Source organism: Mobula birostris, chromosome 14, assembly GCF_030028105.1.
Source record: "Mobula birostris isolate sMobBir1 chromosome 14, sMobBir1.hap1, whole genome shotgun sequence".
Taxonomy (NCBI): domain Eukaryota; kingdom Metazoa; phylum Chordata; class Chondrichthyes; order Myliobatiformes; family Myliobatidae; genus Mobula; species Mobula birostris.
In genome coordinates, this window is record NC_092383.1 from 13,362,347 (window position 1) to 13,650,704 (window position 288,358).

Genomic DNA, 288,358 nt, shown 5'->3' on the forward strand with positions numbered 1-288,358 from the left:
TTTGCATCAGTCTTCACTGTGGAAGACACGAGCAGTGTGGTGGAAGTTCCAGGTGTCAGGGCTCATGAACAGTGTGAAGTTACCATTACTAGAGAGAAGGTTCTTGGAAAATTAAAAGGTCTGAAAGTAGATAAGTCACCTGGATCAGATGGTGTACACCCCAGAGTTCTGAAAGAGGTGGCTGAAGAGATTGTAGAGGCACTAGTAATTACCTTCAAAGAATCACAAGATTCTGGAATGGTTCTGGTAGAATGGAAAATTGCAAATGTCACTCCACACTTCAAGAAGGGAGAGGGGCAAAAAAAGGGAAATTATAGGCCAGACCTCTGTGGTTGGGAAGATATTAGAGTCGATTGTTAAGGATATGGTTTTGGGGTGCTTGGAGGCACATGATAAAATGTGCCGTAGTCAGCATGCTTTCCTCAAGGGAAAATCTTGCCTGACAAATCATTTGGAATTCTTTGAAGAAATAATGAGCAGGATAGACAAAGGAGAAATGGTTGATGTTGGTAACTTAGATTTTCAGAAGACCTTTGACAAGGTGCCTCAAATGAGGCTGCTTAACAAGCTACAAGCACATGGTATTACAGGAACGATTCTAGCATGGATAAAGCAGTAGCTGATGGGCATGGGGCAAAGTGTGGAAGGAACAGGAGCCTTTTCTGGTTTGCTTCCAGTGACTAGTGGTGTTCCACAGGGGTCTGTGTTGGGACCAATTGTTTTTACATTATATGTGAATGATTTGGATTAGGAGAATAGGCAAAGAAGTGGCAGATGGAATACAGTGTCAGGAAGTGTACGGCCATGCACTTTGGTAGAAGTAGTAAAAGGGTAGACTATTTTCTAGATGGAGAAAAAATACAAAATCTGAGGTGCAAAGGGATTTGGGAGTCCTTGTGCAGGATTCCATAAAGGTTAATTTGCAGGTTGAGTCTGTGGTGAGAAAGGCAAATACAATGTTAGCATTCATTTAAATAGGACTGGAATATAAAAGCAAAGATGTAATGTTGAGACTTTATAAAGCACTGGTGAGTCCTCACTTGGAGTATTGTGAGCAGTTTTGGGCCCCTTATCTTAGAAAGTATGTGCTGAAACTGGAGAGGTTCAATGGAGGTTCACAGAAATGATTCCAGGATTGAATGGCTTATCATATGAGGAGTGTTTGATGGTTCTGGGCTTGTATTCACTGGAATTTAGAAGAATGAGGGGTGACCAAATTAAAACCTATCAGATGGTGAAAGGCCTTGATAGAGTGGATGTGGAGAGGATGTGTCCTGTGGTGGGAGTGCCTAAGACCAGAGGACACAGTCTTGAAATAGAGGGGTATCCTTTTAGAGTGGAGATGAGGAGGAATTTCTTTAGCTGGAGAGTGGTTAATCTGTGGAATTCTTTGCCATAGGCAGCTGTGCAGACCAAGTCTTTATGTATATTTAAGCAGATGTTGATAGATTCTTGATTGGTCAGGGCATGAAGGGATATGGGGAAGGTAAGTGGAAGGCGGGAAATTGGGGCTGAGAGGAAAAATGGATCAGCCATGATGAAATGGCGGAGCAGACTTGATGGGCCAAAATGGCCTAATTCTGCTCCTAAAGCTAGGGTCTCATTGAATCAAACCCTGATTGGTGATTGCTGGGGCTGTAAAGCGATTGTTCTAACTGCTACACCACTGTGCCATCCTATGACTTTTATCCTAAAGGAAATAAAACCTGCAAATCTAAGATAAAAGCAGAGATTGCTGGAAATACCCAGCAGGTCAGGCAGTCTCAGCACTAATATTTCTGGATGATAATCTTATATTCTCCTCCACCATCAGATTTCTGAATGGATAATGAATCCCTGAGCACTTCCTCAGTAATTTTCCCTCTATTTGTTCACTATTTATTTAATTTATTGTTTACATCTTAACGTAGTATATTGTTTTTATTGCTATGTATTACGATATACTGCTGCCACAGAACAACAACTTTCAAAACATAAATAAATAAAGGCATTCATTAGCCTTGCGAGACCATGGATCTGCGCCTGGAAAGTCTTCACTCTCCAGGGCACAGGCCTGGGCAAGGTTGTGTGGAAGACCGACAGTTGCCCATGCTGCAAGTCTCCCTTCTCCACGACACCAATGTTGTCCAAGGGAAAGGCATTAGGACCCATACAGCTTGGCACCAGTATCGTCACAGAGCAATGTGTGATTAAGTGCCTTGCTCAAGGACACGACATGTTGCTTCGGCTGGGGCTCGAACTCACGACCTTCAGGTCACTAGTCCAATGCCTTAGCCACTTGGCCACGTGCCCACTTTCAAAACATATGTCAGTGATATTAAACAAGATTCTGATGCTCCTTTAAGGTGTTAGAACCGTCCTAGAAAATGACTGTATGGAAACCCTTAGGCCTTAGCTTACTGGAGAGCTTGTCCTGCCTCAGCATGACCAATAATGGTGCACACAGGGGTAGAGGACCAACTTGCCATGTGCCTTGTTGTAGTTCTGTTGTATGGCTCTGCCAATTGGGTTTTGCATTTGACACCACTTGCTTGAAGCCAATAGACTACAGCAGCAGGTTCTTGACAGGGCTGCGTATCACTAAAGTGTCAAATGCCTCGTTTTATTTTTAATGAAAATTGTAACCCATGCACTTTGAATTCTTTTTCCCCCAGGTGCCTTCTGAGGAATGTTTGGCACAGTTTTAAATGAACAGTACTATATAAATAGGAGTTGTTTGAAACCCAGTAATTTAAAGCTCATATTTTAACCATCACCCACATAGCACTATCTCAACATGGTCCAGCAATTCAGTGCTCACAGTCAGAACTCAATATATCCTACAACCCCGTGTAATTAAAATAAGCTCTATAGAAACAGGCAGAATATATCTCAACATGTTTAGTACTGTTAATTAAAACAATTACAACTTCATACAAGCAGACACTTCTATGACAGGGTCCGTGAGATACATTAAAAAAAGAACTGAAAAAATACTTCCCACAGAGTAATGGCCACACAGTGATGGAAAATCTGAATAGGTTCTTTCCCAAATTATCAAAGTTTGATAATGTTTCAATCAGATTGGAAGTCTGTCTGGGTATAAAATTAAATCCAGACCAGGGCCAATCTGAGCTCACACTGAGCCAAAGAACTATTTTCCATACCCAAGCCAACTATCACTCTAAGGAAAACAATGTCAAATGTGCAAAAACAAAAGACATCTGTGGTGAAACTAAGCAATTCACCCTGAACCGGATAAAGCACCAAGCTGGATGGCATGGTTTGGGCCAAACCCAGATGTTTTATCAGTAATGTACACAAGCCAACCAAAATCTGATAGTTCCCACTGGGACTGATAGAGGAGCCTGGTTTCTAAATCACATATTGTTCCTTGTACGGTCTGCTCATGTAATTCAGCTCTGTTTTTTTAATTTCAGGATTTCTGCATCTGCAATATTTTGATATTGGATGCCCAGCAAATGCTCTCCAAAATGAGTTTCGCAAAGTACTCAATCGTATCAAAAAAACTTCTCGTAAAATCCCAGTGCTTCACGAAGAGAAATCAGTAATACATTCCCAAGGCCAGTTAAGGATGGGAATTAAATGTTGACTTTGTAAATACATCACATTCCATGGATGCTCTTTTAAAAATTGTTTTCACTGCTATTTTATTTCTTATGTACAGGTTAAAGGCAGGAGGTGGGGTGGAGATTCATCTCTAGCAAAGGAGGTGTAAGGCACTCTTTCACTCCACTAGCCTGCAGTTCACAATCGGGCAAGGTGTAGCACCTGCTTAGTCCCATGATCAGGGTCACGCGAAGCCACGGGAGCAGGTGGTGGATGGTCGTATAAGCAGCTGGTGCATATCGCAAGTCCTAGCTATGTGACCACTTACGCCAGGCGGACAATCTCTAAAGAGGATTGAGAACATCTGGGGTCACCCATCTTGTAAAGACATTGCCCAGAAGGTAATGGCAAGACACTTCTGTAGAAAAACTTGTCAAGAACAATCACGGTCATGGAAAGACCATGATCGCCCACATCATACAACATGACACATAACGAATGATCGAACAAGTTAAAGATTTTTCTGAAGTTCAAGGTAAACTGTCCAGAATATGTGTCTTGTTCTTTTAAATATTATTTTATTTTTAAATTCCAATTTTGATACTTGCTTGATCCCAGTAAATGGTCTACTTGTGAGCTAAAAAACAAGGAGTGCTTTCTTTCTAATTTCAGGATTAGAATCCATTTCAGACCAGTTTCATAAAGGTTCCTCTTTTTCTGCTGTTTTGAAAGCAGTAAACAAAATTTATTAGGGGCGATCCAGCTCTTACTGAATTGGCATTTTACAATATAAATCAGCTGTCATCTTTTCATCAGTTAATTTCATGATTATCTTGGCTCTCTAATGTTCTCTCTCTTTAAAAGCATGAACTGTTACACAATAAGACTTGGAAAAAGATTATGCTTTATTTAAATGCTTACCCAAAATGGTTCAGCAGCAGAAGCAATATTGACGTAGCAGATTTTCAAATTTAAGAAACTTGATCTTACTAGGGCACCCTGATCCCTGTCTGGGCAACAATAGTATAATTGACTTCTTATGTCTTTGGATGAAGGATTCAAAGCTAGCCAGATTGCAACACATAGGTAGGGAGTTGACTAACACTGAATTAAATTAGACTTAATTGTAAGTGATCAATTCACTCAATTATTCAATGCTCTTGTAATACTGTGGCTTTATAAGGTACTGGTTCAATGGTTCTATTTACTACCAGAGAAGGTATACAGTATACAACCTGAAATTCTTACTCTTTGCAGACATCCATGAAACAGAAGAAATCCCCAAAGAATGAATGATAGAAAAACGTTAGAACCGCAAATCACTCCCTCCGCCCTCTCCCGCACAAGCAGCAGCAAAGCACCAGTCCTCCATACACTGCTTTCACTTGTTCCAGCAGAAACTATCAGCCTGCCACACTCCCTTCCCAACCCACCAAGCAAGCAATAACAAAGCCCACAAAGAGAGCATGATCTAGGTCCATCAACCCAGCTCTTCAACATGCCACATGTACTCTCTCTCTCTCTCTCACTCACTAACAAGGGAGAGGGAGGTGTCACCCCTTCCACAGCAAGAGGGGAGCCCATCAAACAGCTCGCTGTTTCAATGTTACATTCTGCAGTGTCGCTTCTATTCCAAGTTTCTCTGACCTTGAGAATTGGCATCAAACCCCCTTTCACTATCGAGATTGACCTCATTTGGAGTACTGTGAGCAGTTTTGATTCAAACACCCAAAGTATGTATGCAGTATACATCCTTGAGGTTTGTCTTCCTACAGACAGCCACGAAACAATGAAAGCTATGGAACCTGTTCAAAGAAAAACATCAAACCTCAACGTGCAATAACAGCAGAAAATGAATGAAAAACACAGGATATATTATGATTATGAGGACATGCAGTCCCCTTTTATTGTCATTTAGTAATGCATGCATTAAGAAATCATACAGTTTTTCCAGAATGATATCACGAAAACACATGACAAACCGACTTAAAAACTAACAAAAACCACATAATTATAACATATAGTTACAACAGTGCAAAGCAATACTGTAATTTGATAAGAACAGACCATGGCACAGTAAAAGTCTCAAAGTCTCTCGAAAGTCCCATCATCTCATGCAGACGGTAAACCTCCAGTGCCGCCAACTTGCCGATGCAGCATCCTGGAAACATCCAACCACAGTCCAACTCCAAGTCCATCCGAAAACTCTGAGCCTCCGACCACCCCTTCGACACCAAGCATCACCTCTGCCGAGCGCTTCGACCACAGCCCCAGCAACAGGCAATACGCAAAGCCAAGGATTTGGGGCCTTCGATCGCACAGTAGCAGCGGCAGTGAAGCAGGCATTTCAGAAGTTACTCCAGATGTTCCTGTGCTTCTCACGGCTGTCTCCATCAAATCCGGATTGTGAACGGCCCCCTAGTTACACATAATCAATATTCATTCGGAACAGCTGCACACACTGTGTCGTGCCGCCACCTTCTCCTCCCTCCTCTAAAACATCAAATCACAAAGTCATTGAAACAGTCCAGGGTTGTTCAGTTCAGTTCAATGTAGTGCTGTGTAGTACTGTACAATGTAGTACTGACTACTGGCCGCAGAGCCAGTTCATCCCGATCAAAACCTCACAAAAAAGCAACAAAAAAGGAACAACCTGAAACCAGAAACATTTTGTAATGTGAACTACAGAACATGTTTGATTAAACCAAGACCCCCTATCTAAAAAAGGTTGTGCAGACATGAGAGAGGATCCAGAAGAGCTTTACAAGAATGTTCCTGAGAATGAAGGGGTTAACATATGAGGTGCGTTTGATGGCTTGGCTTGGCGCGTGGCCAAGTGGTTAAGGCATTTGTCTAGTGATCTGAAGGTCGCTAGTTCGAGCCTTGGCTGAGGCAGTGTGTTGTGTCCTTGAGCAAGGCACTTAACCACACATTGCTCTGCGACGACACCAGTGCCAAGCTGTATGGGTCCTAATGCCCTTCCCTTGGAGAACATAGATGATGTGGAGAGGGGAGACTTGCAGCATGGGCAATTGCCGGTCTTCCATACAACCTTGCCCAGGCCTGTGCCCTGGAAACCTTCCAAGGCGCAAATCCCTGGTCTCACGAGACTAACGAATGCCTATAAAAGATGGCTTGAGTCTGTACTCACTGGAGTTTAGAAGAATGAAGGGGATCTCATTGTAACCTACCCAATATTGAAAGGCCTAGAGGGAGTGGATGTGGAGAGGATGTTTCCAATAGCGGGAGAGTCTCGGACCTTAGGGTGCAGCCTCAGAATAGAACAATGTCCCTTTAAGAGAAATTTCATTAGCCAGAGATTGGTGAATCCACGACATTCATTTCCACAGACGGCTCTGGAGGCCAAATCATTGGGTATATTTAAAGCTGAGTTTGATAGGTAATTGATAAGGGTGCCAGAAGACAGGGAGGAGGCAGGATAATGAGGTCGAAAGGAAAAATAAATCAACTATGATCAAATGGTTGAGCAGATGTAATGGGCCAAATGGACTTTGTGCTCCTACATTGTATAGTCTTATGGTCATTAGTAAAGGGGATCCTCTTAGCCAAAGTACTGGCTATGAAATCCATTTTCCAGCAAGGGTTATTACCCTCCAGAAGGAATTTTAGATTCACATCCTTCTGAAAATTGATATACTTATCTTCCTGTGTCTCTGATTCATTTTTTACAGCATTTCCTTAGGGTGGTGCAACATGCTCAGCTGTTACATATAAAATAAACCCTACTTGATCGTGTAAAAATCTGGCACCTTCCCGAATGGAACAGGACACAGAGAGCTTTCTGTCAACAGAATTACTGGAAAATCAGAGTTCTTCGCTGAAAAAGGGAATGATGTGGTGTTGCAGTGAAATATAGGCCGTTCTACCAATGGCAACAGGGTCCGGTTTCAGTACAGTGGGCTAACATGAAGTACTCTTCTCTATGTTGAAGCCCTAACCTAAAAGCAGCATTACATTAAACCAATATTTTATAGGCATCCGTTAGTCTCATGAGACGATGGATTTGCGCCTTGGAAGGTTTCCAGGGCGCAGGCCTGGGCAAGGTTGTATGGAAGACCAGCAGCTGCCCATACAACAAGTCTCCCCTCTCCACGCCACCGATGTTGTCCAAGGGAAGGGCATTAGGGCCGATACAGCTTGGCACCGGTGTCGTCGCAGAGCAATGTGTTGTTAAGTGCCTTGCTCAAGGAAACATACACTGCCTGAGGCAAGGCTCGAACTAGCGACCTTCAAATCACTAGACGAACACCTTAACCACTTGGCCACGCGCCACACAAACCAATATTATCTTCAACAGAAACACGCTTTTCAGCCCCTCATGTCCACATCAATCACCTATTAACACTAATCCTGCAATGATTCTATTTAGCTTTTCCCGCATTCCCATCAACTACAACCTGCAGCACTGCCGCTCACCTACAAACTAGGAGTAAGTTACAGTGGCCATTTAGTCTACCAACCCACAGACCTTCCGGACGTGAGAGGAAATCTGAGCGTCCTGGGGAAGCCCCATGCCATCACAAGGAGAAAGTGCAAACTCCACACCGACAGCACTATGAAGGACCCCACATACCCCTCATACAAACTCTTCTCCCTCCTGCCATCTGGAAAAAGGCACCGAAGCATTCAGGCTCTCATGACCAGACTATGTAACAGTTTCTTCCCCCAAGCCATCAGACTCTTCAATACCCAGAGCCTGGACTGACTCCAACCTACTATACCCTCTACTGTGCCTACTGTCTTGTTTATTATTTATTATTATTTATTGTAGTGCCTGCACTGTTTTGTGCACTTTATGCAGTCCTGGATAGGTCTGTAGTCTAGTGTAGTTTTTGTGCTTTTTCTTACGTAGTTCAGTGTAGTTTTTGTATTGTTTCATGTAGCACCATGGTCCTGGAAAACATTGTCTCATTTTTACTATGTTCTGTACCAGCAGTTATGGTTGAAATGACAATAAAAAGTGACTTGACATGACTTGACTTGACAGAACCAGAAGATAGGATTGAACCTGGGTCACTGGAGCTCTGAGGTAGCAGTTGTCCAACCTGCATCATTCTGCTGTAGCAATATTAAAGTATCATTGATTCCAACACACACAAAATGCTGGAGGAGCTCTCCAGGTCCGGCAACATTTATAGAGGGGAATAAACAGTTGATGTTTCAGTCCAAGACCCTTTATTGGATCATGATGCAAATTTAATTGAAAAACTTTTATCATTTGTTATATGACTTGGGTCATACAAACTTCATTTGGGTCAACGAGATTTTGGTCCCAAAAAAAGAACAAAAAGGAGGGTGGTCTGAATTATAAAGAACCTTGTCACATCTTGGAGACATTTGGAGATGTTGAGGGGTGGGGGCATGGTAGTGTAGTGGTTAGCACAATGTTTTACAGTACCAGTGATACGAGTTCAATTCCCGCCACTGCCTGTAAAGAATTTCTATGTTCTCCATATGACCGCATGGGTTTTCTCCAGGTGCTCTGGTTTCCTCCTACAATCCAAAGACATACCGGTTGGTAGGTTAATTGGTCAATGCGTATTGTCCTGTGGCTAGGCTAGGAATAAATAGGGGGATCACTGGGCAGCGCAGTTCAAAGGGCTGGAAGGGCCTATTCCTTGCTGTATCTCAATAAATAAAAAACATTTGGAAGGATTTCATGTTCAATTAACTGCTTTGATGTGCTGTCACTTTTGTCATGTGGAGAAATGTCTGTGGTGAGTTTTATTGACTGACGGATGCTGTCACAAAGGAACACTGCTCTTTTTTAATTGCATTACAGGCAATTTAACATTGTCGCGAGTTTTAAAATAGGATCTCAGCTCAGCATCTCATCTGAAAGACATCACCCTCAAAAAAAACAGCATTCTATCAGTACCATCACTACAGTGTAGCTGAAAAGAGAGCTAAACCAACAATTTTCAAATTCAGAGGGTAAAATCCCACTGACAGAGCCAAGTTTCCAGAAACATGTGAATGAATGTATGGATCACTGTAATCAGGCTTCTGTTACAAATGCAAATGTAAGTACAGTCATTCCACCTGTGCCCAAACACACAGCATGTTAAAGCTTCAAGTAACTCAAGGCAGCCTATCACATGCTTTATTCAGGAACTTGGTAGAGGGTGTTATTGAATAAAATGGGGGGGGGGGAGAGAGGGGGGGGGAGAGAGGGGGGGGGAGAGAGGGGGGGGGAGAGAGGGGGGGGGAGAGAGGGGGGGGGAGAGAGGGGGGGGGAGAGAGGGGGGGGGAGAGAGGGGGGGGGGAGAGAGGGGGGGGGAGAGAGGGGGGGGGAGAGAGGGGGGGGGAGAGAGGGGGGGGGAGAGAGGGGGGGGGAGAGAGGGGGCCGAGACCCTTCGTCAGGACTAACGAAGTCTGAAACGTCAACAGTACCTCTTCCTAGACATGCTGCCTGGCCTGCTGCATTCACCAGCAACTTTGATGTGTGTTGAAGGAATTAGACTAATAGGATTGCTTCATTAGGAGTCAACATGGACCCAATGGGCTAAATAGCTGCCTCTTATGTCATTATGATCATCATGCATCAACAAGGGGTTTGATATAGCAGTAGATGGGAAATGACTGATTTATTTATTTGTCTGTTGTTCATTCATTCCTTTAGTTATTAATTGATTGATTGAGATCAGCACAGAGTACTTCAAGCCAAGCCACCAGCAATCCCACAATATAATCCTAGCCTAATCACGGGACAATTTACGATGACCAATTAACCTACCAACCGCTACATCTCTAGACTATGGGAGGACACCGGAGCACCTGAAGGAAACAGATGCAGTCACAAGGAGAACATACAAGCTCCACATAGTGAAGTAATTTCAACCAGGCACCCCCTGACAAAGAGTACAATGAACTCGAAAATACAGTCGCAAAATACTAAAGGTTTTAGGCCAAAGGGCTAATGCATCACCCCATTATCAAATTGAACTATCAATGGTCTTTGCTGAATTATATTATTTGACGGACATTGGAGACCAAAGTTTGGCTCAGAGACATGAACCTAGTCTCAAGACAGACGTGCAGTTTGGATGCCTCATAAGCATGCATAGACATACTGTTGAGATAGCATATAGGAGGTTTGCCCAAACGGGGGTCCATGGACCTCTTGCTTAATGGTATTTGTCCATGGCCTAAAATTGGTTGGGAACCCCTGGTTTACAGGATGCAAGGATGCTTATGATGGCATTCATCATTATCATCATCATGTGCCATGTTATATGACATGGGCAATCATGGTCTTCTGACCATCATTGTTGCCGACAAATTTTTCTACAGAAGTAGGTTTACCATTGCCTACTTCTGGGCAGTGTCTTTCCAAGACAGGTTTTAAAATGGAAACGCCATTTCACTGGGACAGTTCTACTCCCTTGACCTCAGAAGTCCCAGTTGTACAAACAGGCATCACAAACTGGGGGTCTTCCTTGGTTGCAGTGGATGACCACATGCCCTTCGTTCTCTACAGTGTGTTGCAGTACCACTTTCCTGGCCTTTGGATTTCACTGTAAATCTCATCCACTCAGCTGACTTCACATGCTTGGGCAGGCATGTCCCTATCTCACTGAGGTATGACCCCCCCCCCAGCTACTCTTACCTGGTTCAGCCCACCTGTTAAAGCAGAGTACTGGGGTGTGGCCACTCTTGCATGCAAGCAGCTACTTTGGAGCCTCAGGTGAAAGCTGAGTGTCGAGTGAGGACCAAAGGCGAGCGAGCTGCTCCAGATAGGACATGACAAGCCCTTTCACCAGATGTGTCCCTGGACACCCCCAGTACATATCATATACATTGTACATGGAAACAAACAGTGAAATGCACCGCTTATGATATCAACCAACACACCTAGGATGTGTTGGGGGAATGTCACTGCACATTCCAGCATTAACGTAGCGTGCCCACAGTGTTCGGCAGAACCCACAGGCGACAAAACAAACACAGCAAAACAATCCCTCATTCTTCCCTTCCACCCACCCACCCACACAACCACGCAAATGCACTGTCGTCCAACCCCAGGACAGGCTGTCTTTGGCCTCTAGCCTCCAGTGGGATTACAAGGCGACATTGAACAAAACTACCGACAGTGACTAGCGTGCTTCACCTCCTTAACAAGATTTACGTGTAGATTGGAAAGTGGATAATAAGAATCCAAAGCATTTAACAACTAACATTTATAAGGATCTTTACACCAAAAGAAACTACTTTTGGCATGAGGTCATTGCCAAAGATTTCACAAGGTGCTGTAGACGAGGCAGTACAAGATATAGATCATTCTCTGAAATGAAAATGATGTCCAAATGGTTCCAAGTACCAAAGAAAAGAATCTCTGAAAGCCAGAAGTGCTCAGAGAATTATACTAATACAGTATAAAGCTCAAATGGAGCAAGTGTGCATCATATGCTTATGTGCACAAAGAGGGGTTATTTATTTTGGACTGGAAATTGATGCAAATGATTGCAACCATGAAAGCAATTGTTAAAGAAAAGACATCTCTACAGAGTTGGAAATGGCCAGTGAGGCTTTCCAAAGAGCATGCATTGATTAAGATGAGAAAAGGGTCAATGACTCCTTGGTACTCATAGTTAGTCTCTCAAATTGGATTGAAGTGAAGCCTCTTGGATGCTGCACTACAGGATGTATGATTGAAGAGATGAGATCCATTTGCTTCTATTGTGGCTTACCAAAGAGCCAGTGTCAGAAAATGAATTTCAGTTTTGTTCATTCTTACTTGAGTTTTTTTATGAAATAAACACTTATTTCACCATGTCATCCTGTGCCGATTGGTACAGCTGAGCGGTCATTAAGAATTGTTGAAAATGCACTATATGCAGAAAGAAGTTGAAGATTAGCTATGAAATGTTGAGGAACAAACTTCTTACTCGATTACAGGATGATACCACTTTCCATAACAGGTTATGCTTCTGCTGAGATCCCACTGTATAAAAGACTCTGAACGTGACGGGAGTTAGCTTAGCCAAATCTTAGACCATAGGACATAGGAGCAGAATTAGGCTATTCAGCCTATCAATCTGCTCCACCATTCCATCGTGGCTGAATAATTATCCCTCTCAACTCCATTCTCCTAATATCTCCCCATAACCTTTGAGGCGCTTACTAACCAAGAACCTATCAAACTCTGTATTAATAGTACCCAGTGACTTGGACTTCACAGCTGCCTGGGCAATGAATTCCATAGATTCACCACCCTCTAGCTAAATTAACTCCTTCTCATTTCTTCTCTAAAGAGACCTCTGGTTCTAGGCTCCCCCAGTGTAGGAAGCGTCCTCTCCATATCCATTCTATCTAGACCTTTGAATATACTCTATCTAGGTCTTTCAATATTCAATAGGTTTCAATGAGATCCCCTCCACTCATTCATCTAAACCCCAGAGCCATCAAACACTCCTCAGATGCTAACCCTTTCATTCCTAGGATCTCATGAACCTCCTCTAGACCTTCTCCAAAGGCAGCACAGCCTTTCTTAGATAGAAGGTCACAATTCTCCAGCTGTGGTAGGATCAGTGCTGTATAAAGCCACAGCTTTACATCTTTGCTTTTATATTGAGAGGAGAGAGGATGAGAAGCAATTGCAATAGAAATAAAATTATTCTTCAAGTCATGGAGAGAGGCAATATAATGGTCTGTATCTTAATTACTCCAAACAAATACAGCATTCAGAAATTGGATAATGTATTGATTGCCGAAGACCGTGGTGAAAAACCATATGTCATGAAAATGTGAAGTAAAAGCAGAAGTGTACATGTAAATCATTTAATTCCAGCAAAAAGAATACAAGTGAGTTTCAGTGGGGTGGGAACGGTTAGATTGGATTACCTTTGTTTGCAACATGTACGTCGAAACATACAGTGAAATGTGTGGCTCGAATCAGGGAAGTGCTGGGTGCAGCCGGCAAGTATTGCCATGCTTCTGACACCAGCATAACACATCCAGGACTTATTAACCCTAACCAGTATGTCTTTAGATTGTGGGAGGAAACTGGAGCATCTGGAGGAAAATCACTTGGATACAATCTCCTTACAGACAGCAGCGGGAATTGAAACCCAATCAATTTTACAGCCAGTGCTGCGAAGCACTGCCGTGTCTCCAAGATAATCCTAGTAAGTTATGGTTCTACTGAACCAAATAAGTGGTAAATCTTCCTCATAAGGAAACAGATAGAATAACAGTGCATGTTCCTTTGAAAATATCAAATAGACTCAGAAAATCTGCGGCTGGTTAAACTTGTAAATACACGATTCTACATTATAGTATATCTTTGCAGTCTCTGCAAATCTAGGATGTGTGTGGTAATGTTTATGCATGAATGCATTGAGACTGAATGAAATTAATGAATTGCACATGCATAGCAAATATCTATTTTCCATATATTCCATGTACAACCTACAGTTTGAATAGTAGAATGCCACAAACTGTAGCACAACATTGAAGTTGGAAGTAACATTGACAATAGCAAGAGCATTGCATGAATGCTAGTTTGTTGGTGCTGTTCCTTTCTGCATCTTGTGGCACAGCAGGCAGAAACCCTGGCATTTCTTTGACAATTTTGTCTGCTTTTTACCAGGCTGAGTTGCTATCTCAACACTCAACCCAGCATGGATAGAAAATATGCAAGGAGCCAACTGGGTTCAAACCCTGGTGATCGCCACTACACCTGCCAGCTATGAATGCTAAGTGAGTGACTTCCTTGTCCATTGCCAACTGTGTCTCGGTAGCAACAACTCTACCTAGCAAAAGGGCCCATGTTACTCTGGCCTTTGAATGAGGATCCTAACAGCATAGGTTATTCCACATATACAGTACTCTGCAAAAGTCTTAGGCATATATAGCTAGGGTACTTAAGACTTTTACACAGTACTGCATTTGTCAGCGTAGAGTGGAGAGCGACATTGTAAACCTGGCAGGAGCAAAGGATGTTGGGAATGGCAGAGTGGAGCACCACAGGATGAGTGTGGAACAGGTGGAAGAGAAGGAGTGCCAGGGTCGGGGAGGGGGGCGTGGTGCGGGTGCAGACACACCCAGCACTGAGACACCAGGCAAGGTCATTTGATTCCATACAATTGGTCTATTGATCATTACAGAACGTCTTTCTGGTGCTTCCCGCTCCCTCCCCTCTCCCTTCCCTTTTTCCTCAACCATGACACCCCTTTCACCCTCTCAATCCACAACAGAGACCCATATCAGAATCAGATTTATCATCATTCATATATGTCGGGAACTTATTGTTTGCAACAGCATTACAGTGCAATACATAAAATTATCACAGAAGTGTGCAGGAGTTTTAGGCAACCTAGTTAGATATGTGTGCCTCAAACTTCTGCGCGGTGCTGTACGCCTGGCAAAGGGCAGTATGCTTGCATGGAAGAGGAATCATTCCTCGCTCATCTCCCTCCATACAAACATAGTCCAGAACAATGCAAGAGATGGTACTTTACAATGTAGGAGTTACACTAATCCACCTTACTGCCTCACTGCATTATTCCAGATCCCATCTTCTGCTGTATAAAGGATGAAACCTTTAAATATCCAAATTAAAAACACAAAAGCAAAAATGCTGTGGATGCTGCAAATCCAAATTAGGAACAGGAATTTCTTGGAATACTCAAAAAAGGCTTCTGACAAAATGTCATGGGCCTGGAAATTTAACTCTTACTCGCTTTGCAGGTGTTGCTGGACATGTGCATGTCCAACGTGCTTAATTTCGGTTTTCAATTCTTCTGGAATTATGTAATGCGACAACTATTTTATTGATTCACAATGGTGACTCCTTTGTTTGCATCCTCGGAAACAGCTCTATTTCCATCTTTAATACCTTTATTTTTCCCTTTCAGGGTTCTTTTGGAGACCCTGACCTGGAGTTACACGCTGACTTCGTTCTTTGCGGGAATGGGACCCCATTCTCAGGGCTTCAGGACTGGCCGTTGTTCGATACGCCAAGGATTCGGCCTAAGAGCCGGGCTCAGATTTGGAAGCCAAAGATCTCAGGGCTCTGGAGAGAGGCGGATCGAGGGTCGGTGTCACGGCAGGAGACTCATCTGTCGTCAGGGGAGTTGGAAAATCTACAGCTGTGTGCCCAAAGACCCCGGACCTTTGAGATCTTTGGGAACAGAGCTCAAAAAAAGTGATGTAACTGACCTTTACCATCATAAACAAGCGAGTTATTATGTCTCCCCGCTTACTGGGGAAAAGACAGAGACACCTATTAGGGACAGAGGGAACCTGTGGTATGTCGAACCATGGGTGAAACGCGAAGTCTTTGGGGTAACTGCAAGTCTGTGTCTTTGCTGTTGCCTTGCTCACGCTTGAGTGCTTGGTGGTGGGTGCTGATTCTTTTTTTTGCTAGTGGGGGGGGTATTGATGCTCACTGCCACTTACGCGCGGGAGGGAGGGGAGCTGGGGGAACTTTGGGGTTCTTACGTTTAACTGTCATTCATTCTTTGGGGCACTCCTCTGTTTTCATGGATGCTTGCGAAGGAAAAGCATTTCAGGATGTATATTGCATACATTTCTCTGACATTAAATGTACCTTTGAAACTTTGATTCAATTGAATTATATTGTACTATATTGAAACGTTTGAACAGCAGGCGGTGTGCTTGCTAATTGTCAGCTGCTGTCAGAAGGCGGTCCCTGTACTCGAGAGATCCCTCTCTCTGATGGTGAGTGGGAGCCTGTCTGTCCTTGAGTCAGGGTGCTTGCAGAAATGACATGGAAGATTGTAACATCAGAACAGCAAGTCAGGAGTGATCTCTCTCTCCCTCGCTGGTGAGAGACAGTCTGTCTGAGATACCAAAGCGCTGGGTTATGGACAGTAGCTTGTGATGGACTTTACATCAAGGTTTCTTTGGGTGGGGGGGGCTACTGCTATTGCTTGCATGGTGCGGGGGGTGTGGGTGAAGGGCAGTCAGTGCTTCTGTTCGTGCAAGTGGGGGGAGGGGGGCTTTGGGTTCTGATGTTTCTATCATTCATTCTTTGGGGTTCCTTTTATTGCAAATGTCTGAAGAGTAAGAACTTCAGGTTTTATACTGTATTCTCTGATATTAAATCGAACTATTTGATAATTGTTAGCTAGTTAAACTTTAAGTCATTCAAATATATCAAATAATGAGATTTAAAGATTAGCTTTATTTGAATAAACTCTTCTCAGGCTTCCGGCCGGGTACAGGTTATCAATTTTAACCAATGTTACGACAACAAACTCTGTCACCTTCATGATGTATGTCCAGCTCGCCATCCATATGTCAGTATATATGACAACAACTATACTATAAGCACAAGAGATTTTGCAGATGTTAGATATCTAGAGCAATGCATGCCATTCCAGGTAATGTCCCAAATCTCAGCTCAACCCAGTTAATGTTCCTCTGACATTGCAATATGATACAATGTTGGTTAGACAACCCCAGAAGTCTGCATTTCATTGACGTTTACTGAATAGTGAGCCCGTAGTTGGTTTAACCTTCTTCCTACTGAAGTAATGAAGCTGCTGTAGTGAAGTAGAATCGTCTCAATGCTTCCCTAGAATGAGATCAGTTGGTTCATCTCTGACTGATTTGCTCTGAGAATTCCTTACGAGGTTTAACTCCAACCGTCGTTGTCAATACTAAGTCCCTGCTCTCTTCAGGATGTGGGAGACGAGAATGCAAAGAACTTCAGAAAAGCAGACATTAATAAAAAACTGTTTTAAAGAGCAAACATTTCAAAGAATTGAAACACTGTCATAAAGCTTGACTTCTTTTGATATCAGCCCACACAGGACTACAAAAGGGAGATTGTGGATTTAAAAACTGTCTGGCTACAATCGGTTGTTTTATACTTTTGAGCTTGTCTGGATTGTGTTTTAACTCCAAAATCTGTGATTAATTGTGACATAACAATTAATATCAAATGCGGATGCACAAGAATCAGGGCAACAAAGAAGAAAGGCAAAACAGTCAAAGTGTTATAGCATCTCAGCATGTTAGGCAGCATTTGATAAACAGTTGACGTTTTGGGTTCAGACCCTTCATCAGGACTGGAAAGAAAGGGGGGGTAGAAGCCAGAATAAGAAGGTTAGAGAAACCTATGTTCATTCCCACAAGCTGGAGGCTGCCCAGACAGAATACAAGGTGTTGCTTCTTCAATTTGAGTTGCAACTGGTTCAATTTAATATCAACAAATGTATACAGTATGCAACCTGAAATTCTTACTCTTCACAGGCTCCACTAAACAAGAAACATTAAAGAATGAGTGGTTGAAACATCTGAACCCCTCCCACACACAAGCAGCAGCAGAAACACTGACCCTCATTCTACCCCTCTCGGCCTTTGCACCAGTAGAACCACTGACCCCCCCCTTCCCCGCCCACCATGCAAGCAATAACAAAAGATCCACGAAGAGAACTTGATCTACAGTTCATCAAAAATTAGTCCATAACCCAGCACTTCAGTATCTCAGACCGGCTCTCTCCCAACAGCAAGAGAGAGAGATCGCTCCTGCCACTACAAGAGTGGAGACCAGCAGCTCGCTGTTCCGATATTACAATCTTCTGCATCACTTCTCCAAGCTCTCACTCACCAAAAGCGAGAGAAAGAAAGAGGAGTTGTTTGAATACAGGGGTCTCCTAACAGCAGCAAACACTGCCTGCTATCCTGATGTTTCGACATTCTACAAGGCTTCAGTCAGTGAGCTTGGCCTCATTGTGACCATAGAGGAGGCCATGGACATGTATGTAAGACTGGGAATGAGAAGCTGAATTGAAATGGTAATTCTCAAGCTGACTGACAGCTCATAGAAACAATAGTCTGTCATAAAGAGGGGCGCTGGTGTTGGACCCAAATGCAAGATGCAGACACTAAAGTACTAGAAACAGGACCTAACTAGAGAGCTGGGGCAAGAACACAGACTTGGGCTAGGACATTAGCTAAGCAAGCGGGACCAGAACAAGGAACTGGGAACTAGGAGCCTGGGCTTGGACTCCAAGCCGGAGACTGGATAAGGACCCCGAACCTGAATCTTGACTCGGGCTTGAACTCTGGAACCAGGTGAGGACATGACGTGGATACAGGCTTGGGTACCGGGCCCATGACTTGGGTACTTTGACAGGGTTCGGGTTCTTTGAGGCGAGGACATGACGAGGCTCGGGTTCTTCAAGGTGAAGACATGACGAGACTTGGGTTCGGACTCCGAGCCAGAGACTGGACAAGGACCCGGAACCTGGGTCTTGACTCGGGCTCAGACTCCAAAACTAGGTGAAGACATGACGTGGCCTTGGGTCAGGATTAGACAAGCCTACAGGACAGAACGAGAGACTCCTGGGCTAGACGAGGGTACTCCAGTACAGAACGAGGTTCCTGGACGTGGCTTGGACAGGATGAGGTTCATGGACAGGACAAGAACATGAAGCCTATTTAGGAACAGCCGAGCCTTGGACTTGGGATGGCAGGAACATCAGAACCTTGGACTTGGGACGACAGGAACGCAGAACACAGAGCCTTGGTCTTGGGGAGGACAGGAACACAGAGCCTTAATCTAGAGCACAGGAACACGAAGCCTTGGACTTGAGAGACAGGAACACAGGGACATGGAACACAGAGCCAGGACCCCTCCTTGGGAACAGGACTTGGGGCCATGGCTCTACACAGAATGCTGAACACAATGAGACAGTTCCCAACACTAGGTAGCAGCAAACAGCCAGACCTACCTAGCATAGGCATGGACACAGAGACAGTTCTCAACACTAGGTAGCAGCAAATAGCTGGACTTACCTAATGAAGGCTCCAGAAGGAAGGGGAAGGGAACAGTCCAGCCTCAGGGTAATGGCAAAGGCAGCCTGACTTACCCAACAGAGGCAAGGACAGGATACTGACAAGACAAACCAGCAACCACACTCGAACCCAAGGCCAGTTATATTCCCAGCCCCAAGACGAGCATCAGGTGCCTATGATTATGCCCAAATGAAACAAGGGACAGCCGGAAGACCTGGAGTGCGGAGTCCACGGACCAGACTGTGAACCAGAACGTGGACTTCACAGACCAGACCATGACGTAGTCAGTGGCTGGTCATATTGTCACTTGAAGCTGTTCAATAAAGTCACAGCAGATATAATCTCTTATTAGCTCTTCTTTCAGTTAGTCCTGATGAAGGGTCTCAGCCCGAAACATCAACTGTACCTCTTCCTATAGATACTGCCTGGTCTGCTTTGTTCACCAGCAACTTTTATGTGTGTTGCAGATATAATCACTGGCTCGATATTTTCCTACATAACTCTTTTGTTTTTCTAAAGTCCAGTTGAGTAACCAGTCCTGCCTGATGGGTGAACAACTGGACGATGCAAAGGGACCACACTCTATAAGGTCTAGTGCAATCAATGGAGAGACAGGAGACAGCACTTGCTGGAATCTGGAACAACAAATCTGCTGGAGGAACTCAGCGGGTCGAGCTGCACCATCTCAGTGGGATGGCCCACTAGCTTAGCAGTTAGCACAACACTTTACAGTGGCAGTGATTAGGACTTGATTCCTGCCACTGTCCCTAAGGATTCTGTACGTTCCCCTTTGACCGTGTGGGTTTCCTCTGGGTGCACTTGGTTCCTCTCAACTTCCAGAAATGTACAAGTTAGAGTTAATGAGTTGGGAGCACTCTATGTTAGTACCAGAAGCATGGTGACACTTGCAGGCCCAGACTGTATTGGCCATTGACGCAAACAACACATTTCACTGTATGTTTCGAATTGCATGTGACAGATAAAGCTAATCTCTATCGGTGGGAGGGGAAAACAGGTTGACAGCTGGGGTCAAAACCACGCATCAGGACTAAGAGTGGAGAGACAAGATGGCCAGCATTGAAAGAAGAAGAAGAATGTCAAAAAAGGATTCTGAGGTGATTGGTGGAATGAGGAGGGGTGTAAGATGGAAGTAGACAAAGAGAAAGAGGGAAAAGCAACAGATGTAGCAAAGTAGGATGAAGAGAGAGTAAAGATGGGAGGCAGCTGCCTGAGGGAGATAAACAGGAATGCAAAGCGATGCTGAAGATGGATCAGAGGAGAAAGAAGAGGTGAATAACAGTTGGAACTATATGGGTGGTAAGGGTGGTGGGGATACCTGTGTGTGAAGTGGTGGATGGAGCCAGAAGGAGGAAGGAAACTGAGATGGATGACAGGGAGCAACAATGGGAGAAGTGGAAGATCAGAAGGAGAGGGGGCATTTTAGAGAAAATGAAAGAGATAGTGGGGGTTTGGCACAGGGATTGTTCCACATACAGTACTGTGAAAAGGTCCCAGGCACGTATATATAGCTAGGGTACATAAGACTTTTGCACAGTACTGTAGTAATTTTATGTATTGCGCTGTATTGCTACTTTGAAATAAAACCAATTTCATGAGATATGTAAGCTTTGAATTGACTTTATTTCTTACATCCTTCACATACATTATCATTCAGCTGCCTTACCATTCGGCATGGGCGATCATGTCTCTCCATCCATCACGGTCCCTGACCCTCCGAATTGTGGTTGTTGCCTCCCCTGTTTCTAACCATGATGTTATTCCATCTGTCATTTTCATTATCTGTCTGCCTCTGCTTCTTTTTCCCTCCAGCTTTCCAGTTGTAACTAAATGTTCTAATGTCTCTCTTAGCATGATGTGTCCAAAGAATTTTGATTGCTGTTTTCTGATTTTTTTAAGTAATGTACTTTTTGTTTTCGTTCTCTAAAACTTTTTCATTGGTTATCCTGTCCATATATGATATGCATAGCATTCTTCTGAGGAGCCACATCCCTGCTGCATTGATTCTTTTTTCCATTGCATTTGTGATGGTCCATGACTCGCAGTCATACATCAATATAGAAGAATGTAGCAGCTGAAAGTTCTAAGGTGGATGTCAATTGCTGTTTTCTTGTTCGTTAGGACGTTTCTCATTTCTATAAATGCTGTACTTACCATTGCTATTCTTGCTTTTATGTCTGTTTCGCATTTGCCATCAGATGTTACCCATGATCCAAGGTACTTGACTTGTTTCAGGATTTCATTTCCCAATACGATCCGACAGCTTGGGATATCAGGTTTCTTTGATATTACCATTACTTCAGTTTTCTTTTTGTTTAAGGTTAGGCCAAGTCTTTCACTCTCTGTGTTGATGGTAGATACTAGTTTCTGTAAATTTACTTCACTGTTTGCTATCAGTACTGTATCATCCACATAATGGAGGTTGTTGATATTGTATCCTCCTATACTTATTCCAGGTAGGTCTTGTATGGTTTTCATGATGGTTTCACTGTGCAGGGAGAACAGGTCTGGTGGTAGAAGACAACCCTGTCTGACTCCTCGCTTTATTGACTGATATTCACCAATCTCATTGTCTATCCTTATGGCTGCACTTTGTTGCCAGTAGAGCTTTCTGATTATTCTTAGATCTTTTCCATCAATATTAGTATCTTTAAGCATTTTCATGATGACTAGCTGTTTCACGGTGTCAAAGGCTTTTGTGTAGTCAAAGAAAGAGAAGTATAGGTCTTGTTGTACTTCTGTTGACCTTTCGATAATATTCCTGAGAATATAAGTGGCGTCTGATGTTCCCTTGCCTTCGACAAAGCCACACTGTTCCTCACTGATCTCTGGTTTAATTTTGTTTCTTATTCTGAGCATGATGATTCTAAGTAGAATTTTTGTGAGGTGACTCATTAAACTAATTGTTCTGCGTTGTCCACACTCTTTTGCACCTGGTTTCTTTGGCAGTGCAATGAATACAGTCTTTAAAAGATCTTCTGGTATTTTGCCACTGTTGTATATTCTATTCAATAAGATTGTTAATTTCTCTACACCAAAATCTTCTAGCACTTCATACAGTTCAACCGGAATGTTATCTGGCCCTGATGATTTCCCCTTTCACATTTTCTTCATAGCAAGTTCCACTTCTTCTTTCAGTATTGCTGGGCCCTCATTGTTTTTGCCAGTATCAAAGTTGTCCTCTCAGACTTCGTCGTCGTATAGGTCTTTGATGTATCCTGACCATCTTTGCATTAATTTTCCTTTTTCCATAATTGTAGAGCCGTCTTTTGCTCTTATACATCCTGTTGTTGCCCTGCTTTTCTTCCAATTTGTGACCTCTTTGATCTCGTTGTCCATGCATTTGCTGTTGTTGGTCTTCTGCAATTGTTCTATTAACTCACATTTGTCCTTAAGCCATTTTTCTTTTGCTTCCTTGCACTTGGTTGTTATCTGTGCATGCAAGGATACGTAGGCTTTTTTCGTTTTCCTTGCATTTTCTTCTTTGTTCCATAAGATTCAGAATTTCTTCTGTCATCCATTTCTTTTTAGCTTTTTTCTGTTGTTTGGGAATTACCTTATGTGCTGCTTCTGTTACGCTGTCTCTGAGGTCGGTGTCAGTGCTGTGCAATTGCTCAGCAAAAGGAGGTGTAAGGCGCTCCTTCCGTCCGATAGCCTACACTTGGGCAAGGTGTAGTACCTGTTTAGCCTCCCAGCCAGGATCACGTGAAACCATAGTTTGCAGGTGGTGGATGGTTTTACAAGCAGATTCTACAATTGGAATTTATGGTTGGCAAAAACGCCAGGCAGATGAATCTGCTGATCAATGGCCAGGGTTACCCATCCAGTATGGACACTGCAACTGAAGAAGGCAACGGGAAACCACTTCATATTCCTCCCTTGTACAATCATGAACTCAAATCCTTCACATACATAATGAGTAAAAATCTTTATGTTACATCTCCATCTAAATGGAGAAGGCAGGAGGAGAAGATGGCAGCGCGATGCAGCGCGCGCAGCCTCTCCAGTGAAATGATATCGTATTTGTTAAATAGGGTACCATGCACAATTCTGATTTGATGGAGACAGCCGTGAGAAGCACGGAGGAACATCTGGAGAAACTTCTGAAATGCCCAGTTCGCTGCCGCTGCTACTGTACGATCGAGAATCTCCAGGGGAAAGGCCCCAAAATCCTCGGCTTTGCCTGCTGCTGGCGGCCGGGGTTGGGGTCGAAGCGCTCGGCAAAGATGGTGCTCCCTGTCGGAGGGCTAGTCGGAGGCTCGAAGTTTTCGGACGACTCAGAGTCGGACTGTGGTCGGTTATGGCAGGGAGAGTTTTCTTCCTTCTCCCGCCTGCGTGAGATGTGGGACTTTCGAGAGACTTTGAACTTTTTTTACCGTGCCCATGGCCTGTTCTTCATCAAGTTACGATATTACTTGCACTGTTGTAACTATATGTTATAATTATGTGGTTTTTGTCAATTTTTCAGTCTTGGTCTGTTCTGTGTTTCTGTGATATCACACTAGAGGAATATTGTATCATTTCTTAATGCATGCATTACTAAATAATAAAAGCGAACTACGTGTCCTCATAATCTAATCTAATCTAATCTAAATGTGCCATGTGCTATCATAGTAATTTATAATAATTTATAACAAATAGAATAGTCAATGTAAAATAAAGTACACTCAGATCAGCGTGAGTTCATCAGTCTGATGTCCTGGTGGAAGAAGCTGTCCCGGAGCCTGTTGGTCCTGGTTTTTATGCTGTGGTACCGCTTCCCAGATGGTAGCAGCTGGAGTAGATTGTGGTTGGGATGGCTTGGGTCCCCATTGATCCTACGGGCCCTTTTTACACACCTGTCCTTGTAAATGTCCTGAATCATGGGAAGTTCACAACTACAGATGCGCTGGGCTGTCCGCACCACTCTCTGCAAAGTTCTGCGATTAACAGAGGTACAGTTCCCATGCAGCAGTCAGATTTGTCCCTGTTGAAAGTTCTTAAGATTAGGGGGCCCCTACCAAACCGTCTGAGATGAAAGAGGTGCTGTTGTGCCTTTTTCACCACACAGCTGGTGTGTACAGACCACATGAGGTCCTCATTGATGTGGATGCCAAGGAACTTGAAGCTGTTTATCCTCTGAGCCCCAGATCCTTTCACAGGGTTAGCCCGTTTCCATTCCTCCTATAATCCACAAACAGCTCCTTTGTTTTTGTGACATCGAGGGAGAGGTTGTTTTCTTGACACCACTGTGTCAGAGAGATGATTTCTTCCCTGTTATTGTTATTGATCATTATTGTTTGAGATAAAGCCAATCAATGTAGTGTCGTCAGCAAATTTGATTAGCAGATTGGAGCTGTGGGTGGCGATGCAGTCATGGGTATACAGGGAGTAAAGGAGGGGACTGACTACGCAGCCCTGAGGGGTTCCTGTATTGAGAGATTATAAATCTGATCCTGATATGGGACTCTGTTGTGGACTATAAGCGGGAAGGGGGCAGGGAGAGGGGAATCGTGGTTGGGAAATTGGGAAGGGAGCAAGAAGAATCGGAGAGACATTCTGTAATGATCAATAAGCCAATGGATTGGAATCAAATTACCTTGCCTGTTGCGTCAGGGCTGGGTGTGTCTGCAATCGCGCCACAACCCCAGCACCACTTCTCTGCCTCCTGTCCCACATCCCTTCCACGGCGCTTCACTCTCACCATTCCCAACATCCTTTGCTCCCGCCAGATTTACAAACTCGCTTTCCGCTCTACGATGACAAGTACAGTACTGTGCAAAGGTCTTAGACACCCTTGCTATCTATATGCGCCTAAGAATTTTGCACGGAGCTGTAGCCAACAAAAAGGCAGGCTTTGCTGGTGCCCATTGCAACACCTGTGATTTGTAGAAAATGTGATGAGTCAAGCATGAATTTGTTTAATGTAAGCACAGCCTGGTGAATGAGAATGTTGCTGAAGGGGATTTGGTTTGATCTTTGTGGCTGAAAGAAGCGGTGATCTTTTAGACCTCCCTGATGGGAGAAGAAAGTGCATTAAATCTGGACATCCATAGTGAAGATGAGTCACTTGGGACCATGGACTCGGAAGTTGGCCATATGGTGGAGATCATGCAAGGTATCCCAATGTAAGTGGAAAGGAGCTACCAACTCGTACACTGTCCGACCATCTTGCCCTTCATTTAAAAAGGGAGCCATTTTGTCCCATTGGCACCTACTTTCTATAATGATCACACAGCTTGTATTTCCCCATCCTCTGATATCAAGATTCATTTTATTCTGCACTTTAAGGTATTTTTTTAATCCCATACTCTGGAAACCATTCCATTTCCCAGAAGCAAAACACCATTCCTACAATTTCGTTATTGTTCGAAGCATCCTTGATATCTCCTTCTTGATCGTCTCTTAGAAGTATTCCTTACCTTAGAAATAATTCCTTCATTTTTTGAAGTAAAATTGGATAGCTATATGGACAGGAAAGGAATGGAGGGTTATGGGCTGAGCGCAGGTCGGTGGGGCTAGGTGAGAGTAAGCGTTCGGCATGGACTAGAAGGGCCAAGACGCCCTGTTTCTGTGTTGTAATTGTTATATGGTTATATCGTCATACTGACCAATTAGCTCAACTATAACAGAAGCTTCAGTAATAAAATGAAGTCATGGATGGGATTCCCAAAGGCCATCATAAATTGCAGGAAAATACACCCTGTTAAATTGAAAAAGGTTCTGGAATGGAGAAACATGGGAAAATGGTCTCTGCTCAGATAAGGCAAAAGGTGAAAATTATATTGGGTGGCCATTGGGAAATGTGGCCAAGATAAAGTTCCCCTCCTTTATGTGTGATCTCTGATGGATAAGCAAGTTAAGACACAGAGGGGGTTACTTAGGAGGTGGGTAAACGTCTGTGGTTTAATGGAACTGTGGAGTTTCGGGCTCTACAAAGTGAACAGTGTCCAAAACGTATATATAAGAGATTCTGCAGATGCTGGAAATCCAGAGTAACAAACAGAAAATGTTGGAGGAACTCAGAATTAGAATGAGAATCAGATTTGATATCACAGGTATATGTCATGGAATTTGTTGTCTTTCTGCAGTGGTACAAGGTAATGCATAATAATAGAGTAAAACATGAATTATAATAAGTATCCATATATTAAATATTTAAATTAAATAAGCAAAAAAAGTAGCGAGGTAGTGTTCATGGGTTCAATGTCCATTCAGACATCTGATGACCGAGGGGAAGAAGCTGTTCCTGAACCGTTGAGTTTGTGCCTTCAGGCCCCTGTAACTCCTTCCTGATGGTAGCAATGAGAAGAGGTAATGTCCTATATGACAGGGGTCCTTAATGATGGATACCACCTTTTTAAGGCTTCACTCCTTGAATGTGTCCGTGATACTACAGAGGCTAGTGCCCATGACGGAGCTGACTGAGCTCACAACTTTCTGCAGCTACTTTCAATCCTGTGCCCCCCCTGCTTACCAAACAATGATACAGCCAGTCAGAATGCTCCCCACGGTGCATTTGTAGAAATTTGCCAGTGTCTTTGGTGACATAAGTAACCTCCTCAAACTCCTAGTGAAATATAGCCACTGTTGTGCTTTCTCAGCAGGTTAGACCCTGATGAAGGGTCTCGACCGGAAACATCGATTGCTTACTCCCCTCCATAAGTGCTGCCTGACTTGCCGAGTCCCTCTGGTATTTTGTAAGTGTCCAAAACATGCAGCCCAGGTTCACCTTCACAAAGAGTTCACATTAGTATTATTTATTCACAAATTCCACTGAATAATGAATGAAGTTAATGTGACAGGGTGACTTATTGATAAATCCCTAGCACAATGAGCAAATTAATAACCCACCAGGTCATCAGACTCCTCAATTACATGGGGCTGTCTTCTTCACAGCCAACCACTGAGGCCGTTACTCCCTTTGGTTAATGGCCCAATGGGATTACAAATTAAGCAGGGTCACTTCGATCTCAAAAGTGCGGAGGAATTTATTCCAAAGCTACATGTCTAATTAAACAGATGCTGGTAAAAGCAACAGAGGTGCAGATTGATTACGTGCTGGATCTCTGCTTTCATGAATTGTGCCAGTATGTTTCCTGAGCTTCATGCTCTATACCTGTGCGGCACGATGATTGGTGGCTTCCAGCAAAGAGGTTTAGTAAAGAGCAAGCTCACCTTCAAACTCAGATGGTACAGATAAAGCAATAATATCCTTGAAGATTCTTATATACACACAGACTCCACCCCACCCTCAATCAACCCCCACAGTCCTATTCTACTCTCTGACTTTTTCCTTTCCTTTCGCACCCGCGCTTTCTGCAAACCTTTTTATTTTACTTGCTCTTCTTAACACGACAGAGTTCACAATCCAGAGTGTTTGTTCCACTCCCCCACCCCCTTGTTCTCAGAAGCAAGTGATTCCTCGCAATGATTTGCAGTTGCTCAATGCCCTGTTTCAAAGATTAAAGTGCTAAGTAATTGCTCACTAATTGGGAATAAGCCCGCTGCTGAAATCCTTCCTTGTTTGTAATTATCATGAATTATTACAGTTTCCCCTCATAAAAAGTGAATTCTGACACGAATATTGCCAAGGAATTTGATTAAGTTCCTTTAATTTGGTGGGAAAAGGCAACAATATATTTAAATAAAATCTTAGTGAAGATTCAAGACAGTCTTATTCAGCATTAATCATAGTGGTTAATTGGGCCAGTGTCTCCTTCTAGGTCTGCCCTGCCCTAGTGAGTACTTCCACCATCCCTCTCCCCCTACTCTGAGACTCCACATTCTCCACCTTCAGCCTCTGATCTGCAGCTGAGTGACAGCTGTCATCCTCTGGACCAGAGCCGGCGATCTACAGAGGCGGATCCACAAATTTGGTCATTCCCCAGCACAGGGGAGATACCCACGAACTGGCGGGAGGAGCCCAGCATCAGTTCTCAAGCTCTGCCCATTCTGTGGCTGCTGATCTAGGCTTGGAGAAGTCTGCTCTAGCTCCCTCTCTGCCTCGCTCAAGGATCCTGTCTATCAGGGCAAGGATAATCTGTCAGAAGGACAAGCAAAAGAAAAAAAAACACACACACAAACAAAAGGAAGGAACGAACGAAGCAAGGAGCGTGACCAGGAGAACCAGGATCCAAGATTTAAAGCGAAGTTAGCTTCTCTGCAAGGTGTATGGTACTTTTCACATTTCTGAGCAACGGCACTGAATTCTACAAGGTAATTAGCATTTTGAAGAGAGAGAGAGAGATTTAAGAAAAGCAAAGTGCTTAGGAAAATGTACTGGACTTTAGAAGCAACTTGTTTTAGCTTCTTCACTGACTGTGCCGCTATTTCAGTCTTAAAGGAAATGAACAGAGTAAAAATTTCATGCCGGTTAAAAGCCAGTTAATCTGTTCTACATAATATTGAAATATCTAACTGCAGGTTGTAAATCAAACCGGTTTTCACTTGCCAGATTGTTTAAAGAAATTTAAGATGCGATTTGGCAGTTGGTGACTAACTTCAGCATAATTCAACAGCAAAAAATAAAGGAATTACTGCTGGCAAGGTTATTGTTTCCACAAACTAATACTTTTGTATTCTACGTGATGCAAAAAGGAAGGAATAGGTTGATAATGTTGTCTGTTCACCGGCGTCTGGCATTCCTGTGTAAATGTTGAGGATACAGTCCGGATAGTGTTTGCTGTGATGTGCACCAGGGAGCAACTTGAAGGTCTTTTCTCTGACAGATGTTCAAATATTGCAGGCTAAGATCAGTATAGTGTGTGGCTGTTTGATATACCAGCGTATGATTTTAGCCTGAGATGTTGAATTTGCCTGTGTGAGCTTTAGACACAGATAGAAAAGAATGTTTAAAAGCAGTTTATAGAAGTAACCAGCACTACATGAAGGAATAACAAAGTACGTGTACTTTTAATTGATTTATTATTAATTTATTATGCTTCTAAGGTAAAGTTATATGGCAGTATGTGTTTTGGTTACCTCCTCATTTTAAATGCACCATAGAGAGGGGAGAAAATGTGGTTTGCTTGGTGCTAATGCTGAATCACATTCTCCTGGCTCTTCCCCCAAGCATATTATCCATTTCCCCCTCCTCAACAGCCGTTAGTGTACAGCAGTTCAGCCACCAGATGACGCCAGGCTTCTCTCCATAAATACACTGGTCTCTATGTCACTCCAACAAGTCTCAAAGCAAGTAACAAAAGTAGTTTTCATGTGAGCTTTGGACCACATACAGAGTAAGGACTGATTGCAGAAGCCAGGAAAACGAAGGTCTAGAAAAGAGCATTTTTTTTTACAGAAAAATACCTCTACCCTGAATCCAACATAGAAACGGAAACCTGAAGTCTGCTTTTAAGAAAAAATTAGTCATTCCTTTTTTTACACACCCTCTTGCTACACAGCCTGTGTCTCCTTGGAAATCAATATTACTTACCTGAAGGGACCTTTTGTTAGGTGGCTAAGGAGTCAGAAAATTCAAGCTAAAGCAATCAGATTACTGCAAGTGACACACTGTGGCATCAGCTGGTGAGGGTAGAATCAAATGGAGCATGGAAAGAATATTGGGATTAATCAACTGTTTTAAGAAACACGTTTTGGTGATATGGAAAACATGTTAAAATTTTTTCTTTTACCATTGGGATCAGTAAAGTTGGCCCTGAGCCAACCAGGTTTAAAACCTAATGGAGTTCACTATTCTCCGTTAAGGAAAGGAAATGTAACATCTTTCACCCATTCGGTCTCTACCAGAGTGAGTGAGTGAGTGTGTGTGTGTTCTGAAGCAAACGTGTACGCATGCCATTGTGCATTTCTGTATGATAAATTCGGACCTCTACCCCTGGTTTTTCACCTCCCCCCATAAACAACAGCAGTAAGGTTAACTCCAAAGTACCTTGGATAATGGCTCAGCAAGCTATTCTGTCAAACACACAAAAACCTGGAGGAACTCAGCAGATCAGGCAGCACCTGTGGGGAGGAATAAAGAGTCAGCCCTTCAGGCCGAGACCCTTCATCAGGGCAGGGCATCGACGCTTATTCTTCTCCATAGATGTTGCCCAACCTGCTGAGTTCCTCCAGCATTTTGCATGTGTTTCACTGAATTTCCAGCACCTGTAGGATCTCTTGTGTGTACTCAGTATAAGGCCACTTAGGGGTGGGTGATGAATGTTTGTCTTATCAAAATTGGGCTGTTCGTAAACAAATGAACAAAGAGTTTTGTTTATTTCCCCTTTCTCCTCTCCCTTCTCGGTGCCTCTTACTGTGGTTTGGGATCCAGAGCTGTCCATTTCTCTCCTGTAACCTGCTCAAGGATATATTCCTCATCCTGTGAGCCAAGCTGAACAAGTGCGAACTTTTTCAACGTACTTGAGCCGGGCTGAACCACATCCTTGACTAATATATGCCGCTCGCCACTGGACAACGAGCAAGTACACACTTGGCCAGATTTGCCCTCAATCTTTCAGTAATGCTCAGGCCAGATATACCCCTCCATGCGATCAATAAACTCACCATGGATTACAGCTCATATATGTGAATTCCCTAGATCTTATAGAAAGATATCAACTGAACAAGTAAATAAACTGTTAGATTAAAAAAAAATCATTTAATTAAGGTCAGAATGCTTGAAGGGAATTTGCTGGCATATAGTTTTAATTTTCACTTGTTGATTTAATGATTTATTTACTTTCCTTCCTAACATGATTTTGCACCCTGCCCAGGTCACATCACTAGTGGCATCAAATTCTTCCATGCAAGACAGAATCTTACAGTGCAAATTATGCATCTATTAAAGTGTGTTCAAATATGTCATACAATCAGTAGTTGTACAGCAGCTTCAATCAAACCTTATGTCAAGGAGTACTTCCCAGGAGCATCGCAGAACTAAAATTTGACATTAAGCTACTTCAGCTACTAACAAGGTCTTAGGGCAGGGTGTGCAAACCATTGAGCAAATAGATTTGTTTGATTAGTTTCGTAGAGGGAAAATAAGAGGTAGAAAGGCAGACAGGTTTGTGGTGGAAGTTTCAGAGCTTAAGATCAGCAGGTTTGAAGACGTAGCCATTAGGTGTGGTGTAAAATTTAAAGGTGGACAAAAGATTAAACTCTGGATGAGTACGGATACCCTGGAGGTCTGAAGCAGATTACAGAGATAGAAAGGGGTGAAAGAATTTGACGATGAGGATGAGAACTTTGAAAGTGAAGCAGTGCGTAACGAGGAGACAATGTAATTCAGCAGCACTCAGGTAATGGGTGAACAGCTCAATGGGACTTTAGATGCAGGCAGAACTTTGATGGACTTTTGGTTTTCAGGGAGTAGAATAGATAGGGCTGGAATGGTCAAGTTTGAATGTACAGGTCATCCCCGTTATGAATGTCCAACTTAAAGACACAAATAAGTCCGGTGCTCATGACCAAGCGAAATACAAATGAGCTCTCAATATTATTAAATTCAAAACTCTGAAATATTTCTGTACACTTGTTCCTAGTTTCCTTTTCATCTCCACTTTTAGTATTTGTTCTTATCAGGCTTAAGTGCTTTTGGTGCCATTCATTACAATACTGTGGCGGTATAATCACCACACTGAGCGATTGTTGTGCATTTACCGACTTACAGATAAAATTGCACATCTGTAAAAACAGAATATCTTCATTCCCTGGGGCAGCATGTGGTGAAGGCGTAGACGAAAGCTTCAGTAGCAGTTAAGCTAAAGCAAGGGTCGAGAGTGAATCAGATGGTCTCAAGAAGATAGAAATAGGCAGTCTTAATAATATCATCATAAATGGGTTGAAGCTTCTCCCAAGCTTCAGGAGCATGGATGATTAGGGAGCAGAAGCTTTGGCAGAGACCAAGGCAAAGGTTTAATTGTTTCTAGTAACTAGTTAAGGGGAGTTAGTCCTTCTGTGATCACCAGCCTGTAACTTTAAGATTGCTTAAGATTGTTTTATGTTATTTCCAGTAACAAATGTAAAAGAGAAAGACATAATTGTTACCCTGGATCTGATGCAGCACAGACAGAAACACAATAAGATAAAGAACATAATAATAAAATGACACAATAAATATAAATACAGAAGATAGCTTATATACATAGATTGATGTATGTACATAAATTGACGCTAGGTACAGGAATGTCTGTACATAAGGTGACTCTAATAGGAAATGATAATGTTATGGTGGTAGAGTGGGTTAGAGGTTGGAGATGTTGATCAGCCTTACTGCTTGGGGAAAGTTTCTGAGTCTGGTAGCCCTGACGTTGATGCTACGTAGCATCCTCCCTGATGGGAGTGGGACAAGCAGTCCCTGGGGTAAGGCGATCAGGGTGGTGAAGTAGAGCTATCCATTGTTAAGCAGCAGTTTAAAGTGCGTTCAAGTGTTGTTGCTGAGGACCGGCATGCGGCTGGTAGAGGTGCATAGAAAAGGCACAAGAGCAACAGTGCTGGCACAAGAAGCGAAGCCATTGCAAGTGATTCTCCAGCTACAGTCAGATAGATGAAAATTACATACGTGTGTGCTCTCACATGGCTGGACAATGAAGCGGTGTGTCGGAGATTGGTGTTGCTCACCACAGACACAGCATATAGTACAAGATGAGATACTCGCCTGCGTCAAATCTATCAGAGGACCTGACAAGAACCCAGTCTGATGCTATGGGAGGTAATATTAGCAATATATTTATAGCTCCACAGTTTAATTCTCTCTACTAAATCTAAAACCTGATTTATTTGCATGAACAGGGAAAATTAAACATTAAAACACGCCATAAATGTTACTTGAATATGTTACTTTAAGTGCTACAAGCGGATATTTATGTATTGGTTATATATGATTAACATCACTGCCAGAATTCTCTGCTTAATTCAATGCAACTTTGGTGCTTATCCTATTTGCTTACACATGTTTGCCTTTTCAAATGGCATTATGAACTACATCCGTCCACAACTTCCCACGATATTAGCACAGTAGGTCTATAATTGGTCAGAAAATTAAAAATATATTTCAATAAACAAAGAAAATTCTTTATATATCCACCAGTTTAGTCAGTATCTGTGGAAAGAGAAACAGATTTAACATTTCAGTCAATGGCCATGTATCAGGAACATAGAACACAGTACAGGCCCTTTGGCCCACTATGTTGTGCTGACCTTAAAAACTACTCTAAGATTAATCTAACCCTACATAGCCCTCCAGGACTCAAAGATAGCTTTAAAGGCAGATAATGTAGACCAGCACACAGGCAATCCACATAAACTACCAACTCAGAGTCAGAATTAGGTTTATCATCATTGATTACAGGGTGTCATGAAATTGATGTTTGGTAGCAGTAGTACAATACGATACCAAAAATAAACTAAGATTTACAATAAGAAATATATACAGCAGATATAACTACATACAGTATACTTCAAACAGTATACTATATGTTATTGAAGAAAAGGGAGAAAACTATTAACAGATTGATTTGATTTTTGATAAATTATCAATAACATTTACAAAATCTTCTGAATGATGTAATCTGGAAATAGTTCAGCAACTGAGATTTCAGTTATAAATACTATGATGACCACCCTTACGCTCCCTGATAAATCACCTTTTATGTCACCTGTGTTCATCTCTGTCCTTGACATTGATGGGAGGAGCAGAAATGGATGGAATTTGGGATTGTGTTAGCAAGTTATCAGTTCTTCAGGATCACACCAGGGTCTTTGAATATTGGAGATGAGTCTCCGAACGGGCCCCAACATTGCAAATGAAAACTATCATTTTTATCTTCATTGTTTTGGCAAGCAGATTGGAGGCTGACTTAAAGGGCCATGTGACATATTGGAGGTGGGAGGTCATGTGGTGAAATATGGCAAACCAGAGTTGTGTACCCTGCTGAGGTGGGTCCTGAACTCACAGTGTAAGAGTCTCGTGTGGCCGTCAGTCTAATGAACACTTCCACCCATTAATCCACCCCACCACCACCACTACATCCACATCAGCCACTCTCCTCCACAGCCCCTCAGCACCTTCATCCACCCCGTGGTCTACCACTTTTCACCCACACTCCACACCCCTTACCTACACTGACAGTCACTGTATTATTATATTTTCATATGTTCTGCCTCGAAGTAGAAGAGTTCCTCTTGCTAAAAGTCACTTTGTCACTTCCTGTCAGAGTCAGACACTACAGCGCAGATACTCCTGCACCTAGCGTCACTTTATGTACAATCAGTCAACATATATTAGCTAATCATATGTATAAATGACAACACTCAAAGAGTTACTTGTACATTGTGTTTTACAGGATTGCTTATATTTGTTGTGCTCTTTCATGCTGCATTGGATCCAGAGTATCAATCATTTTATTCACTTTTGCACTTGTATCCTGAAGATAGACAGTAAACAATCCTGAATCTTATGTGGAGAAAAGTACCACACAAGAAAGGTGTGTTACTGACAGCTTGACGAGGCTGAGCAGCAAGCACAACTTGTATTTCTGTTGTACCTTTAACATATTAGTTTGATATTAATTAAGTTTTACACCGAATCTCACAAGGCAATATATCCACAAGACATGAAAGAGCTTTATACTTTAGATCTCCTAAGGGAGTTGGATATGTGGAGAAATTTAAAGTTCAAAGTAAATTTATTATCAAAGTATGTACAGTAGGTCACCATATACAATGCTGAGATTCGTTTTCTTGCAGGCATTCACAGTAGAACAAAGAAATACAGTAACATTAAATGTTACACACAAAGATTGGCAAATGAACAAGACTGACAAGATGTCAAGTTTATTGCCATTAAACAATGTACATATGTATAACATATTTAACCATATAATGTATACAGAAATGGGACAACATTTCTCTGAACCAGAGTGTAAAGCACAGTAGTGCACATAACACACATTACACATGATAACTTATGTAGGTAAGAATAAAATTTGCAGATGAATAATACATAAATAACAATTGTAGGTACAGAGCAGATTAACCAGTGACTCTTCCAATACGTTGTGCAGGGAGTTCAGAAGCCTAATGGCCTGGGGGAAAAAAACTATTTCCCATCCTGACCATTCTTGTTTTTATGCATCGGAGTCTCCTGCCTGATGGTAGAAAGTCAAAGAGGATGCTGGATGGATGGGTAGGATCGTTAATAATATTAAGGGCCCTGCAGCATTCCTGATAAATGTCCCTGATAGATGGTAAGGAGATCTCTATGATCTTCTCAGCTGTTCTCACAGTCATTTGTAGGGTCTTCCAGTCTAATGCTCAGCTGCTCCCATAACAGATGGAGATGCGAGGTGTCAGGATGGTCTCAATGGCGCTCCTCTAAAACACAGTTAAGAATGGGAGTGGGAATCCTTGCTTGCCTCAATCTCTTTAGGAAATGGAGGTGTTGCTGTGCCTTCTTGTTCAGGGAGGTAACATTAAGGAAGCAGGTGAGATCATCTGTGATGTGGATTCCCAGGAACTTGGTGCACTTAACTCTCTCTACAAACCGTGCAAATACAGAAAACAGATAAGATTAATAACAAATAACTACAGTAAATAGATAGATAAACAAATAATACAGAGAACATAAGTTGTAGAGTCCTTGAAAGTGAGTCCATAGGTTATGTTCAATGATCAGTTCAATGGTGAGGTGAGTAATATCATCCTCAACACAATTTAGGCAGGATATACACAGCCTAGAATCTTGATCACCAATGTAAATCTCTTGCTCATATCTTGCTGGGTTATTTCACTGTGAGAATGTGTTCATACTATTCTGCACCCAACCAGTACTTTGATATTTGTATGTTTCGCTGTCTTTTTACTCTCTTGTTTTTTGAAATATTCTGGGGGTGGATCATTCCACATGCTGTACATAAATCACAAATAATCTGGGTAATTACTTCCTGTGTACATAGAAGGAGTTGACAGACAAATGAACAATCCCTACCTCTACTTCCAGCAGGGTTGTCCCTCTCTACTGATCAGGCACAACATTATTGTGATTTATTTGTGATCTCCCCACCCCATCAACCCCAGCTAATATGATGATAGCAATATGCAATTAAATGCCACTTCTACAATGGCTAACATTACTGAGCTGCTCAACACCACTTTGCCAACAGAAATTCTGAATTTAATCTGGGAAGTGTGATTTTTTGGAATGCAGCATTGATTTTATATCATCAGCGTCCCAGGTTCAATTCCCACCACTGTCTGTAAGGAGTTTGTACGTTCTTCCCATGATCGCATGAGTTTCCTCCAGGTGCTCCCATTTTCTCCCATAGTCCAAAAATGTACGGGTTAGTAGGTTCATTGGACTTTCAGTGTGGTGGCCCTCTCTGAAAACTACAAATAAGATAGCAAAAACCATAAGCCCTGACATCAGAAATCTAGATCTGATTCTTTCAGTCACCTAGAAACAATGGCCCAATTATTAGAACTAAATATATGACTTAAAGTGTAGATCACTTTGACACAATCCAGTAAATGACACCCAGAATTTCTTGACGGCATTCCTTCACCCAGTCACATCACTGGCTTGTGTAGTAAATCAGAACTTTCAACTCATGGATTGGCCAAAGTCATCTTCCTGGTGGCAGCTACAAGAGTTGTCTTCAACAAAGCCCCATCCTTTCATGTAAATACCAGCATATAGTGCAGGACTGTTTAAGGGAAAGAGCCAAGTAATACTCACTCATGAAACTGATAAAAATCACATTGACAACTGGATAAATCATTTCTATATCTTGGCCAGTTGTGAAACCTGTCAAGAGCTTCGATGTTTGAAAACATTCAAAGAGACCTAGCAGTATATCAATCAATATTAATGAAATCTGCAGAGTGTATGTTTGTGGTTTTCTGCTGCTATAGCCCATCTGCTTCAAGGTTCACCTTGTTGTACGTTCAGAAATTTTATGCTCCCTATCACTGTTGTAATGGGTGGTTATTTGAATTACTGCCACCTTCCTGTCAGCTTGAACCAGTCTGGCAATTCTCTTCTGACCTTTCTCATTAACAAGGTGTTTTCACCCTCAGAACTGCAGCTCACTGAATGATAGTTTTTTATTGTTTTTCACACTATTCTCTGCAAACTGTAGAGACGGTTTTGTGTGAAAATCTCAGGAGATCAACAGTTTCTGAGATACACAAACCATCCTGCGTGGCACCAACAATCATTCTACAGTCAAAGTCACTTAGATCACATTTCCTCCCCATTCTGATACTTAGGCTGAACGACAACCGGATCTCTTGACCATGTCTGCATGCTTTTGTGCATTGAGCTGCTGCCACATGATAGTTGCATATAGAGCAGGACTGTTTAAGAGAAAGAGCCAAAGAGTACTCACCCATGAAACAGAAAAAAATCACATTGACGACTGGATGAACCATGTCTAAATCCTGGCCATCTGTTAAACCTGTCAAGAACTTCGTTGTCCGATGCTTGCCACATGATTGGCTGATTAGATACTAGGAAAAGTACCTTAAAGATGCCAGGTCTGATTGGTTTGTGAAGATTTCTGGTACAATTATTACTTTTAGAGAAGTCAACAAGTTACAATTCCCAAAGTCAAATACACACTGGAGTTGTTCTTCAGACTTTTTAAAGGGTTACAAGAAAACAATCCCAAATATATTTTGGAAAGAAATTTGACCTGTCCCCTAAAACTCTCACTAATTTTTATAGATGCACCATAGAAAGCATTCTTCTAGGGTGCATCACAACCTGGTATGGAAGTTGTCTTGTCCAAGACCGGAAGAAGCTGCAGAAGATCGTGAACACGGCGCAGCTCATCACACAAACCAATCTTCCATCCTTGGACTCATTTTACACCACACGCTGTCGGAGCAGTGCTGCCAGGATAATCAAGGACACAGCCCACCCAGCCAACACACTTTTCATCCCTCTTCCCTCCGGGAGAAGGCTCAGGAGCTTGAAGACTCGTACGGCCAGATTTGGGAACAGCTTCTTTCCAACTGTGATAAGACTGCTGAACGGATCCTGACCCGGATCTGGGCCATACCCTCCAAATATCCGGACCTGCCTCTGGGTTTTTTTGCATTTCCTTACTTTCCATTTTCTATTTTCTATTTGTGATTTATAATTTAAATTTTTAATATTTACTATCGATTTGTAATCCAGGGAGCGGGAAGCGCAGAATCAAATATCACTATGATGATTGTAGGTTCTAGTATCAATTGTTTGTCGACAATAAAGTATAAAGTATAAAGCTGCCTTAACATTGATTGAACTGTAGTGATCCCTGTGCAAAAGGTGATTGGTTGCCCATCATATCCGATTATGACAGTTGGATTTGTGCAGATCTAGATTATGTTGAACTGCATAAAGAAACCTGTGTGGGAGTATTTTTAAAGTGGAAAAGCCATTACACTGGGGCAGTTCCACTTACTCAACCTCGGAAATCTGACCCTGTAGAACAAGTAGTCATCACATCCGGGGTCTTCATTGGTCACAGCGGATGACCATGACTTCTTATCTGCATTGTCATGACCTTTGCTCTCCATGAAGCTTTGCACAGCCACCTTCCTGGAACTCACAGTTGACCTCATCCGCCCAGTCTGCCAAAGCTGACTTTGCACGCCAAGACGAGCATCTCCCAATCTCACTGGGGTATGAGGCCAACCGGCTACCCCTCCTGTCGAAAAGGTAATAGGTCATGTATTGACCAATTCCTGAACTCAAACCACTATTAATATTCGATAATGAGTCTTAACTGGGGTAGTATTAAGGAAAGTGCCATTGATCTAAGTAAATCAGGGCTGGGAAATTGGAAGGATTAGCCAGAGTTCTGACTCCTGATCTGTAGAAATCTCTTGTGTGTCAGTACCGGTTCAGTCTTGTTCAAATGGTGAGTCTCCCTGTTCAAGCATGATGTAGGCAAGATGTCCTTGCTGCTGCCCCAACACCAGAGACCCGGATTCAGTCCTGATCTCAAGCACTGTGTATGTGGGATTTGCATGTTCTCTGCATTTGTGGTGTCCTCCTAAATCCCAAAGAAATGCAGGTTTAGAGATTCTTTGTTCACTGTAGATTGTCCTAATTACCCCTAGTCTGCAGATGACTGGAGAAATCTGGGGGATGATAAGATTAATGTAAGATTAGTATAGAATGGGAGGTTGATGGCCAGTATGGACAGGTGGGCCGAAGGGCTTATTTCCATGCTGTATATTGCTCTGATGTCAGAAATTGGATGGTACAGAAATATAAGCACTAGTAAATCTGCAGATGCTGCAAGTCCAAAGCAATGGACATAAAATGCTAGAGGAACTCAGCAAGTCAGGCAGCATCAATGGCAGCATGGCGGTGTAGTGGTTAGCACAATGCTTAACAGTACCTGCGGCCCGGGTTCAAATCCCATCATTGCCCAGAAGGAGTTTGTATGTTCTCCCCATGTCCAAGTGGGATTCCTCCCACCTTCCGAAGATGTAACCGTTAGTAGGTTAATTGGTCATTGCAAACGTCCCATGATTAGGGTAGGATTAATTTAGAGGATTGCTGGGCTGAGGAGATCGAAAGGCTGCAAGGGCCAATTCAGTGCTATATCTCAATAAATAAAAAATAAATTAAATAAAAATGAATAGGCTCTTGATGTTTCAAGGCGAGAACCTTCTTCAGAACTGGTAAGAAGACGCCAGGTGGGGAGAAGGGAAGGAGGATAACTAGAAGGTGACGGGTGAAGCCAGATGGGCAGGAAAGATAAAGGGCTGGAGAAGAAGGAATCTGATGGGAGAGGAAAATGGACCATAGGAGAAAAGGAAGGAGCAAGGAACCCAATGGGAAGTGATAGGTAGTTGAGAAAAGGGAAGAGGCCAGAGTAGAGAATAGTAGGAGAAATTATTTTTTACAGGAAGGAGAAATAGGTATTCATGCCATCAGGTTGGAGGCCATGCAGATGGAATATAAGGTATTGCTTTTCCACCCAGAGGGTGGGCTAATTGTGGCTCAAGAGGAGTCCATGGATACAAGTACCTGGTACAGAAATAAGTACTTTTTAATTCTTTAATTCTATCATTTGTTTTATTCTTCCCATATTCTCATCAACTTCTCCATAATTCTCTCTCTCATGTGCAGAATATGCAATGGGCAATTTGCAATGAGCAATTAACCTACTAATAGGCACATCTCTGAGATATCTGAAGAAACTGGAGCTTACTGACTGTGGTCAAATGGAGAACATATAATCAGGGTTATATCTGGCTCCTCTAAAGCCACCACACCATCTTTAGTCTTCAATCTTAACCTGGGTCTGGTAATTCTTTAACACAGTAAAAGTGTCAGGAGAAAGTTCATTTTGTTGGAAGAACTTTGGCAATTCCCCTGCAAGATTGGACAGTGTGGGTAGGAAACTCAGGAGCACTGGCCAAAAACATCTCAGCATCAACCATCCAGTCTGATGATTTTACTTAACCATTACTTAGATTTTGCTATGAATAGTTTATCAGTTTACCTCAGCCTCTATTCAATGAATTGATTCAGTGAGGGGAATTATCATTCAGCGTTCCTGTTCCTGATTAATATCCAGTTCATGCTCTTCATATGGAAAGGATATGTGGAGAGCTGTTGGGCTTCCCTCTCATGAATGAATAACTCGTTATCTTTTTTTGGATCTGGTATATAGAATGGGTGGTGGAGTGGAGATAGGTCCCTACCAAAGCTCTGCCAAAGGAGCTGTAAGGCACTCTTTCCCACCACTAGCCCACAGGTCACCCTTGGACAAGGTGTAATACCTGTTTAGCCCCCCCCCCCCAGGAGATTCACATGAGGCCACTGACATTAGGTAGACAATCTGTGAAGAGTATTGACAATGGCTGGGATCATCCGTCTAATAAAGACACTGCCCAGAAAAGGGCAATGGCAGACCACTTCTGTAGAAAGTTTGCCAAGGACAATCATGGTCATGAGACCATGATCACCCACGTCATACGACTCGGCACAGAATGATGATGATATTAAATGGGAGAGGAATGCTGAGATCACCTGTAGGAGTGTAACTCAATGAAAATTGGCATCACTAATGACTAGAGAGTGAGTTAGTTAACATTTTCTTCATGAAGTTGAGTAACATTTTGGATTTTGAATTAATTTTTTATTGTCAATTTACCAAGATACAGAGGAAAGCTTTAATGCCATCTATACAGATTACTCCATACATAATTATATTGAAGCTCGTAAAAACTGAAACGAATTGAAGAATATACAGGACCAGAGGAAATGAAGATTTAAAGATTTGCTTTGTTTGTCACACGTACATCGAAATATCAAAAAATACAGTGAAATACGTCACTTGCGTTAACCATCACAGTACAAAGAAGTGCTGGGGCACCACAGTTGTCGCCATGCTTCCAGTGCCAACATAGCATGCCCACAATATTTTAACCCTAAACCATACGTCTTTGGAATGTGGAAGGAAACTGGAGCACCTGGAGGAAACCCACACAGTCATGGTGAGAAGATCCTAACCCCTTTCAGATACTGGCAGAGATTGAACCCAGTTACAGGTGCTGTAAAGCTTTACACTAACCGTTACTCTAGCTACTGCCCTGCAGGGTAGAGCAGCTAGATAAATAAACTGCATGGGTGATGACGAGGTAAACTGGCCAATCAAAGGTCAACCTTTTAGTGCATTAGAAATCCATTCAAGTGTTTTTTTTAACAATGCGATAGACACTGTCCTTGAGCCTGGTGGTATGTATTCTCAAGCTATTAAGTCTTCTGCTTGATATGAAGAGAGAACAGGGAATATGACCCAGGGTCCTTGATTATATTGGCTGCTTTTCTGGGGTGGCAGGAAGTGTAGGTGGATTTAAGAACGACCTTGTTTTCATTAAAAAGGTTCTTCAGATCTTAGAAATCCAGTGAAGAGTATCTGAGCAATCCTGAGCAGAATTCTAGCTGAATCTGAATCCACTGCTGCTTGGAATAATCTCAGTGGGGCATACAAAGTAACTAAAATGTAAAGTAGGAATTTTCCGGGAATTTAATACCCAATCTTTGTACTATCATCTTGACATTTGGTGCCATTGCTGAGTGAGAGGAAACTTTCGACAGTATTTCTATCACCAAAGCTAGCCATAAACCCCCCAAGTCTATGCCAACATGAGGAGTGGAAAAACATAGATGGGAGGCCTAAGTTTGGTTATATGTCCTGAAAAGGAACTTGGCAGGAACATGCACACTCAGTGGCCACTTTATTAGCTAGCTTCTGTACCTAATAAAGAGGCCATCGAGTATATGTTCATAGTCTCCTGCTGTAACTCATCCATTTCAAGGTTTGTCATGTTGTGTATTCAGAGATGCTCTTCTGTACATCACCATTGTAACACAATGCGTGACCTGTACGAAAAGGACGGGTTACACTTGAATCCTAGGGGGACCAATATCCTGGCAGGGAGATTAGCGAGGGCTACTGAGGTGACTGGTTGGGGGGTGGGAATCAAATTAAAGAGGCTAGGCGTGAGGAGGTTAGTTCACAACAGGGGGATGGGAACCAGTGCAGAGAGACAGAGGGGTGTAAAGTGAGGGTAGAAGCAAAAAGTACTAAGGAGAAAAGTAAAAGTGGCAGGCCGACAAATCCAGGGCAAGCATTAAAAAGGGCCACTTTTCAACATAATTGTATAAGGGCTAAGAGAGTTGTAAAAGAGCGCCTGAAGGCTTTGTGTGTCAATGCAAGGAGCATTCGTAATAAGGTGGATAAATTGAAAGTGCAGATTGTTATTAATGATTATGATATAGTTGGGATCACAGAGACATGGCTCCAGGGTGACCAAGGATGGGAGCTCAACGTTCAGGGATATTCAATATTCAGGAGGGATAGACATGAAGGAAGGGGAGGTGGGGTGGCGTTGCTGGTTAAAGAAGAGATTAACGCAATAGAAAGAAAGGACATAAGCCGGGAAGATGTGGAATCGATATGGGTAGAGCTGCGTAACACTAAAGGGCAGAAGACGCTGGTGGGAGTTGTGTACAGGCCACCTAACAGTAGTAGTGAGGTCGGAGATGGTATTAAACAGGAAATTAGAAATGTGTGCAATAAAGGAACAGCAGTTATAATGGGTGACTTCAATCTACATGTAGATTGGGTGAACCAAATTGGTAAAGGTGCTGAGGAAGAGGATTTCTTGGAATGTATGCGGGATGGTTTTTTGAACCAACATGTCGAGGAACCAACTAGAGAGCAGGCTATTCTGGACTGGGTTTTGAGCAATGAGGAAGGGTTAATTAGCAATCTTGTCGTGAGAGGCCCCTTGGGTAAGAGTGACCATAATATGGTGGAATTCTTCATTAAGATGGAGAGTGACATAGTTAATTCAGAAACAAAGGTTCTGAACTTAAAGAGGGGTAACTTTGAAGGAATGAGACGTGAATTAGCTAAGATAGACTGGCAAATGACACTTAAAGGATTGACGGTGGATATGCAATGGCAAGCATTTAAAGGTTGCATGGATGAACTACAACAATTGTTCATCACAGTTTGGCAAAAGAATAAATCAAGGAAGGTAGTTCACCCGTGACTGACAAGAGAAATTAGGGATAGTATCAATTCCAAAGAAGAAGCATACAAATTAGCCAGAGGAAGTGGCTCATCTGAGGACTGGGAGAAATTCAGAGTTCAGCAGAGGAGAACAAAGGGCTTAATTAGGAAGGGGAAAAAAGATTATGAGAGAAAACTGGCAGGGAACATAAAAACTGACTGTAAAAGCTTTTATAGATATGTAAAAAGGAAAAGACTGGTAAAGACAAATGTAGGTCCCCTACAGGCAGAAACAGGTGAATTGATTATGGGGAGCAAGGACATGGCAGACCAATTGAATAATTACTTTGGTTCTGTCTTCACTAAGGAGGACATAAATAATCTTCCAGAAATAGTAGGGGACAGAGGGTCCAGTGAGATGGAGGAACTGAGCGAAATACATGTTAGTAGGGAAGTGGTGTTAGGTAATTTGAAGAGATTGAAGGCAGATAAATCCCCAGGGCCAGATGGTCTGCATCCTAGAGTGCTTAAGGAAGTAGCCCAAGAAATAGTGGATGCATTAGTGATAATTTTTCAAAACTCGTTCGATTCTGGACTAGTTCCTGAGGATTGGAGGGTGGCTAATGTAACCCCACTTTTTAAAAAAGGAGGGAGAGAGAAACTGGGGAATTATAGACCGGTTAGCCTAACGTCGGTGGTGGGGAAACTGCTGGAGTCAGTTATCAAAGATGTGATAACAGCACATTTGGAAAGCGGTGAAATCATCGGACAAAGTCAGCATGGATTTGTGAAAGGAAAATCATATCTGACGAATCTCATAGAATTTTTTGAGAATGTAACTAGTAGAGTGGATAGGGGAGAACCAGTGGATATGTTATATTTGGATTTTCAAAAGGCTTTTGACAAGGTCCCACACAGGAGATTAGTGTGCAAACTTAAAGCACACGGTATTGGGGGTAAGGTATTGATGTGGATGGAGAATTGGTTAGCAGACAGGAAGCAAAGTGTGGGAATAAACGGGACCTTTTCAGAATGGCAGGCGGTGACTAGTGGGGTACCGCAAGGCTCAGTGCTGGGAACCCAGTTGTTTACAATATATATTAATGACTTGGATGAGGGAATTAAATGCAGCATCTCCAAGTTTGCGGATGACACGAAGCTGGGTGGCAGTGTTAGCTGTGAGGAGGATGCTAAGAGGATGCAGGGTGACTTGGATAGGTTGGGTGAGTGGGCAAATTCATGGCAGATGCAATTTAATGTGGATAAATGTGAAGTTATCCACTTTGGTGGCAAAAACAGATTATTATCTGAATGGTGGCCGATTAGGAAAAAGGGAGGTGCAACGAGACCTGGGTGTCATTATACACCAGTCATTGAAAGTGGGCATGCAGGTACAGCAGGCGGTGAAAAAGGCGAATGGTATGCTGGCATTTATAGCGAGAGGATTCGAGTACAGGAGCAGGGAGGTACTACTGCAGTTGTACAAGGCCTTGGTGAGACCACACCTGGAGTATTGTGTGCAGTTTTGGTCCCCTAATCTGAGGAAAGACATCCTTGCCATAGAGGGAGTACAAAGAAGGTTCACCAGATTGATTCCTGGGATGGCAGGACTTTCATATGAAGAAAGACTGGATGAACTGGGCTTGTACTCGTTGGAATTTAGAAGTTTGAGGGGGGATCTGATTGAAACGTATAAAATCCTAAAGGGATTGGACAGGCTAGATGCAGGAAGATTGTTCCCGATGTTGGGGAAGTCCAGAACAAGGGGTCACAGTTTGAGGATAAAGGGGAAGCCTTTTAGGACCGAGATTAGGAAAAACTTCTTCACACAGAGAGTGGTGAATCTGTGGAATTCCCTGCCACAGGAAACAGTTGAGGCCAGTTCATTGGCTATATTTAAGAGGGAGTTAGATATGGCCCTTGTGGCTACAGGGATCAGGGGGTATGGAGGGAAGGCTGGTACAGGGTTCTGAGTTGGATGATCAGCCATGATCATAATAAATGGCGGTGCAGGCTCGAAGGGCTGAATGGCCTACTCCTGCACCTATTTTCTATGTTTCTATGTTTCTATGTTTATTTGAGTTACTGTCACCTTCGCGTCAGCTTGACCAAGTCTGACCATCCTCCTTCGAACTCTCTCATTAAGAAGGCATTTTCACCCACAGAACAGCTGCTCACTGGATGTTTTTTTTTGTTTTATGCACCATTCTCTGTAAACTCTAGAGAGTGTTGAGTGTGAAAATCCCAGGAGATCAGCAGTTTCTGGAATATTCAAACTACCCCATCCGGCACCAACAATCATTCCACGCTCAAAGTCACTTTGACCACATTTCTTCCCCATTCTGATGTCTGGTCTGAGTAACAACTGAACTTCTTGATCACCTGCATGTTTTTATGTGTTGAATTATTTCTGCATGATTGGCTGATTGAATATTTACATTTGTCGTCGTAACTATCCCTCGAGGCCAAGGATGATGGTCTTCGTTCTGTTGATCTACTTATAGGCTCTCAAGTGGCTTATGGGTCCAATCTTGGCTTTGAAAGTTCTTCCACATTCAGGACAGGTAGTTCCAGGTGGCAGATCGGGCTTTGGTTGTTGCTGCCTCTCTTTCCATTTTCTTCTCTTTTCTTCTAATTCTGCACATCTGTTGGCTTTGAAAGTTGCTGCTCCTTCTCAGATGATGGCTTGCCAGAGTTTCCTGTCCTTGGCATTGGTTTCCCAATTGTTGATTTACATTTACATTAATGAGCTGGTGAACAGGTGTACCTAATAAAATGGCCACCGAATATAGTTCCAATGCAAGCAGAATGGTTGAAATTACACCATTGGGGGGGGGGGGGGGTCTCTGTAATTACAGGATAAATTGAACTCTGTAAGCAGGTTGATTAGTGGTTAGGTAGCAAGCTGGTAAGACTGGTCTCATGTTATCTGGTGAGCTTAAAGAAGAATCGCATAGCAATTAGCATGACACTATTACAGCCCAGGGCAACGGAGATCAGAGTTCAATTCTGGTGGCCTCTGTAAGGAGTCTCTGTACATCCTACCCAAGGAATGTGTGGATTTTCCCCGTGTGCTCAGTTTTCCTCCCACAGCCTAAAGATATATTGGGTAGGTTAATCGGTCACTCTAAACTGTCTCATGATTGGTCAGGGCAACTCGAAGGACCAGAAGGATCTACTCTATGCTGTAACTCTAAATATATAAATATAATATATTTTTTAAAAATAAATGAACAGCTACAATAGAGTCAAGGAGTAAAAAGATACTGATACCTAAAGGGTTAATACAAGAAGTCATTAGGCTGAGTTTATACCTGATGACAAACAACAAAATTTGGTTTTGCTCATAAAATGTAAGAGTGCCAATGGGAAGTTGGTACGGAAATCCCTAGCATCTGATACTACACAACACTTGGAGTTAGAACACGTACAGCAATGGTGTTGCACTTGTTCCATCTTATTGCGCAGTTCTGGAGGAAGTAAATGAAGTTTCCAATACAAGGTGAGGAAAGTTATGGTCATAATTTCCTTGGAGTTTTTTTTCTTTTGGATAAGGTATAATAGGTGTCAATCAAGTGGTGATAATTGGGATTAGTTTAGATAGCACTTGATGCTCAACATGGACAGGTAGACCAAAGGGCTTGTTTCTGAAGCGTATAACTCTATAACAGGGGTTTCCAACTTTTTTTATGGACCAATACCATTAAGCAAGGGGTCTGTAGACCCGAGGTTGGAAACCTCTGCACCTCCGTTGACAGCTCAAAATTTCACCAAGGGTTGGAACGTCTGACAAGACAGCATTCCTTTGGAAGTAGTCTGGGTTTTCAACTGTACTCTCCTGTTAGACCATGAAAATTTGGTTCCAATCTTGACTTTGAATTCAAGTTTTTTTTGGAAAATGCTCACCTTCTCTCCATGTTATTGTTTTCCTTTTAGTAGGATACTATACAGTACATTTGTTGCATATGATATTAAGCTAGTGAGTCTGCCATGCCAGGTGGAATTCAGAACATAAGAAATAGGAAAAGAAGTAGGCCAACTGGCCTGTCGAGCCTGCTCTGCCATTCAATAAGATCATGGCTGATCTGGTCATGGACTCATCTCCACCTATCTGCCTTTTTCCCATAATGCTTAATTCTCCAACTGTGCAAAAATCTATCCAATCTTGTCTTAAGTATATTTACTAAAGGTGGGGGGTTACATGGGTTATATGTAAGAGAGAGTAAATGCCTGATTTAAGGCATTTCAAAGAGCTGCACATAGTGGAGAGCTGAGATATTGAAAAAAAAAAGAATCTTCTGGAAATATCCTGCAAGTCAGTCAGTATTTGTGCAGAGAGAGATGGAGTTAATGTGTCAGGACCATGACCTTCCATCAGAATTGATTTTGACAGTTCCGATGAAGGGTTATTGACCAGATATGCCAACTTTGTTTCTCCCTCCACAAATGCTGCCTGACTTGCAGATTATTTCTAGCATTCTCCTATCTTCTTAGTGTTGTAGTAATGCCTGAGTTCATTTCTCTCTGCTGCTTGTAAGGAGTTTGTACATTCTCCCCATAACGGCATGGATTTCCTCTGGGTGCTCTGGTTTCCTCCCACAGTTCAAAGACATACCGGTTGGTAGGTTAATTGGTCATTGTAAATTGTCCTGTGGGCAGACCTGGATTAGGTTGGGGATTGCTGAGAGGTGTGGCTTAAACAGCCAGAAGGTCCATTCCATGCTGTAACTCAATAAATAAATATTAAATAAGTACTCTTCAAAAATCTGTTAAAATCTTTGACAGATTTGCTTAAAAAAAAGCATAGATTCACAATGTACCATGTTTCTCTGATACAATTTTAATAAAGAAACAGACAGTTGAAAGTTGGGAACATCAGGTAAATTTACAAAGTGTTCTGAGCTCCATCCTATGTATCTTATCTAACATGAAAAAATAAAAAGAATCTTACATGTACATTATGGTATCCAACATACAACATATTCACACTGTTTCTATAACTTCATTTCAGCAGGTACATAGATAAGAAAGACGTAGAAGGATATGAGCCAAATGCAGGCAAATGGGACAAACTTAGGCAGGCAGGGATTAGTTGGGCCAAAGAGCCTGTTTCCATGCTGTATGATCTACACTTGTTCATGCAGGATGCAGATTATGAAGTAATTTATGTGAAGATTGACTTTCATAAACCCTGTCAGAGCTAAAGTAAGTCAGGCTTAGATCCAATGCCCTCAATGTGAAAACCAACTGCTCCTATTCAGTCAGGCTCACGTCAGCAAAATGAAAGTCTAATGGGTGAGTGTACTTGGTAACCTGATGGTGTTCATAGACTAATGGAGTATGAATCTGTGCTATTGAGACGGACAGCCAAAAAATGATATCTACGACTGGGAAGAATTCATTTAGTCTGAGAACCATAGAGTTATATGCAGGGTAGATCATTCCTGCTAACTGATATTTAAACCAATTATTCAATCACTTGCATTAAGCAAGTAACATGGCAAAGTGTGAAAATAAAATGTAATGAAATTCAAAGGACCATATTATTTGAATTAAATGCCTTTGAGTTAAGAGCAGTGGCCTCAGTGTAAAATTCATATTAAAGAATCAGCCATGCTTTTGATATGGAGTGGCAGCATGATACAAATTGCCTGTAGAATGATTATATATTAGAATTGGAGGGCTTTAGTCACTGTTACCCCAAGATGCTCCCTCTAGTGGAAATTGTGTACACTTGTAGAGCTGCTAGATCACGGAAGAGGTGCATAATGTACTAAGCAATTTTTTTAGGTTTGAAGAGAATTTTTTAGGGTGAATAACATACAATTATGTGAGTGCAAAGCATTATCGATGAGAGATGTAGGATTGTTTGCCTATAAATGCTAAAGAGAATTACAATAGATTGGTTAACATTATCTCTAAAATATTAGAGATACAGTAAATACAGAAAATATCAGCAATACTCAAACAGTTAAGTAGCATCTTTGGAGAATTAAAGTCAGTGTTTCAGGTGAGAGCCCCTCAGATAAATGTTAAGTATTTCCTCCCTCTATAGATGCTGTCTAATCAGCTGATGAATTTCACCTCTTCCTGTTTATACTTTAAGCTTGAATTTACAGCAGCTGCACAATTTTGCTTATTATTAAGCTAGTCACTGAGTTGACAAGTGGCAAGCCTGTTTACTGGGGTGATCTTACATTGCCCCATAATAAGGCGGCAAATGATCTGACTATTTTTTAATGTACACTCCAGGAACAATGATATCACTATTTATTTTACTTAGAGATACTGCATGGAATAGGTTTATCCAGTCCTTCGAGCCACGCCACCCAGACAACCCTCAAAAGCCCCGATTTAACCCTAACCTAATCACGGAACAATTTACAATGACTAATTAACCCATCCAGTATGTATTTGGACTGTGAGAAGAAACTGGACCACCCAGAGGAAACCCTACACATTCCACAGAATGTACACATTGCAGAAGACGTTGGAATTGAACTCTGAACTCAGACACCCAAGTTGTAAATGTGTTGCACTAACTGCTATGCTACCATTGTTTTAGGTGAAACAAAATGGAGCATTATGCTTTTCACTGACTGTTGCTTCACATCACAGTTACACTCATTAATACATAAGCGAACTTAACACATAGCCTTAAGTACAACTGGATTGTCAAAGAGCAGTAGCTACAAGTCTGGTAACTAAGAGTATTTTTCAATAGGAGATCCATTGCATTATGTGCAATCTTTATATATATAGCTAGGAAGCCTAAGACTTTTGCATAGTACTGTACATAGAACATAGAAATCTACACCACATTAGAGGCCCTTCGGCTCACAATGTTGTGCTGACCGCAACTGCCTAGAATTTCCCTTGCTCAGTAATGTCATTTGGCTCAATGTTGACACAGAATTTATTGTAGGAACGGAAGACGAGGAAGAAGGATTAAAAAAGTAAAATTTTAGAGTGTGATATTAGTTTTTCAAGGTTACCTGCAGTGAAAGGATCAATGGGAAGTGAATCCAAACCAGAAACTGAAAAGGTAGGATTAAGCTGGATGTCAAGGGCATCTTTTAATTCTACAGGATAATATGCCAAGGTACGTTTCAGGGGAAGGACATTTGAAGAAGACAACATGAGGCATGAGTCCAAAGCAAAGAAGGACTGACAGCCAAAGTCTTTTTCACAGGGTAGAAATGGCTAATTCCAGGGAGTTTTAAAAACACAAACAACAGGAATTCTGCAGATGCTGGAAATTCAAGCAACACACATCAAAGTTGCTGGTGAACGCAGCAGGCCAGGCAGCATCTCTAGGAAGAGGTACAGTCGACGTTTCAGGCTGAGACCTTTCGTTAGGACGCATCATTTTAAAAAGGAAAGTATAGCAGGGATGTTAGAGGTAGTTTTTTCTTACACAGAGCGTAGTGGATGCGTGGAATACCCTGTTTGCTGTGGTAGAAGAAGATGCATTAAGAACATTTAAGAAACTTTTAAATAGGCACATACATGAAAAATAAATGAAGGGCTATATAGTAGGGACTATGTAGGAGACAGGAGCTAAATTGATCTTAGAGTAGATTAAAAGGTTGGCACAATATTGTGGGCTGAAGGGCCTGTACTGTACCATGTTCTATAGCTGAAACTGAACATGTGTAAAGGTGAATAGGCAGAGTTGATCTTGTAAAACGGAGCAGGCTTGTATTAGCTGGAATTGTATTTCTTTCATGCCTAAACATAGGCTTTATTAATAATATTATTGAGATAATAATATTATCACCAGATGCAGAATTGTTTTTCCAATATGACCAGCAGAAATCAATAATATTATCAGATAATAATATTATCTCAATAGGCCACTAGTTACAGACACTTAAAAACAGTGCTGGTGATGTTATACCTTTGGTCTTGCCCTATCACAAATATTCTTTTTGTTCTACCTGCCAACCACCAACCCCACTCCCTTCTCTGCTAACTAAAACTTACTTTTATCGCCTCTTCCGCAGTTCTTTTGAAAGGTCCCAGACCTGCAATGTTAGCTATTTCCCACATAATCTGCCTGGTGTGCTGAATGTTGGCAGTATTCTCTGGTTTTATTTCTGATTTTCAGCATCTGCAGTTTTTTATTTGATTTTCACAGGCATTGACTACATGGAGCTATTGTGACTATTTCAATTTGGGGAAAGGTTGAGAGAGAGGAATTTTACCACATTTTCCTAGTACCCATTCAGCAGAAGGTTAATGGAGACTGCAGGATTTCTACTGGTCACATTGGAAGATCAATTTTGCATCTGCAAAATTTCTTGTGTTTGGGAAATCAAAAAAAGCTTTTCAATATTTCAGGAGAATGTACTTCTTTCATGGTACTGCACAAAGCAATCTTTCTTAAGTTTTAACACCACAAATGAATCAGGTATGTTTTAGAATTTAATTTCAAATGCAGGTACTTCAGGTTGTTTAAACAAATACATTTTTGAAAAAGGATCTAGTGCTTTCCCAATGTTTATAATGAATAAACTTTTCTTGGGCTTTCAGCCGGGTACGGGTATCAATTATAACTGATGTTTAACTCTGCCATCTTCATCAGGGATGATGCCCAGACATATCTAGACCAGTGGTATTTCTCTGAGTAACCCAAACAGATATACTTCCTGTGCTCTTTGATACAGATTTCCACCATGCATCCCATCTGGCTGATATACACCGCTCCGCATTCACAGGGAATCATTGTATTCGCAATCGCCATAGGATTGACATTGACAGCTGTGCTGTGCCAATGGCTTTTGGAACCGTCTGGTAAAGGAAGCTATTGAAATAGTTTTAACGAAGAGTTTTAATAAAGACAAATTTCTCGCTCTAAGTAAGAACTGGAATTTGATTGTAAACAAGGTGGGAGAGTGGAAACCTGATTTCATGAGGACTCACCAAACAGAAGGGACAGACTACGGGGGTATAAATACCACCAGAGTATACACGCCCGGGCTTCATCCATGATGAAGTTAGCAGAGCTTGTCATCGAAAAATCTGTTATCTGTACCCAGCTGGAAGCCCGAGAAGAGTTGATTCGAAACACATTTTTATTAATGACACAAAGCAAACTCCAAGTACATGTGACCATCCCCTGAATTTGTGTAGCTGAGAACGGACTCGGTGTTCATTCCTAACCATATCACACCACTGCAGTTGTATGGAAGTGTTTTACAAAGATGGTGAATTATCTCAGATAAGTTATTGTCATTTAGCACATAGAACAGCAGAGCACAGTGCAGTCCCTTCGGCCTTGATGTTGTGTCACCATTTAATCTATTTCAAGTTCACTCTAACCCTTCGCTCCCACATAGCCCTCCATTTTTCTCTCATCCATGTGCCTACGTCTCTTAAACGTCCCTTATCTATCTGCCCCTACGACCATCCCTGGCAACACTTCCCACCCTCCCACCACTCCCTGTGTAAAATATACCTGTCTCTGACATTCTCCCTATAATCTTCTCCTAGCACCTTAAGGTTACAGTATGCCTCTTTGTATTGCTGTGAAAACTAAAAAAAAACACAACTATTTGTTGTTTTAATTGCAAATTGTGGTGTTGTGGGTTAACAGTCTATTACAGCGAACGTTCAGTTTTGTTCACTAAAATAGACTTAAAAAATAAAAAAATGTTGAATGGAAATTTTAAATAAGACAAATATTGGGAAAAACTAATTTGTGTGGACAATCTACTTCTCTATGGCAATCATCCAAGTATATCATCGGAGCACTGCAGTGCGGGTTGTTTGTTCAAAGATTAAAAATAGGTTCAGCGGCTCCTTCTTCCCTTCAAAAAATATCCATAGAGTTCACACTTGAATTTTCAAACACCATTCACTTACACAATTGCCACAGCAGCCTTTCAGATACTTTTCACCATCCTTGCCTGTTCTTCTCCCCATATTTAGACCCTTGCCTGTATTTCCTGGTAAGTTAATTGTCTGTGAAGTATTCTGGAACGTCCTGAAGCCATCAAAGGAAAACTTATAGAGAGAAGTCTGTCATTTATTTTTATGCAGTTCCGGTGGGCAATATTTTATCATTAGAATTGCATAAAACAATGTTTCACTTCTCTAATTCCTCTATATCCTATTTTCACTATACCTCGGGGTTCATATTTAAGGGGAACATGAGGGGAAGCTTCTTCACGCAGAGAGTAGTGAGAGTGTGGAACGAGCAGCCAGTACTAGCGGTGGATGCCATTTCAATTTCAACATTCAGAAGTTTGGTTAGGTATGTGGATGGAAGGGATATGGAGGTCTATAATCCAGGTTCAGGTCAATGGGACTAGGCACCTTAAATGGTTTGGCACAGAATTGATGGGCCGATGGGCCTGTTTCTGTGCTATAGTTTTCTATGACTCTATAACTCTCTGACTCTTTGAATCGTGTTTCCTCCACTTTCTGAACACATACACCATCAGTTTCCATTCCCAAATTGCCATGGAAAGTAATGTTGTTGATGAATCATAACTTGGTGATAAATTCTAACAGTTCTTATTATTTTATGGACAATCCCTGGGGAAATAAGCCAGGATTTTGCATGTGTAATGGTTGATAAAGTGGGAGAGAATGTTCCAAGTGGCCAGTTTTTGTAAGATCAAACTTTATATAAGGCTGGCAAGACCTGAAACATCTATGAGACAGTTTAGCTTTCAGAGAATTGATTACCTCCTACAGATTACGCAATAGTGAAAATGGTAAAAAAGAATGGCTGCTGATAAAGAAAGCATGCGGCATGCTTGCCTTCATTAGTTGAGGAACTGAGTTCAGGAATTGGGAAGTTACATTATAAGCTCTAGTTCAGCTGGAGTTTTGCATTCAGTTCTGGTTGGCACATTACAGGATGCAAGTCGAGGCATCTGAGAAGGTGCAAAGGAGGCTTGCCAGGATGCTTTCTGGATTAGAAAGCATGTGTTACAGGAAGAGGCTGGACAAACTTGCGTTGTTTTCTCTGCAGTGGCAGAAGCTGAGGGAAGGTCTGATAGAAATTTATAAGATTATATGGGGCATAGACAGAGTAGATAGCTAGTATCTTTTTCCCAGGACTCAAATATCTGATATCAGAAGGTATGCAGCAGTTAAATGCAAAGGACATCAAACAAGATGTTTTGAACACATAGAGAGTGGTGGGTGCCTGGAATGCACTGCTGGAGTGGTAGTGGAGGCATTCAAGAGGCTCTTGGACAGGCACGTGAATGTGCAGAAAATGAAGCGATATGGACATTGTGCAGTCAGAAGCAACTAGTTTAGTTAGGCTTTTGATTACTAATGTAATTTGATTTGCACAATATTGTGGGCTGAAGGACCTGCTCCTGTGTTGTTGTACTGTTCTATGTCCTATGTCCTGTGTTCTATGTTCTGTTTTCTATGTTCTATGTTCTATATCCTGTGTTCTATGTCCCATGTTCTATGTTCTATATTCTATGTCCTGTGTTCTATGTTCTATATTCTATGTTCTATGTCTATGTCCTCTGCTCTATGTTTTATGTTCTATATTCTATGTTCTGTGTTCTATGTTCTGTGTCCTGTGTTCTATGTTCTATGTTCTCTGTTCTATATTCTATGTTCTTTGTTCTATGTCCTGTGTTCTATGTTTATGTTCTATATTCTATGTTCTGTGTTCTATGTTCTATGTTCTGTGTTCTATGTTTATGTTCTATATTCTATGTTCTGTGTTCTATGTTCTATGTTCTATGTTCTCTGTTCTATATTCTATGTTCTTTGTTCTATGTCCTGTTCTATGTTCCATGTCCTGTGTTCTATGTTCTATGTCCTGTGTTCTATGTTCTATGTCCTGTGTTCTATGTTTATGTTCTATATTCCAGTTCTATGTTCCACTCTGTCATCCCAAAGGTGGCTGGTTCCAATCTTCCCAAGTTCCCACTCATGAAGGCAAAGATAAAGCATCTAGTCCAGAGGTTCCCAACCTTTTTAACGCCATGGACCAATACCATTAAGCAATGGTCTGTGGACCCCAGGTTGGAAACCCCTGCTCTAGACTGAATTCAAGCAACTTGACTGAATAGGTGATATGCAGAGAGATGCAGCTGACTGAGAACTTTAGCCTGTGCCCATCTACTCCACAGCACAACCATGCTACAGTGCCTTCCTGATAGCTTGACCTGAACTCTGATCTCCAAAAATACCCCGAAGGCCCCATTCCCTCTCCAATTCCATTTGGAAAATATCCATGGGAGATAATAAATTTCAAACAGGTCTTGGCAGTCAAAGATATCCTTTGATTCACAGGAGGCTTTGAATAAATTGGAAAAGAAAGTAAACAGATTTATATTTTTAGCAAATGCCATTCAAGATATCTGCAGCTCTGGTTGAGTACCAGACTGCCTGGTGGAAAAGCATCCTGAGGGCCAAATTCAATAACCTCTGGAAATAGGCGGCATGTTTGCGATACATGATTAGCCCACACTCGTTGAGTGAAATAGGTCAGCAGGCAAACTTTAGCTGCATACTTAAACATCAGGCCAACAACATATATGGCCACTGGGAGTATAACACCTTATATTCCATCTGGGTAGCCTCCAACCTGATGAACACCTGATATTCCGTCTGGGTAGCCTCCAACCTGATGGCATGAACATTGACTTCTCTAACTTCCGCTAATGCCCCACCTCTCCCTCGTACCCCATCCGTTATTTATTTATATACACACATTCTTTCTCTCTCTCTCTCTCTCCTTTTTCTCCCTCTGTCCCTCTGACTATACCCCTTGCCCATCCTCTGGGTTTACCTCCCCCCCCCTTTTCCTTCTCCCTGGGCCTCCTGTCCCAAGATCCTCTCATCTCCCTTTTGCCAATCACCTGTCCAGCTCTTGGCTCCAACCCTCCCCCTCCTGTCTTCTCCTATCATTTTGGATCTCCCCCTTCCCCTCCCACTTTCAAATCTCTTATTAGCTCTTCCTTCAGTTAGTCCTGACGAAGGGTCTCAGTCCGAAACATCAACTGTACCTCCTCCTAGAGATGCTGCCTGGCCTGCTGTGTTCACCAGCAACTTTGATGTGTGTTGTTGTTCCTCCACCTTGGGAGTGGCTCACTGTGGTAAAAGAGGAGACCATGGACTGACACAAAAGGGGAAAGGAATTAAAAATGGTTGGCCACCGGGAAATTCTGCTTTTGGTATATGTAGCAGAGACGCTCAACAAAATGGTCCACCAATTTCCGTCAGATCTCACCAATGTAGAGGAGGCTGCTTTGGGAGCACTGGATACAACAGACAATCCGAACAGATTCACAGGTGAGGTGGTGCCTCACATGGAAGGGCTGTTTGGAGCCCTGAGTGGAGGTGAATTGGAAGGTGTAGCATTTCTGTCACTTGCAAAGATATGTGTCAGAAGGAAAGTTAGTGGGGAAGGACAAATGAACAAGGGAATCATGGACGGAGCCATCCCTGCAGAAAGCAGAGAGTTGGGAGGGAGCTAAAAATGACTTTGGTGGTAGGATCGCAATGAATATGATGGGAGTTGCGGAGAATGATGTGTTGGATGCAGAGGTCCATGGGGTGGTAAGTAAGGACAAGAAGATCTCTATCCTTGTTAAGGTGGTAGAAGGATGGAGTGAGAATGAGTCTCCGGCATACTGAGAAGATGATGGTGAAGGCATCATCAATGGTAGTGGACTGAGAGCGGCAAAGGGGCAGGAAGAGAGGAATCATGATTGGGAAAAGGGGAAGGGAGAAGCCACCACCAGAGAGACATTCTGTAATGATCAATAAAGCAGTTGTTTGGAATCAAATGATTTTGCCTGGTCTCTCAGGGCTGGGTGTGTCTGCACCCACGCTATTCCTAACATCCTTTGCTCCTGCCAGACTTGCAAACTTGCTCTCCACTCCACATTGAGAAATACAGTACTGTGGAAAAGTCTCAGCCACCTGAGCTACATATATGCACCTCAGACTTTTGTATAGTCCTGTGTATTCCAATGAGGGAAATAAAGGATTTGTAGGAAAGCTACAACACCTGTGGCCCACTAAGGAAGTTGCACATGGAACAAAATGAGATAAGAGGACTGTAATGTTGTGAAGTAGGGAATCCTTTACCCAGAGATGTTGAACATATTCCAGGTGAAAGACTAGCCAACATTAAATTTACAAAGGATTCAGAGCAGGAAGAGAGGCAGGAACACAGGTTTGGGACTAAAAATGGATCAAACATGAACCAACATGGGTTTGGGACTAAAAATGGATCAACCATGAACCAACATGGGTTTGGGACTAAAAATGGATCAACCATGAACCAACACGGGTTTGGGTCCAAAAATGGATCAACCATGAAACAACCAAATGGCTCAAGGAGCTGATTAGCTGAAGCTTGTTCTGATTTTTGTTTTAGTATGCCTTCATTCCTATGTTCTCTTTCTAGGCTTCAGCAGGAGAGAAGTCACATTGTGGTTGGACATCCCAACTCAGAAAGGAGATCACTGTGACTCTCTATTAAAAAGAGCTGCCTTTATTTCTTTCTCTATGTCAGAGGCTACAGGCTCCACAGAAAGGGGTTTGCAAGATTCACAGTTTTCCTCAGTGTGCGGTTCCAGAGACTACGCCACACTGGTTTGTGGGCACTGCATGTATAACTGCACCCAATCCAACACGTGACCAATGTTTGGCAACTAATCCCACAGTCAACACTCAATGTTGCTGCTAAGACCATCAGACCATAAGTCAGAGGAGCAGAATTAGGGCTTTAGGCCCATCAAGTCTACACCGCCATTCGATCATGGCTAATTTATTATCCCTCTGAACCCCATTCTCATGTCTTCACCCAGTAACCTTTGACACACTGACTAATCAAGAACCTATCAACATCTGCTTTAAATGTAACCAATTGTGAAATAGCTTCTTGTTCTTCCCCTTTGCCATCAGATTTCTCAATGGTCCACGAACCCAGAGCACTACCTTGTCATTTTGTCCTCTTTTATGTACTACTTATTGGTCTTTTTTTATATTTTTTATTGTAACTTATATTTTTTGATGTACTGCTGTTGCAAACACTAAACTTCACAAAATATATTCAGTAACCACCTTACTAGGTACAAAAGTGGAACCAGGTGTGATCTTCTGTGGCTGTAACTCATCTACTTCAAGGATTGAGATGTTGTGGATTTAGAGATGCTCTTCATGCACACCACTGTTGTAATGCATCATTGTCTGAGCTACACTCCTGTTAGCTTGAACCAATCCGGCCATTCTCCTCTGACTCTCATTAACAAGGCATTTTTGCCCGCAGAACTGCTGCTCATTGGATGTTTTTTTTTCTGTTTTCTGCACCATTCTGTGAACGCTAGAGACTGCTGTGCATGAAAACCCCTGGAGATCAACAGTTCCTGACTACATTTCTTCACTATTCCAATGTTTGATCTGTACGACAGCTAAACCATATCTGCATACTTTTCTGCGCTGAGTTACTGCCACATGATTGGCTGATTGGATATTTACATTAAAGAGCAGATGTACAGGTGTACTTAATAAAGTAGCCACTGAGTGTATGTCAGTGATGATAAACCTGTTTCTGATTTGGTGTGAACTTACAATATGCTTTTGGTTCTGGTGGTGATACCCAGAACAATGATCCAATAGGTGACTATCGGGCAACAAAGACTATCTGCCAACAACATCCCTGAGGACATTTCTGCACAACTGAATATGCCTGTGTTAGGTACAAATCAGGAGACTTGTGCACAATGCTGACCATTCTTTGGCTCACAAATATTGGTCTCTAAGGACCGAAATGAGAAGAAGCACCTTGAACTAGATGGTTGGGAATCTCTGCAGATCTTTGCCCATGGGGCATTGTGGAGGGTTGAATATATTAAATCCATCACTTACATGGAGTGTTGCCACTAGAACTCAGTACCCATCAGCAAGCTCTCTTCTCATTACTACTATCTGGCTGGAGAAAAAGGAGCTTCAAATCCCACACCCACATCAGAATCAAGTTTATCATCACTCACATACATCACGGAATTTGTTTTATTTTTGTGGCAGTAGTACAGTGCAATACATAAAATTACTACAGGACTGTGCAAAAGACATACTCCCTGGCTATATATGTGTGCCCAAGACTTTTGCACAGTACCTGTATTGAGATTTACAAAATACCTTCTTCAGCATCAGAATCTTGGTCTCTTCTCGCTGCTGTCATCGGGCAGGTGGTACAAGATCCTCAGCTCCTACACCAGCAGGTTCAGGAGCAGTTACTTCCTTTCAACTATCAGGCTCCTGAACCAGCAAGGATAACTTAGTCACCTCAACACCAAACTGATTCCACAACGTCTAGATTCACTTTCCAGGACTCTGCAATTCATGGTCTCATTTATTTACTTATATACTTATCATGGGCTCCTATTTTGTATTTGGACAATTTGCCTTCTTTTGCACATTGGTTGCTTGTCTGTAATTTTTTTTCATTGATTCTATTGTACTTCTTAGCTTTACTGTGAATGTCTGCGAAAAAATGAATCTCAGAGTGGCATGTGGTGATATATATGTACTGTACTTTGATAATAAATTTTACTTTGAATTTTGAAAACTGGAGCACCTGAGGAAACCCATATGGTCACAGGGAGAACGTGCAAAATCCATCAGTCAGCAACAGAGTTCAAGATTACCCTGTGAGGCAGCAATTCTATTAACCTTCAATGTAACAATAAAGTCGATGATAATTTGCAGGGAGAAAAAAATCAGGGAAATTCCTCTCCAGACTTTAGCTGATCTGTTTGAGGGGCTCATTCGGATCCCAAATACTCCCCAGCGCCTCACATTTGCATTTGGCCCTCCTAAATACTGATCCAATTTAGTGAATTCCTATCCACTGCAGATAAATCGAGAAAAGATAATTCCACACCATAAACATTTCAACTGGTAGACTTCTATGGGCAAGCCAGCACAGCGTTATTTCTTGGTTTGTGCTGAGTTAGTTAATCTCAGCATTAATGACATCTTGGAAGCCCTAATTTGCCTCAGAGCCCTTAGGGCTCATGAGAGAGGGTGGGGCTCCACCAAATGATGGATAAGACTCTTCCAGCCATTTTATCCAAAGACCACCTGCTAGGAATTGTCAAATAAGCTGATAGGGAACTTGGGAGAGAAAAGAGTTCTTCCCAGTTGAATAAGCTCAAAGTGCAGTGCTGAGGTATGATATCAGCAGAACCATACCTCAACAAGTCTAGGAGAGGTACAGAAAACAGAGGCAAAGGGAAATATATGGAGGCAACTTCACATCTAGTGGATTAGCACTAGGTGTCAGTGAGTCACTGTTAGGTTTTACAGGATTGAATGAACAGCTCTGTTCCTTATTCCCAGTTAAATGCAATCCATTTACCATTAAATTCTTATTTTATACTTCTGGCCAGAAATTTGAACAATAAACAAATTGCATAAAGGGCCAGTATTTAAAAGGAGACCAAAACTGAGTGAGGATTTAATGGAATTTTTCTCCTAAAACAGCTGGAAAAACACAAAGTACATAGAAGTATTTATTTAGATTCCTGTGATGCCAGCCCTCCTCTCCGCCAGCCTGAGTCCTCTCTTCCCTCGCAGCCCTGAGTCTACTTCAGGGCACCAAGGTGCGGAAACGACGCTGACAGTAGCTTCGTCAAATATTTACCTTACAACCCATCCTGCCATGCTCATTCTGGGCTAAGCCTAGTGCATAAAGCCTTCTTATGTAGCTGTAAGATTCTTAAGAGAGGTGCAAGTTCACTTTAGGCACATTTCAGCCCTTCAGTGGTCAGAGGGCATCTTTGTGTTGTTTTCTAATCCTCCAGCTACCTGTTAAGACTGTGATAAGCCTTGTGCTCCCTATTGATACAGTAGGTTACTGATTTCCTCTACCTCAGAATGTGCAGAGACTTGAGTGTGCTAACCCAGGCTGATATTCCAGTGTGTAATCCTTCAAATGAGAAATAATAATGAGATATTTCTTTGTCTCCTAGGTATAGCTCAAGTATAAATAAAAAAAATACTAGAGACTCTCAGCAGGTCAGGCTGTATCTATGGAAACCATACATTCTGTGATCTAAGATGTTTTTCTTTCCATGGATGCTGTCTGACCTGCTGAGTGTTTCCAACATTTTCAGTTTTTATTTCAGACTTCTATCATCTACAGTCCTTTTTTAAATTAATTTTCAGATATTAAATCTCTTAGATCAGGGATTCTCAACCTTTTTTATGCCGTTGTCTCCTGCTATTAACCATGGACCCCAGGTTGGGAGCCCCTGTTTTGGATGCTCTTTGTGTGAGGAGCAACGAAGTTGTCCACAATATCCTGACCAATATTTAACTGGAAACCAATAGTTCATAAAGCAGAAGCACAAGAGATTCTGCAGATGCTGGAAATCCTGAGTAACGCACACAAAACGGTGGAGTAACTCAGCAAGTCAGGCTACATCTCTGGGGTGGGGGGGGTGGGGTGATGGAATAAATAGTCGATGCTTCGGCCCTGATGAAGGGTTTCAGACGAAAACATCAGCTGTTTATTCTCCACAATAGATACTGTCTGACGTGCTGAATTCCTTCAGTATTGTGTGTATAGTTTGGAAAGCAGGCTGTCCAATCATTAGATTTTAGCTATTTCTATGGAATCTGTACAAGTCGTCCAACTTTAACATTACAAGAGTGACGGTCGATATATTGGACGTATTTAACTGGCTTTGAAATATTCTAAAAGTGTAAGAGTTCTTTCCATGTTGGTTCTTTGTTTGCTCTGTGGAACTGAATGGCATGAATTTTGTCTTATCAGGATAGGTTGAGTGAGTAGGGTTTTCTCTTTGGAGCAAAGGAGGGTGAGAGGTGATTTAACCATAAGACATAGGAGCAGAATTAGGCCATTTGGCCCATCGAGTCTTCTCCACTATTCAATCATGGCTGATCCTTTTTTGTTCTCCTCAGCCCCACTCCCTGTCCTTCTCCCCATTACCTTTGATGCCATGCTCAATCAAGAACCTATCAAGCTCTGCCTTAAATACACCCAACAATCTGGCCTCCAAGCTGCCTGTGGTAACAAATTCCACAAATTCACCACCCTCCGGCTAAAGAAATTCCTCCACATCTCTGTCTTAAATGGATGCCCCCTATCCTGAGTCTGTGCCCTTTTGTCCCAGACTCATTTGATAATGGTGTACAAGATGATAAGAGGCATAGATCGAGTGGATAACCAGAGACTTCTTCCTAGGGCAGAACTGGTTTATAGCAGGGGGTTTAATATTAAGGTGATTGCAGGAAAGTGTAGGTGGCAGGGAGGGGATGTCAGAGGTGAGTTTTTACAGAGTGGTAGGTGCCTGAATGTCCTTCCAGGGGTGGTAGGCACACAGATGATAGAAAAATGGAGGCTTATGTTGAAGGGAAAGGTTAGATTGATTTTCGAGTAGGTTAAAAGGTAGGCATAACATCATGGGCTGAAGGGGCTGTACTGTGCTGTAAAGTTCTATGTTCAATGTAGAACAGTATGATTCCCTAGGCCAATTCCCACTCACTTCTGAATTGACTGACTTCAAAGTTAGTGGCAATTGCAAAGCTACAGCTGGATGCTAAACTCTTGGGTTAGGAGATGGAAAATGAGCATCAGCACCTGCCCCTCATCACAACCACATGAGTCCCAGCTGCAATGAAAAGGGAGGTGTGTTGTGTATTTAATATTCCAATAATTTTGTAAATATGTTGTTTGATTCAGCATTCTTGTTGCTTACATAATACTTTGCAGATTATCTGTAAAAGACCATAAGATATTGGAGCAGAAGTAAGCCATTTGGCCCATCGAGTCTGCTCCACCATTCAATCATGGGCTGATCCAATTCTTCCAGTCATCTCCACTCCCCTGCCTTCTCCCTGTATCCTTTGATGCCCTGGCTAATCAAGAACCTATCTATCTCTGCCTTAAATATACCCCATGACTTTGTCTCAACAGCTGCTTGGGGCAACAAATTCCACAGATTTACCAGCCTCTGACTAAAGTAATTTCTCCACATCTCTGTTCTAAATTGACGTCCTTCAATCTTGAAGTTGAGCCCTCTTGTCCTAGACTCCCCTACCATGGGAAATAACTTTACCACATCTAATCTGTTCAGGCCTTTTAACATTTGGAATGTTTATATGCGATCCCCCTTCATTCTCCTGAACTCCAGGGAATACAGCCCAAGAGTTGCCAGACGTTCCTCATACAGTAACCCTTTCATTCCTGGAATCATTCTTGTGAATCTTCTCTGAACCCTCGCCAATATCAGTCTATCATTTCTAAAATAAGGAGCACAAAACTGCACACATGTGGTCTCATGAGTGCCTTATAGAGGCTCAACATCACATCCCTGCTCTTATGTTCTGTACCTCGAGGAATGAATGCCAACATTGCATTCACCTTCTTCACCACTGAACTCACCTTCTTCACCAAAAGTATGTAAATGGCATACGTCACCATGCCACCACATGATACATGCCTCATTTAAAGTAAAAAATGTTTTTGTTTTAATTATCTTTATAGTTCAGAGCTACAAAACAGGAGGAAGGTAGGTTTTCTGATGAACTGTCATCTTTCTAGCAGTCTTGCTGAGCTTGGTATGAGTTTTTTGAAGTCACCAGGGGCTTAGCTCACTGATAGCTTCAGAGCACACACAGTTGGCAAGACTACCAAAGGGGGTGCGACAGAAACAAGCCAGGACAGATGCGAAGTGGAGACACAAGACACTGCAGATGCCGGAATCTGGAGTAATAAATAATCATCTGGTAACGCCGCGCCCGTGGCAGGAAACGGACAGTCAGCATTTTGAGTTGAGACCTTTTATCCAGACTGAAAGAGTTAGCTATTGTAAGGAAGTGAGGGGACGAGCTGGCATGCGATAGGAGGATGCAGATGAGATCTGGTTCCACGGGTCCAATCCCAGCCTCTTGAAACACTTCATTATGGTGAATATTAGACCACCGGACAGTAGTGATTAAGGCAAGTTACCTTGTTTTTCTTAGGTACTGGAATGATAGTAGTCTTCTACTGGAATGATAGTAGTCTTCTTAAACCAGTTGGCAACCTCAGATGAAACAGGAAGAGATTAACATAGAACGTAGAACTTGGGCACCATGATGGCTTAGTAGTTAGCGTGGTGCAATTACAGCTCAGCGCAGTCTGGAGCTCGGAAATCTGAAGCTCGGAGTTCAATTCCGCCGTCGTCAGTAAGGAGTTTCCCTGTGACCGCATGGGTTTCTTCCTGGTACTCGGGGTTTCCTCACGTAATCCAAAGACTGACTAGTTAATAAGCTAATGGATCATGGTTAATTGCCCTGTAAATAGGTTAGTGATTAAGAGGTGGTTTGCTGGGCAGTGTGGCTCATTGGGGTGTAATAGCCTGGACCATACCATATATTTAAATAAGTTCCCAACCTAGTGTCCATGGACCCCTCAGTTAATGATAGTAGTCCATGGCATAAAGAAGGTTGGGAACCCTGCTCTAGATAAATAAACCATAGAACAGTTGGGTCCCTCAGCTCATGAATGTTGTACGACCTATATAAACTGAGCCCATAACCCTCCACTTTTCTTTCATCCATGTGCCTAAGAGTCTCGTAACTGTCTCAAATGTATCAGCCTCAGCCACCACTCTCAGTGTCTCCACGGATGCTGTCTGACCTGCTGAGTGTTCTCAGCACTTTTGGTTTTAATTTAAGAATTCCAGTGTGTGGATCCAGCCAGCTGGCAGTAATGGCGTCTTTGGTAGAGCATTTGAAGTAGGAGGGGAACAGGAGGCAGAAGTGGCGAGTTGCAGGTATCTCGGAGGGTTGCTGGGTTGAAGGAGTGCGTAAGATTGATCAAAGCCATTGAAGGACTGAGGATTTTAAAATTAAAGCTTTGGTGGACTGAACCAGGTGTAGATCAGAAAGCAAATGGCGACAGGTGAACTAGTTGTTCAGAGTTAGAAAACGATTAACAGGAAATTGTGCTCATTGCAACATTTCAAATTGCTACCAACTTAGTGATGAACTGCAAAGTGATATAAATAAAATCCCATGATTTTCTTCCCCCAATTGTTAACTTTAAAATAAATATGGATGAGATTAGCTGAGACCTCTTTTCAAGTTTCTGCTATTTTAAATCTCCTCCTCCAAAGGTTCTGAATTTGGAGTATTGGTTATTCAGACATGGGAACTCTCTACTGGGAAAAGGCTTCAGATGTGTTAAGTCATTATTTGCTTTTGTTGGGTATCATTACCCTGTCCTTGACCTCCTCTTCATCTGATGCCTAACACAACGGCAATCATTTCATATCCCATCAATTACACTAAACATTCAATATAAGATTACTTTACTTACTTACCGCCTGTTATGCTGCTGGTGTTTAGGGCGGCAATGAAGATCCTCCATCTCTGTCAGTCCTTGGCCATTCAGTTGTAGACGAATTCTTCATTGCTGTTTCCATAACAGGTCTGTGTTACAAGTCAAGGTTGTTAGCCCTGAGCTGAACCCCCAAACCTGGAGGATCAGTGGACCACTCTTAGTCTGGCCTTTACACATTGACTTGTTTGACATAGGTGACCCTACCAAGAGCCAAAGCATAAAGCTCTGACTCCAGCCAACATAGCTCTCTGGGTCATTGAGGCAAGCAAGCTTCCAAACCCTACAACACGGCTGTAGTCCTTCTGTTCTATGCAATCAGCTAATTTTGTGTTATTGTTACTGAGAATTGTTTTAATTACAGATATGGAGCCACAGAAAAACACAACACAGAAACAGGCCCTTCAGCCCACCAAGTTTATGATGGTGGCACGGTGGTGTAACGGTTAGCATAACATTTTACAGCGCCAGCAACCGGAAGAACAGGGTTCAATTCCTACCACTGTCTGTAAGGAGTTTGTACGTCCTCCTCGTGACCCCATGGGTTTCCTCTGGGTGTTCCAGGTTCCTCCTGAAACACAGTTTAGGCCTAGTAAGTTGTGAGTATTCTACTTTGGTGCCAGAAGCTTGGCGACACTTGTGGGCGGCCCACAACTCAGTTTGATTTATTTACTTACTGAGATACAGCATGGAATAGGCCCTTCTGTCCCTTCGAGCCACACCACCCAGCAATGCCCTAATTTAATCCTAGCCTAATCACGGGACAATTTACAATGACCAATTAACCTACCAGCCAGTATGACTTTGGACGGTGGGAGGAAACCAGAGCACCCAGAGGAAATCCATGCAGTCACGGGAAGAACGTACAAACTCCTTGTAGGCAGCGGCGGAAATTGGCCCTGGGTCCCTGTACTATAAAGCATTGCACTAAGCAATATGCTACATGCCACTTTGGTTGTTGACACAAAGGACGCTGTTTCAGTGTTTTGATGTACAGTATATGTGACAAAAAAAGTTAATCTTTATTATCTTTATATTTATGCTAGCTGTGAAAAACACAAATCCTACCTGAACTCATTTTTCTCTTCCCATATTTCCATCAACACCTCCCCTGGTTCTACCACTCACCTACACACCAGATTGTATTGACCAATTAATCTATTGCCAAGCACAACTTTGGGATGTGAGAGGAAACCAGAGCACCCAGAGGAAACCCACTCAGTCGCAGGGAGAAGGTGCAGACTTCAACCACAAGTCACTGGAGCTACAGGGCAACAATTCAACCAGCTATGCCACCTTATTTCATTATAACCAGATAACCATATAACAATTACAGCACGGAAACAGGCCACCTCAGCCCTTCTAGTCCTTGCCGAACTCTTACTCTCACCTAATCCCACTGACCTGCACTCAGCCCATAACCCTCCATTCCTTTCCTGTCCATATAGCTGTCCAATTTAACTTTAAATGACAACATCAAACCTGCCTCAACCACTTTTGCTGGATGCTCGTTCCACACAGCTACCACTCTCTGAGTAAAGAAATTCCCCTTCATGTTACCCCTAAACTTCTGCCCTTTAACTCTCAATTCATGTCCCCTTGTTTGAATCTCCCCCACTCTCATTGGAAAAAGGCTATCCATGTTAACTCTATCTCTCCCCCTCATATTAAATACCTCTATCAAGTCCCCCCTCAACCTTCTACGTTCCAAAGAATAAAGACCCAACTTGTTCAACCTTTCTCTGTAACGTGGGTGATGAAACCAAGGTAACATTCATGAATTTAAATCTGGTTACTGTGGTAAAAATCAAATTCATATAGATGGATCAATGCTCCCATACTCAGCCTGTGAATCTAGCGATGCTTTATCACTTGTTTTCAACTTACCTCCTCAGTCACCCCAGTTTTACGCTCTCAGACACATACCACTCCCCCACCCTCCTTGCAGCTTAACAAGCTACTTTGGTTTCCTTCCCAGTTCTGAGAAAACATGAGCTCTATTTCTCTTCCCACAGATGCAGCCTGACCTGTTGAGTATTTCCAGCATTTTTGTTGTTTTTTTTATTGTACTGCCTCACTCCCCATTGAATCTGCATTTAGTCCATTTAGTGCAGGGGCTGAAAGTGAAGGTAATCCCCATGAGGGGGGGTCACAACACATAATCAGGAACAAGAACTATGGCAGATCGTGTTTCTCCCTCCCCTTTAACCCAGGGACGCAAGGCAGACTTTAATCTTCCGGCCTGCAAACTCAGCCAAGAATGACTTATTGTGCAGAAGCTGTGTCCGCCTGGCCTGCTGTATAGGCACCAAGCCACTAGAGGGAGCATTTGCATGATATTCTTCCCTTGGTCAATCTTCAGACAGTAAGTCAAACTAGTTTATGAAAACCAGAACAGGTTTGAATAAAATCTACCTGGCCACATCAGTAGAAATTCTAAGTAACTGATATGAGATTAAGACAGAAAATGTTGGAGATACAGACCAGGTCAGGCAGAATCTGTGGAGGGAGCTCCAGAGTTAACAGTTCAGGTCTGTAAACCGAGCGTAACTTTTACCTGCACTGGAGCAGAGTAGGAAACCAAAATAGTCAGTGTATGAGTGTGTTGGAGAATTGAGTGACAGAAGCTCATCTTTACTGACTGAATAGAATCCACTTGACCCAGCTTTCTACAATGATTCTATTCCTTTCTTCAGATTCAGTCAGGTTCATTTATTTGCCACAAGCAGCAACAACAACAGAACAACAGCAAAATAAGTCCCGTCCCTCCCTCCGCAAGTAATCAGTATAACTGATTCACAGTTTAGCTGATTGCTGAGACCATGCTCTATACTCACTGTCATTTTAATTAGATAGAAACATAGAAAACCTACAGCACAATACAGGCCCGTCAGCCCACAATGCTGTGCCGAACATGTACTTACTTCAGAAATTACTAGGGTTACCTATGGCCCTCTATTTTTCTAAGCTCCATGTAGCCATCCAGGAGTCTCTTAAATGACCCTATCATATCCGCCTCCACCACCAACGCCAACAGCCCATTCCATGCACTCACCACTCTGCGTAAAAAAAAACTTACCCCTGACATCTCCTCTGTACCTACTTCCAAGCACCTTAAAACTGTGCCCTCTCGTGTTGGCCACTTCAGCCCTGGGAAAAAATCCTCTGACTACCCAGACAATCAATGCCTGTCATCATCTTACACACCTCTATCAAGTCACCTCTCATTCTCCACCACTCCAAGGAGAAGAGGCCGAGTTCACTCAACCTATTCTCATAAGGCATGCTCCCCAATCCAGGCAACGTACTTGTAAGATGAGGAGGGGGTGGGGGTGGAAATGCAATTATTGATTTAACTTCCCACAGTAAGGAGTCACTCTGTATATTCTTCCCAGTAAATCACTTAGAATGTTTGTATCTGCTTTTATCCTTCATATCAATTTTTATCTATCATTTAGTATTACATAGATTAAGTCAAGTTTATTGTTATTTAGCTATATACATGTATACCGACAAACAAGACAACATTTCTCCAAACCAGGGTGTAAAGCACAGTAGTACACATAACACACATATAACACACAATAATTTAAGAAAGTAAGAATTAAATCTACAAATGAATTACACATAGATTTTTAAAAGTGCATAAATTAAATATTGTAAGGTACAGTACAAATTATCCAGTGACATTTCGAATGCGATGTGGTGGGGAGTTCAGAAGCCTAATGGCCTGAGGGAAGAAGTTGTTTCCGTTCCTGTCTTTATACATTGCAGTCTCCTGCCAGATGGTAGAATTTGTTTCACTAACAATGAATGAAAGCGAGTAATACCTTCAAAGTATTAACAAGGGTATTTCCTAGTAATTTTATCATACTGCATCCTTTTTTTCATTCTTGAGTGGTTTGTGGACATCCATTGTGTGGCCAACAAAGGCTGACCATCACTGACTGCCCTGGAGAAGTTGCTGGTGCACCTCCTTTGACAGTCTGTGTGGTGAACATATCCACAATAACCAAATAAGCTTTTCTAGCTGATAAACATGCATAGATGCACATCAGGAATGAGGGCATCATTATTAAGTCGAGTGTAATGACCATCTCTGAGCCCTGCCCACAGGGGATATGGTCCTGCAATACACCCCAGGGTCTCCATGTTAAGTTCAGCAGACCATTCCTACTATGGCTGAAATCAGCTAACCCACTGTGGATGCTGTTACTTAATCTCAGGACTTTCCAAATCTGCAGCGCTCATTATTTCTAACAAATGAGACAAGCATGGGTTCCTCACGACTGATGGGCAAGGAAAGTTCTGAATTCCCATCTTAAACCATTTGTCTTCTTTGAGAAATACAGTACTGTGCAAGAGTCTTAGACACATGTATATGCCTAGGGTGCCGAAGATTTTTGCACAGTACTGTAGTAATTTTATGTATCGCACTGTACTACCAACACAAATTTCATGACCTATGTGAGTGATGATAAATCTGACTCTGATATGGGTCTCTATTGTGGACTGAGAGTGGGAAGGGAGCAGGGAGAGGAGAATCATGGTTGGGAAAACAGGAAAGGAGAGGGAAGGGTACAAGAAGTACCAGAGATACATTCTGTAATGATCAATAAACCAATTCTTTGGAATCAAATAACTATGGCTGGTGTCTCAGAGCTGGGTGTGTCTGCACCTGTGCCACCCCCTTCTCCTCTGCTACCTGTCCCAAACCCCTCTCATGCCGCTCCATTCTCGCCATTCCCAACATCTTTTGCTCCCGCCAGATTTACAAACTCACCCTCTGCTTATTATTGACAAACAGAGTACTGTGCAAGTCTAAAGCACCCTAGCTATATATGTGCCTAAGACTTTTGCATAGTACTGTATAGTTAAAACCTATTTCTTTAATCATGTCTTTTACTGCGGATATAATAGGGTCTTTTAAGAGACTCCTTGACAGGTACATGGAGCTCAGAAATATAGAGGGCCATGGGGAACCCTAGGTAATTTCTAAGGTAAGGACATGTTTAGCACAGCTTTGTGGGCCGAAGGGCCTGTATTGTGCTGTAGGTTTTCTATGTTTCAATGTTTCTACTTCTTCCAATCTTATTCCAAGCTCAGAACTCCCTTGATGTATAAATTGACGATACACCAAGTAGGCATTACCTTCCAAAATTAGAAAGACTGCAGATACTGGAACTCCAAAACAATACACAAAAAATGCGGGAGGAACTCAGCAGGCCGGGCAGCATCTGTGGAAAAGAGTGAATAGTTGATATTTCGTACCGAGACCCTACATCGGGACCCTTTGTTTATTGCTCCATCGCACAACATCCTTCTACATTCGTCAACATTTGTTCAGTACTAACGACGTTAACTCACTCTTTAACTTTCTTTTTTCTAGGTAAATTATGACCACTCTGCTTTTAGTATTTGTATGTTTGCGAGTCATCGCAGCAACTGTTTCTGTTGAAGTTTCTGGTAAGTCACGCATTAATGATCATTTGTTTATATCTAAATTGTGAGATTATGTTTTATCTCGATCTGTAATAATTCTAACACTTTCAACAGATATTCAAGTTGTCACTTCCGTGAGCTGCAGTGATACTATCAGTGCAAATAAACTCATGGGGATTTTTCAAATTTCATCGACATTGTTTTTAAGATTAGTCTGTGGATTAACATCAAGTCAATTCTGAAGCACAATGTATACTTAACTGGGACCCAGCTGCCAATGAACTATGCTGAGCCTTGACTGGGAAGCCATTAGTATAATTTGAGCTTGCAAATTTCTAGGAAAAATTTCAAACCAGTGTCAAGATACCCTGAGGAATTTACACATTATAAAATTTCTGAATATTAATTGAGATTGGAATTTTTTTTTATCAAACTGCATCTTTTTTTAATTCTGGAGTTCATCACTGTTAACGCCAGCAATTATAAACCGTCACTGATTGCACTTCAGAAGTTGGTGGTGAACTTCCTTCATAAGACTTGGCAGTTTGGTGAGAGTATTCCCAATGTTGTTGACAGGGGGTTTTCAGGATATTGACCAAGCAATAATGAAGGGGTAGCAATATATTTCCAAGTCAGGATGATGCATGACTTGCTTCTGTGATCTTGTATCTCTAAGTGGGTGAGGATATCAGTTTGGGGGTGGAAGCCTTGGAAAGGTGCTGCAGAGTATCTTGCAGATAGTGCACTAAAAGTGTACCAGAAATGTAAGGTGTGAATGTTTCATGTGGAGGATGCAGTGCGTGGTTCATTTTTAGAGTAAGACAGCGCAGTAGCAGAGTGGTTAGTGCAACGCCCTACAATGCTGGGAATTGGGGTTCGATTCCCGCTGCTGACTGTAAGGAGTTTGTACTTTCTCCCCATGACCAGGTGGAGTTCTGCCATGTCCTCCCGCATTCCAAAGACATTTGGGTTAGGGTTAATAAATGTGAGTATGCTATGCAGGAAGCATGACAACACTCCAGCTTAATCCTCAGACTGTGTTGGTTGCTGATGAAAAACGCCACATTTTACTATATGTTTCAATGTACATCTAACAAATAAAGTTAAGCTAATCTAAAGTTTGATTCTACAGATGGTGCACTAGCAGTGTAGCAGAGGTTGAACAAGTAACTGTTTTGTGCGGTGGATGTATCACGTGGCCCATTCCTGGAGTAAGATGGTGTCTTCTTTTATCCATGTTTGCTAGATAATGCTAAGGCACTGAGTGTGAAGATTGCGGCACAGTCACCAGTGAAGGCTGCGCTTGCAAGCTCCGTGACCATTCCCTGCTACTTCATCTCTGCCACGAACTCTTCCCCGGACACTCCCCTGGCATCTCAGCTAGCCCCAAGAATCAAATGGACCAAAATCACCAAAGGTGGAAAAGAGACAGTCATCGTGGTTGCTATTTCTGGAAAAGTCAAGATCAACCAGGAGTACAAAGGTCGAGCCCAGCTTCCAAGTTACCATGAAATTCCAGGAGATGGCACCCTACAGCTGGATAAACTACTGTCAAGTGATTCCGGAATGTACCGCTGTGAGGTGATGCATGGGATCGAGGACAGTCAGGATGTTGTAGAGTTGGTTGTCAAAGGTAAATGGAAAGCTTTATTTGTTACTGTTTCCTGTTACTCTAATTGTTCTCATGAGTTAAATCGAGTTCAAGTTTAAATGTCACTCAACCATACATGAATACCCATAGCTACAGCCAAATTAAATAGCGTTACTCCAAGGTGAAGGTGCAAAACACAGTACCAACAGTCTCACACGGTACAAGGCACATATAGTAGGTATGAGATAGCAATTACATAAAGGGTTATCAGTAAAATGCCGTCACACAACAAAATATATAATCCAAGACCTTGAGTTCATGAATGTTGTAGCAGTCTGCAATTGAACACAATGAGGCTTGTCTTCTGCCGGGCGAACACTGGTGAGCAGCACCGACTCCAGTTTGTACACTGTGCCACACCACCCCAGCACTCCGGTGGAACACACCAGCTCCAGCGCCTCTCTCCTGGGCGGCTGTAAACAGGCATGGTTGCGGCTTGGGGCCCAGTCCTCACTATACTGAGACCACACGGCTCTCCCACCACCCACCAATAAATTAATGAATCGGACTTGCAGCATTCCACATTAACAATATCCACCAGGGTCTTGTGATCACAAGAAAAGTGACCGAGAAGATCACTCGCTGTTAGACTGCACACTGCCTTCGCACACCGATTCCTCCGATGCCTCTCTGACGCAGGCAGCAGCACAATCCTCAACAAGACCAGCTCCTTGGCAACAAGCAACTCACTGATAGGGCAGACCTACAGTACTTCAAGTTCTTAATGTCCAGCAGGGTCTTGTGATTGTAAAACCTATGTTTAAAAAAGACACGTTTGGTTGGGCCCGTAGGAACCACAGCGTACAACTGCACCACCATCTTACCATAATGGTACTTTTGCCATACTAATTGGTTTAATAAAACAGATTGTTTGGAATCAGATGACCTTGCCTGCTGTGTCAGGGCTTGGAGCATCAGCACCCACGCTACCCCACCCTTCCCCACCCCCTGCACCCCAGCACTCCTTCTCTGCCATCTGTCCCACACCCCTCCTGTGGCACTCCACTCTCCCCATTCCCATTATCCTCTGCTCCTGCCGGATTTACCAACTCACTCTCCGCTCCGCGTTGACAAATACAGTACTGTACTGTACTGTACCCTAGCTATATATATATATATATATATATATATGCCTTAAGACTTTTGCACAATACTGTGTGTACTGTGTCCATTTCCCTCCATTGAGCTCTTCCAGCAGTTTGGTTGTTTTTGCTCTTAAAAATGCAGTAGTTCAAACCAGGAAGGTGTTTGTTATGTATCTTTTCTTTTCTGATTCCAGGTGTCGTATTCCATTACCGCGCCATCTCTAGCAGGTACACCCTCGACTTCTACAAAGCCCAGCAGGCGTGTATTGAAAACTCTGCCATCATTGCAACCCCAGGACAACTACAAGCAGCTTATGATGATGGATTTGATCAGTGTGATGCTGGCTGGATGTCTGATCAGACTGTAAGGTCTGGACCAATTCCATGTTTTGCCGCACTAACCTTTGTGGAATGGGGGTGCTCTATGTGATAGAAGGGCCTACATTGGGAAGCAAACTTCTGTGGAAGCAATCAGTCCACAAACCTCCAATGCATAGTGAGGCTCCATTAATTCCAAAGGAACTTGTCACAATTTATCCTTATGTGTATATCTATATATATATCTTGGTTTGCACAGTACTGTATTTTATATATTGCACTGTACTGCTGCAAAAAGAATGAATTTCATGACAGCTGTGAGCGATGATAAACCTGATTCTGATATGGGTCTGTATTGTGGACTGAGAGTGGGAAGGGGGCAGGTAGAGGGAAGCACCAGGAAGACATTCTGTAATGATCAATAAATCAATTGTTTAGAGTCAAATGATCTTGTCTGATGTCTCAGGATTGGGTGTGTCTACACCTGTGTCAACCACCCAGCCCCATCCCGGCACTCCTTCTCTACCATATGTCCCACACCCCTCCCGTGGCACTCCACCCTCAGCATTCCCAACATCCTTTGCTCTTGCCAGATTTACAAACTTGTTCTATGCTCCACGTTGACAAATACAGTACTGTGCAAAAGTCTTAGGCACCCTAACTATACATACGTGCCTAAGGCATTTGCAAAGTACTGTGTTCTGGTGGGCTTTATAGAGTGAGTGTACAGATTATCTTTTGGAACAAATACTGTGAGTGGTTCACTTCATGCTTTAGCATGTGAGAGATGATCTCACATCTGTAAGGAGTTTGGATGTTCTGCCTGTGACCGCGTGGATTTCCCCTTGGTGCTCAGGTTTTCTCCCACATACCAAAAAGATGCACAGGTTAGGGTTAGTAAGTTGTGGATGTGCCATGTTGGTGACGGAAGCATGGCGACTCTTGGTCTGGGCATGGCAGCCCACACCACACCCTCAGACTATGTTGGCCATTGTTGCGAACAATGCATTTCACTGTATGTTTTGATGTTTCAATGTGCATGTGACAGTACAGCTAATCTTTATTTAATCTAACCCTTCAAATATCCATTGGTCAGCATTTTGCTGACCGTTGCTGGCATTGGAGAGTGTCCAGAGAAGGTTCATGAGAATGATTCTGGGAATGAATGGGTTAACATACTCTATGAGGGGCGTTTGATGGCTCCAGGCCTGAACTTGCTAGGGTTTAGAAGAAACCTATCAGATACTGAAACCTATCAAATATTGAAAGGCCTAGATAGAGTGGATGTGGAGAGGATGTTTTCTATAGTGGGAGAGTCCAGTACAGTACCAGAGGACATAGCCTCCAGAATAGAGAGCTGTCTATCTAGAACAGAGGTGGGGAGGAATTTCTTTAGAGAGAAGGTGAAGCATTGGAATTCATGGCCACAACCTGCTGGAAGCCAAGTCATTAAGTATATTTAAAACAGAAGTTGATAGGTTCTTGATTAGTCAAGGCATCAAAGGTTAAGGGGAGAAGACAGAATAATGGGGTTGAGAAGAGTAATAAATCAGGCCATGATGGAATGGCGAAACAGACGCGATCGGGCAAATCGCCTAATTCTGCTCCCATGTCTTCTGGTCTTATCCGTTTGCGAATGATTATTGGGAAGGGAAATCTCCTAACCCTGTTCCAAGAGACCCATAGCATTGTCTGACTGAAATGAACACGGGGTTCTCAGCCCGTGGACAAGACAAACCACGTGGATGAGATGAATAAATATCAACCACAAGAGCTCAGGAAGATTAATTCTGGAGCAACAAACAAAATGTTAGCGGGACTCAAAGGGCCCAGCAGGATCTCGGAAATGAAATGGATAGTCAAGGTCTTGGATCAGGTGCTTTTTCTAGTCCCATGGACTGATGGACTGTTCATTTCTCTGCACAGATGCTTGCTGATCCTCTGAATTCCTCCAGCATGCTTCTTGTCCAAATATGAGCTTAATCCAAAACGTAAAATGAGACAGAAGTAGAAGGAAGTTAGTCTGGGCTCAGACTGTTAGTTCCTGTTATGTCGTTTTTTAATCTTTTACAGTTGAGTCCAATACTTACAGTGAATGAAGAGGCAATGCTAACAGAAGCCCTGAGACGTATTTCTGAAATTCTTTTCACAGGTATCCAATTCACAAACCACGAGAGGGTTGCTATGGTAATCTGGATGAGTACCCAGGAGTCAGGTCGTATGGCATTAGAGACACCGATGAAACTTATGATGTTTATTGCTTTGCAGAGGAATTGCAAGGTGAGAAATATATTTTTGTCTGGAGAAATATACTCTTGAGATCCGTAAATGAGGTTGCGTGGAAGGAGAAAATGGGCTTGTGGAGAAAATGGGCTCATGTTTTAGTTAAAATCAAAGTCAAGTTTATTATCATATGCACAAGCACATGCATACAGAAATGCAGGGGGGAAAAATTACTTCCTGCAGCAGCACAGATGCATTTCATCAGATACACAACATTCCCAAGAAAAACAGAAATTAAATACACATTTGACGCGTTTATACAATTGGAACAAAAAAAAATCCAAAGCCCATTATAGTGAAAAGTAGGTGTAGTGTTGCTTTACTGAAGTAGTGATTGTCTTGGATGCTGGCATCTTATTCAAGTTCACGTTCAAGTTTATCGTCATTCAATCATACACACGTATGCAGCTAAATGGAACATCATTCCTCTGGGACCAAGGTGTAAAAGCACAGTGCATATAGTCACATACAATACATGTAGCTATGATTCAGCTCATACAGTCACAAAAAAATACTAGCACAGTGGTAGCATTGTGCTTAGCTCGGGGTGTCGGAGATTAGATTTCGATTCTGGCAGCTTCTGTATGGAATTTAACTGTCCTCCCTATGAATATGTGGGTTTCCTCCAGTTTCCCCCACATACCAGAGATGTACCAGTTAGTAAATTATTTGCTCATTGTGAATGTTCCTGTGATTAAGATAGAAACAAACAAACAAATAAATAAATAGACAGGTAGATAGATAATTAAAAGTCTCTGAGTGACATTCCCTGCAGATTGAACAATGATAGGCTGAAGTAAAGAGCTATACTTTGTACTTTATACTTTATTGTCACCAAACAATTGATAATAGAACGTACAATCATCACAGCGATATTTGATTCTGCGCTTCCCGCTCCCTGGATTACAAATCGATAGTAAATATTAAAAATTTAAATAGAAAATAGAAAAATGGAAAGTAAGGTAGTGCAAAAAAAAAACGAGATGCAGGTCCGGATATTTGGAGGGTACGGCCCAGATCCGGGTCAGGATCCGTTCAGCAGTCTTATCACAGTTGGAAAGAAGCCGTTCCCAAATCTGGCCGTACGAGTCTTCTATACGCATGTTTATATAAGAATGAAGAAAGGAAAACTGCTTTTGGTGGAATACTCTTCCATTTCCATGTCTAACTCCCTATTTTTTCATGTCAATAGATTTTGTCAAAAGCATTTTTTGATGTTTTAGATCATTGATGGTCTGCTTTCTGCCCTTCTGTTTGTAGGCAAGGTCTTCTACATTACCACCACTGGAAGATATGCCTTCAATGAAGCAGTAGAAGCTTGCCTGGACAAGGGAGCTCAGCTAGCTACCACAGGGCAGTTATACCTGGCATGGAAAGATGGCATGGATCAGTGCAATACAGGCTGGCTGGCTGATGGCAGTGTTAGATACCCAATCTCAAAACGAAGACCTAACTGTGGCGGCAACCTATTAGGAGTTAGAACCGTGTACCGTTTTATCAACCAGACTGGCTATCCTGACCCTACAGATCACCATGATGCCTACTGCTTCAGTGGTAAGCCAATAATGACAATAGTAAAAATGGAAAATTCTAGAACGCTCAGCAAATACGGCGGCATCTAAGTAAAGAGAAATGGTTAAATGTTTCAGACTTGGAGCTGGTAAATAGGGAAACTCCAATTAGCTTTCAGTAACAGTCAAGGTCAGGGTGGAATGGGAGGAACAAAGGAAATATCTTGAATAGAGTGAGATCAAAAAGGTTAATGGGGGCAGTTATCACCACATTATGCTATTTTGATTGTATTATTAATAGTGAAGCTGTGCCATATCCCCAACAAGTCAAACTATACAAAAGAAATAGAAATAGCCAAAATTGTAATCTTAGATCCACGAATGCTGGCTTGCTTAATGTTCCTAAAGCCAAGCTTATAAGAACTAGTAATGTGGCCTTTTGCTCTTATGCTCCAAAAATCTGGAATGCTCTACCAACTGAGTTACACCAGCCTAGTACTGTGGAACATTTCAAAAAACTTTGAAAAATCTATTTTTTTTTAATTTGGTCTACTTATAGGATTACTTAATGCTTGTTGATGTTGATTATATTTGTATAATTTGGTATATTTAATTACATTTTAGTCTACAAAATATTTGTCTTTGCTTAACGATTTTCAATTTTCTCATATTTTTATAACAATATTAATTTACCTTTACAATCTGTATAAAGCACTTTGAGCCAGCATCTTAATGTATGAAAGGTGTTATATAAATAGTCGTTTATTATTATTATTATTGAAATGAAGACAGGCAGAAATCATCATTCTGATGCAAGTAGAGGGAATGAGTGAGCTACCTCAACCTGGAAAACTCCGTGCTGAGTCCAGATGAGGGATAAGATTCACTCCTCTTCAGTTTTGAACTTCAAAAACTTTAAGTTAAGAATATTAATTTTGTTTGGACACATGGGCATAGATATTGGAGTTCATCCCTTGCATATGTTAAACAGGTGATGTGTGCAACTACATCTCTTAAAGCATGTGACACACATCAAAGAAGTCAGAACTTGGTGAAAAGCCAGTTAAAGATTGTTAGAGAGCTTTTCACTTTGATCCATTTTCAAGGAGTGAGCTACGATGATTTGGATTGGACTCCTGTGCCGTCAGACATGTCTTTCCAAAGAGAATTGGTTGAGTACTTGAAAGAAAAATAAATGCATTACCACAGGGGACAGACTAACAAAATAGAAAGAAAAATCTGGATAGGTTTTACCAGAAGTTGGCATGGTCTAATAAAACAAGTGATCTCTTCTGGTGCAGAATTGCTTCCATGATTCTATTAAAATCTTTTCAGGAGCAAGAAATGTTTGAACCCAACTAGCAAAGGGTGCAAAAAACTTCTACTAGGATGCTGCTTGGATTAGAGCAAGAGTTACCAACCTTTTTTTAAATGGCATGGACCCATACAGTTAACTAAGGTGTCCGTGGACCCCAGGTTGGGAACCCCTGGACTAGAGGGCATGAGCAAAAGGAGAGGCTGGAGAAACTTGGAATGTTTTCCCTGGAGTGTCAGAGGCCAAGGGGAGACTTGAGCGAGGTTTATAAAATAACAAGAGGCATAAATTTATTCAACTAAACACTTTAAAATTCAGAGATTTTGCAGATTTTAAAATAATACAAATTATGCATAAAGTAAAAAATGGACAGCTACCACAAAGTATCCAAAGGTTGTTTAAAATGAGGGAAAGTCAACATGATTTGAGAGGAACGTGTATATTTCAAAAACAAAGGATAAGAACAAATGTAAAAAATCATTGTATTTCAGTCAAAGGGGTGAATCTATGGAACAGTTGTGAGAATTTAAACACATGCACTACACTTAACAAGTTTAAAAAATTATTTAAAGATAATTTAATGAACAAATATAAAATACGTGATCTAAAATGAATGGGAGTAATGTAAATAAATGATACTTGGATTTGGATTTTGTGTCAGAAGATTATGAATTTTTTTGTTTTGATGTGATGATTGACACCAAATATGTTGTTGTATAAGTAAGAAGGGTAGGCATAATAAGCTGTAGCTTCAGCCTACACCCTTTCGGTCTGATTTAAAGAATATCTATGTTTTTTTTTGTTGTAATTTTGCCCAAATAAAAATCTATCTATAAATAAAAATTAAATCTATAAATAGTATATATGGCCTCAGGTAGAAATATTGAGTCCTAGAGGGTATAGCTTTAAGCTGAGAAGAGGAAAGTTTAAAAAGAGATGTGCAAGGCAAGTTTCTTTACGCAGTGAGTGGTGGGGGCCTGAAACGTGCTGCTAGGATTGGTGGTTCAAGCAGATTTAACAGGGGTGTTTACAAGTCTTTGAGATAGAGACATAAATATGCAAGGAATGGAGGGATATGTGTCATGTGCAGGCAGAAGGTATCAGTTTAATTCGACATAATAGTCAGTACAGACATCTTGAGCTGAAGAGCCTGTTTCTATATTGTTTTATAAGATCATAAGATGTAAGAGCAGAGTTAGGCCATTTGGCCCATTGAGTCTGCTCCACCATGCAAACATGGCAAATCCTTTTTTTCCTCCTCCTCAACTCCATTTCCCAGCCTTCTCCCCATAGCCTTTGTTGCCATGTCCAATCAAGAATCTATCAATATCTGCCTTAAGTACATCAAATGACCTGGCCTCCACGGCTGCATGTGACAACCAATTCCACAAATTCACCACCCTCTAGCTAAAGAAATTTCTCCGCATCTCTGTTTTGAATGGATGCCCCTCTATCCTGAGGCTGTGCCGTCTTGTCCTAGATTCTCCCACCATGGGAAACATCTTTTCCATATCTACTCTGTGCAGGCCTTTCAACACTTGAAAGGTTTCAATGAGATCCCCCCTCATCCTTCTAATTTCCAGCGAGTAAGACCCAGAGCCATCAAACATTCCCCGTATGATAACCCTTTCATTCCTGGAATCATCCTTGTGAACTTCCTCTGGGACCTCTCCAATGCCAGTTGATCTCTTCTAAGATGAGGAGTCCAAAACTGTTCACAATACTCAAGGTGAGGCCTCCCCAGTCACTTATAAAGCCTCAGCATCTCATCCCTGCTCTTGTATTCTAGATGTCTTGAAACGAATGCTAACGTTGCAGTTGCCTTCCTCACCACCAACTCAACCTACAAGTTAACCTTTAGGGTATTCTGCACAAGGACTCCCAAGTCCTTTTGCATCTCAGGTTTTTGGATTTTCTCCCGTTTAGAAATACATGGTCATGCACATTTATTCCTACTACCAAAGTGCATGACCATGCATTTTCCGACATTATATTTCACTTGCCACTTTTATGTTCTAATAAAGCTGCAAATAAGCTAAATTAATCAGACTGCATAAAGCAATCAATGTCAGTATCAGACATCATTGTAGCATGCACCTGAATGATGTATATTGAGGTAGCTGTTACAATGACATATGGAATATTTGCATTGATTTGGTGACTGATAAGTGGATGGGGCTTGAGGGTTCCAAACCAGGGGTCCACAGACTCCTCAGTTAATGGAAGAAGTCCATGACATTAAAAAAAAAGATTGGGACCCACTACTCTAGAGTTTTGACTGGTGAGTGCAGCCAAACACCAGCCACCACAAAAAGTGAAATGAAGATGCAAATGAAGCTGAGGAACCAGTGATCTTCCCACAGAGCCACACCAACGCTAAACATAATCTCCAAGTGTCCTATTTTTCCCCATGCACACTATCTGTTACATCCCCCAAAACTGGTAAAGTTCAAACTTTGTTCCCAGCATTCAAGGCTAACATGCAAATCCCATTGAGTCCTAATGGATTTGAAATAAGATATTGAAATAGAATTAGACCATTCAATTCACCAAGTCTGCTCTACCATTCAACCATGCCATATTTATTATCACTCTCAACTCCATTTCTCCTGCCTTCTCCCTGTAATCTTTGGCACCCTTACTAATCAAGAGCCTATCAATCTCTACCTTTAAATATACCCAACGGCTTGTGCTCCAGAGCTGCCTGTGGCAATGAATTGCACAGATTCACCACCCCCTAGCTAAAGAAAATCTTCCTCATCTCTGTTCTAAAGGGACGTCCTTGTATTCTGAAGTTGTGCCCCCTAGTCCTAGATTCCCCCACAACTGTACATCCTCTGCACATCCACTTTATTTAGGCCGTTCAATATTTGCTAGGTTTCAATGCGACCCAATGAGTAAACCCAGTCCAGCAAGTACACACCTAGCGTCAAAATATGCTGCTCATGTGTTAATCATTTAATTCCTGGAAACCTCCTTTGGACCCACTCAAATGCAGGTACATCCTTTCTTAGATAGGGGACCCCAAAACTGCTCACAATACTCCAAGTGTGGCTGGTTCCCTACCTCAACAGAAGAGCTGACAGTCCATAAGGGAAGCAAGGTAGGCCGAGGCCACGCATTGATTGATAGAGAATTCAGTTTGTTGGTAACCTGCACAGGGCTGTTTGTCTTCCTCAATGATAATCTCTTCAATACTCTGCTGTTTCTCAACAGGAAAGCCTGCTATAAAAGCAGTCACAGAAATCTCACTCACCCACCTAGCCACTGAGGCAGAAGAGTTGTTTACTGAAGAGGGAAGCGCCTTTACCATCCAAACCATACCTGAAAAGGTAGAAGTATTCTTCACAAAGCCTACTGAAGAGGGAGAAGTAAGGGGAGACGTTTTTACACTAAGTCCTTTCACTCCAGTGACTCTGCCATCTACTGAGGAAGCTCCTGAGTTGACCATATCTCTCAGCCCAGAAACTGTCAGAATCCCAGTTACTGAAGAACTTGTTACTGAGGGGATTATCCTTCCTAACATTACAGGCCTACCCAAAGATCTAATTACCCCTGAGGAGATCTCCAGTCCAGAAGTGCCAGTATCTGTGGTAGCAACTGTCGGGGTCTCGGTACCCATCGAAGAACTGACAGGAACTGTAGGACTAGAAGTCACAGAAATTCCAACTCCTGCTCCACACACCATAGAAGAGATTATTCCCAAGGTAACAGCAGCTCCAGATGTCCTGGCAACACCCCCTGAAGGGCTAACAGCAGCTCCACCTGAGACAGTGACCCCGATTACGGCAGCCATCACCGAAAAACTGGTCAAGGTGGATGAGAGTTCAACGTTATGTCCCATCAGCCCAATGGCTCCAACTGGTGAGTTAAAATACTTCACACAGTCAGCATACAAAAGTTAATCACATCGCACTGGTCCTTCTTTACACTCTCTTAAGTATTGTTTATCTTTTAAAAATTGTGATTGCCTTGATTCAGCAATTACTTGTTATTAAGAATCAAGGATCAACTTTATTCACCATATACACTTAAATTTATTAGGAATTTGGTGATGGCACAGCAGTACAATCTGAGGTTTCTTAACATATTGTGTATGTTCTATCTGGTTTTAATCTCTATTGGCCAAGTGGTTAAGGTGTTCGTCTAGTGATTTGAAGGTCGCTAGTTCAAGCCTTGGCTGAGGCAGCATGTTGTGTCCTTGAGCAAGGCACTTAATCACACATTGCTCTGCGACGACTCCGGTGCCAAGCTGTGTGGGTCCTAATGCCCTTCCCTTGCACAACATTGGTGTCGTGGAGAGGGGAGACTTGCAGCATGGGCAACTGCCGGCCTTCCATACAACCTTGCCCAGGCCTGCGCCCTGGAAACCTTCCAAGGCACAAATCCATGGTCTCACAAGACTAACGGATGCCTATATAATCTCTATAGTTCTTGTACTGATTCCAAATTTAGATTCTGGATTCCCATATTAAATTCTTAGCTCTCCACTTACAGATTCACTGTTTGTACCATTTTAGGCACTAGGGATGAGATAATTAGAGAAATTTACTTCACACTTATGATATGATCATTTAACTTTTGAGCAAAACATCGCTTTCATTTCATCCAAATTTTGAGTGAAATGCAAATATCAAAATTTGTCCTCATTTTTTTGATTGAAACTGCAGCAAACATAGCGGCCCCAGTCTTCCATCAGATTAAAAAAAATCTAGTATGTTTTCTTTCATGTTTCTAGAGATTATAGGACTTTTGTTAGGTACTCTTTTGAGCACGTGATAGAGAGTTCAAGTAACCCCAGTTGGAATGGCAACAATTGTTATAGAATTTTTCTATTCAAAATACAGTGAAACTTTCCATATCATGCATCTTTGGGAGCCCTGTTTAATGGCAAAGGATGAAGAATAAGATTTATCTGATCTCTATCTTACTGAAATCCTAAGATGTATTTATGCTAAGGAATACATATATAGTATAAAGGAAAGGTGTGTGCTTCCTTTTAAATGCAAAATGGAAGTGTGGATGCTGGAAATCTGAAATAAAACCAGAAAATGCCAGAAACATTGTGCAGGTTAGGCAGTATTTTGTGATAGAGAAACAGTTAACATTTCAGGTTCTGATAAAAGGTCATCAATCTGAAATGTTATCTATTTTTCACCCTTCACAGATGCTGCCTGACCTGCTGAGCATTTCCAACATCCTTTGTTTCCATTGCAACATGATTATTGTGAATGTCAGTCTTCTGGAACATATTTTATTATCTGTTAATTTATTTGTCATAATATTACTTTATACTTCATTGTCGCCAAACAATTGATACTAGAACGTACAAACATCATAGCGATATTTGATTCTGCACTTCCCGCTCCCTGGATTACAAATCGATAGTAAATATTAAAAATTTAAATTATAAATCATAAATAGAAAATAGAAAAATGGAAAGTAAGGTAGTGCAAAAAAAAATGAGATGCAGGTCCGGATATTTGGAAGATACGGCCCAGATCCGGGTCAGGATCCATTCAGCAGTTTTATCACAGTTGGAAAGAAGCTGTTCCCTAACCTGGCCGTACGAGACTTCAAGCTCCTGAGCCTTCTCTCAGAGGGAAGAGGGACAAAAAGTGTGTTGGCTGGGTGGGTCGTGTCCTTGATTATCCTGGTAGCACTGTTCCGACAGTGTGCGGTGTAAAGTGAGTCCAAGGACGGAAGATTGGTTTGTGTGATGTGCTGTGTCGTGTTCACGATTTATGTTTTGTGTGTGAGGTAAACGTACTGTTTTCTGCACCTTGGTCTGGAAACACATTGTTTGATTTGAAGGTATACATGTTGAATGACAATAAATTTGACCTTGAACTTAATACGGCTCAGCTCAATTGCCTGTTTATCTGTTTCTTTAACAGGGATTGTTTTCCATTACCGTGCCATTTCAAGTAGGTACAGCTTTAACTTCACCCAGGCCCAGCTAGCCTGCTTGGAAAACAATGCCTATATTGCCACTCCAGAGCAGCTGCAGGCAGCCTATGAGAAAGGATACAACCAGTGTGATGCAGGCTGGCTTTCCGACCAGACTGTCAGGTAAACATAGAAACATAGAAACATAGAAACATAGAAAATAGGTGCAGGAGTAGGCCATTCGGCCCTTCAAGCCTGCACCACCATTTATTATGATCATGGCTGATCATCCAACTCAGAACCCCGCCCCAGCCTTCCCTCCATAACCCCTGACCCCTACAGCCACAAGGGCCATATCTAACTCCCTCTTAAATATAGCCAATGAACTGGCCTCAACTGTTTCCTGTGGCAGAGAATTCCACAGATTCACCACTCTCTGTGTGAAGAAGTTTTTCCTAATCTCGGTCCTAAAAGGCTTCCCCACTATCCTCAAACTCTGGCCCCTCTTTCTGGACTTCCCCAACATCGGGAACAATCTTCCTGCATCTAGCCTGTCCAATCCCTTTAGGATCTTATACGTTTCAATCAGATCCCCCCTCAATCTTCTAAATTCCAACGAGTACAAGCCCAGTTCATCCAGTCTTTCTTCATATGAAAGTCCTGCCATCCCAGGAATCAATCTGGTGAACCTTCTTTGTACTCCCTCTATGGCAAGGATGTCTTTCCTCAGATTAGGCGACCAAAACTGCACACAATACTCCAGATGTGGTCTCACCAAGGCCTTGTACAACTGCAGTAGTACCTCCCTGCTCCTGTACTCGAATCCTCTCGCTATAAATGCCAGCATACCATTCGCCTTTTTCACCGCCTGCTGTACCTGCATGCCCACTTTCAATGACTGGTGTATAATGACACCCAGGTCTCGTTGCACCTCCCTTTTTCCTAATCGGCCACCATTCAGATAATAATCTGTTTTTGCCACCAAAGTGGATAACTTCACATTTATCCACATTAAATTGCATCTGCCATGAATTTGCCCACTCACCCAACCTATCCAAGTCACCCTGCATCCTCTTAGCATCCTCCTCACAGCTAACACTGCCACCCAGCTTCGTGTCATCCGCAAACTTGGAGATGCTGCATTTAATTCCCTCATCCAAGTCATTAATATATATTGTAAACAACTGGGGTCCCAGCACTGAGACTTGCGGTACCCCACTAGTCACCGCCTGCCATTCTGAAAAGGTCCCGTTTATTCCCACACTTTGCTTCCTGTCTGCTAACCAACTCTCCACCCACACCAATACCTTACCCCCAATACCGTGTGCTTTAAGTTTGCACACTAATCTCCTGTGTGGGACCTTGTCAAAAGCCTTCTGAAAATCCAAATATACCACATCCACTGGTTCTCCCCTATCCACTCTACTAGTTACATCCTCAAAAAATTCTATGAGATTCATCAGACATGATTTTCCTTTCACAAATCCATGCTGACTTTGTCCAATCACTTCACCGCTTTCCAAATGTGCTGTTATCACATCCTTGATAATTGACTCCAGCAGTTTCCCCACCACCGACATTAGGCTAACCGGTCTATAATTCCCCGGTTTCTCTCTCCCTCCTTTTTTAAAAAGTGGAGTTACATTAGCAACCCTCCAATCCTCAGGAACTAGTCCAGAATCTAACGAGTTTTGAAAAAATTATCACTAATGCATCCACTATTTCTTGGGCTACTTCCTTAAGCACCCTGGGATGCAGACCATCTGGCCCTGGGGATTTATCTACCTTCAATCCCTTCAATTTACCTAACACCACTTCCCTACTAACATGTATTTCGCTCAGTTCCTCCATCTCACTGGACCCTCTGTCCCCTACTATTTCTGGAAGATTATTTATGTCCTCCTTAGTGAAGACAGAACCAAAGTAATTATTCAATTGGTCTGCCATGTCCTTGCTCCCCATAATCAATTCACCTGTTTCTGTCTGCAGGGGACCTACATTTGTCTTTACCAGTCTTTTCCTTTTTACATATCTATAAAAGCTTTTACAGTCCGTTTTTATGTTTCCTGCCAGTTTTCTCTCATAATCTTTTTTCCCCTTCCTAATTAAGTCCTTTGTCCTCCTCTGCTGAACTCTGAATTTCTCCCAGTCCTCAGGTGAGCCACTTTCTCTGGCTAATTTGTATGCTTCTTCTTTGGAATTGATACTATCCCTAATTTCTCTTGTCAGCCACGGGTGCACTACCTTCCTTGATTTATTCTTTTGCCAAACTGAGATGAACAATTGTTGTAGTTCATCCATGCAACCTTTAAGTGCTTGCCATTGCATATCCACCGTCAATCCTTTAAGTGTCATTTGCCAGTCTATCTTAGCTAATTCACGTCTCATACCTTCAAAGTTAGCCCTCTTTAAGTTCAGAACCTTTGTTTCTGAATTAACTATGTCACTCTCGCTTCAAAGCTTCCCATTTCTTAATTCTATGGATCATGTATTTTGTAAACTAGAAATCCTGGCCCCAGTGGCTATGTAATCATGTGATATATTCAAGTTCAGACTCAGTTCTCTCAGTAAAAGTTGTAAAATTAGTCAGCCCCATCATGGGTACTAGTCTCTGTAGTATCCAAGACATCTTCAAGGAGTGGTTCCTCAGAAAAGTGGCGTCCATTATTAAGGAGCCCCATCACACAGGACATGCCCTCGTCTCATTGTAACAGTCAGGAAGGAGGTACAGAAACCTGAAGGCACACACTCAGCGTTTCAGGAACAGCTTCTTCCCCTCTGCTATCTGATTCCTAAATGGACATTGAACCTGTGAACATTACCTCACTTTTTTTTCTTATTTCTCTTTTTGCACTGTTTTATTTAACTAATTAATATACATATATATACTGTAATTGATTTATTTATTTATATTTCTGTATTATCATGTATTGCTTTGTATTGCTGCCGCTAAATTAACAAATTTCATGACATATGCCAATGATATTAAACCTGCTTCGGATTCTGATTATCACTGACTTGAAGCTTGTTACGTGACAATTTATTGCTGTCGTAGGCATACATGCACATGGTATAAATGCCATAGAAATTTGCTTTTTTGCAGCAGTGGCACTGCAAACATGACAAACATGTATCAACATAAATTAATAAACTAACATGAATTGTCATAAATTAACATAAATTTATTAATAACTATATTTCAACTAACAGTGATGATATTCCATGGGCTGGGACTACCTTAAACTGCAAATCAGTATTTACAATTTTTAATGTAATATAAATCAATCAAAGTTAGAGGCCATTCAGCCCCTCATAGCTAGTTAGCCACTTACTTAGATCATGGCTAATCTTGGCATCAATTTCATAGAAACACAGAAACATAGAAAATAGGTGCAGGAGTAGGCCATTCGGCCCTTCGAGCCTGCACTGCCATTCAGTATGATCATGGCTGATCATCCAACTCAGAACCTTAGCTACATGACCTTAATATTGAACAAAAATGTAGGCTCTAGGCTTCCTGGTGATCAGATTTTGTTTCATTTTTACTTACTTTCTTTTACGTGTAAAGAAAACTTCCTGATTCCACTTCTGGTTTGGTGCTTTGGAAATGGTTTGGAGAGTTAACGTCCTACAACAGAGCCCCTTCAGAGTGAGGACCTTTCAGATGAGAATTTCTCTTCTGATCTCTCAACTATTCCATCCAATATTCTGTAAAGCATCATGGGAGTTATCTCCATATCCTGGTATATATTTATATCTCAACCAAAGTCATTGAAATAAAAAATTATCTGGCTATTATCAGTCCTACAAGTAGTTATTCTGCACAAATTTGGTGGCATGTTTTGTACATTGCCTGAGTGATAATACTTCATAAAGAACAAACGAACTTGACTCTAAACTACAGATGGATATCTTCTTATAAAAGAGGCTTAGTGAATGAGGAACTTCTTCTCTCAAGCTAAAATTGTCTCTGCATGCCTACAGTTTTATACATCTTCTTTACCATGACATCTGGATCCTTTCCTCCCTGGCATAAGCCTTTACAACTAGGGCACAGAGACTTAAGTAGTCCCTAACAACACCCCCAGCACCTCAGGAGCACCTATTAGCACTGCACTCACCCTGTATCATTGACATGATATCCCAGCAATGTGTCAGGTAGAAGTCAGAGATCTAAATGTAACTACATTCTTCTGAAACCTCACAGATTACCAGTCTTAATAGGCATCTAAAACATTGTAGAACAGAAAAAGACTTTGCCAATAATTGTGCCCTTCACTTTGGCCTGGCTACAATGGGCCTTCCCATCTATACTGGGTTGCCCTCTCCTATCTTGTTACAAGACATGCATAATACTGGCAAACCAGCATTTATTGCCTATTCCTAAAGACAGTCATGATCTTCCACCTTAAGTTGTTGCAGTCCGCATTTCTACAATACCAGTGGCATAGTAGAGCGAAAAAATGTAGATTTTTGCTTTTTAAATGAAACAAAACTGACAGCACAGAAATAAATATAAAGCAATTTCCAATTTCTCACACTTCCCCCACTCACCTTCCTCCGAGCTTTGACCACTTTCATGCCATAATGTTCTCAATCAAAAGATCCCCTGAAGTAAGTTATCCAAGTTGCCTACTAATTGGTCTTGCTGTTCTTTCTTTGTCCACAGAATTGTTATTACTTAGGGGATAAATTTGTAAAGTTTCCTTATCTCAAACCCCTTATTCTTAGGTACCCAATGGCTGACCCTCGCGATCGCTGCTTTGGTGACAAGGGTGGCTTTCCAGGAGTAAGGAGTTATGGTGTTCGCAGTCCTGAAGAAACTTATGATGTCTACTGCTACATTGAAGCTCTAAACGGTACAGTATGCAGATTTACCTGGGAACCGTAGTCCCAACCCCTTAATCATCCAATTAATCACCCCCCCCCAACATAAGAGGTAAAAGCAGAGATTCCAGATGCCAGAAATTATAAGTTAAGAACAAAAACTGTTAGAAACACTCAGCAAATCAGGCAGCTTATGTGAGATGTGGTATATTGAGAAATATAGGTTGGGTGACCCCAAGCTTACTATAGAGGTTATAGATACAAGTTTGAAGTATAAGTACTTTGAATTTCATGGTTTGCAGACCTATAGAAGAAGTGTAAGAGACAGTAAATGATGTGTGGATGCCAAAATTATTGCCATAAAATATTTAGAATTCATTTCAACAATTGTGAAAAATTCAAGTTTGTTGCAATGCCTTCAAGGTTCAAAGTAAATTTATTATCAGAATACATAAACGTCACTATGTATAATCCTGAGATTAATCTTCTTGTAGACAAACTCAATAGATCCATAATAGAATAACAACCATCATAGAACCAATGGAAAGCTGCGCCATCTCGGGCATTCAACCGATGTGCAAAACTTAACACACTGCGCAGAGACAAAAAGAAAAAAATAAGAATAATAAATAGATAGATAGATAAGCAATATATCAGGAACATGAGATAAGAAGCCATTAAAAGTGAGTCCTTGGGTTGTGGAAACATTTCAATGATGGGGCAAGTGAAATTCAGTGAAGTTATCTCCTTTGGTTCAAGAATGTGATGGCTGAGGGGTAATAACTGTTCCTGAACCTGGTGATGTGAGTCCTGAGGCTACTGTACCTTCTTCCTGATGACAGCAGTGAGTGGGGGTCCCTGCTGATGGATGCTGCTTTCCTGCTTCGTGTAGATGTGCTCAATGATGGGGAGGGCTTTACCCATGATGGACTCGCCCAGATCCACTACTTTATGTAGGATTTTCAGTTCATTACATTCTTTATCATTTTCATCTTCATTTAACTATTTTCATTTGTTCATTATGTGACATGTCATATGACATAGGCAATCATGGTCTTTCCATGACCAAGATTGTTCTTGGCAAATTTTCCTACAGAGCTTATTTGTCAATTCCTTCTTCTGGGCAGTGTCTTCACAAGATGGGTGACCCCAGCCATTATTAATACTCTTCAGAGATGGTCTACATGATGTCAGTGGTTGCATAACCAGGACTTGTGATATGCACCAGTTGCTCATATGACCATCCACCACCTGCTCCCATGGCTTCAGGTGACCCTAACCACAGGGTTAAGCAGGTGCCACACCTTTCCCAAAGCTGACCTGCAGGCTAGTAGAGGGAAGGAGTACTTTATATCTCTTTCGGTAGAGATGTATCTCCACCCCGCCACCTGTATATTCATTTAAGGGACGTGGGATCAGCCAGCACTTAGTTACTCATTCCAAGTTGCCTTTGAGAAGGTGGTGGTGATCTGCCTTCTTGAACCACTGTGGTCCTTGAGGTGTGGGGTATACACCTCAAAGTCAAAGTCAAAGTAAAATGTAATATCCGAGTCCATACATGTCACCACATACAACCCTGAGATTCTTTTTCTGCGGGCATACTTTGCAAATCTATAGAACAGTAATTGTAAACAGGGTCAATGTAGAACAAACTGTGCAAATTCAGATATTAAAAAACAGCAATAAATAATGAGCATGAAATAATGGTCCTTAAATAAGTGCAGTTATCCCCTTTGTTCAAAAGCCTGATAATTGAGGGGTAGTATCTGTTCTTGAACCTGGTGTGCAGATCCTGAGGCACTTGTACCTTCTACTCAATGGCAGCAGCAAGAAAAGAGCGTGGCCTGGGTGGTGAGGATTTTTGATGATAGATGCTGCTTTCCTATGGCAATGTTTCATGTAGATGTGCTCGATGGTTGGGAGGGTTTTACCCATGATGTACTGGGACAAAATCCATTACCTTTAACAGGATTTTCTGCTCGAAGGCATTGGTGTTCCCATACCAGGCCATAATGCAGCCAGTCAGCACACTTTCCACCACGCATTGATTGGAGTTTGCCAAGATTTTTAATGACATGCCGAATCTCCACGGATTCCTGAGGAAGTAGAGGCACTAATGCTGTTAATGTGTTATTAAGAATGTGTAATGTTGTTAGGAAGAGACTCCTAGAATTTTGACCCAGCAACAATAAGGAACTAGAAACAGGAAAATGGTTACAGAATAAACTTGAGGCCAATAACGAGAAGGTTGACAGGTGTAATATTTTATATTAAGCAGATATATTTCCTCTCAAGAAATGAAGGATAAAATTATTCTCCTCAGCATCAAAGAGGCACAGCTAAATCTTATGTAAGGGGACCATCCACCAATCCTATAACAAACTAATTTGTTTTTTAATGGTTACCATAGATGTTGGCATGAACTTAGGACCTGAGTTATAGGAAAAGGTTGAATAGGTTAGGATTTTATTTCCATGGAGCAGAGGAGAATGAAGGGAGATTTGATAGAGATGTACAAAATTATGAGGGGGTACAGACAGGGTAAATGCAAACAGGCTTTTTGTACTGAGATTGGGTAAGACTACAGCTGGAGGTCATAGGTTAAGGGTAAGAGGCGAAATATTTAAGGGGAACCTGAGGGGGAATTTCTTCAGCGAGTGGTGCGAGTGTGGAACAAGCTACCAGCGGAAGTGGTGGATGCGGGTTCAATCGCAACATTCAAGAGAAGTTTGGATAAATACAACGATGGGAGGGGTATGGTGAACTATGTTCCAGGTTTGGGCCAATGGAATTAGACAGAAAAACAGTTCTGTGTGGATTAGGTGATCTGAAGTGCCTGTTTTAGTGCTGTAGTGCTCTATGGCTTTATGACCCTATAGAGCACTGAAGCTGTAGGGTGGTAGGCACATAAGACCTCACCTGACTTGAAGTGTACAATAAAGCCTTCTAACAGTGAATAGACAGATTGTACTAAGGTGCCAAAACAGTATTATTCCAGAGGTCCTAAATAATAATCTCTATGCTAATAAGTTGGTTAAATGTCATGACAATGATAAAAAAAAATTATACTTTATTAAAGTAAAGGATGATACCACCATATAACCTGTCCATTAAAATTTTTAAAAGCTCTTGAAAATTTTGTGGATGCTATTTCCAAAATTATGCTACATATTCAAAAGTTAAAATGAGTCTTGATGCAAAACAATGGCATACTGAATGGCGGTGCAGGCTCGAAGGGCCGAATGGCCTACTCCTGCACCTATTTTCTATGTTTCTATGTTTCTATCATTAAGTTTGTGTCGTTCTGCCGGCTTTTCATAGGGAAGGTATTCCACGCCACTGTGGCAGATGGATTCACTTACGACGAAGCAGTTGACTACTGTCTCAGCCATAACGCGAAGATAGCCAGCACTGGCCAGCTGTACGCGGCGTGGAAACAGGGCATGGACAGGTGCCGAGCAGGGTGGCTGTCAGACGGCAGTGTTAGATACCCTATCCAAACTCCGAGACCATACTGCGGCACTGGGCAAGCTGGAGTGAGAACGGTGTACCTGAACCTGGATCAGACCGGATACCCTGACCCACAGTCACACTACGATGTCTACTGCTTTAGAGGTATGTAGGAAGGAAATGCCTTTCCATTTCCCAAGCTTGTGGAAGATGAAACAGTTGTGGGATTGGGGCAGTAAAAAATGAACAAAGACACAAGAAACTGCAGATGCTGGAATCTGGAACTCCAAACAGTCTGCTCGAGGAACTCAGCAAGCCAAGCAGCATCTGTGGAGGGGAAAGGAATTGTCTGAGTTTCGGGCCAAAACTCTGCTTCAGGACTGATGCAGCTTTTCAACCCAAATCAATTCCCCCACAGATGCTACTTGATCCTCTGAGTTCCTCTCGTAGACTGTTTACCATTTAGCGAAGACTCATCTCCAATGGAGCTGATACAGAATTTATTCAGTCTGCATGTATTCCTAAATTGATCCACTTGACCCGAAACAGGAGTGTGTGGGCCATGGCAGTCAAAGCTCAAGCTGGGCATGGCACCTGATGATGATGATGATGTATTCCTAAAAGACAAACCATAAATTGCAAAATGGCTCTACAAGGATGCTTGGTGTGAAAATGGCAAAATGTCACAATCAAACTGGTATAGCTGTCTTCAGAGGTCAGACCTAGACTACACAACTGTGAAGAATACCCTTAGTTGAGTATATGTTGCTTGTTACTGGAATATTGTACAGTCTGCTTTACACAAGAATCTGATCCTCAGGACTAATGCCCGGTAACAATTTTCTGAGAAATGTAGGAACAAATTTAGCTCCCTTTCTATCCCATGTTATGTTAGCATCTGAGCGAGACTGACACTAAGGTTGTGAGCCTAAGATCCTGAAGTATTTTTATTAGTGCTATAAAAATCATTAAAAAGGAAAGAAAATTTGTTTAAGCTTCAAATACAATTAAAATTAATATAGTCAATATACTTATTACACTGGTAAAGCAGTCTACACCTTGAAAGAATGTTTCTTTGACTTATCATTAATGTTTCCTTCAGCTAAAGTATACAAATTCATAATAGACCACCAAAATACGTTCTTTGCGAAAGTTTATCCTCATCGACACGTTTTATATATGAGTGTAGCCTGCATCAATTATCAAATATAAAGCAGTAGGATAAACTTTAGGAAAGAACGTCTACTGGTATTCTATCATAAGTTTGTATCCTGTCTCTGAAAGACACAGTTTATTTGGAATTGTTTATTTATTTGTTTATTGAGATTCAGCACTGAATATGCCCTTCCAGCCCTTCGAGCCACACAGCCTAGTCATCTCCCTCACCTAATCACGGGATAACTTACAATGACTAATTAACCTACCAAACAGTACGTCTTTGGACTGTGGGAGCAAATCAGAGCACCCGGAGGAATCCCACGCAGTCACGGGGAGAACGTACACACTCCTTACAAGCAGTGGTTGGAATTGAACCCCGGTCACTGGTACTGTAAAGCATTGTGCTAACACTACATGACCGTGCCATAAGTAAAAATATATATTGGTAGTCTATTATAAATTTATATACTGTCACTGAAGGAGACTATCTATGATGCATAAGGAATCTATGATGCTGGTAAAAAAAATGCTCATATAACTCAGGTATTCAACATGATAGTAATAAACAAAACACATGAACAGAGTAATTGGGAGCTAAGTAATCCACGTAGCTCCTCAGACTTACTCTGCCATTGAATAAGATTGCAGGCCTTGGCTTTGCCTGCACTTTTCTGCCTTGTTCCCAAGTGTCTGTTGAATTCCCAACAGTCCGAAAATCCATGATGTTCAATTACTCAGTCACTACAGCTTATTGTGTAGAGGATTCCGAAAATTCATGTCCCTCTGACAGAATTCCTCCATTGCTATCACTGACATATGTCATGAAATTCCTTGTTTCGGGGCAGCAGTACAGTGCAAGACACAAAAATTACTAAATAGTGCGAAAGATAAATAACAAGGTAAAAGATGAATAATGAAGTATTATTATTTTAGGCATTATAATTTTAAAAGACTCAAGGAGATGACTTTTCAGTTTTTAAAATCCAATATGTACACGTTTGTTCAACCATTCTTCATATAACAAGTTTATCTCAGCAATCAGCCTAGTAAACCTTGTCAAGTTTCTCCAATGTAAGTATATCCTCTCTTGAACAGAGAGAACACATCTATGTACATCATTCCTGATTTCTCACTCAAAAAGATTAAAAACAGCATGAAAAGGCTTTATCTGAATTGTGAAGCCTTGTGAGAGATGTAGGCCATGGACCTAAAGATTCAAAAGCTGAAAGGAAGCAAGGGCATAAACTGAGAGGCAGTAGTTAACTGTGGTTAGTGACCAGCTATGATCGACAGCAACTTCTCCCAAGGTTCTTCCTCTTCTTCTCCCATAATGTTGGTACAGAATTAGCAGAAGCATCCCAGGAAAGGTGTAAGCAATTTTGTCACCCATTACAGGATGTTGAAGTGTGAGATTGGGAAATCACCTTGGAAGGTTTCCATTATACTTTTTGGCATTTTCTCACTGGCAAGAGCTTTTACTTTACAGTAATATTTTAAGTGAATCTTCAGAATAAAATGATTTTGTTGCTTTTTTTAATATGTTTCAGATGCCATAACTCCCGTGGTGACGAAGAGGCCCGAGGTCGAGAAGCTGACAGTACCTGTGATCCCAGTGAGTGAAGTCACACAGACTCCTGTGGTAGAGCTCGAAATAGCCAGGACTGTGAGGCCAGAGGAAGCCGAGCTAGGCAAAACCGATGTATTTGTCAAGGAGACTACTGAGCAACCCACCATCACAATCGGTGTGATTGAAGAGACCATAGCAACCCAGATGGTGCCTCGGGTGGAGATACTACCTCCTGAATTACCTACTGTATCCCAAATTTCTGAGGCCACCACTGAATCCATCCCAGATCTATATCCCATAACCGAAGAGGATAAGGAACTCTTGGCAACTGCAACACCTACAGTAGAGCCTGGTGAGTTTGTTGACAAGAAGGCAGGAAACTGTTACTGACTGACACTGACTGCCAAGCAACCAAATATTAGAGCAACTGAACTTTCTCCCATTAAAAACCTGCAAATTATATATTTATAAATTTATCCCTTCATTTCTAAAGATGCTAAGTGGTATTATGTTAATAACTGGAGAGAAATGTGATTGGGAAATCATTGAAGACATTCACAGTTTTAACAGGATAGACCTATTTTTATAACAGAGAGGACTGTATCACTGGGGAACAGATCTAAGGTAATGGGCGAAGGGAGATGTGTCTTTCTACTCACTGAAGGTGGGCATCTGAAACTCATCATGTTTAAGATGAGTATTTGGCATGTTCTAATCTATGGGCCAAGAAACAGATTAACATAATCAATTTGTTATTTATTCATTGAGAAACAGTGTGCAGTGGGCCCTTCACACCACTCAGCAACTCCCGAAATCCACAGGGAGAACGTACAAAGCTCTTTACAGGCCACAGTGGGAATTGAACCTGGGTCACCTGTACTGTGAAGCGTTGTGCTAACCACTGCACTACCATACCACCCCATGCAGTTAGCATGGATATAGTGGGTTAAATCACCTCCTTCCCTCAGATAATTTACAATGATTGGCAAGTTATGGTACTGAGAGAGAACCTTGTGTTACACTGGGAGACAAATGATTGGGTGATTGGGCTTGACTTTGGGCTTGCGGTGACACAGGTTCAGTCCCAGCCTTGGTACTGCCTGTGTAGTGCCTTCACACTATTGCAGTTGTGTTTGTATTTCTCCCTTCTGCTCCAGTTTCCTCTCAGTTTACAGTAGTGTAGCTTTTTGCACTATTGGGCTGTTGTAAATTACTCCTACTGTAGGCAGGCGATACAGAAATCTGGGGGGGGGGCGGTGGAATTTGATGGACACATGTGAGATAGAAGTGGGGAAGTGAGAGAGACGATCTGAGAGCTGGCATAGATTCAATGGGCTGAATAGCTTTCTTTGTCATAAGAAAATATGATAAAATAGAATAACAAATTTTAAAAGACAGTAGTACAGACAAATGAATAAGAAAGGTTCAGAGGTTCAATTTCATTTCAGAGAATGTATACAGTACACAACCTGAAATTCTTACTCTTCACAGACGTCCATGAATCAAAAACCCAGAGAATAAATGAGAGGAGTATTTCAGCCCCAAGGCTCCTCACTGCCCTCCCACATACAAGCAGCAGCAGAATCGTCGACCCTCACCCTCTCCCTCCCACCACTTGCAATGGTAGAAACACTGAAGTCCCCTCCAACCAGGCAAGCAATAGCCAAAGGCCCCCAACGTGATCTTGAACTAGAGTCCATCAAAAACTACAGTCCATAACCCAGCGCTTCGGTATCTCGGATAGGCTCTTTCTCACCAGTGAGGGAGAAAGAGGAGCGAGTTTGCTCCTGCAACAGTGAGAGCTTGCTGTTCCGCGTCACTTCTCCGGGGCCCCCCTCCCCCACCAGCTCGAGGGCCGACAGGCTCTCACTCACCATCAAACGAGAGAGGGTCAGTCGAGTATAGGGGCCATCTTCCGACAGCAGGGCACACTGCCTGCTGTCCCAATGTATCAGTCTCCTACGACCTTTCAATTAGGAATATCAGCGTCAAAGTGGGTCACCCACAGGACCACACCATGAAGGTGCACATCTTCCAGGCTGCTGCAGGTTTCAAAAGATATGGGCAAAAATGGGACTGGCTTGGCTAGATATCTTGGTTGACATGGATGTGTTGGGCCAAAGGACTTGTTCCCATACTATTCAGCTTTACCGTTGAGAGCAGTATAGAAATTATACTGCATAGTTCTATAACTTGCCAATGAATTGTTGCCCAGGCTTCATTGAATATTTTGGCTCAACAGCAGCTGACAATGGAAGATCAACCACGTGGTTGGAGCAATGATCTCGTCAGCTGTTCATTGCCCTCCATCAATGATGATTGACCATCTGAGTTCCTCCGGCAGGTCAAGCAGCCTCGAAACATGAGTGTTGCCAAAACATTCACACATGCCTTATTCTTCATTCTCCTATGTTTTCCTCAGCTCTCTGATAGTTTCGCGGAGAGCATGGAGCCAGACACATGGTCCAGGAATGGTGCATTATAAGTTCTGCAAACTCTGTTCAAGCGTTTCTCATTTTGAAATAACAGAGGGATACAGGATGTGGGATCTATGGCAAGAGAGAATGTTCAGAGGCAAGAGGGCCCAAAGCGCTGTCTAAATAAAAACTGCATACTGTACACTGTCTCTAAGTTCCCTTTTATGTTTTCTTTCAGGATCTGCTGACATAACACCTGTGCCAGAAGTTGAAGTGAGTGGGGAACCTTCTGGAATACCAGATATTAGTGGAGAACCTTCTGGAATACCAGATGTTAGTGGAGAACCCTCTGGAATACCCGATATAAGTGGAGAACCTTCTGGATTACCCGATATTAGTGGAGAACCTTCTGGATTACCAGATATTAGTGGAGAACCTTCTGGATTACCAGATATTAGCGGAGAACCTTCTGGATTTCCTGATATAAATGGAGAACCCTCTGGATTACCAGATATTAGTAGAAAACCTTCTGGAATTCCTGATATAAGTGGGGAACCTTCTGGAATACCTGATGTAAGTGGGGAACCTTCTGGATTACCCGATATTAGTGGTGAACCTACTGGAATACCTGATATTAGTGGGGAACCCTCTGGAATACCTGACATCAGTGGAGAACCATCTGGAATACCTGATATAAGCAGAGAACCTTCTGGAATACCAGATATTAGTGGGGAACCTTCTGGAATACCTGACATCAGTGGAGAACCTTCTGGAATACCTGATATTAGTGGGGAACCTTCTGAAATACCTGACATCAGTGGAGAACCTTCTGGAATACCTGATATTAGCGGAGAACCTTCTGGAATACCAGATATTAGTGGTGAACCTTCTGGAATACCAGATATTAGTGGAGAACCTTATGGAATACCTAAAATAAGTGGGGAACCTACTGGAATACCTGATATTAGTGGAGAACCTTCTGGAATACCCGATATTAGTGGGGAACCTGGAATTCCTGTTATTAGCGGAGAGCCTTCTGGATTACCAGATATTAATGGCGAACCTGAAATTCCCGAAATTAGTGGGGAACCAACTGGAATACCTGACATTAGTGGAGAACTCTCTGGAATACCTGATATTAGTGGAGAACCTTCTGGAATACCTGAAATAAGTGGGGAACCTTCTGGGATATCTGATGTAAGTGGGGAACCTTCTGGAATCCAGGTAATCTTGCTACCTTCAGAAGAGCGGGAATATCCAACAATAGCGACTGAACTTTCTGAAGTTGGGAAAGGGCCTATTGAGGAACATATTTCAAAGATTCCTGATGTTAGTGGGGAGCCTTCAGGGATTCTGGACATAAGTGGGGAGCCTTCTGGGATTCCAGAAATAATTGAGGTACCGTCTGGAATCCCAGATATTAGTGGGGAGCCTTCTGGGATTCCAGAAATAACTGAGGTGCCGTCTGGAATCCCAGATGATAGTGGGGAGCCTTCTGGGATTCCTGAAATAATTGAAGAGCCATCTGGAATTCCAGATGTTAGTGGGGAGCCATCTGGGATCCCTGAAATAATTGAGGTGCCATCTGGTATTCCAGACATAAGTGGGGAACCGTCTGGGATTCCTATAATAACTGAGGTGCCATCTGGTATTCCAGACATAAGTGGAGAGCCGTCTGGGATTCCTATAATAACCGAGGTACCGTCTGGTATTCCAGACATAAGTGGGGAGCCGTCTGGGATTCCTAGAATAACCGAGGTGCCGTCTGGTATTCCAGACATAAGTGGGGAGCCGTCTGGCATTCCTATAATAACCGAGGTGCCGTCTGGTATTCCAGACATAAGTGGAGAGCCGTCTGGGATTCCTATAATAACCGAGGTGCCGTCTGGTATTCCAGACATAAGTGGAGAGCCGTCTGGGATTCCTATAATAACCGAGGTGCCGTCTGGTATTCCAGATATAAGTGGGGAGCCGTCTGGGATTCCTATAATAACCGAGGTGCCGTCTGGTATTCCAGACATAAGTGGGGAGCCGTCTGGGATTCCTAGAATAACGGAAGTGCCGTCTGGTATTCCAGACATAAGTGGAGAGCCGTCTGGGATTCCTATAATAACGGAAGTGCCGTCTGGTATTCCAGACATAAGTGGAGAGCCGTCTGGGATTCCTATAATAACCGAGGTGCCGTCTGGTATTCCAGACATAAGTGGAGAGCCGTCTGGGATTCCTAGAATAACCGAGGTGCCGTCTGGTATTCCAGACATAAGTGGGGAGCCGTCTGGGATTCCTAGAATAATCGAGGTGCCGTCTGGTATTCCAGACATAAGTGGGGAGCCGTCTGGGATTCCTGGAATAACCGAAGTGCCCTCTGGTATTCCAGACATAAGTGGGAAGCCGTCTGGGATTCCTAGAATAACCGAGGTGCTGTCTGGTATTCCAGACATAAGTGGGGAGCCATCTGGGATTCCTAGAATAACCGAGGTGCCATCTGGTATTCCAGACATAAGTGGAGAGCCGTCTGGGATTCCTGGAATAACCGAAGTGCCCTCTGGTATTCCAGACATAAGTGGGGAGCCGTCTGGGATTCCTAGAATAACCGAGGTGCCGTCTGGTATTCCAGACATAAGTGGGGAGCCGTCTGGGATTCCTGAAATAAGTGGGGAGCCATCTGCAATTCCAATTATAAGCAGGGGTTCAGAAGTCAATGGAAAACCACATGAGGTCAGTGCTGAGACTGCTGAAGTTTCCCGAAGTATTATTGCATCCAGAATTATTGACATAAGTAAAGAACCAGAAGACATTGAAGAACCTTTAGGATCTCCTGAAGTTACCAGCAAATCCCCTGTGGTGCCATTGCCTATAACACCTGGTATTACAGATGTTTCATTACCAGAAGAATCTCAGCATAAAAAGGATGAGGTTCTTTCAATACCAGTAGACAGTACAACAGTTCAAGAACCTACCAGGACTATGGATATGCTGAAAGTTACTCCAGCCACACCAGCTCTCATCACGACAGTTCCACCTCAAGTGTCACCCGAAGTAGTGACTGAACCTCTGCCAGCTGAAGGTATTAAATATTTTGATTCATATTCTCTTCATCAGGGCTGTTTTAAGAATGACTGGAAGATCGACAAAGCGTCCATAGTCAATAGTTAACCTTACTTTTCCCTGGTGCTGTATGTCCCGATTACGAGGACAAAATTGTTGCCAGGTATGAGTGCATTGGTTTTATTTCTATCCTGACATTCAGTTCCTTGAACTCAATGATTCCAAATGCAGCAACACCAGAATGTTGTCACCAAAGCTCTCACCAGTATTTAACCTAGATTATTAGAAACTCATTTAACACATCATAAAATGCACAAAATGCATAAGTAACCAGCCCAGGTGAACTGATAATGCTTCTGGTACTGGTTATTATTCAAAACACTCTAAAACACAGTTCCTCTGAGGTTTGACACAATTGTGTATTCAACTGGGGCAGATCTGGTTGTTACATGTGAATATGTGTTTCGTTTAACTGCCATTATATATATTTAAGGTGGGTCTTTGTTCAAAGTCAAAAGTCAAAGTCAATCACACACACAAGAAAGTCTATAGATGCTGGAAATCCAAAGCAACACACACAAAATGCTGGAGAAACTCAGCAGGACGGGCAGCATCAATGGAAAAGAGTAAACAGTCAACGTTTCAGAATGAGATCCTTCTTCAGGACTGAGAAGAAAGGGGAAAAATGCCAGAATAAAATGATGGATGGGGGGTGGGAGGAGGCTAGCTGGAAGGGGAAAGGCATGTGGGAAAAGTCAAGGGCTGGTGAAGAAAGAATCTGATAGGACAGTGGATCATAGGAGAAAGGGAAGGAGGAGAAGACCCTGGGGGAAGTAATAGGCAGGTTGGAAGGAGTGAAAGGTCAGAGTGGGGAATAGAGGAAGTCAAAGTCAAGTTTACTGTCATACAGAACGCACAAGTAGATGTATGCACAGATGCAATGAAAGACTTACTTGCAGCAGTATCACAGCCAAATTGCATTGGAGGTTCAATGCTCACAAAAAGACATAAAGTAAATTATGCAAAATTAGACAAGAAAAAACACAAGTAGCATAAAAGATAACAAAGTCCATTGCAGTGCAAAGTTGTCAAGGTGGTCATAGTACTGCTATGCTGTAGTAATGATTAGGGTTGCATAGGTTGGTTCAAGAACTGAATGCCTGAAGGGAAGTGGCTGCTCTCGATGAGGTGCAATGTTACATGATCTGTAAAATAGATGTTGTTAACAACTAGAAGCTGACAAAGCTACTAAGAACAAGGTAAAAATGCTTCCATTGTTGGTCCATGGGAGTGTTCAAGACCTTCTGATCACCCACGGACTGTAAGATAGCAGTCCATCCATCCCACCTTAGTGTGTTACATGAGGACTAGACCCTAAAGCTAAGAGGACAGTGTTCCGATGTTGGGGAAGTCCAGAACGAGGGGTCACAGTTTGAGGATAGAGGGGAAGCCTTTTAGGACTGAGATTAGGAAAAACTTCTTCACACAGAGAGTGGTGAATCTGTGGAATTCCACAGGAAACAGTTGAGGCCAGTTCATTGGCTATATTTAAGAGGGAGTTAGATATGGCCCTTGTGGCTACGGGGGTCAGGGGGTATGGAGGGAAGGCTGGGGTGGTGTTCTGAGTTGGATGATCAGCCATGATCATAATAAATGGCGGTGCAGGCTCGAAGGGCCGAATGGCCTACTCCTGCACCTATTTTCTATGTTTCTATGTTTCTAACCCATCCATGTTCTCTCTCAAAATATTCATCAATAAATTACCAGGGAATTAGCATAATCTTTGTACACTTTGTAAAGGATGTTTCTAAAAGAGCAAATCTTTTATCAAAAATCCTTCCCCTATGATTGCACTGTCAGGAAGAGATGAGATTTATCCCATACATGTAAGGATTATTCAATGTCCTGATTCATCTCAAGTTTCCATGATTAAGTAACTTCTAACCTCCGCCAATCAAGATAGACCAACTGGTTAATAATTGGGCAGTCCACATATAAATTCAAATTCTGTTCTCTTTCAGACCTTGAGTTCAGTTAGAGAACTTGAATGCAGATTTGAAAGCAAGGAAGTAAAGAAGACAGTGTCTGTAAATGTAAATTTGTCTTCTTGTTGGAATTGTTCAGCAGATTCACTAATGTCCATTAGGGAAAGAAGTCAACCATCTTTACCTGGTCAAACATCGATTGTCCTAGCAGTGCCCAATGGGCAGTACTGAGTCAGAAGGTTGTGAGATCAAGTCCCACGCTGTGTCACATGCAATCCATGTTGACACTCCAGCATTGAGGGACTGCTGCACTATCATACATACTAGGTGTCAGGTGATATTTTATACAATAGCCCTCCTTACCCTCTTGAGTAGACGTAACAGATTCCACCCCTCTGCTTCTCAAAGTAAGCGGTATATTCATTGTTTATTTCTATATGTACTCCTATATCAGCATCTGAAATATCAGATTATATGGACATTGCTTGTGAAGGAACTCACTGTGTGAAAACTGACCTAACTGAAAATAGGCCCAAATATACTGCTATTGGCTTAAGCAAAACTGAACACATGGAGATCCGACTGTTGATTAACAAAAAGGATCTATTCATAGTCATAGTCATAGTCATACTTTATTGATCCCAGGGGAAATTGGTTTTCATTACAGTTGCACCATAAATAATAAATAGTAATAGAACCATAAATAGTTAAATAGTAGTATGTAAATTATGCCAGTAAATTATGAAATAAGTCCAGGACCAGCCTATTGGCTCAAGGTGTCTGACCCTCCAAGGAAGGAGTTGTAAAGTTTGATGGCCACAGGCAGGAATGACTTCCTATGACGCTCTGTGCTGCATCTCGGTGGAATGAGTCTCTGGCTGAAAGTACTCCTGTGCCCACCCTGTACATTATGTAGTGGATGGAAGACATTGACCCAAGATGACATGCAACTTGGACAGTATGCTCTTTTCAGACACCAACATGAGAGAGTCCAGTTCCATCCCCACAACATCACTGGCGTTACGAATGAGTTTGTTGATTCTGTTGGTGTCTGCTACCCTCAGCCTGCTGCCCCAGCACACAACAGCAAACATGATAGCACTGGCCACCACAGACTCATAGAACATCCTCAGCATCGTCCAGCAGATGTTACAGGACCTCAGTCTCCTCAGGAAATAGAGACGGCTCTGACCCTTCTTGTAGACAGCCTCAGTATTCTTTGACCAGTCCAGTTTATTGTCAATTCGTATCCCCAGGTATTTGTAATCCTCTACCATGTCCACACTGACCCCCTGGATGGAAACAGGGGTCACCGGTACCTTAGCTCTCCTCAGGTCTATCACCAGCTCCTTCGTCTATTATCACACTAAAAGAAGTAATGTGCATTCATACACATTTTTCACAAGCATGTGGCCCACTGCTGCGAAGAAACGACACTGCTTGAATTTAGATCATTTTCATTAACGTAACATCCATTTCTTTTGGGTGATCATTATGAGGAGCAGGGTTCTGCCATGATACAATGAATGGCAGAGCATGTTTACTTCTGAGTTTATGTTCCTAAGATATTAGCAACTCTAATTCATTTGGTGCATTAAGTCTGTGCTGGCCCTCCATAAGAAATGCATCATATATCTCCCCCAATTACATCCCCTCGTTTTGATAAATTCAGATATCAATGGTGTTTTTTTATATTAGATATTTATATACTTTCACTAAAGTTTCTGATAATAAAAACTATGAGATACTTCTACAAAATTCAACTGGTAACTAAACTGAGCAGCTTGCTCTGAATTGGTTCCACTCCACTTTGATTGAACTGGTGGGCTCAGACAGCTCTTCTTTCCTAATACCATGCAATAACTTTGCCTGCTAATTCCAAAATACATGGTTAGAAGTAATTCCAAGTGAATATTCCAATGAAGATGTTCCAGCCAGAACTTCCCAACTACTTGGCAACTCTATTTCAGGGAGAGAGTGAATTGGCATGTTTGTCAGCAACTGTGAGACAATCTCCGGACTTCCCTAACTCTTAGCCCACTGCACACTGGTAGAGCTTCTGCCTCATGGCTTCCTCCCATATCCCAAAGACATGTGGTCACTGCAAGTTGCCCTAGTGTGCAGGTGGGTGGAAGAGTTATCGTATTAGAAGCATTTGACAGCGATGGGCCTGTACTCACTGGAATTTAGAAGAATGATGGTCGTATCACATTGAAACCTATCAAATGTTGAAAGGCCTAGATAGAATGAATGTGGAGAGGATGTTTCCTATGGTGGGGAAGTCTAGGACTAGAGAGCACAGCTTCAGTATAAAGAGACAACCATTTAGAGCGGAGATGAGGCAGAATTTCTTTAGCCAGAGAGTAATGAATCTTTGGAATCCATTGCCAAAGGCATCTGTAGAGGCCAGGTCATTTGGTGTATTCAAGGCAGAGGTTGATAGGTTCTTGATTAGTCCGGGCAAGAAAGGTTACAGGGAGAAGGCAGGAGAATCAAGTTGCAAGGGAAAATGGATCAGCCATGATGAAATGGCAGAGCAGACTGGCTGGACTAAATGGCCTAGTTGTGCTCCTATCACTTATGGTCTTATTGTTTTATAGATGAGGGAAATTGATGGGAATATGGGGGAGTAAAACGTAGAATCATTGCGAATGGATGCCTGAATGTTAGCACAGATTCAGTGGACTGAAAGGCTCCTTTACATGCTCTGCGATTCCACAACTCTTTGCTCCACCTCAGCTTAAGAGTCCAACCTCCTGTTATGGATTGGAAGGGATTACTTCTAATGAAATATTGGAAAGGCTGGAGCAAATTTCCCTCAGTTCCTCCAAAAACTCCATTCCCTAGCTATGCTTCTGACTGATTATAATCCCATAAACTGCCTTGTGACATTGCATCATGGTTAAAACAAAAGTACTAGTGCTGTCATAAGACCATAAGACATGGGAGCAGAGTTAGGCCATTTGGCCCATCGAGTCTGGACTGCTATTCTATCATGTCTGATTTATTATTCCTCTCAGACCTACTCTCCTTCCTTCTTCCCATAAACTTTGACACCCTTACTAATCAAGAACCTAACAACTTCCACTTTAAATATACCCAGTGACTGAGTCTGAGTAAGTAATTTGTTTTTGGAGTAGTAATATGCTTCATAAAATACTGACTATAAACCTTTAATTTTTCTGACTGTGTCACAGGATACTAGTAAGAAATGCATGAAGGTGTTTACTCAGAATTCGGTTTGATACCCATGGCATAGATTGTGAAATCAAATCCGCTGTTTTGAAGCAGCAGTACATTGGAACACACAATTAAATATCATAAATTACAACACAAAATATATAGGAGAAATTGAATTAAATATATAGTGCAAAAAGAGAGCAAAAAATGTGAAGTAGTGTACATAGGCTCATTGTCCATTCCAAGATCTGATGGTGAGGAGGAAGAAGCTGTTCCTGAAAAGCTGAGTGTGGGTCTTCAGTTGATGGGAGAAATGAGACGAGGGCATGTCCTGTGTGATGGGGGTCCTTACTGATGATTGACTCCTTTTTGAGGCATTGCCTTTTGAAGTTGTCCTGGATACTGGGGGGGACTAGTACCCATGATGGAGCTGGCTGAGTTTACAACTTCCTGCAGATTTTTTATTTCTGTGCAGTGGCCCCTCTACACCAGATGGTTGATGTAACCAGTTAGAATGTTCTCCACCATACACCTGCAGAAATTTTTGTGTCTTCAGTTACACAGCAAGTCTCCACAAACTCCTAATGAAATATAGCTGCTGTCGTGCCTTCTTTGTAATTGCATCAAAATGTTGGGCCAAGGACAAATCTTCAGAGATGTGGACATCCAGGATTTGGCATGTAGCTTTGAACTACATACATCAGCGTTGAGAGCTTGATGCCAATTTTGCAAGAATAGTTTCAATCTTAAAGAGGGCATTTTTTGGTTCAGTAATAAAGTCAGAAAATTCTGGAAATAACCAACGAGGTAGGTTGCATCTGTGCAGAGAGAAAGGGTTAATGTCTCAGGTCAATGCTCTTTCTTCAGAATTGGAAAAAATCAGATATTGTAGAAAATGAGATGTGGAGGGGGGGGTGGGATGGGTGTTATGTCAAAGCAATTAATCTAGTGAAAAAGGATCTGATGCTTTCCGGGTGTATATGACAAATAAACTCTTCTCAGGCTTCCAGCCAGGTACAAATATGGTAATAACCGGCATTTTGATTGCAAACTCTACCAGCTTCATCAGGGTTGATGCTTGGGCATGACTAGCCCAGTGGTATTTATACTCCTGTAGTCCGTGCCTCCAGATTGGTTAGTCCTCATCCAATCAGGTGTCTGTTCTCCAAACCTTGCTCACAATCGAATTCCAGTTGTTTCTTCAAGCAAGACTTTCACCTTTGATAAAAAAAAAAATTTCCTCTAGTTTTATTTCAATGGCTTCCATTAACAGGCGGTCCCAACAGCCACTGGTATGGCACAGTAGCTTTGTGCCATCAAAGTCAATCCTATGCCCTCTGCAAATGCAATGTCCTGCGACCACCAATTCCTCCGGGTAACCCAAACTGATACTCCTCCTGTGCTGTTGGCAGTGGCAGAACATTGCATTCGCAATGGCCTTAGGATTGACTACAATGGAACAAAACTACTGTGTCTCCATTCCACCATCCACTCAAAACAAATTCGGCAAGCTTAAACACACCGGTTTTCTAAAATTTCCCATTTGCAAGGGAAGGTCATTAACCTGTGACATTAATTTATACTTTCTCCAAAAAATGCTTTGTTTCCTTTTGCTTATTGGTTGTCAGTCTTTGTGTGTATTTTTTTTCATTGATTCTATTGTATTTCTTTGTTCTATGGTGAATGCCTGCAAGAAAATGAATCTCAGAGTAGTATATGGTGGAATATACATACTTTGATAATAAACTTATTTTGAACTTTGAACATTAAAGATGCTGCCTGACCTGCTGAGTGCTTCCACTGTCATCTGCTTTGATTTCAGGTTTTCTGCATCTGCGGTTCTTTATCATCCTTTTCACCTCGTGTTTACATTCTGGATTAACAAATTTACAGCTGAGTTGCTGACAGTTATATCATGCTGAGAATACATATTTGAATGGGGTGCTTGATCAATTGCTTCTCTGTATAGAAGTTTTTATTACTTATTAAATAATTGATTGGGTTGGATATGCAGAATACTCCTGAGGAACACGCTTGTGGTTAGTTGATCTCCTACACTTGGCTGCCAGTTGGCATTAAAAGATCTGTTTCAATCTCCTCCAACATTTTTTGTTCGGTGTGTCCAACCCTGAATGTTACTGAGAAAGATCAGAATCTGAATCATTTTCTGCCATCGTTCTGAAGAAAACACTTTCACTTATGTTATTGGATAGGGAATTTCAGCATTTAAATCTAGCTTCAATGGAGATCACGACCGCCTACACATTGTTTAGCTTTTTCCTTGTAGTCCCACTATTTTATTCTAGTGAGCAATCTTTGCTCCCATCTTAAAGCCCTGTACCAATTTCCTGAAGCACCAGGGTTGGCATAGTACTGCTGAAAGCTTCAGTGTCCTTAGTTCAATCCTGGCCTCGGGTGCAGTTTGCACATTCCTCCTCTGTAAACAGGTGGTTATTCAATCAATACTCTGGTTTCACCTGCCGTATGATTGGTAGGTCGGATAGTCGGCAGATCAACTGTCCTCTGTAAAAATTCCCCTAGTATAGGTGAGGGCAGGAGAATTAGGAGGCAGAGGACCTGAGAAGAGGTTACAAGGACATAGAGAATGGATTGGACTGATGGGATTGCACTGAGAGCCAGAATAAATTCCATGGACCAAATAGCCTCCTTAATGGTAGGGAAATATGGAAAATATTCACTGCTATAGCATACACTGCATGCTCATGGCTATATTTTCCTCAGATGGATTCAAGGTTCTGGTCATATCCCGTACTTTCATCAATGTTGTTCGCTTCACTCACACAGAAGAATGTTATCTCACATACTGTACTACTTTTCCAAAGCATTGATCTTTGATTTCTGGATCATCAGGTCATACAAATGCCTAAATTTTATAAAGTTTTATCTGAGAACAGTGCCACCATGCCAACTCAAGACTTGCACATTATTTATAGATCTCCATTAGACCATAAGGCTATAAGAATTGGCCCATTGAGTCTTCAGTGTATAAGATGATGAGAGGCATTGATCGTATGGATAGTTAGAGGCCTTTTCCCAGGGCTGAAATGGTTGCCACAGGTTTAAGGTGTTGGGGAGTAGGCACAGAAAAGATGTCAGGGGTAAGTCTTTTACTCAGAGAGTGGTGAGTGCATGGAATGGGTTGCCGGCAACGGTGGTGGAAGTGGATACAATAGAGACTATAGGAAACATCCTCTGCAGATCCACTCTATCTAGGTCTTTCGATATTTGGCAGGTTCCAGTAAGATACCACCACCCCCCCCCCACTCCCCATTCATCTAAACGTCAGTGAGTACATGCCCTGAGACATCAAATGCTCTAAAAGCATTAAACATTTTGGTCTTTTAAGAGACTTTTGGATAGGTACATGGAGCTTAGAAAAATAGAGGGCTATAGGTAAGCCTAGTAATTTCTAAGGTAGGGACATGTTCGGCACAACTTTGTGGGCTGAAGGGCCTGTATTGTGCTGTAAGTTTTTTATGTGTAGCCCCCCTGTCCACTCTCAGGGTCACTCGGCTCACTGTCGTCCAGGGAAACAGCTCTCGGCCCCGCCAAGCTGGGTAATTAGTTTGTGTGGATGCTGTGTGATGTACCCCACCCCACCCAAATAACAGACAATACACTAGATACAATTAAATGACTTACAGTTTATAGATATTACTGGAACTATATAATTAAGAGAGAATAAAATATAAAAGGAAGATAAAAGGCGCCACATTTATCAAAGTTCAATCTCTTCGTGCACAAACAGTTGGAGCTCAGGACCCTTCTTCTTCACCCTGCGACCCCTCAGACCACCTCGACCAGCTGCCTGGGACCAACAACGGTGGTCAACCAGACGCTCCACACGAGTCCATCTCCGTCTCCTTGCCGAACGCCCTCCTCAGGGTCCGACCCCGTTAACGGACTCACAGCACCTGGTTCATCCTCTGTCCCCCTCTCCCGCCTTCTCCCCCAAAACCCCGCGCATACAAATCTTCCAGATACACCAAAATCATAACAACTATCCCAATTGGTTAATAGCACACTGCTATCTGTATTAACCCAAGCAAATGTCTAGCTTGAGACTTCCTCAGCATTTAACATAACAAAGAAGCCATTTTAATTAGCCTCCGCAGTAACATAAAAGAAGAAAACCCCTTACATATGTTTCTATGTTTCCCTGCCACTCATGACTGCTTTATTACCCTCTCAACCCCATTCTCCTGTGTTCTCCTCATAACCTTTGACACCTTTACTGATCAAGAATCAATTAACCTCTGCTTTAAATATTCCTAATGATATCGGTCCCCACGGCCATCTGTGGCAATGCATTCCACAGTTTCGCCACCCTTAGAGGAAGAAATTCCTCTCCACTGTTCGAAAGGGATGACTCATACTATCTTTTTCTGTGGAGATTTCCTCCAAGGAAGATAGGCTAGATTAATATTGATTTTTACCTCCCCTAAAGAAATCCATCTTATTTTACCAGAAGTTTGATCACCAGCGGCCTAAATAAGGATTCCCAAAGTTCCATATTTGAGAATAAGGAGCTGCTGTAAGATCCAAACCTGGGCATTGAGCTTGTAATTTAGGGAGTGGCATTCAAGTGCTTTGTACTGCATTTACTAAGCACTTAACCATTCCAAATTGGGCATACGTTTAAAAAAAACACTTTTTGGAAAATTTCACACAGATTTTTAAAAATGTTTTTAGAGCATTTGATGTCTCTGTGCATGTATTCACTGATGTTTAGATGAATGGGGGGGTGGGGGGAGGAATCTTATTGGAACCTGCCAAATATTGAAAGACCTAGATAGAGTGGATCTGTAGAGGATGTTTCTTATAGTGGGTAAGTCTAGGACGGAGGGTACAGCCTCTGAGAAAAGGACGTCACTTTAGAACAGCGATATGGAGGAATTTCTTTAGCCGGAGGGTGATGAATGTATGGAATTCTTTGCCACGTACAGCTGTGCAGGTCAAGTCATTGGGTATATTTAAAATAGTGGTTGATAGGTTTTTGATTAGTAAAGCCATCAAAGATTATGGTGGGAGGCAGGAAAATAAGGTTGAAGGAAATAATAAATCAGCCATGATGGAATGGTGGAGCAGATTCAATGGGCTGAATGGCCTAATTTTGCTCCTATGTCTTCTAGTCTTATGCTCTAATGTTACTGAAAATTTTGATCAACTCATCTTAAAAAGTAAAATTCTGGAAAGAAGCATCATGCACAAAAAGAGACTGCTTGTAAGTGTATTTTAACTTCATTGATGAATAGTTCTTTAGATGTTTAGTATTGCTTGTGTCAATATTAAGTACCTGTGTCACTCTGTAATTTTAATGGTTTCTCCATAGTTGTCCATGATCCATGCCAAGACAGCCCCTGTGGTCCAGGAACGTGTGTGGTGAGAAACGACACCTTTGTTTGTAAATGTCCAACTGGATGGATAGGCAAACATTGTGAAATAGGTACGTGAGCCAATTATTTTGCTATATAGCCAACTGGGAAGACTGTTCAATCCCATGCAGGACGGCTTTTCACGGCATTTAATTTAAGTTCTATCAAGATGCAAAGTCCAGCTTGTGGGTAAAAGGGATTTGTGTTGATAGATTTAACAGGCAGAATGAATACGGTGGGGCAAAGAACCTGTTTCAATTCTATGTGACTTTGTGTATCTATAATATTGAACTTTACTTATTGGGTTTGCTTATTGATTGCACTTGATGCACTTTCTCATCTATAAATGAATGAATTGTGTAGACAATATTTCTTACCGCTTCTAAACATCAGAGATTCTCCAAATCTGAAGGTATTCATGGATGTAAGTTTGTTCTGAAGGAGTTTAGGCTTCTGAGTCTTGAAAGAAACATACAGGACCAGATACAACAAAACCAACTCGTTCTTATATAACATCAGGTGAATCACAATATCTTGAGAAAACGAGTCACATAAGCACATGACCAAAGTCTGTCAAACAGGTAGGTTTTAAGGAGTACATGTAGAGAACAGAGTGGACTGTGGAGCGGGAGTGAGGGGGGAATTTCTTGAGCTTAACAGCCAAAGGCATGGCCACCAATGGCCATAAGAATTGAATTCAGAACTGAGTAAGATACTGAAATGAAGGAACATGAATTTTCTGGAAAGCTGGAGGAGGTTACAGGATGAATAAATAGATGTTAAAGTGTTCAATATCTCCAGTGTAATAACCTCGAATGATTCTCACCTTGGCTACAAGACAGTGACACAAAACTATCAACTTCCATTTGCTGAAGAATTCCAGCCTGTTCAAAATATTTAACGATTACTTCAGATTCTATATTATATCTCTATACCAGGGGTTCCCAACCTTTATTCTGCCCTGGACCCCTACCATTAACCGAGGGGTCCATCGACCTCAGGTTAGGAACCCCTGCAGTTTACCAAGTGAAGAGACAGAGTGACAGGGAGGGGAAGCAACCTGAATGTATACATTTCCATTATAGATACATTCCAGGATTTCCATATGAACAGCAGGCGTCTTAATAACCCTACTGGCATACCCTTTGGAAATATCAAAGTATTCTCAGAAAAAGACAGCCACATTCTCATCTTCATGCATCAAGAAGAGTTTGCAGATTTCAAAGTAAAATTACACCATCATTGTAAAGAACATTACCGGATGAGGAAGTCAACAGACATATTCTTAAGGTACTGGACTTGCACCAAACCTTGTGCCAAGCCCCAGATGGATTAAAGTGAAATGTTCCTAACACCAAGCTGTGAGCCATTAGATTAGTTCTCAGCACTTTGTCATATTATAAACATCGGGATCATCGGAAGAACAAAAGCAAAAAAGAATCAAAGTGATCGTAAGAGAATATCAGTGAAAATAAAATAAATTTGCCAATCATTTTGTATTGTGTATTTCTATTTACTCCTTCCAAGGGCCATCACTTGATTGGTGTGTTGAAGAATACAATAACTCCATTTGTTTCTGTCTGGATGTCTGTTGTTCTCAATGAATCTTTTTATTACCAAAGTTTAATCATTTTGCTTTTCTGAAGTGTAAGCAAGACATGGGTTAATTGTCCAGCTCAATGCAGTTTGTGACTGATTCAGTTCTGCCTTGAGAGATACAATATTCAAGGATCTTGGTGCTGTTCGAAGTTACTATTTCATATTACGAGGTACCATTTGTAGATGGTCTGTTGTCATCCTTTCTCATCACAAGCATTCCATTCCCCTCCCATTGACTATAGAAGAGGCTAGCCCCAGAAAACATCACAAGCGAGAGGCCAGACTCTCAGCGAAAACAGAAGTGGTAAAGAGAGTTTGTGTTTTGCCTGTCATGGTGCTGTTGAGTGTCGCTGTCAACATTGACTTGCTTGGGTAATTTGAACTTCATACCTTTCATGCTCTTACCACCAATCTTTTTATTTCCTATTGAATGTGGGTAAGTAAGTGGGCCATAGTACCTTGAACAAACTGCAAGTTATTGTGGTGCAAATTAATTGTCTGTTTACAAGAGCATTTCACCACACTGGAAGCCAGTGGGCAGTGTGTGGTCCAGGGTAAGTGAACCTGGGGAGTTCTCTCCAACCTGTTACCCTTTGTAAGATGCTCAACACTGGAAATCACCATAACAATCCAACTCAGTGGCAAATTTCCCAATGGTTTTCTTGGAAACATTTTACCCAAGAGTTAAATCTTGGGCCCCATATGGACACTAAACAAGGAATAAATATCCAAATAATTAATATAATTATGGAAGCCACAGAATCCAGTTTGTTCTTGTTGCTATAAGTCACCATTTTAAGAGATGTTTGGATGGGCACTTGGATTAAGGAAGATGGAGAGATAATGGACATTGTGTAGGTAGGAGGGATTAGTGTTTGAGTTTTTTTTAATTTACTTTTTAGCTGGTTTGCACAACATTTTGAGCTGAATGGCCTGTTTCAGTGTTGTTCTCTTCTAAGTTCTGTGTTCTGTGTTCCATTCTTGCCAATGCCATTAAAGACATAGCAGCATACACCAACACAAAACAGGTCCATGACAATAGAACATCTGAGCAAAGGGGTGGAGTGTATTAAATTTTCTATCCCAGCAGCAGCTGAACTATTGGCTAAGACTCTTGGTAATATCAACAATTCCTTTACATTGATTTTGCAAGTTGCTGTGTCACAAAATATAAAATGCAAATCAAATGGAAAGAGTTTAAAATATTCTACTCCAACAGCAACACATTAATAGCAGAATTACATGCAATTGATGATTAACACTGATGTTTACTTTGAGTCACAGCTCTCTTTGATCATTCTGGATAGATTTACCCAAACTGTATAGGAAACTCATAAAATAGCAACTTGAATTTCACTGTTTACAAAACTTCTTCAGAGTGCACACACTGCAGATTGCAATACCAAAACACTGTTCTGTAGATGCATTGAATACTTAAAAGTCAAAAGGAATGGATACCTAGAACCGCAATAATTCCTGCACTCCTGGCTGATCAGATTGGTGCTACTGAGAATTCAGGAATGATCTTTTTGTGTTTTGCATCACGATGCAATGTCCAGCAAAGCTTTTGATTAAGAGAGAAGGAGGAATCAGTGCTCATCGTTTCCAACTTATTTGCGTTGCACACAAGCAATACCATGGTATTATTTTGTGCATACCCATTGCACAATGAAGATGAAGCTGTTTCGATGAATGAGAAGCACAGGTGAAGTTAGTCTAAAACTGGTGGTTGAAGAATGAAAGTCTAACCTCCATCTTATTTTTAGGAAAAAAATTGGGATTTCCCACTGCAATCAGATTCCTTTGCATTAAGTTATGAAGATGTCTTATATCTGCATCTAGAGATGTTCTTTTACAGGATAAGACACAAAGTTTTGTGTGAAATGGAAATGTGGGTTGCCTGCAGTACCTAATGGTTTCAATCATAAGATTCTATGTTGTTGTCAATTCAACTCTAATGCAATTGTCACACTGGAAGATTAGATCTCATTAAATTATTTGATTCTTTGCCCTCATTTGCAAAGAAAAATGTATTGCTCTGGTATTTGTAGATACTAACTCTTTTGCTAGTTTATTCAACAGTTATTTTGCTCTATCTGTACAAAACATTTGCATTCAGTCTTGAGAGGTTGTTTCATTTAGACACTGAAAATTTACAGTTTTAGACAGTGTTGCTCTGCCGCAGTCTAAAGTCAGCTACCGCATTTACCTCTCAGAGTCATGAAGCCTGAGTGACCTAGACGCCATTTTGAATACTATTTATGCTCCTGATCCAACCTTCTGTAGCCTTAAACTCTCGCAGCACTGTAACACTCTGCTTTTAGCAGGTACTAATGAAAGGGGGACACTTGTATACTTTTCTACAGACCTCCATCTTGAGCCATGTGTGATGATGCTGCTGAAAAGATGCATGTTGACTGTAGCTTTAAGAACATAAACAAGACAAAAATAGACTATTTAGCTACAAGTTAGATGGTTAAAAAGTTCAAAGGTCAAGGTTCAAAATATACTTATTATCAAAGTATGTATAGATTATACAACCTTGAGATTCATCTCCAGACAGGCAGACACAAAACAAGGAAATCTAAAAGAACCCATAAAAAAAAGAAGAGGACCATCAAACTCCCAATGTGCAGAAAGGAAAAAAAAACAAATCATGCAAACAGTAAATGCAAAAAGAATAGTGTTCTGAACTAAAGACCACAGAGTCCATCTCCAGACCCTTAGCGGAGCAGTGAAATTAACTATTCCATCCCTCACTTCAGGCCCTAACACCCTGACCTTTTCAATCTGGCCCAGCACCTAAGTCATCATCCAAACATCAGATTCAGTCGCTTTGCTATGCACTGGGGCCTGTACCCTGCCACCTCAATTCGGGCTGTACCCAACCTCTCCAATACAGCCCAGCACTTCAATCTTCATCCAAACAAAGCACGATTATGCCTTTAAACACGTTCACCTAAAAATCCCAATTATTTCCAATGATTAAAATGTTTTGTTTTTGCTTTCAATTCCTTGAATCAGGAATCCTAATTTATGCAACAATTCTACAAATGCTAGTTGTCTTAGGTATCTTTCTCCAGTGAATGAATCTGGATAGTTACATTCAGTAATTTCTTTGCTGATGGATTATTGTAAAACAACTCCAAATGGACACTGTTTGCAGAGTTATGTCCAAAGAGATGTCTATCGAAAGGTCTCTTAAAATTGCATCTGACTCCACTTATTTCTCTTGCATCACATTCCAAATATCAACCTTTCCTCTCAGATCCCATGCAATGAAAGTTTCTTCATTACTAATTGGCTATAAATTGGCAGTTTACACACAGCCACTGACTGGTTGGCTGATCAAAGGGTCATTCTTCCACAAAAGGTCATGATGCACAAGCCTGAAGCATTGTAGAGGGAATTTGACTTGGCCTAGCCATTGACTGAGGAAAAGTTAATACTGCCTCAAGTAGACAAACATTCAATAGAAAAGACAATCTTTTGTCCCGTTATGCCTGTGCTTACTCTCCATAAAAAATACAGATTACATCTTCCCCAATTGCATTCCTTATCTTGATAAATTCAGAACTCTGTTCTGTTTTATAATTTTAGATATTTAGATCCTTCTGAATTTAAGGATGCTGATATTCAAGACTATGCATTACTTTTACAAAATCCAACTGGCAACTAGACTGAACAAGTTGCTCTGAAATGGTCCCACTCCACATTGATTGAATTAGTGGGCTCAGACCTATTTTGTTAATAGCATGCAGTAACTTCACCTGAAAGTTCCAAAATATGTGGTTACAGGTCATTCCAAGTGAATATTCCAGTGGAGAACATGGGACCCTTATTCCAGGGAAAACTTTTCTATCACCCTACTTGGGTTCTAAAATCCTTAATTCACATTCCTAGGAGGTAAACAGGCAAGCGTAACTGAAGCAAGATGAGAATAAAAATAGGGAACTGGGTGGAAAGATAAATAAAGGAAGTGATTACCAGCTGATAATGGTAACATTTCCATTCAGAGGTTCCCTCAAGCAAATAGTCAGGTTTAAATTGTTCAGTACGTATCTCTGGCTAAAACATCACTCATGACTGCAAATGGATGCCTCCAGAATAAGTGTACAGAGGAAGCCCCTTTCTCTTTCTCTTTCGCCCATCCCTGTCGAAGAATTCCCTGCTTGAAATCCTAATGGCAGAACTTGATTTCTTGCAGACATTGACGAGTGCCACTCGAGCCCTTGTCAGAATGGAGCTACCTGTATCGATGGCATCGACTCTTTCAAATGCTTGTGCCTACCCAGCTATGGAGGGGACCTCTGTGAAATTGGTACGAGAAAGAGGCTTCAGCTAATTCTACTAACAGCTTACAACCACTAGCCCAACTTCGTGAGGGCAACTTGTTCTGGGTTTGACTTTTCATTGTATTTCTTTTTGTTTCAGATTAACCGTCTCTTTCATTCTTAGGGACTCGACAGTGATTTTTCTGATAGTTTGTGCACAACAATGATAATAATCACTCAAACTTCTCAATGTACTAGATGGTTCTATTCACTGCAAGGAACCCTTCCTCTCTTTCCCATGAAGGCAATACCCTGCCAAAAAGATAGGCCCACTAACATCTAAAGACTACTCTGTGAGACTCTGTTCTATCCAAATAAGAAGTTTCACCTTAAACATTATTATAAGCTACTGATAACGTTTGAACTTGTAAGAAATTAGTTTTCGCATGGTGATTAATATAGCCAACTAACTATAGCCAAGTTTTCAAGCACATCAGCCAAGGTTCAAGCATTGGGCTAATGAGAAAGCAATGAAGAATGGTCTGACTCCCAGATTCATGAATTTCTGACGATTTTATTGGTAAATTTTTCCAGAAGGAAAATCAAGCTGAGTGGACCATCAAGGAGATAAGTTAGTGTACCTTAAGTCTGCATCTCCACTCTCCTCAGTTCCAATATACATTTTCCCCACTCTCTCCTGAGGATACTGATTCATGCTTTCTTCTTCATCTTTCTGTTGCCAGCTGTGACCATTTTACATACTTGATATTTTCTTTGCTTTCCTTTTCTGACCAGGCGTGCTGAGCCAATTCTCCAGAAATGCCCAAACTGAGATCCTCAGAGTTGGAAAAAATGCAGCAGATAAAACCTGGAATCAAATTGTTATTTATGGGCCTGTACTGCATCACGTTTGTTTTTAACCTGTCAGCGGGGATCTGGTGGGAGCAAAGACCCTTTGCAATCACCTTTATAGTGTAAAGTATTATGTGTGACCCAAGGGAATCCGAAACATTATAGTAAATTCCCATTCTCAGACTTCAATAAATCTAGTAATTCTGTGCAGTAATCCATTTCCCTGATGAAGATTGATTAGACATTGGGGATATTGTCCAATCTTTATTTAGTTCAGACAAGATGAATGCCTCATTGCCAAACAACACACACAAAATGCTGGAGTTTGGAATTGAACTGTAAAGTCAAGAAGGTCTTGAGCTGTAATAGCATTGCGCTAACCACAATGGTACTTCGGCTCCCATTTGTATTTTTGGTATGACATAAAAGAAATGATAAACAAAGAGGCCAAGTTTCTCTGTTCAGACCAAACTACCATATGACCAGAGTTGTTCTGCCAAATTCCACACATAGAGAGAAGCTATAATGCTAAAAAGAACACACATCCACATGTTATGAGGTTGGGCTCAGCTGAGATTACCAAAGGCTGCAGGTATAAAGAATGGTCATCTGATTATCATGGATGAGTAGGGTTGAAAGAAAGGGGAACAAAATGTTGTGTCAGATGGTGTCAGTGATCCAGTGAACCCCTGTTTAAAAACTGTATCCAACCTCATAATTATTGTCATTATTGATATTCCAAAGTTATCTCTCTTATTGCTATGGAATTCATACCTTGTAAACTGGGATTTTCATCTCACAATACCCTTTTGCTTCAGCTCTTGAATTAACAAATTCATGATAAAAGATTGAACGCTTACTTTAGCCATAAATTAACAACTAAGCCCACATTCAATGCCATATTAACTGAAACTTTCACTGGAACAGAAATCCAGAGTATGGGTTAGATATATGAATAACTTTAATAAAGTTTACAATAATGGAAGTTTACAATCAACAGTCCTATGGGTTGTGAGTTCCACTTTCCATTGCCTCTCTAACTTGGTATCGACCTTATCAAAAACATTTGATTTTATTTTGGTGAGCTGGTTAATCTGAAGTTTAAGTTAGTTTAGAGTCCAGGCTGTTAGCCGGGTATTAACAAGATGCCTCAGCTCAGGATGTATGTCAGGAGAGGGACTCCCATTCAATTGAAGCGAATGAATTCCCTGGTCAGCATTGGCAGAGTGGTTAAATAAAGAGACTTTAGCTCATTGAAATTAAGAATCTTACAGACGGACAATAGAACCTGTGCTATAATGTTGATATGAGGCACGAGGATAAATCTTCACTTGTGATCCAACCTCAGTATAAGAGGTCTCATTTTCCACTTCATGTGTTGTGGCCAAACTATCATAGATCACCTAGATCTTTGTAAAGCTGCTTAGAATTTGAACCTTTATAACAATTGTCTTCTTTTCCATCTAATATTGCTTGTAGTCCCTTTGGCAAAATTTTCACCATGATTCAACGGCAATTCTTAATCTTGCAAAAGCAAAACACTGCAGACACAGAAAATCTGAAATTAAAAAACAGAAATATAAATGGTAATAGACTGGATCTGTGGAACAGAATTAATATTTCAGGTAGATGGCTTTTCCTCAGAACAGTTTTGTCTCCTGAAATGCTGCTTGACTGGCAGTTTTCATTCCTGTTTTTCATCCTCTTGCTGTGGTTTCTACTCCAGCGCTGTCTGGGACGATACCTTTGGTTTCTTGATAAACCCTGCACTGAAACTTGCTATGCTGGTAGGAGGAAATGGCAACAGATTATTGTTCACTCTTGTGTTGCTTCCCTCAATTTTTATGGACAGCAATTGAGCTCATATTTTGTGAACAGTTCCAGCTGTGAACTAGTGCTGGAATATTGTAAATTCAGAAGGTTAACAGTTATGTTTGAAGAAGATAATAGGCATCTATACCTAATGTTACAACAGATTTAATGACAAGATGTGTATCTTCCTCTGTCCTTTTTACTTTCAATAATACTGTTTGTAAGAATGAAGGTTTCAACAGCTTGTTTGGTGTTAATATCAATTTATTTTGCTTGAATCTTATACCCAGATTGTTATGTCTTGTAACGCCAAAACATAAAGACTAATTGAAGTAAAATGTCTGGAATAACATATCTAACTTCATGTTTACTTTAAGTGAGGGGTGCACATATAACGTGATAGTGTCATGATGTATGCTGTTCACTCATCTTTACACATAACCCATAATGAATTACATAAACAAACAAGAATGCTGAATCAAACAATATATTTATAATATTACTAAAATATTAAATACACAACACAGTTTGATGATTAATCTGTTTCTTTCTGCCATCTCCTGAAGATATCCACCTATTGTCAGCTTTCAGATCATCCACTTATCTAATCTTCTGGCACAATTTTGATCTGTCATATGATCTATGTAGCAAGCATGTGCAAGCAAAATAAATATTTTAGTGCGGTCTTTTCATTAAACAAACCGCACCTTTCAGTGCTTCAGGGTTCAAGGGGCAACAGGTAATGCTGTCCTTAACTCGTTATGTTGTCCGAACTGAGGCCAGATCAAGGTGAAAATTCTGCCATTAATCTTAACTATTATTGCAGGTTTGCCTGGTTTATGGTGTTAATTGAATATATATTACTGTTGATCTGATGATGTCTTCGAAGTTTTAAACTCCTTTCCATTGTTGACAATAACTTTCTCCAGTGTGTTCCACATTCATTGGGATGTTGGTTTATATCATTCCATACGCTGATTTAAATAAGCAGATGATTCTGGGAAACGTGATGCTCTAATACTTTGTTTTGCTCTAGGGTTGCGTTTCCAGGAAAATAGGAATTAATGAATCAATATTAAGGAGTGTAACTAGAGTATTATATGTCGGGGATGCATTACTAACAATGATAGGAAGCTGGTGTGAAACCAGCAATGAATTCTTCACAGCTCAGTGAGGGCTGGTGGGGGTCGCAATGGGACAAGTGTCAAGACCCTTCAGCATTGAAACATGGGGGGATTGACAGAGCCAATTGCAATGACAGGCTGCCCACATCCTTCGCTCTCTCTAAGGTGGGGTGGAATCTGTTATCTCCACCACTGTTTGCTTGTCTGCACAGCTCTCCCCAGCCCAGGGATTTTTCTACCATAACAAGCATGGTGGTAGAGGAGGTACAGCAGCTTCCGTCACATCCAAGAGGAGACCACAAGGAAGATGGCAGCACCGAACAAGAACTGCTGGTCTCCAGCATTGTGCAGGCCAAGCTCTGGCACTGCCAAACTGCTGTAGCACTTGCCCTTGCCTCCTACTTCACAGGGAGACCCTCTGTACAGAGAATCTGAGGAGCCTCATTGACAGAGGAGCTCAGAGGGTAGGGATTTGCACCAGTTCACTGCAATACACACACCAAGCGCATGCCACTTGAAAATATAGGGGAACTGGAAGGCCAAGGCCACTATAACAAATCAGCTTCCTGCAGGAGCACGTTAAATGAAGTCCAGTGCAGCAGCAAAGAAGTGTGCTGCCACTTCTATGTACTTTGTTTGAGTACGAGCTAACATTGCAATGGTGTGAAATGTGTCATATCTAAAACATTCAAAAGAACAGACCTCAAATTAACATGTCACAAGTCACATGACAATTGTCCAACTTGGACCAGTGTTTAAACTTTACCACATTTGCATTGCTCTGCACATGAGTTAATGGGTGACAGCACAGGCAAGATTTTGTTCAAGGCGCTGTTTTAAATCTTCATGGGTTTAAGGGAATGAGTTTCTGAAATCTTAAATGTGTTATAATCTGCTTATTCTGATTTTTGATATCATATTCATGAATCATGTTTCAGACGGGTGCTGAGCCCACTAGTGGAGGATTTTAATGAACAGTGTGTAATGGACAAATTTTGTTCTGTAGATGTGGAGAAGTGTGAAGTTGGTTGGGCTAAGTTTCAGGGTCACTGTTACAAGCACTTCGTTGACAGACAGACTTGGGAAGAAGCAGAGAACCAGTGCAGGAAGCATCGAGCCCACCTGGCCAGCCTTGTCACTCCAGAGGAACAGGCATTTGTTAACAGTGAGTATATGATATCGTTATATGGATCACTCTTTATGTTACGGTCAGTCACATCACTTCACCCTGCAACACACACAGAACGCTGGAGGAACTCAGCAGGCCAGGCGGCGTCTATGGAAAAAAGTACAGTCGACGTCTCGGCCCGAGACCCTTTGGCAGGTTTGGAGAAAAAAAGATGAGGAGTAGATTTAAAAGGTGGGGGAGTGGAGAGAGAAACACAAGGTGATGGGTGAAACTCGGAGGAGGGAGGGGTGAGGTAAAGAGCTGGGAGGTTGATTGGTGAAAGAGATACAGGGCTGGAGAAGGGAGAGTCTGATAGGGGAGGGCAGAAGGTCATGGAAGAAACAAAAGAGGGGAGGGGCGCCAGAGTGAGGTGATGGGCAGGCAAGGAGATAAAGTGGAAGAGGGAAAAGGTGATGGGGAATGGTGAAGGAGGGCATTACCGGAAGTTCAAGAAATCGATGTTTATGCCATCGGGTTGGTCGCTACTCAAACGGAATATAAGGAGTTGTTCCTCCAATCTGAGTGTGGCCTCATCACGACAGTGGAGGAGGGCATGGACTGACATATCAGAATGGGAATGGGAAGTGGAATAAAAATGGCTGGCCACTGGGAGATCCCGTTTCTTCTGGCAGACAGAGCCTAGGTGCTTGGCAAAACGGTCTCCCACTCTGCGTCGGGTCTCGTCAATATACCATCCTTGCTGTAATCTGTTATAATATTCAACATAACCTATTGGTTCCTCCAGTCTTTGCTTATAAACACATATACTCAGTGGTTACTTTATTAGGCACATCTGCTCATTAATGCAAATATTTGATCAGCCAAACATGTGGCAGCAACTCAATGCACAAAAGAATGCAGTCATGGTCCGGAGGCTCAATGGTTCAGACCAAACATCGGAATGTGGAAGAAGTGTGATCTAAGTGACTTCGACTGTGAAATGATTGTTGGTGTCAGACAGAGTGATTTGAGTATCTCAGAATTGCTAATCTCCTGGGATCTTCACAAAGAGGCTTCTCTAGAGTTTACAGAGGATGGTACAACAAACAAAAAAACATCCAGAGAGCAGCAATTCTGTGGGCGAAAATGCCTTTTCAATGAGAGGGTTCCAAGGAGAATGACCAGACTGGTTCAAGCTGACAGGAAGGCGACAGTAACTCAAATACCCACGTGTTACAACAGTAGTGTGCAGAAGAGCATCTCTGAAAGCACTGCACATCAAACCTTGAAGTGGATGGGCTTCTGCAGCAGAGGTCCGAGAATGTACACTTGAGTGTAATTATCAACTGCTAACAGTTCCATAATGTACCTCCCCTCTCTTCCTCCTTAGTACTCTGATGTTTTGCCTATTTAGCCTAACTTTCGATACATAAAACTGTAGAATTATTGAGCTGTATGGCTATAGTTGATCAAATACTAGCTCAGATACCATCAAGAAATATCAGTGTACCAGCTGTTTATTTTGGTTTTGCAAGTAATTGCATGACATTTCTTCTGTCAAGAGCTTTTCCCAGTGACACTGATCCTCTTACTGTCATCTTGCAGGTTATGCCCAGGATTATCAATGGATTGGACTGAATGATAAGACAATAGAAGGAGACTTCCGGTGGACAGATGCCAGCCCACTGGTGAGTTTTTGGCCTCAGATCACCTGGCCATCTTTTATTTTTCAAAAGAAAACATAGCTTTCCTGAGAAAAGTTAGCTCAGGAGAAGTAAGAACGAGGAAGCATGTGGAAATGAAAAGCAAAATTTAGCAGTGAATAACTGATTGAACCTTTAATTGATTGTTGAAGAGGCTGGCTGCAAAATAAAGCCATTGTTTTACCCTACTATGAAGCAGTCACCTCAGAGAGAAACTTTGGAATAATGGCTGGCCAAGGCTGAAGAAAGAATTTCATGTCATATTGTCATTGATCAGGCATGTCCAAAATGTTAAATGTGATAATATTCACATGGTCCTTTTTTTTCTGTAAAAATGGTGTCATGGAGACCCTGGAGTTAAATTTCAACCATGTTGCATGTTACCAATTATTTAAATGAAGCACATGATCTAGGGAAATTCCAGCAATCCACATAATTTCAGACCATCATCTTCTGATACATATATTGAACTTTTCTGAGCCTATATTGGTCCTTAAATTACCTTCTCAAAGAGATTTCTAAAGGAGAGTCTGAGATCACGAGACAGAGTATAAAATATAAATCCTGAGCTGAAAATCAAAGTGATGTTAATAATAAACCGACATATGAAACATTAATTAATTTCTCAGGAACATCAGTTTTCCTGTTTCAACCTATTGTGTTTTTATTTCCAATGTCTACAGGTTTGTTTGATTTTGATCCTACAGTGCACTGTAATTAAATGGTGCTGTTATGTAGCTGTTATTTTAGGATGCAGTCAATCATTCTTTCTCTCAAATAGTTATACGAGAACTGGCGGCCCAATCAACCTGATAGCTTCTTCAGATCCGGTGAAGATTGCGTAGTCATGATATGGCATGAGAACGGCCAGTGGAACGACGTTCCCTGCAATTACCACCTGCCGTACACCTGTAAGAAGGGAACAGGTAAGCTAGGTACCACCTGTGCTGTAACATCTGTAGAACACAGTATAAGATAATTCAGGCCCTTCAGTCCATGATGTTGTGCTGACCTTTTAACTTACTCTAAGATCAATCTAACCTTCCCCTCCCTTATAGCCCTCCATTTTTCTTTCAAACATGTGCCTATCTAAGAGACTATTAAATGTCCCGCATGTATCTGTCTCTACCACCACCCCAAGCAGCACGTTCAATGCACCCACCACTCTCTGTGTAACAAACCCCCTTCTGACATTCCCCCTATACTTTTCTCCAATTGCGTTATGCTCTCTCATATTAACCACTTACACCCTGGGAAAAAGGTGCTGGCTTTCCACTCTGTCAATGCCTCTTATCATCTTACATACGTCTATCAAGTCACCTCTCATCCTCCTTTGTTCCAAAGAGAAAAGCCCAGCTTGCTTAACCTACCCTCGTAAGACATGTTCTCTGATCCAGGCAGCATCCTGTACTCTGAGACTGTTTGACAAAACACATATTCTTCACACACTGATCCTGGCAGGAATCTGAAAACAACAAACTGACAGATTTTTAAGCAAATTGGGGCCACTTAGCTCACTGATCTTTCTTCATTTTCACTGTCTGCCGTCCTGTCATAAATCCCGTTTCAGCTTGATACTTTTCCATAATGCGTGGGTCCTAAGGAGAATACCGCACTATCCAACAATCTAGAAAGATAAACCCATCATTGGCCTCATTTTGTGTTTCATTCCCTTGATGAGGAGGCCAATAATAGACATTCAGCCATCATTTTAATGATGGCCCGAGAGACTGCAGATAAGACCATACGACTATTAGACACAGTAACAGAATTAGGTCATTCAGCCAATTGAGTACTCCCAGGGCGAGTACTTGGGATGTGCGCAGCACAACTGGCAGGTGTGTTTACAGATATTTTTAATCTCTCCTTCTCCCAGTGTAGAGTGCCCTCCCGCTTCAAATTATCCACCAATTTTCCTTGTACCAAAAAAGACCAAGGTAACATGCCTGAATGACTGGTGTCCTGTCACACTCACCTCAATAATAACCAAATGCTTTGAGAGGCTGGTCAAAGATTACGTCTGCAGCTTGCTACCCACCAAACTGGACACCCTACAATTCACCTACCGACACAACCGATTGACAGATGACACAATGGCCACTGCTCTACATACCATCCTTACACATCTGGAAAAGAAGGATGCTTATGTGAGAATGCTGTTCTTGGACTACAGTTCAGCATTCAACACCATAGTTCCATCCAGGCTCGACAAGAAGCTTAGAGACCTCGGCCTTCACCCTACCTTGTGCAGCTGGATCCTGGACTTCCTGTCAGATCACCAGCAGGTTGTAGGAGTGGGCTCCCTCACCTCCAACCCTCTGACTGTCAATACAGGAGCCCCTCAGGGCTGTGTACTGCATTCCCTCCTTTACCCCCTGTATACCCGTGACTGTATCACCACCCACAGCTCCAATCTGCTAATTAACTTTGCCGACGACACTACATTGATTGGTCTTATCTCAAACAATAACAAGGTGGCCTACAGGGAAGAAATCATCTCTCTGACACAGTGATGTCAAGAAAACAACCTCTCCCTCAATGTCGCAAAAACAAAGCAGCTGGTTGTGGATTACAGGAGGAATTGAGACAGACATCAATGGATCTGGGGCTGAAAGGCTAAACAACTTCAAGTTCCTCAGCATCCACATCACCAAGGACCTCATGAGGTCTGTACACACCAGCTGTGTGGTGAAAAAGGCACAACAGCGCCTCTTTCACCTCAGACAGTTGAGGAAGTTCACTATGGGCCCCCAAACCCTAAGAACCTTCTACTGGGGCACAACTGAGAGTATCCTGACTGGCTGCATCACTGCCTGGTATAGGGACTGTACCTCCCTTAATTGTAGGACTCTGCAGAGAGTGGTGCGGACAGCCCAGCACATCTGTAGTTGTGAACAGGACATTTACAAGGACATGTGTGTAAAAAGGGCCCATAGGATCACTGGGGACCCAAGCCGTCCCAACCACAATCTATTCCAGCTGCTACCATCTGGGAAACAGTACCACAGCATAAAAGCCAGGACCAACAGTCTCCGGGACAGCTTCTTCCACCAGGCCATCAGACTGATGATGTCACCCTGATTTGAGTGTACTCTATATTACACTGACTGCTCTATTTATTATATATTATTATAAATTACTATGATTGCTCATTGCACATTTAGATGAAGACGTAACATAAAGATTTTTACTCCTCCTGTATATGAAGGATGTGAGAAATAAAGTCATTTCAATTCAATCTCATTCATTCGTTATGTGCCTTGTCGTATGACATGGATGATCAGGGTCTTTCCATGACCGTGATTGTTCTGGGCAAATTTTTCTACAGAAGTGGTTTGCCATTACCTTCTTCTGGGCAATGTCTTTACGAGACGGGTGGCCTCAGCTGTCATCAATATGCTTCAGAGATTATTTGGCTGGCATCAGTGGTTGCATAACCAGGATTTGTGATACACACCAGCTGCTCATATGACCATCCATCACCTACTCCCATGGTTTCACGTGACCCTGATCGGGGGGGGCTAAGCAGGTGCTACACCTTGCCCAATGGTGACCTGCAGGTTAGTGGAGGGAAGGAGCATCTTACACCTCCTTTGGTAGAGGCGTGTCTCCACCCTGCCACACATTTGATCGTGGCTGATTAATTTTCCCTCTCAACCCCATTCTCCTGCCTTCTCCCCATAATCTTTGCTGCCCTTATTAATCAAGATCCTTTCAATCTTTGCTTTCAATGTAACGAATGACTTGGCCTCCAGAATTAATTCCACAGATTCACCACCCTCTGGCTAAAGAAATTTCTCCTCATCTGAGTTCTAAAGGGGCCTCCTCCTCTTCTGAGGCAGTGGCCTCTGGCTCTAGACTCTTCTACAACAGTACAGATGGTGGAATTGTTGCATCATTTTAATGATGTTAGTTACAACTTCAGAAATCTGCTTAAACGAAAGGATACAAGAAGGCAATAAACAACCAGCCACCTGATTATTTGGTTGGAGGCAGACACACAAATGGCCAACTATATTGGTCAATCAAGGGTGTTATAATGAACATAAGCCAAGGATAAAATGCCCTGACGGTTTACTTGAATTTTAGAGTATTGGCAGCTCTTTCAATATGGGTCGGAGAACAAAAATAAAACGGACACATTCAGGCACATGAATAACAGTAGCACAGTTATATAGTTGTAATAATACTTTCACCTTATATTCCTTACATTACTTATATTACATACACCTTATATTCCGTCTGGGTAGCCTCCAACCTGATGGCATGAGCATTGGCTTCTCTGACTTCCGCTAATGCCCCACCTCCCCCTTGTACCCCATCCGTTATTTATTTATATACACACATTCTTTCTCTCTCTCTCCTTTTTCTCCCTCTGTCCCTCTGACTATACCCCTTGCCCATCCTCTGGGGTTTCCCCCCTCCCCCTTTTTCCTTCTCCCTGGGCCTCCTGTCCCATGATCCTCTCATATCCCTTTTGCCAATCACCTGTCCAGCTCTTGGCTCCATCCCTCCCCCTCCTGTCTTCTCCTATCATTTTGGATCTCCCCCTCCCCCTCCCACTTTCAAATCTCTTACTAGCTCTTCCTACAGTTAGTCCTGACGAAGGGTCTCAGCCCGAAACATCACAGTACCTCTTCCTAGAGATGCTGCCTGGCCTGCTGCATTCACCAGCAACTTTGATGTGTGTTGCTTGAATTTCCAGCATCTGAAGAATTCCTCCCGTATACTACTTTCACTCCCTTTTTTGAGATTAGAAAGAAGAATGGGTGGCAGGGTGGAGGAGGTGTAAGGCACTCCTTCCCTCCATTAGCCTGCAGGTCACCCTTGGACAAAGTGTAGCACCTGCTTTGCACTGACCCCCACCCCCCCCCCCCCCATTCAGGGTCACAAAAAGCCATGGGAGCAAGTGGTGAATGGTCACATGAACTGCTGGTGCATATCACAAGTCCTGGTTCTGCGACCACTGACGCCAGGCAGACAATCTCTGAAGAGTTTTGATAATGGCTGGAGTCACCCGTTTTGTAATAACACTGCCCAGAAGAAGACAATGGCAAACTACTTCGGTAGAAAAATTTTCCATCAACAAACACGGTCATCAAAAGACTATGATCACCCACATTATACAACACAGCACATGATGATGATGATGATAAAGAAGAAATCAAGATTGACAAAAATCTGAGTCAATTTCAAAACTCTCCTCCGATGACACAGAATCTATTTACCTGAAAAGTAGAATAGACTTTTCACAGCTACTGACACTTCCAGTCACGTTCTGATCCAAGGTCAGTCATGGACATTTACTCAAAAATAAAGACAGGGGTTAGGATATTTTAACACAAAATTAATTTAAACAAATATATACACATATCAGCAAACACCAGGCATAACTTCTTGGATAGATGCCCAGATTATCTCATTGAAAGAGATTTATTTATATCACCTCATAAGTACTTCACGCAAATCAAATTATATCAGAGCACAATAATCACTCACAACTTAGTCAACACCGCTGCCACTTTGGGCTCAGCAACACAATGAATAATGAGTTTATTGACTAATTGATCTTTAATTTGTTTTTCTTCTGGTGTTAATTTGAGAGAAGAATGTAGTGTGAGCTTGTTTCTTAACTTCTAAATTAAGTTAATGAGATCTTGAGCATCCATCTGAACTGAGGGTCCAGTTGCATGAATTTTCCCGGAGGAAGACGTTGCAATCAGCAATGGGCCATCTCAGCACGAAATAAGAATAAGTTAGCTATTTGAGTTAGATAGGTTAAGATGAATTTAAGATATCAACAATCCGTGACATTTTAAATAACAGTCTTCATTTTCCCACACCCACCAGTTGCTTGTGGCCAACCTCCAGTGGTGGAACATGCCAAAACCTTTGGAAGGAAGAAAGATCGTTTTGAAATTAATTCCTTGGTACGGTATCAGTGTAAAAGTGGGTACTTACAGCGTCATTTCCCCAACATCAAATGCCAGTCAGATGGCCAATGGGAGAAACCAAGGATAGTCTGCATAGACAGTAAGTACAAATTATACTGCTCTTCAGGTTTTCAATGTTCTCTTTTAGACCACAAGATGTCAAAGCAGAATAAAGCCATTCAGCCCATCGAGTCAGCTCCGCCTTTTCATCATGGCTGATTTATTATCCCTCTCAGCCCCATTCTCCTGCCTTCTGTCCATAACCTTTGATGCCTTGCTAATCAAGAACCTATCAAATTCCACTTTAACTATACCCAATAACTAGCACGGATTCATCATGCTCTGGCTGAATAAATCTCGGTTCTCACTTCCCTGCACCACTCTCCAGCTTCAAAGTACATGTTGCAATTACTTCTGATAAACCAAAAAATATAGCAAAGAGGTAGTGGAGATGATGTAATGAGAGTACTGTATGGTTGGTTCTGTGGAAATGGGTTGAAGGATCATTCAATGTTCCTAATACCCTATGCTCCAACTTTGTTTAATCATCTCTTGCTACCTGAAGTTACTGTGAATCTGGTGACCTAAATGAACTAGTAACCAACCATGAACCTAGATGAAGATCCCTTTCCTTCCATTTCAATCTATCACTGTGTGTGAGAGATAGTGCAGTTGAAGAGTACCTATGGTCCGTGAAAAACATAAATCTCACCATTCTTTTCAATCCACTATGCACTCTGATAGCGCTTGCATTTTGTCCAAATTAACATCCTAAAGGATCTTTGCAAACACAAGAGAATATCTGGGAAATATTTTCCATTCCATTCCAGACAGGAAGCCCAACAGCACGATTCCCTTCTTGCCACTTGGGTGAAATTAAAAGGGCAGGTGGTGCTAGTGATCATAATAGCTTGGTCCCATACCCTGAAGGGATGCAGAAAGAAAATTACATTTTCAAAAGGGTGAAATTAGAAACCAGATAGCTATCCATTTGAAAATACTTAACATTCTGTGTTACCAAGCACCTGCAATAAAAATGTTGCATTTAATCTATGAGATTTAGGGTGAACATTTATTTCAATTCCATCACAGGACATGCCCTCTTTTCAATACTATCATCAGGGAGAAGGTGCAGGAGGCTGAAGACACACACTCAACATTTTAAGAACAGCTTTTATCCCTCTGTCATCATGGACTGTGAAACCATGAGCACCGCTTGTCTATTCCTCTTTACCATTATTTATTTATTTGTTTGTTTGTTTGTTTGTTTTTTGGAATTTATCATAGTTTTTTATGTCCTGCTCTGTTCTGGAGCTACCAAACCTCAGACACAGTATCATGGTAGCACAGTGATACATTGAAGTGGATATCGTGCTAACACAGAGCGCCAGAGTTTGGAGTTCAGTGGGATGCTGGGCAGTGTGCCTCAAAGGGCTGGAGGAGCCTGTTCTACAGTGATCTCAAAATAAAATTTTAAAAATTAACAACATATGCCAGTGATAATAAGTCTGATTCTAATTCTGATGATGTTAAAAAAAAATCCCCAACGTTTTAAGTCAGCAGATCAGGCACCATCTATGGAAAGGAACAAACAGTCAATGTTTCAGTCCAAGATCCTTCATCAGTGGCCTGAAACGCTGACTGTTTATTCCTTTCTCTTGTGTATGTGGCCTGGTTACACAACAATCCTATTAATAAAAACGCTGGAGACCGGGGCTAAGGTTCATGGTTCTTTACTGGCAGAAACCAAACTCAGCACACATGTACAGATCAATATCAGCCTAACAGCGCACGTTCAATATGCGCCTAATAGTGCATTCAACGACGTGTTGCTAAAACATAAAGTAGAACCTTATAATATTGTAGGCCATACGGTACACTCCTCCCCTTTTATTTTAATAGTGCATCAACTTTTTTTTTACTGGGGCACTATGCTAAACAAATATGTTTACCCTTAACATACAAACACCTCCCATTTGTTTACTTAGTAACTTAACAAGCCTTTTTTAAACTTTTGGTCTAAGACCCATTTATAACTCAAGTCTCTGGGGGGGAGGGGGGTCTTCTCTATCTAGCCCCCTGGCCACCCTCAGGGTCGCTCAGCTCACTGTCGTCTAGGGAAACAGCCCTCGGCCCCGCCAAACTGGGTAATTAGTTTGTGTGGATGCTGTGTGATGTATCCCACCCCATCCAAATAACAGACAATACACCAGATACAATTAAATGATTTACAGTTTATAGATATTACTGGAACTATATAATTAATAGAGAATAAAATATAAAAGGAAAATAAAAGGCGCCACACTTATCAAAGTTCAATCTCTTCGTGCACAAATAGTTGGAGCTCAGGACCCTTCTTCTTCACCCTGCGACCCCTCGGGCCGCCTCAACCAGCCGCCTGGGACCAAAAACGGTGGTCGACCAGACGCTCCACTCGAGTCCGTCTCCGTCTCCTCACTGAACGCCCACCTCAGGGTCTGACCCCATTAGCGGACATCACAGCACCTGGTCCATCCTCTGTCTCTCTCTCTCCCGCCTTCTCCCCCAAAACCTCACGCGTACAGTATCTTCAAATACACCAAAAACATAACAACTATCCCAATTGGTTCATAACATATTCTTATCACACTCTAAACCAAAACAAGCTGCTAGCGCAAAAACTTTCTCAGCGTTTAACATAACAAAGAAGCATTCCCAAGTATAACATAACAAAGAAGCCATTTTAATGAGCCTATGCAGTAACATAAGAGACGAAACCCCCTTACATCTAGGTTGTCTGGCACTGAAGCAAACAGGTCTTCACTCTGGTTTTTATGGTGGCATCCGTTAGTCTCGCGAGACCATGGATCTGCGCCTGGAAAGTCTTGCTTCAGTCTGTGTTGGTAGAGCAGCGTCTGTTGTGGCTGTAGAGGCCCACACAGGAGTGACAGTCTCGGCCGCAGCGACTGCACTTGAAGGCGCTGTCCTCCAGTGTTGTCTTGGTGCTGTTTTTCCGACGAGTGCACTTTTCTTCAGCAGCAAGCCTCAGCTTCTCTTCTCCTCTTTTTAGACCTCTGCGTAGTTCCAGCCTCCAGCGAGAGCGATCACTTGCGATGTCGTCCCACCTCTCCACCTTCATGTTCAGTGACTTCATGTCTCTCTTGCAGACATCTTTGAAACAAAGATGGGGCCACTCTTCTGCTCTCTCGCCGGAGGCCATTTCCCTGTACAGCAGGTCTTTCGGGATCCCCCCTTCTGACATGCGATGTACGTGGCCCAGCCAGTGGAAACGGCATTGCTGGAGCAGAGTGAAGAGGCTGGGTATCTGGGCGTGGGCCAGGACCTCATTGTTGGTGACTCGGTCAGTCCACTTGATGTCCAGGATGCGTCTCAGGCTGCAAAGGTGGAAGGCATTGAGACGCTGCTCTTGTCTGGACCATAGGCTCCTAGTCTCGCTGCTGTAAAGCAGTGTGCTGAGGACACAGGCCCTGTAGACTGCAACCTTGGTGTGCGTCGTCAGCTTTCTGGTCTCCCAGACTCTCTTTGTCAGCCTGGCGAATGTTGAGGTCACTCATCCGATCCGTCTGTTGATCTCAGGGTCTAGGGAGAGACTGTCCGTGATGGTGGAGCCGAGGTATGTGAACTCGTGAACTACCTCCAGCTCGTAGTTGTTGATGGTTATGGCGGGGGGTGCTCAATGCCTTGACCCAACACGTTGGTCTTCTTCAGGCTGATGGTCAAGCTGAAGTCCTGGCAGGCTCTTGAGAAGCTGCCCATCAGACGTTGCAGTTGCTCTTCAGAGTGTGTTGCCAGTGCACGTCGTCTGCAAGCAACATGTCCCTGATGAGTACTTCACGAACCTTGGTTTTCGCCCTCAGCTGGGACAGACTGAACAGCCTCCTGTCTGATCTGGTGTGGAGGTAGACACCACAGTTGATGTTCCAAAGGCGTGCTTCAGCATGACTGCAAAGAAGATGCCAAACAGGGTGAGGGCAAGCACACAGCCCTGCTTCCCACCACTGCGGATGTTGAAGGCCTCTGAAGAAGAGCCGACGAACTGAACGATGCCCTTCATGTCTGTGTGGAATGACTGAACTACCCTGAGGAGCCTCGGGGGACAACCAATTCTGGTGAGGATTTTGAACAGGCAATCTCTGCTCATAAGGTCAAAGGCCTTCGTAAGGTCAATGAAAGCAACGTAGAGTGGTTGCCTTTGCTCTCTGCATTTCTCTTGTAGCTGCCGAAGGGAGAAGATCATGTCAATTGTGGAGCGTTCTGACCTGAAACCACACTGACTCGGGATATACCCTTTCAGCTATTTTCTGCAGTCTGTTCAGAGGCTTCTTATTGAGAGTTCGCAGACCTTCCATTATCTGTTCATCTGTTAACAAGTAATTTAACTGCACAGCTGCAGGTTTTCATCTTTTGTCTGTAATTGGAACAGGGTCATTAGGTCTCCTCCTTAGTTTCCTTATCATTATTGACTTTACCTCCATAGAATCTTCTGTGAGTTCCATTACTAGCCTCTCATTCTCAATCATCTTTTTCTTTTCTTCTAACTCAGTCTTTTTATCTTCAAATTCCTTCACTGCTGCTTTCTTCTCTTTAATATAATTCTTTTCCAATTGTTCTGTCTCCAGTTGCAGAAAAAGCTCTGCATTTTGTATACTTTCCTTGTATTGTTGGTCTAGTTTCTTCATCCTTTTCTAATAATCCTGCGAAGTGCCTTCTGTAACTGCTGTAGCTGTCATTCGAGAGATGACAATTTCTCCTAGTACATCTGCTTTTTTACTTCCAGGTAGTCTTCATCATCGTGCTTCTTGGCAATATCTGTCTCACTTGCATCCTCTGTATCTTCATCCGAGTCACGGCCACGAATACTGTGTTCGTCCTCATCGTCGACGCTGTCTAGCCCCTCCTCATCATTGTAATAGTCGACAATGGGTGAGAGGAGAGCTGCGGACATCTTCCCCGCCAAGCTGCCCTCCTTTGTTGACACACCTACTGCCTTGATGGTGTGTCAATCCAACTGGATTTTCCTGAGCCATTCACGTCCCAGCAATGGTTGTCCTCCATTTTTCAGTACATAGGGGTTCAGCTGCTGTGTTTTGTCAGCTGTTGTCAAATGTAAAATAATAAATGCAACCTGGTTGAAGCAAATGAAAAGAACATAGCAAATTACAAGCAGGAATTGGCCACTGGAGCACTTTCCATAAGACCATAAAGACCTTAAGGCGTAGTAACAGAATTAGACCATTTGGCCCATTGAGACTGCTCTGCCATTCTACCATTCTTTCATTGGAAACAATTACTATTTAATATCAAATTATGCTAATACCCTTGGTTAAGAACTGATTGCTTCAACTAAGAAGAGCTTTTCATTGAGACATGGATGAAGTTAATACTTTATACTTTATACTTTATTGCCGCCAAACAATTGATACTAGAATGTACAATCATCACAGCGATATTTGATTCTGCTCTTCCTGCTCCCTGGATTACAAATATTAAATATTAAAAATATTTAAAATATTAAAAATTAGTAAATATTAAAATTTTTAATTATACATCATAAATAGAAAATAGAAAAATGGAAAATAAGATAGTGCAAATAAACTGAGAGGCAGGTCCAGATATTTGGAGGGTACGGCCCAGATCCGGGTCAGGATCCGTTCAGCAGTCTTATCACAGTTGGAAAGAAGCTGTTCCCAAATCTGGCCATATGAGTCTTCAAGCTCCTGAGCCTTCTCCCGGAGGGAAGAGGGACGAAAGGTGTGTTGGCTGGGTGGGTCGTGTCCTTGATTATCCTGGCAGCACTGCTCCGACAACGTGTGGTGTAAAGTGAGTCCAAGGATGGAAGATTGGTTTGTGTGATGTGCTGCGCCGTGTTCACGATCTTCTGCAGCTTCTTCCAGTCCTGGACAGGACAACTTCCATACCAGGTTGTGATGCACCCTAGAAGAATGCTTTCTATGATGCATCTATAAAAATTGAATATAATATAATATTTCACCTATAATAGGTGAAATATTATATTATATTCAATTTTTATAGATGCACCTATAATAGGTGAAATACCCCCAACAAAAGTTTCAGTCTATTGAACTACTTTACAGTATGATGGTCACAATTAATGAAATTAAGGACCAAGGAAAGCAAAGCTTCTGTCAGAAACACAGGTGTCAAACAAATGGTATTTATTAGTGAATGAAATATTTATTTGGAACCCAATGGCATGCTTTTCCATTTTAGCTCATTCAACAATCTGAGAACAAGTTGCATTTAAAATTGATTTCATGTTCAGTGATTTTTCTCAAATTCATTTACAAATCACCAATCTAAAATCATCTTTATATATTTTAAATTGATTATTATTAATATTACCGAGATACAGTTCAGAATAGGCCTTTCTGGCCCTTCGAGGTACACCATCCAGCAATCCCCTGATTTAACCCTAGCCTAACCACAGGGCAATTTACAATGGCCAATTAACCTACCAACCAGTACATCTTTGGACTGTTGGAAGAAACCGGAGCACTCCGGGGAACCACTCACGTTCACAGGGAGAATGTACAAACTCCTTACAGGCAGTGGTGGGAATTGAACCTAGGTTGCTTGTACTGTAAAACGTTGTGCTAACCACTATGCTACCATGCTGCCCCTGTACCATTGGTACAGCTTTATTAATGCAGTTGAAGGATGACCATACTCAGCAGAATGAACCAGCTCCTTGTGATTAACATGATTTTATTCAACTGAAACTATCTTTTAAAAAGACATGCTATGGAAACTATATCATAAGGTGGATGTGCAGTGATCACTTTCCTTGAATGTAAAATACATGGAAGTTTTTTTTTAAATGTGGCAATTTGTGTCTTTGGGTGGAAACAGTCATTGAGGACCATTGATGAGATTTCAATGCAACACGAAAGGCAATTGAATATGTGATCTTCTGGTTTTCAAGTCTGATGCTTTCTCAGGTCCTCTGTGAGCCTGGCACACTAGTGCATGGGGGATATGTTCTCTTCCATGTAATGCAAAGCTCAATACGATCTCTGTAACACCCCTTCACACATGCCGGAACTGAGTGCCCACAGACCTCTCCATGTATCATTGTTTCTGCAGGTTCCAGCCTGAAACTGTTATCCTAACTCAGGTAGGTTCCCCTTCATGTGGGTTCTTACCTGACTATCAGCCTGGCTAGCTACCCTCCCTCACTCAAAAATAATTGCTTATCACTCTAACTTTTTAACCCTTGTACAACACTACCTCGCCAACCAACCCCCCCCCCCCACCCCATGTCAGACCTCAGACACCTTCTCCTTTGTTGAAGGGTGCAAAAGAAATGACTTCAATAGCCAAGGTCTGGTAGTAGGGTGCAATGCTGTATAGCATGAGGTAGACCCTGCAGCCCACTAAGTCAGTGTCAAGCATCATATTGCCAAAGTATCACCTTGAAGAAAGGCAATGTCCAGGCATCTGGTAGGCAACTTTGAAGGCACAAGAGACTGCAGATGTTAGTGTCTAAACTATTCCAGTTTGGGTGCCATCTATGTTCCTGCACGTCGCCCATCTTCACCCTCCACTCTCAACACTTGCCACAACATGCCCTGTTTTCATCTGCCTCCATCTGTCACCCACCTGCCCCTTTCTCCCAACTCCAACCTCCTCCTCCACCCAGCTCAGTTTGTCCTGATGAAGGGTTCCGGCCCGAAACGTCAACTCATTGTTTCCACGGATGCTGCCCGACCTGCTGACTTCCTCCAGCGTGTTATGAGTGTCAGTTTGTCCATCACCCTTCTCCCCCTCCTTGGTCCACCAATCTGCTCCTCCTCTGTCTCACCACTCTCCCTCTCCTCTACATACTGGCTCTCTCCCCTCTCCATTGTTAGTTGTGATAAAGGGTTTAGACCCAAAATATCAACAAATCGTCACACCACCCCCCCTCCAACACACACAGATGCTGCTTAACCCACTGAATTCCTCCAGCAGATCACTCATTGTTACCATTTTTGAAGCTTCCTTAAAGTTGTAGTTCACTGAAACTCTCGCTGGTGATGATTCCAATCTAGGGATGGGTCAATCGGAGTTGGAGAGTCAGAATCAGGTTTAGTATCACCAGCATAAGTTGTGAAATTTGTTAACTTTGCAGTAGCAGTACAATGTAAAACACGATAAACAAAAAAAAACTGAATTGCAGTAAGCACATATATGAAAATTAAATAGTTAAATTAAGAACAGTAGTGAGTGCCAAAGAAAACATATTTTTTTTAAAAAGTAGTGAGGTAGGGTTCATGGGTTCAATGTCCATTTAGAAATCAGTGGGCTGAGGGGAAGAAGCTGTTCCTGAATTGCTGAGTGTGTGCCTTCAGGCTTCAGTACCTCCTTCCTGATATTAACAGTGAGAAGAGGGGATGTCCTGGGTGGAGAGGGTCCTTGATAATGGACGCCACTTTTCTGAGGAACCGCTTCTTGAAGATGTCTTCAATACTATGGAAGCTAGTGCCCATGATGGAGCTGACTAATTTTACAACTCTCTGCAGCTTTCTACAACCCCGTGCAGTCGCTCCCCCTCCCCATATCAGACGGTGATGCAGCCAATTAGAATGCTCTCCACAATACATCTACAGAGGTTTTCAAGTGTTTTAGGTGACAAACCAAATCTCCTCAAACTCCTGATGAAATATAGCATATAGCCACTGTCTTGCCTTCTTTATAGAGTGCATTACAGCACAGAACAGGTCTTTTGGACCATCTGTTCTGTGATGAACTATTGACTAGCATCTAGACCACAGCTCTCCACATTGCTCCCATCCATGTACTTAACCAAACTTCCCTTGAATGTTGCAGTCGAGCCCACCTCCCACATTTCTGCAAGTAGTTCATTCCACCAACCCTGAGTGAAGAACATCCCCCTGATATTCCCCTCAACACATGACCTCTAGTTCCAATCTCACCCAACCTCTGTGGAAAATTCTGCTTGCATGTACCCTGCCTCTACCTTCATAATTTTGTGCACCTCTATCAAATGGGGTCTTGGAGGGCTTTTGTGACCATTATGGTGGGGGTAGGTGGCCTCCAGTCTGAGTTTTTTGGAAGTGTTCCAGCTTTAAGAGCAAGAGACAGTGATTGATTTATGTCGGTCTGGACAAAAATGCCCATGAAATTTCTCATTCTTTCAACCTGAACCTGAATTGGGATCTTCAGTGCAACCTGATACAAACCATGCCCAAATTCTACGGATAACGCCAACCATTAATAATTCACTTGTGGTCAATACAAAGATAAACTACTAACTTTTTATTTCTTTATTTTCAGCTGTCAAATATGCCCGCAGGCCCCAGAAGAGAGCTACTACAAGTAGGGCACAACCTCAGAAAGAACCAGTTGCTTCATACAACTCTGACCCTTAAGTGGAAAAAAAGATGTAATTCTATCTCAGAACATTTATATTAAGAAAAAATAATAATAATTTTGTCAGATAAGAGATTTGTTTTCCCAGCCAATATATAAAACACCAAAGCATCCCTAGATCCAATGCCTTTTTTTTCTCGATTTCAAGTCAAGCATTATCACTTGGGTTGAGCTCCTCAGTCTGTCACTGTGCCTTTGGGATGAGATGCTGAAGATTCTATCTTCAACCTGCCACATGTCATAAGGAATACTGGATCAACTTTTAACAGCTGGACCCTCCCAGCTGAGATAGATCGACATAGCTTATAACAATGTTGGAATGTAAAATGCCAACAGAATCATTCAAAAAAATGCAACACATTCACAGATTTGTTATCAAAATGAGATGAAATTATAGTTTCTATGCTGTGAACACAAAAGCAACAGAACAGTTGTCCTGATGCTATTCAACCAGGACCATGCAGTGCATGGTGTTATGGTTTCTTATTTGTAGAGGTGCGTAGTAGGAATTGGAGTACTAACCCCATTGTCAATTGCAGCAGATAATTTCCAGAGTCTAAGTCCTGTTGCACAAAAATCTAGCATTTCATAACTTTTGAACTGGAAAACGAGCAAAAAAAGTAGGATTTGGTTTATGTTTAGAGAACTGTGAGGGGGGAAAATTTGTCCTTGAACGTGTAAAATAAAATATGAACGTTATATTTTATCCTGAGTAAAGAAAACAATAACAGCTTTAAAAATATATTTCAGCGGAGAGCATGTGTGTGTGTGTGTGTGTGTGTGTGTGTGTGTGTGTGTGTGTGTGTGTGTGTGCGCGCGCATGTGCATGTGTGTGCGTGCGTGTGTGCGCATGCGCGTGTGTGTATTTTAATGAAACTGTGAATGTTTGGGAGACAAGATGTATACCTGCAGACAGAATAAGTACAGGAAAAGAAACTTTGCTTTTATTAAATTTTAGGAGATTCTTCTTCTTATTCCTTCCGTGCATTCTGATGCATCGGGCAGCAACATTTGCCGTTTCTTTAGCATTTTTGTCTGTTTTTTTTTCACGAGGCCAAGTTGCTAGCTCGATGCTCAGTCCAGCACGGATTGGAAGTGTGCAAGGAGCCATCCGGATTTGAACCCCGGACCACTTGCCTCAAAGACCGGTGCAAATGCCATTACACCACCAGCCAGCTCAAGGGGATTGGAAACTCTAAACTTGTTTTGAAATTTGTGAAAAATAATTGATTAATTGACATTCATCCAAATATGAAGCTTAAACTCAGAGAATTTATTTTGCTTTAAAGGGAAATATACTGTATTAGCAGCCACAAAACTGTTTCCCTTTTTATTAAGTAAATCCCTTAAGAAGCGGAAATTGAATAATTTACACTTCAGTGATCTTTTTAATGCCCACCTAATTTCTTGAGAGAGAATTAAAGTGAAGCAATGCCCTGCTAATCCTTGCATCTGCCTGGAACTCTGACCCAGGTCACTGGGATGAACTTCAACCCTCTTTCCAGACTCCTTAAACAAAATGCAAAGGTGAAAGGCCATCTTCGGTCCAATTATACCCAAAGTGCTCCAGAGAAACCCTAATGTCAGAAACAGAAATATCACACTGACATCGATAAAGCTAAAGTGATATTAGAACAGTATAAAAGAAACAGGTTATGCTAGACACCACCAATGTGTTCACAGCATCTGAGATAGGAATCCACATTAAGGGTCTAATGCCCCCTGCCCAACAAAGTTGGTAGTGTGATGTGTGGTACAGAATGATGGCATGACCTCTTTCTGACGCTCATTAACTTGAATATAATTTTTTCACAATTCAGTTTACCATAATCTCAAAGCATCCATTATCTTACGCCAGCATCTTCAGTGCTGAGTGGTTTGATTCCACGCCAGTTGCAAATGCACAGTCCATACACAAGCAGCCTATACCAGGAGACTGAGTTTCACGCAAACTTATTGCAGAGTGAAGTTGGATTCTGTCTCTTCTTGTTTGTGCTGGAGTGGATTCCAAGCCCTTTGTGCTGATGACGTGGGTATAGCCCATTCCACCAACGGTGAGAAAAGATAGTCAAACCCTCAGAGTGACTCATTATTCCAGAAGCCCTCCCCCCCCCATTGATACTGTGATTGGTTGCTGGATCAACTTGCACACAGTGAAAAAGTTCTCCCCTCTGACATATTCAACTCCAGACTAAAATTGGCCGGAAAAGGGAAGCGAGGAGTGAGCAGGGTACCATCGGATAGTCAGTGCCAGTTCTTCAATAAACAGCCTTGGGATAGGAATACAAGAAGAAAGGAAGCCGTAGAGCAATGGTCATTTATTGCTGAAAGGAAACCGTGAAGTGGTAGTCATTTATTGCCCTGTGGCTTTGTTTCCCAGATTGCATTGCAAACTAAAACATCTTCATTCTGCAGATCATTGCATTCTTCAGCTATTTCTGTTTCACATTTTCGCTTCCTTCTTGATGACTCTTGGTGAAGTCTGCCAGCAGTTCTATCACTGAAGAAACCCAGTGCAAACAGCTCAGAGATGTTAAAGGGTCTGTTCTTGCTGGGTTCGGTGGCCAAAATGCTAGAGCCCCACCAGCAGCACCAGCTTGCAATATATCTGACCTGTTTCTTCTGCTCTTAACAGATAGTTCTTACAGAAACATCTGCATGATGATACCTGGAGATAACTTAATGACACAAAGGAATTCCTAAAGATGGTTGTTGTATCATTATGAGGACAACAGGCTAAAAATGAGCATTCATCTTTCTGTGAAAATTCATTTATTAAATAGAACTCATTCAAGATACCAAACACCAGCACTTGCACAGCAATCTTAGACTCAATAGCCTGCGTTTATAGTTGCTTCTTTCTGAATAGTAGCACTGAAATATTGCATCATGGATTCCACCAGTCCTTTAAGTGTTTAAAATGGAATGGTATTCAAACAATCTTAAGAAATAGTAATTGATTTTATTTTAAACCAATTTCAAATTTGTAAAAACTGCTTTTGAATTGAGTTAGATCATTTCTCCAATGCAAGCTGTGAGAGAAATGGGTATGTGCACCTTGTTTTAGGTGTTCTTATGTACACTCTAAGCAAGCCTGAATCAAGCGCTTCTAAATGTCTGTAGTTGGAGCATTGTATTTGCTGGTAAGAGGAACTGATTGTACACCCTGCATGATAGGATTGTACCAAATCTATGTGTTTTGCCATTTTGTAAGAGATGTTATTTTATTTAAAACATCAGCCCAACAATGCAGATGTTCATTCGAGCAAGGCCCTGTATTCAGATGAGGAGCACATCTGCATAAATTGAATTGTGTGCAATAAACTGTATCCCATGTTACACCAACTCTCAGCTAACCTGGTGACTTCCCGAAAGTCTGATCCTGGCTGGAGAGAAATATGTTGGGAGTTATGTGTGCATGTTATGCATGTGTATTGTTCCCTGTTCAACAGAAGGGCCTTTTGTCTGCTGAACCTCAAAAAGTGAAAATTTGTTTCTAATGTGCCTTGTGACTGTGCACATATGTATTTAAATAAAGTCACTGTCACAGAACTGGAACTCTGAGAGCACAGTCATGCAAGTTTTGACTTCTTTATTAGACCATGTGTTAAGCTTAACTGTGTAGTTCCTACAAACACCCTTCCCTTCTCATTTTTGTGTTGAATACAAACCTAGCCGTACTTTTAAACATGAACACAAACCTACAGCTGAATATTTCACAGGTTATTGGTCATCAAGGTGCTTAGATTTCAAAACAAGTCCTCACTTGTAGCAAAGGGTTTTCTCCAATAAAGGTTTAGAGGCACTTGCAAACAGAGGGAGATCAAAGTCAAAGTAAATTTACCGTCAAGTTATCATATACTACATTGAGATTCATTTTCTTGCAGGCATATATAGGAAAATAAAGATTCCAATCAAATGTATGAAAAATACTATGCATAAAGAAAAACTGACAAGCAACCAATGTACAAAAGAAAACACATTATGTAAATAAAAATGAGCAATACTGAGAGCATGAGTTGTAGACTATTGGGTTGTGAAGATCTTGAAAGTTAGTCTGTAGGTTGTGAAATCAGTTCAGAGTTGAGGTGAGTGAAGTTATCCACACCAGCTCTGAAGCCTGCTGGTTGCAGGGTAATAACTGTTCCTGAACCTGGTAGTGTGGGGACCGAAGGCCCAATGGTAATAGTGAGAAGAGAGCTTGGCCTGGATTGTGGGGATCCTTGATGATGAATCATGTTCTCCACCTTCAATAAAAGCACAACTAATTTTTTACCTGAAGTCCATTGCCCACACAATCCAATATGCAATTTTAAATGTTCTATTGTTAGGAAAGCCATCAAATGTAAATTACTCTATAAATTACAAAACTATACACTGGTTGTGTAACTATTAAATTCCTGGAAATGTGAATTGAGCATTCTAATGAAGGATTTTTTAAAAATGCAAAGAATATATTCCCAGTAGTTCACCCCAGCCATTGTTTTGAAGTCTGGTATCCTCACAAAATTTATTTCAATAGTAACAATCCAGTTTCCAGGGGGAGCAGAGCCATGCCACTACACCTGGCAAATGGGATGAACTCATAATCCTAGTCGGCATGAAGACAAATTGGTACAAGAGGCCTCCATCCGTGTTGCATTACTCTATGACTCAATGACTCTGTCAGCAGTTCTACCCAGTGCAAAACAACAGTTAATATTAATTGTCCTCTTTCAGTTGAGACTGAGATGTGCTGAGAGATTTTGGTAAGTACTGTTGCCCAGCAACACCCAGTCTGAAAGTAAAATACAGAAGATGTTGAAAATATGTAATAAAACAAAAAAACGCTGGAAGCACTCAGCAGAGGACCAGGGTTCAATTCCTGTCACTATCTGTAAGAAGTTTGTACATTCTTCCTGTGATCGCGTGGGTTTCCTCCAGGTGCTCCAGTTTCCTCCCACATTCCAAAGATGTATGGGTTAGTAGATTAATTGGTTATATGGGTGTAATAGTCACATGGGTGTAATTAGGCAGCACTCTCTCATTGGGTTGGAAAAGCCTGTTGCCATGCTGTATCTCTAAATTAAAATGAAATTAAATTAGGTCAGACGGCACCTGGGGGAGAGAGTTAATGCTACAGGTCCAAGACCTTCATCAGAAATCCCAATGTGGACAAGCACAATGCCAATTTATTATCCATCATACAAAAGCCACGGCCCTTATAAGTACCTTTGCAAGACTAATCCCTCCACGTGTAAAACCTCCAATATTTCAAAGTTACTTTGTCCAGCTGTTTTCACTCATTTGAATTTTTACAGAAATGACCTCTAAAGGAAAGCACAGAAGTCATAACTTGGTTTTGGTTAAATTGTAAGTGGTGTCAAGAATGGCTTTACTAACTACACAGGTTACCTGATCCTTTTGAAAGACACATTGCTAATCCTGAGCACTATCATTAGGAACCATTTCATTCAGATGCAGATTCAATAATTTATCACATGTATGTTGAAACATTGTGAAATGTGTTATTTGCATTAACAACTAACATAACCTAATGGTGTGCTGGGGACAGCCCACTGGTTTTGCCACGCATTCCGGCACCAACAGAGCATCTCACAATGTCCAGCAGACCAACACAAGCAACAACAACAACAGCAACCAAACAAAGTAAAACAAAATCAGACGCTTTCCTACCTCCCCTCCCACAAGCCCACTCACACATACAGGAAGGCCTCCAAACGCGGGAAAGGCCACCTTGGGTGCCCTTGGCTCTGGTCTCTCGGACTTGAAGACATCAGGCCCCCAACTTCCAGCTGATGTTTCATTGCAATATTCAAACAGGTCCCACCAATGAAGCTCTCCATTGATATCTATACAACCACAGAGAAAAATGTTTGGTCAGTCCTGATTTAGGTGCCAAATTACCATTGAAGCAGATTGATTCAAGGGTATGAGGGCAAGAGGCCATTAATTATGTTACTGAAAAGGCAGCTTGGGAAATAAAGTGAGAATGGGTCAGATTGGAAAATTCAATGAATTATGGGTAAGAATTCATAGTCCATTTGCTGATTGCTTTTTCCAATATCAAAATAGTCTTCCTTATTCCCTTTCATTGCATATTTCCCTCCACCAAGACTTTTTCCTATAAGAACATGTACAGGAGGTCAGTCTATCAGTGAAACCTTAGATAAATTCACACTTGCAATTATCATATTGGGACATACTGAGATGAATCTCTGGGATTCTCTGTCATGTAGAGTTTTGGACGCTAGATCTCTGGAGATATTTTATGAGCAGTGAGTAATTTTGGGAAACAATTGGGGAATAGAGAGCGATGGATAATTGGCAAACAAGAGATGTGGCCTGGAGGCAATCAGCACAGTCATATTAAATGGTGGAGCTGGCCTGAGGGACAGAGCAGCCTGCCCCCTCCTGCATTTACTTATGCTCTTAAGGGAAAATTCTCATTAATATGTATATCAATGTTCAGGTGATGTAAAAGCATCATCAACTCTGATGGCCTTCTCTTGTTCCTCAATGGCTCCAGCATTAAGTTATGTGCCTGCCATATTGTTTGCTGGACATCCTGTGGGATATATTGTTGATGAATCCTTTGGAGAGTGATTAAGCACAGGGACAGCAATGATTAGGAAGCAATCTTCCTCCTTCACCCTCTGGCTTGCAGGGGTAGCCTCTACCAAGGGATTGTACTCCACAGATATAGAGTCATAGCACTAATTCATTGCATGTGTCTTTTTGATTCCTGACTCACTTACCCTAACAACATTTTAAACTCAGTTGTGGACCTACAGTGGTGTTGGGATTAAGAAAATGGATATCGTGGATTCAGGAAAACTGTTTCTTTCGGTTACCTAGCATAAAAACAGTGGGTGAGAATTGTGCAGTTCTACAAATCAATGTTTTTTTTTAATCAGGGACGTTTTTCACTCTTGTCAAGGACTGGTCCACACTTCAGTGTCTGGGTATATTTTAAATAAGCCATGAATAGGTGTGCACTGTGGGTGGATGGTGATACTCCAGTTTTTATTTTAGACCTCATGCCAATATATCATGTTAAAATAAACCCATTTTATGCTTCATAGTTGCCAATAAGTCCAGCATTGCTTAAATCATCCACTTGAAATCTTCCTGAGAATGTGGTTAAGACATCTTTGTTTCTGTAAGATAGAATTTCAGATCAGAGGGGTAACTGCTGGGATCATAGAGAACATTCAATTTCTCTAACTTCAGTAATTTTCCCTCTCCCCCTATCTCTTTTTCCATTCCCCATCTGGCTCCCCTCTCACCCCTTCTCATCTCTTCACCTGTGGTGCTCCTCAACCCTCCCTTTCTTCCACACTGCACTGTCCTCCCCTATCAGATTCCTTCTTCTTCAGCCCTTGACGTTTTCCACCTATCACCTCCCAGCTTCTTACTTCATCGTCCACCCACCTACCTTCCCTTTCACATAGCTTCACCTTCTAGCTTGTACTCCTTCCCCTCCCCACATCTTCTTATTCTTACTTCTTTCCCCTTCCTTTCCAATCCTGTTGAGGGGTCTTGGCCTCATACACGGACTCTTTATTCCTTTCCATCTATGCTGCCTGACCTGCTGAGTTCCTCCAGCATTTTGTGTGTTATTCTTAGTGTGTAGCTTTCAACAGTTGATTCTGATTTTGTCTCTCCCATGTTGCTTCCTCAGACTCCTTTGTATTTGAGGATATGGCCTACTTCATGGCCTGTACAAATACTTCCATTGAACATGATGGTGCATTGATATCTCTGTTTCTTTTCTTCTTATGTAGTTTCCCTACAGAGAAAAATGTCATATTATAAAATTAACAAACTGAAAAATCAAGCCTGCATCTGCAAAACTCAGATAAATAGCAAATGGCCCACTCTTTATATTTATTCAACAATGTGACCAATGCAATGGGTAATAGACCTAAGGTATTAAGTATGATCTTTTTATGAAGGCCGGAGTCTGTAGTTACAAGGACAATTATGGGCGTTCTCGGGCACTTGGACAATAAATGAATTTTATTCTTATGGATATAACCTGCAGTGTCATTCAACTAGTATTAAAATTCTGGAAGAAATCAGTTTATTTAACTATTTAACCCTTCCGGGCCGAATTCCATAATATTTAGGCAAAATAATCCAAAGCAAATATGTACTCCACTCCAGTTTAAAATGTTATTTGAATACCCAGCAGCCCTTTCTCATTATGAGCTAGTAAGGCACCTAATCAATGTAGCCGATGACCCCTTATTATGTTCTGGTCTCTAAACCACCCACACTTGGTCCATTTTGGATTTAAGAGACTTTGTGGAATAATAGCAAATATTATTGCCCCAATAATACAGCCCCCTGAACAATGGTGATGGTGGCATAGTAGTGTGGTGGTTAATAAAGACACTTTACTGCACCAGCAAACAGCATTCAGGGTTTGGTTGCTGCTGCTGTCTGTAAGGAATTGGTACAGTCTCCCTATCACCACGCAGGTTTCCACCGGGTGCTCCAGTGTACTCCCACATTCCAAAGACGTACAGGTTAGGGTTAGTGAGTTGTGGGCATGCTATGTTAGCACCGGAAGAACAGCGACACTCACAGGCTGCCTGTTGGCTGTTGGCGCAAAGTGATGCATTTCAGCGCATGTTTGAATGCTTTGATGTACATACGACAAATAAAGCTAATCCTTAATCTTTATTGATCTGGAGTACAAGCCCCATTTAAACATAACTAACATAATCCAGAATACAAAATTAATTGATGAAATATTTAGTAGCATAGGAGCATTGTACTCTTGTCCGTGAAGCTGACTGTATTAAATGGACTGATGGGGGCCAAACATAACGTACTGATGTGACTATATAGCGTACTTGGCCCTACAGATGAAGCAAAAAATTTCTAATTTTCAAATTAACAGGTAGTCATAAAAATTACGATTCTGGCTAAAAGCTCCTGTAATACAGAGTGATAAAATCCTGTTATATCATAGTACAGAAGGGAAGCAGAAACAAGAATCAAGTTTAATATCATTGGCATATGTTGTGAAATCTGCTGTTATTCAGCGGCAGTTCATTGCATCACCAAATTTCATGCCATATGGAGTGATACGAAACCTGATTCTGATTTTGACGTTATATCTTTGTTTCACATTTGCTTTCCTGAAGTCTGATCTGTTTCATTACTATCTTTGTACATGCTTCTCTTTTTCTGCTTCCTTTCTAAACTACTTCGAAACTTACAAGGGCATTCAATTTCATTAAAAAATATACCTTGTGAATGTGTCATGTTCTAATTCATAGATCCAAAGTAAGAGGTGCTGACAAAAAGGCAACAGGTAATAATGTGCTCCAATGAGGATCAGAAAGCATATGATATGGGTACACAATCTAAATAGTCGAACAAACTCCTGGCACACCCTTTGTACAATCTGACTTAGAATTCCTCCACATACTAAATCTGCTAAAGAAATTCTCCAAATCTTCAGATCTGATTGAACAGTAGAGTGCAACCACCATAGAAGATCTTTAACTATTCAGTCTATACTTCTCAGTTCAGCTTGGAGTGCGTGCAATCTTGGTCTATTTCCTGAATAGACCTTTATTACCACTGCTCAAGACATTGAGATTGTGGTGCCATCCAGTCTGTGCAAAAACAGATCTTTGCAATTCATGCAGAGCAAATTAATTTTTTTTAATTCCCATATTTACATACAACATTTGTCTTTGATAGTCCATAACACTCAAAAGTCATTGGCAAGCCTGGGTCAGCTGCACAACAGCCCTCGGGAAGAACCTGTTTTTCAGTCTTACTGTCTTGAATAAGATGTTTCTGTATCTCCTACCAGATGGCAATAGATTGAACAGACAGTGTCTGAGACGGGATGGGTCTTTAATAATATTACGAGAGCGCCATAGGCAAAGAGAATTATTTTTTGTCTCCAGATCTGGTAGTTGAGTCCCAGTGATGTGCTGAGCCATCCTAATCATCCATTGAAGTGCTTTGTGATCTGTCTTGCTGCAGCTGGAGTACCACACGGTCATTCCAGATATCTGTATGCTCTCCTATCACATATCAATAAAAGCTGGCCAGCAATTTTTGAGGCAGATTAGCTCTCCTTAAGCACCTCAGGTAGTATAACCACTGTTGTGTCTTCCCTAGAACCTCTGATCCAGCTTCCAGACACAGAGTTGTTGATATCTGAAAGACTTCTTAAAAGAATCATGCAACGATTATGTACAGGTGTGACTACTTGGCTCATCACATCTGTGCCAATCATGAAAGAGCCACCAAGTCTAATCCGGACTTGGCTGTGCTTCACTAATCTCCCACTACACAAACTGTGTGAGCACTGTTTTAGTATGATGAGAATTTCTGCCTCCTTCCCTTTAAAGCGACGAATTATACTTCCCCATCAATGTCTGATTGAAAGGAGGTTTCCTCATCTTTTCTCTAATTCCTTCAGCAATAGAATCACAGATGTCTTTACTAGAAGCCTGGTCCACACTTGGATGCAATGGAGAAACTCATTCCTTTCAATCTCTTGCATTCTTTAGGGTAGGTTTACCTGAGCTTTCTAGTTCCTGTTCACAGTGGAAATTAAGTATGTTGATTCCACCTTCTCATGTTTGCATTCCTTTGCCCTCTGGTCCATGCCAAAATTAAATTCAGTTCCAAGCACACTCAGTGCATAATTGGAAATGTCAATAAATTCCATTGGATCAAATTGAAAATTTTGCTGCATCTAAACATACTTTTGAAGAAGTGTTTTATATGGCACATACTTTAATATAGGGGACTAAACTGCAGTGTTGAATTCATCCTTCCCTCTCTATCTCAAACACATCTCTTGGTCAGGTCCTTGTAGCCAGAAGAACTACCACACAGTCGCAGGATTATTGTTTAAGGACAACACCAAGAGCATTTACAGTATTTCTCCTCCATCCTCTCCCTTCTCTGCCCCAAAACACATGGCTCCTGTGGGGCCTGCAATGACGAGGCCACTCTCAGGTTGGAGGAGAAACACCTTATATTCCATATGGGTAGCCTCCCACCTGATGGCATGAACATTGATTTCTCTAACTTCCGGTAATTTCTCTCCCCTCCCTCTTTCCTCTTCAACCATTCCCAACTCTGGCTCCCTTCTTACCTCTTGTCTTCTCACCTGCCTATCACCTCACTCTGGTGCCCCTCCTCCTCCCCTTTCTCCCATGGTCCACTCTCCTCTCCTATCAGTTTTCTTGCTCTTCCACCTTTCACCTCCCAGCTTCTCATCTCATCGCCCCTCTCCACCCAGCTATCTTCCGACCCCCTCACATGCCTTCACCTTCTACTGTGTACTCTTTCCCCTCTGCCCCACCTTCTTATTCTAGCTTCTTCTCCTTCCTTTCCAGTCCTGACGAAGGGTCTTGGCCCAAAATGTCAACTATTCCTTTGCCTGACCTGCTGACTTCCTCCAGCATCTTGTATCAGTTCCTCTGTATTTCCAGTATCTGCAGAATCCCTGGTGATTATGGCTCCTGTGGCGGCATGTCTTTAAGAACCATCCTCAATTTTGTCCAAGAGACTATTCTTCAAGCATGAAAGAGAGTACTATTAGACTATTCAAATATTGCCGGCCAGTCCAGTTCTTGGAAAATAATGAATTTTATTCCAAATTTCTTTGGATAGTGAGCAGGAATTGGAATCTCAGGCAATATTTCCCCCTTCAGGCCCAAGATGGCTGAAGTTTTCAAACGCACACCAACTACCATCTCCCATTCATGTATCAGTTACCATTCTGTGTGAGATTATCTTATGCCTCATGTTTAATAGAGTTTGTATCTTTAGTACATTATGTCTTTTTCATTTGGCTGTCTCAGCGTAGTGGTTAGCACAACGCTTAACAGTACCAGTGACCTGGGTTCATTTCCCACCTCTGCCTATAAGGAGTTTGTACATTCACCCCGTGACCGCACAGTTTCCCTCTGGGTGCTCTGGTTTCCTCCCACAATCAAAAGACGTACCAGTTGGTAGGTTAGTTCGTCATTGAAAATTGTCCTGTGATTAGGCTAGGGTTAAATTGGGGATTGCTGGATGGTGCAGCTCAAAGTGCCGGAAAATCCTGCGTTGCGTTATATCTCAACAAACAAACAAACAAATAAATAAAAACCTTTTTGATCCAATTAAGTTGCATTCAAATGGAGGCTCGGATTAACAACATACTGCAGTGGTATAGAAACTCTTTACTTGGCCGTCTCCCATTTAATCATACTTCATATGGTACTTATATGACTATTACCTGGAGGAGAAACACAATTACATTTTGATTATTTATTTAACAAATTATATGATTATTTCCTGAAATTGACACTGCATTTATTTACTATCATAACCAAAGCTACTTTCACTAAAATGGGTTTCATTGTGTTAAATATGTAGATAGAATGTTCAAATTTAAAATAAATATATAAAAATATTTTAGATATATCCTTCTGTTTGTAAAATTTAGTAATACATTATTTTGTGTGGTTGAAGTCACCTCTGCATTGTACTCATTGAGGTATCCACAGACAATATATGTATGAATATAGCATGTGTCAGTCATGTTGTAGCATCTCTCTTGTGATTCTTCCTTTCTCATGCTGTACATGTGTTGCACACTGTAATTTGCTTGTATGATGTACTCTTTAGAATTAATATGTATTCACCTTCAAAATGCTGAATCCTGGACCTACTTGTAAATACTGCAGTTGTCACTTTGTACTGGATGTTTTGTCAAAGACTTCTATCTATCCAGAGGTTACAGTGGGAAAAAAAAATGGTTTTACTTTGCATTTATTTCAGCCTGCCTCCCCCCAATACATCTTTCTCCAACAATCAATGGTAATTGAAGGGTATTATGACAATATAAACTGATTTCAAAAGAGCTTTCACTCCATCATTTAAGTGTAAGAACATTACATTTTTCTCTATAGATCAGCAATAACCGATTTCCAATCCGTTTTAACATAATGTCCCCCTTGTGTCACCCAGTAGCCGAACTACGGAACATAATGCCAAGTCCTTGCACCCCAGTTCCCTTAGCATCCTCTTGATTAGGCAGACCAGGGGGTCAAGTATGTCACTGCAATGAGCATACTTCTTCAGCAGAGAGAGTTTCAGGACCTTGCAATTCCAACTTATCAAAATTAGAAAAGAGCAACAAGTAAATATATATATTATGAGCAAATGCTAAGATTGTCATTGGTTTGGCAAATGGTAGCCTGCAGAGAGATCATCTGTTTTCCTAAGAGGTCTGAGTCCACATTTTCTCATTCAGCAGAGCAGTCTGAGGATAGCACACATTGCCATCAGTACCATAAGGCTCCTAATGCACTTGAAAGCTGCCTCTCCTTCGGGCAGGGGATTTATTGCTCCATGTTCCTCTGTTGGCACGTGGCCAAGTGGTTAAGTTGTCGGTCTAGGGATCGGAAGGTCGCTAGTTCAAGCCTCAGCTGAGGCAGCGTGTTGTGTCCTTGAGCAAGGCACTTAACCACACATTGCTCTGCGACGACACCAGTGCCAAGCTGTATCTGCCCTAGTGCCCTTCCCTTGGACAACATCTGTGGCATGGAGAGAGGAGACTTGCAGCATGGGCAACTGCCAGTCTTCCATACAACCTTGCCTAGGCCTGCGCCCTGGAAACCCTCCAAGGCGCAAATCCATGGTCTCACGAGACTAACGGATGCCCATATGTGCCTCTGTTCACAGTCAGTGTAAGTGGACTACAGTTGTTTTTCAAAATACTTACAGGATATGTGCATCGTTACATTTTCACCTCTTGATTTCAGTTAAAAAAAACAAGTGCATTTAACCATCAGTGGTTAAAGAATCTTCCTCACCCATTATAACTTCAAGCAGTTTATCGTTTGATGATTAACTCTTCATTCATAGGTTATGAACAAGAGTTGCTTAATGGGATCAGTATAACTGGATATCGACATTGAATGGAGCTGTATGACTCTATACAGTAATGTCTGGCCCATACCGATGTTGCACATATAATTGGCATTCAATGACATGGTTCCTTAAGGTTGTTACAGCTGGGTTTAGTGGTGGGGACAAGCTCCCACTACCGATTAAATGCTCCTAATGGTGTGCATCTCAAATAGCCTCCGACAACCACATCTTGTGGCTTAGCAACAAAACCCGGCGAAACCTTTCTACGGTAAGAAGGGGCAAAGATAGGTTACTGGTGCTGTAAAACCAGTCGCTTCCGGCAGATGGGGCTCATCAGTCATGGTTGGTGGCTCATCTAGAAGGAAAACTTTGTTCTCAAATCCCCACTGCCTTGCGGCTGTACCCACTCATGGGGATGGCTTCAGTAGTAAACCCCAAGGGACAAATCTGGAGTTGGATTCCCTAAGGTAGTCCTGTGCTGAGGTCAACGCAGACTGGCAACTCCTGTGACAATAGACAATAGGTGCAGGAGTAGGCCATTCAGCCCTTCGAGCAAGCACCACCATTCACTGTGATCATAGCTGATCATCTACAATCAGTACCCTTTTCCTGCCTTCTCCCCATATCCCTTCACTCCGTCATCTTTAAGAGCTCTATCCAACTCTTTTTTGAAAGCATCCAGAGAATTGGCCTCCACTACCTTCTGAGGCAGAGCATTCCACAGAACCACAACGCTCTGTGTGAAAAAGTTTTTCCTCAACTCCGTTCTAAATTGTCTACCCCCTATTGTTAAACTGTGGCCTCTGGTTCTGGACTCCCCCAACATCAGGAACATGTCTCCTGCCTCTAGCGTGTCCAATCCTTTAATAATCTTACGTGTTTCAATCAGCTCCCCTCTCATCTTTCTAAATTCCAGTCTATACAACCCCAGTCGCTCCAATCTTTCGACATATGACAGTCCCACCATCCCGGGAATTAACCTCGTGAACCTACACTGCACTCCCTCAATAGCTAGAATGTCCTTCCTCAAATTTGGAGACCAAAACTGTACACAATACTCCAGGTGTGGTCTCACCAGGGCCCTGTACAACTGCAGAAGGGCCTCTTTGCTCCTATACTCAACTCCCCTTGTTATGAAGGCCAGCATGCCATTAGCTTTCTTCACTGCCTGCTGTACCTGCATGCTTGCTTTCAGTGACTGATGTACAAGAACACTTAGATCTCGTTGTACTTCCCCTTTTCCTAACTGGTACAAAACTGTATCCATCTCTGCAATTCCTTTGGATTCATCAGCTCCATGGAGAGGAGGAGCCTGCTACATGGGGAACAGTTTGCTCTCCATATCGTACTGCCCTGGCTTGCCTAGTTGCTTGCATATCACATAGACAGTTAGGATATAACTTCCATGGTTGACCCTGACCAATGGAGGGCCTCAATGACATGAACTAATTGTCTCACGTAATGATTCAATCCTAATTCTTTCCTTTCCATTCCTTTGAAAGGATTGTTGTCTAAACGAGGAAAGAATTCAAAAATTGAAGATGCAGAGGGACGTGGGAATCCTAGCTCAGGCTGACTCAGCAGTAAAGAAAACAAATGCAATATTAGCATTCATTTCAAGAAGAATATAACATACAAATGAGGAGGTATTCCTAAGGCTTTAGAATGTGTTGGTCAAAACACATTTAAGCCCCATTCCTACTGAAGGATGTGCTGGCCCTGGACAAGTTTCAGAGAAGGTTCACAAGAATGAAACCTGGAATGAAAGTCTTAATGTACAAAAAGTGCTTTATGTCTCTGGGCCTGTACTCAATGGAGTTCAAAAGGATGAGGGGTGGATCTCATTAAGACTTACAGGTACTGAAAGGCCCAAATAAATTAGACATACTGTATACAGGACATTTCTATTTGTAGGAGAGTATAGGATCGCAGGACTCAGCCTCAGAATCAAGGAACATCCCTTTAAAACTCAGATGAGGAGGAATTTCTTTAGCCAGAAGGTAATAAATTTGCAGAATTTGTTGCCACAGAGGGCTGTGGTGGCTAAGTCATTGGGTGTATTTCAGGGAATTGATTGGTAAAGAGGTTAATTATTACAGGGAGAATGGGGTTGGAGACAAAATCAGCAATGATTGAATGGTGGTGTGGACTTGATGGAGAGAATGGCCTAATTCTGCTCCTATACCTTAGGCTCTTATTCATAACAATACATTCTGCAGATGCCGGAAATCCAGAGCAACACATATAAAATGCTGGAGGAACTCAGCAGAACAGGCAGCATCCATGAAAAGAAATAACCCAGTCAACATTTCGGGCCGAGATACTGAGATACTGTTAGGGCGATTTTTGGGTTTAGCACATTTACATTTAGCAAATGACTTTGGCCGCTAGTCTTCACATCTGAACGTGTATTGTGGATTTGATTTAATGCAGCCCTGAACAATAGGTTCACAGACCAGGCAGACTGCGAAACAGGCACTTACCTGATGGTTTGCATATGCACGAGTCCAATCAACATTCCATTGCATGGATGCGACAGTGATTTACACTTGTTTTGGGGTGATGATGGAATGATTCTGAATATGCATTTGTTTGCATTGTCCTGAATTTTCCTTGTTCTCTGGCACATAAAATCTGTGCAGTGCCAGGCACAGGCAGAGTTTTCCACTGAAAGCATCTCTGCAGGTTGCCTGCTCCATCTTGTTTTGTTGAATAGAGAAGCTGCTGTATATCTACCAGTACTTCTCTCAGGTGTCTTCATTCGTGCAACAACACAACACAAAGGGTCTTGGCCCAAAACGTTGACTCCTCCTCTCCATCAATGCTGCCTGATCTGCAGAGTTCCTTTAATTTATTAACTGTCATATTTAAATAACACATTCAATATTAGAAACACAAGATAGATTTTGACCATTCCTGATATTATGACATAAATGCAAACACGAGGAAATCTGCAGATGCTGGAATTTCAAGCAACACAATAAAAATTGCTGGTGAACACAGCAGGCCAGGCAGCATGTCTAGGAAGAGGTACAGTCGACGTCTCGGGCCGAGGCCCTTCGTCAGGACTAACTGAAAGAAGCTCTCCTTTCAGTTAGTCCTGACGAAGGGTCTTGGCCCGAAACATCAACTGTACCTCTTCCTAGACATGCTGCCTGGCCTGCTGTGTTCACCAGCAACTTTTATGTGTGTTGCTTGAAATTCCAGCATCTGCAGATTTCCTCGTGTTTGCATTTTTAAATTCACTACTGCAAAGCCTCTTCCGGTGATGCCTGCACTGAAGAAGTTTAAATCTTCTCTTCGACAGGAGTTCAGTGGCCCCCTCCCACTTTCAAATCTCTTACTCGCTCTCCTTTCAGTTAGTCCTGACGAAGGGTCTCGGCCCGAAACATCAACTGTACCTCTTCCTAGAGATGCTGCCTGGCCTGCTGTGTTCACCAGCAACTTTTATGTGTGTTATTATGATATAAATGTCAGGTGTGAACCATTACAACTTATTTATTTGATACAATTTAAGTAGTGAGCCTTTTGTTCATCCACAGAGATGTGTTTTACTAACAACATGGGTAAAGCAACAAATATACACTCTGGTAAAGTCAGTTATAACTAATAAAACTTTTATGCTTTATAAAGAGATAAATACACTATCATTCACAGTAGGAACCTCCCTTGGCATCAAGCAAAGAAGAGATCTCTTATTATAAAAATACATGTCATAGTCATTGAACACTACAGCACTGAAACAAGCCCATCGGCCCATCTAATCTGGGCTGAACTGTTAATCTGCCTGGCCCGAACAACCTGCACCTGGACCATAGCCCTTCATACCGCTCCATGTGTTGGTCTAAAGTTGAGACCATGAGCAGAAAGTAGTATGTGTGTTGACAGAAGTTACCTAAGTTTTTAGAAAGCATTATGATGCAGAAATATTTTATTTCACAGACAGTTTAAAATCAACCCTAAAACCAGTGCTGTTATCAGTATATTCTCTCAAAGCTGGTTTTCATGTTTATACAATGAAGACAAGTCTTCTCATTGACAGGGCGGAGAGTGAAAGAGTCAACAATGTATATAGATATATATTTTTTTAATATAAAATAAAAGCAACATCTTAATACAACAGTATGCGGTAACCATGAGATAACAGGAAAGTGAAGAGTAACTATGGATCTATATAAAGAACATCATTACCATGACCAAGATGGTCTCACAATGATGATGAATTTTGGTGTTTGACTTCACCCACTTCAACTTTCGTGCAGTCACCCGGTAGCAGAAGGATCCCTGATCAACCAATATATTGTGAATTTAAGATTACAATTCATATCTTCTATTGAGTGCATGACATCACCCTTATTCCACCTTTGCGTGTGGTTCTCCTTGACAACCAGCTAAAGATTAGTTTGGTCTCCACCTGTGCACTGGTGGTGCCTGTAGCTGAGTAAGTTTATAAGCTGTCAGTTACATATGAGAGAAGCCGCCGGCCGGTTTGTATTAATGCATTTGAAGGCATCAAGGGAAGATTTTTTTTTGCCCCATGTGTCTCAATTTACATTCAGTTGCTTCTCAAAATACAAATGGGATTTGGTCACCACGCATTTTCTCCTTCTTGGTTTCAATTAGAAAAAAAAGGCTACTGAAACAAGGCTTTTTTTTCCATTCGTAGGAATGGATGTTCTTTGTACATTCCATTAAATCACAGCAACTATTGATTTTACATAATTAAAAGCAGTGTGTAAATGCAAGTTGTTAAGAACTTTGCGTTCCGCATTCCTCCATTGCCACCACTCAACAATCAGTGCTGTCATAGAACTGCTCTGCACCCCAAGTTCTGTAGCCTCCTTGCTAAAGATCTCTGCCTAGTTACCTCTCTCCTTCCCTTTATAATATGTTTAATACCTAATTCTTTTACCAAGTATTTGGCTCTCTGTTGTAATAATCTTCTTATGAGGGTCATTGTTAATCTTTGACTGTGTTCCCTTTTGAAAAGCTTGGGCATATTTTATGCATTAAAGGCACTGCACAAACGCAAACATTTCCCCTGGAAACTGAAAAGAAATCAGGAATTGAATTCCCAAGAATTTCAAAAGTAAACATGTGCACTGCAGCGCATAATTATAGTATATTCATTGTACATTTTTAATTTGCTTTAAGGACAGTAAATCACTATTTCTGAGAATGATATATTCCAATGCAGTAGGCTTATTGGACAGAGGAACAACACCATGCCTCCCTCTGAAACAAGAACAGTTACTACCCCTCAACCATAAAGTTCTTGAACAAAAGAAGATAACTACACTCACCTATTGAGATGTTCCCACAATCAATGATCTCACGTTAAGGACGCTTTATCTTGTTATTTCACGTTCTCATTATTTATTTGTTATTTATTTATACTTGCATTTGCACAGCTTGTTGTCTGCAATGCTCTTGCTCTTTCAGTGATCCTGTTTACAGTTACTAGTCTATAGATTCGGTGAGTATGACGCAAGGAAAAAGAATGTCAGGGCTACATGTGTGACACGTATGTACTCTGATAATAAATCTTACTTTGAACTTTGAATTCAAAAGGCTAAAAGAGCATTTGACACCATGTAAAGTACTACTTAGCATGCATGTAGAAAGCACAGACTGGTGGATAACAGGCAGCACCCAACAGAGGAGATAGGAGCTCAACTCATTGGCACATCTCTGTAATGAACAGCAGGGGTATAGAAAGGAGCAGCCATCTTCCAGACCATTCAGAGTTCGTGCTCTGTAATGTAAGGAACTCGTTATCCTAACATTACCTGTTCATCTACTGTAGGAAATTAAACTGGGAGCATTAAAAATAACAACAGTAGTATGAGCTCTTTCCCTTTAGAGTAATTACTTTTTATTTCACACAGACTCAGTTCTTGGAAATTCCACTGAATCTGTGCTGTAACAGTAGATCTCTGTGCCACAGTGGCAAAGGGATGTAGCTTTAGAATTCCCCATGAGATTAATTTCAGCGGTGCGGCATTACTGAATAAATACCACAATGCAGCTTGAAATATTTAGTACAAATGTACGTTCAAACCCATGTTTATACAAATACAGTATGCTCAAACTCAGTTGGCAGATCATTGTATAGAGATGCACTGTTTCCAAAAGTGATGCTTCCCCACTCTGTGTTAAGATAGTTCACACCAGTCCCCACTCTGCATTGGGATAGCTCACTCACTCCGGCTCTCGTGCTGTGCTGGAACAGTTCATCTCTGCTCCCCTCTCTGCTCTGGGGCAGTTCACTCCAGTTCCCGTTCTGTACTGGGATTACTCACCCCTACTCTCGTTCTGTGTGCTGGGACATTTCAACCTGCTCCCCCATCTGGCCTGAACAGTTCACCTCTGCTCTCCACTGTATGCTGGGACATTTCACCCTGGTCCCATCAGCAAACAGGGACAGCTCGCCCTGTTCCCCACTCTATACTAGGACAATTTCAGCTGGCTCCCCACACTGTCCTGGGATGATTCATCCTTTTCCCCATCGTTCTCAGCATTATCAGGTTGGGATTTTGGCGAGTGTTGGGATTCCTTCTGTTTGCCATTTTTGACTCTTTTGGAAGATTCCTGTGTGTCATAGCATCGGGTCAGAAGACAGAAATAATATTGTACTCTTCAATGGCATTACAGCATGGTGGTTGGCTAGAGCATCTAAATAGATTTGACATATAATATAGTCTGCTTTGAACTAATAAAATGTAATAAAATATCTATAAAAATTGGTAAAAAATTTAATGCCCCACCTTCTTCCCTCCCTCTCCAGCCCATCCCCATTCCCACCCTCACAAGCCCCATGTTGCAGTCCCTCTGAATATCTAGTCATTACACTGCTTTACTTCCTGGATAACAGGCCAATGAAAGCCATTGGTTTCTCAGATGGTCAAATTGCTCGCTCTCTAAAGGTGAAATCACACAAATTGCTCTGGGAAGGCACTGAATGTAAACTGGTCCTGGAGTCCCACACCTGGAGCATGGGGGGAACGTTGGTTCCTCAAGGCTCATGGAGCAGATGTGCCTGAAGGGTCCAGGCTTGATGACCAGTCAAGCAAGAAAGAGCCCAAGGGCTTCATCATCAGCTTCGTTGCTCCTGATCTCAGAGAATCGGCCAGCGATGAATAATGATCATTGGACAATCAGCTCTTGGAGCTAACTGAGTGAAACAAAGAGCCTGTTTCTGAGCTGCAAGAATCTCTAACTCAAACAGATCTGGGATATCGAAGAAGGTTATAATCTTTTTTTTAAATTGGATGAGGGGAGGATTTGGTTCCATGGTACCTCTTCCTGTGGTTAAATAGCTGAAACTCATTTTCTACCTCATACAGGAAAGTGATCTCTTAATAGTGTAACAAAAAGGTGTTTCATCAAATCAGAGCTAAGGCCTACAGGATATAAAGGGCAAAACACTAGAAGAAATATTCAACTGGCTCTGTTATGTCCTTCCTGATTTTGTTTGTTGATTTATTTCTAATAAAGAGATCTCACTGATTACTTGTAAGTTCACAGCTGTTGTTGATTACATATTGCCACTTTGTTAAACAATTAACCTTAGTCATCAGGTTGACCATTTTATATCATTTGTACATTTCATTTGGTCGCTAGTAGTTGGAAGCACTCTGTTAGAAGTCAAAGGAACTTTAATCAATATTTGAATCTATATTTCGTGAGAACACCGAAAAGAACTGTCTTTTTACTCAGCTCCTTGCATACTGTAACATGATGGAGGACAATAAAATGGCCTTCAAACTACTACTACACCAGGACTGGAGTTTACCTGCCTCTCAGACTTAAGAAGGCAGGGAAACTCTTGAATGAGGCCAGAAAAGGCTCCATCCACACTAAAATGGGCTCCTCTGAACCTAGGATTCACCAGATTTGGTTGCTTTAGGCTGATCAATGAGAGTGAACCAGGTGTCCGACAACTTCTAATAGGCCTGACATAGACCATCTCAAAATTGATTGAACATATGACCAGGATAAACGTACGCTCACATAGTGAGTACGCCTGCGCATCTGCACGCACATGCTCTATTTGTTCAGTTCCTCTATGGGGGGATTAGAATTACCTTCTGCGTACCTAACGCCCAGCAAGATATCTATCATGAGATTTATCATCTGTGAATTCAAGGAAATGTTCATATTGAACCCTCAATGGGCCTTCACATTCAGGCTTGAATATACAAATGGATTTTAAGGCCTAATTTAGACATACAATGCCTGGGCCTAGTTGTCTGGATGTCAAAATTTGCAGTCAAAACCTGGACTGCAACCTTGCAGAACTGTGTATTAAATACATTTAGTTCACAAATATGCAGGTCACAGTTTGCATCCTAAGATACGGCCCAGATCTTTGATTTGCTTGATATATTCACCCTTGCTCAAGTACCTGCCAATTCTGAGGCCAACAATCCGACACAGTACCTCAGCACAAGGGTCATTCCCTCTGAATAACTTGCCTGATCACTGGGATAACTGCTGTAGCAGAGCGCGCTGAATCTATCCAGACACAATGGTGGCTGACCTAACAGGGAATTAAAGATGGATAGTGAACCAAAAGTAGGAAAGGAATGAGCTGAGATAAAGAGTAAGGTATTAGCTGAAACTTGATGGGTCATATATACATTAACTGACAGTGTAGCGTCTTGAGATCCCAGCCTTCAGTATTAAATGCTTTATTACTGCTTTTTTTTTTAATAGCCTCTCAAAACTCAGACGGTGCACAGATGATTATGAGGACTTTTCAGACTGATTAGAAAAAGGGAACGCAAAATGGTACAGCTTGTGGAACCACTGCCTCACAGCCCTAGTGACCTGGGTCTTATCCTGACCTCCAGTGCTGTTCGGGACAGAGCTCGCACGTTCTCCCTGCGGTCTGCGCGGGTTGCCTCCGTGTGCTCCCGCACCCTGAAGATGTGGGGTAGATTAACTAGCCACTGCAAATTGCTCGTGGGGTATGGGTGAGTAGTGGAACCGGGGAGAGGGAGATCGAGGCGAATGTGGTGAGAATAAAGATGGGAGCAGAATAAACGACTGGTTAAGGGCGGCACAGTAGCATGGCGGTTAGCGTAACACGATACAGCGCCAGTGACCCAGGTTCAATTCCTGCCACTGTCTGTAAGGAGTATGCATGTTCTCCTCCTGGCTGCCTGCGTTTCCTCCAGTGCTCCAGTTTCCTCCCACATCCCAAAGATATACAGGATAGTAGATATATTGGTCACATGGATGTAATTGGGTAGCATGGGGCAGTGGGCCAGAAGGGCCTGTTACCGTGCTGTATCTCTAAATAAAACTTTTAAAAATTAACTCTTGGGTTGGACAAAAATGGGATGGGATGAAGAGCCTCTTTCTGTGCTACCTAACTCTTTCTCAAATAGATCTGGGATAGTATCAGGGAAGGTTATACTTTAATATTTCTTTTAAAAAATAACTTGATTTCACCTTTAAAGACGAGCACTAACACTGGCTCAATAAACAATACGGAAGGTCCTCCTGCGATCAACACAGCCGCTGCCCTTGCCGTTTAGGTCATTTTAAAGCAGAAAACCCCGAACTTCCCACTCTCCTTATCGGGAAAGCCAAAGGTACGAACCCCAGGCTCAGGAGGGCCGCACTTGGGCCGGGGGTAGTTGATGGGGTAACGGACACTGCCGTCGGCCACCCAGCCAGCCTCGCAGCGGTCGAACTTGAGGAACTTCCAGGCAGCGTAGAGCTGGCCCACTTTGGCGATCTCGCCCCCGTCGTCCTGGCAGGCCTTGACGGCTTCATCAAAATTAAACTTCAGTGGACGACGCATGAAGTAGAGTTTACCTAGACCAAGACATGAGGAAAGTTATGAGTGGAACTGGAGTTAGTACAGGAGCCAAGCAGTCTGACCAAATGTGAGCAAGCAAAACCTGTGTCCATTCAATAACTTGATCCATAAATGAAAACCAAAGCAACAAACAATCTGCTGGATGAACTCAGTGAGTCAAGCAGCATCTGCGGGAGGAAAGGAACTATTGACGTTTTGGGCCAAAATATCAGTTTCAACCAAAACGTTGACAGTTCCTCTGCTCCCATGAATGCAGAGTTCCTCCAGCAGGTTGGTTGTTAGTCAAGGTTCCAGCAACTGCAGTCTCCTGTGTCTTCAGTGAAACTAAAGAGCTGCAGATGCTGGAAATCTGAGGTAAAAACAAAGATTGCTGGAAACACTCAGCAGGGCAGCAAGCGTCTGAGGAAATAGAAACAGTGAACCTTTAAGGTCTGCAATTCTTTGTCAGAACTACAAACAATGCTTGAACTGAAATGTTAACTGTTCCTCTTTCTGCAGACTTGTTGAGTGTTTCCAACCTTTTTCGTTTCTACTTCCATACGTGCCCAATTTCTTTAGAGGTTTAGCTTGTCACCAAACATCCTAATGAACTTCTGCAGATGTAACCTTGAAACTGGTTGCTTCATGGTCTGGTAGGGCAATTTGAATGAGCAGGAATGTAAAAGCTGCTGAGAGTAGTGCTGTCTCCCCAACACGTCAAGGGGACACCCCTCTCCACCACTGAAGTTATCTACATGAAGCGTTGCCTTAAGAAGGCAACATCTATCATCAAAGATCTCCACCATCTGCACTATGCCATCTTCTCACAAGCACCAGGGGGCAGGAGGTACAGAAGCCGGAGGTCTCACACCACCAGGTTCAAGTACAGCTACCTCCCTTCAAACCTCACTTCTTGAATCAACCAGCAAAACCCTAATCACTACAGTTTTGCAACATTGTGAGCATTTAGATCAGTTTGCATAAAAACAGACTTTTTTTTAATGTTCTATTTGTGTTCTGTCTACAAAAAAGATGTATAGTTTAAGTTTTGCTTGCGATGTGACTCTGATGTTAGTTTTTCATTGCACCTGTGCATTGGATAATAAATTTGACTGATTTGACAAAAGAAGATGTGCATTTATATTGCTGATCTCAAGAGCCCTGAAACGCAACCCCACAAGGTCTTACTCTGCCTCAACTCGGGTCTACAGATTCTCCAGCTCCTCCAAATCCCGTCAGTGGTCAATAGAGGAACATCTCACCCCAGGCTACATTAAGACCACTGGAAGAAGCGTAAGACTTCTGCACAAAAGAGGAATAACGAAATTGTGCCCCTGACTTCATGGACCATTCAGAAACCTGTTCGTGAGGTTAAGAAGCTGTTCCTAATTTGTTGAGCGTGGGCCTTCAGCCACCTCCTCCATGATGGCAGCAACAAGAAGGGGAAGGAACATTAGCAACATTTAAAATGTACATGGATAGGGAAGGTTCAGAGCAGGGGCTCCTAATCTGAGGTCCATGGACCCCCTGCTTAATGGTATTGGTCCATTGCATAAAAAGACTTTGAGAACTCCTGATTTAGAGGAATATAGGCCGAACATGGGCACAGGGGCCAGCTTAGATGGAACCTTGTTTGGCAATGGGGCCAAAAGACCTGTTTCTCTGTTGTATGATTCTCATGTCTTTCCATCCTGGGAAAATCAATCTACTTCATGTCCACTCTGCAAGGTCAGGAGTGGTCGACTCTCCCCCAGTGACCCCACTCAACCCCAAGATCCAAAGACATCACCTACAACCACACCCCCCCCATCCCCACACACACATTACAAGCTCTGGTCAGCCCCCAGGGTCGCCCACCTTTCAAAGTCGAAGCAAAACAGAAGACGTCGAATCGGTGCAGGTTCTTGTGCCGCTGCCCGTAGTTTCGGAGCCCGGCCGAGCTTCCCTCACCGCCACAGGGCCCTCGAGGCACCGTGATGGGGTATTGGACCGACCCGTCCATCAGCCAGCCGGCGTTGCACCAGTCCAGGCCCTCCTCCCACGCCTGGAACAACTGCTCGAAAGAGGCGATCATGGCATCTTGCTGCTCACAGGCTAGCTTGGCGTCGTGGAAGTTCAGCCGGTACCTGCCATGACGCGGCTGGTAAGGGAAGACCACACCTGAAAGGAAAGGCAAAGTCTCATGGAAAATGCATAAAGGATTGGCTCTGAAGGAGGCCATTCATTTCATCATGTCTACCACCTTTGCCAGTACTAAATGGAGTTTAGAAGAATGAGGGCAGATCTTAATGAAACCCACCAAATACTGAAAGGCACAGACAGGGTGGTCATGAAGAAGATGTTTCCAATAGGACCAGAGAGCACAGCCTCAAAATAAAAGGATGTCTCATTAGAACAGAGATGAGGAGGAATTTCTTTAGCCCAAGGGTTTCCAACCTGGGGTCCACAGACCCCTTACTAATGGTAATGGTCCATGGGATAAAAAAGATCATGAACCCCTGCTTTGGCCAGAGGTTGTTGAATATGTGGAATTCATTGCACAGACAGTTATGGGGGCCAAGACATTGGGTACATTGAAGGTGGAGGTTTGATTTGTAAGGGTGTCGAAGGTCATAGGGAGAAGGCAGGATAATAGCATTGACAAGGATAATAAATTGATCATAATGGAATGACCTTGAAGACTTGATGGGCTGAATGGCCTAATTCTGCTCCTATGTCTTATGGACTTAATCAACTCTGAAAACCAATTCACTACCTCCTAGAGGAACTCAGAGGGTTGAGCGACATCTGTGAAGGGAAAAGGCTGCTGGTCCTGTCGCAGGGTCTCAACATGTAATAATGGCCATCCCTTTGCCTAAACAAGGGCCGCTTGACCTGCTGAGTTCCTCCACCAGTTTACTTTATGAGAGTCTGTTCCACAGTTGATCCTACCAGGGCACACTCTACTCCACCTATGAGCATTACCGATTACCTCGTAACTCCAGCTCAACGATGTTGCTCTCGTCCTCCAGGCCATCAATCACCTCGCACTTGTACTTTCCATAGTCCTCCAGCCGCACGTCCGTGATGACCAGTGACACCTCCCGCTCGTCGGACTGCCGCAGGTAAACCCTCCCCTTGAACTCCCCGAAACTTCGGTGCCGAAGCCCGATGGCCACGATCACGTCGCACTCCTTGGAAAGATCCATGTTGAGTTTGGACCACTTCACCCTGACCTTGCGGCTGCTGTTCACCGGTGGCTCGTAACGATAGTGACAGCTCAGTGTTACGTTCTCCCCTCGGTAGGCAAAGAGCCGGTCTTTCTGGGTCTCAATGTGAAGCTTGATGCCATTGTAATCTAGGAAACAAATTGGTTTATTATTGTCATGTTTGCTAAGCTACAGTGGAAAGCTGTTGTTTTGCATACTATCCAGAGAGACTATTCTACACCTCCTGTATCTAATAAAGTGGCCACTGAGTGTATGTTCATGGTCTTCTGCTGCTGTAGCCCATCCACTTCAACGTTTAATATGTGTGTTCAGAGATGCTCTTTGGCACAGCACTGTTGTAAAGTGCAGTCATTTCAGTTACTATTGCCTTCCGCCTTCCTGTCAGCATGAACCAGTGTGGCCATTTTCTTCTGACCTCTCTCAATAACAAGGCCTTTTCACCCACAGAACTGCCACTCGCTGGATTTTTTTTGTTTGTTTTTCATGCCATTCCCTGTAAACTCTAGAGACTTTTATGCATGAAAATCCCAGGAGATCAGCAACTTCAAATCACCCCGTCTGGCACCATCAATCATTCCATGGTCCAAATCACTTAGATCACATTTCTTCCCCATGCTGCTATTTGGTCTGAACAACTAAAACTCTTGACCACTTTTGCATGCTTTCATGCATTGAGTTGCTGCCACATAATTGGCTGAATAGATATTTGCATTAACGAGCAGGTGTACAGGTGTATCTAATATAGTGGCCATTACGTGTACATCGAAGTAGCGCAAAAAGAAATAAAAAACGTTCGTTTGTTTTGTGCCGTGTCGTATATTTGAGCAATCATGACCTTTCCATGACCATGATTGTTCTTGGCAAATTTTTTTTCCACAGAAGAGGTTTGCCATTGCCTTCTTCTGGGCAATGTCTAAACAAGACGGTGACCCCATCAATTATCAACACTCTTTAGAGATTGTCTGCCTGGCGTCAGCGGTCATATAAACAGAATTTGTGATATGCACCAGCAGCTCAAACGACCGTTCACCACCTGCTCTCACGGCTTCATGTGACCCTAATCGGAGGGAGGGAGGTAATGAGGGAGCTAAATATCTTGTGCAAGAGTGACCTGCTGGTAAGCGGAGGGAAGAAGCACCTTACACCTCCTTTGGTAGAGACATATCTCGGTCTTGCCACCCAAATGCAGAATGTAGTGTTGCAGTTACAGAGAAAGTGCAGTGCAGGTAGACAAATAAAGTGCACAGGTAGACCGACAGATCAAGAGTTGATCTTTTATCGCTCAAGAATTGGGTAAAAACTGTTTTTCTCTCCCTCAGATTTGTACTATTGTCTACTAAATTTGCACTTACGTTTATTTTGCACACATGCAAATTATGTATCATTTAAACTAAATTTATTATAACTACACTTGTCTTCATTTTGCAATGTTCAGAGCTTCTGCTGAAAAAAGTTAATTTTCATGGTTTTTATGCCCGTGTATGTTTGCCAACGACAACATTAAACTTTTGACTGTCCTTGAGCCTGGCGGATTTCTCGAGCTTTTGTATCTTCTGCCAAATGGATGGTGAGGGACCGAATAACCAACTTCTGCTCCTATCATACTGTGCAATAATATTAAGCATATATAGCTAGGATGCTACAGTATTGTAGTAATTTTATGTATTGTATTATACTGCTGCCACAAAGAAATTCATGATATATATGAGTGATGATAAACCTGACTCTGATATGGGTCTCTATTGTGGACTGAGAATGGGAAGGGAGGAGGGAATCATGGTTGGGAAAAGGGGAAGGGAGAGGACAGGGAACAGGAAACACCAGAGAGACATTCTGTAATGATCAATAAACCAATTGTTTGACATCCTGACCTTGCCTGGTGTCTCTGTCACCTGTCCCACAATCCTCCTGCGGCACTCCATCCTCTCCATTCCCCAACATCTTTTGCTCCTGCCAGAGTTACAAGGTTGTTCTCTACTCCACATTGACAGATACAGTACTGTGCAAGGGCACCCTAGCTATAGATATATGAGCCTAAGACTTTTGAATAGTACTATATGTCTTATGGTTTTGTGATTTTCAACAACAAAATGTTAGACTAGTACATGGGAAGATTGGTGTCTCAAATAGCCACTCCCTGTCCTAACTTGCCACTGCACCTTTTGCTGGATAGTTTAAACATCTGTCATCATCTGGCACTGTTCCATCTCTCATCTTAAACCTCTACAACAGATTGGCCAGTTATCGCCCCATTGTGGAGGCATGTCAAATGCAAAATGTCCGCTGCATTTCCCATAATCAGATCAGTTACTCCTCTGTAACAATAATTTCATTGGCTGTATGGTCTTTTGGCCATAAAAGACAGACTGCATAAATCCTAGGTCATTCTTTTTCACTTGGTAAGCTGGTTAGTTATTGTCCCATCTACCAACAGAAAATGAAAAAGTATGTTCTGCATATCATCTATACAGACCATTTCATTCCATCAGTGCATTCAACAGGTACAAGGAGAAACAATAACAGAATGCAGCATTTTCTTTATTTAAAGATACAACATGGTAACCAGTCCTTCCGACCTAACAAGTCCACACCACCCAATTATACCCATGTGACCAATTAACCAACTAACCCGTACTTCTTTGGAATGTGAGCGGGAACTGGAGCACCCAGAGGAAACCCATGCAGTTACGGGGAGAACATACGAACTCCTTACAGAAAGCAACGGAATTAAACTTGGGTTGCTGGTGTTGTGATAGCATTATGCTAACCACAACTGTGCTGCCCATTGACTATAAAGAGTCTTGAACTGAATAAAAATACTTGTACATACAGTTTTGTGCAAAAGTATTAGGCACATATATAGAGCTAAGGTACTTAAGACTTTTGCACAGTACTCTATCTACTAAATATTTATCAATATATTAACAAAATCTTAAGACTCACAGATATTGCTGTTTCAAGGGCAAACAGAGAATGGAAGTAGACCTCTTTCTGTCGGGTGCTTCAAATCTAATTAAAATTAACCAATGCAGGAAATGATATAAATAACAGCTTACAGTACTCTGCAAAAGTCTTATGTATAATTTATGTCTATGACTTTTGCACAGTACCACACACAAATGCAAGCAGCATCTGTACAGCGGTAGGCAGTCGTTGTATCACGCATCTGACCCTTCATCTGAATGACGAATCCATGTGAAAGGTCATGACTGAAACATCGACTGTCCACCCCCTCCACGGGTGCAGCCTAACCTGCTGAGTTCTTCCAGCATTTTGTTTCCTTGGCCCCACTTGCTCCCTGAGTGTTAAGCAACAAATGTAGTTCTCCCATTCAATTCGATCAGGGTGAATTCTTATCATAATGCCATTTACTGATATAGAGTTACAGTTACAGAGAAAGTGCAGTGCAGGCAGACAATATTCCTGATTAAACTTCTTCATTAGTATGTGTCAAAGGTTACGGGGCGATGGCAGGACGATAGGGTTGAGAGGGATAATAAATCAGCCATGATGGCGTGGTGGAGCTAACACAGTGGGCTGAGTGACCACATCTGCTGCTACGTCTTATGGTTTATGGTCTTAATAAAGTGCAAGGCCACAATGAGGTAGATTGTGAGGCCAAGAGTCCATCTTATCATATAGAATTTTACTGGATGTTAGGCCTTTCTCAGTGGGTACTGGGTTTTCAACGCCAATTTGAATCCAGAACCTACACAATGCAATCAGTCACGATTAGCGAAAGCTCAGCAGAAGGTACAGGGCCTGGAGAGAGAGCCACCTCACACTGGAGATTACCAGCCCTTGGCAGGAAGTAGATACTGCCCAGTTGCCAGTGTTGGCCATACTTACACTCGCCGTTCCCATTCCCGTTGCCGTTGCCGTTGATGTAGAAGGCACCATTCTGCGCCGAGCACAAGGCCAAGGAGATCAATTGTAGGAACAACACCACCATCAGAGCGAACTTCATTGTAGAGAACTCTTGTCCTACAACAGAAGAACAACTGGCTCAGACATTAGTCATAAACTGACATGAAGTTTGGGTTTAGAAGCCCAACAGGCAACCTATGACTGGGTGGGATTTCAATTTCTGAGTTGACACACTCTCCCCCACAAGTCAGGGGTTGCAGGTTTAAATAAGCACAAGGTCTACGTACACATTCTTTTGCATACTGCAGGAAGAAAAAATCTTTATTTGTCACATGTGCATCAAAGCATCGAAGCATACAGTGAACTGCGTCATTTGCATCAACAAGCAAAAGTCTGAGGTGTGCTGAAGGCAGCCTATAGGTGTCACCTTGCTTCCAACACCAACATAGCAAGCCCATGATTTACGAGGGATGATTGATAAGTTCGTGGTCTAAGGTAGGAGTCAATTTTAGAAAATCTAGCACATTTATTTTTCAACATAGTCCCCTCCTACATGTACACACTTAGTCCAGCGGTCGTGGAGCATACGGATCCCTTCTTTGTAGAAGTGGTCCACAGCAGGGGTGATTGATAAGTTCGTGGCCATGGGTAGAAGAAGATGAGTTATTAACCAAACTTTCTGCAATATCACTCAAAGAGTTGAACTGCACGTGCATGTAACAAGAGCATCTTGGACCTCCAGGTGGTCCACAGCAGGGGTGATTGATCAGTTTGTGGCCTAAGGTAGAAGGAGATGAGTTACACAGCCCTTGTTACATGCACGTGTAGTTCAACTATTTGCGTGAAAATGCAGAAAGTTTGAAGTTGATAACTCATCTCCTTCTACCTTAGGCCACAAACTTATCAATCACCCCTGCTGTGGACCACTTTCTGGAGGTCCAAGACGCCAACTTCTACAAAGAAGGGATCCGTATGCTCCACGACCACTGGACTAAGTGTGTAAATGTAGGAAAAATAAATGTGCTACGTTTTCTAAAATTGACTCCTTCTACCCTAGGCCATGAACTTATCAGTCACCCCTCATACTAAGCTTAACCTGCATGTCTTCAGACTGTGGAAAGTAAGTTCAAAGTTCAAAGTAAATTTATTACCAAAGTGCATATATGTCACCATATATAACTCTGAGATTATTTTCTTTTGGGTGTACTCAATAAATCGATAATAGAATAATAACCATAATAGAATCAATGAAAGACCACACCAACTTTACTTTATTGTCACCAAACAATTGATACTAGAGCGTACAATCATCATAGCGATATTTGATTCTGTGCTTCCCGCTCACTGGATTACAAATCGATAGTAAATATTAAAAATTTAAATTATAAATCACAAATAGAAAATGCAAAGTAAGGTAATGTAAATCAACTGAGATGCAGGTCCGGATATTTGGAGGGTATGGCCCAGATCCGGGTCAGAATCTGTTCAGTAGTCTTATCACAGTTGGAAAGAAGCTGTTCCCAAATCTGGCCGTACGAGTCTTCAAGCTCCTGAGCCTTCTCCCAGAGGGAAGAGGGACGAAAAGTGTGTTGGCTGGGTGGGTCGTGTCCTTGATTATCCTGACAGCACTGCTCTGACAGCGTGCGGTGTAAAGTGAGTCCAAGGACAGAAAATTGGTTTGTGTGATGTGCTGCGCTGTGTTCACAATCTTCTGCAGCTTCTTCCGGTCTTGGACAGGACAACCTCCATACCAGGTTGTGATGCACCCTAGAAGAATGCTTTCTACGGTGCATCTATAAAAATTAGTGAGGGTTTTAGGGGACTGGCCTAAAATTTGGGCATTCAAACAGTGTGCAAAAGAAAACAAACTGTGCAAATACAAAAAGAAATAATAATAATAAAAAAATAAGCAATAAATATCAAGAGCATGAGATGAGATTCCTTGAAAGTGGTCCGTAAGTTGTGGGAACATTTCAATGATGAAGTGAAGTTACCCCTTTGGTTCAAGAGCCTTATGTTTGAGGGGTAATAACTGTTCCTGGACCTGGTGGTGTAAGTCCTGAGGCTCCTGTATCTTCTTCCTGATGGCAGCAACAAGAACAGAGCATGACCAAGGTGGTGGGGTTCTCTGATGATGAATGTTGCTTTCCTGTGACAATGTTTCATGTAGATGTGCTCAATGGTGGGGAAGGTTTACCTGTTCTTTTTATTGGATTTTCCATTCAAGGGAAATCGGAGCATCTGAAAGAAACTCACACAGTTACAGGGAAAGCATACAAATTGATTATGGACATTGCTAGGAATTGAACCATTCTTACAGCTGGCACTGAAAAGTGTTACACTAACTGCTACAGCACCATACTGCCAACATACTACACAGTCAATTGTGTTTTCCTGTCATTGGGATCCTAATTTCAGTTCTGATGCTCTCTCCAGTGCTTGGAATCCCATTACTACTTTGGAGAAGCTGGGACCTCTTTCCCTTGGACTGTAGGATACTGATTGTAGACCCTTTGAGTTTAGGGGGGCATAACTAAAGTGAATAGTCATAATTCCTTTACAAGGGTAGTGGAGCCTAAAACTAGAGGGCACAGGTTTAAAGTGAGGGGAGAAAAATAAAAGTGAGATCTGAGAGTGAACATTCTCACACAGTTGGTTAGCTATGTGGAACAAACTCTCAAAGGAGGTGGTACAGGTGGGTACAAGTACAATGTTTAGAAGACATCCAGACAGATACACATCAGAGAACATATACGTCATCATATAAACCCAAAGATTCATTTTCCTGCGGACATTCACAGTAACTAGTAGAAACACAATAGAATCATTGAAGCACTGCATCCAATAGGATGGGCAAACAATCATGTGCAAAAGAAAACAAACTAATAATAATAAATAAATAAGCAATAAATATCGAGAACATGAGATGAAGAGTCCTTGAAAGTGAGTCCATAGGTTATGGGAACATTTTAGTGATGGGACAAGTAAAGTTGAGTGAAGTTATCCCCTCGGATTCAACAGCCTGATGGTTGAGGGGTAATAACTGTTCCTGAACCTGGTGGTGTGAGTCCTGAGGCTCTGGTACCTCTTCCTGATGGTAGCAGCAAGAAAAGAGCATGGCCTGGATGACAGGGTTCCCCAATGATGGATGCTGCTTTCCTATGATAGTACTCCATGTAGATGTGCTCAATGGTGGAGATGGTCCGCATTGTATCCACTACGTTTTGTAGCATTTTCCATTCAAGGGCATTAGTGTTGCCATACCAGGCAGTGATGCAACAGTCAATATACTCTCCACCACATGGGTATCTACAGAAGTTTTAGATGACATCCAGATCTTCACAAACTTCTAAGAAAGTAGAGGTACTGCCAAGCTTTCTTTCTCATGGCACTTACATGTTGGACCCAGGACAGATCCTCTGAAATGATAACAACTGGGAATTTAAGGCTGCTGACCCTTTCCACCTATGATCCCCCAATAAGGACTGACTCATTCAGGTTTCATCCTCCTGAAGTCAATAATAATCTAGGAATGGAAGAATAGGCATTCGTAATTGTAGTCTAACAGTGGCTAAGTGTGTTGGGACCCCTGGTTCTGCAGGTGATATGTTGATGATAACTGGGCAGAGGTTTCTTCAAACAATCCTGATTGAAGTCCCCAACAATGATATGAAAAGCATCGGGGTAGACTATTTCTTACTTGTTAGCCACGGCATTCAATACATCGAGTATTTGATTTAGCATCTGCCTTTAGCAGTTTGTAAACTGCAGTCAGGATCAAGGAGGAGAAACCTCTTGATAAGTAGAACAATTAATCATCAGATGTTCCAGATTAGGGGATCAAGAGTGCAACAAGACCACTGCGTTGAGCACCACAAAGAGTTTATCATGGAACACAGACCCCCAATAATATTTGCCTTCTCCGAATCAGCAGTGTAATCCATCCTGTGTATCGAGAAACCCTTTGATCTTATCTGGTCCTTATCATTCCGAGGCTTCAAGGTTCCCATTTTTGACTTCATTGGCTGACAAAATACAAGCTGCTATAGGAATTCAGCTTCTGGAAAATTTTTATTTTGTATGAGCTATTTGTAAAAAATACTGCATTATATTTTTATTGCTGAGTAAATCATGTGATTTTCCATGACCATTTTTCTGTGTCATCAGTTTAGTTTTCCTTCTACAAGGGAAGATCACTGGAAACAACTCTAACAAAACAATATAGCCTAAGGAAAAGCAAAACTTGACAGTCAAACAACACCTTGGATCTGGAGTCACAAGAGAATGCAGATGCTGGAGTCCAGAGCAACAATCACATCTGCTGGAAGAACTCACTGGGATGAGCGACATAACCCAGTATCCCTTTCTTCCCTCCTCTGGATGCTGCTTGACCTGCTGACTTCCTCCTGAGATAGTCAGCAACACCTTTTCTCTGTTGCCGTATGAACCTGAATTCACTGGGTGGTGGTACTGTAGTGCCTTCTCTCATTGGTATCACACACATACACACAGATACACACACACACACACACACACACACACACACACACACACACACACACACACATAATGCTGGAGGACCTCAGCAGGCCAGGCAGCATCTATGGAGGGGAATAAACATTTGACATTTCAGGCCGAGAACCTTCATCCGGACTGGAAAGCAAGAAGGCAGAGGCCAGAATAAGAAGGTGGGAGGGGAGAGAGAGGAGTACAAGCTGGCAGGTGATAGGTGAGACCAGGTGAGGGGAATGGTGAGTGGGTGAGGTTGTGGGGATCTATCCTGGGCCCAACACAATGATATGATCACGGAGAAGACATGCCAGTGACTGTACTTCATTGAGAATTTGAGGAAACTTGGTTATGCCACCAAAGACTCCAGCAAATTTCTACAGATGTACAATGGAGAGCATGGAACCACATTGCTTTGTTCTAATGACTGCCTCTGGCCACCCAGCGGTGCTGCTGAGAACCATGAATGGCCTCATCTTCGCCATCCGGTGGCTAATATTAGGAAGAACAAGCCCTTTGGTCCTGGTGCCAGAACTGGAAAGGTGGAATGGTCTAAGTCCTATTTGGCCCTATCTTTTATATATATATATATATATATATATATATATATATATATATCTTTTGCACAACCTACAGAGCTTTTCCAGCAACTACACCAGTCCAAGAGAATAGGTAAGATCTTTCTTGAAAACAGAACAGCTTTGCAGATTGAATCCCTCAAAAATGTTTGAAATAAAATACTGGAAAAGTACTGTTAAAAAAGATCAGTCACTGTATGTACATCTCTGCCTCTTTACAATTTTCATGTGGAGGATGGTTACTGAACTCTGGAAGATATCATTGATAGGAGATATCAAAGTTGCTTGAATTTCCAGCATCTGCAGAATTCCTGTGTTTGCATTGATAGGAGATTCAGGTTTAGGAGAATCTTTAACAGATGGCCTAAACTAGATGGATCAGAAATAAATATTTCCCATTTTGAATGATAATCTCCAGTCCCAATCACCAGAATTGAGGGGCCAGTAGTGGAAAGGGTGAACAGCTTCAGGTTCCTGGGCATCAACATCTCGAAGGACCTATTCTGGCCCAACGTATTGATGCAATCAAATGAAGGCATACCAGTGGGTCTGTTAAGTACTCGAAGAGATTAGGACCCTCACCCCCACGACATGCCCTCCTCTCACTAATACCATCAGCGAGGAGGTACAGAAGCCTGAAGATCCACACTCAATGTTTTAGGGGCAGCTTCTTTCCCTCTACCATCAGTTCATGAATCATGAACACTACCTCGCTATTATTTTTTGATATATTCATTGAAACTTACAGTAATTCTGTCTTGCACTGCACTGCTGCTGCAAAACAGCAAATTTCACGACTATGTCAGTGAAAATAAACTTGAAAAAAAGAACTTAAAAATTCAAGAGAAGTTTGAGTGGCCGTAGGTGTGATGTCTAACTTCCAACAGCAGATGGCAGTAGATATCAGTCGTGTGAACGCGAGAAGCAGCAAAGGTCCTGTTGAAAGGTGGAACCTCCCTCAGCAATACTAAGCCTTCCCAGTAGAGTGGACTCATTGACAAAATGAGTGGAAAACCGTTCAATCTTGTCTACATAACCAGTGGGCACAGCTGGTAGACACCTCCAGAGCTGGCAAAGCTGGTCAGTCACAATGGTAGCATAGCGGTTAGCATGGAGCTATCACAGCTCGGGGCATCAGGGTTCAGAATTCATTTCTGGCACCATCTGAAAGGAGTCGCCCTTCGTCCTCCCTGTGAAATGTGTAGGCTCCTCCCCCACCCCCCCGAGTGCTCTGGCTTCCTCCCACAGTCTAAACAGGTAGGTTAATTGGTCATTGCACAAGCAATAGCAAAAGCACCCCCCCCCCAAAAGAGATCTTAATCAAGAGTCCATCAAAAAGTTCAGTCCGTATCCCAGCACTTAGGTATTTCAGACAGCCTCTCACTCACCAGCGAGGGAGAGAGTGAGAGGTCGTTCCTGCATTGAGAGCGGGAGATTGGTAGCTTGCTGTTCCGATAGGCCTCAAATTAAAACTCAGTGTGTTCACCACCAAACACTTCCCACCGGTAACCGCATCACCCCCCCCCCACCCCCAGCCTAGCTTTGTACACGTGTACTGCGAGGGAGTAGAGTGAAAAGATAACTTGTCTTCAAAGGCATTACCTGTGGACAGGAGACTTGTCAAAATGCCATACACTACAAGATCTTAAAGCTCCTCACTTCTTTCTCAATGAAAGTTCACCCTCCCCCTATCTGGCAGTACTGCTCCTCACCCTCAAGAATTTCTCCTTCGGCTCTTCCCCCTTTCTCCAGATTCGAGGGGTAGCCATGGGACTAGATAAGGTGGATATTGAAAGGATGTTTCCTTTGGTGGGAGTATCTACAACTAGAGGGGCACAACATCAAAATTGAGGGGCGGCTCTTTAGAACAGAGGTAAGGAGGAATTTTTTTAGCCGGAGAGTAGTAAATCTGAGGAATGCTCTGCCACAGACTGCGGTGGAGGCCAAGTCCATGCGTATATTTAAGGTGGAAGTTGATCGTTTCCTGATCGGCCAGAGTATCAAAGGATATGGCAAGAAGGCAGGTGTATGGGGTTGAGTGGGATCCAAGATCAGCCATGATGGAATGGAGGAGCAGACTCGATGGGCTGAATGGCCTAATTCTGATCCTATGTCTTATGGTCTTGTGGTCTTATGGGCACCTGCATGGGCTCCAGGTCTTCTGGCCTTTTCATTGGCAATGCAGAACAGTCCATGTTCCAAGCCTTCCCCAGTAATGCTCTCCCACACTTCCTCCACTGCAGTGACCACTGCATTGGTACTGCTTCATGCACTCATGCTGAGCTTATCAATTTCATCAACTTTACTCCCAACTTTCACCCTGCCCTTAAATTCACTTGGTCCTTTTCTGACACCTCCCTCCCCTTTCTCGATCTCTCTGTCTTCAACTCCGGAGACAAACTGTCAGCTGACATCTTTGATAAACCTACCAATTTCCACATCTATCTTGACTAGACCTCTTCCCACCCTGTCTCCTGTAAAAATGCCATTCGCTTTCTTTCGCCTCCACCTCATCTATTCCCAGGATGATGCTTTCCTTTCCAGGACATCAGAGACATCCTCCTCCTTCAAAGAATGGGGTTTCCCTTCCTCCACCATTGATGCTGCCTTCACCCACGACTCGTCCATTTCCCAAATCCGCGCTCACCCCATCTTGCTGTTGCCTTAACCGTGATAGAGTTCCTCTTGTCCTTACCTCCCACCCCATGAGCCTCTGCATCCAACACGTCATTCTGAGCAACTTCCGCCACTTCTAAAGGGATCCTACCACCAAACACATCTTTACCTCTCCCCCACCCCAACTTTCTGCTTTCTGCAGGGATCACTTCTTCCATAATTCCTTTGTCCATTTGTCCCTCCCCACTAATCTCCCTCCATCACTTATCCCTGTAAGCAGCCAAAGCGCTACACCTGCCCATTCACCCCCTCCCTCCTCTCCATTCAGGGCCCCAAACAATCCTTCCAGGTGAGGCAATATGTCACCTGCAAATCTGCTAGGTATCTGATGCTTCCAATGTAGCCTCTTCTACATTGGTGAGACCCGTCGTAAACTGGGGGACTGCTTCTTTGAGCAGCCCCATTCCATCTGCCAAAAGCGGAACTTCCCGGTAACCAAACATTTTCATTGCGATTCCTACTCCTGCTCCGACATGTTGTGCCATGATGAGGCCACCCTCAGGGTGCAGGAGCTACACCTTACATTCCATCTGGGTAGCCTCCAACCTGATGGCATGAATATCAATTTCTACTTCTGGTAAAAAAATTCTCCCCCCTTCCTTCTTCTGGCTTCTTACTTCATCTCACCTCCTATCACTGCCCCCGGGTGCCCCTCCATCTTCCCTTTCTCCCATGGTCCACCCTCCTCTCCTATCAGATTCCTTCATCTCCAGCCTTTTATCTTTACCACCCACCTGGCTTCACCAATCACCTTCCTTTCCCTCATCCTCTCACCTTTTTATTCTGGTATCGTCCCCCTTCCTTCTCAGTCCTGAAGAAGGGTCTTGGCCCGAAACGTCAACTGTTTGTCCGTTTCCACAGATGCTGCCTGGCCTGCTGAGTCCCTCCAGCATTTTGTGCGTGTTGCTTTGGATTTCCAGCACTTGCGAAGTTTCTTGTGCTTATGATGCGCTACAGTCTCAGCAAATCTAACCCTTCCCTCCCACATAGCCCACCATTCTTCTTCATCCGTGTACCTACCTAAGGATCCCTCAAATATCCCTAATGTATCTGATTCTACCATCACCCCTGGCAGGACATTCCATGTATTTATATAAAAAATTCACCTCTGACATCCCCACTATTCTTTCCTCCAATCACCTTAAAATTATGTCCTCTCATATCAGACATTGCCACCCGAGAAGTCTCTTGCCATTCACTCAATGCTTTTTATCATCTTATACACCTCCATCAAGCCACCTCTCAGCCTCCTTCGCTCCAGAGAGAAAAGCCCTAGCTCACTCAGTCTTTCCTCATTAGGCATACTCTTTAGAAGCAGTAGGCCATTCAGCCCTTCAAACCTGTCCCACCATTAAATGTGATCATAGGTAATCTGCCCCAGATCTTACCTGTTCCTCTGTGCCGGTTTCCCATAGCTTTCAATACCCTGATCTTTCAAATAGTTACCTACCTCCTCATTAATAATCCCAATGATCCATCCTCCACAATCTATATGATAGAGAATCGTCGTTGGCGGCATGGTCAAGTAGTGGTTGGTGTAGCACTCTCAGAACATCATCGACATGGGTTCAATTCCACCGCAATCTGTTAAGGAGATTTATGTTCTTCCTGTGACCACATAGGTTTCCTCTGGGTGCTCCAGTTTCCTCCCACATTCCAAAGTAGCATGGATTAGGGTTAGAGTGAGTCAGTTGCGGGCATGCTATGTTGGCGTCAGAACGATGGTGACCCTTGGCTAAAGGGGATAACCACACTCACTTGCCCATCCATTGAGATGTTCCCACAACCAACGATCTCACTTTAAGGACTCTTTATCTCATTGCCTCGTGTTCTCATTATTTACTACTATTTATTTATATTTACATTTGTACAAGTTTGTTGTCTTCTGTACTCCAGTTGATCTTTCATTGATCCTGTTATAGTTACAATTCCATAGATTTGCTGAGTATGCCTGCAGGAAAGTGAATCTCAGGATTGTATATGCTGATATACACGTACTTTGATATTAAAATTTACTTTGAACTGTGTTAATCGTTGACACAAACACTGGATGTTTCGATGTACATGCGACAAATAAAGCTAATCTTCATTTTTATCTAATCCAAAGATTTACCAGCCACTGCAAGGAAAACTTCCTGTGGCCCTCAGTTTTAATAGACCGACCCTTGTCCACTTGTTTAATGTCCCCCCACGTGTTGATTACTATCATAGTCATAGAGTTACACAGCACAGAAACTGGCCCTTCAGCAAAACTTGTCCATGCTGACCAAGATGGGCCGAATGGCCAACTTCTGCTCCTTTGTCTTATGGTCTTATGCTGACCAAGATGCCTTCTTGGGTTCGCCCTGTTCACTTGTGTTTGGCCCATATCCCTTTAAACCTTTCTTATCCATCACCTTAATATCCTTTAAACATTATAATATTATCCATCTCTACCAGCTTCACTGGCAGTTTCTTCCATACACCCACCACCTTTGGAATAAAAAATCTACATCTTAGGTTCTCTTTAAGTTTTCCCCTCTCACTTTGAACCTACCACCCCATCTACTTTTAAATTCTCAATACCCAGGGAAAAGGACTGTGATCATTCATTTTATCTACACCCCTCGTGGCTTTATCAACTTTGATAAAGATTAAAGATGAGCTTTATCTGTCACATGTACTTCAAAACATACAGGGGAATAGGCCGCTTGTGTTGGGTGCAGCCCACGAGCGTCGCCGTGCTTCTGGTGACCATGTAGCATGCCCACCACTCCATAACACCAACATGCACATCTTTGGAACGTGGGAGTGCCCGGACGTGGGGAGAATGTACAAATTGCTTAGAGACAGTGGTGGCAATTGAACCGCAATCTTACAGCTCACGCACTGTAAAGCATTACGCTGACCGCTACGCTAGCGTGCCGCCCTACAATGTCACCCCTCATCCTCCTTCACCCCAGGGTAAACAATGCCGCAGCCTGTCCATTGCTACTTGGTGTCTCCTGTGTTTCAATCATATGCTTCTAAACTCAACCCAGCAAAGCACTGAGTACATTGTATTTCTACAATGAGGTAACTTGGAGATCAGTGCTTAAACAGCAGCAATTTTACACATTGCAGACCATTCCACTGTATCAAACTCCAGGTGTCCCAAAAAAGGCAGATTCAAGCCTAAGGAGTTACTTAGAGACAAGGAAGGGTATCTGACCATAAGACCATAAGATATGGGAGCAGAATTAGACCATTTGGGTCATCAATAGTGCTCCATCATTTCTTCACGGCTGATCCGATTTCCCTCTCAGCCCCAATCTCCTCCTTTCTCCCAGTATCCCTTCATGCCCTGACTAATCAAGATAAGACCATAAGTTACAGGAGCAGAATGAGGCCATCTGAGTAATTCTAGAGTGAACCATCAAGAATTTTCAAGCATGATATGGCAGCTTAGATGGTTCGACATCTCTGCGAGGAGAAGAGCTTGTTTTCAGAGCTCTGGACTCAGTCATTGCCTGAGTCATCTGTAGGAGTGCTGGCACAGACTAAAGGACAACACCTTTTGTACATACAACCTTGACCCATTGACAAATACCAATCAGGCACTCTCACCAGCACCATACCTTGGCATCCAATGGTCACATTTTTGATAGAATTGGAAAAGCAAAAAACTGCAGATGCTGGAAATCTGAGATAAAAACATAAAAAGAAGAATGTACTCAAGATTAGGCAGCATCTGTAGAGCGAAATAAATAGTTGATGTTTTGGGTCTAAAATAAAAATTTGGCAAAACTGGAAAAGGGCTTTTTACCTAAAATGTTCGCTCTCTTTCCACAAATGATATCTGCCCTGCTGAGTGTTTCCAGCATCTTCTGTTTTTATTTGCAATTTCCAGCATCTGCAGCCTTTGGTTTTTACTTAATGCTTAAGGTCTGCCAGAAGAAGGTGGCGCCAGCGAACAACGTTACCAAAGGCGACATCCTCCAGATAGTCCACAGAACTACTTCTTTCACTTCTTTTATATCTTCCTATTCTGTCAAGTGTGGTTCTGCTACTGTTGGAGATTGCGATCTACAGTTTGATGGTATATTAAGGAATCTGGCACTTTGCTGTCTCCGAGAAGATTCCAGGAGGCAAGCGGCCTGGAGACCAAGAAGCTTAGAGATGGAGTGCGAGCCCATGATCAACTCCATTTCTCACCAATTAATGCATCAAGGAAGATTGAAAACATTGAGGCGAGTGTTCAGCGGTGTCTACCAGCCTTTCACTCGCTGCTGTAGGAGCGTGTCTGCATGTGACAGTCTCTCTCTATCTCCCATCCTCTCACAGGGAAGATCCCTGCATTCAAATAGTCACTCCCTCGATGCCATTTGGGGATGGTACCAAAGTTCTGGGTCTGCGGTTTGTGGATCGGACTCTGGGGTTCTCGTTATGATGTGTTTCTGGTTCCTGGTCGTTCCCTTTTCTGTTGCTATTTTGGATTAGTTTGAAGAATCAGAGTGGCCTGCAGATAACGAACACTGAGCTGTACTGAATATGGACTCTTTTGATTTTGTGTTTTATATTCTGTGGGTTTTGCTCACTCTTTCTTGTTGCCATTTGTGTGATTTGTTTTTTGCGTGTCGGAGGGTCACTGTATTTCTTTGAACAGGTTCCATGGTTTTTCTTGGTTTGTGACTGTGTGTGGGGAAGACTTATCTTAGAGTGGTATACTGCATACATGCTTTGATAATAAATATACTTTGAATCTTTGAACTGTCTCAGTGAAAGATTGATATCAACCTAAAATACTAACTCTGTTCTCTCTCCACAGCAGCTGTCTGACCTGTTAAGTATTTTTTAGTCCTAATAAATGGTGTTCACACACTTTGCAACAACTCCAGCCATGATTTATTATTTACCCTACACCCCCATTATATTTTTGAGAAAATATTTATCTGTAATTTTAAGGATAAGAGACTGTTATGTTGATCTTTAATCCATTACCTGAGCTTCATAAATCGTCTGCACAAGGAGCAAACATCTGCTGGGAATGTTTGACCTCAGTGTCTAAAGGGGTCACGAGCTCCACTTATATTGCCTGTGGGCTCTAGGTTAAAGGAATGAAGGGGCTCCCGGCAGAGCAATAGGTGCCCCATCACTTCAACAATGCAGGTTCAATACCAGCCTCTGGTGCTGTCTGTGAAGATCAGATGTTGGCACCCCCATTGCGAGGTCACCGTCCTTGACAGAATTACCATTAGATCACACCTATCCCATCCTAACTTGGGACTATCTTACTGTTCGTCCCTAACTGCTGGGTCTAACTCCCTCCCCAGCACCGCTGGCAGAGCAGAACTCTAGCAGGTCAGCCAAGACGGTTAGGGATGGTCGATAAATGCTGACCTTGCTAGCCCACATCCAAACAAAATTAAAAGATTTACCTAAGAGGAACATTGGAAGCAGGAGCAAGAATCAACTATTCTGTTCTTTAAGCCTGTTCCACTATTCAATAAGATCAGGGCAATACGATCTTCAGACTCATTTTTCTTTTTACCACCCTTTAGTAAAGAAGACTTAGAATTTAGAAGTGGAGGTAAGATCATCCCATTTCTTATATTAACACTTGGGTCCTGCCCCTTTGGGCAAACCAAGGTCACCAAAGCCACCAACACGAGCAGGAGATTCAGCAGATGCTGGAAATCCAGAGCAAAAACAAAACACAAAATGCTGGAGGAACTATCAGGTATTATCTCTGGAGAAGAACGAACAGTCGCCGTTTTGTGCTCAGACCCTTCGCTGGGACCCATTTCCCAGTTTGGCTCATGTCAGCAGGCCGTGAAAATGAGTCATCCTAATGATAAAATCCACACCCTTTCCCAACAGCTAATCCCAATCACAGGGCCATTCAGAAGGGAAATGGAGCAACAAACGATCTGCTGGAGGAACTCGGCGGGTTGAGCAGCATCTGCGGGGAGGTGGGGGGGTGAAGGGCGGGGAAGAGGAATTGCCCAAATTACAGGTCAAAGTGCTACTCCCGTCCCTTCAGCAGATTGTTTGTTGCCTCAGACTGCAGAATTTGCAGTCTCCCGTGACTCCAGAAAGGAAGTGGATTTCTACGTAAAAAAAAGCACTGACGTTAATACTGGAATTTGAACATTGTAGAACACCTCAAGGGTCTTAGGAAAAGCTTACTGACAAAATGTGTAAAGTTTGCACGTTTTTATACATATAAACATGAAAACAACATAATCTTTTTAGTTATACCGACAACGCTTCTCATGAGCAATGAGATACTGCTGAAACTCTCCTCCTCTTGTAATTATCAGAATCAAGTTTAATATCGCTGACATATGTCGTGAAATTGTTTTTGGCAGCAGTACAGAGCAATACATAATATAAGAAATATGTATAACATTTTAAATTAAATATGTAGCGCAGAAAGAGAGCAAGAGTTTTTTATGCGTAGGTTCATTGTCCATTCAGAGGGATAGGAGCTGTTCCTGAATCGTTGAGCGTGTCTTCAGGCTTCTGTATCTCGTTCCTGATGGTAGTAATGAGAAGAGGATATGCCCTGGGTGATGGGGTGAACAATCAGCGTAAAGCGATCGATGTCAGGAAACATGCCACTATTTCTACAGAGTAAGATCCCACATGCAGCTAATGAATTGCCGTATTGGATGGGGGACGGATGTTGATCAGGCCACCAAAAGGACTGGGCTTCTCGTCGGGAAGGTTCGCTATCGCCCTCAGCTCTTGGGGGTACATCTCGTCCCGGTGCAGAGTATCAGGGTGGATTACACGCCGTGAAACTCACCGTACGACTGTGAAGCTCGCCGACTGGATTCCGGAGGTGGTCTTACAGGCTGCCTCTAGCTTCACAGCATAACCGCGGCGCCAAATACACTTGATTTAAACTTTTCAGGAATAAGTAAATAACCACACGTTGAAACCTATGATTGCTTACACTGTACACCAAAATGGATTATCTTTGTTTTCCTCGCCACTTGAATGTCTAACCTACCGCAAAGTAGAAAATCATCTCATGGTATCGTTCCCAGATGTGGACTGTCCTTTTGCCCTGACATCTGGTTCGGTCAAGTTGTGTTTGTTAATCGCTCTGAAAATGCCTTGAGATATTTTGCAACGTTAAAGGCGATAAGTAATTGCAAGTTGTTGTCAGCGTGTGCGCGTTTTAACCAAACACAGATGCTGCACTGATGTGAAAAGATTCTCAACGTTACTTTATAGGAAAGTTTCCAGGCGGAAAATAGTTTACGAGGCGTCAAAATCTTACAACTCACGCCACACACACACACACACACACACACACAATGCAATTGAAACCATATTCCTGAATGCATTTGGAAGGAGTTGTTTTTTTTTCATGGAAGTACAAATTCGATGTGAATTGTGTTGTTTCAATATCCTCACTGAAGTCAGAGCCCAAACATGAGTTGATCTCTTGCCGTGTGCGGCGCACTTGCAGTACGGCAGTGCCGCCAGGAGAGGGCGGCGCAGACAGTAGTTTACTCTTTCAAAAACCCTCCAAAAGTTTTGGAGTTTGAGAAACTTCAGGACTTCGCTTCCGCACAGACCTCTGAGACGCACCGCAAACCGACTATCAACAGGGATTATTCTTTCTCCATGTGCCCTCTTTGTTTTTTTATTCTACAATATGAGGCTTAGCTCGTAACAATTTTACCCCGTAAAAAAAATGTTTAAATACCTAAACTCAAACACAAACTAAACCTAAACTCTCCTCGTTTTAGCTTGTATTTATCAGAAAAGTCATTTTTCAAGCAATTCCTCATTACCATCAAATTAACAACTCCGTTAATAATTTTAATTAACAAATCGAAACTTTCAACTTAGTTTTCTGAATTTGCAAAAAAAACACTGGAAGTTTAAATTTTCCCACTGGTTCGCGCATTTTAAAACAATGAGATCGCAGATTTATCTGTCCAAAACCACGGTGGACCCTAGTGCTGATCGAACATTGCGTTTCTCCCATTCCGCTCTGTCCTCATACCAACTATCGATCTACATCCCTTTTCCTCACACACTCTAGTTGTAAAAGCCTCCGAAAAAAAAAATTGCACAGTTGTTTTTGTTTCGATAAACCATATTCGGTTGGCATTTATATTTAACCTACACATCTACACACTTGAAATGCATTGTGCAACGAAAGAGCGCTAATTTGCAATGGCAGTAAACCTGTACTCACAACGTTGGACTATTACTGCTTCAAGTTTCTTGCAAGCTCAAAGTCCAGTTCTTTGGCAAGTGATGTTGTCCCTTTGTATCCCAGAGCTTGTAATAAATCCTGGAACCTAATAACTGTACTTTATAAAAAAAAAGCGGGGTATAGTAACTCGACGTCATCAGTCGGGCCAATGACGCTTCGACTTCAAGGCAGACCCTATACTCGCCCTTGCCGGACCCAGCCGTCACACTTTTGCGATTACCCAATATGTTTATCGATGAGACCTTCACGTCAATTCGTCTGCTCTAGGGGGTTCGTTTGTACTAAAGTTGCAACCTGGACCGTCTTCTTCTATCATACCCCCAACTGCCTTCAGGAAAGTTGAATAGAAATTGAAGTTATGTATGTTTTAGCAACGTCTCTGCCCTTCCCGTCGAGGGTCGTGTGTGTGCCTGGGATTAAATTAATCGGAATCTTGCTAAATACCTTTTATTACCGCCTGCCTACTTCCCTCTATTTTACAATCTATGCCCAAGTGTTTATTAATTTTTTCTTTCTTTTTGTCTCTCTTCCCTATTGTTTTTTTCAGCTTTCTAATTTTACATCTGGTCGGTAATTTTAAAAGACACGGTCGCTGAACTCCCCGAATTAATCAGTCGTACACTGAGTTCTTAATAGATCAGAGTGCCCAACTAATTTACAGGATCACAGGCAAAACTCACAACCACTTCCCTATCTCGGATGGAGTGCTGTGAGGAGTTAAACAGCCCATACAGCTTCCCAAAGTGCTGGGTCCCAAACACAGATCCCAACTTCCACAATCCCAGACATAACAGTCACTCCCCATTCACATTTCCACACGCAACTTTGCAAAGTGCACAGTTCTGGAAAGTGGGCAATCTCACACACAGTCCTGCAAAGAATGCAATTACACAAACTGTCCTGTAAAGCACGCAGTCCCACACAGTACTGCAAATTACACAGTCCTAAAAAGAACACAGCCCCACACATAGTCCTTCAAAGTGCACAGCCCCAGACGCAGCCCTCTACGTTAGTCAATCACTGAAATGACTTTGCACAGTATGCTGTACCAGGCCAGCCCCGACTTCACTGACCCACACAAAAATGCAGGGAGAGCTCCCCAGGTGCATGGTCCCATCCAATGTGTTGTGTCAGGATGGATACAAGAATACAATCCACAGATCCCCAACGCACTTCACAACTATAGCTGTCACCTTCTTAATTACCCTTGCTCATGTGATAATCTTCTATCCATTCGTCCTCGCAACCTCCTCAGTCACTGACAAAGCCTCGGTCAGAATTTCTAAAATCCTGCTTGTTCTGAGTGGCTTGGTCGATCCGTGGACAGCCTGGCATGGTCTGCAAGTGCCCACTCCTACTTTGATGCCATGTTGTCCATGCCCATGCCAAGGCAGCCACAAAATTGTCCTTCATGCCCTGGGTTACTAAGGAAGAACAAGGCACAGCTAGAATTTTTATTTATAACCTGCATCCAAGGTTTAAGAATTCTTTCCTTAAGTTGAATGAAGCAGCCAGGGAAACCTTTCCTTCACCCCTATGTTTAAACTGGAGTAACATCTGGATCCCAAATGTAGGGATGCTGATTTATATAAATATTTCAGAACAAGTACAATGACGTTAAGCCTGGTTTATAATTTCTTCCTGGCCCTGAATTGAGTGTATAATTTGATCCTGATTCATGTTTTCTTAACTGATGTCTATAAATTGGTGTAGACAGACTAAAGTTCCTTAACACAAATACACACACAGACATGAAGTTACAACACCAGCGATCGCTGGTCAGGGTTCAATTCTCGCCGCCGCTGTCTGCAAGGAGTTTGTGCGTCCTCCCCGTAACCATGCGGGTTTCCCCTGGGTGCTCTGGTTTCTCTCAGATTCCAAAAACGTCCGGGTTGGGGTTAGTAAGTTATGAGTGAGTGGTGCTGGAGGCGTGGCTGTACTTGCTGGCTGCCCCCAGCACATCCTCAGACAGTGCTGGTCATTAATGCAGATGGCACATTTTACTGTATACACATGATAAATACAGCTGACCTTTGTTCCTTAATCTTTAACCCATGAATGGCCCCTCACTACTTTTTGCTTTTTTTTTAATTGCACTATTTTTTAATATATTTGTTATAGTAACTTATAGTATTTTTTATGTATTGCTGCAAAATAACACATTTCATGACATATGTAAGTAATAATAGAACTGATTCTAATTCTGATACAGTTGAAGCTAGCTGTGTTTAATGCTTGCTAAACTTGTGCTAATCAAGCTAGGTGGAGCTTCACTCTGACCATCACTGTGAAGTTTCTTAGGTGACGTGTCGGGAGACTGTTGCAAACCTGCAACTCAAAATACTGCAGGTGCTGGAAATCTGAAATTAAAAACGAAAGCACTGGAAGCACTCGGAAAGTGCGGTGGCGTAGCGTTTAGCACCAACGCTTTACTGTGCCAGCGATCCAGGTTCCATTTCTGCCGATGTCTTTGTGCGCTCTTTCCGTGAGTGCACGGGTTTCCTCCTCTGTACTCCACATGCCAAAGACACACGGGTTACGGTCAGGAAGTTGTGGGCATGCTCTGCTGGCACTGGAGACATGGTGACAATTATGGGCAGTCCCCAGCACATCCTCGGGCGGTGTTGTTCATTGACACAAAAAGACACATATTACTGCATACAAAGGTTACAAATAAAGTTAATCTTTAATCTGAAAGGGTCAGGCAGCATCAGGGATGAGCAAAAACCCTTAAAGTTTCAAGTTTAAGACCCTTCATTAGAACACAGTTCCATTGAAGGCTCTGGACCTAAAGTGGTAACTGTTCCCCATTCCCAAGACACTGCCTGATCTGCTGGTTCCTCCTCCCCCACCCCCCTCATCACCACCAGAGTTTAGAACGCCCAGCATATGTACAGCCTATCCAAATGAATGAGTGTTCGGGAGACGGGTGGGATGGGTTTGCTGGCCTTCTCTGGGACAGCAGGCATCATCTGGCATGTGGGAACTTGGTTCACAGCCACAATTCCTACTTGCAAACAGAATCCTCTAAGCAGATAGGGAGCAGCTGTATTCTGAACCTGTGCCTAATGTGTATGATAAGACTGTGCAAAGAGAACACTGTTGTTATCTAGCCAGTGCTGTCACTACCCTGAGAGTGCCAGATACTCTGTTTTATTCTATAGTTAGTTTATGCTATATCTGCCCTCAGCTCATTAACGTCCATAGGGTGATTCAAAGTCAGAGGCAGAAATTAATTGAACTCTGGATTATTTAACCTATCCCAGAGCAGGAAAATAGTTTTGAAATATATTTGCCATTTCCCTCCAGTCTAAAGAAACCTGTCCCATACCTGTTGCACATTACATACAGGTAAGATCAGCTTATGAATATTTGTGACTGTGGTCAGGAGCCCTCAATAGCTCAGTTTTCACACAGCCTGCTTGTAAAAACAAACATGATATTCCCGAGCAACACACACAAAATGCTGGGGGAACTTAGCAGACCAGGGCAGCACCCATATAGGGGAATAAAGAGTCGATGTTTCAGACCAAGACCCTTCATCAAGAAGATAGTTTGCCCTGAGATCTCTTGATCTTAGATCAGATGTACATGCAGATAAACAATCTCTCTGTATATAGAGTTTGATATTGACATCTATTTATATTGTGCACTGTGTACAGTGTTTTTGTGCATGAATGTTCATGAGTACATGCATATTTCTGGGTGTGGGTGGGTGTCTGTGTCCATGTGTCTGTGAGTGTGTGTCCGTGTGTCTGAGTTTGTGTATATTTATTGTGTGTTTGCTTGTGTGTCTGAATGTGTATGTGTGTGTGTTAGTGTGTGAGAGTCTGTGTGTGGGTGTGCATGTGACAGAGAGTCTGTGTGTGGCTGTGTGTGAATGTGTATGTGTGTGTGTGTGTGTGTGTGTGAGTCTGTGTGTAGCTATGTGTCTGTCAGTGTGTGTGTGGGTTTGAGTCTGTGAGTCTCTGTGTGTGTGAGTCTGTATGTGAGTGTGTATGTGTGTGTGTGGGTGGGTGTCTGTGTGTGTGTGAGTTTTTGTGTGTGTGGGTATGTGTGATGGTTTGTGTGGGTGTGTGTGTGTGTGGGTGTGTATATGTGTGGGTGTGCATGTGCACATGTTCCATCTTGCTTCACAATCTTTATAAAAGACTTCAACACAACATTCCACATCCACAGAATTAAACTTTGCAGAGTCCAAATATCTCAGTAAAAGATTCAAAGAACCGTATTGAATTTCTATACATTGTCCCAAAGGACATATAGGAATGCTTTATTGCCAGTTAAGACCTTTAGAAGTGTGGTTACCATGGCAATGGAGAAGAAGCGGCAACCAATTTCCACGTAGCAAACTCCCTCAAGCAGTATTATGATAACGAATTGATAATCTGTTTCAAATCTCGTCGACGGAGACATAATATTGGGCTTGGCCCCAATGTAGCTGTGTTGTATAGTTTCAAAATAGTTATAGTTTCATTGAACACAGTAGGAGGTCCTTTGGTCCAGCACGAATCGCATCTTATTCTCCCAGTAATCCTTCTCAGATTTGTCCACTTGAAGGTAATCAGACTTGGAATCTGGTTTATTATCACTGATATACGCCATGAAATTTGTTGTTTTGCGGTAGCAGTACATTGCAATACACAAAAAATACTACAAGTTATATCATTGAATAAATAAACGAGAGCAGAAAGTGTGGAAGTGTTCATGGGTTCATGTCCGTTCGGAAATCTGATGGCGGAGGGGAAGAAGCTGTTCATAAAACATTGAGTGTACGTCTTCAGGCTCCTGGACCTTCTCCCTGATGGTAGCAATGAGAAGAGGGCACGCCCTTGGTGGTGAGGGGCCCTAAAGATGGATGCCACCTTCTTAACGCATCACCTATTGACGGTGGTGGGGAGTCTAGTGCCCTTGACGGAGCTGGCTGAGTTTACAGCCCACTGCAGCCTTTTCTGGTCCTATGCATTGGAGCCTCCACACTTTGCGGTGATTTATGGTTAATTTACTCAGGCCAATTAACCTACCAACCTGCAGGAAACCAGACCACACAGGCGGAAACCCACGTGGTCACTGGGAGAATGTGCAAACTCCGCAAGACAGCACTGAAGATGGAGGTTGAACCAGGGTCACTGGAGAGGTGAAGCAGCAGCTTTCCCAGCAGCGTCACTTGTGACCCCCTAATTATCCCCAAACGAAAAAGAGAAAGCCGGACTTCAATTCAAGTTTAATTGTCATTCAACCGTACATGAATACTCATTAATACAGCCAAATGGGACGGTGTTACTCCAGGGTCAAGATGCAAAACACAGTACCAACAGTCACACACAGCACAAAGCACACGTAACACGTATGAGATAGAAAGGTACAGCCACTTAATAAAAGAGAACAAACTCAAGGCACCCAACGCCGCCGAAATCTGTGGACGACCATCACAGAGCTTGGGCACCATGCCACACTGCCCCCACCCATGGCACCAGCCACGATGCCTCTCTTTGGCAGCTGTAAACTGTGAGCTGTTCACTTGTGGCTGTGCCCTGACTGAAAGGTCTGCCTATATTTCTGCGCTTCATTCTCATTCAGCTTCGCGCTGCGCTGAATAGGAGTGAACCAGTCACGAGACGATAGAATGTTAAAGCTTTATGCGGCATTTATGAGGTCAGACCTCACTTGGAGTATTACAAGGAGCTTTGGGCCTCTTATCTAAGAAAGGAAACACTGGCAGTGGAGGAGGTCCATAGAAGGTTCGTGAGAATGATTCCAGAATTGAACCGGTTAATGTATGAGGAGCTTTTGATGGCTCTGGGCCTGTACTTGCTGAAGTTCAGAAGAATGAGGGGAGATCTCATTGAGACTTATCGAATACTGAAAGGCCTAGCCTTTCCGTATACGTTCCTTATAGTGGGGGGAAGTTTACAGCCTCAGAGTACAGGGACGTCCCTAAAGAAAAGGGATGAGGAGGAATTTCTTCAACTAGAGAATCTGTGGATTTCATTGCCACAGATGGCTATGGAGGCCCAGTCATTGGGTATATTTAAGGAGGATGTTGATAAGTACTTAGTAAGAGCATCTCAGATTATGGGGGAAAAGCAGGAGAATGAATTTGAGAGGGATAATAAATCAGCCATGATGGAATGGCAGAGCAGACATGATGGGCTGAATGGCCTAATTCTGCTCCTGTGTATTATGGTCTAACCTAACACACAGAGAGCCAGGATTTTGCTTTAGGTATCATACTTATCTTTCCAGTGCAAAACACGAATTCTCAACCCATGTGTGTAATTGACTTTTCTGTCATTTGAAGTAAACTCTGATTTGAGCAGAATTTGGAGTGAATCCAGCAGGCAAAATGATTCAACACTCAGACCCATATCTTATTGTGCCATGCGAGGGATTGCTTATGGTCTTGGACAAGATGAAACTCATTTATTTAACAATATATTTAAAGGCTCTGCTTTTTGTAAGAAACTGTTTTATGACTTTTCTATGTTGGATTATGGGTCTGAATTTAAACGTATTTGATGTTTCTCGACCACATTTCAAACATCCCTTGCACTGTGGGACGATCGAGCCTGTTCTCTCCAGTTTAGAGCTCTTAGATTTATTTGTTAATGAGGGGAAGGCGGGTCCCTTTATGTGAGGTCTTGTCCCAGCCACTAATGAACCCACACAACGACAGATTTATTTTGCCCCAAGCCAGTATTACAATGAAAGTTGCTTGAAATACGTGGACTGTGTGAATGAATTAGTGTTTAGCGGCCAGCCGGGATTTATATGTGGGCACACAGATCAGAAATGGAAAAATTCCATGTCTCCCATAGATAATTTACTGGACGTTGGTGGTGGGAGGAGGCCTTCACTACTACACAAAAATGCAGTGCCATACATTTTGATGTCACTGAACCAAATCACCCAAATGGCCGTGAGCCTTCGAGATGAATGATGTCTGGCTACCCACTTTTACAGGATTCAATCATCGCTGGCAAGATCATCCCTTACTGCCCTTGAACACAGAACACCACAGTATGCTACAGGCCCTCCAGCCCACCATGTTGTGTAAACTTTTAACCTACACTAAAAATCAATCTCGAACATGAAAAAAAAAATCTGCAGGAGCTGGAAGTCCAAAGCAACAGACGCAAAATGCTGGAGGAACTCAGCAGGCCAGGCAGCATCTATGGAAAACAGCAAACAGTTGGTTTCGAGCCAGGATGCTTCTTCGGGACTGGAAAGGCGGGGAAGAAGTCGGAGTAAGAAGATGGGGAGGTGGTGGGGAAGAGAGGAAGAAGTGGTAGGGGTTGGTGAAACTGGGAGAGGGGGAAGTGGTGAAGTAAGGGGCCGGGAAGTTGATTGGTGAAAGAGATAATGGGCTGAAGAAGAGGGAATCTGATCGGAGAGGACAGAAGGCCATGGAAGAAAGGGAGGGGGAAGGAGCACCAGAGGGAGGTGATGTGCAGGTAAGGAGATAAGTGGAGAGAGGAAATCGGGAATAGGGAATGGTGAGGAGAGGAAGGAGGCAAATTGACCTTCATGCTATCAGGTGGAATACAAGATGTTGCTCCTCCAACCTGAGTGCAGCCTCATCGCAGCAGTAGAGGAGGCCATGGACTGATCCGTCAGAATGGGAATGGGAAGTAGAATTGAAATGGCTGGGTCCTACCTGTGGTAGGATGGAGCAGAGGTGCTCAATAAGTGGTCCACAAATTTACAACTGCTCTCACCAATGTAGAGGAGACTGCATCAGGAGCACCAGACACAATAGACAAACCCAGCAGATTCACAGTTGAAATGTTGCCTCACTTGGAAGGACTGCCTGAGGCCCTGAATGGAGGTGAGGTGTATGGTCATGACTCTCAAATTTGGCACTTACTTCCAAACGTTTCCATCGCAGCCTCGACCTACCCATGACCTTTGGCTGCTTTCTCAGGCTCTATCTGACCTCCTTGACCTACGTCTGCTCTTCAATGGCCTCTCCCTGCTCTCCCAGAGATGGACCAAGAGATATCAACTCACTATCCAAAAAGCAGCATGAGTTCCTCCTGGTAATCAGACCAATTATTTGTCTCACAATTGCATTATTAAGATAAACTGGTCACTGTCACTTCTGTAGTTGTGGGATCTTCCTGCATGCAATTTGCTTGCTGCATTTTCTACCTTTCAATAGCATCTGCATTTCAAGGAATAACTTCATTGACAGCAAGCAGCTTCGGGACATCATGAAAGATGCTGGTAACTGTCTTTCCTTCTTTTGTTAAACCCTCATATTCTTCATGTTTCTAGTGAATTGGTGTGAAAGATAAATCCGAGATTCAGACTTTTAGATCCCAGTTCAAAAATGTGATTATAAAACAGAAAACATTACAACACAATACAGGCCCTTCAGCCCACAATGTTGTGCCAACCTTTTAATCTACTCTAAAATCAACCTAACCCTCCCCTCCTACATAGTCCTCCATTTTTCTACCAATCATGTGCCTATCTAAGAGTTTCCTCAATGCCCCCAATGTATCTGGCTCTATCCCCACTCTAGCAGGGCGTCCCACACATTCACCACTCTCTGTGTAAAAAACTTTACCTCTCACATCCTTCCTATACTTTCTTCCAATTACTTTAATATTATGTCTCCTGATGTTAGCCAATTTTATCCTGGGAAAAACGCCCATTCAACTGATGCTTCAACATTAAAAGAAAGCTTTAAACTGTCAGCCTAATAAATTAATCAGCATATTTACTGTGATATAAATGATATGAAGATACAAAATCCTCCAAAGACATGTTTGGTTTAATCCCCTTTAATGCTTGCACCAATGATAAAGAGAAATCAGTGCAGTTAGTTCTTACATAAATCAGAGTTTACAGAGAGTGGAGGAGTGTACATTGTGTTTTATACCCCACCATGCAAAGTGAGTCATTTCTTGTAATAAATTTAGAGCAGGCAAGACGTACAAAATTCAGCTTGAGCACAGTTCATTCAACTCCTCTTGTCTTCATTAGAACCATTTGATGCTTCTCAAGATCTGATGACCCTGTGATTTATTTATAGGACATCAGTCAGCCAATTCTATTGGCCAATAAAACACACCCAATGAATGTTGTTCGCTTTTCATTTGGCGGTAAAAGGGGCTACTTAAAATATATCTTGCCTTCTTTTCAAATTATGAACAGAAAAGCCAAAGAATATGAGTATTATGGACATCCTCATCCATCCAAGACATGACCTTCTCTCATTACCACCATCAGGGAGGAGGTAGGGAGCTCAACAATTTAGGATTCACTTCCATCAGATTTCTGAATGATCCATGAATCCATAAACACTACCGCACTATTCTTCTCTCTTTTTGGACTTTTTAAAAATGTATTTCTCATTGTAACAGAGGAATTTTTTTTTTGTACTGTAATGCTGTCACAAAACAATGAATCTCATTACATATGTCTGTCTTGGTCCCAACTAAATAGCAGCAGGCATCCAGGTTTGGCCACTCCAATTCCCCAGAGGATGCTTAGCTGCTGCTGTCCCTTTAACACTCAGACTGCCAATCTCCTTCATGGAAAATCTCTCCTTAAAGGCCTCATGCTGAGCACTCAGGGCTCAATCATAAGAGTTCTATTTCTAGTTCTACTGTTTGTGATTTTTCCTTTAGATTTCATTTGTCTAGTTTTGTTCAAGGCTAATCTGAGTTAATTCTAGACCTTACTCTGCACATGGGTTTATCACCATCGACAACTCTCTCTTTACAATGTCAGTGATAGTACACCTGATTCTGATTCATGGAGAGAATCTTGTAGCATTAATTGTGAGGCATTTATCTTCAAAAGGACAAGTTACCTTGTCAGTCACAGAAAGAATTTGGTATGCGTCTAGTACAAAAAGCATTCTAGACCTCACCAGCACACACAGACACGTTCTCGTTAAGCTTGAATATGCACAGGGAAAGAGCAAATTTACTTTGGGGCAATGGGACTGTTCCTTCAAAGAACCATCAACAGCAAGATGGAATAAATTGCTTTCTTCTTCATTGTATGATTCCAAGTTTCAATTCAGCGATGCATATTGTTCCCTAGTCCAAGTGCCAGAGTGTGGTGAATCTGTGGAATTTGTTGCACAAGAGGCTATGAAGGCCAAGTCATTGGGTATATTTAAGGCAGAGGCTGATTCTCATTGCTGTCTGTAAGAAATCTTATTGTGGACCCTAATCCTTCCATGTCACTAATTTAGATGAGCAATCCCCATTATCATGGACTTCATTTCATTAAGTTAATCTTCTCCACAGCCTTTGCACAATGTTTTTCATTCTACCCATTCAAATTTCCAAAGCAAAATTATCCCAAATGTCTTTGGACCATATCTAAAAAAGGATTTGCTGGCTTAGAGGGAGGGGGTCCAGAGAAGGTTCACAAAGATTCCCACAGCTGCCTGTAAGGAATTTATACATTCTCCACAAGACCGCATGGTTTCCTGTGGGTGCTCCAGTTTCCTTCCAGTCCACAGACATACCGGTTGGTAGGTCAATTGGGCATTGTAAGTTGTCCCATGATTAGGCTAGGATTAAATTGGGAAGTTGCTAGGTGACATGGTTTGAAGGACGGGAGGTGTCTATCCCATGCTGTGTCTCAATAAATAAATAATGAACCCAGGAATGAAAGGGTTAATGTGAGCACATGACGGCTCTCGACCTGTACTCACAGGAGTCCAGAAGAACTAGGGTGGATCTCATTGAAACCTACCAAATATTAAAAGAGGACTCCTAATAATGGAAGATTCTGGACCAGAGGGCACAGCCTCAGAACAGAAACACGTCCCTTTATACAGAGATGAGGAGGAATTTCCTTTGCCAGGGGATGGTGAATCTATGGAATTCAATGCCACACAGAGCTATGGAAAACAAGTCATTGGGTATATTTAAAGAAGATGTTGATAGGTTCTTGATTAGTAAGGGTGTCAAGGATTATGGAGAGAAGGCAGGAGAATGTAGTTCAGAGGGAACATAAAGCAGCCATGATCAAATGGTGTAGTAGGTTTGATGGGCTGAATTCTATCCATTGTCTTATAGTTTTATGGCCTTTCCAGTTTTCTGTCTGTGACTAGCTCCTCAGTGAGTTTGTTGGCATTGTACTGACTCCCTGCCAGTGATTCCATTGAATTAACAGCTGACACTAGAATGGAGGGGGAAACAGGGCCAAGGGTCTGGGAACTGGTATGTGATTTTTCATTGATCATAAATTCTAGATAGTTCACCTCTCTCCCCACAGATCTCCTGACCTTTGGAGCACTTCCTACTCTTTCGCTCTTCATTACAGATATGCAGCATTTTCATGAAGTATTCTGTTCAGTATTAGTGATCTGGTGAATCTACAAAGGTAGTCCAAAGAGCCTCGAAAATTTAGCCATTTTTATAACTGTTCAGCCTTGTTCTACTGCACATCACTGAAAACAGTCTCTGGGAGTCCATCATACCAATTTGTGTTGACAGCACAAATATTCCAAAGTGCAGATTCCGAGACTAAATTATTGTGCATCTTAACTTTCCCAGTCAATTAATTCTATTTCAATACCTATTCCATTGATTCAGTCACTCTACACATTGCTGCAAACCTTCACAGGGACTTTATACCAATCTTTAGTTCAGGAGTAGAGGGAGAAAGGATGGTAGACATGGCTATTCCCCATAGAGATCGGCTGTAGGGAGTTCCTGGGAAGGTCAGCGTGGGGGTTGCTGTCTGTGCTGGGCCTTGTTGAAAAGAGCAAGAACCAAGCAGCTCACAGGATGGGGAGGAAGCTACAAGAGCCTCTTGCTGGATATGGAGCAGGCAAGAGGAGTTGAGCCGGAAGTCAGGAGCAGATGGGCAGTGACTTGGCCACCACTGCTGACCCACCAGCTGGACAGTGTAGTGGTCAAGGGTCGAAACACTCTATGAAGGTTGGGCACCACCTGCCAACATCTGCTCCTGGCCAAAAGCTATGGTTACCTCATCAGGTCACTGAAGAGAGCACCCCGGTCTATGATGCAAGCAAAAATATCATAATTGCTTCAGTGTAAATTAAGATGGAAATTATAATTACATCAGCAAATTAATTAATGAGTTGAAATTTCCCATTAGCAGACTGTTATCCACAACCAACATTTAATCTAAAGAAAAGCTAAAGTGCAATAACTTGTGACCCAATTTAATAAGCAAGTCAATAAATACGTTGTTTTACAAGGGGTTATTTATAGGAAAAGCATAACTCTATATGTTAAAGTCTGGTGGATTATTTTGGGGGGAATTGTTGCACGAACATCTTGTGAATGCACAGTGGTTCATGGTGTGGTGCAAGTGCCCTCAAACCCACAAGTCTTCTCTCAACCATTCACCCACCCCATCCTCTAATTTCTTTGGGCTGAAAAACACAGTTACAAAAAAAAGTGCACATGGCTGATAAGTAAATCGACCTGGGAGCTGACTGTTTACAAATACAAAGCAGGAAGTCACCCTCAATTGTAACTTCTATGGAATGTCCAGTGGTGTCTTTGTAGGTTGTGACATGCAGTGTAGACAATTGCTACAATATCATCGCTCCAATATCTTTTCACCATAATGTTGTATTAATCTTTCAAGCTCCGTAGAAATGAAGCTATTCCATAAAACAATTGTGAACTGTTTATCCTACAGCATGTCCAGATCAAAGTTCACCTCAGTCAGAGCAGTACAGAGATACATTTTCACATGTAAACACTCGGATTTGAGGCTCTAAGTTGTCGTGGTGTGAAGTATGTAGGAGGATGGATCTTGCACTGAACTTGCAGGAAAAGGGTCCTTTACCAACTTGCCTCTATCACACAACACCGCCTCCTGACAACGATGATACTTGTAAAGCTGGCTCACGCGCCATAGCCATAGCAAATGCCGACGTTGGCATCATCTACTGAGCGCTAATAGCTTTTGGCCATCCAAAGACCAGTGTCTGAGGAGCAAGATCTCAGATCACAAAGCAGCACTGACTTCTCACCTTTGGTTCCTATAGCAGATGCCCCAGAGAACTGGAAATTACCAGCAATCATCTCTCCACAGGAAACTCCAAATCCATTGGCAGGGTAGATGAACCATTATCAGTGTCCTCTCCCAGGCTGATTAACCCCAACACTGAGGCTCTAATTACACCCAACTGAATCAATGAGAGAGCCCACCAGCAACCATAGCCACACATTACCGGGAGGACAAGAAGTGCTTTAGGAATGAGCCCAAAGCATCCTTGGAAAAAATTAACATAATCACCGACCAAGAATTCCTAGTTTCAAATCAATTAAAATGGAGGGCAGCATCCAAGAAGGTATTGAGAGTCTTCAGTCTTTTTGTAGTGAATACAGAAAAGCTCAGTGAAAATAGCTGGAGCCCATCAGTGCATAAACCACCCACATCCACCCACCACCAAAAGAAAATCTGCAGGCACTGGAAATCCAACCAACGCTCACAAAATGCAGGATGAACTCAGCAAGCAACTTCTATGGAAAAGAGTATAGTCAACGTTTCAGGCTGAGACCCTTCATCAGGACTGGAAAAATAAATGAGGGGTCAGAGTAAGGAGGTGGGAGGAGGGGAGGAAGAAACCCAAGGTGATAGGTGGAACTGGGAGGAGGGAGGGATGATGCAAAGTTGATAGGTGAAAGAGATACATAGCTGGAGAAGGGGGAATCTGATAGGACAGGACCGAAGTCCATGGAAGAAAGAAAAGGGGGAGGAGCACTAGAGTGAGGTGAAGGGCAGGCAAGGAGATAAGGTGTGAGAGGAAGAATGGAAATGGGGAATGGTGAAGGAGAGGGATGGAGCATTATTGGAAGTTCGAGAAATCGATGTTCACGCCATCAGGTTGGAGGCTACCCAGACAGAATATAAGGTGCTGCTCCTTCAACCTGAGTGTGGCCTCATCAGGACAGCAGAGGAGGCCATGGACTGACATGTTGGAATGGGAATGGGGAGTGGAATTAAAATGGGTGGCCACTGGGAGATCCTGCGTTCTCTGGCAAACGGAGCATAGGTGCTTGTCGAAGTGCTCTCCCAATCTACATCGGGTCTCACCAATATACAGGAGGCTGATACCCACTGATATTACCATCCATCCAGTCAAGCATCTCCTGCCTTCCCTGTGGCAGAGTCTGCAGATTCTATGTTGGCCTGATTTTGCTTCATCCTTAACCACAAGCACCTGAGAGATTTGCTGACAATTTCCTTCTGTTTTTCTCTTGCAGTGAATTGGGACACTGTACCTGTCCAAGGATACCATATAGTCCAAGCTCTCCATATAGGAACGTGGGCAGGGGATGTGACCATTCACTCTCAAGGCTTGTTCCACCATCCAATTAGGTGATAAATGCTGTATCCCAGACAATTTACACTTTATTCTGTACCATTTAATAATCTTGCCATTTAAAGTCTACCAAGTTCCATTCTGAGCTTCATCTCAATAGACAATAGACAATAGGTGCAGGAGTAGGCCAATCAGCCCTTTGAGCCAGCACCACCATTCACTGTGATCATGGCTGATCATCCGCAATCAGTACTCTTTTCCTGCCTTCTCCCCATATCCCTTCCCTCCGCTATCTTTAAGAGCTCTATCTATCTCTTTTTTGAAAGAATCCAGAGAATTGGCCTCCACTGCCTTCTGAGGCAGAGCATTCCACAGAACCACAACCCTCTGTGTGAAAAAGTTTTTCCTCAACTCAGTTCTAAATTGTCTACCCCTTATTCTTAAACTGTGGCCTCTGGTTCTGGACTCCCCCAACATCGGGAACATGTTTCCTGCCTCTAGTGTGTCCAATTCCTTAATAATCTTATATGTTTCAATCAGATCCCCTCTCATCCTTCTAAATTCCTGTGTATACACCCCAGTCGCTCCAATCTTTCAACATATGACAGTCCCGGGAATTAACCTCATGAACCTACACTACACTCCCTCAATAGCTAGAATGTCCTTCCTCAAATCTCAGACTCCTTCCAAGCCCATCTCCAAGCCTGAAAAATACCTGTTATCATTAATGCAGGATATTTGTTTATTTTGCCTCAAGATGTCAATTCCGACTGATGCTATCAAACTGCCATGATATCCTTCCATAGACCATGCCTGGTTCAAAGTTGGATATAGCTGTTGCACACAGATTTATGTTCTTCATCTCCCACCTTTTGTACTAATGCACCGATCACAATCTCTTTTAAACTCTTTGTATTGCAAAAGGGACCCATTTACTTTGGCCCAGTGTTTTGCACATAATAAGAAGCTCCAAAGCAAGGTGGCTACTAAAACTTCCATAATATGGTAAGGAGATAATGGAGGTCAGTTTCACTTTGAGTGATTTGGGAAATGAACAATTTTGACCTGAAAGATTGTAGTATTTTCCTCATATTCCATAGAAGTCAACATGTGTGGTGATCAGGAAAGCTGGACAATTCTCATTTGATCTGAAATTGCTGATTTCATATTACTGCAAGAAGCTAAAATATTCCTACCTCTCCATAAGGTTAAATCTTTATGAGGGAATCTATTCCATAATCAAGATTAATGAAGATCATGCAGCTTAATATTTTCTTGCCAATATGATATTGTGAAATATCCTTCATGCTCTATCACATTGGAGAGGCAGCAGAAGTTAATTCAATGGCAGACCTTTTAAGGATATTCTCGGGAATCTTGGCCAACCATTTAAGGATATTCTTGGGGAAGCTTGGCCAATCACTTACAGTGGAGGAAATGAGGCCAATCATTTAAGAATATTCTACAGGAAGCAGTGAGGTACTGATGTCAACTTGAGCTTCCCCCTTTAAGAACAAGCTCCCAATTTTAAGCTCACTGCTCCACAGAATTCTCAAGTGGAAAGTCAGGCACTTCTCCACAGGAAGATGATCAGAGGACCCAACCATTTTATTCTGAAAGATCTCTTTCACTCAGGGGTTCCTGACCTTTTTTATACTATGGATCCCTGCCATTAACCAAGGGGCCTGTGGACCTCAGGTTGGGAACCATTCACTACAGATATACAGGTAACCTGACCTCTCTATCACTCCCCTGCTTTGTTTTGCCAACAGGGATACTCATTAGTGACTCTTAACAATCATTGAATTCTTTATCAGAATTCTGAAGTCAAAAGGAAGTGGGGACTAAATGTCAAAGGGTCACTAATGAAGGGGAAGAACACTGCAAATGTAACGGGTTTTCTTGCTTTCTAATATTGTAACAGGTCTGTGGTAATGGAGAGATTATCATAAAATGAAGCTGGCATTCCAGTGTGTATAAGAGGTACAATACAGTGACGCCGATCAGCAGAATACATATCAAATATTCCTCTATCGCAAGCGAGAAGCAAAGTCTATTCGTGACATCCCAGCAGCTCCACACGGAGAGTGATGCGCTCGTGCCAGGTCTGAGGCAAGATCCGGACAAACCGTGCGTAGAACGGTGGGTCAAAAATGTTGCGTTTGTGGTTGTAGTTGTCGTTGTTGCCCTGGAACACCTACAGGGAGCACGTCAATGAACAAAGGAAATGTTAATCACGAATCCAGTCACAAGCTTTTCATACACCGTTCTGTTGACTTACACCTATCATTACATTTATTATTACAAGTACATAGCTAACTCAGTTAGCTCCTGCAAACAAGCAATTTCAATGCTCCCTGCAGTATATTCAAGATTCAAGAATGATTAATGTCACTTGCAGTACACAAGTGTAAAGTAAAAGCAAAGTAATTGTAAAAAAAATGCAATAACACAAAGAACACAATAAATATAAATACATCAGATAGCCTATATACATAGATTGATTGTACATCTATAAATTGACGCTAGGCACAGGAGTGGCTGTACAGAGGCGACCCTGAGAGGAAATGATAAAGTAGTGGTGGTGGGGTGGGATAGTGGGTGAAGATGTTGATCAGCCTTGATGCTTGGGGAAAGTAACTGTTTTGAGTCTGGTGGTCCTGGCGTAGGTGCTGGACCAACCGGACTACGAGCAGGGTGGGTGGCATTGTTAATGATGTTGCTCACCATTTTCCAGCACCAAAATATAACAATAAGTTACCCTAATCTACTTGCCTTTTGCTGCAGTCTTCTTCACAAACAACTGACCAACCATTCTATAGACTTCAGTAACCCAACGAGCTGATCTAAGAACCCACACAAAAAAATGCTGGTGAATGCAGCAGGCCAGGCAGCATCTATAGGAAGAGGTACAGTCGATGTTTCGGGCCGAGATCCTGATGAAGCATTTTTTGTGCGTGTTGCTTGAATTTCCAGCACCTGCAGATTTCCTCGTGTTTGAGCTGATCTAAGACCCTAGTTAGTTTTGACAAAGGGTATTCCACCTGAAATGTTTATTCTATTTCTCCATCTGTAGATGTTGCCTGACCTGCCAACTGCAGGTTTTTGTTATCTGAATATCAACCGCTGGCAAACCAGAAATTGTTCTAATCCAGTCTTCTGGTGTCTGCATAAACACTGTCCAACTGGTGGAGGGTGGGTCACTGGTTTCTTTGCTGAAATGGGAAATCTCAATTTATCCTCATCCTCATTGGAGACAAATTACCATAGGTCTCTAACTGAGGGAAGCCAACTCAACATAAGGTACTGTTACAAAAGACCAGCGAGGAATCTTAATGAGTTAAGACTTCACAGCAGGTCAGGCGGTATCTGTAGAACCAGAAATGGTTTCCAGGACCCAGAATGTAACATCAACTGTTTCTAATGCATTGAGTGCTTACAACCTTATCCATTTTTGTTTCCTATTTCCAGATTCTTCGATTTTCTTTCGCAAGTAGGTGTTGAGGCCACCTTAACAAAGGAGGGGTTAGGAAGGCACACCCTGCTATACTGGGAGAACGCAAAGCATTATCAGGTCATTCCCATCACCTATTGCCAACTTTTAAATGGGATTTTGGGATACTGGTGGATCAGTCCCTTCACGGAGTTCCACCTTGAGCAAGACACAGAGAAGTTGAAAGTCAAGTTTATTGTCTTATCAAAGTTCAAAGTACACTTATTATCAGAGTACATATATGTCACCATATACAACCCTAAAATTTGGTATTACCTTCATAGTACATCAAATCAGAATCATAGAAAAGTACAGCACAGGAACAGGCTCTTCAGCCCATCTAGTCCATGCCGAACTGTTTAAACTGCCTAGTAAATTGTTTACCTTATCTTTTTTTGTTATGCTGTCTTTGTAAATAGTCCAAGACTTTCCATCATTGCTGTGGGCAATTTTAAAGGATTTCACATACTGATGCACTCCAAAGTCTTTTGCTCCTTGAGTAATGATGCCAGTGATTTTTTTAAGAACGAGGAGATCAATCTATAAGGAGACGACAACAGACAGATAAAATGAAAGGCAAGCAATAAGCTAATAGCTAAACGAAGCTGAGATCCTGGGCCAGTTGGACATACACCTCCCTTGTACATTCTTTCATTCTGCCCCTTAAATGTTGTCCCATGATGCTAATTGACCATCAACCCCTGAGTGCTCTAAGATATTAGACTTAAGGAGTGAAATGCTTCTGGTCTCCAGCTGAAGGTGTGAGTTAAAATTCCACTTATGACATACATCATCGGTAGTACACTGGTAACTATCTCCAACTTTCATTTGAGAAACTTGGGTACAATTTCCCCACCAAAGTGAACATGTTTGCCTGGGTAACCACAGAGAAAGAACATGCAGCGTCCACAAGAACCATGGAGATGTTCTGGGACCATCGGGCACCAAGGTTCTGGTGCTGCTGCAGCTTATTTTCTGCTACTTATCTATTTAATACTGTTTTTCTATTACTGTCTTGTTTTTATCTACCACTTTATTTAATTGCCTGAGAGGAAGCCAAACAGAGTTTTCATTATACCTACGTAAAAAGACAATAAAGATCATTCCATTCCATTCAGTTCAATTCAATTCACAGATGATAAATGTCACTTTAGAGAAGGATGAGCACACATTTTAATCTTTTTTATGTTTGTTATTGTTATTGTCTCTGTGCTTTGTTGTGGTGCTGTAGAACTGCACATTGCAATAAATTTACTTTTGTAGTGAATTTTAAAAAAACAGTATAGTGATTGGTGGAAACTCCAATCAAGTTTCAATTCTCCTGACGGGAAACTAATAGAGTCATTACAGCACTACAGCACAGAAACAGGCTCTTTGGCCCATTGAGTCCATGCTGAACTATTATTCTGCCTTGTTCCATCAATAAGCACCTGGGCCATAGCCCATCACGCCACTGACATCCATGTACTTACCCAAACTTCTTGTAACTGTTGAAATCAAACCCACATCCATCAACTCATTCCACACTCTCACCGCCCTCTACGTGAAAAAGTTCCCCCTCAGGTTCTCCTTAACCATTTCACCCTTCGCCCATGACCTCAAGTTCTAGACTCACCCAACCTCAGTGGGAAAAGGCTTTTTTCCATTGACGTTGTGTGTGTCTAGAATTAGAGGTCATAGGTTAATGGTGAAAGGTGACGTGTTTAAGGGGCACATGAGGGGGAACTTTCTTACTCAGGGAATGACGTCAGTGTGGAATGAGCCACGGAAGTGGCGGATCTGAGTTCAATTGCAACTTTCACGAGAAGTCTGGATAAGTACAGAGACATCAGGAGTATGAAGGACTATGGCCCAGGTGCAGGTTGATGGGACAAGGCAAAATAACAGTTCAGCATGGACTAGATGGACGGTGAAGCTGTATAAATCTAAAGTAATACGAGGGGTGATTGATAAGTTTGTGGCCTAAGGTAGAAGCAGTCCATTTTAGAAAACCTAGCACATTTATTTTTCCTACATTTACACACTTAGTCCAGTGGTCGTGGAGCATTCAGATCCCTTCTTTGTAGAAGTCGCCATCTTGGACCTCCAGAAGTAGTCCACAGCAGGGGAGATTGACAAGTTTGTGGCCTAAGGTAGAAGCAGATGAGTTATTAACTTCAAACTTTCCGCATTTTCACTCAGAGTGGAACTGCGCGAGCATGTAATGAGAGCTGTATAACTCATCTCCTTCTACCTTAGGCCACGAACTTATCAATCACCTCTGCTGTGGACCACCTGAAGGTCCAAGACGCTCTCGTTACATGCACGTGCAGTTCAACTCTGAGTGATAATACAGAAAGTTTGAAGTTAATAACTCATCTCTTTCTACCTTAGGCCACGAACTTATCAATCACCCCGCGTACATTCCGCACATGATAAACACATGTTCCTGAGAGGACCTGGAATGTGAATATTTATAGTTTATCTTATTCTAATACTATAGTCATATTTAAACACTATGGTTTCCATAGTAATAATAGTTTAGAACTGAACCCCATTCTTCCCCCCCTACTCCCCGCCTTCCTTATTTCCTATGCATCTGAAATCAGATTGAAGAAGATGGGGAAAAAAGAGCCTTACAATTGAACTGTTTACCCCTTTAAGCTGATGAGCAATTTAATTATCTGCTCTTATATCAGAGTGGTGGAGTATCACCCCATTGTTGAGTGCTCAGTGTATGACGAGCCTTACTACGGTCTATACAGGATATGAAAGGCCGAGATGGAGTGGACCTGCAGAAGCTGTCTCCAATTGTTGGCAAGTCTAGGGCCAGAGGGCACAGACTCAGAATAGACAGATGTCCCTTTAGAACAGAGATGAGGAGGAATTTCTTTAGCCAGAGGGCACTGAGTCTGTGAATTCATTGCCACAGACAGCTGGGGAGGGCAAGTAATTTAAAGTGGAGGTTGATGGATTCTTGATTTCTAAGGGCATCAAAGGTTACAGAGAGAAGTCAGATTAGTGGAGTTGAGAGAAATTATAATCCACCATGATGAAATGATGGAACTGACTTAATGGACCAAATGGCCTAATTCTGCTCCTATGTCTTATGGTCTTACAGACTGAGTCTGTCCCATCATTCCAACAGCCTTGCAAATCCATCTTTTCAGGCCCATTTGCCACCATCTCTCTATGTTCCTCTATGGTATGTTACCAATGTTTTCCTCGCTCCACAAAGGCTGCCTGACGCATTCCCATGACACCCTTCCTTGCCAAGAAAGCATCTGCTTCCCCTTATACAAACCATTTTTCATCTCTGGTCTGCAGAGGCAGTGAGTTTCACATTTACTTTGTTTGATAAGACATTTCCTGCATCCACGATGAACAAACTTCCTTAAATCTATTTTGTAGTTCAGCTGGAGGCAAATCAGATGCGGAAATGCAAAATGCCAAGCCTGAACTGCGTTCACTTGAGCAAGGCGCTGGGTCTGATACCTGAAGCCACTGTGACCAGTTGTTCAGCTCAGCTGTCCAGGCGTTGGTTTTCCCGTGTTTATCCAGCCGTGCTAAGCACGGTGCCCAGGTGAAAGCGTCGATCCCCCACATTTTGTACGTACTTGAAGCAGTAATCTGCCTGTCCCTGATGAGCCTCGATTTCATCCCGAGTGGTTCCGAGCAACCTGTTGTGTTTAAGTAAACTGTAAACACAAATTTTATGACAGAGTGGGTAGTGTTTAAAAGTCAGTATATATAATACACTAATTTACAATCTCCAACACTTGAATACGAACCGGACCATCTCTGTTACCTTGTCCCACGTAGTTTTTACGGTCCTTATATACTAAAATTGGGTGAGACTAAAACTAGAGGTCATTGCTTAAGGGTTCAAGGAGAAATATTTAAGGTGAACTTCTTTACTCAGAGGGTGATGTCAGTGTGGATGCAGATTCAATTGCAACATTTAAAAGAGGTTTGTTTAAGTGCATGGTTGTGAGGCTTATGGCAGTTGTGCAGGTCAACAAACATAGGCAGATTAACAGTTTGGTATGGACTAAATAGGCTAAAAAACATGTTTCTATGCTCTATGACTATAAGCCAAGATCAAGGCACATTAACTTTTTTTGTGGAGTCTTTGAATTGTAATTAAATAATACTAATTTATAGATTCTAATTCCCCTCCCTTGAAGTCTACAATCAGTTCCTTGGACTTACTGACATTGAGTGAGAGGTTGTAGCTCTGAGAGCATTCAGCTAATTTGTAGAGTTAGTAAATGTATTTGGAGAGGCAATAAGCTATGGATGCTGGAACCTGGAGCAAAATTCATCTGCTGGAAGGCCTCAATTAGTCAAGCAGCATGTACAGGTTATACAGTACACATTTCGGATTGAGACCTTCCATCAGAATTAAGAAAATATAATTTCTGGTGCAAAAAAATTTGGCACCAAGGCACTAGAGTCGGAAATTTTAAGCCTAACCTTTTGGATGAAGTTTGGAAACATTTCTGCACTGAGGGCGGTAGAAATGTGGAATTCCCTTCTTCAACTGGCATTTGATACTGGCTCAGTTGTTGATTTTAAATCTTAGATTGTACAATTCCTTTTGCCCTAAGGCAGGGGTTCCCAAGCTGGAATCCACAGAACCCATGTTTAATGGCATTGGTCCATGACATAGAAAAGGTTGGAGAGCCCTGCCCTAACATGAACATTGAACCATCAGAAAGGTGAGCTAACACTACCTCGGCCGCCCAGCTGAACAGTCAGTGGCTGTTTGACATTGCTATCATTCCCAACTCTGAATGTATGTGCTACCAGCAAGTCTTCCATGTGTTCGTCACACATCTGTACTGATGCAGATGTTCAGTGTGTTAGATTTCCATCAGCAAATATCTTGGTAAACTCATCACTGAATTTTCCTGCTTCTTCATGCTTTATCACCACATTAAAAAAAATTAATGCCATGCCTTTTCTAAAATTTCTGTAACCACCCTGCTGAATATACACAATTACCTTCAATTTTCAGTTCATCGTGATACATCTTTCCACTAGCTTTCCATTAAGTGGCATACGTTCACTCCAAAGCTGACGAATCAACTATTCCAATACACTATTGTGATCTTCATTTTTTGCTTTACGCAATGTTTTTTTAAAAAAATTTTCATTAGCTTCTGTTCATTACATACAATGAGCAAGGTCAATTCTCAGAACTGCCTATGGAGCACGCAGACCCGTACGTCATCAGGGAACCTTCCCGGCACCTTGTGGAATTTTCAATTTGTGATGTCATGCGATCGACCAAAAATAAATTTGGATTTTGAAGGTGTTCAGATTTTGGAATTTATATATATTTCTTACTGTAATTTATAGTTCTTATTATAATGTATTGCAATGTACTGCTGCCACAACACATTTCATGACAAATGCCACTGATATTAAACCTGATTCTGATTCTACACCTGTACTTTAATTCAAATGTCTAATCAGCCAATCATGTGGCAGTAACTCAATGCATAAAAGCATGCAGACATGGTCAAGAGGTTCAGTTGTTGTTCAGGCCAAACATCAGGATGGGGAAGAAATGTGATCTCAATGATTTTGACAGTGGAATGATGGTTGATGCCAAGAGTGTGGTGGGAGAAGGGGTTGAGTTTCTCAGAAACTGCTCATCTTCTGGAATTTTCATGCACAACAATCTCTAGGTTTTTCAGAGAATGGTGTGCAAAAAAAACATCTAGTGAGTGGCAGTTCAGTGGGCGAAAATTCCTTGTTACTGAGAGAGGTCAGAGGAGAATGGCCAGACTAGCTCATGCAGACAGGAGGGTGACAGTAAATAACCATGCCTTACAACAGTGGTGTGCAGAAGAGCATCTCTGAACGCACAACATGTTGAAAGTTGCAGTGGATGAACTACAGCAGCAGAAGATCATGCACGTACACTCAGTGGACACGGAGTGAAGAATGTTCCCATCTATACCATGTTTTCATGCTTACCAACAGTTTCTCCTCCTGTCTGTTGAGCTGCTTCCAGTTATTAACCTGATATTTTGTCAATAAGAATGTCAAATGTTAATGCAGGAGGAGACTGACAGCGTCCCTCTACTCTTTGACTCATGTCAGCCCTTTGTCTAAAGCGATATTCCACTCTGAACAGCACTGGTAGGTTCTGATCAACCGCGAATAAACAAATTAATATTAATTCATGTAGTGTGTTAGCCTCTTTGTGGATAATGCAAAACACCTCAGGGGTACAGGTGTACCTAATAAAGTGGCCACTGAATGTATATTCAGAAAACAGAAGGTAGTCACAGTCAGATTAATGCAATTTTCTTTCCATCTGAAGGATAACATCATGAAGGTGTGGTGTGGTTTGGCCTCAGCAGTGGTCTAGCAGTAGAGGTAATGCACCCAACAGGTAACCAGCTCTTCCAGCTTTCTGATCTCTGATCAATCCAAATCATCTGCTCCTTGATGGGGGACGGGTAGATATACAAATGAAATGGAGCTGGAGACTATAAAGAAAATAACCGACTTATAACCAACCGCTTCACCATCACCATAGGGTGATGGTGAATGTGGTTCTGTTGTTCAAACAAGGTAGCAGGGATAATCCTGGTAATGACAGAGTCTTCCGTCAATGGTGGGCAAACTAATGCAGAGAATTCTTAGAAACATTTTAGGGAACACTTTGGGAAATTATAAGCATTTGGAGAAACATAGTCTTAGTCAGGATAGTCAGCCTGACTTTGTGAGGGACAGATCATGCCTCATGAGGCTGATCCATATTTTTCAGATGAAGAAACGATTTGAAGAAGGTAGACTTGTTTATTTTAATAATGCGTTTGACAAAGTTCCCCATGGTAGGTTCGTCCAGAAAGTCATGAGGCACTAGACCCATGGAAACTTGGCTAAGTGGATTCGGAATTAGCTTGCACACAGAAAAGAGGGCGTGGTAGTAGATACGTAGTCTCTCAAAAGGGCACATGACGTGCTGAAGGAGAGATATGTTCGTGGAGGAGGGAAGGGGGTCGACTGATCATGGGGCAGATTTATATAGGTCAAGTAAATTGTATAGGGCAGCTGGAGTAGGTTATACAGTCGGCCCTCCTTACCCGCGGGGTATTGGTTCTGGGACCCCCACAGATACCAAAAAATGCGGATGCTCAAGTCCCTTATTTAACCTGTCTCAATGCGGAGGAGTTTAGGACCCAGCAGACCTCCGGACCATATTTAACCTGTCTCAGTGCGGTGGACTTTAGGACCCGGCAGAGCTCTGAATCCATAGTGTTTCTGTTCACGAAAATAATCACAATCACGATTGAAAATAAAGTGGAAATAATAAAGCGATCAGAAAGAAGTGAAATGCCATCGGTCATTGGAAAAGCATTAGGCTACAGTCAGTCAACGATCAGAACAATTTTAAAGGATAAAGTGAGAAAGGCCCTGCCCCGATGAAAGCTACAATTATTACTAAACAACGCAGTGGTTTAATTATTGAAATACATACATTTCCTAAGTGTTTTATATGTATAGAAAGGTAAAATATATACTACATACTAAGAGAGATGTTTGACTAAGTGACGCAAAATAATACCGGATGTACCTGTTCCAACTTACTTAGTAAGAGAACTTACATTTTTTTCCGATCCCGATCCGCAGTAACCTATGCACATCCTCCCGTACACTTTAAATCAGGGGTCCCCAATCTTTTTTACACTGCAGACCAGTTTATTCTTGCGAACCGGCAGGCCGGGGGGAGGTGGGGGGGGTGAGGGGAGGTGTTCAAGTAGGGTTAAACTCACCTCAACATGTTTTTACAGTTAGGGTTGCCAACCTTCTCACTCCCAAATAAGGGACAAAAGTAGCAGTCAAATCCCGGGACACTTTACCCCAGGAAAGACTACCATGACCATGAAGCCTTGCGTGGGCAGCTGTGTGCACATGCGTGTCGTGCGCATGTGATGTGCCCATGCGTGTAGGTGCCGATTTTTTTCCCCACAAATTGCTTTTCCTTTCATCTTCCCGACCATACTGTACATACATTATTTCTACTTTATATAGTCTGTGTATTTACCATATGTTAGTTTTATTTATTTTCTGTTGTATGTGTTATTTGGTATGATTTGTTAGGTTATTTATTGGGTCTGGGAATGCTCAAAAATTTTTCCCATATAAATTAATGGCAATTGCTTCTGTACTTTTCGCCATTTTGGCACGAAAGATTTCATAGGAACGCTCTACCTTAGCGGGGGAAATACGGGACAAGGGCGGTCCTGTATGGGACAAACCAATTTAGCCCAATATACAGGATGTTCCGGCTAATACGGGACAGTTGGCAACCCTATGTTCAAGTTCAACAGTGTGTGACAGGGAATGAGGAAAGGTGCAGCTGACTCATATTGTTCCCTCACAGCCCGGTAGCGCATGCTTTGCGGCCCGGTGGTAGGGAACCGCTGCTTTAAATCATCTCTAGATTACTTATAATACCTAATACAATGTAAGTGCTATGTAAAATAGTTGTTATACTGCATTGTTTAGGGAATAATGACAAGAAAAAAAAGTCTGTACATGCTCAAACAACAAGTGCTGGAGAGAAAACTTCCGGGTTTTCCCGATCCTCGGTTGGTTGAATCCGCGCATGCAGAACCCGCAGATAAGGAGGGCCGACTGTGTAGGCTGAAGAGTCCATACAGTGCTGTACTGTTTGATACTCTGTAAAATTCTGTTTCTTTGTTATAAAATCCTCATTAATATTATTCCCTGGACAGTGTTAATATGGATGGGCGTCTACCAAATGGTGTGGACAAAGTTGCTGAAAGTCTCCTTCCAAACTGTATGGCTCTATGGTGGGTGGACTAAGATGTGTTTCCCATAACACAACTCCTCCCAGGGTTTTTGACATAGAATTAATCTCCTCTTCCATTCTTTACCACCACTGGTCCAATCTTCCAAAACTGGCCATTTGCATTTCACCCCAACTATTCCAGACCAAAGATTTACCGTCCAGTTCACAGCCAATTAGCTCCATGCGCAGAGTACAGGCTCTCTGACACACCACTGGAACAAAGCGAATGTACCGTGCGATGATGGGGGGGTTGATTAGATTGCTCTTCTTGTCATTGTTGTTGCGATTTCCAGCGAATACCTGTGGAAGTAAGGTGAAAGCTTGGTCAACAAAAATGGCCTGGTCATGGAAAATAGAAGATAGCAGGGGAGAGCATTCCAAAAGGTTGTATCACCGCCTGGTGTGGAACAGCCACTGCATAGGATCGGAAAAAGATGCAGAGGGTTGTAAACTCAAGCAGCTACATCATGGGCACTAGCCTCTCCACCAATGAGGCCAATTTCAGGAGACGATGCCTGAACAAGGCAGCATCCATCAGTAAGGACTCCCATCACACAGGACATGCCCTCTTCTGATTACTACCATCACAGAGAAGATACAGGACCCCAAAGACACACACGCAAAGTTTTAGGAACAGCTTCTTTCCCTCCACGATCAGATTTCTAAACCGTCCTTGAACCCATGGACACTACCTCACTATTTTTGCTCTCTAGAAAAAGGCTTCTCTAATTCCAAGGATCAGTGTTGAACTTCTATTGTTGGTAATGTGGCAACCCAGTATTATGAAAGGATTGCATTCTGAGAAAACCATGATTTTCCCTTTTCCCATTGAATCCAATGTTATAAGTGATGGTGTGATCTTCCGCGATGTTTCTCTGTCGTATTAAGGCATTTTATCATCAATGACAAAGTTACCCACAAAGTTACTTAATAGCTGAAATCAAAACTAGACTCAAGGACGGATGAGGAAAGGGTTTAGTTACTGGGGAGATAATGGAAAAGGGATGGGATTCAAGGATTGAGAATCACAGTACAAGGGTGGTGTAAAAGGGGACAAATAGATTAAAAGGTGGAAGTGGAGTAAGGGCCAAGGGGTTACTTTAACAACCTGTGTAAGAGTGGCCATGGCTACTGAGGACCCCTCACAAAGTTCAGAGTCCAAAATAAATTTATTATCAAAGTACATATATCACAATATACTACCTTGAGATTTATTTTCTTGCAGGCACGTAAAGGAAAATAAAGAAATACAGTAAGACTTTTTGAAAAACTCTGTATAACAAAGACACAATACTGCGTGTCAGAGGTAGATTTCAGAAACTACCAGAGAATGGTGATTTAATCTGTTTTAGAGAAGTTGGATTGAGTCTTGACTATCGGCCAGGACATCACAAAGAACACCCCTGTTGGACCTTTCGCAAGGGTATAATTATTCTATTTGGATCCTTTACTCTCAACAAATGTCCCATGTGCACCGATCTGTGAAATGCATCATTGGGCATCGATGACCAACACAATCCAAGGATGTGCTGGGGGCAGCCTACAAGTGTCACCATGCTTCCAGCACCAACATAACATGTCCACAACCTACTAACCCTAACCCATATATCATTGAAATGTGGGAGGAACTGACAGAAATACATTCAGAATTATTATCAAAATGGGTCATCACATAGTCAAATAACATCTTATATTTAATCAGTTATGGGGAGTATGTATGAACGTGTTCATTGATTTTCATCAGGACTAATTTGAAATGTTGTGTCATATTAAAAACATAGATTATAGTGACAATCTTACAGCACAGAAAAGGTGTTTCTGTCCATGCTGACCATGATGCCCATCTACACCAACTCTGCCTGCCTGCATCCCTTGACACCTTTTCTCTTCGTGCCCATTCAAGCACTTTTTAAACATTGTAATTGTACCTGCTTCCACATCTCCTGTATCAGCTGGGATTTGCCCTCTTCTCATTATTATCACCAGCGAGGAAGTACAGGAGCCTAAAGACGTACACTCAGTGCTTTAGATAAAACATATTCACACTTACCATCAGAGACCTGAACAGTGCCTGAACCCACGAACACTGCCTTGGTATTCTTCTTTTGCACCATCAATCTAGCTATCTATCTCATAAATTAATGGCAATTTTTTATGTCTTGCACTGTACCGCTGCCACAAAAGAACAAATGTCATGATGTAAGTCAGGTGCAAGGTTGGATCGCTCAAAGCGCGGAGCCGATTTAGAAAGGTCAAAAACAACTTTGGGCTGGGTAGCAAGGTCCAGGCCCAGAGCGAATTGCTGGGTGGCGTGAACTAGGCCCAGGGCATTTTGCTGCAGCAGGGTTCAGATCCTAATGCAAGGCACCATCTACTGCTTGGACAATTTAAACACCAGCCCAGACAGACTGGAAAGACAGGAGGTCAGGTCAGGCGGATTTCACTCACTCTCCCACACCATTCATTCCTTTCTCAGCGGTGCTAAGACTGTGAGACTGCCCTCGCTGCCACACTTCACGTCTGCGAGCTTCGCGGCGATTTGCCCCGCTAATATGATGAACAAATACCGAGGCTTTGGGCCTAATCCAGGCTGCTCCGTGGATTCAATTCTATGGATTTAATTTGGTTCGGAATGCTAATGCTCGCTTCTATTGTTTACATGATTTTTGGTTTTCTCCTTCTCTGCGCATTGGGTGTTGGTCTTTATTTTTTTTTGGGTTCTTTCAGGTTGCTTGCTTTCTGGCTGCCTGTAAGCAGTCAAATCTCAAGGTTGTATAATTTATACATACTTTGATAATAAATGTGCTTTGAATACAGTACTGTACAAAAATTTTAGACATATGTATACATATATATACACACATATTTTTTAGATAGATAGATAAATATCTGCACCCATGCCACCTCCCCCTCCACCAGCACGTCTTTTCTACCAACTATCCCACACCCCTCCTGCAGTGTTTCACCCTCCCCATTCCCAACATCCTTTGCTCCTGCAAAATTAACAAACTCATGCCATGTTGACAATACAGTCGTGTGCAAAAGCCCCAGCTACTCTATACGTATGTGCCTAAGACTTTCGCACACTACTGTATGATAGTGATAATAAACCTGATTCTGACTCTGATTTTGATTATGCCCCTGATAACTTTATAAAACTTGTTTAGGTTACCCTTATATTTCCTGCATTCCAGCAGGAATAAATCCTGCCTCTCCAATCACTCCTTATAACCACAGCCCTCGAATCCCGATGGATCTCTTCTGGATTCTCTCTATTGCTGCCACGTTCTTCAGGTGACATGGTAACCAGATCTCTGCACCGTGAATTGCAAAAGTACAGTCTAACCGATAAAGCAATCCTCTGCCCATTAAGAAAACTTCGATTAAAGGCTGTTGCTGGAATTTAATTTTACCTTTTCTGTGATTCCGTCACTGTCTTTGAAAGTGTAGAAGTTTACGCCATTAAAACTATAAGCCATTTTGAAGGCTTTAATGTATTCTGGTACGCCTACAGCCAAGGCACCCTGGGTAACAACCCCGGTGATTCGCATCTTTCTCAGCAGATCGACCTGAAAGCAAAACAGAGCATCTCATGAGAATGGAGAAACAGCTTCCTCCAAAACATACAAATAAATTGCAAAAGCATTATAATTCACAGTAAATTGCAATTTAATCTCTTAAATTATAACTTCTACCCATCCCAGCTTTATGAGGTACACAAGTGGGAGATTAGTCCACCCACTGGCTGTGGGAAAATGGAAACTTCTGTTACAGTGCAGAGTGGCCAGACAGAGCAAAGGAGATGTGTATAGAATTGCTGATGCTTCAGCGGTCACTTTGCATATCAATAGACACTCAGCAGAAATTTGGATGTGTCCAAAAGCACATCTTCCCTTCTACTGTGACTAACAGACTGAAAGAAAAGCCCCTGATTGCTCAATGCACTACACATCCACAGGCCTGAAAGATCTCATATTCAAATCCAACGAAGCTGATCTTAGCAGGGTGGTACTGGAACATAGTTCATGAACATATTACACCTGATCACCAGAGCAGGTTAAAACCTGTGTATTTTGCTCCAACAACTTGCGCTGGGTTGAATTTTTCACATTTGATAACTACAATTTACAATTTGCCCATGTGACTTAACTTGATTTTTAAATAAAAGATGGCAGACCGAAATGTCATCTCCGCTCACTTCTCTGTGTCAGCCAAGATTCCACCACCACCACCGCCGCCCCCCCCCCGACTAGCCCATCCTGTCTGCCTGTGTTTGACCCATCTCCCTCTCTTCTCACTAGTACCATTGGTCAGAGGTGCAGCAGTTTTGGGCCCCACCGCACCAGATTCAGGAATAGTTGTTGTCCTACAACAACCAGGCTCCTGAAGCAGCTTCACCTCAACGCTGAACTGGCTCCGTGACTAGAAACTCACTTTCAGGGGCTTTGTGGTTAAAGCTCCGTGTGTTATTTGTTAACTTTTTTTAATTACTTGCATGATTTGTTCTTTTTTTTTGCACATTGAAGACTTGTCAGTCCTTTTTTTGTGTGTGGGGTTTTTTGTGGGCTCTAATTGTTTCTTTGTTTGGTGGCTGCACCTTATGACTGTTGGTACTGCGTTTTGCACCTTGGCCCTGGAGTACGGCTGTTTTGTTTGGCTGTACTCATCGGTATTCGTATATGGTTGAATGACAATTAAACTTGAACTTGCCTGCAGGAAGATGAATCTCAAGGTCGTATATTCTGTACATACTTTGCTAATACATTTACTTTGAACTTTAAAGTGTGTCAGTATTAAATCTACAATTGCCCATCCTCCCAACGAGTCTGAGACGGAGATGAGGACACACAAGCTTTATGTGGTCTTGATCCTTTCAAAAATCTAGTGGGTAGGAAAATTGGTACGGCATTTATAAATGTCTGATCTTCACAGGCTGTACAACTGCGATGTCAGACTTTAGTTAATGCTGAGCAACTTAAGCGTAACTTTAACTGGCTGACTTCAAGGTGGATCAAATTTCAAAGTAAATGAAAATATCAAAGCATCCATAACATACAGTCAAGAAGCTGGAGGAACTCAGCAGGTCAAATAGCATCTACGGAAATGAATAACCGCTCGACGTAAAGGGCCAAGACCCTTCTTCAGGAGCGGTAAGGAAGGAGAAAGATACCAGAATAAAAAGGTGGGGGGAGGGGGAAGGATGTAGCTAGGAGGTGATAGGTGAAGCCAGGATGGTGGGAAAGGTCAAGGGCTGGAGAAGAATCAATCTAGTAGCAGAGGAGAGTGGACAATAGGAGAAGTAAGGAGACCCAGTGGGAAGTAATAGGCAGGTGAGAAGAAGTAGGTCAGAGTGGGGAATAGAGAAAGGGAGAATGGGAGGAATTTGTTTACCAGAAGGAAAAATTGATATTCATGGAATCAGTTTGGAGGGTAGGAGGGTATTTATATCCATAGATGCAGCCTGTCCTGCTGAGTTCCTGCAGTGTTCTGGGTGTGTTGGTTTGGATTTCCAGCATCATAGACTTTCTCATGTTTGTTATAGGATTATCAACCTTGAGATTCATTTTCTAGTAGGCGCCCACAGGAAAATAAAGAAATGTAATAGAATCGATGAAAATCCACACCTAACAAAGGCAGAGTCCCTGAACGGGAGTCTGCACGTTGTGAGGTCAGTTCAGCACTGAGGAGGGCAAAGCCATCCATTCTGGTCCAGGAGCCCGATGGCTACAGGACAGTAACTGGCCCTGAACCTGGTGGCATAGGACCCAAGACTTTTACACCTCCCGCGCAGTGGTAATGGGTTAAATGCAGTCAGATGGGACAGGCATCATGTGACGTTTTTCAATGAGTGAGGAACTCATTTAAACCATCTGTAGTAGCTCTTTGGTGAAATATTCCAAGGGAGGATTGGAATCGAACCAGACATTGGCATGGGGTAGTTATTGTGATAAATTCTGAGGGAGTGCAAGTATGAATAATGCAGAACAGGTGAGTACTGTTTCGTATACAACATGGGACCCATGGCACTCTTCAGAACCCTATTTTAGTGAACACTGATAACAACAAACGTGCGCTTACGTCAAGTGTACAATGATGTGACAATATCACACACAGATCATTCATATACAGTACTGTGCAAAAGTCTTTGGCACCCTATATGTGCTTAAGGCTTCTCCACAGTACTGCATCTACTGATAAATATGCTTCAACAACCAAATGCAAAGTCAAAAAAGGGTCACTGTTTTTAAAAGATCAGACAATGCAAAGGAGATTGAAAAGGGTGACAACATTCAGGATACCTCAAGAATCCAGAGAACAAGGTGAATGGGGATAAGTGGAAAGTACAATATCGAAGGAACTCAACAAGTCAGGTATCATCTATTGTTGTTCTTTTTCACGCCTTGTGGCGTATTGGGCAGCATTACTTTTTGCTGTTTCCTTAGCATTGGTCTGTTTTTTTATGAGGCTGAGGTGTGAGCTCGATGCACAACCCAGCACAGATGGAAAGCGTGCAAGGGGCCGGCCAGATTCGAACCCCAGACCATTTACCTCGAAGTCCAGTGTGGATCTCTCGTGTTCATAAAATATTGTCATGAGAAGCTGTGCATCTGAACTAAGGAGAGAGATAATTTCAAATTCCCTTAAGTACTTAAGTGATGCTGAATTCAGGAAGGAATTCACAAGCACTCAGCGTTCTCTACCTTCGCTCCCCATACTTCAGCTTGTGATATTCCAAGGCTCAAATTCCAGTCAGTAGAATCAAACTTCAGAAGAGGTCCTGAGACGAATTGATAGGATTGTGGCTGAGGGGCTATTTTCCTAGGCTGAACAGACTGAACTGGTGAAAAGGGGCCTGAGAAAAAAGGGTTTGCTATTTACGATTGAGGTAATTTAGGTAATACCTTCAGTCAAATTATTTTGAATTTTCCCCTGTGGAGCCCATGGATGGGGGATGTGCCACTGCACAGGATCAAAATTAGCTGCAGAGAGTTGTAAACTTAGTCAGCCCCATCATGAGCACCAGCCTCCATAGTATCCATGACATCTTCAGAGAGTGATGCTTCATAAAGACAGCACCCATCATTTTGAACCCCATCACCCAGGTCATGCCTTGTTCTCATTGCTACCATCAGGAAGGAGATACAGAAGCCTGAAGGCACACACTCAAAAATTCAGGAACAGCTTCTTCTCCTCTGTATCTTATTTCTGAATGGATATTGAACTCATTAACTATCTTTTTATTTCTATTTTTGCACTATTTATTTAACTATTCGATATATTTATTGTATCTCATGTTTTTCTCCATTATTATGAAGTGCATTGTACTGCTGCCACAAAGACAACTAGTTTCACAACATATGCCAGTGACATTAAACCTGATTGGTAATTAGTTATTATTGTCATGTCTACTGAGAAACAGGGAAAAGGTTTTGTTTGCATGCCATCTGCTATGGCATATTCTGAAATTATGGTATATAGCAAATATTAACTTCAGTGACCAATCTTTAGACCTGAACATGGATTGTAGATTAAATTTAAAATGCAGCTCTGGACATTAGTTTTCTGGAGCTGTGGACACTAATTAATTGAAAACCAGACAATGCTGATTAACATGTCTGGAGTGTGGGTACGAAGAAGGAGATGTGAAGATTATATGAAAATTATATGTAATTCAAAGGAAGCATGGTAGCTACATTGTAACTATAGAATTGGCATTTGATCGTTCACATACAAAATGGCATGTAATATTGGGTCAAACAGGCCTCTTCCTCTGACAGTCTCACTTTGTTGAATAAAACACTTCTGTATCCACTAGCTTTAGTGCCTCTATGGTGACTTTGTACATGTTACAACACCATCCAGACACAAGTACATTGGGGTAATATAGAAAGCAAAAAAAACCAGAATGCAGAATATAGTGTTAGTTACAGAGCAAGCACAGTGCAGACAGACAAATAAAGTTCAAGGGCCATGGCAAGGTAGACTGAGCAATCAAGGGTTTGTCCTTTTCATTTAAAAGGATTGTTCAAAGGTCCTTTTAATTTTTAATTACAGAGTATATCAAAACTGACATTAGGCTTTTGTACGCAAAAGGCATCAAGGGGGCTTGTAAATAAAAAGATCTTAAAGCCAATTCCTAAATACATGAACTAGAAACCTGAAATAAAATGATGTGGGAGACATTCAGCATGTCATGCAGCAATTTGAAGAGAGAGAAAGAATCAGAGTTAATGCTTCAGGTTGGTATCTTTCATCAGCACTTTGCTGCCTGACTTATTGAGTATTTCTCAGTTGTTAGTTTAATTATGAAAGGTACACTATGGAATTAAAGCTCATACATCCACCTTTCAGAAAAATATTCTGCTTTCAGCTGATGTAACAGTAGACATATAGCCATTTCTCAACGGATGCTGCCTGAACTGTTGAGTGGATTTTCCACTTCCATTACAAAGTTGGGTGTGGACTCATCCTGAGCCCCAGTACCTGCATACACATGTTGGGATGAAGGGGTTCGTTCTGTCCTGCCGTGCCCTGCATTACAATGAAATACCCAGATCTAAACAGGAATTGATGCTATTTGATTATGATTTCCTGTGACCTATATCTGGTGAGATGGTTCGAAGTATTATTGACTTTGGTGATTGCTACTCTGCCACGGTGAGTATTAAGAGTTTCCGGTCAGATTCTCAGCACCTGAAACCAAGGATTACGGTCAAAGGTCGCCATACTCCAAGCATTGACAATTCCTTTGTTGTTAAGTCGTGCTAGCTCTGGGCGCCAGCGTTTTAGGCCCAAGAATCCCAGGTGTGTGGAGGATGCAGTGATCTGATTGTCTTCAATTGCTCCTCCCTCCATCCCTAGGGCAGATACACATTCTGAAAGGAAAAAAATTAAAGGTGAATAATCAAAACTCAAAACCACTGACAAACACCGGTGATGTCCCAAAGAGTAGATAAGTTTAACACTATACGAATTCAGAGGTCACTTTATTAGTTACCTCCTGTACCTAATACAGTGGCCACTGAGTATGTTCCTGGTCTTCTGTAGCTGTAGCCCATCTGCTTCAAGGTTCAACATGCTGTGCTTTCCGAGATACATTTCTGCACTCTGCTGTTGTAATGTGTGTTTATTTGAATTACTGTCACCCTCCCATCAGCTTGAACTAGTCTGACAATTCTCCTCTGACCTCATCATTAACAAGGAACTGGCGCTCACTGGATGTCCTTACGAAGGGTCTCAGCCTGAAACGTCGACTGTACCTCTTCCTAGAGATGCTGCCTGGCCTGCTGCGTTCACCAGCAACGTTGATGTGTGTTGCTTGAATTTCCAGCATCTGCAGAATTCCTGTTGTTTGTGGATGTTTCTTTTTTGTTTTTTGCACCATTCTCTGTAAACTCTTGAGACTGTTATGCGTGAAGATCCCAGCAGGAGAGCAGTTTCTGAGATACTCAAGCCACCCTGTTTGGCATCAACAATCATTCCACAGTCAAAGTCAATTAGATTACATTTCTTCCCCATTCTGATGTTTGGTTTAAAGAACAACTGAACCTCTTAACCATGGCTGCATGTTTTTATGCATTGGGTTACTGCTGCATGATTGGCCGATTAGATATTTGCATTAACAAGCAGGTGTTTAGATGTACCTAATAAAGTGGCCACTACCAGGGTGCAATGAAATTTCTTGCTTCTGTGAAGCTGGCAGAGTAGGTAGTGTACATGGCTATAATAAGTAAATGCATGGTAAAAATCAAGTGTTACTGGTTAAAAAAACACAAAAGATTTTGCAGATGCTGGCAATCCAGAGTAACACACAAGAAATAGACACAAAATGCTGGAGGAATTTAGCAGGCCAGACAGCGTCTATGGAAAAGAGTAAACAATTGACACTTCAGGCTGAAAACCTTACATCGTTCAGCCCGAAATGTCGACTGTAGTCTTTTCCATCGATGCTGCCTGGCCTGCTGAGTTCCTCCAGTATTTTGTGCGTATTTATTTGATTTCCAGCATCTGCAGATTTTCTCTTGTTTGTACCACACAAGGAGGTACTCAGCAGAGCATGTAGCATCTAAGGAGAGGAATGGACAGTCGACTTTCAGGCCATCAGCCCTGAGTGCTTCCAGTATCTTTCGTGTCTTACTGGCTACCCACCCAGGGTCGATCAGGCCTTAGCTTGCGTCCCAGCTGCATTGGTCCACGGGTCACACAACTTGACCTACAGCCATCTGGAGGCTTGCTCAGCAGCCTCTGTGATGGTCCTGATGGCTCTTTTCTATGTAGCCCCCGTAATGCCAAGGAGAGAGCAGGTTCGGTACAGCAAGCAGCAGCAAAATCTCTACACACCACCTCTACAGGCTCACATTGTGCTCCCCACCCCAATCTCTCACACTGCTCTACGAGCTCCTGGTATCTGACTTTCTTACATTCAAACGCCTCCTCAGTCTGGTCTTCGATGACATGAGTATAGTTGGAGAAAACAAAAGAGGAATGGAGCTCTGAGGTTTCAGGAAGAAAAGTATATTAATAGGCAGTTCATTGAATTCTAAAGTTGAATGCAAGAGAAGCTCCTTGAAACGTTTATGTTCTCTTTGCTTCAGAATCACATCCTTGACGTCCCCTTTAATCTGAAAAAGAGCTGACTGTTAAAGTGAATTAGCATACTGAAAGGAAAGACCAACCCAAGGATAACTGAGTTTGCACTAAGGGGCAAGCACAATGACTATTGGCTTTATAGTCTGGTTCCTCCACATTCCAATCACTCGCAAAGCTAACAAATCATTGTCTCCATAAACCCACACCTCAGTAGCAGGGTACATTCCTTTGATCACTTCACGAACCATTCAGTTCCAGGAGAATAAAGGTGCAAAGAAAACTGCAGCCACTTTCATTTATATCTCAGTTATATTTTAAAAGCTCTTTAAAACTTTTTATCCTTTGACCGATATTTGTCAACAGCCCCAACTATCCCCTCTGTGAATCCCCCTTTCTGTTTGTTCATGCTCAGCTGGAGGAGGATGGGATGTTGTGTTAAGTGTGAGGTGGGTAACAGGAGGAAAGCTGGGGGCAGGGGTGAGGAAATTGCAGTACTGTAAGGTAATACAAAGCTGTGGTGAATAGGAGGAGGGGCCTGGTAACAAGAACAACCTGCATTTATCCAACACTTTACACATGCAAAGTATCTGATGCTAGTTCACAAGAGAATCAGCAAACAGAAATTGAAGGGAATTCTCAGAAGGTGATGTTGGGGCCACACTAAACTTGCCAAAGGGTAAAGCTTTTAAGAAGTATTTTGATGAGGAGAGAGGGGGAGAGAGCAGAATCTCTCTATGATACCTAAAAGACTGGCTTGTACTATCATCGGGCTTTTATGGTGGAATGAGGCTGGATCACAAACAAAGAGAAAACCTGCAGATGCTGGAAATCGAAGCAATGCACACAAAATGCTGGAGGAACTCAGCTGGCCAGGCAGCATCTATGGAAAAGAGTAAACAGTCGATGTTTCAAGCCGAGACCCTTCATCAGGACTGGAAAAATTAGATCAGAAATCAGAGTAAGAAGGTGGGGGTGGGGGGAGAAGTACAAGGCAGTAGGTAGTAGGTGATAGGCAAAACTGGAGAGGCAGAGGGGGTGAAGTAAAGAGCTGGGAAGTTGATTGGTGAAAGAGATAAAGGGCTGGAGAAGAGGGAATCTGACAGGAGAGGGCAAAAGGACATGGAAGAAAGGGAAGAGGGTGGAGCACCAGAGGGTGATAATGGGAAGGTAAGGAGATAAGGAGAGAGAGGGAGATGGGAATGGAGAATGGTGAAGAGGGGGTGTGACAATTACTGTGAGTTCAGGAAATCTTCTCGAAGAGGGGTTGGAGTTGGAGACTGAGAGTGAGAAGTGGGGTTTTCATTCAGAAAATCTGGGAATGACTGGCATATCAGAGGATTTTGGCATTGGATATGGAGAGAGAGTAGGAACATGGAGTTATCTACAACAAAGAATAGGAATTTTTAAAACCAAAACATGGAGCCAGTGTAGATAGATAGCAGAGCTAATAAAACAGGGCAATGCCCACTTTATCATTAGCAGCAGAGTTCTGGATGACGTCAAATTAAGAGTAAAATGAAGGAGGAGTATCTCAAATGTGGAAATAGCAAAGGTATGAGGAGTGTCTGAGCAGTTGGTGGGTTCGATCAGCATTTGAACTGCATGCATCTTTCATGGAAGGATGTTTAAAATATAGCACAAAAATATCACCCCCAAAGAAAAAACCAAGTGTATTACTATAACACAGACAAAATGCTGAATGAACTCTGTAGATCAGGCAACATCTACGCAGGGGAATAAACGGTCAACATTTTGGGCCACGACCCTTCATCAGGACTGGAAAGAAAAGGGGAAGAAGCCAGTGTAAGAAAGTGGGGGAGGGGGGTGGAAGGAGTACAAGCCGGCAGGTGATAGGTGAGACCAGGTAAGGGAGAAGGTGGGGGAGGGGAGAATGAAGTAAGAAGCTGGAAGGTGATAGGTGGAAAGGATAAGGGTTGAAGAAGAGGGAATCTGATAGGAGAGAACAGTGAACCATGGAAGAAAGGAAAGGAGGGGCACCAAATGGAGGTGATGGGCAGATGAGAAGGGTGAGAGGGAACCAGAATTGGAAATGGAAAAAGAGAGGAGAGGGAGAGGGGTGGGGAAGAAATAACCAGAAATTAGAGAAATCAACGTTTCCAGCTTCTGTACAGTCTCTTGTGTTTATGAATTAGTGCAGACAGCACGTAAGCTGCTAAGTAGCTGGAGCCTAATTGATAATCGACAGGCTCGATCCAAGTATTGACCAGCTCTTGGAGCTGGAATCCCCTGGTAATGAACAATCACAGAAAGCTGAGATGATTCCCCTCTTCAAACCACCTCATCCTAACTCCAGACCATTGAAAGATTAAAGCAAAATCCCAAAGACAGTGTAACGCTTTACAACGCCAGTGACCCAGGTTCAATTCCTGCCACTGTCTCCGTAAGGAGTTTGTATGTTCTACCCACGCCCTTATGTGTTTCCTCCAGGTGCTCTGGTTTCGTCCCGTATTCCAAAGGCATACAGGTTAGTGTTAGTAAATTGTGGGCATGCTATCTGGCACCGAAAGCAAGGCGACACTTGCAGCCTGCCCCCAGCACATCCTCGGACTATTTTGGTTGATGACAAGATCAACGTATTTCACTCTATGTTTCAATGCACACGTGGTAAATAAAGCTAATCTTTGCTCTGTTCAATAAAAAGAGACTTGTGCTCAATTCCAATATTATATGTCCATTGAGCAAACCTTTAGTACAATAAAGATAAACTCTTGACCATTAGAGTTTATCTTTCTGCCTTCTCCCCGTAACCTTTGACACCTTTACTAATCAATAACTAATCAATCTCTGCTTTAAATATACCCAATGACTTGGTCTCCACAGCAATGTTCCCTTGAAGGTGTGCATGTGTGTGCATGCACACAGCTTTTGCTACTAACGCACAAAGGAATTTAAACTGCGCACAAAAGGTTGTCACTCACTGCACTGTTGGCATGTAAAGTTTTTTTTCACAATCGTACACGATCACATTTCCTTTTCCGGTTTCTGACGCAGATGTGAAAAGACTGACATTATTACATGCTATCGTTTAGTATATGATAAATGAGACCCATTGATATGTTTTATTTTATTTGTTTTAAACAATGAGCAATAAACTACTTGGTGATCTATTATGCTTGGAATAGCTTCAGGTTTACTTCCACTTAAAAATTCAGTGCGTACATGTTGTTGTCACTGGGCAAAAAATTGCACAGCACAAGATTTTTGCACACAGTGGTCACTGCAAATTAGTGGGAACATTGCTCCACATGGATCCATGGCAAAGAATTTCCAGATTCGCCATCCTCTGGCTAAAGAAATTCCTTCTCATCCCTGTTCTAAAGGGGTGCCCCTCTATTCTGAACTGTCCCTTCTGGTCCGAGACTCCCTCACTATAGGAAGCATCCTCTCCATGTCCATGCTATCTGGGCCTTTCAATATTTGATTGACCTCACATTACCCCATCATGGCCTTATTGCCTAACTGCACCGCAGTTAGTCCCCGTAACTATAACACTATTTTCTGCATTCGGTCAAGATGAAGCCACACTCAGGTTGGAGGAACAACACCTTATATTCCGTCTGGGTAGCCTCCAACCTGATGGCATGAACATTGACTTCTCTAACTTCTGTTAATGCCCCACCTCCCCTTTGTACCCCATCCCTTATTTATTTATTTATCATTATTAATTTTTTCTTTCCCCCTTTTTTTCTCTTTTTCCTCCCGCTGTCCCTCTCACTATAACTCCTTGCCCATCCTCTGGGTCTTCCCCCCCACCTTTCTTTCTCCCTAGGCCTCCCGTCCCATGATCCTCTCCCTTCTCCAGCCTCGTATCCCTTTTGCCTATCAACTTTCCAGCTCTTGGCTCCATCCCTCCCCCTCCTGTCTTCTCCTATCATTTCGGATCTTCCCCCTCCCCCTCCCAGTTTCAAATCTCTTACTATCTCTTCTTTCAGTTAGTCCTGACAAAGGGTCTCAGCCGGAAACGTCAACTGTACCTCTTCCTATGGATGCTGCCTGGCCTGTTGCATTCCACCAGCATTTTCTGCGTGTTTTCTGCATTCTGATATTGCTTTTCCCATTGTAATACCTGAATGTACCTGAGTTTTGAAATTATCTGTATGGACAGCATGCAAAACAATTTTTTTTCTCTGCATCTTGGCACACACAATAATAAGAAACCACTTACCAATTACAAATTAAGGCAAGAAACATCAAAATGGAGAACTAAATCAGTGCTGGGAAGAATTATTTCCAAAAACTGTTCAAGTTAGGCACAGAGTAATGATGCCTCTACTCTGACTCAACAAGGTGACCCGTCATAGAGAATATTGATACTGTCTATGACAGGGTACCTTCCTGTGTAAGAGCAGAGGAACCATTAACAAGAGAAAATCTGCAGATGCTGGAAATTCAAGCAACACACACAAAATGCTGGAGGAACTCAGCAAGCCAGCCTGAAGACCTTCCTGTCGAAGGGTTTTGACCTGAAACGTTGCTTATACTTCTTTTCCTTAGGTGCTGACTGGCCTAATCCCCAGGGCCAGATGGTCTGCATCCCAGAGTGCTTAAGGAAGTAGCCCAAGAAATAGTGGATGCATTAGTGATAATTTTTCAAAACTCGTTAAATTCTGGACTAGTTCCTGAGGATTGGAGGGTGGCTAATGTAACTCCACTTTTTAAAAAAGGAGGGAGAGAGAAACCGGGGAATTATAGACCGGTTAGCCTAACGTCGGTGGTGGGGAAACTGCTGGAGTCAGTTATCAAGGATGTGATAACAGCACATTTGGAAAGCGGTGAAATGATCGGACAAAGTCAGCATGGATTTGTGAAAGGAAAATCATGTCTGACGAATCTCATAGAATTTTTTGAGGATGTAACTAGTAGAGTGGATAGGGGAGAACCTGTGGATGTGGTATATTTGGATTTTCAGAAGGCTCTTGACAAGGTCCCACACAGGAGATTAGTGTGCAAACTTAAAGCACACGGTATTAGGGGTAAGGTATTGGTGTGCGTGGAGAGTTGGTTAGCAGACAGGAAGCAAAGAGTGGGAATAAACGGGACCTTTTCAGAATGGCAGGCGGTGACTAGTGGGGTACCGCAAGGCTCAGTGCTGGGACCCCAGTTGTTTACAATATATATTAATGACTTGGATGAGGGAATTAAATGCAGCATCTCCAAGTTTGCAGATGACACGAAGCTGGGGGGCAGTGTTAGCTGTGAGGAGGATGCTAAGAGGATGCAGGGTGACTTGGATAGGTTGGGTGAGTGGGCAAATTCATGGCAGATGCAATTTAATGTGGATAAATGTGAAGTTATCCACTTTGGTGGCAAAAATAGGAAAACAGATTATTATCTGAATGGTGGCCGATTAGGAAAAGGGGAGGTGCAACGAGACCTGGGTGTCATTATACACCAGTCATTGAAACTGGGCATGCAGGTACGGCAGGCGGTGAAAAAGGCGAATGGTATGCTGGCATTTATAGCAAGAGGATTCGAGTACAGGAGCAGGGAGGTACTACTGCAGTTGTACAAGGCCTTGGTGAGACCACACCTGGAGTATTGTGTGCAGTTTTGGTCGCCTAATCTGAGGAAAGACATCCTTGCCATAGAGGGAGTACAAAGAAGGTTCACCAGATTGATTCCTGGGATGGCAGGACTTTCATATGAAGAAAGACTGGATGAACTGGGCTTGTACTCGTTGGAATTTAGAAGATTGAGGGGGGATCTGATTGAAACGTATAAGATCCTAAAGGGATTGGACAGGCTAGATGCAGGAAGATTGTTCCCGATGTTGGGGAAGTCCAGAACGAGGGGCCACGGTTTGAGGATAGAGCGGAAGCCTTTTAGGACCAAGATTAGGAAAAACTTCTTCACACAGAGAGTGGTGAATCTGTGGAATTCTCTGCCACAGGAAGCAGTTGAGGCCAGTTCATTGGTTATATTTAAGAGGGAGTTAGATATGGCCCTTGTGGCTACGGGGGTCAGGGGGTATGGAGGGAAGGCTGGGGCGGGGTTCTGAGTTGGATGATCAGCCATGATCATAATAAATGGTGCTGCAGGCTCAAAGGGCCGAATGGCCTACTCCTGCACCTATTTTCTATGTTTCTATGAACCATTACTCTGTGCCTGATTTGAACAATTCTTGGAAATAATTTTATATTCATATATGAGTTAGTAAAGAAAGGTGGGATGATAGCCCCTTCAATTTGTCATAGTCAAGTCAAGAACACCATGAACCCAACAATTTCTGTGAAACGTTGGGTGCACTTTAGACTACCCGCAGTCCCATGTCATAGCTAGCATAGGGAGAGATGGTAATTCTGACCATCAGCTCCTTGGGAAGTGAGTCCAGATCCCAGACATGAAGAGGAAAATATCTAACCTACATCTCTAACCTGTCCCCACCCCCTCCCCCCAAAGTTGTGATCTGATGAGTAGCAGAAGACTCACCATGCTGGCAGGACCTTCCAATGTACGGAGACGGACAACTGCATGAGTAATCTGCATCGAGGTCCACACAGCTCCCTCCATTTTTGCAAGGCTGGGAAGCACAGTCATCGATATCTGAAAAATATATACATTGGACAGTTATAATATTTATTGTATGAAAGCACCATAGACGGTTTGTACCAAACCCCCCCCCCCTTTGCTGCATTTATATCCAAGCCTTTGGACACTCAAATTATCTGCACCCCTGGAGTCAATAAAACCTTCTCTATATCTCTCTTTCCGAAGGGTTAAACACATGACGTATTTGTACATTGGAGAAAAATGCAAACTTCAGGAGAAATCCAGCAGACAGGCAGCATAGTAGAGGGAAATTAGTATGAATATAAAGAATAGTAGGCAGTCAACATTTTGCGTGAAGACCCTTCGACTGGACAGCTAACTAAATGAATCGTGAGGTTGTCAGGTTTATATACGGAATACTGTAAACAAACTCTTTGTTGTGAATAAACATTTTTATTCAAAGGTTCACCATTCTGTAACTGTGAGTGCAAGTGGAATTTACCAAAACTCAAGGAACATCCAAGCTTCAATTTAGTTTATGTTAAAAAGTCTCCTTTTAAACTACTTTTCCAACAAGCGTTAGGTTTTGTTTTTCCGTCACCTTTCAGATCCTTTCCTTTTGTTTTTGATTTACTGTATTTTCACCAAGTGCATTTCTGTAATAAAGTTGCCGGGCTATGCAAGTTACACAGATCAAAGTTGCTGGTGAACGCAGCAGGCCAGGCAGCATCTCTAGGAAGAGGTACAGTCGATGTTTCAGGCTGAGACCCTTCGTCAGGACTAACTCTTCCTTCAGTTAGTCCTGACGAAGGGTCTCAGCCTGAAACGTCGACTGTACCTCTTCCTAGAGGTGCTGCCTGGTCTGCTGCGTTCACCAGCAACTTTGATGTGTGTTGCTTGAATTTCCAGCATCTGCAGAATTCCTGTTGTTTGGGCTACACAAGTTGTTTTTTCGCTGTCCTTATTGAGATCAATAGGTCAGGTAAAATATTGTTTTATCCGATTTGTATTCCAGAAACCTAATCTAACAAAAGGGAATAGGAGTTCAAATCCCATTATGACCCACCCATTATCATAAATTCACTTTGGGTCTTATGTAAGGATAGATAATTTGGATATAAAATTATACCAGGGGTAATTGATAAGTACGTGGCCTAAGGTAGAAGGAGATGAGTTATACAGCTCTCGTTACATGCACATGTAGGTCAACTCTTTGAGTGATAATGTAGAAAGTTTGAAGTTAATAACTCATCTCCTTCTACCTTAGGCAACAAACTTATCAATCACCCCAATGAGTTATTAACTGATGAGTTATTAACTTCAGACTTTCTGCGTAATCACTCAAAGAGTTGAACTGCATGGGCATGTAACCAGAGCTGTATAATTCATCTCCTTCTACCTCAGGCCACAAACTTATCAATCGCCCCTGCCGTGGACACTTTCTGGAGGTCCAAGATCCGTATGCTCCACGACCACTAGACTAAGTGTGTAAATGTAGGAGGGGACAATGTTGAAAAATGTGTTAGGTTTCCTAAAATTGACTCCTTCTACCCCAGGCCATGAACTTATCAATCACCCCTCATAGTATCAGTAAAAGTGATCCAAAGCTGTTGAGTTGTGATTAAAAACCCTACTGGTTCACTGAAGTTAGCTTGGCTTCCTTGTCCTGCCAGGTCTGTTTGTGATTCTGGTCCGCACTGCCACAATTTGACAAATGCTATCTACCCTAGAAAAACAAAAAATTGTCATAAAATTTTAAGGAATTGTTGATGGGCAGTAGGTTAATCGATCATTGTAAATTGTCCCATGATTAGGTTAGGCTTAAAGCAGGGGTTGCTGGATAGCATGGCTCAAAGGGCCAGAAGAGCCTATTCCGCGCCATGTCTCAATAACATAAAATTAAGTAAATTCAAAAGATAACTTGTACCAATGATCAACTGATCAGAATGCCACTTTGTAAAGCACCTTTCTTAATTTGTTTTTTTTAAGCTTGGAAAAAATAACAAAGAACTTAAGCTTCCCAACAAGGATTTTCCAAACTCTTCAAAAGATATCAAAATTAATGGAGGAAGGACAACTTGCTGTATCACAGTTCCAGTGACCAAGGTTCAATTCTAATCCTGAGTTCCTCTGTGTGGAGACTGCAGCTATTCCCTGTGTCGACGTGGGTCTCCTCTGTGTGCTTCAGTTTTCTTTCAAGTCCCAAAGACACGCAGGTTAGTAGGTTAATTGCCTGCTGCAAATTGGCCCCTGACGTGTAGGTGAATAGCAGAGTCTGAGGGTGGGGGACTTCATGGATGTGTGGGATGACTAATATGGGATTAGTGTAAATTTTAGTGTGGATTAGGGGTTCCCGACCTTCTTTATGCCAATATCATTATGCAAGTGGTGCTTGGACTCCAGGTTGGGAAACCCCGGTGTAGATGGCTGCTTGATGGTTGGTGTAGAAACAATGGTTAAAGAGAATATTTATGTACCGTTTGACTCTGCTATTATTAACAGAGGAGATGGAAATGCTGTTGATTTCCATACAAATAATAACTAGTGACTTCGGGCAGCAATGCAACTTGGACCTGTATTACCTGCCTGAATCACAAATTTGGTATCAGAAGTGGGATGTTGATTGGATCCGTGCATATGTAGACAATCAGTTAAACTCCTGTTTCCTGGTCTATCAGGTCTGCATTTTGAATTTAATCTTCAATGTATATTTAAATCTAAAGGCTAGTGGCCGAAGTCAGTTAATTGCTACCTACACTGTGATCAATGCTGACTGGCAATTCCTGCGATGCTGCTGGTACCAAACTGCATCAATCTCTACCCTTCCTTTGGGTTCATCAGAGGGGGAGCTTGCTACATGGGCAACAGTTTGCGCTCCATATTGTACTGCCCAGGCTTGCGTATCTAGACAGCTAGGATACAATATCCACAGTCAACTCCGACTAACGGAGACCCTCACCTCTGCTAACCTCAAAAATCGCTCCAACACTCTCGATCTCCATACAAATAATAGTTAGTGGCTTCGGGCAGCAATGCAACCTGGACTTATCCATTACTTGCCTCAACTGCAAACACAGCCTTGCTTTGTGAGCCATAGTCAGGATTGGGGCCTCTCTGGTAATAAAGGTAGCTTCTACCCCCACTACTGTAAGACTATTAAATAGGTCCCTTGTAATGATGAATTGGACTCCTGACCTCACAATCTACCTAGTTATGATGAGACTGCACCTTGTTTATCTACACTGCACTTTCTCTGTAACCATTGCAGTTTACTTTGTAGTATTATATGGTTTTACCTTGTTCTGCTTCATGTACTGTGTAATAATCTGGTCTGCATGAAAAGTATGCAAGACAAATTTTCACTTTATCTTGGTACATGTGACAATTCCAGTTTCAAACTCAGCCAGCTCTATCAGGGGCACAAATGTCCCCACCATCAAGGTCATTTTCAAAAGGTAGTGCCTCAGGAGAGTAGCATCCACCATTTAGGACTGTCACGATCCAGGATACGCCCTCCTCTCATTACTACCATCAGAGAGGAGGTACAGGAGCTTCAAGATACACATTTAACGTTTTAGAACAGTCTCTTTCCCTCCACCATCCGATTTCTGACTGCTCCATGAACACTACTTCACTATCCCTCTTTTGCACAATTTATTTTAACTTCTATTGTGACTTCTAGCAAGTTTTTATGTCTTGCTTCATACTGTTGCCACAAAACAACATATTTCACAATATACATTAGCGGCAACAAACCTGATTCTGATTCCTCTGACCCCATTACCAAGTAAAACGCAACACCATTTTCCAGAGGGTGACAGAGAGAAGCTTGCAAACTGATTTATTACACAAGAACATAAGAACATAAGAAATAGAAGCAGGAGTAGGCCATCTGGCCCGTCAATCCTGCTCCACCATTCAATAAGATCATGGCTGATCTGGCCATGGACTCATCTCTGCCTACCTGCCTTTTCCCCATAAGCCTTAATTCCCCTACTATGCAAAAATCTATCCAACCTTGTCTTAAATATATTTTCTGAGGTAGCCTCCACTGCTTCATTGGGCAGAGAATTCAACAGATTCACCACTCTCTGGGAAGTTCAGTTTAGACAGTGGAGGAATTTATTATCCACAGTTCTGCTGTTTTTTTAAAGATTTCTCATTGTAAGGTTTACCATAAATGCCTCCCAGCGTCTGCTTTGCTATGGCCTATTCCAATTACCAAAAACATTTGAAGATGCACTTCTTAACCAGCCCTGATGTGAATCGTTCAGTAGTTTGTTAGCATGCTCCATTTATTGGGGACTTATAGTTTAACTTGAAATACATTGAAGTATTTAAGTTTTTCAACTCCGCCAATTCTCACAATGCTTTATCTTTTTCCTACGCTCATAGCCAAAGTGCATTTCCTCTGGACACAGTCTTTGGAGCCGATCATTCAGTCTCATTTTCCTTCTCAGCAGCTTTTACTCCTGATATAACAAAGAGTCATTCCAACCTCCATGAAAAATACTGTTTCCAGTGAGAATTCCCTTGCCTCTGGTTACCAAGAAGCTACAGCCAAAGAGTAACAATATAGACTCACAGCTCAATAACATCTGACAGCCAGGTGGGGTTTTAACTAAGGATGGCCGTTCTTAACAAACTTCAGTGGGAGCGCTACGTGTGTAAACCAAGCTCCAGTAAAACAGCTTTTAACCTCAGTCTCAGGGTTGGGCTCTAAATTACATGAGAAAACGGTTGCTTAATTCTCCAAAAATGGCAACGTGCTTTTCAAGTGCTGAAATATTTTCAGGATACATTAAATATTGGAACCTTGCAGAAACCTGCCCTTTCTCTGCATTAATTTAGATTCCATCCTTCTCAAATGATTAACTGTCAATCTCTTGTTAAATTACTCAGTGTTCAAATGTCCCGGTATGAGAGTCCAGGGAATGTGCAGTTAAGGGTTCCCTTTGTAACACAGGCCTGTTTAAACTAAATTGTATTGGACTAGTGACTGTGCTGTAACCTGTGATAATATAAAGCTCCCTTCCAAAGTGTTCCATTGTAATGTCGAGATTAAATCAATGCTGTTTTCTTTCCTGAGTTTCATGAGGCATAATAGCTCACTCAAATCCAGTTACAAAAGTCTTAACTCATGCGTGAGGAAACTCCAGGAACAGAAGACCATGTGAGATTCCAGTGGATCTAGTTCAATTTCTTTACAAAGGTGACACAATGAACTGATTAAAACTGTGATTGTCTAAGCAATTGTCTTGTTAGGTTGTAGATATGCAAATGTAAAGTGTGTGTGTGTGTGTGTGTGTGTGTGTGTGAGAGAGAGAGAGAGTGTGAGAGAGTAAGAGTGCAAGAGAGAGAGAACAGTGAGTGAGAAACAGTGAGAAACTGAATGAGAGACTGCATGAGAGTGAGAGATGAGAGAGAGAGACAGACAAGAACAAAGACAGAGAGAGAGAGCAACAGTGAGAGATAGTGAGAGGGGAGAGAGGGGGATGGGGGGAGAGTTGGGGGGGGTTGGAGAGGAGAGACACCAACAGAGATCACAGCCTGGGAAATTGCCTTGCCTTTGGACACAGGTGGGTTGTGCATTAACTAATAAATCTCAATAGCAGCAAAGTTAATAACCCTGAGGGCGCAATGTAAGGCTTATGTGATGTAAAGACTGAATACTATCTTATTTACACAAATGGATCAGAGATTGCTTTAAATAAAACTGCAACACACTTTTAACAACAGGTGATTTTCAACAATAGTGGAGTTGTTTTCAACTATCCAGTATTCCAACAACCTTCACACATTCCCAAACCCTTTGAACTTGTTAAGAATCTCCAGTGATTTATAGAAGTCACGAGAGCTGCAGGGACTATAGGACAACCTCCAGGTGTAAAAGTCTGGTAACCTAGCATGGTCAGTTGTCAATGATTATTGCTCTGAGACACCAGCAGGTCTCCAGATACTTTGAAGAGGAAGGCCAACACATCAAGGGCCGAAGGGGACCTAGGGGCTGATGCACTTGGTGGTTCACAGTATAGTTAAGGGCCAGGGCTGGGCTCACATGCTGTGGGTCAGCATGAGCTAAAACTAGCCAGGTATGGACACAGTGAGGCATCTGCTGAAGAATAACAAGAGCTGACAAGAGCTTCCAAAGAAATACAGGTTTTGGGAGAGTTCCCCTTACAGAGTTGAAGCAATTTTAGTTAAATATCACTGGCAAAGACCATTTTATTAATTCAATTAAATTGTATGCATCTATGGCTGATTGAAACTACGCATTTTTCCCTGAAGTTACATCAAAATTTATTCTTACCCTGTTTCATTGACACTTGGTTGAGTTTTAACTGAAATAGCGAACAGAAGTGTGTATGGGACAGTAGCCTTCATTCGCCAGGGCATGGAAGAACAAGGAAGTTATTGTACAGTTATATAAAGCATTAGTTGGGCCACAGCTGGATACCGTGTGCAGTTCTGGTCTCCACACTTTAGGATACAATTCATTTTCATTTTATTTCTCACATGTACATCGAAACATAAAATGAAATGCTTTGTTTGGATTAACAACCAACACAACCATAAATGTTGACACACATTCCGACACGGATGCTCAGCCTCCAGAGGACTCTCAGATTCACAAAAACTAGGCTTTGATTTCTCCAGTGGATTCGCAACTCGTGGATTCGCAACTCAAGGATCCGGCCATCGGGCCTTGAATGGGCCTTGTTTTGCTGTTGCTGTGTTGGTGCTTGATATATTCTATGTCTGCGCCATTTCTCCTTCTCACTCACATACATGCACAGTCCTCCAACCCCCAGACAGGTCATCTATGGCCTCCATCCTCCAATGGACTCACAGATTCACAAGGAGTAGGCTTCAATTTCTCAGTGGATTTGCAAACTCAGGATTCCAGCCATCAGACCCTGACTTCCACACTTCTGCTCGACGTTCAGCCTTCACACATAGGTATCAACCCCAAGAACTCGCCAATGAGGAACCAGAATGAGAACCCCGAAATCTAGGCCTCAACTCTGAACTCTCCAAAGACCAGGACCCTGAACATTAGGCCTCCAACTCTGGTGTACCATCCAGATCATGCCACCTTTTGGTAGCTACCACCAGGCAGGAGGTACAGAATCCCGAAGTCCCACACCACAGGTAGCTCATGAATAGCTACTTCCCTTCAACTAATCAGTTCTTTAACCAAACCACACAGCCACAATCTCAGTATAGCAACACTATAACTGCTTTGCACTACAATGGACTTAACTTGTTCTAATTGTGTTCTTTCTTCTATAGTCTTCTATAGTTTATGTTTTTATTGTGAAGATTGTTCATCCGATGCTTTATGCCTGTGATGCTGCTACAAGTTTTTCATCTGTGCGTACATATACTTGTGCCAATGACAATAAATACATCTTTCACCTTGATCACTGGCCAAACTATATCCAGAGACAAGGCCCTTGGACAACAAACTCAGCAGTCTGACTTAGATTTCTGGTCAGCTGTCAGTGTCAAGTTTGGGGGCAGAATGGATGACAAGGAAGCTTGCAGCAGAATCTGGACCAGCTTCAAAAATGGGCTGAAAAATGGCAGATGGAATTTAATAAACACAAGAAATCCTGCAGTTGCTGGAAATCCAAAGCAATACCTAAATAGCTGGAGGAACTCAGCAGGTCAGGCAGATCCTGTGGAAAGCAACAAACAATCGACGTTTCAGGCCGAAACCCTTCTTCAGGATTGGAAAGGAAGAGGAAGCTGCCAGAATAAAAAATGGTGGGGGGAGGGGAAGGAGGATAAGCTAAAAGGTGATAGGTGAAGCTAGGTGAGTAGGAAACAGGCTGGAGAGGAAGGAACCTGACAGAAGAGGAGAGTGGACCATCGGAAAAAGGATGGGTGCAGGGGTACCGGAGGGAGCTGATAGGCGGGTGAGAAGAGGCATGAGACCAGAGTGGGAAATAGAAGAAGAGGGGAGTGGGAGGGAGTCTTTTTTTTTACTGAATTGAATTGACTTTATTACTTACGTCCTTCGCATACATGAGGAGTAAAAATCTTTGTATCTCCAACTAAATGTGCAATTTATGGTAATTTGTAATAAATGGTATGTACAACAGGACAGTCAATAGAGCATAGAAATACAATTGTATCAGCGTGAATTAATCAGTCTGTTGGCCTGGTGGAAGAAACTGTCCTGGACTCCGTTGGTCCTGGCTTTAATGCCGTGGTACTGTTTCCCAGATGGTAGCAGCTGGAACAATTTGTGGTTGGGGTGACTTGGGTCCCCAATGATCCCTCGTGCCTTTTTTTTACACACTGGTCTCTATAAATGTCCTGAATAGTGGGAAGTTCACATCTACAGATGCACTGGGCTATGATTGAGAGAAGTACAGTTCCCATACCAGGCAGTGATGCAGCCAGTCAGGATGCTCTCAGTTGTGCCCCTGTGGAAATCCCTTAGGATTTGGGGGCCCCATACCAAACTTCTTCAACTGATGAGATGAAAGAGGCACTGTTGTACTTTTTTTTTACCACACAGCTGGTATGTACAGACCACGTGAGATCCTTGGTGATGTACATGCTGAGGCACTTAAAGCTATTCACCCTCTCAACCCCAGATCCATTGATGTCAATAGGGGTTAGCCTGTCTCCATTCCTCCTGTGGACCACAACTAGCTCCTTTGTTTGGAAGGAGAAGTCAGTATTCATGCCAACAGGTTGGAGACTAGCCAGACGGAATAAAGGGTGTTGCTTCTCCACCCTGAGTGTGACCTCATCGTAGCACAAGAGGAGGCCAGTTAGAACAGGAATGGGAATCAGAATTTAAATGTTCTGCTTTTGGTGGATAGAGTGGAGGTGCTCGATGAAGCAGTCCCCCAATTTACGATGGGTCTCACTAATGTAGAAGAGGACGCATTGGGAGTGCCAGATACAATAATGGAATTAATGGAATTTAACGCAGGCAAGTGTGAGGTGTTGCAATTTGGGAGGGCAAACAAGGACAGGATTTACACAGGTAGGGCACTAAGGAGTGCAGTAGAACAAAGGGATCTGCAAATGCAGATCCAAAATTCCTTGAAAATGGTGTCACAGGTAGATACAGTCATAAAGAGAGGTTTTGGCACATTGCTGTTCATAAACCAGAGTACTGATTATAGAAGTTGGGATGTTATATTGAAGCTGTATAAGATGTTAGTGGGGCCAAATCTGGAACATTTCTACCTGAAGGAGAAATATCCATTTGATTGAAAGAGTACAGAAAAAAACTACAAGGATGTTGCCAGAATCTAAGAATCTGAGTTCGAGAGAGAGGTTGAATAGGTTTACACTTTATTCCACGGGTACGCAACCTTAAGCACAAATGATTTTCTAGCATGCGTTATTCATTAATTTGAGGCAAAACATAACTAGATATATTTAAATGGGTAATTCCCATATTTCAAGTTTTCTTGTGGCATTTATCTGACCCATTAATACGCGATCCCGCCCACAGAGGCAAAAACAGGTTGCCGACCCCTGCTTTATTCCCTGGTACTTAGGAGAATGAGAGGGAGATGGTGAATGGTGGTGCTGGCTCGAAGGGCTGAATGGCCTACTCCTGCACCTATTGTCTATTGAGATATGATAGATGTATACAAAATTATAAGGGACATTGATAGGGTAAATGCAAGCAAACTCTTTCCACTATGTTTCAGTGAGACTAGAATGAGAGGTCATAGGTTAAGAGGGAAAGGTATAATTTTTAAGGGGAAACTGAAGGGAAACTTGTTCACTCAGAGGGTGGTGTGAGCGTGGAATGAGCTGTCCTCCAAAGTGGTGGATGTGAATGTGATTGTTTGGATAGTTAAATGGATGGAAGGAGAATGGAGAGCTATAGTCCCAGTACAGGTCAATCAGATGAGGCAGAATTACGGTAGGGCACAGACTACATGGGCCAAAGATTCCATTTCTGTGCTGCACTGCTTAATGGCCCTATGAACTGAGAGCTGCATGAAAAGTGAGCCATTCACTAAGGCCACTGCTCAAAACTGGGCCAGAGTCAGGCATGATTCAAAATTGTTTATTGTCATTCTTCAATGCACAAGTGTAAAGAAGAATGGAATGATTGTTAATCTAGATCTGACATGACAAGAAAAAAATCAGCATAACAAACTCAATAAAAAACACAAACATAAATATGTAAGAATAGCCTGTATACATAGACAGTATACATTAAGTGATGCTAGGTACAGGAGTGTCTGTACATAAGGGAACTCTGACAGGAAATGATGAAGAAGTGGTGGTGGGGTGGGTTAATGGGTGGAGGTATTGATCAGCCTGACAGCTTGGGGGACGTAACTGCTTTTGAGTCTAGTAGTCAAGGCACGATGCTGCATGATGCTGCATAGCCTTCTCCCTGATCCGAGTGTGTCAAATAGTCCATGAACAGGGTGAAAGGCATCTTTCCTGAAATTTCTGGCCTATTTCCGGCACCCTTCTGTATATATGTTCTTAACGGCAGGTAGGCTGGTGCAAATGATGCATTGGGCAGTTTTAACTACCTGTGGCAGTGTCCTCCTGTCAGCCCCAGTGAAGCTTCCATACTAACAATAAGGCAGCATGTTAGAATGCTGTCATCTGTACATCAGTAGGAAGTCATAGCACGAGGACCCAAGATTGTGGGTAATAACAGGGGACAAAGAAATGGCAGATGAACTTAATGAGTACTTTGCATCAGTCTTCACTGTGGAAGACATGAGCAGTGTGCAAGAGGTCAGTAAGTGTCAGGAGCAGGAGTGAGTGCTTTTGCTATTACAAAGGAAAATGTGCTAGGCAAACTCAAAGGCCTTAAGGTGAATAAGTCACCTGGACCAGACAGACTACATCCCAGAGTCCTGAGGGAGGTAGCTGAAGAGATAACGGATGCATTGGTCATGATCTTTCCAGAATCACTTGATTCTGGCATGATCCCAGAGGACTGGAAAATTGCAGATGTCGCTCCATTTTTTTAAGAAGGAAGGAAGGCAATAGAAAGGAAATTATAGGCCACTTAGCCTAACCTCAGTGGTTGGGAAAGTGTTGGCATCCGTTATTAAGGATGAGGTTTTGGGATACTTGGAGACTAATGATAAGCCAGTCAGCATGTTTCTGTGAAGGGAAATCTTGCCTGACAAAATTGTTAAGAGTTTTTTTGAGGAAGTAACAAGCAGGGTGGAGAAGGGAGAGGCAGTGGATGTTATTATTTGGATTTTCAGAAGGCATTTGATAAGGTGCCACATATAAGGCTGCTTAACAAGATAAGATCCTTTGGAGTTACAGGAAAGATACTGGTATGGATAGAGGAATGGCTGACAGGCAGGAGACAGTGAGTAGGAATAAAGGGGGCCTTTTCTGGTTCGCTGCCAGTGACTAGTGGTGTTTCTCAGGGCTCAGTACTGGGACCACTACTTTTCACATTGTTTGTCAATGATGTAAATAATGGAATTGATGGCTTTGTGGCAAAGTTTGCAGATGATACGAAGATAGGTGGAGGAATATGTAGTGCTGAGGAAGCAATGCGATTGCACCAGAGCTTTGACAAATTGGATGACTGGGTAAAAAAAGTGGCAGATGGAATACAGTGCTGGGAAATGTATGATAATGCATTTTGGTAAAAGGAGTAATAATGCAGTCTATTATCTAAATTCAAACATCAGAGGTGCAAAGGGAAAGGGGCATAGAAGTCCTCGTGCAAGACTCCCAGAAGATTAATATACAGTTTGAGATGATTGTAAATAAGGCAATTGCAATGTTGGCATTTATTTCAAGGGGAATAGAATATAAAAGTAAGGAGATAATGGTGAGGCCTCTTAAGACAGGGGGGATCTCATTGAAACCTACCAAATGTTGGAAGGACTAGAGGGGATGTTTCCTATGGAGGGGGTATCCAGAACTAGAGGGCACAGCCTCAAAATTGAGGGGGAACCTTTTAGAACAGAGGTAAGAAGGAACTTTTTAGCCAGAGAGTATTGAATCTGTGGAATGCTCTGCTACAGACTTCAGAGGAGGCCACGTCCATGGGTATATTCAAACAAGAAGTTGATAGTTTCCTGATTGGTCAGGGCATCAAAGGATATGATGAAAAGGGAGGTGTATGGGGCTGAGTGGGATTTCGGATCAGCCATGATGAAATGACGGAGCAGACTCGATGGGCTGAAAGGCCTAATTCTGCTCCTATGTCGTATGGTCTTATGAGATGGTGGTGTGAGAGGCCGAGAACTGTTTAGGTGCACAGTCAGCATCAAGTAGACAACTCAACCATTGATCTCCATGAAACCTTATTCTCCTTGATGTTGAGAATGGAAAATATTACTGTCCTCGTTGGGTCAGCTAAGAATTCTGGGTACCCACAGGGAGAACAAATGCCATCTATCTGTTAACAGCAAATGCTGGGTAGGGCATCTTTCTCTTGTCACAATGTGCAGTGTAAATAAGGTACCTTAGCTACCTATCGCTCAATTTCCACCACTTAACACAATCAATATCCTGCAGGCACCAATTAACTCCCCGCAGATAACTTCTGATTAGTTACAGAGATAACATTCCTCCCTCAGGCCAAGGAGGAAGGAGTTTGCAAGAGCATGTTCCATGGTTGAAAGTAGAGCCATTGTTCCTACTGTTTGAAAAGAGCAAAGGGTCAACTCATCAAAGAATTATCAGACCTGAAAGGGAATAAAGACATTCTGCTCATTACAGAATGGTGGGATTCAGTATAAGTTATTTTGTTGAAAGTTTCTTTGATCTCCAGATGAAACTCTGAGAGTGTGCCTTGTTTTGTTACATTTACCCAGCCCATTGTCTGAAGAGACAGGTTTGCTGCACCCAGCATGTGTGGTCTCCAGCAATGCACTCTACTCCTTCCATCTCTCTCTCTTCCTGCAGTACCTACAAATGAGTACTTCTGAAAATGCTGATGATGCCTTTTCTCATATTAGAGAAGCATTTTGCAAATCACAAAGTCTATCTTTATAATGTATTGTTTCAGGATGGCTAACCCACCCTAGCAGTCACCTATTCACTAAATTGCCATTTATTGTATTTAATATTTGAACAATATTGTAAATATGTTTGATTTATCATACTTTATTGGTTACATAATTCATTACAGGTTATATGTAAAAGTACGTGAATGGCATACGTCATCACACCACCACATCATAAGTGCACCTCACTAAAGTAAGAACGAAATTAGAGTGCACATATTATTTCTGGCTGTATGTTTTTTTTCCCAATTAGTTTTATGTTTTAGATGATTGACAAAAACATGTCCTCCGCAATCTCCATCAGCACGGAGAAACCGCAGGGATGGGTACTTAGCCCCTGCTCTGCTCACTCACTCCTCTGACTGTGTGGCTAAGTACAGCTCCACCACCATACACAAGTTGGCTGATGACACCACTGGTGTGGGCCATATCAAAGGGGGTGATGAATCAGCATACAGGAGGGAGATTGAAAACTTGGCTGAGTGGTGTAATAACAACAACCTCTCACTCAATGTCAATCAGACCAAGGAACTGATTGAAGACTGCAGGGGAGGGAAACCAGAGGCCCATGAGCCAGTAATCATTGAAGGATCAGAGGTGGAGGGGGTCAGTAACTTTAAATTCCTGGGTGTCACTATCTCAGGGTTCCTGTCCTGGACCCATCGTATAAATATTCTTGTGAAGAAAGCACAACAGCACTTCTACTTCCTCAGGAGTCTGTGGAGATTCGGCATGTCATCGAAAACCCTGGCAATTCTATATATGAGTGTTGGAAACTCTGTTGACTGGCTGCATTACCGTCTGGTATGGGAACACCAATGCCTTTGAGCGGAAAATCCTATGAAAGGTAGTGGATTTGGCCCAGTACATCACAGGTAAAACCCTCCCAACCATTGGGCACATCTACATGGAATGTTGCCGTAGGAAAGCAGCATCCATCATCAAAGATCCTCACCACCCAGGCCATGCTCTTTTCTCGCCACTGCCATCAGGTAGAAGGTACAGGCAGAGATGTACCTTCAGTGGAGATGCAAGTCAGCATTTTGGGGCCATAAGTCCTGAAGAAGGACCTTGGCCTGAAACATCAATGACTTACTCTTTTCCATAGATGCTTCCAGACCTGCAGAGCTTCTCCAGCTTTTTGTGTGTTTTGCTCTGGATTTCCAGTAGCTGCAAAATTTCTCATATTTCTTTGGCACTACTAAACTGAATTGGAGGCCATTTCATTCCAGCTCACAATATCTGTGCTTGCTTTCATAAGGTGTGGCTTCATTGAGTTCCAATCATGCAGTACCTGACTGCTACAGGATATCTGACTGGGAATCTTCTTCTTCAGCTGTCCGTCGATTTCGATGTTGACTGTGCTGAGAGTTCAGTCTCTGCAGGCAAGTTTATGGGCCACAAGACCAGCATTGGATCGGCACTGTCTCCCACATCAGTTGCATTTGTGATTTGACTAGTCTAGCACCGAATGTCTGCGTTCATGACCTGCTTCATATTTCTGCTGTCTTTTCTCCTTGATAGCTGGGATTGACTTCTTGACAATGCAGTGCCAACTTCTTCCATCCAAAGCATCTTTCTCCCAGGTGTTGACATTCATGTCAGTGTTCTTCATATGGCGCTTGAGTTGACTGCTACAGGATATCTGGCTGGGAATATCTACTCAGTGGGCACTTTATTTTGTGCACGAGCGTACCTAATAAAGTGACTGGATGATCGGAACCTGGTGTGGTCTTCTGCTGCTGTGGTCCACCCACTTCAAAGTTTGATGTGTTGCGTGCTGAGAGATACTCTTCAATACACCACTATTCTACACCACTATTCTACCACATGGTTACTTGAGTTACTGTTGCCTTCCTGTCAGCTTTAACCAGTCTGGCCATTCTCTTCTGCCCTCTCCTATTAACAAGGCATTACCTGCCGTTCACAGGATTTTTTTTTGTTCTTTGCACTATCTTCTGTAAACTTTAGTGCAGGGGTCCCCAACCTGGGGTCCTCGGATCTCTCCATTAATGGTAAGGCTCCATGGCATAAAAGGTTGGGAACTCCTGCTCGAGAGACAGTTGTATGTGAAAATCCCATGAGATCAGCAGTTTCTAAGCTTCTCAAACCACCCCAGCTGGCACCAACAATCATGCCTTGGTCGATGTCACTTAGATCACATTTCCTTCCCATTCTGATGTTTGGTCTGAACAACAACAGAACCTCTTGACCATGTCTGCATACTTTTATGCATTGAGTTGCTGCCACATGTTTGACTGATAAGATATTTGCATTAATGAGCAGGTGTACAGGTGTACCTAATAAAATGGCCACTGAGAGTAAATTTGCTTGGGGCACTGAAAACTATTTATATCATTTGAAGAGCCTGGAAAGGCATTGTCAACTGTGTCTCTGGAAAACCCTCCACTTTAAGTGGAAAGACCACTGTAGTTATATCATATAACAAACTGAGGAAACTATCGACAGACTTTGAATATGGCACAGTGTACCATTGTCCATGTACACACCTCAGAGTGTGTGAGTGTGTGTGTGTGTCTCTCTCTCTCTCTCTCTCTCTTGATCTGTCTGCTTCCACATATGTGTAGCCTGCTGTCACCTTTGAAACCAGGCCCAAGGGTCTCGGATGAAAAATCGACTGTTTTTCCCCTTTCTATAGATGCCACCTGGCCTGCTGAGTTCTTCCAGCATTTTGTGTGTGTTAACCGTGCCCAAGAATAGGGTGAACAGCCTGGCAGTTGACTCGCCATAACAAGCACATGCCTGCAGCAACGGCAAGTCCCAGGCCCTGTTTCAGCAACATTCCACAATCCCAGCAACATCTAGCCAGCAGCTAACACTTCCAGCAGTATGTAAACCACAAGGAATGCTGGCTGGAACAGTTCACGTATTCTTCTGATCATATTCCATCGACTTTCCAAATAGAATTGCCTTTATAAGATGTTTTCTTTCCTCTGTGCAACTCTAAGTTGCCCCCAGTTAGAGAAAGTTGGACGCCAATACTAGACAGCACAGGACATAGGAGCAGAATTAGACTTTTAGACCCATTGACTATGCTCCACCATTCAATCACGGCTGATTTATTTTCCATCTCAACCTTATTCTCCTGCATTCTCCCTGTAACCTTTGATGCCCTTACTAACCAAGAACCTACCAACCTCTGCTTTAAATACAGTACATGCAATGACTTGTCCTTCACAGCCGTCTGTGGCAATGAATTCCACAGATTCTCCACCCTCTGGCTAAAGAAATTCCTCCTCATCCCTGTTCGAAAGGGATATCCTTGTATTCTGAGGCTATGCACCTGGTCCTAGACACCCCCACTACTGGAAACATTCTCTCTACATCATGGTTCAGTCGGCAGATTTTATTCAATAGCACAAATATCACGGCAGGTTTTAAGCACCAGGACCCTGCTGTCAGTTTGGGCAGTGCAGGGGGTGTGCTATATTATCAGAGAGATCATCCTTTGGCTAGGGTGTTAAGCTAAGGTCTCTTCACCCTTTTCAGTGGCTCAGAAATTCCTAACCGGCAGGGTGATATTTAAAATATCAGCTTTATTTGTCACATGTACATCAAACGTATAGCAAAATGTGTCACAAACAAGCGAAAATCTGCAGATGCTGGAAATCAAAGTAATACACACAAAATGCTAAAGGAACTCAGCAAGCCAGGTAACAGCTATAGAAAAAAGTAAGGATGGAGTGTCAGGGTACTTGCAGGCACACGATAAAACAGGCCATAATCAGCATGGTTTCCTCAAGGGAGAGTCTTGCCTGATAAAGGCATCCGTTAGTCTTGCGAGACCATGGATCTGCGCCTGGAAAGTCTTCACTCTCCAGGGCGCAGACTGAGGCAAGCTTGTATGGAAGACCAGCAGTTGCCCATGCTGCAAGTCTCCCGTCTCCACGACACCGATGTTGTCCAAGGGAAGGGAATTAGGACCCATACCAGTGTCGCTGCAGAGCACTGTGTGATTAAGTGCCTTGCTCAAGGACACAACATGCTGCCTTGGCTGGGGTTCGAACTCATGACCTTCAGATCGCTAGTCGAATGCCTTAACCACTTGGCCACGTGCCCACCTTGCCTGATAAACTTAAATCTGTTGAAATTCTTTGAAGAAGTAACAAGCAGGATAGACAAAGAAGAATTAGTTGATATTGTGTACTTGGTTCTTCAAAAGGCCTTTGACAAAGTGCCACACATGAGGCTGCTTAACAAGCTAGGAGTCCATGGTATTACAGTAAAGATTCTAGCATGGATAAAGCAGTGGCTGATTGGCAGGAAGTGAAGAGTGGGAATAAAGGGAGCCTTTTCTGGCTGGCTGCCGGTGATTAGTGGTGTTCCACAGGGGTCTGTGTTGGACTGATTCTTTTTACGTTATTTGTCAATGATTTGGATGATGGCATTGATGGCTAGGTTGAAAAGGTTGCAGACGATATGAACGTAGGTGGAGGGCCGGTAATTTTCAGGAAGTAGAGAGGCTACAGAAAGACTCAGATAGATTAGGAGAATGGGCAAAGAAATGGCAGATGGAATACAGTTTTGGGAAATGTATGGTCATGCACTTTGGTAGAAGAATTCAAAGGGTTGACTATTTTCTAAGTGGAATCCCTGGGAAAGACTATAACTATCCACCTTATGCATACCCTTCACCCTCTATGAGGCCACCGCTCATTCTGCTGCCCTCCAGCCTGGTCAACCTCTTCCTATAACTCAGGGCTTCCAAGTCCACGCAGCATCCTCAAACCTCTTCTACATTCTCACCACCAGAGTGACCAGTGACCAAAACTGTGCAGAATACTCCAAGTGCAGCCTCACCAACAACTTGTACAACTGTAACATAATGTTCTTACACCCAAACTCAATGCCCTGACTGAAGGCCAACATGCTAAATGCCTTCTTCACCACTGTCGACCTGTATGGCCACTTTCAGAAAACTGTACACTCAGACCCCGCATAGCATTGATTCGTTATAACGCCATTATTCAATTCTTTATTGAAATTTTTAAAAATGACAATAATTACTAAACACTTAAAACTTCAAGAGCGATTACAGTCAATGAGAGTGCTTTACACGTGCTCTAAGCCACTCAATACAGAAAACAGGTTAATTTGCAGGATGAGTCAGTGGTGAGGAAGACAAATACGACATTAGCATTCATTTCAAGAGGACTAAAATATAAAAGGATGTAATGGTGAAACTTTATGAAGCATTTGTGAGGCCTCTCATTTGGAGTATTATGAGTAGGTTTGGGCCACGTATCTTAGAAAGGAGGTGCTGAAACTGGAGAGGGTTCAAGGGAGATTTACAAAAATTATTGCAGGATTAAATGACTTGTCATTTGAAGAGCGTTTGATGGTTCTAGACCCGTATTCACTAGAATTGAGAAGAATGAGGGATAACCTCAATGAAATCTATCAAATGGCAAAAGGCCTTGAGAGAGATGTGGAGAGAATGTTTCCTGTAGCAGGAGAGTCTTAGACCAGAGGACACAGCCTCAGAATAGAGGGGCATCCTTTTAGAACAGAAATGAGGAGGAATTTATTTAGCCAGGGAATGGTGAATCTGCGGAATTCTTTGCCACAGGCAGCTGTGGAGGCCAAGTCTTTATGTATATTTAAGGCAGAGGTTGATAAGATTTTTGACTGGTCAGGGCATGAAGGGATATGGGGAGAACGCAGGAGATTGTGGCTGAGAGGAAAATGGATCAGCCATGATGAAATGGTGAAGCAGACTCAATGGGCCAAATAACCTAATTCTGCTCCTATATCATATAGTCTTATAAACTTGCACCACCAGGTTCAAGAACAGTTACTACCACTCAACCAACAGGCTCTTGAATAAAAGGGGAAAACTACACTCACTTGCCCAGTCATTAGTATGTTCCTACAACCAAAGATCTCGCTTTAAGGACTCTTTTTTTCATTATCTCATGTCCTTGTTATTTATTGCTATTTATTTATATTTGCATTGGCACAGTTTGTTGCCTTCTGCACTTTGACCGATCTTTCATTGATCCTGTTACAGAAAGATGCAAGGGAAAGCACTAGAAATAAAAAGCTGATGGCCAGAGCTAGACTTGAACAAAAAGGATGACAATGATGGTGAGTGTTGGAGAAACACTAGCAGGGGTGGCGAAGCTATGGCACACGTGCCCAAGATGGCAGATACAGAAATTTTGTTAGCACATGGCATGCACTTCCACCCCTCAATTCTATAAACCCCATTCATAATAAAAAGATACATAATGATTATCTTTACTGCCAGATGATGCAGCAAATGATTTTTTTTTAAACCCAAGAGCAGTGAAGTGTCTTCACAGGAAGCATCTCACACCGGCAGAGTGCCAGCTAGATGGTTGTGAGAACATGAGGACGTTGGATGATATGTTTTCAAATCTTTGCAGACCTGGTGAATGCATCAGCATTTGAATTATAAATGGTCATAATAACAACACTATTTAGAAATCATGTTATTTTTCAATTGCCTTTTTAAAAGATCAATATTAATAATTTTGAACGTTTCCTAAAATGCTTTTATTTCAATTTGTTTCTGTTATTCTTTTATTGATAGTAAATAAGGAATACACATAAATAAACAACACAACTTTTTCCTTAAGAAGTCCGTAATTCTGGTTCTCCTCCCCCTTTTTCTTCCATGGCTTTCTGTCCTCTCCCATCAGATTCCCCCTTCCCCAGCCCTATAACTCGTTCACCAAATGACTTCCCAGCTCTTTAATTCACTCCTCTCTCCTGGTTTCACCTATCACCTACCACCTTGTACTTCTTCCTCCCCTCCCCCCACCTTCTTACTCTGATTTCTCATCTCTTCTTCCAGTCCTGATGAAGGCTTTCAGCCCAAAACATCAACTGTTTACTCTTTCCTACAGATGCTGCCCAGTCTGCTTGGTTCGTCCAGCATTTTGTATATATTACCATAATTATTGTTACTAATTTAATGGTTAATAATGGTCTCTGCTCAAGGTCACCATGGCACACTAGGGAATCTTTCCAAAAAAATTATCACCAAGTTGGGCTCAAAAACTGTTTATCATCCCCTGCACCTCAGCTTTGTCAATGACTGCAAACTAAATGGCTGGGTTACCTCAAAAGTTCAAAGTACATATATATCTCATGGGTAAAGAGCACCTAAACAGCTCTAGTCACCATCTTTATCAAGTTGTCATGGAGTCAAATGGCACAGAAGCAGCCCATTGAAACCATTGTGTCCTGCTGACTATCAAACATCCATTTACACTTTTCCTCCACGGCTCCCAGTTTATTCTTCTCACATTCTCAACAACCCCTTCCATTTTTTTTTACCACTCCCTCCTAGATTGTGGACAACCTACCACAGCCAATTTAACTGATCACCCTGCATCCTGTCAAACCTGATTAGAGAAACATTGTTGAAACCTACCAAGTATTAAACTGCCAAGATAGAGTGGAGGTGGTGAGGATGTTTCCTATAGTGGGCAAGTCTAGGACCAGGGTGCACAGCCTCAGAATACAAGGATGTCCCTTTAGAACAGAGGTGAGAAGGAATTTGTTTAGCCAGAGAATGGCGTACCCATGGAATTTACTGTCATAGATGGCTGTCGAGGACAAATCATTGAGTATATTTAAAGCAGAGGTTGATAAGATTCTTGATTAGTGAAGACGTCAAAAGTTACAGAAGAAGGCAGAACAATGAGATTGAAAGGGAGATCAGCCATGATCGAATGGTGGAGCAGATTTGATGGTCTGAATGGCTTAATTCTGCTCCTATGTCTTATGGTCCTAGAAATTTCCAGAATGATGAATTATAACCAAGAAATGGTTGTTATTTAACTCCACTGCAGAGGTTTACAGAGAGCTTACAGCAATAAAAAGCAGCCAAATTTCTCGATCTGACTCAATTTCATATTTTTATTACATGCAGTATTGCTAAACAAAACATAGGAAATCTTTCATTTGATTGTCAAAGGACATCTAAAAGATGTATACATTTAGTGAGATCAAGAAATTCTCTCATCTATCACTGTCTGGGAACCAGTCCAAATATTAAACCGAGACAAATATATGGTGCAACCACATTTTTGACTTTACTGTGTCACATACTTCATGGATATCTTGTGACAGTCTTATGAGGATGATGTAATGGTCTTGCGGACGTCGCATGATGTAATTTTCCCGCCGATGTGAGGTCACGAGATGACCTGTTCTCACCAAGTATATAAGGGTAGACCCCTGGTGAGGTGGTTAGTTTTCAGTTTAAATCGTCAGTAAGATACTCCACAATGCTGCGTATTAGTCTCATGACGCAGTGTAGTTTTAAAACGGAGTTTGACTTTCTATTCTAAGATACAAAAGTGTTGGGTCGGCAGTTTCACCAATAGCTGCCAGATTTGTTGATGTACCTTTTCAGTAGTATTGGAGAGTGAAGATGGGAACCTGAAGGAGTCATTTGACGGTTTTGGAGAGGATCGACCATTATTGTATTCGTTCAAGTAAGAGTGATCTGCATGAGATAACCTCTGCTAAAAGCAGCAGAAAAGGTTGTGCGGTATCTAGTCTACAGAGGAAAAAGATCAGTGCCTTTAAACGGTTTTATTTCCGTCGTCGTGAATCCTGCGGACAAGGCAGGTTCCGGCTGGGATCGGCAGTAACGTCGAGTCTTCGAGGAATTCTTTACTTCAGGAAAGTCTCTCCTAATTGACTGTATAAATCTCTTGGACTTCCAAATTTACCATTCTAAGAACTGTGTTCCAATTTACCACTTTAATACTGTGTTCGCATTTAGCGCTTTAAGAACTAGTACTGAATTTGGCGGTTTGTTAAATGGCCACATAGCAGTTTACTTCCGGTTAAGGTTTTCGTTTGTTTATTTTTTTTTACTAATTTTGAGCAGAGTTTAATAAATGTTTGTTTGCTTTTTTTATAAAACCTGACTCAATTCTATATTCATTGTTGCCGGTCACGTGACAACTAGAACGGTCTGCATAAAGATAACTGTAGCAGGCGATGTTAAAGGAAAGAGAAACAGAGTTAAACATTCAGGTTGAAGACCCCTTGTCATAATTTGGAAAGAGAAAACTCAACAGTTGTTCTTCCCTCTCTTTGAAGTTCTAGTGAAGAATCTACAGCTGAAAATCTGAATCTGTGTTTCGTTCCATGGATGTTGCCCGACCTGCTGAACGTTACCAGCATTTTCTACTTTTATTTCAGATTTTTGGACTTTTCAGTGACTTTTCCCAACCATACCGGTTATGTGGTATTGGGTCCAATCATTCTAAGTTTAGTCATACTGGGAGGGGTGGGGGAGAAAGCATACAGCAACTAATCTTTAATACAGGAGATACATCAGATGCTGGAAATCTGTGTCAACACACAAAATAGTAGAGGAACTCAGGGCTTCAGCACCAAAAGGTTGAATGTTCATTTTCCTCCATAGATGCTGTCTGACCTGGTAAATTCCTCCAGCATTTTGAGAGTGTTAATCCAACAGCTCATCTTAACAGATTAACTATAGAGCAGAGGTTCTTAATCTTTTAATGCCATCGACCTCTTCTAAGAAAAAAATTTAAATATATAAAATTAAATACATAGCATTACAAAAGAAACCAATTACACAGGAATAGTTATCAAAATATTCTTTAAAATTGTGATATCAGTGTTTCTTTAAAAATACAAATAACAAGATGATATATTAAAAATATAGACAAGTTAAAATTAACTTATGATATGTGATATGAAAATACCTGTGATCTCTATTGGTGACAAAGTCACTGGTATGGCGAATACTACTGCGGTTTGTTGCCTACATTCATAATTGAAGTAAATGCTAAATTTCATCCAAGTTCACGGCCCTCCCAGAATCTATCCACGGACCGCAGAGGGGTCCATGGACTTCAGGTTAACAACCTCTCCTGTAGGAACTATTCAAGATTCCCTTTCAAACAAAGCTCCTTGGTTTGTAATCTTATAAAGGATAACACTGGGATATACAATCAAACTCGAGTGCCTCATCTTAAAGTGACTGGAGCATTCAGACAAGCAAAGAAAATCAGTTGTGTGTGTACTGCATTAGCTGCCTGTAACTCTCAGGAATAGGTTGATAGTAAGCGGAAAAGGATCGACTGGAGATCTGAAGGGTAGGTTTTCCTGAGAGAGGGTGGTGCGTGTAAGTAACGAGCTGCCAAAGGAACTGGTAAAGGCAGGTACAATTACAACATAATTTGGATAGGGGCATGAATAGGAAAGGTTCAGAGGGATATTTATTCATTCATTCATTGAGATATGGGACAAATGCAGACAAACAGGACTTGCACAGATAGGCAAGTTGGACAGCATCAACAAGCTGGGCCGAAGGGTGTGCTTCTGTGCTGTATAACAAACTTCACCACAGATAGTTTTGAAAGTGCAACACTCGAATTAGGAAATCAATTAAGAATTTGAAAAGGAGCAGTCTGATTCAAAGACAGCCAGCCTCAGTATGTTCTGGCTGCCAGACATCACTCAGAAATGGTCAGAGACAATAAGATGCAAAGGAATCGGAACCCGTATGACCTGCACAATAATCAATCTTGACCGCCTGGTTTATGACAGACTTCATTCTTTTGGTGGTGTGAAATGTGCTGCTGTAACTGTTCACCTGTACTCAAAAAATGAAGTGTTCTGCATGGAAGTCCCTGCCGGATGGATCTGGAGGACCATGCCAAGGAGTGGCATTTTCAGGTGGAACACAGGAGCAATTCCATCCTCCAACTGTGAGAAACGTGAAGTGATACACTTTGGAAGGTCGAACTTGAAGGCAGAGTACAAGGTTAACGGTAGAAATACCAGCAGTGTGGAGGCACAATAGATCTTGGGGTCCACATCCATAGATTCCTCAAAGTTCCGCGCAAGTTAATAATGTGGTTAAGAAGGCAATGAGAGTCGAGGGAATGAGTTCAAGAGCTGTGAGATAATGTTGCAGCTCTTCAAGACTCTGGTTAGAACACACTTGCGGAGTATTGTGTTCAGTTTTGGTTACCTCTTTATAGGAAGGACAGGAAATCATAAAAATACAAGGGGTCATAATTTTAAGGTGATTGGAGCAAAGTATAGGGGTAATGTCAGAGGGAGGTTATTTTTACACAGAGATTGGTAGGTGTGTGGAACATGCTACCAAGGGTGGTAGTAGTGGCAGATATATTAGGAACATTTAAGAGTCTCTTAGGTAGACATGTGGATGAAAGGAAAATGGAGGACTATGGGGGAGGGAGGGGATAGACTTATCTTCATCTTCAAATGCCTGTTACACCACTGGCATTTAGGGCAGCAATGAAGGTCCTCCGTCTCGATCTGTCCTTAGCCATCTTCTCTATTATACACTGGGTGAGGTTCAGGGTCCTCATTTCTGCCTCTTTGGTACGGATCCAAGTTGTCGTTAGGCTCTGGCGCTTCCTACACCCTTCAGGTGTCTAATGAAGTGCTACCTTGAGGATGGATTCTGCCATAGATTTACCAGAGAGTGGGTTAAAAAAATCAGCACAACATCATGGGCTGAAGGGCCTGTACTGTGCTATATTCTACGTTCTAAGTGTTTCAGAACATCTTCAGCAGCAGATGAATAGAGGTAGGTTTTTTCTACACCAGGTCCATTGACCACTCTTAGGTCTAGAACAGCACACAACAGATGCAGAAATAAATTCATTCAATGACATACCAACAGACGTAGGTGCATAATTAGGCCTAAAGCATATCGAGTCTGCTCCCCCTTCCATCATGGCTGATTTATTATCCCTCTCAACATCATTCTCCTGCCTTCTCCCCACAACATTTGCCACCCTTACTAATCAAGAGACTATCAAACTCTGTTTTAAATATAATCAATAACTTGGCCTCTGCAGCTGTCTGTAGCAATAAATTCCACAGATACACCACCCTCTGGCAAAAGAAATTCCTCCTCATCTCTGTTCTAAAACAACATCCTTGTATTCTAAGGCTGTGCCCTCTGGCCCTAGACTCCCCCACTATAGGAAGCATCCTCTACACATTCACTTTATCCAGGTCTTTCAGTATTAAATAGGTTTTAATGAGATTTGTCCCTCATTTTTCTAAACTGCAGCAAGTACAGGCCCCAAGCTGTCAAATATTGCTTGTACATTAACCCTTTCATTCCTGTGATCATTCACTTGAACCTACTCTGGACCCTCTCCAATGCCAGCACATCCTACCTTAGACAAGAGGTCCAAAACTACTCACAATACTCTAAATGTGGTCTGACCAATGTCTTATAAAGCCTCAGTTTTACCCTGAAGCACTCCTGTGTCTGCCACAGCAGGGACTGCATGCACTGTGAAGTTCTGCATACAACCCATTTGCTGACTCAATTTCGAACTCAAGAGTGTCCTCTGCTGCCCGAGGGAAATATTTTCCCATCTGCTGTACTAACCTTCTTGTGGATCCAGTAAGACTGCCAATTTAGTGCCAGTGGAAGGGAGACCACAGGGCTGGATTTCAAAATAAATCCCCATGCTCAGACAACAAGTTATTTTTCCCTAATTTGCCATCAATGCCAGTTGGCTGTGTATTCTGTATTAAATACTGAGAGTCTGTAGCCAGCTGAAATGTTCAAGAATTCAAAAGAAAACTCATGAATCCTTAGAGAATGTATAGCTAAGGAGTGGGAGTAGAACGTGCTTCCCCTGGACCCTGATCTCCCTATTCAGGAAGTACATGCCAGTCTGAGGTTTATCTCAGTTTCATCTTCCTTTAAGCTTCTCATAACCCACAACACACCCATGGTCCAATGTTTTACCTCAGTCTGCAATGAAGTTTGAGGAGATTTTGCATGTCACTAAAGACTAGCAAAATACTTTGGAGGAACTCTGCAGGTGAGGCAGCATCTATGGGAATGAATAAACAGTCGACGTTTCGTGCCAAAGCCCTCTTCAAGACTGAAAAGGAAGAGGGAAGGTGCCAGAATACAAAGGTGAGGGGGGAGGGGGGAAAGAGGGTAAGCTGGAAGGTGATAAGTGAAGCCAAATGGGTGGGAAAGGTCAAGGGCTGGAGAAGAAGGTATCTGATAGGAGAGAAGAGTGGACCATTAGAGAAAAGGAAGGAGAAGACCTGGTGTGGGGGGAAGTGACAGACATGTGAGAAGAGGTAAAAGGTCAAAGTGGGGAATATAGCAAGGGTATGGGGGGGGGAATTGTTTTACTGGATAGTGTTTTACTGAAAATTGATATTCATGCCATCAGATTGGAGGCTACTCAGATGGAATATAAGGTGTTGCTCCTCCACCGGAGGGTGGCCTCATCTTGGCACAAGAGGAGGCCATGGACAACATGTCGGAATGGGAATGGTAATGGGAATTAAGACGTTTAACCATCTAGAGGTATACAGTGGAGAGAGCATACTGACTGGTTGCTGAACTGTCTGGTATGGAGGCGACAATGCACAGGGTCAGAAGAAGCTGCAGGACGTTGTAAACTCAGCCAGATCCATCATGGGCACTAGCTTCCCCACTACTGAGGACATCTTAAAATCGCGATGCCTCAAGAAGGCAGCTTGAAGGACCCTCATCATCCAGGACATTCCCTCTTCTCATTACTACCATCAATGAGGTACAGGAACCTGGAGATGTGCAGTCAACTGTTTAGAAACAGATCCTTCTACTCCGCCATCAGATTTCTGAATGGACCACAAACCCACAAATACTACCTTGCTATTTTTCTTTCTTTTTGCACTACACATTTTCATATACGTTCTTATTGTAATTTATGGTATTTTTGACACAAAACAACAAATTTAATGACATATGTCAGTAATAATGAGTCTAAATTTTAATGGAATGGTTCAGCATCCACATCCCACTGAATGGAGTATTCCAAAAGAATTATAAACCTCGGGCGTTGTGCTCACTTTTTTAAAATCTACTCTAAGGTCAATCTAACACTTCCTTCTCACATAGTCCTTCATTTTTCTATCATCCTTGCGCTTATCTAAGAGTTTCTTAAATGTCCCTAATGCAGGGGTAAACTTTTTTATGCCATTGACCCCTACCATTAACTGTGGACTCAAGATTGGGATCTCTACTCTAATTTATCTATCTCTATCACCACCAGGGCCTTTTCTGTCCTGCTAAAAAGTCTCTGGCTGCCCACTCTATCCATCAATCTGGAGAGTGGAGGCTGGTGGCCTGTCCCAGAGCTGGAAGTCTGTCTGTGCGCAGGGGTGGGTGGGAGCGAGGGAGAAAAGGGGCTTTTTTAGTTGTTTTTTTTGGTTGAACACTCTGATCTGATTTGCTGTGTTCAGTGATGTCCTGCTGAGCAATGTACTTACACTTAATACTTTATTGTCGCCAAACAATTGATACTAGAACGTACAATCATCACAGCGATACTTGATTCTACTCTTCCCACTCCCTGGAGTACAAATCAATAGTAAGTATTAAAAATTTAAATTATAAATCATAAATAGAAAATAGAAAATGGAAAGTAAGGTAGTGCAAAAAGACCGAGAGGTAGGTCCGGACATTTGGAGGGTACGGCCCAGATCCGGGTCAGGATCCGTTCAGCAGTCTTATCACAGTTGGAAAGAAGCTGTTCCCAAATCTGGCTGTACGAGTCTTCAAGCTCCTGAGCCTTCTCCCGGAGGGAAGAGGGATGAAAAGTGTGTTGGCTGGGTGGGTCGTGTCCTTGATTATCCTGGCAGCACTGCTCCGACAGCGTGCGGTGTAAAGTGAGTCCAACGACAGAAGATTGGTTTGTGTGATGTGCTGCGCTGTGTTCATGATCTTCTGCAGCTTCTTCCGGTCTTCGACAGGACAACTTCCATACCAGGTTGTGATGCACCCTAGAAGAATGCTTTCTACGGTGCATCTATAAAAATTAGTGAGGGTTTTAGGGAACAGGCCAAATCTCTTTAGCTTGCTCAGGAAGTAAAGGCGCTGGTGGGCCTTCTTGGCAGTGGACTCTGCTTGTTTGGACCAAGTCAGGTCATTTGTGATATTCACCCCAAGGAACTTAAAGCTTTTGAGCTGTTCCACTTGCACACCACTGATGTAAATGGGGTCGTGCGGTCCACTACTCCTTTTGAAGTCAATAACCAATTCCTTCGTCTTGCTGACATTGAGGGATAGGTTATTGTCTTTGCACCATGCCACCAGGTTCTTAAATTCCTCTCTGTACTCAAACTCATCATTACCCGAGATACGGCCTACAACTGTTGTGTCATCAGCAAACTTATATATTGAGTTTGATGGGAACTTGGCTACACAATCATAGACATGCTATGTTGGCACCAGAATGTGTGGCAACTCTTGCAGGCTGCCCTCAGCACATCCTTAGATTGCATTTGTTGTTACTACAAATGACGCATTGTATTCACTGGATTTTTCAATGCACTTGTGATAAATAAATGGATCAGTCTTGGAAACAAAGTAAGCCGCAGAGAGTTGTAAACTTAGTCAACTTCATCATGGGCACTAGCTTCCACAATATCCAGGAGATCTTCCATGACTCAAAAAGGCAGTGTGCATCATTAAGGACCCCCATCACCCAGGTCATGCTTTGTTCTCATTGCTATCATCAGGAATTGGGTAGCGAAGTGTGAAGGCACACATTCAACAGTTCAGGAACAGCTTCTTCCCATCGGCTATCTGATTTCTAAATGGACATTGAACCCATGAACACCGCCTCACTACTTCACTGCCTTAATTCTGACTCTAATCTGAGAGCTAGCAAAGGCACTGTGGGTCAATGGCCACCTTATGTCACGTCTGAAATCAGGAGTGATAGTAGAGTACTATAGAGTTTAAACGATGCTGCGTGGAAAATAATCCCATGATTGAGGGTGCCATTACCAACACTGAATTATAATGCCATGTTACTTAATTTAACATGGAACGAATTGATCTATTTCCAGCATAGCCAGTCTGACCATGAAACATCTGTAACACAACTGACAACTTTAGAAAGCTTGGTGTGAGAACAAACTCCCCTTTTATGTCCTGATGAAAAGATTCAGCTGTCTGGTTCACCCAACGCTTTTCTGGGAAGAGATCCAACCCTCAAGTGATAACAATTTCTCCTCTGGCAATTTCCTTGCTGGCTGGCCACTGTAATCATGGGAGCTGCCAGCAGATGTACTGATCACTCTAATCTAGCTCTACAGTCAAGATCAACTCTCACCGGCCCAAGTTTCAACAATGTCCTTCTGTAGCAGAGATGATTCACTTCCCCAAAACGATCCATAATTAGCTTAATCAAAGAGAACGCAAGTTGTTTTCCCTTAAAAGTACATAATTATTCCAAATGGATTATTAGAAGACTATATAGAGAACAAGCAACTGTCACAATCAAGGATTGTTTGTAAAGAAAAATGGTTTTTTTTTTGTCAGTTAGTATGTGGACTATTTTTTTTCCCTTTATTTCACTTCGTGGGTATGCGTCGTTCTTGGATTGTTTTCTTTTTATTTCTAATTGTTTGTCTTTGCACTAGCCCTGGTTTTTCACTATGCTTTGCAGATGTCTCATTTGGGATCATGGGGATTGTTAAACTCTTTGCTTTTATCACATGTATTCAGTTTGGATTCATTTAATAGCACGGTAATGTCAATATCCAGAATTGCTACGTGCTCCCGGATGCATTCCGGGGTGGGGGGGGGGGGAGCATGCCAACCCCACCCTGTTGGGTCATTGTGGTGCCTTGTCAGGTGAAACTCAGACTGAGTTCTTCTGTGTATCATCAGTAATTTCTGCTTATCAAGATTCAGTATTGTTTCGCCGAGCTCTTGTCAGTTTTTCTAGTTAATTATTGTAATAAACCTTTAATTTTTATTTGTATTACCGAAGTCTCCTGATTCCTGCACTTGAGTTCTCTCGTGACCCTCGCACCAACACCTAGAGGAAAATTACCTCAACTCAACATTTGAGTCCCCACTTCTTCACATCAGAAAGGGCATAGCTGACCTCCCAGCATTAGCTACCATCCCCCCAAGCTTCTGAATTAGCAAGAGTTCATCAGAATTAAACGTGGCACCTAATTAACAAGAGGTTCACAGATCATGAGATCGGAATCTGGGTAGGGGAAAGTAATTCTTTGATCAGAAGCACAAAAACGTGGAATTAGGAGAATTGGGTTTATTATCACAGACATACTGTACATCATGAAAATTTGTTTTGTGGCATCAAAGTGCAAGACATGAAAAGTTATTATGAAGTTACAATGAATAGGTAATAGTGCAAAAGAGAAATACTGAAGTAGTGTTTGTGGGTTCATGGACCAGGCGGAGGTGAAGAAGCTCTTCCTGAAATGTTGAGTGTTAGTCTTCAGGCTCCAGTACCTCCTTGAGAATGGTAGTAATGAGAGGAGGGCATGTCCCAGATAGTGATGCTTCTTAACGAATAGGTTATTTACCAACATTACTGTGCAAACACCTTAGGCACATATATGTAGCCAGGGTGACGAAAACTTTTGCAGAGTACTGTAGTAATTTTATGTATTGCACAGTGCTATTGCAAAAAAAGAGAACAAATTTCATATGGCATATGTGAGTGATGATAAACCAGATTCTGATATGGGTCTCTATTTTGGACTGAGAGTAGGAAGGGGGCAGGGAGAGGGGAATCATTGTTGGGAAGAGGGGAAGGGAGCAAGAAGCACCAGAGAGACATTCTACGATGAGCATTAAACAATTCTAATCAAACGGCTTTGCCTAGTATGTAGGGCTGAGTGTGTGTCTGTACCCGCGCCACCCTGGCAAACCCTCTCTGCCACCCGTCCTACACCCCTCCCACGGTGCACCACCCTTGGCAGTCCCAACATCCTTTGCTCCTGCCAGATTTACAGACTTGCTCTGCACACTGTGTTGACAAATACAGGGCTCTGAAAAGTCTTAGGCACACCAGCTACATATACAGTGAGCGCCTCAGACTTTTTCCACACTTCCGTATGTGCATAAGGAGCGGTGTCTCAGAAAGGCGTCACCCATCGTTAAAGACCCCCACCACCCAGGACATGCCCTGTTCTCACTGCTACCATCAGGAAGGAGGTACAGAAGCCTGAAGGCACACACACAACGATTCAGGAACAGCATCTTCCCCTCTGACAACTGATTTTTGAATGGGCATTGAACCCATGAACACCATCTCACTACTTTTTATTTTTGCATTACTTATTTAATTTAACCAATTAATATATGTTTACTGTAATTCAGTTTTTTTTATGTACTGCTGATTCTGATTCTGATGTGCCTTTATGCCCATTGTCCTCAGTGGACTGGATTGTGCAGAGTTAGACAGAATGTTCCTCACATGTGTTGATAAGCAAAAGGTGATCTCCTCCCTCACCAAAACCAAGACCAAACCCCAAGGTGAAGTTACTGCTTTGTGGTTAATATATAGAAGTTAAACAGTAGCGCACAGGAGCAGGCCTTTTGCCTCACGCCGTCGGTGCTGAGCACGATGCCAAATTCAGCTAACTCCTTCTGCCTGCACATGATCCATATCCTTCCATTCCCTGCACATTCAAGAGTCAACTTAAAAGCCTTTTGAATGTCACTGTCTTATGGTATCACGTGTTCATTTCTTGAGAGGAATTCAGAGAGTCAGCTTTTAATTCAGTGTTAAATGTGAACTCTCAGTCTCTTGATGGTGTATCACTAGTACCATAGGCAATATCATGTCCCTGGTTTAACAGCCTCAATGCCCACATATTCTCCACTAATAGAAAACCCCAGGTAGATAACTCCACTTACTTGTTTGACAGTAATCACCTTGGAAGCCAGCGGGGCACTTGCAGATGAACTCACTGAAGACGTCACCTCTACGTGATACTAATTCACACTGACCACCGTTTTTACAGGGGTTAGGATAACAAGGGCCTGAAACATAAAAGAGAAGTAATCATGGGTTAAACGTTGCCTCTTACAGTGGAACTAATTACTAATCCTGTTTAATTTACAATTTTATTGTAGCCTCCTGATCGTTTTCTTAGAACCTTCTAGCCATTTTCCATTTGGTAAGCTTCTCTGCTTTACATGAACGTTATATTAGTCATCTTCCAGCCTCGGCAAAGCTACCCAGGCAGAAGTCTAAGAGTCTACATTGGGGGGGCCAGTGAACTCATTCAGGATCAAAATTCACCACTGCCCTCTGGCGCTGTAAACAGGTCAACTTAGCCCACAACAATCCTATTCCCCCATCTCTTTCTTAGAACCATTTTAATTTTGTGGGGCAGCACAGTAGCATAGAAGCACAAAACTTTACGGTATCAGCGACCTGGGTTCAATTCTCACCAATGCCAGTAATGTGTTTGTACGTTCTCTCCATGGCTGCCTGGGTTTCCTCCCACATTCCAAAGACGTACTGGTTGGTAGGTAATCGGTCGTTGCTAGGCTAGGATTAGGATGAAATTGGGGGATTGCTGGGTGGCGTGGCTCAAAGGGCTGTAAGGGCCGATTCCACACTGTATATCAATAAATAAATAAATCGTATCGTGCCTTCCTTTTGGAAAGCTAGTTTCTCTCACATTGATTGGTCATGTATCTCAACCTCTAAGAATCCCATGTTTAGAAAGAATTTCTCAGAATCCTTCATTTTTTTCTTAATTTATTTTTTTTGTGTAACGTTCCGTTATATTGGCTTGTGTATGTCTAGGGGAAATCCAGCCCAGCACCCACCTCAACACTCCCCACAGGGTCGGTTGCCGCCCGAATCAATCACAAACATCAATCATCAGCCAGCACACCCAGTAAATTTTGACAAATACACTTTATAGATATTACTAATTCGATGACATTAATATACATTTGATACAGAGAGGAAAGTAATGAAAAAAAAAGGCGCCAACACTTATCAAAGTCCAAGTTCTTCGCGCGCCACCGTTGGAGCTCAATTCAACTTCAGACGACCACCCAAATTCCGTTGACTCACAGCTCGGGATCACCCGGAGTGATTGACCAGAGCCTCTCCGCACATCCGCTGTGCTCCCCGTCTCTCCTCCGACCCCCCCGTCTCTCCTCCAACCCCCTGTCTCTCCACTGTCCTCCCAGTCTCTCCTCCGACTCCCCGCCAAAACTCAGTCCACAGTCATATCATACAGCATGGTATCCGAAAACAAAACGATACATAACCACCCATTGGCTAATAGAAGGCTGCTATCTCAATTTAAAGTAAAACAAACTGCTAGTGCAAACTCTCTTCAGCGTTAAAGCAGAACAAAGCTGCATTCCCCAGATTAACATAACAAAGTCGCCATTTTAAATGTAACAAAAGAAAGACCCCGTACACTCTCCCCCCCACCACAAAAAGTCATGCCCTCATGACGTTAACAGAGTTCACCAGTGCTCCTTGTAAAACACAAAACCCAGCCCAGGTGCATAAAGCAGTGACATAACTTTGCAGGGCAGTAGAGATCACACCCTGCTCTCCCGGCGCTATATAAGTGAGTCTTTCCGGGGGATGCCTACTCCTCTGAGGCCTCTGTACTTCCTCTGTGGACTCTCCCTGTTCAGACACCCCAGTTGACCCCTCGGGCCTATCTGTTGGACCTTCCCCTTCACCAGGATCCCTCTGCCCCTGTGAGCCCTCTGGCTCGGGTCCTGCCTCCACCCTCTCCTCCCCCAATCCTGGCTGTAATACAGGCGGCTCTGCAACACCCTCCCTCGGTTCCCCCCGACTCAGTGATGGAAGGGCCAGGAGTCTCTTCTCCCGGCACTGGGGAATCAGCGAACGGAAGCAGGTACCACACGTCCGAATCATCATCTTCCGATGACGTATCCCTTCTCAAGGTGGGGACCGGCCCCGTTTTCTTCGCAGCGGGCTCTTCCCTCGCCCCGCGCCCTCGTATAGTCCTCGTACTAGGAGTAAACTCCCATTCGGGCTCTGGGTCCATCTTCACCTCGCGACCCAGAGGCAACAGGAGGTTCCGATGTAGTACCTTGACAGGCCCCTGCCTGCCCTCAGGTCTCACCCGGTAAACCGGGAGATTCGGCATCTGACTCTCCACCACATATGGGGTGGCTGCCCAACGGTCCGCCAACTTGTGCTTACCCTGTAGTCCTAAATTCCGGATAAGGACTCGGTCTCCCGGCAATAGCTGGACGAACTTTACCTTCTGATCATACCTCCTTTTATTCCGCTGGTTCTGCTTGATGGCTGCCGCCTCAGCCAACTCGTACGCCCTTTTCAACTCTCTCCTCATATCGGACACGTACTTCAGACATGGCTTCGAAGGTATTTCCCCTGCTTCAGTCCCAAAACACAGATCAATGGGCAACCTCGCTTCCCGTCTGAACATCAGATAGCAGGGCGAGTACCCCGTAGCATCATTGCGAGTACAATTGTAACAATGAACCAAATGGGCAATGCGCTGACTCCACTTACTCTTCTGTCCAATCTCCAAGGTGCCGAGCATGTCCAGCAGGGTCCGGTTAAACCTCTCGGGTTGAGGATCACCCTGCGGGTGATAGGGGGTGGTTCTGGACTTTTCAACCCCAAGCATATCCAGCAATTCATGTATAAGCTTGCTCTCGAAGTCCCGTCCCTGATCACTGTGGATCCGCTGGGGAAGGCCATAATGAACAAAGTACTTCTCCCATAACACCTTCGCCACTGTAGTCGCTTTCTGATCCTTAGTAGGAAAAGCCTGCGCATATCTAGTGTAGTGATCCGTGAGGACCAAGACATTCGCGGTATTGCTGGTGTCTGGCTCAATAGACAGGAAATCCATACACACCAGGTCCATGGGTCCCACACTCTGCAAGTGGGATAACGGGGCCGCCTGCGCAGGCAAGGTCTTCCTCCTGACGCAACGGCTACAGGTCTTACAGTATTCTTCCACCTCCCCCCTCATCCGGGGCCAGTAAAACCGGTCCTTGGCTAATCCATAGGTCTTCTCTACCCCTAAGTGCCCGGAATCATCATGTAGAGCCTGGAGCACAGTCTTCCGATACTTCTCAGGCATGACCAGCTGCCAGCGCCAGGGGTGGTCCAGAGGCGACGTGACCCAGTACAGGACGTGGTTCTTCAGCTTCAACCGGGGCCACTCCTTCAGTAGTAGAGGAACGGAGGCATGTTTCGCCTTCTCCAACTGCCCCATATCACCCCGGCTAACCGCGTACCAGATAGTGCCAATGCTCGGGTCATCACGCTGAGCCGCCCCCACTTCCTGGGGGCTCAACTCCGGCAGCTGCCTGTTCCTCAGAGCAGTCACATTACAGTAAACAGTGGGTAGCGCGTCATCTTCAGTCCCCAGTTGATCTACTGCCCGATCCGTTCCCATTTGTGCTCCTACTTCCCCGTCGCTCCCAACTTGACACATGGCCTTTACTCTTCCACTACTCGGCCGTGCCCGACTCGTCGTACGCCCGACGAGACAGGGCATCTGCATCGATGTTCCGACTCCCCGGGTGGTACTTCAGGCTGAACTCATAGGCAGACAAGGCTGCTAACCACCGGTGCCCAGTAGCATCCAGCTTCGCCGAGGTCAGGATATAAGTGAGGGGGTTGTTATCAGTTCTCACCTCAAACTGGGCTCTATAGGTAGTCACTCAACTTGTCCACCACCGCCCATTTCAACGCCAAGAACTCCAGCTTGTGAGTGGGATAGTTTCTCTCAGATGGCGACAAGCTCCGACTGACAAACGCCACCGGCCTCAATCCGTTTCCCTGTTCCTGGTACAGAACAGCCCCCAGACCGTCGTGACTGGCATCAGTGTGTAGAACATACGGCTTCCAGGGATCAGCAAATGCCAACATTGGGGCCTGCGTCAGCGCCCTTTTCAGAGATTGGAATGCCTCCTCACATTGAGCATCCCACCTCAATCCAAAAGGCTCCCCCGGGTTCAAGTATCCTCCTACCTCCGACCCTCGGTCTCCCTTCCTCCTCCTCCCCCCCACAGGTGGATAGCCACACAGCAGCTGGTTCAATGGATGACTCATTTTCGCATATCCTTTCACGAACCGCCGGTAATATCCGCAAAACCCCAAAAACGGGCGTAAGGCGCTCAACTTCTGAGGTCTCGGCCAGGTGGTGAGTGCGGCTATCTTATCCGGATCGGTGGTCACTCGATTTCGCGAGATTATGTGCCCAACATAACTGACTGACGTCTTGCAGAACTGACATTTATCCAGGGAAAGTTTTAATCCTTCCTCCTTCAGCCGACTCAGCACCTTCAGCAGCCGCTCCTCATGTTCCTCCAACGTAGATCCAAACACTATCAGGTCGTCCAGGTACATCAATACCTCCAGCAGGTTCATGTCCCCCACTGTCCGCTCCATGAGCCGCTGGAAGGTGGCTGGGGCCCCTGAGATGCCTTGGGGCATCGTTCGAACTGGAAAAACCTCAGGGGGCAGATAAAGGCTGTCTTCTCCTTATCAGTCTCGCTCATCGGAATCTGGTAATACCCACTCCGCAAATCCAATACACTGAACCACTGTGCACCACTCAGACAGGCCAAGGCATCTTCCACCCTCGGGACCGTATATTGGTCGGGAACAGTGCGGCGGTTCAGGGTCCTATAGTCCACGCACATGCGTACCTTCCCATTTTTCTTCCTTGCCACCACTATGGGGGACGCATAGGGGCTTCGGGACTCCGCAATAATCCCTGCGTCTTTCAACTGCCGCACATCTTCCACATCTGCTGGGGCCAACCTCCGCGACCTCTCCCTAAACGGGGTGTCATTTGTTACCCGAATGGTGTGCCGAGTGCTCTTGGAACACCCTACATCAAACTCGTCCTGAGAAAAGACACCCCCTAACTTCAGCATCTTCTCCACCAGCCTGCTCTTATACGCCGGCGGTACAGGGGAGTTTTCAAAATTAAAGGCCTCCTCGGTCAGCCGCCTCCCCCCCCGTTTCCCAATAGTTTCCCTCCAGTGGGCTTCACGTCACCGGGAACAAGTGCGCAAGGGGCATCCCGCGCTTAAAGGTGATCTCCCTCTCCGTTATGTTCCTTACCATCACCCCCATCCGCCGTGCCTGTACAGCTGAGGGCCTCTGCAATTCAGGTCTCACCAGCGCCCCAGCTGGGAACCGGGACTCCTTTTCCAGGTCGTCGGGGGCGTCTACTAGCAGGGCCTCGCCCGGCGGTAATCCAGGGAATCTGGGGGTCCCCATCACTAATGCCGCCTCCCCTGGCCGTATCACCTTAGGCCTCGCCTGAGTGCACCACACCGTCCCTCATTTGCACTCAGGATCCAGCCCCTGGATTCACTCCTTCGTACATCGCTCGGAACACGGGGTGTACCGAGAGGGTCTCCAGAAAGTTCTCCCCCCCCCCCTTTCTTACAGGCTCCCAAGAGCCGTCGCACCGGAGGGGAGTTAGTCCCCACCAACAGGGCAGCACCACCGGTCTCCACCGGGTCCGGACAAACCAACACCAGCGTCTCAAAGGCTTCCGATACTCCCACATCTCCCTCCGAAAATTCCAATCTCACTGACAAGTATCCATGGTACGGGTAATCACCATCACTTATGCCCCAAATCTCCAATGCGTTAAACGGAGTTACTGCCAAATGTCTCAGATATTTGTTGTAGAACGACCGGTACAGTAAGGTAACCTGCGACCCGGTGTCAAGGATGGCTTTCGCAAAGACTCCCTCTACCCGTAGGGACACGCTGGAACGGGGTCCCACCAGTCCATCAGGAATTTGTGGTTAGTGGTTTTCTGGGAACGTGTTCCTCCCGAGACTCCAGTCCGTTCCCTCACTGAGCCTCTCCTAAGTTTCCCGACACCTCTCCCTTCTTGGTGGCCTGGGGGCCCTCCCCCCTCGGGGCATCTCGTCTCTCACAATCCTTCCGCAAGTGGCCAGCTTCCCCACAGCGGTAGCACGCTCCCGGCCACTCACATTCCCAGCGGAAATGCCCCTCTCTCCCACAGTTATAGCATCCACTACTCGCCGCCTCTCTCCTCCCGATACGGCCCCCCGGAGACCCCTTGGATTTCTCTGGTCTCACCCCGACTACCACCTCCTGAACCGCTGAAGACCATCCCTGAGGGTCCGAGCCCCCTGGTCAGCCCAAAGCACTCTCCTTGGCCCGTACCTCTCAGATCAGTTGTCCGAATGATGGAGGGGGGCTCCGCTTAAATGACTGCCGTACACTCCAAGCCACTCTGTCATCCTCCCGGGAACCGTTACATATCTAGCTCATCCTTAACTCCGCCACTTCGTCCTCCCTCACTATCCCTCGTCGCAGCAACCCCGTAAGCTTTCCTTCCAGCCTGAAAGCATAGTCTGAGAGCTTTTCCCCTCTTCTCTGCCCCATCCGTTGAAACTCCGCTAAGTGCTGCCAGGAATCTCCTGACAGTCCAAACACTTCCTCCAAAGCGTCCAAACACTCCGCTAGGGAAGCCAAGGGGCGTGCCGCTCTCAGATCGTGGACCACCCGGGCCGCCCCGCCCCTTAAGCTTTCCACCAATCGCTGTCTCTTTTCCTCATCCGAAACTGGCCACACCTCTAACAATTGGGATGTATCTTCAACCCAGGTATTATAGTCATCCTCCCCTTCCGAGGTGGGCCTGGCTCCCGAGAAAGTTCTCAGCTTCGGGCGGGGCCCCTCAACCCTTCTCGCCAGGGAGGTAATGGCAGCCGTTAACTTGGCAGTCTCATCCCGCCCACGGGGGTGGGGCCTGGCCAAACCTTCCCACTCCACACCTCTACCTCTTGTTACTGACACCTGGCCGGGGGCCTCATCTAGCTCCTCCTCCTCCGGCACCTCCTCACTTGCGTCCTCGGGGAGGATGTGGAGACCCCACGGCCCCGCCTCCCCCTGGACGTGGACTGTCGCTGGTAGTCCTAAAGTCATGACGTCGGCACTCGTCCACACCAACATCCAGCTAGCCTCTAGTTCTTTCCCACCTCTTCTAGCTACAAGTTCTACCTGCCCGATACCTTTAATCAAACTCAATCCTCGCACCAGTACCTCTGCCGGAATGCGATAATCGACCCCGCTTACCACACGCATGATTCACCGGTACCTCCTCCAATTCACACCAACTTACAATCTTATCTCGCTCCATCTTCACACCACTTAACGCGACAACAAGTACAACTTTCCCGAAAAGTCCAAATCCAGGATGGTAGCCCCCACTTGTAACGTTCCGTTATATTGGCTCGTGAATGTCTAGGGGAAATCCAGCCCAGCACCCGCCTCAACACTCCCCACAGGGTCGGTCGCCGCCCGAATCAATCCCAAACATCAATCATCAGCCAGCACACCCAGTAAATTTTAACAAATACACTTTATAGATATTACTAATTCTATGACATTAATATACATTTGATACAGAGAGGAAAGTAATGAAAAAAAAGGCGCCAACACTTATCAAAGTCCAAGTTCTTCGCGCGCCACCGCTGGAGCTCAATTCGACTTCAGACGACCACCCGAATTCCATCGACTCACGGCTCGGGATCACCCTGAGTGATCGACCGGAGCCTCTCCGCACATCCGCGGTCCTCCTCGTCTCTCCTCCGACCCCCCCGTCTCTCCATCATCCTCCTTGTCTCTCCTCCGACTCCCCGTCTCTCCTCCTACTCCCCGCCAAAACTCAGTCCACAGTCATATCATACAGCATGGTATCCGAAAACAAAACGATACATAACCACCCATTGGCTAATAGAAGGCTGCTATCTCAATTTAAAGTAAAACAAACTGCTAGCGCAAACTCTCTTCAGCGTTAAAGCAGAACAAAGCCGCATTCCCCAGATTAACATAACAAAGTCGCCATTTTAAATGTAACAAAAGAAAGACCCCGTACATTTGTAATTAACCAATCAGTGGAAATGTATGTCCCCAATTTGTTTCATCTAAAAGCATTCATTTGGTCAAGAGCCCCTCCTAAACCCAGGCACAAAGCTCAGAAACCCTCTCCCAAAGCCCTTCATTTCCCTTCCTCTCTATCTTCAGGATCCCAATGAAATCTGTCTTTTTAGATGCCTGTGCTGTCTCCTCAATTGCTATCTTCCACGGGATTGTGGGAAGGGCGGCGGTTTTGAGGCCATAATATAAATGCAGATCTTTGGTGGTGGTATTTATTCTGGCAAGGAGTGAAACAGAGACAAAATACAAGGAAATGATGGATGAACATTCTGAGGAACTTCCAAAAAATGTCTTGGAAATACCATGATATCTTCAGAATGGAAGTTGCAGCAAAGCAGAGAGAAAATTCCTAGCCAACATCATCACTTCCTCATGCACTGGGTCGCAACAATATGAAGTCTGAGAGGGTTTCTGACCTCACTGTGCTGTGGAAATAACCTACAGCCAGGTTTGTAAAAGAGGAAGCTTAATTCAGCTTTGACTTTAACTCTGGCAACCTGGCAGGAAATGTGTGGCCAAAATACCAGCTGGAAGCTACCCAGGGTGTTACTACATTCACATTTAGAGACCTTGCATTGCCTAATGAATGGTGACCCAAACTCATTGAAATATTGAGGCTTGATGACATCATTCAGGACTTGTTGAATTTTAAACTGAATGAATCTGTTTTGCAGCATTCATAATTAAATATTAATTTGGAATTTTCTGTTGACATTCTTTCTAGTGCAGTGTTGCCTCTTCAAGTTCAACAAGGAAAACCTTGGCTTTCTTTGGCAGTTCCGCCACTACGATCCATTTAGCACCCCAGCCACCACTGCCTGACTTACCTTTTTAGGGGAGAGTTCAAAACAGTCTTGGAGGTGTCTCAACGAACACTTTCCCCTCTGGCCTGTCCCACACTAGCCCAGAGTCTCAGTCAACAAGCGAGACTAAATAGGGGAGGAAACCAACTGGCATCAATCCCATGCATTGCCTTAGGTGGCATGGTGTCATGTGGGGGGGGGGTGTTAGTTTACGTGTTGATCGAAAGCAGCTTCTACTGTGCTGCTGATTGATTGGCCCGTTTGAAGTGTGTAGCAGCTCTTTCCCATTGGTTGCCTTGTGTGTCACGGCATTGGTGTCCTGGTTCAGGAGCCTCCCCTTTTCTTCAAGGCACTCATTTTCACACTGAGGTCGTGACCAGTGCTGACCAACCGTTGGGAAAGTATCCTCCAGACTTAGAGGAGTCCGCATGCACACTTTGCTACGAATCTGTTGTTGAATATTTAGTTTTGCAGTTGGTGCAACTTGGGGACAGTGTAGATGCTTGGTCAAATTTTTTACTGTATGTAAGTAAATGATCAACATGCTTATTCGTAATCAGCGACATCTGACTCACTCACCAAAATCCATGAACCTGCTTTCTCATAACATATAGTCAAAATTTAATTGCCTTTCACTCAAAGTCTCACACTCAGATGAACTACCGGCGCTCCATCAGCCTGAGAAGGGTCAAAACAGGGAATAACTTGGTGAAGCAAACACAAAATACTGTTGGAACTCAGAAGGTCAGGCAGCATGTATGGAGAGGAATAAACAGTTGATGGTCGGGCCAAAACCCTTCATCAGGACTGGAAAGGAATGGGGAAGAAGAACAGTTTGGTGGGATTGCCAGCCAAGAAGCTTCATCTGGACTGCATGCCAGATGATAGCTGCACAATGCAAGAACAGATCTGGGTTTTTGATAGAGGCAGCGAGTTAAAAGCAGCAGCTGTTCAGCTACAGAGAAGGCACTTGCCTTTATTGGCATGAAGATGAAACACTCAGGAGGCAAAGCTTTTGGGCTTTACATTTAGTTTGCTGGCTTGTATGAAATGTGGCATGGAAACACCACACCCCAACACTGCAGGCAGAAGCAGTAGCAAGTTCGGTGAAGCTCAACATCTCCAGAATTGAAAAGCCTCCCCGGGATGCATCCCCAACACCCCCTCCCAGATCGTGGGGAGGCTGAAAAGGCCAGTAAGAGAAGCAGCCCGCCAAGCAATTCCCATTGCACATCACTAGCACCAGATATACAGATGCAGGCCAAAAGACTGGAGAGGTAGCACAGAACCCCACGTGATCAGCATGCATGCACCGCTGAGGCGACAGATACTATTGCCAAACCAGGGGGAAAATAATAAAGGTTTTGGCATATCCTGTTTGAGTTTCAGAGTGGATTCAAACTCTGCATAGGACCCTTGCAGGTCTGAACTGCAGCATGGTCAAGCTCTGAATTTCTGGCCAACACCATGTTGTCAGAAATTTCAAGCAGCTTACCTGAAAATCTGGTGTAGGCAGTGACATCGTTATACCTTAAGTCTTCCAACGTATGCCCGGTGTGTTCCTCTACACCACTTCCTGTTTTGATTGTATCAATAAATTGTATTAAAAGAAAATGGCATTTGAACGACAGAGGAGCTGGGAGAGTAGAAGCATGACTGCAAATTACTTCTCATACCACAGGAAGTGATGCGAAGGAAATTCCTGGCTACAATTATACTGAAGAAGCAAAATGGTTTTGTTGAAGATCTTATTATCAGCTTGACAGCCTCAAATTAGATTCCTTAGTCTAATATCTTACAATTCTGGACAAACATAGAAGCCAAATGTAAACTCTAAACATTGGAAAACACACCGCTTACAAGGATCAAGTCAAATGGTAATTCATCTTCAATTCAATGGTCCAATAGTTACTGAAGTGATTCCTTCCCAAATAAGAATTTGTTCCTCTATGCTAAGGTTGGTGACATGGGAATATAGGAGAAAGATCCTTTAGCCATGTGAAAGTGCTCCTTTACTAGTTAGATCAACCACCTTTCCTTAAACTGGCATTGACATATCTGATTAAATATCACTGACCTAAAATATTGACTCTGTTTCTCTCTCTTCAGATATCCCTTGATCCATTGAATATTTCTAGAAGCTTCTGTTTTTATGATCATTGCAATGTCACAAATAGACTGTGATTTCCAATCTGTGCGATCTTGCTGGGTTTGTAAATTATTCCTCTAATCGTCTAAAGAACAACTGAGTTAGCACTTTAAAATTAACTCTGCTGTTATTAAAGTGATCTCAGTTGTCCTCTCACAGTAAAAGTTGAGTACATACGTGCTATTTTTTTCTCCTATACATCATTTAATTTAACAAAACAGCAGAGAGCTCTTTGATTCAGATGCACAGTATGATTACAGATTGTTCCAATTAATTATAGCCCCAAGTTCTATCGTCCAGGCACCGAATTAACAACTTCGTGGGGAGAACTGTGAAACGTGGGAGGTGCTTTGATACAAGTAGAATTAAAGCTTTGATGTGACTAACTACAGCAAAGCTATTGCTTTGGATTACAAGGAAGATACTGATCAGAAGCACTCCTGGTGCTCTTTAATACATCCATCCACATGGGCACGTGATGGAATTTCAATCTGACTGCTCTGAGGGGCGCGATAAATAGATTCATGCAATGCAGGTATGCATGCATCCTCACTGTGCTTCGCTGTCACTAGGGATATGGGAGCCATAAGCCCCCCACATCCCGACACAACAGCAACAGACCCGGGCACAGAAATTCATCCACAATTGACTGCATGAAGCATCCAAAACTGAGATCTGGTAGGGCAAAATTTCCAAGTACAAACTTCTCCTACATGACATTGTCTGTCCAATTCAATGGTTTTTATTCTCCATTACACCGCCCGTCTCTTGAATACTGCTATCGATTTTAATCTCCATTATGCTGCCCTTGGGGAGATTTGCCTGGTGGAAAGTTTGTTGGTCCTATGCTTTTCTTACTTCAGTTGTATAAAACCCTCTTATCCCTATTTAACTCATGGCCCAGGAACAGAAAGGTCTACAAAAGGTGACATAACCCTTTCCATCATTGAGCACATCTACAAGGAGCATTGCCACAAGAAAGCAGCACCCATCATCAAGGCCCCCATCTTCCAGGCCAGGCTCTCTTTTCATTACTTCCATTGGGCAGGAGGTACAGGAGCCTTAGGACTCAGACCAGCAGGTTCAGGAACAGTTATTACCCTTCAACCAACACATTCTGAACTTGCGTAGATGACTTTACTTGCCCCAATGCTGAACTGACTTCAAAACCTATGGACTCACTTTCACTGACTCTACAACTCACGTTCTCGGTATTATTTATTTACTTATTTTAAATTTCCACAATCTGTCTTCTTTTACACTTAGGTTGTTTGTCAGTTTTTATGAGTAGTTTTTCATAAATTCTACATATCTCTTTATGTTCCTGTAAATGCCTGCATGAAATTGAATCTCAAGGAAGTATATGATGGTATCCACATACTTAGATAACAAATTTACTTTGAACTTTGATCATCAATCTCAAATGAGGGACGTTTTGCAGGGTAGATGGAAGAACTACTAAAAGATGGAGCGTTTTGACCCACTGTAGATTTCATCCATCAGTTGTACACAGAGGTTTCTTAGGTCCTCTCTGTTAAGTTGACCCAGTTATAACCCGTTTTCTTGTTTTTGTTTCATGTGATATGTCTCTAATGAAAAAGCACGGAAATTCCCTGACTTAAGTTGCATCACTGGTCGTGGGAGGCTGCTGTGTGCAAACTGATTTTCCTACATCAAAATACAATCACCCTTTAAAAAGAATTTCTGTGCAGGACTTAAACCAGCTATTTGAGTAATGGAAATTGAGCTTTACATAACTCATATAAAGTCACTAACAAAAATCAAACATACAGGACAAAATTTGCCCTCAGGGAATTTATGTGTAAAGAATTAAATAAAACAACACAATGTATTACTTTGGAATCCATGTTTCTTGATGCATGTGCAGATGAGATGGCATTTCATTAATGGAAATAGCAATGTGGTCTGTTTTCTGGGTATGTAACACCCCTGTAATGTGGGGGGAAGGAGAGAGTCCATCTACAGAGTCTTTTGCAACATCCTGAGAAGTACTGTATTTATTTTTTTAAAACGTCAATATTACTTTAAATGTTTTCATGTATTTTCAAATTTCAATTTAGCAGTAACTATAAAGGCAGCACCCAAAGATTTAAGATAAACCAGCTCTGATAACAGAGGAAGACAGAGAAAAAGACGGTGCTTCAATCTGAGGTGCGGCTTGCCACTTTAATTTCATGCGAAACTGTACTAGGGATGCTGACAAGACTTGAACCATTCGCTCATTAACAGGTGTACTGCTCAGCAGTACTCAGTAATCTTCTACAGCAATGGCTGACAAGCACATCACATTGTTCAGTGGTTGCATGAGATCCCATCTGAATGTGAGACTCGCTATTCTGTTGTGATTCCAGTCTATCAGCAGTTCATAAAATCAAAGTTTTAAATAATTAACAGATGGTTTAATCCACAACCAACAGCTGCATGGCCTTGCTTATGAACAAGATACTGACAGTGCTTGAATAGCTCTTTTCTCTCCTCCGAGAGAAGCTTTTGGGAACGTGGCCAAGATTTAGTTACTGGGTAATGATCTATTGAAGCTCTCTCTGACCTTCACTTTGCTGTCAATTATCTCCAGAACTTCTTTTCAAGTTGGGCTTATTTGGCTTCCATTTAAAGCAACGGAACCATCAGAATCTAATCTGTGGTTCTCCACTTGGGGTCCACGAACCTGTTGGTTAATATTAGGGGTCCATGGCATTAAAAAAAGGTAGGGAACCCCTGCATTAGATGTTTTGAACAACAAGCAATAGATAACAGCCATGCTGATAGAAACAGGCAGAACAACCAGCTCAAACCTCAACATCCAGCTATGTTAATTAGGACTCTCTCAGGAGGTCTTACCTTGCTCTACCTCAGTGCAGTTTTCCCCGGAAAATCCATCTACGCAGAGGCAGTCGTAGGGATTCGAGGATAATCCAGTCAGGCATGATCCTCCATTCTGACAAGGATTGGGCTGACAAAGATGTCCTATAAAGAGAAGCACACAAAAACTGTCAAGCTCTCCGAGATATGCAGGCAGTAACGTGGGAAGTCAAGCACTTTCACCTTATCCCGCGCTGTACAAGCATGTCATGGCTGCAAGTAGCTTTGCTGCTACAGCGAATGTGGAAATGCAACAGAGTGGCCTGGCGTCATGACAACAATCTTCCCCTGTCATCAAAACAAAAGAGCCGGTCATTGACTTCAGAAAGGGTGGTGGGTGCATATCTTCCTGCCTACATCAACAGTGGTGAGGTTGAGAGGATGGAGACCTTCAAGTTCCTAGATGTGAACGTCACCAATAGTCTTTCATGATCCAACCACGTTGATATCCTGATCAAGAAAATTCACCAATGCCTCTACTTCCTCCGAGACCAAAGATATTTGGCAAATCCCCATCAACTCTGACGAATTTTTTATCAATGCACCATAGAAAGCATTCTGTCTGGATGCATCATGGCTTGATACGGCAACTGCTCCGCGCATGATCACAAAAAACTGCGGACAGTTGTGGGCGTAACTCAGCACGTTACAGGAACCAGCATCCATTCTATGGACACAGTCTATAGTTCTCACTGTCTCAGTAAAGCAGCCAGCATAATCAAAGCCCCCATCCACCTTGGACATTCTCTCATCTCTCATCTCCCATAATCATAAGATGCAAAAGCCTGAAAACATGTAGCACCAGGCACATGGTCAGCTTCTATCTCATTGTTATCAGAGTCACCAACGGGCCTCTTGTAAGATAAAATGGACCCTACTTCGTTATGTTGTTTCACTTAATTACTTACCCCCCTCTGCACTTTTTCGATAGCTCTTACACTGTATTCGAGATATCGATTTCTCCTTCCAGTAAAAAAAATCCCCTCCCCCTCTTCTATTCCCCACTCTAGCATCTTCCCTTTTCTCACTTGCCTATTACTTCCCCCCAGGTCCCCTCCTCCTCCTCTTTCTCCAGTGATCCACTCTCCTCTCCCATCAGATTCCTTCCTCTCCAGCCAGTTACCTTTCCTACCCACCTAGCTTCATCTATCACCTCCTCGCTATCCTCCTTCCCTTCCCCCCCAACTTTTTATTCTGACGTCTTGCCCCTTCCTTTCCAGTCCTGGAGAAGGGTCTCAGCCCGAAACGTCAACTGCTTGTTCATTTCCATCCATGCTGCCCGACTGGCTAAATTCCTCTAGCATTTTGTGTGTGTTACTGTATTCTGCATCATTATTGTTTGACCTTACTTTAACTCAATGCACTGTGTAATGATTTGATCTGTATCAACAGGATACAAGAAAAAATTTTAACTGTCTCTTGGTATAAGTGACAATTATAAACCAATACCAAAAAGGGAATAGATGAGATAGATTCATACACCACAGAAATGGGATGTTTTGGAGCACCTCCTCTATCTTGACTTTGGTGCCTGCCTTCACTAATCCCATTTTCCTGAATTAAGCCTGAATCCTTCTCTGCTTTTCCTATGCAAGTACCTGTCCAACAGCCTATTAAATGTAATTGTATCAGCTTCCATCACTTCCTCTAGGTGCTCTTACCGGACATTTACCACCCCATGTTTAAAAAAAAAATTACCCGTCACATCTTCCTTAAATTTCTCTCCCCTCTCACCTCAAATACTGTGCCCTCTAGTTCTAGATTCAGTCCCCTAGGGGAAAGAAAAATGTTCTATCTATCCTATATCATATTTCTTTGTTTTGTGGCTGCCTGTGTGACAAGGTTGAAATCTGTTCAATTTAGCTATAAATAATTTTCAAAAAGAGTTAAAGTGACTTATTTAATGTGAATATAATTTTATGTTGAGGGAAAAAAAAGGGATTTTTAAAACATGCAAATGTGTATAGTTGAAAATTCTGAGAATCAAGAAATACAGAAAATAATTGGAATTTTAAGCAAATTGGCATATTTATGTTCTCAGAAAAGCATTAAGTATTTTTTCCAAAGTTTTGTAAAATCTTTGAGTTACATGTTTGTTTGGAAACCATGAAAAAATGGTTGTTTTCACCCACATGGCTTGTTTGATTGAAATATTAAAGCTGCATGGAGACAGTGCCATAAGCATGCAGTATGACTGTTCGGATGCCTAGTATTGCTGTTAACAGAAGGTGATATTTTATTGGAGTATTTTTATATTTTGTGTTATATTTTTAGAATTTGTAATAAAGTGATATGTTCCCATGGAATCCAAAAGGCCTGAATGTTAAATGAGTAACAACATATTGGAGGTACCGCTGAGATGGGTGTGCAGGTGGACCATTTCCTTGCCAGACTGAGTTCATCCAAGCCGCACCCAGCCTTTCCTTAAAAGCTTGGAGCAGCAGCAGAGTGAGGCAGTTAATTGAGGCGAAGCTGAGGCTGAGAGCTGATGGAGCAGTGCATACAGTGAATGCTCGAGGCTGCAGGATCCAGTCAGCAGCAGGTATTCTCCAGCCAACACAGTGACTCGCACCACTGCCAAGGGGAAAAGAAAATGGATGTGCTTAGGAATCTCCAAGAAGAAATTAGTGAGAAAGTGTGCGAATTACTTAAAGTCATGCTAGTAGAACTCAGTAACTTCCTTCAGCTCCCAGAAGAGAACATAACTAAGAAAATACTTTTGTCTCTCATATCCCTAATAAGTCACCATCTGGGAAGAGAGGAGCTGGGAAATTTGGAGGGCAGTGGCATCTCTGAATTTCTGCAGGTCAGAGACAAGTTAAATGAGTTCGTGGTTGCTATGACTGCTGTGGCTAACGAAACAGAGGAAGAAAACAGGGAAATTACAGTAACCCACAGTTCAATACAAAGGTAAGCTCTAGTGATTCTCAACAGTTAGTTCAGGGAAAATTGTCCCACCAGCACGGCACAAAGACTTTAAAATATCCGGTCTGGTTGGTGAACCTGATCAGAAAGACAAATTGTTGGTTTCTAGCCTTGTTCGCCAGATAGAAAGCACCCTAAATAGAGGCTGTCCAGAAGAAGAGATCATCGATGCAGTGATCAGAGCGATTATGCCTGGGCTCCCACTGCGCAGTTATCTTGAGGGTAAATCAGACTTGAACCAAAAAAAAAGCCTGAATGCTCAATGCATAACAATATAAGTGGGAAAAGAATTGAACTTGATTTATTGCACCTCTGATTGCCTATTGTTCAAGATTCAAAAAACTTTATTGTCATTCTAACCATACATCAGCTCTGCAGGGCAGAATGAGACAGCGTTTCTCAGGAGCAGTGCAATCATAACATAACAAATGCAACACCAAATAATAAACATAACAATAAATAGTAAAACACAACAGCCACATGTCAGTTAAAATCAAGTTATAAGTGTCTAGCGCAAGTTAAAAGTGTCCAAAGCAGAGTCAGGTAGAGCAGCTATTTAGCAGTCTGACTGCCTGTGAGAGGAAGCTGTTTAGTAGCCTTATGGTTTTAGTTTTGATGCTCCTGTAACGTTTGCCTGATGGCAGAAGAACAAACAGTTCATGGAGAGGGTGTGAGGGGTCTTTAATGATGTACCGTGTCTTCTGGAGGCATCGACTCTGAAAGAGGTCTTGGACAGAAGGTAGGGAGACCCCAATAACCTTCTCTGCTCCCCTAACCACCCTCTGCAAGGCTTTTTTGTTGACAGCACTGCAGCTGGAGTACCAGGTTGTGATGCAAAAGGTCAGCACACTCTCAACCACGCCTCTGTAGAATGTAGTTAAGATGTTAGTGGGAGTGATGCTTGTTTAAGCTTCCTCAGAAAGTGCAATCTCTGTTGGGCCCGTTTCACAATCCCAGTGGTGTTCCAGTTATAGAGTTAACTGGATGCACTGTGATTTATTAAGTTACTGATGCATGAATAGTACAGTGTTTATGTTTCAATTGCCTCCCTTTTTCGGGGGCACTACACCTGCAAAAAGATGAATCTCAAGGTTGCATACAATATATATACTTTGATAATAAATGTACTTTGAAGAAATAAATACTGCTCAGTTTGCTCTTGCCTGCTTAAGGATTTGCCCTGGCCAAGAACCCTCAGCCCTCCTAACTCGACAAAACTAATCCCAGAAGTCCAGTGCCGTATAAGGCGTCCTGTCTTTCAAATGAAGCTTTAAACCAGGGCTCTGCCTGCACACTTAAATGGATTTTTAAAGATCCCCAAGGCATCCTTCAAAGATCTGAACAAAATTATTCCCCAACCTAATATCAAAAGGGATTATCTTAACAGCCTCACATTGCTGGTTCTGGGATCTTGCCGTGCTGCATTCCACACTGCAATGGAACTACAGTTCCAAAGCACGTCATTGACCGTAAATTGCTTTGGGATGTCCAATAATGGGCATGAAAGACGTTTCAGAAATGAAAGTCTTTCTCTTTATTCCTTTTGCACAGGAATACCAAGATTGTGGGGCCTGTAAGGCTCAAGAGTCACATGTAGAGGAGTACTGTGGAAATGTCATAATATATATATATATATATATCCCAAGACTTTTGCACAGTACTGTACTAATTTTATGTATTACACTGTACTGCTGCCCCAAAATAAAATTAATTTCATGACGTACTTGAGTGATGATAAACCTGATTCTGATATGTGACTCTTTTGAGGACTGAGATTGGGAAGAGGGCAATCGTGGTTGGGATTATAGTAGGGAGGGAGCAGGAAGTACCAGAGACACATTATGTAACGATCAATAAACTAATTGCTTGCAATCAAATGACCTTGACCTTGTCTCAGGGCTTGGAGTGTCTGCACCTTCTCCACCACAGCCCCTGGCACTCCTTCTCTGCCACCCGTCCCACACCCCTTCCACTGCACTCTGCCCTTCCCATTCCCAACATCCCTTGTTCCTGCCAAATTTACAAACACGCTCTCCGCTGGCAAATACAGTACTGTGCAAAAGTCTTAGACACCTTAGCTATACATATGTGTCGAAGACTTTGGCACAGTACTATAGCTGCTACATGACTGGCTTTGTGTGTAGTGACTAGGGGCAATAATGTTAATGAGCAGCCAGTGGAAATCCTTGGTATGATCAGGTCCTGTAGGCAAGCCTCAGCAAGGATTACTTCTGTCTGATTTCCAGCTGGAGTCAGAGTGCGTGGTCAGAGATAGTCCCATTAGCCTGCACCAAATCTTGCCAAAGATCAATCTTTCCTTCGATAGCCTCAAATCAAAAGGCAGTAACAAGTTTGGTACTGATACTGGTTTCTTACTATCACATGTACCAAAATACAGTGAAAAGCTTGCACACTATTTATACAGATCAAACCATTTTTAGTGCATTGAGAAAGAACAGATAAAACAATAACAATGCAGAATAAAGTATAATAGTTAAGCAAAAGTGCAGTACAAGTAGACAATAAGGTGCAAGGTCATAACGAGGTAGATTGTGAAGCCAAGAGTCCATCTTATCATACTAGGAAACATTTAGCGGCTTTATTCCGGTGGGATAGAAGCTATTCTTGAACGTGGTGGGACGTGCTCTCGGGCTTTTGTATCTTCTGGCCCCGATGGGAGAGGGGAAAAAAGTCTGGGATGAGTTGGGTCATTGTTTATGCTAGCTGCTTCACTGAGACAGCAAAAGATATGGATAGAGTCCCTGGGGGGAAGGCTGCTTTCCATGTGCTGAGACGTGTCCGCCAACTCTCTGCAGTTTCTTACAGTCACAGGCAGAGCAGTTGCCACACCAAGCCAAATGCATCCAGATAGAATGCTTTTTTATGGTGCATGGATAAAAAAATTGGTAAGGGCCAATGGGGAGATCAGTCTGTCTAGGTACCATACCCGATGCGGACTTTGGTGACCATGGTTTTCCATATAGATCTATCCTTCGTTTTTTGGATGACTTCCATTTCCTCGATGTGTAGCCACCTGACTATGCTTCTGATGTACACAAGCCGAGGTCTTCCTCTAGGTTTGCTCCCCTCAATCTTTCCAGAGAGTATGAGTTTTTCTAGTTCATTTTTCTGCATGATGCATCCTAGGAATCTGACAAACAACAACAGGAATTCTGCAGATGCTGGAAATTCAAGCAACACACATCAAAGTTGCTGGTGAACGCAGCAGGCCAGGCAGCATCTCTAGGAAGAGGTACAGTCGACGTTTCAGGCCGAGACCCTTCGTGTTAGTCCTGAGGAAGGGCCTCGGCCTGAAACGTCAACTGTACCTCTTCCTAGAGATGCTGCCTGGCCTGCTGCGTTCACCAGCAACTTTGATGTGTGTTCTTAGGAATCTGAGTTGTCTTTCTCTTATTGTTGGTATGAGTGATTGAACTGCTTGGACTCTTCACAGAACTTCATTTGATGTGTGTGTGGTCCATGATATTTTTAACATTCTCCTGTAGAGCCATAATTCAGCTGCTTCTAGTCTCTTTTCCATTGCTGGAGAAATGGTCCAGCATTCACTTCCATAAGTCAGGATAGAATAAATGTAGCACTGCAGTATTCTGTTTTTAGTGTACATGCTCATCTTTCTGTCTGTTAATATGGTCTTCATTTTTTGGAAAGCTTCTTTTGCCATTGCTATTCTGTGGGGAGGTACCAAATTTTTTTAGCCTCAAGATTTCTTTAAAATTTAAATTTGTTTCGTTTAGAATTTTAATAAAATAGCTTTATTCCTGAGAAGGCCTTGTGAAAAGATGAAACAAATTAGTTCTTTTTTATTGCTATTTATAAATTTAGGGCTGCATTGAGTCATTTAGCCATGGTTGATCCACATCTCTTTAAAAACCACAGAGTCTAAATATGTTATGCAAATAGGGACTCAGATCAGAGTTTAATGATTTTATTGCCTGGGGAGTTTTTCCAAATGTTCAAGTTGCCGTCTATCCCCCAAATATCCAGCAGTAAGTGTCTCTAGCTAACCCAGACAAGCTTACTGATATATCAGCCACATGGAAAGGGCAGGGACACTCAAACCTGGGAGGGCCACATTCTCAGCTTCCTGAATTGCCAGTCTGTTCTGTGAAAGGGGGAAAAAAAAAGTGAGGGACTTCGATTTCTGTAACCCTTTTATGTCCCTAAGCATATTACAGGCAATGAAGTACTTTTGGAGTGTTTCCACTGTTCCCAGGTAAAAATGCAGAAATCAACTTTGTGCAGTGCAAGCTCCCACAAACAATAAAGACTGTGTGATATCTGGAACTCGGCAGGAGAAGTATAAAAATTGGGCCGTGCCGATTATATATGCTCAAAGTGGGAGAGTTTATCCTTTGGAAATACACGTAACTTGAATGATATGATTCCATAGGTGATGGGGTTGAGAGGAAATAATCGATCAGCCATGATTGAATGGAGAAGCAGACCTGATGGACCAAATGGCCCAATTCTGCTAACTTGGAAACATAGAAAATCTACAGCACATTACAGGCCCTTCGGCCCACAATGTTGTGTTGACCATATATCCTACTCTAGAAGCTGCCTAGAATTTCTCTACTGCATAGAAAGATCATGAGATAGTAAAACGTAGGAGCAGAATTAGACCATTCAGCCTATCAAGTCTGCTCTACTATTTGATCGAGGCTGATTTATTTTCCCTCTCAACACCATTCTCCGTCCTTGTCCCTGTAACCCTTATTAATCAAGAGCCTATCAACTTCTGCTTTAAAGCTACAGATATGTGCCTAAGACTTTCGCACAGTATTGTATTTGGTGTAAACGCCAAAGTAACCTGCTATACTATGAAATAATGCATAGAAATTGCTATGAAATTATGGCAATTTCAAATGCAGGCATTATCATCTGCACTGTCTTGATTTGGTATGGCTTCTTGGTCCAGGAAACTGTACCATGTCTCCAAGGCAAGGAAGAGGCAAAAGTAGGTTAGAGGAGCCTTCGGTCAGAATTGAATTTTAAATCCCACCAAGTGACCATTTCAGTTTAAACCCTATAAAATTAAAACACAGAATAAATCGGGCGCTAAGAGATACTGAATCAAGAATGAAGTCATTTGATTCCTCCTCCTACCCTTCCTTGTGGGTGCTATCTTGATTCATATTTTCCCCCAAGTATTTCCCTGGCCCCTCTCCCAGTTTTCCAGCCTCCTTGTGTAAGCAGCACTGAGAATCTTTCCAATTGTCCATTGTAAAGCAAACACAGACTCTCTCAAGAATGGAGAGCGAATCATGCAGTGACACCTCTAACTTGGTAGAAAGTCAGTTTTCAAAACTGACAATATTAATAAATTCTCAGGAGAAAAGCAAAGGGCCCAATGGTACAAGTCCAAAACATAACCTTCTAATGATACTTTTTCAGATAAGATTTCACCTTCCATATAGCTGGCATTCTAATTACAATTGCTTCATATTCTACAATGATGCAAACACTGTGCGTCTCAAATCTGTTCAATGGGTCTTTGACCTCACAATCTATCTCGACACCTTATTGCCTGTCTGCCTGCAAATCACTTTATCTGAAACTCTTTATTCTGCATTCAGCTATTGCTTTCCTATGTAATACCTTAATACATAGTTGGATAAGTAAGGATGGTATGCGAAACAAAGATTTCGACTGTACTTCAGTACCCGTGACGATAATAAACCAATTTAAATGCCGGTAACATTCAGCAGGTCAGGCAGCATCTGCAGATGGACAAACTGAGTTAATGTTTCAATGCCAAAACTCTTCTTCATAATGCTGCATCAGATCCTTGCTGTATAGAGGAGCTTAAAATTCTGCCCTTTGTACTCATTAATAAATTCAGTTTCATTAATAAAGTCAGTTAGTATTGAATCGACTGCAATGAAGATCACCCACCAGTTAATATGGCAACCACCACAGGTTTAGCTACAAATTCTCATGCCTAAACACCAGTAACATTAGCTCAGGGAAATGAAAATTTGTTGTGCTGAATTTGGAGGAAATGAGCTGACCAGGGTGGGTCTGCGATGGAAATTTGTTCCCAGAGCCGGTCTGAAATGTCGTTTTTTTTTCTCTCCATTCTATGAGCTGATGCTTGTCAGGACTGATGTATGGTTACCAAGAAATTCAAAATAGAACACTAACCAAGTCCACTGGGGAGGTCGAAGGCTGTTGTCTGTGGGCCCGAGTCTGTAAATGTTCGAGATCTGTCCTTGGCTTAAAGGAATGTGTGGGTTTGTGGGGTGGGAGGGAGGATGGAGCTTGTTTTTGTGGTTATTGTTTGTTGCTTGTTGTGTTCTGTGTTGTTCTGCTGAGCATTATGGGCATATTATGCTGGCAACACTTGTGGGCTGCCCCCAGCACATCCTCAGGTGTGTTGGTTGTTAATATGCATGACGCATTTCTCTGTACGTTTTGAATCAAGGAGGACGATACGTAGCACCCACACCACATCCATTAGACTCAAAACACAGTTACTTTCCCCAAGCAGTATGGCTAATCAATACTTCTACCCATTAACCCACCGTACCACTACTTCATCATTCCTGTCAGAGTCACCTTACGTACAGACAGTACTATGCCTTTTGTCAATTTATGTACATATAATTAAAGTCTATAAGCTATCTTCTGTATTTGTTTTTTTAATTATCGTGTTCTTTATCTCATTAAGTTTTCTTTGGTGCTGCATCGGATCTGGAGTAACAATTATTGCGTTCTCCTTTATACTTGTGTATTGGAAATGACATTAAGTAATCATGAATACTTGAATGCTCTTGAAAACAAATAAACTTGAATCTTGAACCTAACCAGCTGAACCTACAGCAAGGCCCAATGCACACAACTAAGCTGGCAATTGAAAAGCATTTTAACAAAGCAGAGTACAGCAAGGCTGCTGATCTTACAAGAGCAGCTGCAAACAAGTGGCTACCATCACCTGCAGCGAGAATGGAGTATCTTTCAAGATCTGGGGTTGGGAAAGCTCTGAGTGACGATGGTAAATGGTACTCACACACAAATTAAATCTGAGACTGTATGTTTTGGCTATCCTGGTTATTATAAGGATAAGTATACCTGTTCCATCTCCAAGGAGATGCTATCAAAATAATGTCTTGAGAGACAATTACATTTTATAACGGTGGGAGAAATGAATAAATGGGTGTACAGGAGCAAGATATACCAGCTGGTTGAGTGCTGTCGCAGCAACAACCTTGCATTCGACGTCAGCAAGACCAAAGAGCTGATTGTGGACTTCAGAAAGAGTAAGAGGAGGAAGAGCAAACCAAATGTCATGGAGGGATCAGATGTGCAGAGAGTGAGCAATTTCAAGTTTCTGGGTATCAATATTTCTGAGGACCTAACCTGGATGCAACACATTGATATAGCTATAGACAGCGGCTATATTTCATACTGTGTTTGAACAGAATTGGTTTGCCAACTAAAACACTCCAAAACTTTTACAAATGTATCGTGGAGAGCATTCTGACTGGCTGCATTACTGTCTGGTATGGGGTGTGGGGGTGGGGGGTGCTACTGCACAAGATCGAAATAAGTTGCAGAAACTTGTAATATTAGTCAGCTCCATCATGGGTCCCAGCTTCCGTAGCATCCAAGACATCTTCAAGAAGCGGTGCCTTAGGAAGGCAGCATCCATCGTTAAGAGCCCCCACCACCCAGGACATGCCCCCTTCTCATTGTTACCATTGGGAAGGAGGTACAGAGGCCTGAAGGCACACATTCAGGGATTCAGGAACAGCTTCATCACTTTTGGCTTCCAATTTCTAAATCGTCATTGACCCATAAAGACTACCTTACTACCTTAAAAAAATTTTTTTGCACTGCTTATTTTAACTTAACTATTTAATAGACACATACATACTGTAATTCAGTTTTTCTATATTTATTCATCATGTATTTCATTGTACTGCTGCCGTAAAGTTAACAAATTTCACAACATATGCCAGTGATACCTGATTCTGACTTTAACATCAGGAAAGCAATCTGAATCATTTACTTCCTGCCAATAGGCAGCGTGACAATAAATAACCGATTTGTTTCCAAAGATTAACTTTCATTTCCCTGTTCATTGCCATGCCTCAATCGTTCAGGTGTGGGTGCAAACAAATTTTGACTGTGATATCTATCTATTCACCACCACAGGGCTTGACTACACTTCAAACTGTGACCACCCATGCTCTTGGCGGGAAAATTTCTGTGCAATCTGTTCAAATGGAATGAGGACCTTCAGTGTTTAATGCTGACATTTATCATCGACTGACTTTCCCTACACATAAATCACATTTCCAGTACAACTAAAGACTGCCAAAAGGCAAGGCTGAAGTTATTTAAAGATTCATTGCTATGAGTCACAGGACAATTCTGTTGGAATTCTTTGAGGAAATAACAGGCAGGATAGACAAAGGAGAGTTAGTAGATGTTGTTTATTTGGATTTTTAGAAGGCCTTTGACAAGGTCCCACAAGATAAGAGCCCATGGTTACTAGAAGATCGGCTGACTGGCAAGAGGCAAAGAGTGGGAATAAAGGGGGCCTTTTCTGGTTGGCTGCCGGTGACTAGTGGAATTCCGCAGCTGTTGGTATTGGGACCACTTTTCACATTTATGTCAATGATTTGGATGACTGAATTGATAGCTTTGTGGCCAAGTTTGCAGACAATGCGAAGATAAGAGGAAGGGCAGGTAGTATTGAGGAAGCAGGTGTCTCCAAAAGGACTTAGAAAGATTGGGAGAACGGACAAAAAAAAGTGGGAGATAGAACAGAGTGTATGGTCATGTGCTTCGGTAGGATTTACGAGTTTATTAAATGCCCCTAATGTGTCTGCCTTTACCACCAC

The 288,358-nt window shown here is 42.6% G+C and overlaps 3 protein-coding genes across 7 annotated transcripts in view; 1 reads left to right on the forward strand and 2 right to left on the reverse strand.

Moving 5' to 3' along the window:
* Positions 1 to 28,316: 28,316 nt before the first annotated feature.
* Positions 28,317 to 144,037, forward strand: acana (aggrecan a). Of its 2 annotated transcripts, XM_072278109.1 has the most exons (19): positions 28,317 to 28,557; positions 71,555 to 71,631; positions 72,854 to 73,240; positions 74,538 to 74,712; positions 76,814 to 76,941; positions 78,205 to 78,498; positions 82,987 to 83,634; positions 85,668 to 85,842; positions 90,391 to 90,518; positions 93,808 to 94,101; positions 96,642 to 97,013; positions 99,317 to 102,145; positions 112,645 to 112,758; positions 118,494 to 118,607; positions 123,355 to 123,513; positions 125,062 to 125,144; positions 125,941 to 126,085; positions 131,010 to 131,192; positions 140,390 to 144,037. In XM_072278109.1, exons 2-19 carry the CDS (start codon positions 71,562 to 71,564, stop codon positions 140,482 to 140,484), a joined length of 6,393 nt encoding a protein of 2,130 aa, XP_072134210.1. In that variant the 5' UTR covers positions 28,317 to 28,557; positions 71,555 to 71,561; the 3' UTR covers positions 140,485 to 144,037. The 2 variants fall into 2 exon arrangements, with proteins under 2 accessions (XP_072134210.1, XP_072134211.1); XM_072278110.1 differs by lacking the exon at positions 118,494 to 118,607.
* A 14,441-nt stretch (positions 144,038 to 158,478) lies between these two features.
* LOC140209705 (hyaluronan and proteoglycan link protein 3-like) lies at positions 158,479 to 187,324 on the reverse strand. The gene is made up of 5 exons (XM_072278112.1): positions 187,226 to 187,324; positions 171,266 to 171,400; positions 167,179 to 167,544; positions 166,065 to 166,367; positions 158,479 to 164,224 (listed from the first exon to the last, which is right to left on the reverse strand). Exons 2-5 carry the CDS (start codon positions 171,381 to 171,383, stop codon positions 163,938 to 163,940), a joined length of 1,074 nt encoding a protein of 357 aa, XP_072134213.1. The 5' UTR covers positions 171,384 to 171,400; positions 187,226 to 187,324; the 3' UTR covers positions 158,479 to 163,937.
* Positions 187,325 to 199,393: 12,069 nt separating this feature from the next.
* LOC140209706 (EGF-like repeat and discoidin I-like domain-containing protein 3) overlaps positions 199,394 to 288,358 on the reverse strand; it is a 125,408-nt gene continuing 36,443 nt past the window's right edge. The window contains exons 2-11 of one of the 4 annotated variants that reach the window (XM_072278113.1): positions 276,543 to 276,668; positions 273,027 to 273,107; positions 262,661 to 262,786; positions 230,879 to 230,992; positions 222,533 to 222,714; positions 217,252 to 217,407; positions 213,994 to 214,138; positions 208,495 to 208,697; positions 205,405 to 205,560; positions 199,394 to 203,724 (exon numbers count right to left, since the gene is read on the reverse strand). In XM_072278113.1, the coding sequence (XP_072134214.1) occupies positions 203,581 to 203,724; positions 205,405 to 205,560; positions 208,495 to 208,697; positions 213,994 to 214,138; positions 217,252 to 217,407; positions 222,533 to 222,714; positions 230,879 to 230,992; positions 262,661 to 262,786; positions 273,027 to 273,107; positions 276,543 to 276,668 (1,433 nt within the window). In that variant the 3' untranslated portion in view covers positions 199,394 to 203,580. The remainder of the gene's footprint in view (positions 203,725 to 205,404; positions 205,561 to 208,494; positions 208,698 to 213,993; positions 214,139 to 217,251; positions 217,408 to 222,532; positions 222,715 to 230,878; positions 230,993 to 262,660; positions 262,787 to 273,026; positions 273,108 to 276,542; positions 276,669 to 288,358) is intronic. The other 3 variants (XM_072278114.1, XM_072278115.1, XM_072278116.1) reach the window with 3 other exon arrangements.

What these genes read in the sequence shown, in the direction of transcription:
- LOC140209705 (XM_072278112.1), bottom strand. Translation starts at nt 171,383, where the DNA reads ATGAAGTTCGCTCTGATGGTGGTGTTGTTCCTACAATTGATCTCCTTG. An exon ending in CGGGAATGGGAACGGCGAGT is followed by an intron (nt 167,545 to 171,265) that starts GTAAGTATGGCC and finishes TTTGTTTCCTAG; the next exon opens with ATTACAATGGCATCAAGCTT. An exon ending in CGTTGAGCTGGAGTTACGAG is followed by an intron (nt 166,368 to 167,178) that starts GTAATCGGTAAT and finishes CTTTCCTTTCAG; the next exon opens with GTGTGGTCTTCCCTTACCAG.
- acana (XM_072278109.1), top strand. Translation starts at nt 71,562, where the DNA reads ATGACCACTCTGCTTTTAGTATTTGTATGTTTGCGAGTCATCGCAGCA. An exon ending in CAGCCCAATGGCTCCAACTG is followed by an intron (nt 83,635 to 85,667) that starts GTGAGTTAAAAT and finishes TTTCTTTAACAG; the next exon opens with GGATTGTTTTCCATTACCGT. An exon ending in AGGCAAACATTGTGAAATAG is followed by an intron (nt 112,759 to 118,493) that starts GTACGTGAGCCA and finishes GATTTCTTGCAG; the next exon opens with ACATTGACGAGTGCCACTCG.